The sequence below is a fragment of the Salvelinus fontinalis genome, chromosome 35, assembly GCF_029448725.1.
Source record: "Salvelinus fontinalis isolate EN_2023a chromosome 35, ASM2944872v1, whole genome shotgun sequence".
NCBI classification, from domain to species: domain Eukaryota; kingdom Metazoa; phylum Chordata; class Actinopteri; order Salmoniformes; family Salmonidae; genus Salvelinus; species Salvelinus fontinalis.
This window is the reverse complement of record NC_074699.1, coordinates 22,295,892-22,565,410: the sequence shown is the minus strand read 5'-3', so window position 1 is coordinate 22,565,410 and position 269,519 is coordinate 22,295,892. Positions and strand designations below refer to the sequence as shown.

Here is a 269,519-nt window from a genome sequence, read left to right as displayed (position 1 = left end):
CGGGGGTGTGTTTCCTGATTAACGACTCATGGTGTAATTGTAACAACATACAGGAATTCAAGTCCTTTTGTTCACCTGACCTAGAATTCCTCATAATCAAATGCTGACTATTATTTCCTAAGAGAATTCTCCTTGGTTATTGTCACAGCCGTGTATATCTCCCCTCAAGCCGATACCACGACGGCCCTCAAGGAACTTCACTGGACTTTATACAAACTGGAAACCATATATCCTGAGGATGCATTTATTGTAGCTGGGGATTTTAACAAAGCAAATTTGAGAACAAGCCTTCCTAAATTCTATCAGCATATTGACTGTAGTACTCGCGCTGGCAAAACTCTGGATCACTGCTACTCTAACTTCCGCAATCTATACAAGGCCCTCCCCCACCCTCTTGGCAAATCTGACCACGACTCCATTTTGCTGCTCTCTTTCCCTTCCTTTAGGCAAAAACTCAAACAGGATGTACCTGTGTTAAGAACTGTTCAACGCTGGTCTGACCAATCGGTGTAGAGATGTCAGTGTAGAGACAAAGTGGAGTCGCAATTCAACAGCTCAGACACGAGACGTATGTGGCAGGGTCTACAGACGATCGCGGACTACAAAACCAAACCAGCCACGTCACGGACACTGACGTCTTGCTTCCAGAAACTAAACACCTTTGCCCGCTTTGAGGATAATACAGTGCCACTGACGCGGCCCGCTACCAAAGACTGTGGGCTCTGCTTCTCTGTGGCCAACATGAGTAAGACATTTAAACGTGTTACCCCCCCGCAAGGCTGCCGCCCCAGATGGCATGACTAGCCGCGTCCTCAGAGCATGTGCAGACCAGGTGGCTGGTGTGTTTACGGACATATTCAATCTCCCTATCCCAGTCTGCTGTCCCCACATGCTTCAAGATGCCCACCATTGTTCCTGTACCCAAGTAGGCAAAGGTAACTGAACTAAATTACTATCGCCCCGTAGCACTCACTTCTGCCATTATGAAGTGCTTTGAGAGGCTAGTCAAGAATCATATCACCTCCACCTTACCTGTCACCCTAGACCCACGTCAATTTGCATACCGCCCCAATAGGTCCACTGACGATGCAATTGCCATCCCACTGCACACTGCCCTAACCCATTTGGACAAGAAGAATACCTATTCTTCTGAAAGCTGTTCATTGACTATAGCTCAGCATTCAACACCATAGTACCCTCCAAGCTCATCATTAAGCTAGAGGCCCTGGGTCTCAAACCCGCCCTGTGCAATTGGGTCCTGGACTTCCTGACGGGCCGCCCCCAGGTGGTGAAGGTAGGAAACAACATCTTCGCTGATCCTCAACACTGGGGCCCCACAAGGGTGCGTGCTCAGCCCCCTCCTTACTCCCTGCTTACCAATGACTGCGTTGCCATGCACGCCTCCAACTCAATCATCAAGTTTGCAGACGACACAACAGTACTAGGCTTGATTACCAACAACGACGAGACAGCCAACAGGGAGGAGGTGAGGGCACTCGGAGTGTGGTGTTAGCAAAACAACCTCTCACTTAACGTCAACAAAACAAAAGAGGTGATCATGGACTTCAGGAAACAGCAGAGGGAGCACCCCCCCCCCCCCCCCCCCCCCCCCCCCATCCACATCGACGGGACAGCAGTGGAGAAGGTTGAAGGTTTTAAGTTCCTTGGTGTGCACATCAGGGACAAACTGAAGTGGTACACCCACACAGACAGTGTGGTGAGGAAGGTGCAACAGTGGCTCTTCATACTCAGGAGGCTGAAGAAATTTGGCTTGTCACCAAAAACCCTCACAAACTTTTACAGATGCACAATTTAGAGCATCCTGTCAGGCTGCATCACCGCCTGGTACGGCAACTGCACCTCCCACAACCGCAAGGCTCTCCAGAGGGTGGTGCGCATCACCGGGGGAAAACAACCTTCCCTCCAGGACACCTACAGCACCCGATGTCACAGGAAGGCCAAAAAGATCATCAAGGACAACAACCACCCGAGCCACTGTCTGTTCACCCCGCTACCATCCAGAAGGCGAGGTCAGTACAGGTGCATCAAAGCTGGGACCGAGAGACTGAAAAACAGCTTCTATCTCAAGGCCACCAGACTGTTAAACAGCCGTCACTAACACAGAGAGGCTACTGCCTACATACAGACTTGAAATCGTTGGCCACATTAATAAATGGATCACTAGTCACTTTAATAATGCCACTTTAATAATGTTTACATATCTTGCATTACTCACATTACTCACACTCATATCTCATATGTATATACTGTATTTTATACCATCTATTGCATCTTGCCTATGCCGCTCTGTCATTGCTCATCCGTATATTTATATGTACAGTTGAAGTCGGAAGTTTACATACACCTTTGCCGCATACATTTAAACTCAGCTTTTCACAATTCCTGATATTTAGTAAAAATCCTAGTAAAAATGTCCTGTCTTAGTTCAGTAAGGATCACGACTTTATTTAAGAATGTGAAATGTCAGAATAATAGTAGAGAGAATTATTTCTTTCAGCTTTTATTTCTTTCATCACATTCCCAGTGGGTCAGAAGTTTACATACACTCAATTAGTATTTGGTAGCATTGCCTTTACATTGTTTAACTAGGGTCAAACGTTTCAGGTAGCCTTTCACAAGTTTCCAACAATAAGTTGGGTGAATTTTGGCCCATTCTTCCTAACAGAGCTGGTGTAACTGAGTCAGGATTGTAGGCCTTTTTCAGTTCTGCCCACACATTTTCTATAGGATTGAGGTGAGGGCTTTGTGATGGCCACTCCAATACCTTGACTTTGTTGTCCTTTAGCCATTTTGCCACAACTTTGAAAGTATACTTGGGGTCATTGTTCATTTGGAAGACCCATTTGCGACCAAGCTTTAACTTCCTGACTGATGTCTTGTGATGTTGCTTCAATATATCCACATCATTTTCCCGCCCTCATGATGCCATCTATTTTGTGAAGTGCACCAGTCCCTCCTGCAGCAAAGCACCCCCACAACATGATGCTGCCACCTCCGTGCTTCACGGTTGGGATGGTGTTAATCCGCTTGAAAGCATCCCTCTTTTTCCTCCAAACATAACAATGAATGATCATTATGGCTAAACAGTTCTATTTTTGTTTCATCAGACCAGAGGACATTTCTCCAAAAAGTACGATCTTTGTCCCCATGTGCAGTTGCAAACCGTAGTCTGGCTTTTTTATGGCGGTTTAGGAGCAGTGGCTTCTTCCTTGCTGAGTGGCTTTTCAGGTTATGCCGATATAGGACTCGTTTTACTGTGGATATAGATACTTTTGTAACAGTTTCCTCCAGCATCTCCACAAGGTCCTTTGCTGTTGTTCTGGGATTGATTTGCACCTTTCACACCAAAGTACGTTCATCTCTAGGAGACAGAACGCGTCTCCTTCCTGAGCGGAATGACGGCTGTGTGGTCCCATGGTGTTTATACTTGCGTACTATTGTTTGTACAGATGAACGTGGTACCTTCAGGCGTTTGGAAATTGCTCCCAAGGATGAACCAGACTTGAAGAGGTCTTCAAATTTTTTTGATTTTCCCATGATGTTAAGCAAAGAGGCACTGAGTTTGAAGGTAGGCCTTGAAATACATCCACAGGTACACCTCCAATTGACTCAAATGATGTCAATTAGCCTATCAGAAGCTTCTAAAAAAAACTATGACAACCTTTTCTGGAATTTTCCAAGCTGTTTAAAAGCACAGTCAACTTAGTGTATGTAAACTTCTGACCCACTGGAATTGTGATACAGTGAATTATAAGTGAAATAATCTGTAAACAATTGTTGGAAAATTTACTTGTGTCATGCACAAAGTAATGTCCTAACCGACTTGCCAAAACTATAGTTTGTTAACAAGAAATTTGTGGAGTGTTTGAAAAACGAGTTTTAATGACTCCAACCTAAGTGTATGTAAACTTCCGACTTCAACTGTATTTATTCTTATTCCATCCCTTTACTTAGATTTGTGTGTATTCGGTAGTTGTTGTAGAATTGTTAGATTACTTGTTCGATATTTCTGCACTGTCGGAACTAGAAGCACAAGCATTTCGCAACACTCACAATAACATCTGCTAACCATGTGTATGTGACCAGTAACATTAGATTTGATGATATTCTACTTAGTATGCTCATTAACTCAATTCCTGTATCCCCTTCTTCCTCATACTGGATCTGTCTCTCTTCCTTTTCATACTGCCCACACTATATCAGCACATGCACCACTGTCTGTTTCCTGGCAAAAATCACACCTTCCTGTTGGATGCTGTCTTATGCAATCAGCTGTGTCCATCTTGAAGCAGGTGGGGACAGTAGATTGGGATAAAGGAGAGATTGAATGTATCCGAAACACTCCAGCCAGCTGGTCTACTCATGCCCTGAGTGCACGGCTAGGGATGCCGTCTGGGCCGGCAGCCTTGCGAGGGTTAACTCGCTTAAACGTTTTACTCATATGGCCACGGAGAACGAGAGCCCACAGTACTTGGGAGCGGGCCACGTCAGTGACATAGCTGCCACGATCCCTTTTTCCTTTCTGTTTGTTTTGTCTTGATTGTTTTCACCTGTTGCTCATTTTGGTTCATTATTTGGTCTATTTAAACTTCTAGTGCGCGCCTGCTGTTGTGCGGGCTTATCCTTACTGTCAGTGGTGCAGTTGTTTTTTTCCGCCTGCGTATTGTGTTGTATGTTCTTTCCCTGTTTTGGAGACATACGTGTTCTATGGTCATTGCCTGTTTGTTTGACTAGACCACACGCAATAAACGCATTTCTTTGGAAGTTTGCTCTCTGCGCCTGACTCTACACCCACCACTCATAGAAATACGTGACAGGGTTATCCTCAAAGCGGGCGAAGAAGGTGTTTAGCTTGTCTGGGAGCAAGACGTTGGTGTGGCTGGTTTTCCCTTTGTAATCCGTGATTGTCTATAGACCATGCCACATACGTCTCGTGTCTGAGCCGTTGAATTGCGACTCGTTTTGCCTGTTTGATTGCCTTACGGAGGGAATAACTACCCACCACCCAAAGCTCATGTTCCCAGCATGCCTGTAGCATCCCTTTCGCAGGATGAGACACCCCATGCCCCTGTAGTTTGAGTCAATCGTTAATTGCCAGCTGCTGTCTCCTAATCTGCAATGGCATCTCCCTCATCTCCACCTGACACTGGGTGGACGCCCCACTACATATTCTGAGTCCTAGTGCCTGTATGACATATTTTCAGTGAGGTAGGGGCTGCCGAACCATAAGCTCAAAGTCAATTACAGATGGAATCAATGCAACATACATGGTCCTCAGTGAGGAATACACAGACCCCCATTCCATCCCTGTCAGACAGTGCATCACATTTAGCACCTTCTTACACTTTCCCACCACTCTCTCAATGTGTTCTGCCCAGGTCAGTCTAGTGTCACAGTACACCCCAAGGAACCTGAAGGCCCCCACACTCTCCAGTTCTCTCCCGTACAACCTAAAGGCGTACCTCATCTCCCACTTTCCTCCTGGTAAAGAACACTGTCTGAGTTTTCTCTACAGAGAACCTGAATCCCCACATTAATGCCCACCGCTCTACCTCATCAATTTCTTCCTGTACTTTCCTGACTATGTATGGTACATATCTTCCCCTCTTCCATAAGGCCCCATCATCTGCAAATAAAAACCTCCCAATATCCAGCAGACAGTAAACTGTTGAATACTGTAACATTATGAATTGATACAATGTATAACTTGTTTTGTTAAAATAGATTATAGATTAGTTTCAGTTAACTCCAACATGCCTAGTAGCTTTTAATTATCAAAAATATATAAATCAAACACAAAATATGAGACACACATGCACACACACACTGTACATAGTACACACATACAAGGCCTATACTAATAGCTACCATAAATGAGGGTTTAAAAACTGATAGGCAGTGAGTAAGCCGTAAAAGATTAGAAAAACTCAGACAGCAAAATTATCATTCATACCAGAAGGTGGCAATATACCCCCTCAGTTGTTAGCTTTGACTTGCATCAATTTCTGTACAATATGAGACAAAATATTGATGCACACACACACAACTCCTGTCAGAGGATTGTGTGTTTCTCAAAGCACACAGATCCCAATGTGTTCCCAATGTCTTTCTCAGATCCACTGGGGTTTATGTGTTGATTATTTTCAAACGGTTAAACCCACATACCGGTATGGTCTCGTGAGTTTGCATTATAAAACTGATGAATTACCTCTACCTGACAGCCAACATCAAGGGTTTGAAATTAGACAGAATGAATACCTTAGGGTCTACATTATCTCTGAGGTTGTGGGATATAGCCCTTGCCTAAAGCCTTTCCTTTATTGAGCTATTAAATGCCACCTATATCCATTTATCAGTCAGCCATAGGTAATATAAACTGGGAGCCAAATGCATTTTTGCATCATGATAACAAGTCTCTGGCTAACTTTCACCAAGAGTTTCATTTGTATTCAGAGCAAATGTATTTTTTTGATCCGTTTAGGGCGGGAAATCATGACCTAACTAACAAGACAAACTGTTACTATTTCATTCAAATTGTCCAGGCATATGCTATAATCTTTGTTTTACAAACATACATTTGAACCAGGAACAATTGTTGTTATATTGAAATCAGTCTACTCATCATACTGATGTCACAAACAGAAGCGTAATGATTCATTCTCTCTCACCATCAGCATTGCAATGGCTTGACCTGTTCCTTCAGTATAATTTTATTGTGGGGGTAATTTAAACCATTCAGAAGAGGGTTAACACACACACTAACAAGCGTAGGTTGTTTGTGGTGCTGGGAGTTACTGCCCCAAAATACATTTAAATCACTTCATATCTCCCTGTAAATTTAGAATAACAAAACATCTGCCAACCCAACGTTGCAAAATGATGATTTCCTCAAAACAACTCCAAAAGCCAATTAAATTGGCTTCATACATGATATCTATATGAATGTGATATCTGTGTCACTATCAAGTGATATAAGGACATACTTTACTTTATTAATAAAGAAGCTGTCTACCCAATCAACATTAGTGCGTTCATGAGAGCAAATGACTGCTTCCTCGGCTGTCTGTCTGCCTGTTGCCCTCCTCATCATTAACCTGGTTAATATCCTATCAGCCTCCAGCTAGACATGTCATTAGATGTGTATGTGACTGTCAGAGGAGACAGATCACTGTGTATCTTCTACCACGCAAGGAAGGCAAAACTGGGATTTGTGTATTGGAGTGAGTGGGAAGCAAGGAAAGGCCATTGAGATGATAAATTCAATCTCTCTTCCCCAAGGAGAGGAGCATGTGTCAGTGGAGATCTAGTGTTGGGGGCCGGCGGGCTGGACTAGCACGTCATACTCTAACTGGGGATGCCGCCTACTACTTACTCAATGACCAACACTGAAAACATTACAGTCGTGCACTTCTTAGGACTCAGACACACCAATAGCGTTTGCTGGCCGAGAGTACTTAACACCTCGGAACGTAATTTGTGAACGCAGTGCGCACCGATTTTACCTGTGGAACAGCTTGAAAAATGTTGGCAGTCAGACGTCTACAGTGGGTGGTCAAAACACAGCGCGCGGGACGATCGGCAGACAAACCCTAGATCCACATTCGGTGCGATGTGTGCGAGCTATTAGTCACGGAAAGACAATTACATTTCAATTCAATCAACTGTTCATTACGAAATACAATTAAGACTATGATATGATGTGCTACACTGTAGCCTATACATGGGTGGGTGTTACCTCATCTGACCATTCAAAATGTTGATTGTTTGTTTATTTATTTACTTTTATCTACAAATTACATCATGATGACCCTTTGAGATTTAGCATATCATTCTGAAGAGACAGCCTAATTAAATGTAAAAGCATTTCCCCAGAGGTGTCATGCATGTACATAGGCTAGTTGAGGGGTTGATTATAGCCAAATTCAATATGGCAGAATGAATTCTGTGTAGGAGAATGTGTTCCTCCTACTCCATACTGAGTGTATCTGGGAGCTATGCAAGGCTAGTAATAATAATGATAATAACACTATGCAACACATGTTACCATGCATAATATGGCAATATTAATGTGTAACCTACATGTATAGAATATATTATGTATACTTGTGTGTCATATATTTAAGCAATAAGGCCTGAGGAGGTGTGGTATATGGCCAGTATACTATGGCTAAGGGCTGTTCTTATGCACGTCACAACGAGGAGTGCCTGGATACAGCCCTTAGCCATGGTATATTGGCCATATACCACAAACCCCGTGGTGCCTTATTGCTATTATAAACGGACTACCAAAGTAATTAGAGCATTAAAAATAAATGTTTTGTCATACCCGCAGTATACAGTATACGGTCTGATATACCACTGGTGTCAGCCAATCAGCATTCAGGGCTCAAACCACCCAGTTTATAAACAGTAATTACAACGGGGAAACTTTAATCGGAAAACATTTGAAGAGGAACAATCATAAATCAACCACATGAGACAACAATGTGAGAAGAGGTGTTAGTGTATTAGAACTACACAGCTGTAAGTAATCAAGACCCAGAGTGACAAATACATCCATGCTGTGTGAAGAGAACACAAGGACAATACCTAATATACTTAATTAAAAAACATCCTAATCTAATCAATCATCTAACCTCTATTATACAGAGACCTCTTTTGACTGGATTGTAGGAATGCTTTTCAGACATTGGGTGCTGAGGATATGGCATTTATTTGTGACATAGGAGGTCACCTAACATAATGATTTTTAAAAAATGAAGAGTTCAAACATCAGACAGTACAGACCAGGGTAGGGGTCCATTCCATTTCAATTCCAGTCAATTCAGGAAATACGCTGAAATTCCCATTTGAATGCTTTTCAATTCGAAAAATATAGAATTGAAATTTGGTTTACTTTCTGAATTGACTGGAATGTAAATGGAATTGACCCCAACCCTGGTACGGAGCAGTGGAGAGATAACTGACGAATACAGAGGCAAAACAATAGAACATCAGACATCAGACATGAGGGAGGAGTCAGACAGGTGAGGACACAAAGACATCAGAGAGAATGCCATTGGGTTATTTAAAAGGAATCCTAAACAGGTGTTCTCAGCTGTGTTTTTGAGCGTGAACAGAAAGTTTGAAGTGGGTCTGAACTGAAGTGGCAGATGTGTGGTGGGAGTGAGCAGACCCTGGGGTGCAGACCTTACTGAATGATCAAGCACCCATAGTGTGAGATGGGGAAATGTGGCTATTGGCTACCATTTGTTCCTAACATCTACATGTATTAGATGTTGTGTGCGGTAAATGTCCATAAAACTACTTAAACCTCACACTGTCAGTTTACATGAACCTAGATAAAGCCCCCACTTGTCACAAACCGGCTCGAAGTCCGTAACAAAAAGGGAGACAATGTGGAAATAAGGAATAGCAAACATATTTATTAACTGAAGTAACGTAAATACATATAACAATGGTGTGTTTAGTCAGTAATCAGTAGTGTAAGTGAGTGGTTGTGTGCATAAATGTGATAATGAGGGGTGTTGAAAGGTGCCAAAGCAAACAAACAAAATGGCCATAACCAAAATCTAACAGTGTGTCTGCATGGAGAGAGTCTCCTCAATGAATGGGGAGGTGTATTTATCCCGGGACACACCCGGGCCCAGATGTGTCCCATGTTGCTGACGACCCTCCCAGCTCCTAACATCCTAATAAGGAAAACAAGAGCAAAGAGAAAAAAAACGGCAGACAGAGTGGGAGGGTCATCACACAGTGTTCTGCCATGGCCAGCGAAGAGCCCGGATCTCAATCCCATTGAGCACGTCTGGGACCTGTTGGATCGGAGGGTGAGGGCTAGGGCCATTCTCCACAGAAATGTCCGGGAACTTCCAGGTACTTAATGCAGGTACTAGCCCTCACCCTCCGATCCAACAGGTACTTATTTTTTATTTTTTTTTTACAATTTTTTTAATTTAAATTTTTTTTTTTATCCCATTTTCTCCCCAATTTTCGTGGTATCCAATCGCTAGTAATTACTACCTTGTCTCATCGCTACAACTCCCGTACGGGCTCGGGAGAGACGAAGGTCGAAAGCCATGCGTCCTCCGAAGCACAACCCAACCAGCCGTACTGCTTCTTAACACAGCGCGCCTCCAACCCGGAAGCCAGCCGCACCAATGTGTCGGAGGAAACACCGTGTACCTGGCCCCCTTGGTTGGCGCGCACTGCGCCCGGCCCGCCACAGGAGTCGCTGGAGCGCGATGAGACAAGGATATCCCTACCGGCCAAACCCTCCCTACCCCGGACGACGCTATGCCAATTGTGCGTCGCCCCACGGACCTCCCGGTCACGGCCGGCTGCGACAGAGCCTGGGCGTGAACCCAGAGACTCTGGTGGCGCAGTTAGCACTGCGATGCAGTGCCCTAGACCACTGCGCCACCCGGGAGGCCCCCAGATACTGACTGTTACTTTTGATTTTGATCCCCCCTTTGTTCAGGGACACATTGTTCAATTTCTGTTAGTCATGTCCGTGGAACTTGTTCAGTTTATGTCTCAGTTGTTGAATCTTGTTATGTTCATACAAATATTTACACATGTTAAGTTTGCTGAAATTAAACGCAGTTGACAGTGAGAGGATGTCTCTTTTTTTGCTGAGTTTACATTGAGTCAGCCTTCATATGCACAGTGTAAGCCCTGTTTGTTTGTGAATGATGTATCTGTTACGAAAGTTGAATGTATTACATGTCAACGGGCCACACTCTAGTAAATGTTTCATTATAGACGTATAGAGTTCCAGTCAAGTAAGCTACACAGAACAAATAGCAGTTTGGAAAAATGTGATACCCTGCCTACAGGAACTGTCATGACTGGCAGAACGTATTGGTAAATGTCATTGAAATACAGTTGGCTAATGTTATTGGTTCAGTTTATAATACAATGGATTGTCTCAGGGCAATAAAGGTGAAATATATTACATTGCCATTATTGATTGAGAAGGCCAGAGATCATCCCTTCATGCAAAAAAAGCCAGATAATAAAAAATGAGTTGGATAATAAGAGATTGAATACTTAGAGACTGGACGATACTGAGAGAAATGGTGAATGTGAGTACCATATTGATTTTTTTTCAGTTTGAAGACAAGATTTAAACATTAAATCATGAATATACATTATTTATGTAAGGCGCCCACATGTAGTGTTTATGTAAGTAAGTGTTGCTTGCTTCAACTTGATTTTTAGTACACACTTGTTACATTTGCTCGCATAAAAAGCAAGTTATTTTCTCTCACTCACGCTGTGAGTACAATCTGTTGATTTCTCAGTCCTGCTATAGCCTGAGGAAAAGTGAAGCTTCTCTTCTCTGGCTGACTAAAGTAATCTGGTATAGGCCCCTATGGAATATCAGTCAATATCAGTGTTAAAGGGGGCAGAAACTGACAGAATTAATATCTATCCACTTGTACTGTTTTGTGCATTTTTAATAAACCCTGTTTCCACAACATAATGGGATTTCAATTGTCAAGGAGAATCAAAACGTTTATTTATTAGTCAGAGCATTATGGTAATAATGTTATTTATTCTATTCTCAAGTACAGGATCTTTGTATTAAAAAATAAAAAGTTATTTATCAGTCAGATAAATTTGGAGTTTTCTCTCTGTTTCTTCAATTAAAGCTTCAGGAGACAAACACATGAGAATGTAGTCAATTAGTAGACTAGTCTTCCAGTCAACAAGTAGTAATGAGACAATTTTAAGTGAAGAATGGGTCTTGTTCATATCTCTCTGTGTTATTAAATCACTTTATTGGTCTTCTGAAGTGGCTGTTGATATCATGCCTGGAATTTCACATTGTGGAATGATTATTACGATGGTATGCTGCGTTCCCCTTAGTTGTTGGTCTATGTGTGTAGGCTATGAGTGGACGAGGCAAACTTTTTCTCAGTAAAACTAAAGGATTCCGTTCTTACAATTCCCTGGACTTTTTTTTATTTCACCTTTATTTAACAAGGTAGGCTAGTTGAGAACAAGTTCTCATTTTCAACTGCGACCTGGCCAAGATAAAGCAAAGAAGTTCAACACATACAACAACACAGAGTTACACATGGAATAAACAAACATACAGTCAATAAAACAGTAGACAAAGTCTATATATAGTGTGTGCAAATGAGGTAGGATAAGGGAGGAAAGGCAATAAATAGGCCATGGTGGCGAAGTAATTATAATATAGCAATTAAACACTGGAATGGTAGATGTGCAGAAGATGAATGTGCAAGTAGAGATTCTGGGATGCAAAGGAGCAAGATAAATAAATAAATAAATAAATACAGTATGGGGATGAGGTGAGGATGGGCTATTTACAGATGGGCTATGTACAGGTGCAGGGATCTGTGAGCTGCTCTGATAGCTGGTGCTTAAAGCTAGTGAGGGAGATATGAGTCTCCAGCTTCAGTGATTTTTGTAGTTCGTTCCAGTCATTGGCAGCAGAGAACTGGAAGAAAAGGCGGCCAAAGGAAGAATTGGCTTTGGGGGTGACCAGTGAGATATACCTGCTGGAGCGCGTGCTACGGGTGGGTGCTGCTATGGTGACCAGTGAGCTGAGATAAGGCGGGGCTTTACCTAGCAGAGACTTGTAGATGACCTGGAGCCAGTGGGTTTGGCGACGTGTATGAAGCGAGGGCCAGCCAACGAGAGCGTACAGGTCGCAGTGGTGGGTAGTATATGGGGCTTTGGTGACAAAATGGATGGCACTGTGATAGACTGCATCCAATTTGTTGAGTAGAGTGTTGGAGGCTATTTTGTAAATGACATCGCCGAAGTCGAGGATCGGTAGGATGGTCAGTTTTACGAGGGTATGTTTGGCAGCATGAGCGAAGGTAGATTTAATTTTGGATTGGAGATGCTTAATGTGAGTCTGGAAGGAGAGTTTACAGTCTAACCAGACATCTAGGTATTTGTAGTTGTCCACATACTCTAAGTCAGAACCGTCCAGTATACAGGACATACACTCTGCAACCCTGATAAATTGTTTATACCTTAAGTATGAAAACCTTAACTTTTCCTTTTTAGAACCTTTTAATAATTGAATGTACGGTAAATGTCAAAGAATTTGAAAATAATTGGTTTTATTGAATATAAATAATTTAATATCAACAATACAATGCAGCACATCCTCAAAAACGATAAATACACATGTACATTTGATTCACCCTTCATTTCAGATCCAGTGACATTGCAAATAGCATTTTGGTCAACTGTAAACTGAACAGACATGTTACAATCACGTTAAAGCATATGAGATTTGATTCCATGTTGACCAAAACCTTTATAGACATAGACTGGATGACTTCATCTTGGTTATAAGGAACATTATGATAGACCTCTGCATCACTTTCTGTTGTTTTCAATGTAGCTCTCTAATATCTTCATCAACAATCCAGTCTCCTATGGGATATTAAGAGAATGCCATTAAATAATGCAGTAGACATGTATTTTCTACTGCACAGTTAAATCTTGTCAGACCGGTTGAGGCTCACCTGGTTAAGATAATGCCATTAAACAATGCAATTTTGACACAGGATAGTCTCATTATAAATTGTACAGATAAATCTATGTTCATATACAGGTTGGTGTTGTTGATAGCTCACCTGGTTTTTCGAGCGGTTCTCTGTGTCATCTCTGAGTTGGGCTTGCAACGCGACCCTCAGCACATCTTGGAAGAGATTACTCATCCCGTTCTGCTCCGGACTCAAGGCGACCTCGAACGCATCCACAGACTGCCCATCGGGAGACTGGAGCAGAGGGCTATCCATGACACTCTTCTTGCCCATAAAATGACCTTGGAGGTAAGAGAAAGTTATATTTTGGTCATTTGATTCTCAAGTGAAATGAAATATTTCCTAACATGTTGAAAGTCTATGTTTTGAAAGAGTAAATATAGCTTTCTTTGATAAGAGCTAGACTTAATCCATTGTTGTAATTAGGAATAAAAAATATATAATTGCCAGATTTTATTTTCACAATTGTATGCTGTGTTGTAGATGAGATTGAGAATAGCCTTCGGAAGCCTTACCTGTCGCCCAAAGATTCCCTCTTTGATTAACTTTAATTTTCGCAACTTTATTTCCAAGTTCGGTTAAATCAAAACTCACTGAAGTGGTTACAGAAATGTAAGAAAAAAGCACAAGGTAGGTAAAAAAACCAAGTTGGCAAACGTTCAAAAAAAATCCGGACATCTCTACGGAAGAAATAGGCTATAGAACTCTCCTCCTGGACGCAAAATTTCCAAATGGCAATAGAAGCGCAGTTATTCGTGACAGACTTTCAAACCCAATCCGATGCTGCATTTATACCATGCTGATCTGGGTGGGCTCTCTTGCGTGACACCGACACGAAGTCAGGGGAATTTTATGCAGAGCAATTCACAAGAATGGTTGTTGACCAAACCCAAGCTGTCAATCAATCTCACAGTTTAAATCGGTCACAACGTAATGATTCGTGCGTAATCTTTAAATCTATAAATGATATTTGCTGCGTAAATTACGAGCGATTAGCTCGAACAATAGGTGAGTTTAATATAGCCTATCAGTGTCAACAGCTACAGGAAACATGTCGATGTCAACATGTCAATGATTTCAAAATGAATTAGTCCATAATAAACTCAATTAAGGGCACTGCAGGGGGAATATTCCAATATTCTTAGTTTAGAGAACTAATCTATAGATGAATAGGCCTATTTTGGAGAACTCTGCAATGCAACTATTGAAGTGGTTGATCATATTACAGAAGGCCTTATCAGTCCTATAATACAGGACTAGTAAAGGCACAACTTTTTTGAGATTTTTTTTTCTCTAAAAAAACAAAATTTTATTCATATTTTTTTAATTATTCAGATGTTTCTGGGGGTGATGCAGCAGCTCTACTAATATATATGTATTATCAACAGAGAAGTCAATATTAGCCCCTTGAGATAAATGTATATTTTAGGAGAAATGATTGGAGGTGTAAATTAGGTCCATTATCAGCTCTGCCCTCAACAGATCCCTTCAGCTTTCCTTACACCATGGATGCATGGCAGGAAATTCAGGCCAACACATTGGATGCATCACAAATGGAACCCTATACATCGTGCACTACTTTTGACCAGAGCACTGTGGGCTATGTAGGGAATAGGGTGCCATTTGGGATGCAAACATTATTTCCTGCCAAGACACCCCCAAGGCCTTAGTTCCACATGAGTAGCCTGACATTTGGCTGTCAGTTGTGGCACACAGGCAGTCGTGGTCACTGGACCGGGGTCTCAGTCCCGCGGACCTCAGCCTCCGGTCTTAGGACAGGAGGGCTTGGACCCCAAATGGCACCCTATTCCCTATGTAGTGCACCACCTTTTGACCAGGGCCCGTAGTGCTCTGATCAAAAGTAGTGCACTATGGAATCGGGTGCCCTTTGAGATGCAGAAGAGGACTTGCTGATTCTCACCCTAGAATTAAAGCTGTTGAGACAGTGTCCTTTTTGACACTTCAGGGTGCTAACTGGGAAGTTAAGTAAGAGAACTAGGCCTACTACTTGGTATTGTCCCCTGTCTAACCTTTGACATCCAAGACTCCAGTCACACTGTTCCTTCATTTAGCCTGGGTGCCGTGGGTTTGTGTGACAGAAATTAGGATATTATGAATGGACTATCAAGACAACCAAGTGCATTGATGAAGGAGTTTGATGCAAGAGAGACAAAGTACGTTCAGACATTTGGGGCGGTTTCTCAGGGCACAGGGCATTAAGCCTAGTTCTGGAATAAAAGCATGGTCAATGTAAAATCTCCATGAAATCAAATCAAATTGTATTTGTCACATGCGCCGAATACAACAGGTGTAAACTTAACCGTGAAAATGTTTACTTCCGAGCCATTTTCAATAACACAAAGGAAATAAAATGGCTTACAAGTTGCTTCATTGTCCAGGTCTTAACTTAATCTGTGACCGGGAAACTGTCTCTTAATAAATTAAATTACTTGACAAGGACAATACTTGAAAGGTTGATTGAGGTCTATGGTCGAGCTGGACTCGACCTGCATGGAAACCATGAATTTGAAGGGCTCACTGATTAGAGGTTATTTCATCTTAAAGTGCCTGAAGGATGTGTGAAGTACCTACAGACTGAGTCAATGCAGGTAATTCCCTAGAGACCTGGAAAGTGTTGGTCTCCCCCAAACATACCTGATTAACCCTTTGATGGGGATTAGACTATGTTGGAGGGATTTCCAGTATTCTATATAAAGACGTATAGGATTCACCATTAGATAAATTAGAAATGGTATAAGCAAACCAGGGCCACATCTAGACTGCATGTCCTTTTAAGATTGTCTGAATGTGAAGTAAAACAAATTGCGGTAACTGCTGTGCTTTAAAATCCCAGGCTACCACCATCAAACCTTCTATCACTCTACAACAGCAACATCCTCCAGAAATGCAAGGTGATTTTAAGACTGACCACCCACGGTTAATTAGAATTTTAACTCATACCATCAGGGAAACTGTAAAGGGTCCATCAAATGAAGACTGTGAGCAAAATCTGCCTTAATATCTGTTAATAAATCATGTATAAAATATGGTTGTATTTATTGTATTATTGTGTAACAATTTTAACGGTGTGGGAGGAATACTGTTTGGCCGCGTCTCAAGAATATTTGGATGCTGTACAGTGTTTATTGAATAAGGCCCTTTGTCAGGTTGCGTCCCAAAGCTTTAAAACGTTTGATTTGAAGAGGCAAATATTTATCCTTCATAACATCTTCATAGTAACTTTGTTAATTCTTTGTTCTTCCTCCCCACCATGAGAGCATATACAGTGTCTTCAGAAAGAATTCACACCCTTTGACCATACTTTGTTGTGTTACAGCCTGAATTTAAAATGGACAAAATTGAGATTTTGCATCACTGGCCTGCACACAATACCCCATAATGTCAAAGTGGAATTATGTTTTTAGACATTCTTACAAATTCACCAAAAATGTAATTCTGAAATGCCTTGAGTCAATAATAATTACATTATTTTGTTATGTACGTATGGTATGGCAAGCCTAAATAAATTCAGGAGTAAAACTTTGCTTAACAAGTCACATAATAAGTTGCATGAACTCACTCTGTGCGTAATAATAGTGTTTAACATGATTTTTTAAATGACTACCTCATATCTGTACCCTCATATATAATTATCTGTCGAGCAGTGAATCCCCTCAGTCGAGCAGTGAATTTCAAACACAGATTCAACCACAAAGACAAGGGAGGTTTTCCAATGCCTTGCAAAGAAGGGCACTTATTAGTAGATGGGTAAAAATAACAAAAGCAGACATTGAATATCCCTTTGAGCATGGTGAAGTTATTAATTGCAATTTGGATGGTGTATCAATACACCCAGTCACTACAAAGATACAGGCTTATTTCTTAACTCAGTTGCTGGAGAGGGAGGAAACCACTCAGCGATTTCACCATAAGGCCAATGGTGACTTTAAAACAGTTACAGAGTTTAATGGCTGTGAAAGGAGAAAACTGAGGATGAATCAACAACATTGTAGTTACTCCACAATACTAACCTAAATGACAGAGTGAAAATAATGCAGTCTGCACAGAATTAAATAAAATATCCCAAAACATTCATCCTAAAATAAAACAGCAAAATATGTGGCAAATAATTTAATTGTATGTCCTGAATACAAAGCGTTATGTTTCAAGGGCAAATCCAACACAACACATCACTGAGCACCACTCTTCATATTTTCAAGCATGCTGGTGGCTGCATCATGTTATGGGTATGCTTATCATCGGCAAGGACTGGGGAGTTTGTTTATGATAAAAAATAAATGGAATAGAGCTAAGCACAGCCAACATCCTAGAGGAAAACCTGGTTCACTCTGCTTTCCAACAGATACCGGGAGACAAATTCACCTTACAGCGGGACAATAACGTAAAACACAAGACCATTGAATTAAAGTTGCTTACCAAGATGCCATTGAATGTTCCTGAGTGACCTAGTTACAGTTTTTACTTAAATCGGCTTGAAAAACTATGGCAAGACTTGAAAATGTCTGTCTAGCCATGATCATCAACCAACTAGACAGAGCTTGAAGAATTTAAATAAAGAATAAAGTGCAAATATTGTACAATCCAAGTGTGCAAAGCTCTTAGAGACTTTCCCAGAAAGAGTCACAGCTGTAATCGCTGCCAAAGGTGACTAACATATATGGACTCAGGGGTGTGAACACTTATGTAAATTAAACATTTCTGTATTTTATTTTCAATAAATGTGCAAACATTTTTAAAAACATGTTTTATCTTTGTCATTATGGGCTATTGTGTGTTCAGGCTGTAACACAACAAAATGTGGAAGAAGTCAAGGGGTATAAAAACTTTCGGAAGGTACTGTATGTCAAAAGGGCAAACATCGGTTCAGAATATTATTTAAAAAAAAACTAAAATGTATATATATATATATATATATACAGTACCAGTCAAAAGTTTGGACACACCTACGCATTCAAGGGTTTTTCTAAATTTGAACTATTTTCTACATTTTAGAATAATAGTGAAGACATCAAAACTATGAAATAACACATATGGAAACATGTAGTAACCAAAAAAGTGTTAAACAAATCAAAATATATTTTATATTTGAGGTTCTCAAAGTAGCCACCCTTTGTCTTGATAACAGCTTTACACACTCTTGGCATTCTCTCAACCAGCTTCATGAGGTAGTCACCTGGAATGCATTTCAATTAACAGGTGTGCCTTGTTAAAAGTTAAATTGTGGAATTTCTTTCCTTCTTAATGTGTTTGAGCCAATCAGTTGTGTTGTGACAAGGTAGGGGTGGTACACAGAAGATAGCCCTATTTGGTAAAATACCAAGTCCATATTATGGAAAGAACAGCTCAAATAAGCAAAGAGAAATAACAGCCCATCATTACTTTAAGACATGAAAGTCAGTCAATCTAGAACATTTCAACAACACTTTCTTCAAGTGCAGTCACAAAAACCATCAAGCGCTATGATGAAACTGGCTCTCATGAGGATCGCCACAGGAAAGGAAGACCCAGAGTTACCTCTGCTGCAGAGGATAAGTTCATTAGAGTTACCAGCCTCAGAAATTGCAGCCCAAATAAATGCTTCAGAGTTCAAGTAACAGACACATCTCAACACCAGCTGTTCAGAGGAGACTGTGTGAATCAGGCCTTCATGGTCGAATTGCTGCAAAGAAATCACTACTAAAGGACACCAATGAGAAGAAGAGACTTGCTTGGGCCAAGAAACACCAGCAGACCGGTGGAAATCTGCCCTTTGGTCTGATGAGTTCAAATCTGAGATTTTTGGTTCTAACCGCCGTGTCTTTGTGAGATGCAGAGTAGGTGACTGGATGATCTCCGCATGTTTTGTTCCCACCGTGAAGCATGGAGGAGGAGGTGTGATGGTGCTTTGCTGGTGACACTGTCAGTGATTTATTTAGAAGTCAAGGCACACTTAACCAGCATGGCCACCACAGCATTCTGCAGTGATACGCCATCCCATCTGGTTTACGCTTAGTGGGACTATCATTTGTTTATCAACAGGACAATGACCCAACACACATCCAGACTGTGTAAGGGATATTTGACCAAGAAGGAGAGTGATGGAGTGCTGCATCAGAAGACTTGGCCTCCACAATTTACAACCTCAACCCAAGAAAATAAAATCTCTTGAATGAGTAGGTGTGTCCAAACTTTTGACTGCACATATATAGTGAACCAAAATATAAACGCAACGTGCAACAATTTCAAAGATGATAAAGTTACAGTTCATATAAAGAAATCAGTCAATTGAAATAAACTCATTAGGCCCTAATCTATGGATTTCACAACTGGGAATACAAATCCACATCTGTTGGTCACAGATACCTTAAAGGTAGGGGCGGGGACCAGAAAACCAATATCTGGTGTGATCACCGTTTGCCTCATGCAGCGTGACACATCTCCTTCACATAGAGCTGATCAGGCTGTTGATTGTGGCCTGTGGAATGTTGTCCCACTCCTATTCAATGGCTGTGCAAAGTTACTGGATATTGGCGGGAATTGGAACACACCGTCGTACATGTCGATCCAGATCATCCTAAACATGCTCAATGGGTGACATGTCTGGTGAGTACGCAGGCCATAGAGGAACTGGGACATTTTCAGCTTCCAGGAGTTGTGTACAGATCCTTGCTACATGGGGCCATGCATGATCATGCTGAAACATGAGGTCATGGTGGCGGATTAATTGCACGACAATGGGCCTCAGGATCTCGTCACAGTATCTCTGTGCATTCAAATTGTCATCTATAAAATGCAATTGTTTTTGTCTGTAGCTTATGCCTGCCCATAACCCCATCGCCACAATGGAGCACTCTGTTCACAACGTTGACATCAGCTAACTGCTCGCCCACACAACACCATTCACTTGGTCTGTGGTTGTGAGGCCGGTTGGATGTACTGCAAGATTTTCTTAAACAACGTTGGAGGCGACTTATGGTAGAGAAATTAACATTCAATTATCTGGCAACAGCTCTGGTGTACATTCCTGCAGTCAGCATGCCAATTGCACACTCCCTGACATCTGGCATTGTGTGGTGACAAAACCGCACATTTTAGATATATGTTTATTGTCCCCAGCACAAGGTGCACCTATGAAATGACCATGCTGTTTAAATAGCTTCTTGATTTGCCACACACATCAGGTGGATGGATTAATTTGGCAAAGGAGAAATGCTCACGTAAACAAATGTGCACAAAAATATTGAAAGAAACAAGCTTTTTGTGCATATTAAACATTTCTGGGATCTTTTATTTTAGCTCATGAAACATTGGACCAACACTTCACATGTTGCATTTGTATTTTTGTTCAGTGTATATAAAAACATGTGCTTACCATTAATGAGATATGTGGTTGTCCCACCTAGCCATCTTAAGATGAATGCACTAACTGTAATTCGCTCTGGATAGGTGTCTGCTAAATGACTAAAAAGTAAATGTCATATTTAGCCTGCATGTAAAATAATGGCATTTTGAAAATGCACAAATGTTTTAGTGAAGTTATGCTTGAATATAAGAAAAAACACTAGATGCATACCAGAATGCAGGATAGAGGGTAACAGATGTCATATTTAATGTCAAACATATCACTTGTCATTCAATATTTCAAGCAAAGCAAAACCTAATTAAAAGTGAAAACAAAATACACAATTAACAATCTAAAATGTTGGATTCATGTTCTGAAAAAAATAAAAGAAATACAGCTCTTTATTCTACTTAACTTATATCTCATTTCCCCTCACAAAAATAATGAATGCTTGTTTTTGTATAATGTAAACACTATCCACAATTCAAAACATATGGTACAGAAAAAGCAACTTAATTTGACATAATCAACATAATTCTGTCTTGAAAGGCATGGTGGGGTGGGGATTTCCAATTCTTCCTCCGTGGCAGATAGTTAGGTAGTCACTTCCTCACTCCCGATGGACCAGGACAAACAGACCCAGCAGGAAGAGAACAGCGTACTGGGAAGGGGAAGAACAAAATATTAGTATCCCTGTTCCGAGGATCTGAAACCAACAGCTTTCCGTCTGCCAGTTGCTCGCTCTTCCACTGTTTAGTGTCTGGCTGCTGGTCAGGCTCTCTAACCTTTAGAGTACCCGCATTACGCTCCTAATGAGGCTGAATTTAGTAAACAATTCATAAAACCTTAGGTGATATTCCTTCTAGTGATGACGATGTAAAATATCTTACCTTGAATTTGGGATAGTCGTTCATCAGAATGGTAACGATTCCAATGTATGGTACAAACCTGGAGACAAAATTGACATTCAACATCAGATGACATGTTCATGACAATGTCATGACGCTGTTATGACGTACAATTCAAGTAAATTATTACCTAACATTACATCTTCAATAGTTAAAAACAGTGGTGGAAAAAGTACTCAATTGTCGTACTTGAGTAAAAGTAAAGATACCGTAGAAAATGAAAGTAAAAGTCACCCAGTAAAATACTACTTGAGTAAGTCTAAAAGTATTTGGTTTTAAATATATTTAAGTATCAAACGTAAATGGAATTGCTAAAATGTACACTGCTCAAAAAAATAAAGGGAACACTTAAACAACACAATGTAACTCCAAGTCAATCACACTTCTGTGAAATCAAACTGTCCACTTAGGAAGCAACACTGATTGACAATACATTTCACATGCTGTTGTGCAAATGGAATAGACAAAAGGTGGAAATTATAGGCAATTAGCAAGACACCCCCCAAAACAGGAGTGATTCTGCAGGTGGTGACCACAGACCACTTCTCAGTTCCTATGCTTCCTTGCTGATGTTTTGGTCACTTTTGAATGCTGGCGGTGCTCTCACTCTAGTGGTAGCATGAGACGGAGTCTACAACCCACACAAGTGGCTCAGGTAGTGCAGTTCATCCAGGATGGCACATCAATGCGAACTGTGGCAAAAAGGTTTGCTGTGTCTGTCAGCGTAGTGTCCAGAGCATGCAGGCGCTACCAGGAGACAGGCCAGTACATTAGGAGACGTGGAGGGGGCCGTAGGAGGGCAACAACCCAGCAGCAGGACCGCTACCTCCGCCTTTGTGCAAGGAGGTGCACTGCCAGCACCCTGCAAAATGACCTCCAGCAGGCCACAAATGTGCATGTGTCTGCTCAAACGGTCAGAAACAGACTCCATGAGGGTGGTATGAGGGCCCGACGTCCACAGGTGGGGGTTGTGCTTACAGCTCAACACCGTGCAGGACGTTTGGCATTTGCCAGAGAACACCAAGATTGGCAAATTCGCCACTGGCGCCCTGTGCTCTTCACAGATGAAAGCAGGTTCACACTGAGCACATGAGCAATGTGACAGACGTGACAGAGTCTGGAGACGCCGTGGAGAACGTTCTGCTGCCTGCAACATCCTCCAGCATGACCGGTTTGGCGATGGGTCAGTCATGGTGTGGGGTGGCATTTCTTTGTGGGGCCGCACAGCCCTCCATGTGCTCGCCAGAGGTAGCCTGACTGCCATTAGGTACCGAGATGAGATCCTCAGACCCCTTGTGAGACCATATGCTGACACATGCACATTTGTGGCCTGCTGGAGGTCATTTTGCAGGGCGCTGGCAGTGCACCTCCTTGCACAAAGGCGGAGGTAGCGGTCCTGCTGCTGGGTTGTTGCCCTCCTACGGCCTCCTCCACGTCTCCTAATGTACTGGCCTGTCTCCTGGTAGCGCCTGCATGCTCTGGACACTACGCTGACAGACACAGCAAACCTTTTTGCCTCAGTTCGCATTAATGTGCCATCATGGATGAACTGCACTACCTGAGCCACTTGTGTGGGTTGTAGACTCCGTCTCATGCTACCACTAGAGTGAGAGCACCGCCAGCATTCAAAAGTGACCAAAACATCAACAAGGAAGCATAGGAACTGAGAAGTGGTCTGTGGTCACCACCTGCAGAATCACTCCTGTTTTGGGGGGTGTCTTGCTAATTGCCTATAATTTCCACCTTTTGTCTATTCCATTTGCACAACAGCATGTGAAATGTATTGTCAATCAGTGTTGCTTCCTAAGTGGACAGTTTGATTTCACAGAAGTGTGATTGACTTGGAGTTACATTGTGTTGTTTAAGTGTTCCCTTTATTTTTTTGAGCAGTGTACTTAAGTATCAAAAGTTAAAGCATAAATCCTTTCCAATTCCTTATATTAAGCCAATCAGACAGCAACATTTCCGATATACGGATAGCCAGGGGCACACTCCAACACTCAGACATAATTTACAAATGAAGCATTCTGAGATGTCCATACCCAACTACAACATTTACCGTCAAGATAGAACTGCCAAAGGGGGAGGAGTTGCAATATACTGCAGAGATAGCTTGCAAAGTTCTGTCATACTTTTCAGGTCTATGCCCAAACAGTTCGAGCTTCTAATTAAAAAAATGAATCTCTCCAGAAATAAGTCTCTTGCTGTCGCCGCCTGTTATAGACCCCCCTCAGCTCCCAGCTGTGCCCTGGACACCATATGTGAATGGATTGCCCCTCATCTATCTTCAGAGTTCGTTCAGTTAGGTGACCTAAACTGGGATATGCTTAATACCCCGGCAGTCCTACAATCTAAACTTGATGCCCTCAATCTCACTCAAATTATCAAGGAACCCACCAGGTACAACCCTAAATCTGTAAACGTGGGCACCGTCATAGATATTATCCTGACCAACTTGCCCTCCAAATACACCTCTGCTGTTTTCAATCAGGATCTCAGCGATCACTGCCTCATTGCCTGCATCCGCTATGGGTCCGCGGTCAAACGACCACTTCTCATCACCTTCCTAATCGACCTGGCCTGGGTATCCTGGAAGGATATTGACCTCATCCCGTCAGTCGAGGATGCCTCGTCGTTCTTAAAAAGTAATTTCCTCACCATCTTAAATAAGCATTCCCCTTTCATTTTTTTTTTAGAACTAAGAACAGATATAGCCCTTGGTTCACTCCAGGCCTGACTGCCCTTGACCAGCACAAAAACATCCTGTGGCGGACTGCAATAGCATCGAATAGTACCCGCGATATGCAACTTTTCAGGTAAGTCAGGAACCAATACACGCAGTCAGTCAGGAAAGCAAAGGCTAGCATTTTCAAACAGAAATTTGCATCCTGTAGCTCTAACTCTAAAAAGTTTTGGGACACTAAAGTCCATGGAGAACAAGAGCACCTCCTCCCAGCTGCCCACTGCTCTGAGGCTAGGTAACACAGTCACCACCGATAAATACACGATAATCGAAAATTTCAATAAGAATTTCTCTACGGCTGGCCATGCTTTCCCAGCCCCGGCTAACCGCTCCGTCCCAGATGTTCTGAAGGAGCTGCAAAACCTGGACCCATACAAATCAGCTGGGCTAGACTATCTGCTACTATTGTTGCAACCCCTATTACCAGTCTGTTCAACCTCTCTTTTGCATCGTCCGAGATCCCTAAAGATTGGGAAGCTGCCGTGGTCATCCTCCTCTTCAAAGGGGGTGACACTCTAGACCCAAACTGTTATAGACCTATATCCATCCTGCCCTGCCTCTCTAAAGTCTTCGAAAGCCAAGTTAATAAACAGATCACTGACCATTTCGAATCCCACTGTACCTTCTCCGCTGTGCAATCCGGTTTCCTAGCTAGTCACGGGTACACCTCAGCCACGCTCAAGGTACTAAACGATATCATAACCGCCATCGATAAAAGACAGTATTGTGCAGCCGTCTTCATCAACCTGGCCAAGGCTTTCGACTCTGTCAATCACCGTATTCTTATCGTCAGACTCAATAGCCTTGGTTTCTCAAATGACTGCCTCGCCTGGTTCACCAACTACTTCGCAGACAGAGTTCAGTGTGTCAAATCGGGGGGCCTGTTGTCCGGACCTCTGGCAGTCTCTATGGGGGTACCACAGGGTTCAATTCTCGGGCCGACTCTTTTCTCTGTATATATCAATGATGTCGCTCTTGCTGCGGGTGATTCCCTGATCCACCTCTACGCAGACGACACCATTCTGTATACATCTGGCCCTTCGTTGGACACTGTGCTAACTAACCTCCAAACAAGCTTCAATGCCATACAACTCTCCTTCCGTGGCCTCCAACTGCTTTTAAAACGCCAGTAACACCAAATGCATGCTTTTCAACCGTTTGCTGCCTGCACCCGTCCGCCCGACTAGCATCACTACCCTGGACGGTTATGACCTAGAATATGTGGACAACTACAAATACCTAGGTGTCTGGCTAGACTGTAAACTCTCCTTCCAGACTCATATTAAATATCTCCAATCCAAAATCAAATCTAGAATCGGCGTTCTATTTCGCAAACAATGCCTCCTTCACTCACGCCGCCAAACTTACCCTAGTAAAACTGACTATCCTACCGATCCTCGACTTCAGCGATGTCATCTACAAAATAGCTTCCAATACTCTACTCAGCAAACTGGATGCAGTCTATCACAGTGCCATCCATTTTGTTACCAAAGCGCCTTATACCACCCACCACTGCGGCCTGTATGCTGTAGTCGGCTGGCCCTCGCTACATATTCGTCGCCATACCCACTGGCTCCAGGTCACCTAGAAGTCTATGCTAGGTAAAGCTCTGCCTTATCTCAGCTCACTGGTCACGATAACAACACCCACCCGTAGCACTCGCTCCAGCAGGTATATCTCACTGGTCATCCCCAAAGCCAACACCTCCTTTGGCCGCCTTTCCTTCCAGTTCTCTGCTGCCAGTGACTGGAACGAATTGCAAAAAAATCAATGAAGCTGGAGACTTATATTTCGCTCACCAACTATCTGAGCAGCTAACCGATCGCTGCACATACTCCATCTGTAAATAGCACACCCAATCTACCTACCTCATCCCCATATTGTTTTTATTTACTTTTTTGCACACCAGTATCTCTACTTGTACATCATCATCTGCTCATTTATCACTCCAGTGTTAATCTGCTAAATTGTAATTATTTCACTACTATGGCCTATTTATTGCCTACCTCCTCACACCATTTGCACACACTGTATATAGACTTTCTTTTTTCTATTGTGTTATTGACTGTACGCTTGTTTATTCCATGTATAACTGTGTTGTTGTTTGTGTCGCACTGCTTTGCTTTATCTTGGCCAGGTCGCAGTTGTAAATGCGAACTTGTTCTCAACTGGCCTACCTGGTTAAATAAAGGTGAAATAAAAAATCAAATAAAAATGTAGTGAAGTAAAGTTCACCAAAAACATAAATAGTAAAGCCAACTTTAAAGTATGTTCACACCTGGTTAAATACTTGAGAAGGGTTAAAGCAAAAAAAACAAACAACCCGTGACGGAAACCTGTCTGGCGCCAAGTTAACCTGCCCTTTCATGTCAGAAAGTCATGGCCATCATGCTTTCAGGGAAAGAGGATAATTGTGTACATGTATTAGACCTAAACTGCGAGTTTGACCAATTCCAGTCCCCTTCCTTAGAGGGTCCGGGGTCCATCCTGGGATAATTTGTAAGTAGAAGACTGAGAAGCTCAGTTCTGGTGACTTTGTAAAGGGACATTCTACTCCAAAATGAAAGTAAAATTACACTGAAACCATTTCAAATTAAATTACCACCTCCAGAAATTTGTCCAATAAAATATTGGTAAAATCATATTGGACCATGCATATAGCCTATGCATAGTCTATATCAGATATGCTATAAGCAATATCACCTGTAGCCCAACTGATGCAGCATAGTAACTATAAAATGTACATGGACAAACTCCATGCTTCAGCCTATCTGCATTTACCCATTGGACACAACATCCTGATTGTTATTAATAACTATACTTTTATTATAAATATACTGTATATCAATTAATTATTATTCACTCGAAAAATTTGATATTTTTGGTTTCTATTACAAACTGTCATTGTCCATTTAAGACACCGTTGCCCCTTTTAGAGCTGTTGCATATTGATTCAAAGTCTTTTCGGTCAGCCGGAGCATTTGGCTCCTTTCACCTAAAAGAGCTTCTCATTTGGCTCCCAAACGGCTCCTCACCGGTAGTGCTTAGAAATGTACATAAAACCATGAAAAATGGTCAACCCCTAATTTAAAGCCTAAAATGTTACCTACCATTATGTTAGATCGTGAAATTTGAGTTCAAATACATTTTTACCTGATCAAATTATTAGATGGCTTGCAAAAATAAAAAATAAAATAAAAAGACCAAAAAAAGCACTGAAAAAAATTGCGTAGTGCAGAATGAGGGTCTCTCCTCACAGTATGGTTCCTGCACTGAGGAATTACCATCTGCAGAGAATACTTTTTATAATTTATCTGCAGATAGTCGATGTCTGGAGATCAAAAAGCAGCAGTATACACACCAGGGAGTCAAATAAACTGGGGGGGAAAAAATGGCAAAAAAGAACCTAATCCTTTAAAAAAAGCAGTTTGTTCGCAAACTACCCATCACTACTTTGCGCAGAAGTGCCTAAACCATGCTCTGTTGTAACCAGAGCATTTCTAAAATGATGCCACTCGCATAATTGAAGGAGTAGAGAAATAAACGTGGTAGCAATGGAAAACTGGGATCCTCCTCTTAAAAAAAAGAAAAGGCCAAACCCACTTTTAAAATACATTTGCCAAAACTGCTCTCGCAACTTGAATGTGCCTCGAGTGTAGGGATGTGACAATTGGAAAAAATGTCTTAACTTTTAAACTGCCATTTTCATCTGAACATCCGGGTGTCAGCAACAGTATGTCAGTTCAGTACACACAGCGTAACAGAGAAAATAACATATTTGATAATACATTTATTTAGGAAAATATTACTTCATATTAGGTTATGTGATCTCCAAATCAGCCCCCCCCGCCCCACCTTTCCCCGAGATTCTTATTGCGGATCTACACGATCTCAAATCCGTCACTGTGATGGAGAACTTTAAACCATGCTTGAGCCCTTCCCCTACTACAGGCTAGATGAGCGCAGACTCAAGTTCAGTTTAATTTTGCACTAAATAATATCTCAAGAGAAATGGTATCATATAGATCCAGTGAAGTGAAGCATGAGACTGAAGTCATACAGCAGACTAAGCCTAGTATCACTCTGGTGGAATGAGATAAATGCTCACCCTCTGGCTCGTCCCACCACGTCTTTCTTCTCTAGCCAGTGCTGTCCCGGCTTGTACAGCCCTCTGTCATCTACAGAGTTGTTGTCACCTTTGGTCAGGAACTTGATTTCGCCATTTTCCCTGGAGATAAACAACATTTAGATTTAGTTTGGATGTCATACATCGATTTCCTGGCCCCAGAGCAGCTTATAAAGTTGCTCTGACAACAACATTTATTCAGTTACCCAGCATATATTAAAAAAACATATACGAGGTAAGAAATATTACAGAATATTTAGAGCCTAGTTTGAGTGTTATGTAGCAATACAAACTTTTTGGAGGAAGTAGGCCTTCTTAAACTTGTAACAAAGAGAACTATCCCGAGAGAGAACTAGCGCATTTCAATAACTACAGAAACATCATAGACCAACTTTTCATGAATCTTTAGTACTCTGTGTACTATGGGGATCTCTCTGCCCTCTATCCTGAAGACCACAATCTCTCCGACTCTGATGGGGTCCTCGACTCGGTTTGTCAGGAACAGAAGGTCTCCTCGATGGAAAGCAGGCTCCATACTTCCACTGAAACCAAGGACATGTTACAGTCAAGGATAGACAGGTTACTTAAAATTAGCAGATACGCTTCAGACGAACAGTAGGTATGTTGGTGCTACTGCCTGTTCACCCCGCTATCATCCAGAAGGCGAGGTCAGTACAGGTGCATCAAAGCAGGGACCGAGAGACTGAAAAACAGCTTCTATCTCAAGGCCATCAGACTGTTAAACAGCCACCACTAACATTGAGTGGCTGCTGCTAACATACTGACTCAACTCCAGCCACTTTAATAATGGAAAAATTGATGTAAAAAATGTATCACTAGCCACTTTAAACAATGCCACTTAATATAATGTTTACATACCCTACATTACTCATCTCATATGTATATACTGTACTCTATACCATCTACTGCACCTTGCCATCTTTATGTAATACATGTATCACTAGCCACTTTAAACAATGCCACTTTTATATGTTTACATACCCTATATTACTCATCTCATATGTATATACTGTACTCTATACCATCTACTGCATCTTGCCTATGCCGTTCCGTACCATCACTCATTCATATATTTGTATGTACATATTCTTTATCCCTTTACACTTGTGTGTATAAGGTAGTTGTTGTGAAATTGTTAGGTTACTCATTGGTTATTACTGCATTGTCAGAACTAGAAGCACAAGCATTTCGCTACACTCACATTAACATCTGCTAACCATGTGTATGTGACAAATAAAATTTGATTTGATACACTTTGGTTGTGAAAGTGGCAAATTTCCCCTTACTATGTAAAGCGCTTTGAGTGTATTGAAAAGCATCCTATCTACATACATCCAACACCAATGCTTTACCTGAGGACGACAACAATAGGGCTCTCGCTGCCTGTCACGACCATCAGTCCTTTCCAGATCATCAGGGCTGAGGACACTATCATACCAAAATTCAGCACCTGGTAGTATAGCTGAAAACAAAAAAGACAGGTTGTCAGGTTGAGACGAGGATAAGCTAGTGTTCGCTTATAACAACTATATCTACCAACAGCTGGTCCTGGGGACTAACAAGGTGTGCAGGCTTTTGTCCCAACCCAGTACTAATACATATGTTTCAGTTAATAAAGGGTTTGGTGATCAGCAGAATCTAGTAGAAACTAGTAACTTAGGTTGGAATAAAAGTCTGCACACTTTGTAGGTCCTCAGCACCAGGTTTGAAGAAGACTGAAGTAACACCATATTTAGGCAGAGAGGAAATTGTACTGGCTAAAGCTACATTGATTTTGCAAGGTTGCTAGCTAGTTATTTTGATAACCCAGTTTATCATGCATGTTCAATAGGCGATGTAACGTATTTAACTAGCTGGGTAATTGTCTTTGTACATGATTAAGACAACACGGAAAGCTGGGTGCTAGTTAGCATAGACGACTTGACATTTTAAGCAACGTGTTATTAACCAGCCGGCTAATGTTGCTATCATAACTAGATAGCTAGCTAACTAGCCTCGGAAGAATCCGTCACGTTCACACATCAAAAACAATATTACCGTACATACCTGGCGCTTATTCATCCGCCGCACATCATCAAGGAAATCTAAAGACAACATCGTCCCGGTATTGAGTTTATAAAATTACCTAAATTAAATAAAAACCAGTGATCGATACATAAAAAGCGAACATATGGATGAAAGTCCGAGAAACTTGCATCCAAATCTTCCGGGTACACTCAGCCGGAAGTTCCACCCACATTCAAAATATTTTGTCGAGGTGTCGCTTCTCGATACGGGGGCTGGCAGACAGAAGGTTTGGATATGCAAATTTTAAGAGCTTTCATTTACTTATGTCGTGAACACCCGATTCAATTGCAATCAGTCGATCTAATCGACAATTATCATTAGAAATCAAGCGAGATGAATCAGACAGTGGGGCGCCGCCTGCAATGAAAGTATGAAAACTCTAAAAGCATAAAAAACTATGAGGTCAGAAATATAACAAAACAAGATAGAACTTTCTACAGGCTGGCACACGTTATTATAACATTCACCAGAGAGACAATCACTAGGAAGATGTATGCTATGTATTGGCCAATGAGAGGCTTTGAAGCCACTAGCCTGCCATATTGTAAGATACAATTAAATCCACCAGCACAGAGAGAAAACTCTTCACTAGTGAACTAAAGAGAGAATACCCTTATCCAGTGACCTACAGAGAGAAAACCCTACTCCAGTGAACTACTGACAGGTCCCATCATCTCTCTCTGACTGAGCAGGGTTTCTGTCACAGGACAGAGGGAGTGAGGCAGGGTAGTAGAGAAAAGCCAGAAACATTGCACCGCTTATAGCTATACTGAAGAAAAATATAAACACAACATGTGACAATTTCAACGATTTTACTGAGTTACAGTTGATATAAGGAAATCGGTCAATTGAAATCAATTCATTAGGACTTAATCTATGGATTTCACATGACTGGGCATAGACCCACCCACTGAGGAACCAGGCCCAGCCAATCAGAATGGGGTTTTCCCCATACTAAGGCTTTATTACAGACAGAAAAACTCCTCAGTTTCATCAGCTGTCTGCGTGGCTGGTCTCAGACGATCCCGCTGGTGAAGAAGCCGGATGTGGAGGTCCTGGGCTGGCATGATTACACGTTGTCTGTGGTTGTGAGGACGGTTGGACGTACTGCCAAATTCTCTAAAATGACATTGGAGGCAGCTTATGGTAGAGAAATTAACATTCGATTCTCTGGCAAAAGCTCTGGTGGACATTCCTGCAGTCAGCATGCCAATTGCACGCTCCCTCAAAATTGAGGGAGCGTTGTATTGTGTGACAAAATTGTATTGTGTATACATTGTATTGTGTGACAAAACTGCACATTTTAGAGTGGCCTTTTATTGTCCCCAGCACAAGGTGCATCTGTGTAATGATCATGCTGTTTAATCAGCTTCTTGATATGCCACACCTGTCAGGTGGATGGATTATTTTGACAGAGGAGAAATGCTCACTTACAAGGATGTAAACAAATTTCTTCACAACATTTTGGAGATCTTGTTGCATTTACATTTTGTTCAGTATAATTGCCATCAGCACTTCTGATTTGAGCAGTTCATTGACATTGACACACAACTCTAAGGAAATGAGAGACGTGGACACAGAATATTGCTGGTTCCCAGTGCTTAATGGCTACAGGATTTCTTATAAATTCTTTATCTTCGTTTTCTTTTAACCCAGCACCGGGATTCTCATGTGTGGAATGTGCATAACACATTATTTTTCTTAATCGACACACAAGTCTGCCTTGTGTGTGTGAGAGTGTGCATCTGCGTACATTGAGTTTGCGTGTGTGTGTGTGTGTGTGTGTGTGTACCTGACACCTGCAGTTGACACACATGTCTGACTATTAGGGTCCACATGGTGTTCCATCCATCACTCTCTCTGCGGGGCATCTCTCCCCACAGGGGAACCGAACAGGGCACACAGCTTCTCTACAGAGAGAACACACAGGGGGATAATGATGGGGGAACCGAACAGGGCACACAGCTTCTCTACAGAGGGAACACACAGGGGGATAATAACCTAGCGCAGTGGTCACCAGCCGGTCATTCGTGATCGTCTGGTTGATCTCCAAGGGATTCCTTGTCGATCACCAAACACTTCTGTAAAAAAAACAACGATAAAGCCTTGCATTCCAACGTCTTTTATTTGTTTCGGACTGTCGGCGGTAGGTGCACTTGATTCAGCAGCCCTAGCTCTGGGAAGGCAAAGTGTTCCCATTTTGAACCATTCCATGTGTCTGAAGGTAAAAGGTAACTGAAGGTAACTGCTGGCCAATCAGATAGCTCAGATCACCTTGTCTGCACAGTTTCCTCGCGCCATAGACCGTAAAAAGAAGCCTTGAACACACAGGAAAGTTGATAATGTAAGATTTCAAGACTTTTCAAACGTACATCTCTAAACGTACAAAAGTAAAAAAAAAAATATTTTTTATTTTTTATTTAACCTTTATTTAACCAGGTAGGCAAATTGAGAACACGTTCTCATTTACAATTGCGACCTGGCCAAGATAAAGCAAAGCAGTTCGACACATACAACAACACATAGTTACACATGGAGTAAAAACAAACATATAGTCAATAATACAGTGAAAAAAAAAAAAAAAAAGTCTATATACAATGTGAGCAAGTGAGGTGAGATAAGGGAGGTGAAGGCAAACAGATATATGTATAAATAAATAAAAATATAAAAAGGCCATGGAGGCGAAGTGAGTACAACACAGCAAGTAAAATAAAAACTAAAAAAAACACTGGAATGGTTGGTTTGCATTGGAAGAAAGTGCAAAGTAGAGACAGAAATAATGGGGTGCAAAGGAGCAAAATAAATTAATAAATAAATACAGTAGGTAAAGAGGTAGTTGTTTGGGCTAAATTGTAGATGGGTTATGTACAGGTGCAGTAATCTATGAGCTGCTCTGACAGCTGGTGCTTAAAGCTAGTGAGGGAGATAGGTGTTTCCAGTTTCAGAGATTTTTGTAGTTCGTTCCAGTCATTGGCAGCAGAGAACTGGAAGGAGAGGCGTCCAAAGGAAGAATTGGTTTTGGGGGTGACTAGAGAGATATACCTGCTGGAGCGCGTGCTACGGGTAGGTGCTGCTATGGTGACCAGCGAGCTGAGATAAGGGGGGACTTTACCTAGCAGGGTCTTGTAGATGACCTGGAACCAGTGGGTTTGGCGACGAGTATGAAGCGAGGGCCAGCCAACGAGAGTGTACAGGTCGCAGTGGTGGGTAGTATATGGGGCTTTGGTGACAAAACGGATGGCACTGTGATAGACTGCATCCAATTTATTGAGTAGGGTTTTGGAGGCTATTTTGTAAATGACATCACCGAAGTCGAGGATTGGTAGGATGGTCAGTTTTACAAGGGTATGTTTGGCAGCATGAGTAAAGGATGCTTTGTTGCGGAATAGGAAGCCAATTCTAGATTTGACTTTGGATTGGAGATGTTTGATGTGGGTCTGGAAGGAGAGTTTACAGTCTAACCAGACACCTAGGTATTTGTAGTTGTCCACATATTCTAAGTCAGAGCCGTCCAAAGTAGTGATGTTGGACAGGCGGGCGGACGGGTGCAGGCAGCGATCGGTTGAAGAGCATGCATTTGGTTTTACTTGTATTTAAGAGCAGTTGGAGGCCACGGAAGGAGAGTTGTATGGCATTGAAGCTCGCCTGGAGGGTTGTTAACACAGTGTCAAAAGAAGGGCCAGAAGTATACAGAATAGTGTCGTCTGCGTAGAGGTGGATCAGAGAATCACCAGCAGCAAGAGCGACATCATTGATGTAAACAGAGAAGAGAGTCGGTCCAAGAATTGAACCCTGTGGCACCCCCATAGAGACTGCCAGAGGCCCGGACAACAGACCCTCCGATTTGACACACTGAACTCTATCAGAGAAGTAGTTGGTGAACCAGGCGAGGCAATCATTAGAGAAACCAAGGCTGTCGAGTCTGCCAATGAGGATGTGGTGATTGACAGAGTCAAAAGCCTTGGCCAGGTTGTTACGCACGCCTCTGAGAAGAGGGAACGCAACTCCCTGCTACAACTCAACTCTCTGAAGTGCAAGAGGTATGGACTGTAGATGCGAGTAAGGATGACACAAAAGCAGATTTTACCATTTACTTGGATTTATTTTCTTACACGGTAATATGGGGAAAAGGGGCTGGACGGAACCAAAGCAAAGAAAGTAAATATCAAAGTTCCCCCCTCTCCTATCTAACCTGCCTACCCACTTAACTTACCTAACTTAACACCGCCTGGTGCCCTAACCAAAATACAGGGGGTGGTCCGCCCAGGTCTTACCTAGTGTGCCTAGACAGTAAATATACTACGGGTATATGTATGCCCGCGGGCCTCTTGCCTAAGCACTCCCAAAGTGCCTTCTCCTTCCCCCCTGGGAACAAATGAAACAGAGTAATTATTAATGATTTCACAAACACTCACAAACACAGGACATAGAAAAACTGCTACCAACAACAACATTACATACCACACTTTCTGATACACAACCCACACTATATCACAATCTAATTTTTCTCTCTCAATCTCCAAATCTCTACTCCAAATCTCATCTCCTCTCTCTCCAAAACTCCTGGGGCAGAACACTGGCTTTTATCTTCAGGTGGCAATGGTGATTAGTGTCAGCTGCTTCTTGACGAGGGGGCGGGGTCAGCTCCAATCACCAATTAGCCTGGGGTTGACCAATCAGCTGGTTGGGGAGTACTTCAGGAAGCCATCTCCTGAAACACACACTCAAATACAAAACAGAACACAGAAACTGGGGAACGTAACACGCCCACCACAAAAATTGCAAACATACAGTTTGTAATAACAAAAACCAACGCTTCCCCAGTTAGTAAACCCGTGATAGAGCGTCAGCAACCACATTCGCTGAGCCCTTCACATAGGCTATCTGTACATTATATCCTTGTACAATCAGAGCCCACCGCATAAGGCGGCGGTTCTGATTGTACATTTGCTTTAAGAACACTAAAGGATTATGGTCCGTGAAGACCATTACAGGAAAGGCACTGGATCCCACATATACCTCAAAGAACTGTAAGGCTAGCAATAAAGCTAGCGTCTCTTGTTCAATTGTGGAGTACCTTGACTGACACGAGTTGAACTTACGGGAGAAGAAACTGACGGGCCGATCCACTCCGTCTTCATCTTCCTGTAAGAGAACCGCACCCACCCCCACTATACTAGCGTCAACCTCCAACTTAAAAGGTTTGTCAAAGTTGGGGGCGGCAAGCACTGGGGCACTACAAAGTAGCGCTTTAGCGGACTCAAACGCATGGTTACAGTCCTTGGACCACCTAAATGGTACCTCTGGACTAAGCAGAGATGAAAGGGGAGCTACTACCGTCGAGAAATTCTTACAGAATGTACGATAGTACCCTACCATCCCTAGGAATCTGCGCAACTGGCGTCGAGTCGTGGGAGCAGGAAAAGCAACAATTGCTTCCACCTTGCCAGTTGCTTCCACCTTGCCAGTTACTGGGCGCACTTGACCTCGTCCCACCACATCATCAAGGTATGCAGTACAATTTGGCACATCTGCAAACACAATGTTAACTAGACGCTGAAAAGTAGCAGGTGCATTACACATGCCAAAGGGCATCACAGTGTATTGTACAAAGTTATCAGGCGTAACAAAAGCCGATATGTCAGAAGCTCTAGAGGTCAGAGGCACCTGCCAATAACCTTTTAACAAATCTAACTTACTAACGTAAGCAGCAGAGCCAATTCTATCAATGCAGTCATCTAATCGAGGTAGAGGAAAAGAATCAGACTTTGTAACTGCATTTACTCGACGATAGTCCGTGCATAAGCGGGACGTACCGTCAGGCTTAGGAACAAGAATACATGGGGAACTCCAGGAGCTGTTACTGGGTTTTGCCATGTCATTCTGTAATAAATAAGCTACCTCACTTTTCATTACCTCCCTTTTCTTTGTATTAACCCGGTACGGATGCTGACGTATAGGAGCAGCGTTGCCCACATCCACGTCATGTTCCAAGATGGACGTGCGACTTGGAACGTCCTGAAACACACTGAGAAAACTGTTTATCAATAGGATAAGGTCCTTAGTTTGATCGTTATCCAAATGTTCCATTTGAGAGGGTAACTTCTTCAGCATCTCTGAATTACATAGGCGTTCACACTGCTGTAACGTATGGCGTAACTCCAACCCATCCTCCTTATCCTCCTCTAGGTCCCAGCCAGGCTTCAGCACCACCGCAGCCACACTGGAGACGGCGGACTGGACCAGCTTACTTGAGGAGCTGTCTGGAGAGTCACGTACATAATATTCTTTTAGCATGTTAACATGACACACACGGGAAGAACGCCTTCGATCTGGGGTCTTTATCACATAGTTGGTGTCACTGAGTTTCTTTTCCACCAGATATGGTCCAGAAAAACGTGCTGACAGAGATGAGCCAGGAATTGGCAACAAAACTAAAACTTGATCCCCTGGTGCAAAAGAACGGCCAACAGCCTTTTTGTCATAATGCACCTTCATGCGTTTTTGCGAAGAGGAAAGAGACTTTTGGGCCAACGCACATGCGGCGTGCAGTCTCTCCCGCATCTTACTGACATAATCCAACACATTTTTAGGGGCGCTACTGGGTGTAGGAGATAAGATATGCTCCTTCAACACTTTCAGCGGACCCCTTGGGGTATGTCCAAACACAAGGTCAGCAGGGCTGAACCCTAAGGACTCTTGTATCGTTTCCCTAATAGCAAATAAGACAAAGGGCACCCCCTCATCCCAATCGGTACTGGTATCCATACAATACTTGCGTAGCATTGCCTTCAGCGTCTGATGCCAGTGTTCGAGAGCCCCTTGACTCTCTGGATGATACGGACTTGAGACCTGATGGGAAATACACAATGTCTTTAACACATTTGAAAACATTTTGGACATAAAGTTGGATCCCTGATCAGTTTGGATTACTTTAGGGAGTCCAAACGTAGAGAAGAACTTCACCAGTGCCTTCACCACAGTCTTAGCCGTAATAGTACGGAGAGGAATAGCCTCTGGGTATCGAGTAGCACTGCACATTATTGTTAATAGGAACTGGTTACCTGACCTGGTTTTCGGCAACGGACCTACACAATCAACTATCACTCTTTCAAACGGTTCCCCCACCACAGGAATCGGGTAGAGCGGTGCTCTAGGAACTGTTTGATTCGCTTTCCCAGTGAGTTGACATACGTGACATGTTTTACAAAATTGGACCACGTCAGACTTCAAACCTGGCCAAAAAAAATGACGAAGGACCCGGTTATAAGTCTTTGTGATCCCCAAATGTCCAGACCACGCCTGGTCATGGGCGAGTGACAGCACCTGCTGTCGGAACGGTGTAGGAACAACCACTTGACACACTTCACTCCAGTCATTAACGGTGTCATGAGCTGCCCATTTACGCATCAAAACTCCTGCTTCCATAAAGTAGGCAGTTTCTTTAGTTTTAGCTTCCTCAATGGAAATTACCGAAGCAAAACACTTACGAAGACTGGTGTCTCCTTTTTGACATTCAATCACCTTCTCAGGGGTGACAGACAAAAGAATGTCATGTAATTGGGGTGCGATTTCGCAGTCCCCTTCCTTAGTTTTTACAGGAGTAAAAACTGTCGGACTTGCAGAAGGAATACTCGGTGCAATGTCTTCTACTTCAATATTCTCAAAAATGGAACTAGCCAAATCCACCACATCTCCAAGCTTGCGAGATTGTGCCCTCGTTAACACACAAGCAGGAAAAACATGTGGAAATGCTTGAACCAATTTCTCATCTGCAATTTTGATTTCTGGGTTGTCTACTACCTCTAACACAGGAGTAACGTTACCACCAGCAATATCATTCCCTAATAGCAATGTGACTCCTTTTACTGGCAGTGTAGACACTACACCAACACGGAAACGTCCTGATACCAAATCTGACACTAAGTGGACCCAGTGTAATGGTACAGGTACTGTTTTTGTCTCTATGCCCTGTAATATAACATGTGAGCCACAATACGTTTCAGGAGACCAGGGTAAAGCATCAGTAATAATTACTGACTGCGCCGCCCCGGTGTCTCGTAAGATTTTAATTGGCTTTTGATCAGCTTGTTCTCCAGTTAAGGAAACACATCCGGTAGAGATAAACGGAGCATAAACAGGATCCGGTTTCTCAAATGCTGAATCAATACCTCGGACCAACGGACGAGCCAAAGACTTGACTAAACCCAAACTTTTCCTTTTTGGGGAAGGTGACTGGGACTGTTTCGGTTTATTTTTCAAAACTGGGCAGTCCGCAATCACGTGACCCTTTTGGTGACAGTAAAAACATTCACGGATTTCATGAAAAGACTTGTCAGAGGAAAAACGACCTGAATGAGGCACTGATGATGTAATCAGTCTACCTTCAAAACGAGGTGCACCAAAGACAGTCTTGTGTGTCAAAGCGTACTCATCTGCCAACACTGCTGCCTGAGCCAATGTCACCACTTTCTGTTCATTTAAATGAACTACAATTCTATCAGGGAGGTTGCTTTTAAAATCCTCCAACAGCATCAACTCCCGAATATCAGCAAAGGTGTTAGCTTTGCTGGCTGAACACCATCGATTAAACAGAGACTCTTTGTCCCTAGCAAACTCAACAAAAGTACGGTGAGAGGGTTTCTTGTGGTTCCTGAAGCGCTGTCTATAAGCCTCAGGCACCAACTCATAAGCCCGCAACACGGTAGTTTTAACTGTATCGTAGTGTAAACTGTCTTCCAGCGAGAGAGCAGCTACTACTTCCTGGGCTTTCCCAGACAATTTACATTGTAACAGGAGCGGCCAAACCTCGAGTGGCCAATGCAGCGCAGCGGCCACACGCTCAAATGCAGAAAAATAGGAATCCACTTCCGACTCTCGGAATGGTGGGACTAAAGCTATATTTTTACTTACATCAAAGTGGGCTTGATGCTGAGCAGCTTTTGGAGTCGTACTGGAGCCAGCTTCTATCTCCAGTTGTCGGATCCTCACCTCCTTGTCGGCTTCTATTTTCCTAATTTCAAGGTCAAAATGCATTTGTCTCTCTTTATCTTTTTGCTCCATTTCTAACCGGGCCAGCCTCACCTTTAGCCTAGCGGTCCCGTCTGAACGACCTGAAGCAGAAGATAAAGGATCGAATCGAGGCAATGTAAAGGGGGTACGAGCAACCCCTTCCTCTGCCCTGTCCTCCGACTTGGCATCGGAAAGTCTACCCGTCTCCTCTCCTTTCAATGAGAGAATTCTTTCTCTCACTAAACCCTCCCTGACTAGCACCAAAAGCTCAGCCTTTAGGGCTTTCTCAGGGATAACAAATCCATAATGGTCAGCTATAGCTATAAGGTCTACTTTTCGAAACCTCACCAAACAATCAATAGAGGGCGCTTCTATGAACTTGGAGATGGCTGAGGCAGCCATCTTGTACACAACAATCTACTGAAAACACAAACTAAACAAGTCATCCAAACTCACAACCTACCATCACACCTCAATCACTAACCACAGAGAGCTCAGTGCAGCAGGGTCCGGTGGGTTTAATGGAATCCCGGATGAGCCCCCATTATGTTACGCACGCCTCTGAGAAGAGGGAACGCAACTCCCTGCTACAACTCAACTCTCTGAAGTGCAAGAGGTATGGACTGTAGGTGCGAGTAAGGATGACACAAAAGCAGATTTTACCATTTACTTGGATTTATTTTCTTACACGGTAATATGGGGAAAAGTTTGTAGTTCGTTCCAGTCATTGGCAGCAGAGAACTGGAAGGAGAGGCGTCCAAAGGAAGAATTGGTTTTGGGGGTGACTAGAGAGATATACCTGCTGGAGCGCGTGCTACGGGTAGGTGCTGCTATGGTGACCAGCGAGCTGAGATAAGGGGGGACTTTACCTAGCAGGGTCTTGTAGATGACCTGGAACCAGTGGGTTTGGCGACGAGTATGAAGCGAGGGCCAGCCAACGAGAGTGTACAGGTCGCAGTGGTGGGTAGTATATGGGGCTTTGGTGACAAAACGGATGGCACTGTGATAGACTGCATCCAATTTATTGAGTAGGGTTTTGGAGGCTATTTTGTAAATGACATCACCGAAGTCGAGGATTGGTAGGATGGTCAGTTTTACAAGGGTATGTTTGGCAGCATGAGTAAAGGATGCTTTGTTGCGGAATAGGAAGCCAATTCTAGATTTGACTTTGGATTGGAGATGTTTGATGTGGGTCTGGAAGGAGAGTTTACAGTCTAACCAGACACCTAGGTATTTGTAGTTGTCCACATATTCTAAGTCAGAGCCGTCCAAAGTAGTGATGTTGGACAGGCGGGCGGACGGGTGCAGGCAGCGATCGGTTGAAGAGCATGCATTTGGTTTTACTTGTATTTAAGAGCAGTTGGAGGCCACGGAAGGAGAGTTGTATGGCATTGAAGCTCGCCTGGAGGGTTGTTAACACAGTGTCAAAAGAAGGGCCAGAAGTATACAGAATAGTGTCGTCTGCGTAGAGGTGGATCAGAGAATCACCAGCAGCAAGAGCGACATCATTGATGTAAACAGAGAAGAGAGTCGGTCCAAGAATTGAACCCTGTGGCACCCCCATAGAGACTGCCAGAGGCCCGGACAACAGACCCTCCGATTTGACACACTGAACTCTATCAGAGAAGTAGTTGGTGAACCAGGCGAGGCAATCATTAGAGAAACCAAGGCTGTCGAGTCTGCCAATGAGGATGTGGTGATTGACAGAGTCAAAAGCCTTGGCCAGGTTGTTACGCACGCCTCTGAGAAGAGGGAACGCAACTCCCTGCTACAACTCAACTCTCTGAAGTGCAAGAGGTATGGACTGTAGGTGCGAGTAAGGATGACACAAAAGCAGATTTTACCATTTACTTGGATTTATTTTCTTACACGGTAATATGGGGAAAAGGGGCTGGACGGAACCAAAGCAAAGAAAGTAAATATCAAAGTTCCCCCCTCTCCTATCTAACCTGCCTACCCACTTAACTTACCTAACTTAACACCGCCTGGTGCCCTAACCAAAATACAGGGGGTGGTCCGCCCAGGTCTTACCTAGTGTGCCTAGACAGTAAATATACTACGGGTATATGTATGCCCGCGGGCCTCTTGCCTAAGCACTCCCAAAGTGCCTTCTCCTTCCCCCCTGGGAACAAATGAAACAGAGTAATTATTAATGATTTCACAAACACTCACAAACACAGGACATAGAAAAACTGCTACCAACAACAACATTACATACCACACTTTCTGATACACAACCCACACTATATCACAATCTAATTTTTCTCTCTCAATCTCCAAATCTCTACTCCAAATCTCATCTCCTCTCTCTCCAAAACTCCTGGGGCAGAACACTGGCTTTTATCTTCAGGTGGCAATGGTGATTAGTGTCAGCTGCTTCTTGACGAGGGGGCGGGGTCAGCTCCAATCACCAATTAGCCTGGGGTTGACCAATCAGCTGGTTGGGGAGTACTTCAGGAAGCCATCTCCTGAAACACACACTCAAATACAAAACAGAACACAGAAACTGGGGAACGTAACACAGGTCAATGAATACGGCTGCACAGTATTGTTTCCTATCGATGGCGGTTACGATATCGTTTATGACCTTGAGCGTGGCTGAGGTGCACCCATGACCAGCTCTAAAACCAGATTGCATAGCGGAGAAGGTGTGGTGTGATTCGAAATGGTCGGTAATCTGTTTGTTGACTTGGCTTTCGAAGTCCTTAGAAAGGCAGGGTAGGATAGATATAGGTCTGTAGCAGTTAGGGTCAAGGGCGTCCCCCCCTTTGAAGAGGGGGATAACCGCAGCTGCTTTCCAATCTTTGGGGATCTCAGACGACACGAAAGAGAGGTTGAAGAGGCTAGTAATAGGGGTGGCAACAATTTCAGCAGATAGTTTTAGAAAGAAAGGGTCCAGATTATCTAGCCCGGCTGATTTGTAAGGGTCCAGATTTTGCAGCTCATTAAGAACATCAGCTGACTGTATTTGGGAGAAAGAGAAATGGGGAAGGCTTGGGCGAGTAGCAGAGGGGAGGGCAGTGCTGTTGTCCGGGGTAGGGGTAGCCAGGTGGAAAGCATGGCCAGCCGTAGAAAAATGCTTATTGAAATTCTCAATTATAGTGGATTTGTCGGTGGTGACAGTGTTTCCTATCTTCAGGGCGGTTGGAAGCTGGGAGGAGGTGTTCTTATTCTCCATGGACTTTATGGTGTCCCAGAACTTTTTTGAATTTGTGTTGCAGGAAGCAAATTTCTGCTTGAAAAAGCTAGCCTTGGCTGTTCTAACTGCCTGTGTATATTGGTTTCTGGCTTCCCTGAAAAGTTGCATATCACGGGGGCTGTTCGATGCTAATGCAGAACGCCATAGGATGTTTTTCTGTTGGTTAAGGGCAGTCAGGTCAGGAGAGAACCAAGGGCTATATCTGTTCCTGGTTCTAAATTTCTTGAATGGGGCATGCTTATTCAAGATGGTGAGGAAGGCATTTTAAAAAAATGACCAGGCATCCTCTACTGATGGGATGAGATCAATATCCTTCCAGGATACCCCGGCCAGGTCAATTAGGAAGGCCTGCTCGCTGAAGTGTTTCAGGGAGCGTTTGACAGTGATGAGTGGAGGTCGTTTGACCGCTGACCCATTACGGATGCAGGCAATGAGGCAGTGATCGCTGAGATCTTGGTTGAAAACAGCAGAGGTGTATTTGGAGGGCAAGTTTGTTAGGATGATATCTATGAGGGTACCCGTGTTTACGGAATTGGGGTGGTACCTGGTAGGTTCATTAATAATTTGTGTGAGATTGAGGGCATCAAGCTTAGATTGTAGGGTGGCTGGGGTGTTGAGCATGTTCAAATTTAGGTCGCCTAGCAGCACGAGCTCTGAAGATAGATGGGGGGCAATCAGTTCACATATAGTGTCCAGAGCACAGCTGGGGGCAGAGGGTGGTCTATAGCAGGCGGCAACGGTGAGAGACTTGTTTTTAGAGAGGTGGATTTTTAAAAGTAGAAGTTCAAATTGTTTGGGAACAGACCTGGATAGTATAACAGAACTCTGCAGGCAGTCTTTGCAGTAGATTGCAACACCGCCCCCTTTGGCCGTTCTATCTTGTCTGAAAATATTGTAATTGGGGATAAAAATGTCTGAATTTTTGGTGGTCTTTCTAAGCCAGGATTCAGACACAGCTAAAACATCCGGGTTGGTAGAGTGTGCTAAAGCAGTGAACAAAACAAACTTAGGGAGGAGGCTCCTAATGTTAACATGCATGAAGCCAAGGCTATTACGGTTACAGAAGTCATCAAAAGAGAGCGCCTGGGGAATAGGAGTGGAGCCAGGTACTGCAGGGCCTGAATTCACCTCTACATCACCAGAGGAACAGAGGAGAAGTAGGATAATGGTACGGCTAAAAGCTATGAGAATTGGTCGCCTAGAGCTACTAGAGCAGAGAGTAAAAGGAAGTTTCTGGGGGCGATAAAATAGTTTAAAGGAATAATGTACAGACAAAGGTATGGTAGGATGTGAATACAGTGGAGGTAAACCTAGGTATTGAGTGATGATGAGAGAGATCTTGTCTCTAGAAACATCATTGAAACCAGGTGATGTCATCGCATATGTGGGTGGTGGAACTGCAGGGTTGGATATGGTATAGAGGGCAGGGCTAGAATCTCTACAGTGAAATAAGCCAATAAACACTAACCAGAACAGCAATGGACAAGGCATATTTACATTAAGGAGAGGCAAGCTTAATCGAGTGATCAATAAGGGTCCAGTGAGTAGAGGTTGGTTGGGGTCGTGGCGATCCAGACAGCTGGCCGGGTATATGGCTATCGGTAGCAGCATAGGATGGAGGTCTGTTTGTAGATACCTTGTGCGTTTCCGTCGGTAGGTTCCGTGTAGTGGGGTTTTGTTCAGATAGCAGCCGATAAGACAGCTAACGATTAGCGGGCCTCAGATGAGCGTTCAGGTAACGCCGGGACGGAGGTGCCGGGTGGATAAATCCCTCGGGCAGATAACTTCGGCAGTCAGTCGTGAAGGCCCGGTGGGGTTCCGTATCTGCAGCAGCAACAAAGAAACGGGTCCGGATGGTGATGGAACTCCTCAGCTGGCTAGCTCCAGCATGATTTGAGTTAGCTCCGGGGTCGACGTAAGCCAATAGTCACACGGTAGGCAGCTAGCTAGCTGCGAAATCAAGGTGCAAGTGTCCAGAGGCTGCGGTTGGAATCCGGGGAAACTGAGAGAAAAAAAGTCCCGGAATGCTCCGGTCCGAGTCGCGTTGCACAAAAGTGCCGGTAGATTATCGAGCTAAAGGAATAGCTGATGACCGCAAAACGTGGGCAGCTGAAACACCAACGCTAGCCAGCAAACCGGCTAATTTCGGGGCAGCTACAGATTAGCTTCTGGCTAGCTATCGGAGTAGCTTCTGGTTAGCTTTCAGGCTAGCTTCTGAATTAGCCCCTGGCTATCTTCCACGATGGATTTTCAGATTGAGGTAAATAATACTTATTGTAATTGGTGAAGCGGGTTGCAGGAAAGCTTTTGCAGGAGAGCTTTGTAGTTGAGTTCTTGGATAATAAAATAAATAAAAGATATGTGAAGAAAAGGTGTAAATATATATATATACAGGACACGACACGACAATACGGAAAAAGACGTCTGAACTGCTAAGCCACCTCCATCTAGTTGTTGCATCGTGGATAACTGTAGCATTTTAGCTAGGCCTAACCCTTTTCCTAACCTTAACCTAATTCTCCTAACCTGCTGCGTTAATTCTAATAACCTGCTGCGTTAATTATCCTAACCGGCTGCGTTAATTCTAATAAACTGCTGCGTTAGTTCTCCCAACCTGCTTCGTTAGTTTTCCTAACCTGCCGCATTAATTCTAATAAACTGCTGCGTTAATTCTCCTAACATGCTACATTAGTTCTCCTAATCAGTTGCGTTAGTTCTCCTAACCTGCTGCATTAGTTCTCCTAACCTGCTGCGTTAGTTCTCCTAACCTGCTGTGTTAATTCTCCCAACATGCTGCGTTAGTTCTCCTAACCTGCTGTGTTAATTCTCTTAACCTGCTGCATTAGTTCTCCTAACCTGCTGCGTTAGTTCTCCTAACCTGCTGTGTTAATTCTCCCAACCTGCTGCGTTAGTTCTCCTAACCTGCTGCGTTAGTTCTCCTAACCTGCTGCGTTAGTTCTCCTAACCTGCTGCGTTAATTCTCCTAACCTGCTGCGTTAGTTCTCCTAACCTCCTATGTCAAGTCACAACTGTCTGTATCTGTACTCCATCTAGCCACAAATGTAGAAGCTGTCATTTTCGAGAAACCATCAATATCACAACAGCAGGACTCGATCGAACCTGGTTATATCTAAACGCCATTGGTCCGATTTTTGCAACAAATGCACCAATCACTTTAGGTAGCCTAGCAGTTAGAGAAGCAAGCCAGCAACTGAAGGGTTGCTAGTTAGAATTCCCGGTCTGACGGGACAAAATCTGGTGGGAAGTGAGCCGGCAACCGGAGGGTTGCTGGTATTGAATTCTAGATGCCATTGCCTTCTGTTGTGCCCTTGAGCAAGGCACATAACCCTCCACAACAACTGTTTTACGGGCTCCTAGTGTGGCAGCCCTCTGCTCTAATCTGTATATGTACCGGTATGTGTGTCTTTTGAAGGGGTTGGGATAAAGCAGAAGTCACGTTTCAGTTGGACCTTGAGGACAATTGACGAATAAAGTTATCTTAATCATCTTGATCTTTTGTTTTGTATTCCCATTGTGATTGGTCTCTGAAAACTAGGAGGACGTTTTTGAAATAGATAAAATCCTCCTTCCGTTTACCATCTGTAAGCCATGATGAAGGCTGGTAAGGCCGACCCCTGATGTGGCAAAATGCGTTGGTTTTACCAATAATGAAGCGTTTTGTCAACTTCCACTGCCCTCCAAGAGAGTTGCTGATATACTTTTCATGTTCAGGTTGCTCCTCAATTCATGCACCTTGTTTGGACAGAGCGAGGTAGTGGCAGTGTTACCTTGCTAGGAACCATAGCAGGTCAGGTAGCCTGTTCGTTTTGTGTGTATGAGTATAAAAAACGTTTTAGAACTCTAGCCAAATCATGATTTTGAAAATGAGTCTGACCTCCTTGTTGTCCGTCTAGGACCAGGAAAGTTTTATTAGGCTGTGTGGGTCAAGTCATGTTTCAGATGTTAGGCTACAGCCGCTGCTTCTGTGCTCTAATATCGATTCTGTCTGTTGTTCATGCATCAGCATCAAGCATCCATCCTCATCATCTTGACAAGAGCCTGTACAGGTGGCTTGTGTTGTGTCAATTCCCAGAATCAACTATTGGGTTTGTTCTTTATTTGCAGTGAACTGTGTGGCTGTGGGAGTTACTCACGTTTCAGATGGCTTATTGTACATCACAATGCATTGTATCACTAAACAAACCCAGGCACATTAGGCTAATTGATACTGTCACTGAGCAAATAGTTTTTGTCATCTGTTCAGTCAAATTTCCGAGGGGAAGTACATTTGAATGAAAAGATGAGTCACATACAATTGTCAGAACTGCCAGATTTTTTTTTCATGTTGACAATTATAATGATTCATGGATATTTTAAGCCTCTGTCAACGTTTGACCAATACTGCAACTGTGTAGCCTATCATTAATGTCGGTTACATGACAACAAGCACAGATCTACTGTCTTGTACAACATAATAGAAACCCTCATACAATTCCAGATATAGGTTTGTGAGTCATGGTGGCGCCCCAGCAATCACGTCACACTAAAAAGCTAGTATCCAGTGGGGGCTGGATAAGGATTCCTTTAGAAGGTGAAACTGACCCTATTAGTTGGTTGTTTAAGCATTGATGGTTTTAGCTTTGACATATTTTGTTTCTCCAATGTGTTTGGCTCGCCCAGGGAGAGAGCGCCAGGCAGAGAGTGAGTCGTGGCTCAAGATCTTCACAGAACACTCACTTGTTCCCACTGTGGATGAGAATAGTAGAGGTACGTGCTGATAAGGGAAGGTGTGCTTTTGAAATGCCCACACTGTGGTGGTGTCAGTGTGAGCTTGTGAGTGGGTATGATGAAACGCACACACATACACACACATGCGCACACACACACACACACACACACACACACACACACACACACACACACACACACACACACACACACACACACACACACACACACACCTCCAGTCCTGCCTTCATAATGGCAGATAAACACCTTTAGAAGACAGCATACCAAGTTCTGTTCTCCTCAGAGAGAGCGAGAGACGCTCAGCCGAAGCTCAGTAGACCAGCCTCAATCTTTCTGATTCAATATGTCTCACCAGCTCTGAGAAATAGATGTATGCCACAGGAGGTTGGTGGTACCTTAATTGGGGAGGACGGGTTTGGAGTGATAGCTGGAGCGGAATCAGTGGAATGGTATCAAATACATCAAACACATTGTTTGATGCCATCCCATTTTCTCCATTACAGACATTATTATGAGCCGTCCTCCCCTAGATAGTTTGTGTGTATCTATTGATATGTAGGCTACGTGTGCTTTTTGTAAAAACATATTTTTTAATGTAGTTCTGTCCTGTAGTGCTGTTGTCTATTAATGTTCTGTATTATGTCATGTTTTGTGTGGACCCCAGGAAGAGTTGCTGCTGCTTTTGCAACAGCTAATGGGGATCTTAATAAAATACCAAAAAATACCAATACCCTCAGCAGCTTCCACTGATGTATACACGTGTTCTATTATCAACTCTTATCAAAATAGCCCAGTAACATTGTTGTTAACACTTATCACTAATAAGGCGTGATGGTAATAATGTACATTACTTTAGGCCTATATTACATTACACATCTGAAAACACATAATTAATCAATTAGTCCTTCAATAATTAGGAATTTATTCAAAAATGATGGTGGATACTTGAAATGTAACATATCATTTTGTGAATAACTTGCAATTGTAATTTTTCGAAATGCTTTACCCTTTTAGCAAAGGGGCTCCTGAGTGGCGCAGCGGTCTAAGGCACTGCATATCAGTGTCACTACTGACCCTGGTTCAATTCCAGGCTATATCACAACTGGCTGTGATTGGGAGTCCCATAGGGTGGCGCACAATTGGCCCAGCATTGTTCAGGTTAGGGTTTGGCCGGGGTAGGCCGTCATTGTAAATAAGAATTTGTTCTTAAACTGACTTGCCTAGTTAATTAAAACCTCACTGGCATTCAACTTCATTTAACTTGTTTTTGAAGAGGATCATGTTGTTGTCATGCTTCCTCTCCAACATATTAACTAGCAACTGAACGATTGAAAGTTTGGAGCTTTGTTGTGAAACTAGAGACCATACATTACTTTTGGTAAGACATCCAGAGGTCAGCTCTATAAACTTCTCTCTTTGTGAATGTGCCATTTTTGTGGCAAGTTTTCTTTTGTTGTTCCATCTTCATCTTCAGGCCTTCCACCATCTTGTTTCTGGGTATTTCCACACAGCAACAAGATCCAACATAGCTCTTTTATCTGAAGATATTTCCCATAGCATAATACTGAAAAAATCCAAGCTCATCTGGCTCACCTGAAATCCTCCCAGTTGTTGCTACCTCATAGAAAGACTGAATCAGAATACCTAACACTGTTATGTGCATCTACTACAGAAAGAGTGTTGAATGCTGGAATGTCAGTACAATCTCCATTATGTTCCGTTGTATAACTCACATGTACTCAAATAGGGGGTGCTTATTTGTCTTGTTTTGATCTGGCAACCTTTGGTTTCTGTACCAACACTCTAACCGCTAGGCTACCTGCCGCCCTAAAGCTATATCACTGTAGGCTATATCACAGGCCAGTCTTTTATACAGTATATACAATATACATGAACATGTATATATGATTATTATGACAATGCTTTTTGTCATTCTGTTTCATATAATTTCCACAGATCCTCTGAAGGTGTCATGAATACATTGCTAGCATTTCCACAGCTCATCAGAAGACGTCATGAATACATTGCTAGCATTTCCACAGCTCCTCAGAAGACGTCATGAATACATTGCTAGCATTTCCACAGCTCCTCAGAAGACGTCATGAATACATTGTTACCAACCACCAATGTATGACTACTGTAGGCTATGAGATATGACCCGAAATTGTAGTGTGGTGGATATTATTCTCTGAGGAGAATATGATGACCAAAATAACGTTAAATTGTTCAAAGTAGCCGGGCTACATTATCATCTAATTAGTCCGTATTTATGTGATTCCAGCCACATTGAGCCTTTATGCTCTCATGAGAGTGGAACAGCGTGGAAGCAGGGAGATCTGTATCAGAATGTCATCGTTTCCTAAGCACAAGGCATTCTGGGTTTTGGTAGATTACCTTGCCCTTGACAGCCTCAACAGTGGCGGCGGGGACAAAACGCCTGCGACTTTTGGTGGATTAGAGATAAAAGTTGTTCCAAATGCCATCACTGCACTGTGACATTTAGCAGCCTGTGATGCTTTTCAAATAAATCTGAATAAATGGTCGGGAAATTACAATGTCTCTCAGCCAATTATAAATGAACATCACGAACATCAATGTGAGTTTAATAATCAATGGTGTAGCCTAGGCTAATGACTCTAAAATGTCCTAATCGCTAACTGCTTGTAGTTATACACGTGCCACGTTCAACCAGTTAGCAAGTCGGAATCTTCAGAGTTCCGACTAGCACGTGAACACGGCGTATCTATGAAGGATTTGTCCTGGGAGATCACACTCAGTCCACTTTTTTTATTTGATCAAATGAGATCTCAATGACAATGGACCACCATTGTGTCTCTAATCAGCTGTTTACTTTGTAGTCCTTCTGAATGAGACTGCTACAGGAATTCATGTAAATGTAATATCTGCTTGCCTTGTGTGGCCTAACATGACCTTATTATAGCTCATTATTGTGCATGACTCTTCCGCTCCGCTCACCCTTATGGTTAACATTAGCTCCATATAAATGATTAACATGCTACAATTAACGTAGCCTCTCATATCACATTTAACAATTGCCTGAATGGATAAAATGTCATTGACAGATTTGTCCTTTCTATTACTCTCCATAACTCTGATTGTGTCAGTGAGTATCCATCAGTCCACAGAGCCCTGGGTCGCTGTGCAGTGTGAAGTCCTGATATTAACTTGAATTTCTGTTTTATTAACTGAGGGGGCAATTATTTATATGTACTACATGTGACGTTTCTATAATTAGTGACTCTCAATATCCACAGTTGCTGTGCTTGGCCCTGAATCTCAATCGAAAGATTAGTTTAATTGACTAGAATCAATGCTCGTTAGCTCTCCTCATCAGACACACTCAGTGCAATATGAGGAGCTATTTTAATGTATGCTGTTTTTATTCAACAATTTCCTGCTGGAATCTGCTTGGATTAAGGAATGCCTCATTTTGAGTTCCTCTGAGTGGGTCCTGATAGAGAAATGTGATTTGGCTGGCGTCAGTGTTTTTAACAAGGTTGTACGTTCGAGGGGGATATGTAATAGAGTATGTGGGCACTAAACAAACTGTAGCATGAATGAGCCTCCTGAGAGATGATTGGTTTTTAATTATCATAGAAATCACCTGGCACCTATACTCTTAACTGTGAAGGTAGGCTTGTTCTTTCTGTTTAACTATTACTGAATACGGAAAGACTGAGTGTAAAGTCTAACTTCCACATAATATTGTAGTGCTCTTGGAAGTCAGATAATTATGTAGGCTATTTGTAGGGATTTTTCCATCACATTGTTTGACTTGATGGACTTTATGGGAATAGGTTGGATCAAGGAAATGAAGGTTTGGTAGGATTGGGTAGGCAGCACACTGTCTGGGTTTGAAAACATGCTCTAGTTACAACCTTGTCCTATCACTGAGATTTAAAGACTTTTCCAGTAAATGATGGTGAGGAAACACCATAGCAGCACTCAATCCAGCATGACTTCTACTCCTGAAACTATGCTCCCTAAAAGGTGACAAGGAAAAGCAAGGAAACTCTCAAAATGTTCACAAGTCGCATCCTATTCGACCAAATACTCTTCACTCTCTGTTGACCCTGAGGGAGTTGGGTCAATTAAACCAGGGTGTTGATCGATAGTATGTGGGCAGAATAACAAGACACGTCTGCCACCTACTGTCAGTGCACTCCACACTATGCCATTTAACCCAGGCAGGCAGGAGAATGACTGCATGGGCTGCATCCCAAATGGAATCCTATTCCCTATTTGGTGCACTACTTTTGACCAGGACCCATAGAGCTCTATATAAGGAATATGGTGCCATTTGGGATGCTGCCCATGCACTAATTTTCCTGCTTGCCTGGGTTAAATGGCGTTGTGTGGAGAGTGCAGTTAGCCCTGGATCTCCCTGAGCTGTCATCACCTCTGTCACACTTTTTAACAGCTCCTGAAAGGGCCCTCTTCTCGGCCCCCAACTCCCTCGGCTCCCACCTCTGGGCTCTATAGGTTCCAGACCTGAGTCATTGTCGTATCAGTCAGACACTTCCAAGCCAAGACTGTGAAAGACATGAGCCACGAATGAGCCATGATGGAGTCAGATATCAATATATCTATTATGTTGTGGGAAGCCTCATCATGAGAGGAGTCTTTTGAAAAGAAGAAATAAAGGTTGCCAGTTTGATGCAAAAACTTAAGTGAACTATTTACAAAATATAAAGCAGATCAGCCTATAGAATGACAATACAGTAGGAAAAACGCATTGAGGAGGAGGAGTCTTATGACCATATCGCTCATTAATATATTCTGTAGGTGATTCAATCATAGAGTGGTGTGACTTTTTTGTGGCTTTGTCATGTGTTCACCTGAGCCGGGTCTTCTGTTCAGCGAAGGGGAACCTGTTTGAAGTTGATTCTCCTTTTCTTGCGACTTTCAAAGGAATATCCAGCCAATAGAGAAGTTTAATATCAGCTCCAGTTTTCATAAAGTGTCCTAGATCAGAACTCCTACCCTGAGACACTTTATGAATAAGTGCCCAGAACACCAGCCACTAAAGCTCTCAAAATTGCTCGGAAACAGCATTGCCATGACACAAATTGATAACAACTGGTTAGGCTTATGAGAGGACCAGGTAGGGATGCAACCAGTCAGGATACTCTCGATGGTGCAGCTGTAGAACCTTTTGAGGATCTGAGGACCCATGCCAAAACTTTTCAGTCTCCTGAGGGGGAATAGGTTTTGTTGTGCCCTCTTCACGACTGTCTTGGTGTGCTTGGACCATGGTAATTTGTTGGTGATGTGGACACCAAGGAACTTGAATCTCTCAACCTGCTCCACTGCAGCCCCTCCGATGAGAATGGGGGCGTGCTCGGTCCTCTTTTTCCTGTAGTCCACAATCATCTCTTTAGTCTTGATCACGTTCAAGGAGAGGTTGTTGTCCTGGCATCACACGACCAGGTCTCTGACCTCATCCCTATAGACTGTCTTATCGTTGTCGGTGATCAGGCCTACCACTGTTGTGTCATCGGCAAACTTACTGATGGTGTTCGAGTCGTGCCTGGCCATGCAGTCATGAGTCAGGAGGGGACTGAGCATGCAACCCCGAGTGGCCCCTGTGTTGAGGATCAGCGTGGCGGATGTATTGTTACCTACCCTTACCACCTGGGGGCAGCCCGTCAGGAAGTCCAGGATCCAGTTGCAGAGGGAGGTGTTTAATCCCAGGGTCCTTAGCTTATTGATAAGTGTTACGGATACAAGTATTCTGTGTGTATCCTGTGTGTATTTTTGTTCTCCTTCTCCCCTACTCACAGGTGACAATCATCATTCCCCAATCAGTCATCAATCAGTCGCTAATCGGAAGACACCTGCTCCTCTTCTCCTACCCAATCACAGTCCCTTTCCCTTGGTTTAAAAACCCTGTCAGTTGTGTTCTCTAGAGCTCAATCTCTCTGTAAATGCCATATGTCTGTAGATCCATTGTGTGGTTTTGCATCTACATGTCACTTTGTCCCCACCTGTGAGTATTGTTTTTGGTTATGGTGTTTGATTGATGGTAGGAAAAAGGGGGCAACCAGACAGTTCGCCCATGGGCATACACTACCCGTAGGTAAACTTTGTTAAAAACACTAGTTAGAACCGGGCGGACCACCCACTGTATTTTTGGTTAGTTAGCTGTTGGTGAAGTACGCTAGTCTAACTTAGGGGTATTTTTGAATACTTATTATTTCTTTCCTTGGGTCCAGCTCAGCCCCTCTTTCCTGCCCCCCTTTACCGTGTGTTTAGAAATAAACCCTGAGTGTTTGACGGTAATTAAGTTGTCTGTGTTATTTCGTTCTCACCGTTACTTTGTCACTGTTATAATTTGCGTGAGTTGTGTTACGGGTCCCATTACCATCCCCCTAGATTGTCAGGCCAAAGGGATTTGTAACATAAGCTTTGAGGGCACTATGGTGCTGAACTGTAGTCAATGAATAGCATTCTCACAGGTGTTCCTTTTGTTCAGGTGGGAAAGGGCAGTGTGGAGAGCAATAGAGATTGATTCCCAGTTGGTCAGTGCATGCTCGCAGTACACGTCCTGGTAACCCGTCTGGCCCTGCGGCCTTGTGGATGTTGACCTGTTTAAAGGTCTTAGTCACATCGGCTGCGAAGAGCGTGATCACAGTCTTCTAGAACAGCTTGTGCTCATGCATGTTTCAGTGTTATTTGCCTCGACGCGAGCATAGAAGTGGTTTAGCTCATCGGGTAGGCTCGTGTCACTGGGCAGCTCTTGGCTGTGCTTCCCTTTGTAGTCTGTAATGGTTTGCAAGCCCTGCCACATCCAACGTGCGTCAGAGCCGGTGTAGTACGATTCGATCTTAGTTCTGTATTGGCGCTTTGTCTGTTTGATGTAGTGAGAGATCCAAATGTGGTGGTTGATTTTATATTATGAGAAGGCAATATAAGGACATGATTGTATCGTGAGCATTATGTCAGCGTTTGTTTCTTGTGTGTTGTATTGCAACTGACTGTAATGCTGAGTGTACATGTATATTTCAGTGCTGTAGAGCAGGGGTGTCAAACTCATTCCATGGAGGTACGAGTGTCTGCAGGTTTAAGTTTTCCCTTCAATTAAGACCTAGACAACCAGGTGAGGGAGTTCCTAATAATTAGTAACCTCATCAATCAAGTACAAGGGTGGAGAGAAAAAAATCGAACACTCTGCCCTCCGTGGAATCAATTTGACACGTGTGCTTTGAGAATCTCAAATGTTGGCGGTCGACTTTGATAGAGCCCTCGGTCTATTCAGAAACACAAACACTCTTGTTCCTGCTGGTGGCTATCTGATCAAACCTCTAATAACACTTCCTCCTTATTTATTTATGTTGTGCTGTCTAAAATCCCCTCTAGATCCTGTCACAGATTAAACCCAAATAAAGGCTGTCGCTGTGAGTAATGTGTTCTCTCCAGTTGAAACCTCCGCTGCCATCCACCGCCATCATGCTGATTTGTCTGTCATCACTACGTTGAGGCTGTGTTGACGCTGACAGCTCCTGACCCTCTCTCACTGACTGACGGAATTATGACATCACAAGTGTGCGTATACAATAAGTCGCCAAGCAAGGATGGGGGGGGGGGGGGGAGTAGTACACTCAGCCCGAGCGTCCGCCACAAGAGTCTCACATTGGGGTTTCACACCTGCATGTGTAGCCATTGCTTATCTCTTTTTCTCTCGATGTCTCTCAAATAAAACCAAAGGGAATCATGAATAATAACATTGATGAACTTGGGCAATTTCTTCCCAAACACTGCTGATCTATAGAAACTATACAAAACAATATTGAAGTGCTTTTGTAATATAAGAAAGGTAACTACCACTCAATTTTTGTTTTACCAGAGCAAATTATTTCTGTTTGTGCTATGCTGACATCTAGTGTACAGAATACGGACACTTGAGGTGCTGTTAATTTGAGGTGCTGAGTACGTATGTGGTTTCTGGCATAATTCACAGCTACATCAGCAGCTGTGCACTGACTATTTGAATCTATAAACGCATTGGTTTCTAAATGAGTAGGTAGTACAGTGTCTGTCATACATTACATATTGTACTACTCTTTGTCAGACATACCCAATCCATGAACAAGGGAATTATAATCTCTTTTGACTGAAATTGCAGTATTTCCCTCAATTTGATGTTTCTTCAAGTGAATGTCTTACAGCAATTATGTGTTTGCTCTTTTGATCTGAAATATTAGAATGATTAAGACTAAAGTAGATTATTATCAGTGGCGCGCAGCTCTAATGTAGCCTTACTATCCATAGCTCCGGTGGTGCTGTATATTATTGCATGGTGATGACAGAACGCAATGTAATTTTGCCCTCTGAGATATCAGTCAGACCTAGCTATCTGGCCAGCCGGACTTAGCTATCTGGCGGGCCGACTGGCTGGACTTAGCTATCTGGCCAGCCGGCCTGAACCAGATATCTGGCCAGCTGAACCTAGCCATCTTGCAGGCCCATCTGGCCGGACCTAGCTATCTGGCTATCCGGCCACGTAGGTACAGAGGAGTGGCTTCCATCTGGCCACTCTACCATAAAGGCCTGTGGAGTGCCACAGATGGTTATCCTTCTGGAAGGTTCGCCCATCTCCCCAGAGGAACTCTGGAGCTCTGTCAAAGTGACCATCGGGTTCTTGGTCACCTCCTTGACCAAAGTCCTTCTCCCCTGATTGCTCAGTTTAGCTGGGCGGCCAGCTCTAGGAATAGTCTTTGTGGCTCAAAACTTCTTCCATTTAAGAATGATGGAGGCCACTGTTTTTGGGGACCTTATATGCTGCAGAAATCTTTTGGTGCCCTTCCCCAGATCTGTGCCTCGACACAATCTTCACTGAGCTCTATGGACAATTCCTTCAACCTCATGGCTTGGTTTTTGCACTGTCAACTGTGGGACATTATATAGACAGGTGTGTCCCTTTCAAAATCATGTCCAATCAATTGAATTTACCACAGGCGGACTCCAATCAAGTTGTAGCAACATCTCAAGGATGATCAAAGGAAACAGGATGCACCTGAGCTCAATTTCGAGTCTCATAACAAAGGGTCTGAATACTTATGTAAATAAGGTATTTCTGTTTAATTTTTAATACATTTGAAAAAATTCTAAACCTGTTTTCACTTTCATTATCGGGTATTGTGTGTAGAGTGAGTATTTTTATTTATTTAATCGATTTTTGAATAAAGCTGTAACATAACAAAATGTGGAAAAAGTGAAGGTCTGAATACTTTCTGAATGCACTGTGTTGCCATGCATATTGTTATTAAAAGACAGCAATGTGTTCACCAAAAAAAACCAAATCATTAGTTAGCTACCAATCACATGAATTGTGCACAAATATGATAGCTAACGTTAGCTAGCTAAGCGCTAGCCAGTCAGTCAGTGGCGCCGACAGAATGAAACTGGTATCAATAAATGTTTCACTCTCTGATAAAACATGACATTGATAACTAGGCATAATTTAGCTAATACCATTTTAAAGTTGAATTAATAAGTTAGACACTCACCAGACAATGTTGGTAGGTACTGTAGCTAGCTAGATAGCTTGGTTTCTAATCCCCTTGATTGGCCATCAACTGTTTGCCACTAGTGGTAGTGAATATTATTGTTGCCAAAGGTTTGCTGCAGATTCACCACTAGTGGCAAACTTTTGGCAACATTTTGTTGCACACTATTTAGTTCGCAGCAAATTTGCCACAAACTTGCGGGAAGTTTGCCGCAACAAATTCATTTTTGTAAGGGGTAGTTAGCTATCATAGCTAATTAGCTTCTATCGGTATTGATGCAGTCAAGACAGGTGCTACGTAATCATATTGGAAGATAAATAGCCTAGCTATGACAAGCTAGAAGTTAGTCTACTAGCACAAGTCAGCTCGGTTGGTTGCTGCCTCTCCCTTGCTCCTGTTTCACTCACTCAAAGTACACACACTGCAAGACCCCTCCTCCGCCTGCTCTCCTTTGCACTTAATCAGCTCTGGTTAAAGTAGCTTACAAATATACACTGCTCAAAAAAATAAAGGGAACACTTAAACAACACAATGTAACTCCAAGTCAATCACACTTCTGTGAAATCAAACTGTCCAATTAGGAAGCAACACTGACTATAAATTTCACATGCTGTTGTGCAAATGGAATAGAGAAAAGGTGGAAATTATAGGCAATTAGCAAGACACCCCCCAAAACAGGAGTGATTCTGCAGGTGGTGACCACAGACCACTTCTCAGTTCCTATGCTTCCTGGATGATGTTTTGGTCACTTTTGAATGCTGGCGGTGCTCTCACTAGTGGTAGCATGAGACGGAGTCTACAACCCACACAAGTGGCTCAGGTAGTGCAGTTCATCCAGGATGGCACATCAATGCGAACTGTGGCAAGATTTGCTGTGTCTGTCAGCGTAGTGTCCAGAGCATGGAGGCGCTACCAGGAGACAGGCCAGTACATCAGGAGACGTGGAGGAGGCCGTAGGAGGGCAACAACCCAGCAGCAGGACTGCTACCTCCGCCTTAGTGCAAGGAGGTGCACTGCCAGAGCCCTGCAAAATGACCTCCAGCAGGCCACAAATGTGCATGTGTCAGCATATGGTCTCACAAGGGGTCTGAGGATCTCATCTCGGTACCTAATGGCAGTCAGGCTACCTCTGGCGAGCACATGGAGGGCTGTGCGGCCCCACAAAGAAATGCCACCCCACACCATGACTGACCCATCGCCAAACCGGTCATGCTGGAGGATGTTGCAGGCAGCAGAGCGTTCTCCACGGCGTCTCCAGACTCTGTCACGTCTGTCACGTGCTCATGTGCTCAGTGTGAACCTGCTTTCATCTGTGAAGAGCACAGGGCGCCAGTGGCGAATTTGCCAATCTTGGTGTTCTCTGTCAAATGTCAAACGTCCTGCACGGTGTTGGGCTGTAAGCACAACCCCCACCGGTGTGGACGTCGGGCCCTCATACCACCCTCATGGAGTCTGTTACCATACCACCCTCAACTAACGAACAAACAAACCGAAACAGTCCCGTGTGGTGCAACCTACACAGACACGGAAGACAATCACCCACAAACAAACAGTGTGAACAGCCAACCTATATATGGTTCTCAGAGGAAAACGTCAAACACCTGTCCCTGATTGAGAACCATATAAGGCTAATTACAAGTGACCTAAACATAGAAACACAAAACATAGAATGCCCACCCCAACTCACGCCCTGACCAACTAAACACATACAAAAATAACATAAAACAGGTCAGGAACGTGACAGAACCCCCCCCTCAAGGTGCGAACTCCGGACGCACCACCAAAAGTCTAGGGGAGGGTCTTGGTGGGCATCTGTCCACGGTGGTGGCTCAGGCTCTGGGCGTGGTTCCCATCCCACCATAATAAATCCCCGCTTCTTTATCCACCTTACAATGACCACCCTCCAAATAACCCCACCTAAATTAAGGGGCATCACCAGGATAAGGAGCAGCACCGGAATGAGGGGCAACACCGGAATGAGGGGCAACACCAGAATGAGGGGCAACACCAGAATGAGGGGCAACACCAGACTGAGGGGCGGATCCTGGCTGGCTGGCTCTGGCGGATCCTGGCTGGCTGGTTCTGGCGGATCCTGGCTGGCTGGCTCTGGCGGATCCTGGCAGGCTGGCTCTGGTGGATCCTGGCAGGCTGGCTCTGGCGGATCCTGGCTGAATGACGGCTCTGGCTGGTCATGGCTGGATGACGGCTCTGGCTGGTCATGGCTGGATGACGGCTCCGGCTGGTCATGGCTGGATGACGGCTCCGGCTGGTCATGGCTGGATGACGGCTCTGGCTGGTCATGGCTGGATGACGGCTCTGGCTGGTCATGGCTGGAGGACGGCTCTGGCTGGTCATGGCTGGATGACGGCTCTGGCGGCTCCTGTCTGGCGGAAGGCTCTGGCGGCTCCTGTCTGGCGGAAGGCTCTGGCGGCTCCTGTCTGGCGGAAGGCTCTAGCGGCTCCTGTCTGGCGGACGGCTCTGAAGGCTCATGGCAGACGGGCGGCTTTGCAGGCTCAGTACAGACGGGCGGCTTTGAAGGCTCAGTACAGACGGGCAGTTCATGCGGCGCTTGACAGACGGACAGTTCAGACGGCGTTGGGCAGACGGACAGTTCAGACGGCGTTGGGCAGACGGACAGTTCAGACGGCGTTGGGCAGACGGGCAGTTCAGACGGCGTTGGGCAGACGGGCAGTTCAGGCGCCGTTGGGCAGACGGGCAGTTCAGGCACCGTTGGGCAGACGGGCAGTTCAGGCACCGTTGGGCAGACGGGCAGTTCAGGCACCGTTGGGCAGACGGACAGTTCAGACGGCGTTGGGCAGACGGGCAGTTCAGGCGCCGTTGGGCAGACGGGCAGTTCAGGCACCGTTGGGCAGACGGCAGACTCTGGCCGGCTGAGACGCACTGTAGGCCTGGTGCGTGGTGCCGGAACTGGTGGTACCGGGCTGAGGGCACGCACCTTCAGGCTAGTGCGGGGAACAACAACAGGGCACACTGGACTCTCAAAACGTACTATAGGCCTGGTGCGTGGTACCGGAACTGGTGGTACCGGGCTGAGGGCACGCACATCAGGGCGAGTACGGGGAGAAGGAACAGTGCGTACAGGGCTCTGGAGACGCACATGAGGCTTGGTGCGTGGTGCCGGAACTGGTGGTACCGGACTGGAGACACGCACCTCAAGGCTAGTGCGGGGAGCGGGAACAGGACACACTGAGTTCTCAAAGCGCACTATAGGACTGGTGCGTGGTACCGGGACTGGTGGTACCGGGCTGAGGGCACGCACCTCAGAACGAGTGCGGGGAGAAAGATCAGTGCGTACAGGGCTCTGGATACGCACATGAAACCTGGTGCGTGGTGTAGGCACTGGTGGTACTGGCATGGAGCGGGGAGGTGGCGCCGGAAATACCAGTCCGTGCAGGCGTACTGGCTCACTTGAGCACTGAGCCTGCCCAACCTTACCTGGTTGTATGCTCCCCGTCGCCCGACCAGTGCGGGGAGGTGGAATAACCCGCACCGGGCTATGTAGGCGAACCGGGGACACCATGCGTAAGGCTGGTGCCATGTAAGACGGCCCGAGGAGACGTACTGGTGGCCAGATATGTAGGGCCGGCTTCATGACATCCGGCTCAATACTCAATCTGGCCGGACGATACGAGGAGCTGGTATGTACCGCACCGGGCTGTGCACACATACAGGAGACACCATGCACTCTACTGTGTAACATGGTGTCTGCCCGTACTCTCGCTCTCCACGGTAAGTACAGGGAGTGGGCGCAGGTCTCCTACCTGACTTCGCCACTCTCCCTTCTAGCCCACCCCAAGAAATTTTTGGGGTTTACTCACAGGCTTTTCGGGCTTCCAGCCACGTCTCCTTGCTGCCTCCTCAAACCACCGCTCCTGGGCTTTAGCTGCCTCCCTCTCTTCCTGAGAGCGGCGATTCTCTCCTGCCTTAGCCCAGGGTCCTCCTCCATTCAATATCTGCTCCCAAGTCCACGAGTCCTGGTTTCGCTGTTGAGCTCTCCCCCGCCGCTTGGTCCTAGGTTGGTGGGTGATTCTGTAACGGGTGTCTAGTTCTTCCTCCTCCTCAGACGAGGAGAGGAGAGAAGGATCGGAGGACCAAAATGCAGCGCGTTGTGAATACATACTGAATTTATTGAAAGACGAAGACGAACACGAAAAAACACTTGGAAAATTACAAAATAACAAAACGACGTAGACTGACCTAAAACATGAGAACTTACATAAAACATGAAGAACGCACGAACAGGTACAGACTACAACTAACGAACAAACAAACAAACCGAAACAGTCCCGTGTGGTGCAACCTATACAGACACGGAAGACAATCACCCACAAACAAACAGTGTGAACAGCCAACCTATATATGGTTCTCAATCAGAGGAAAACGTCAAACACCTGTCCCTGATTGAGAACCATATAAGGCTAATTACAAGTGACCTAAACATAGAAACACAAAACATAGAATGCCCACCCCAACTCACGCCCTGACCAACTAAACACATACAAAAATAACATAAAACAGGTCAGGAACGTGACAGGTAGCCTACCCTGTATAATGTGAAAGCTTTACCCTAACATTTTATGTGATCTACTCAATAAATTAAGAATGTATTCATTAGTGAAATTGTGTAATTTAATAATTTGAAGGACATACTAGTGTAGTCATTAATTTCATTGTCTCTGATTCTGGCAACAGAGCCCATGCCCATTAAAACTGAGTTGGCATTTCATTGTTTATTTTAACACAGAATTCATTGAAAGATGTGGATGAAGCCGCTGTCATTTCTGGAAACATTCAAGTTCTTCCTTCACCTGGCCTTCTCTTTCTCCTTCTGATCTCGTCTGTCTGTCTGTCTGTCTGTCTGTCTGTCTGTCTGTCTGTCTGTCTGTCTGTCTGTCTGTCTGTCTGTCTGTCTGTCTGTCTGTCTGTCTGTCTGTCTGTCACAGCTTGGAGGAGGGGTCACCAGCCTTTCATCCCAGACCGGCTCCCAGCTCCCCGAAAGCTCTATAGGTGGGAGGACAAGTCTGGCAGTAATTCCATATCTGATTCAGCATTTATTCTCTTTATTGAGAAAAGCAGTTGCTAGCTTTCTACGGCCGATGAAGCCATTCTAACTTCGGACAACATTGGGGTCATCAACGGCCTTGTGCTTGGCGGTGGCTTTGCTGTCCTCTGGCTGTGTTGGCTTTCTGATCAGCCGGGGGCTTCCTGTGGCCTTCCTGGAAGGCTGGGGACTGAATAGAATAGGTACTTTATTAATCAATTTGGCTAGCACAGAAATTCGACTTCTACCTTTTTAATAACACCCCTAGACACACACATTGAGAGGTTACAGGGTCCGCCACAGCGCAGCGCCCTTGGATGGAGAGGATTTGGGGGATTTGGGGGACTTTCAAAATACAGAAATCTTGCCTGAATTATGCATTTTGCATCCTCCGATGCTGTGTTTGCATCATGATGCAAAATGCATTATTCGTGCCAGATTTATGTATTTTGAACGTTACATATCTTGAAAACTTGATTGCTGACATGCAAAACATTTTGGGACTATATCAACAACGGACTAATGAAACAAATACCAAACAATAGTTTTTGGGTGGAGTTGTCCTTTAAGTGCCTTGCTGAAGGGCACAATGGCAGTGGTTCATACCTGGAGGAGCCGCCCATCTTGCGGTGGAGCAGGGGGCTCCTGGAGCACTTGGGTTTGGCTGGGGTCTGCAGGGAGTCCTGTGTCTTCAGGGACCTCAGGCTGAGGAGGCCGCAGTAGTAGTTACACTGGTGCTGAGAGACAAACTGCTCAAACACATTGGGGTTCTCTGTGATCGTGAGACTTTGGTACCTGGAATAGTAACAACAGATTCAATGTTACAGATGAGTAAAGGAACAGTTTGTTGACAGAGCTTCGTGCCAGAGTTTGTTATTACAGTATTGTAATTGTAAATGGTCTATGTAGTCATGAATATCTCTAGAACACAATGTTCAGAAAATACAACAGAATAAATTATAGGCCTACCAACCCTTTTGATTTGATGGAAATTCCAATGTTTGTGATCTTGAAGTCAACACCTGCAGCACAATCACAATTACAGTTCATTTCACCTGTTCTGTTTTTTCAGCCAAAGCATTGTCCTGCTAGAGTTAGTCATCCGAGACTATGGACACTGTACCTTCCATCCGAGTGAGCAGCAGGTTTCCATTGGTCCACTGGAGGATCCAGTGCTGCAGAGCACAACACTTCAGTGCCGCCTCTGAGCCAGTTCTCATGACCAGCCGGCCTGTAGCGTCCATCAGACAGTACCTCAGATAGACCCCCTTCAGGTCAGACTCCACTGTAGCATGGGGAATGGTGTTGGCAGGCCGATACATAAGGTGGACTGGGATCACTCTGTGTAACCAAGAACATACACACACTGTGGTATGACAGAAGACTAAACAAAGTAGTGAAATAATATGAAAAAACATGTTTTTATGTGTAAGTTTCGTATCATTTTGATGATCTCACTCACTCCAGCGCTTCTCCAAAGGTTCCTATCACCGTACATTCCGCAGCGAAGATCTTGCAGTATTCACGAGCAATGTTCTGAAGTCGACATTCCTTTTGGAAAGAAGATTGCATTCATGATCGGACAGAAAAACTTTACTTGGGTTAGTGATCAGAGCTTTGACTAAATGTTTTTTTGATTCCTTTCATAACATCAATAATATCATTACATTGGCCCAATTTCCATTGATTCTCATTAAACATTTACTTTATGTAAAAGAAGTAAAACCCTTCACCTGTTGGGTGATTGCCAGGTTCCTCTCGACCAGGTTGCTCTCCTCCTTGACTCCGTAGTAGGCGATGGGGCTCTTCACCTTAATGTAACATGTGGTCCCAGACTCAAACACTGGCTCCAGCCCATAGATGACCTTCACTCTGCAGGCCTTGTGGGAGCAGCCCTCTCCTATATGGTCCTCCTCCATCACGATACGCCCAAAGAGCTTACTTCCCCAGACGCCAGAGTCAGCCAGGCCCTTGGTGAACAGTAGTGGACTCATCTCTATCTCCTCTCCCACTGTAGAGAGGAAAGATAGTAACATCATCAAACATAATGCACTGGAAGTGGTATTATGAGGCTGCATCATGAGCCACCTGATCCTGCAAGCTTACATGAATGGCTAGTTGAACGGCGCTAACCATTCATGTAAGTTGGGGATCAGGTGCCTCGCAAGGCAAATGATGGGGTGTGACCGGACAGTATTGAACACCAATTAAATCCTAACAAATAATAGACAAATGTAATCTTACCTTCTTGATCCTCACGCAGAAACATGCCAGAGAGTACTGCAAAAAGACAGAGTAGAAAGAATAAGAGCTTGTGAGATGCTAAGTATTTATATATTCCTGCTACCAGTCACTTTTCAGCCCAGTTTATGTATATCCACCTGTCACGCCCACACTGACTTTCTTGCACACTCACCACCACGCACACACCCTCCCTCCACTTATACAGCTGCCATATTGTTTAATATTATTATTAATCCTGCTACCAGTCACTTTCTCCTGATCCCTGCCTACATGTCAACCTTAACTACTCCAGTATTCCTGCACATTGTAAATGTGGTACTGGCATTGACCCTGTACATAACTTACATTCTTATATTTATTTGCTTCCTCTCTTATTTTTTATTTCTCCAGTTTTTTTGTTATACTATTTTGACATTGAATACTGCACTGTTGGGAAGGGCTTGCAAGTTTAGCATTTCACTGTAATTGTGCATGTGACAAATAAAACTTGAAAGATATAGGAGATAAAACACGCCAGAGTACTGCAACAAATAGATTCTAGTCGACAGAATGAGAGATAAGAGATACAAGTCAAACTTCAGAGATTGAACTGAGACACTAGTGTACATACTGTCAACACTCAGTAGGAAGTCTGTTGTGTCTGTCCCGTATTCATTAGTGATGGTGCAGCCATAAACTCCACAGTCTCTGCTGGACGTCTGGACAATAGCCAAGGCTACCTGAGTCTCATCTCCTGCACTGGGAAACACACAGGAGTCAGGGATGGACAGAACAGCAAAATAAACAGAGTTTCAGAAAGCTCTAACTAGAATTTCTCAGCCACATGGTGTCTCTACAACACCTTTACATTGTTGCCATCAGGAAAACCGTCTTTGATCGTGATTATTTTATTGTTGAATACCTTTTATAAACACTATTTTCCAAATTTTGGCTACAGCATTTCACATCAAGGCAGCCTACATGGAGGACTCACCTTCTTTTAACCTCAGCAATCTCCACCTCATCCTTGATCCACTTAATTGTGGAGTCACTAAGAACGTTGAAGAACTGGCACCACAGCTTCAGATGTCCTGCCGCATCTGAGAAGGGCTCTCCTCTAATCTTCCTGATGACCTGAGGAGCTGGAGAGAGAGGGGGGAGATAAAGAGAGGAGAGAGATTAGTACCAGTAAGAGAGGGACTCTCGACAGACAGGCACAACTAGGTAAAGATTAACACTTTCTTATGTTTCAGCTTCCTAACTTTAAGTAATATGGATACTATTTCAGTTAAGCCTCCATTTAATCCCACCTGGCAAGTAGCTGGTCCCATAGAAATAGAATGAATAGAACAAGCATCCCCAGTCAAATTGCCAGGTTTAGAGGTTGCAAGAAGGTTCTATTAATTATATATCTATAACTGACAATCCATCTCGTGACAGTGTCAAAGCAAACAGAGGAAGCACGAAGGCTCTCGATAGCACTCCCTACTGGAGCTTAGCCAAAGAAACTACACTGACTCCAATGGTTAATTTAATTGAATAAGACTAGCTACTCTCTAAAAGTATGCCAACATCAGCCACCCCTTTTTTTTTTACACTAAGCTGATATATCTTGAAAGGAGTTTACCTTTGAATGGGTTATGCTTGTCCTTCTTAGCTGGTTTCTCCTCAGTCTTGGTAGTGTCGGTTGTCTCCAGGGCAGGTTCCTGGCTCTGTTTGAGGGTCTCTGGTGTTGGAGCCAGCTTCCTCCTACTGAGCAGTGGGGAGCGTCTCTCTGTTGGAGGGGTGCGCTGGCCATTGGGGGGCTGCAGCAGGGGCGACCTGCGGGACAGACCAGGGGACATGGGAGAGGAGGACTCTGGGGATAGCCTGGAGCTCATCCTGAGGACCCCCTCTCTCTGGGGGCTCTGGGTGTCAATCTGTGAAGCAACAGCTTCAGGGTCCTCTCCTTTGGGTTTCGGGATTAAGATTTTGCGTCTAGCGCCGGAGGCCAGCTCCTGTGGGGTGGCTGAGGGCATGGGGGACACACTGTCTGATCCCTTCAGCAGGCCAGAACTGCTTTCAGTGACTGAGACAGATGTTTTAGAGTCTGGCTTTGAATATTCCTCAACTTTCACCTCCTTGGATGGAGAGCTTTTGCTATCCAACGGAATGGTGGGAACAGGTACTGACCCTTGTGTCTCACTACTTGGGGAACCCTTGGTATCAAACCTTTGTACATCAAACCTTTGTACTGTCTGAGGACCAGGCTGAGGAACATCAGGTTTGCATGCTTCACTCCGACCTAAAATAATACCAGTATCTGGTGAAGAGTCTCTCCGTTTTTCACTGACAGGTTGCAATGTAGGGGTTGCAATGTTGTTTGTAAATCCTGTATTTTTTGTAGAAAAACTTTGGTTCTCAGTGGCACTAGGAAGTGAGCTAGATTCTGTTGAACGCTCCGAATGGGGAGAAGCACATATTTTGTCTCTGCCATGTTGACTGGTGAACACTGGAGGCAATGAGTGTGAAGAATCCATCCCTTTGACTGTATTTTCTAGTGTTTGTTGTTTCTCTGCAGTGAAGGTAACAGATGAGATGGATGTAGGGGGAACTGTAATGTCCAAGGACTTCTGCTCTGGAGTAACAAGAGAAGACTCTTTTTGACCATCCTTATTCGCAGCCAGACTAATATCAGCATTATGGTCCAAAAGATGCTCCTGGTCTGTATCCATGACACTTTCAATGTCGGTTACTATACATACAGGAGGATTACTGTTCTCTAAAGTGCCATCCATGTCGACAATAGAAATCGGAGGAATAACAAAAGCTTTAGGTGAGGCTTCAGTCATAGGAGTAACTATGGGGGACTCAAATCGTTCTGGTTCATAGGTATTAAATCTATATTCTACATTTGAAGCTGAAATAGAACCGACAGATGTATCGGTTTCCTTCTTACAAGTGTCTTTCTCAGGTTCCTGCCTGTACTCTGTCTCATCCATCCTCAACTCTGGACTTTGCATTCTCACATCCTGTATGTCAATTGATGGGGGACATTTCGGTTGTTGGTCTGTGTTTAGACTTTGTATAAGGAGCATTGAAATGGTAGCTACTGAAATAGGTGCCAATGAAATGGGTGGCACTGGACTTACTTCTGTAGGGGCACTATTCTCCATTTGTGACCTTAGAATATCGGCAATAGACATTACTTTGGCTACAGGTGTTGGGGCTTTTGTTTGTTGCTCTGAGATGTTTGTGTTTGGGACACTTGTTGTTGTGTCTGCCGTCTGTGATGTGTCTGGAATAATAGGCTGAAAGCGGGGTTTTAGAGAAAGACCTTGGCATTCTGCTATCTTCAACACAGGTATACTCTTCTCATCCCATACAGCCACTGCTATACTTTCAACGGTTTTCTTTTCAGGTGCTTTCTTAAGTCTTTCAATTTCACCTTCCTGAACTTTGCTAACTTTATAAACAGTTTCCATGTCAACTCTTCTCTCATAACTGCCTCCCTGTGCATGTAACTCAGCCAAATGATTACCCTGTACTTTAACGTCAACTTGTATTTCTGTCTCACCAACGGTTTTTATAGCTATCTCAACTTGGCCTTGCTGGCCTACTGAGGAAACACTACACCCCAAGGTTTTCTCACCAACACCCGGGCTTTCCAGGGGTGACTTTCGTGGCTCTGTAAAAGGTAATGTATGGCTCTCACTTGATCCCCTGGAATGATCCTGTGTGCCCTGCGTCATTTTGTCAGAGGCCGATCGGCCCGGAGGATTGTGCAAAGTAGGAGACCGTTTGTTGGCATTTGCTGTGACTTCTCTGTCCGATGACGATGGAGAACGTTGTCGTGGCGAAGGTGATTGTCCGTCCAGCTTTCTCCGGATGGTTAGTATTACAGGTTCTTGCCCGACAGGTGTTCCATTCCACTCTCTCTCTGTCTGTCTGTGGTTCTGTGTAACCTTGAGGCACAATAAAAGCAGAGACAGATTTCCATTGTGTAAATACTTTGCTGTAGTCATATCCACACAAACACACATCATTGTTATATACACATCAAAAACATAAAAGAGTTATCTTATGAACAAGTCACCAAAGAGACTGCTGTAAGTGTTAAAGACTACGAAAATAACAACAAAGGCTTGACCTTTTCTCCGACAAACTGAAATACATTCCACATCCACAATATGCAAAGCTCTGTCGCCTGCAGATGTGTTTACTAGTTAAAAAAAAAATGTCAGTATGTATTTATAAGTATTCATACAGAGGCCCATTATCAGCAACCATCACTCCTGTGTTCCAATGGCATGTTGTGTTAGCTAATCCAAGTTTATCATTTTAAAAGGCTAATTGATCCATTAGAAAACCCTTCTGCAATTATGTTAGCACAGCTGAAAACTGTTGTTCTGATTAAAGAAGCAATAAAACTGGCCTTCTTTAGACTAGTTGAGTGTCTGGAGCATCGGCATTTGTGGGTTTGATTACAGGCTCAAAATGGCCAGAAACAAAGAACCTTCTTCTGAAACTCGTCAGTCTATTCTTGTTCTGAGAAATTAAGTCTATTCCATGCAAGAAATTGCCAAGAAACTGAAGATCTCGTACAACGCTGTGTACTACTCCCTTCAAAGAACAGCGCAAACTGGCCCTAACCAGAATAGAATGAGGAGTTGGAGGCCCCGGTGCACAACTGAGCAAGAGGACAAGTACATTAGAGTGTCTAGTTTGGGAAACAGACACCTCACAAGTCCTCAACTGGCAACTTCATTAAATAGCACCCGCAAAACACCAGTCTCAACGTCAACAGTGAAGAGGCGACTCCGGGATGCTGTCCTTCTAGGCAGAGTTCCTCTGTCCAGTGTCTGTGTTCTTTTGCCCATCTTAATCTTTTATTGGCCAGTCTGATATATGAGTTTTCCTTTGCAACTTTGCCTAGAAGACCAGCATCCCGGAGTGACCCCAAACTTTTGAACGTGTATATATATGGACACCCCTTCAAATGAGTGGATTTGACTATTTTAGCCACACCCGTTGCTGACAGGTGTATACAATGTTAAGTGCTGAGTGCTCAGACATATTTACTAACTGGAACCTGGTCAATGGATAAAGCAATCCTGTTTTCCAGTTGTAACTCTATTACTATCTCACAAACTGTTCTTGACTTGACAGCTATGGCTTGTAGTCAAATCACTATAATTCACACAGGTTCAACACCTCAGATAGAAAGATTTGAATAGTGTCTAATAGTGCTACTGGTGGTGTAGTGTTGTTAAGCTGCACTCATTATGATAGGATTATTACTTCAATTAATAGGTCCTTTGATGAGCCACAGAGAGAAACAATACCCTCACAAACACAGTGCAGTCCCACAGTACAGGACGAGGTAGTCTAATGTTTCGACCAGGTGCAGAGTGCATGTGGATCTGTTGTGAGATTGACTCCTGGTCTGAGCTCATGTTCCTTTAGTCTTAGATAAACATAACAGTAAGAGATATGTAACTCATTTGAAATAAGCACCAGATCTAATTGGTCAGCTGAAATTAGCACCAGAGGGATTGGCTCCGGTGTGACTTATGTGTCACTCCATCAGTGAATGAGATCCAGAGTTACTGAAAGGACCATTCACATTGCATCTACTTTGATTTCAATATCACAGAACTAAAATATGGTGTTGTGTGAAATGACAGTGCATTCCCTTTGAAGAATCAACTGACAAATTATATTGAAATGGGGAGTACATGAACATTTACAATGACAAGTACAGAAGGGAGAGTATGCTCTTAGGTTCACATTGTACACAAATCTATTGTAGGCCTACTTTGGTTTCATTGAAACAAGAAAGTGCTTTATAACCTGTCTCTCTCTCTCTCACAGTGTTCACAGTGGAGTGTATGACAGTGGACTAAACACAGACAGACATGGAACATGGAATATTTTTAGGTTTAGTGAGGAGACAATGTAATGTGGATCATTCAAAGGGGTGATTTGGTGGAACAGAGTGGACAGAAGTCCTATTTTCACAGCACTTTGTTTCCATACCTTCCTTTTCTTGGGTTCAGTAGAAGATGCAATGTTTCAAAAAGCCCAAATAGTATGAAATCATAAATGTCTTCTTTGGAGAGAAAAAATAATCAATGCCTAAAATGATTTACAACTTTTTGGATAAGAGACAAAAAAATACATCATCTTCCTCTCTGTTTGCATGGCTGCGACCAACAGCATAACTAAAAGACGAGGATAACAGTGCAGCTCAACTCTCAAGGATAGCAAAAATATTACCCATCATGCTCTCTGCCTCTATGTCGGGACCAATTCAAAACCTTTTAAGGCATCATTGCTGTACCATCTGTTCCATTGTGCTTTTCACTCTCATGCCAAGTGTTTTCCACCACCAAGACCATTTACAGTCGCCTTAAAGCCCCACACTGTCAAACAAGCTAAGATTGTTGACCTCCCAAAATCCTTATTGCACAAATCATACGTACAACAGAAGCCTTGAGGTACTCTGGGATTTCTATATTCATGTTTTCAGCCATTCGATATGTAGCATTGGTAATATACCTGCTGTCCGTGCCAGCACATGCATCATTACACATACGTCTTGTCACACAGAGAGGGGCATACTTGTAAAGTCTAATAATAGCCCTGTGCTTGTGTAACTGATCTGATCTGGCTGGTGTGTTTTGGAAACGTTAGGCGCTCCATGAGCTCATAGGGACAGGGCAGAGACACTCACCTCCCCGCCCAGCTGCGCAGGCAGCCGAGACAAAGACACATTCTTTAGGCACGTGCTTGTTTCCTCCACAGACAGCTGATCTCCTGACTGTTCACACAGACGCTGAGACAAGGCAGAGACAGCCTCGCTGCTCTTACAGGGTGATGTTAGTACTGACTCCACTGATTCCCCAGCAACTTCAACTGCAGTTCTAGTTCCATGGATGGAATAAGTATCTGAGTTTAGCACCTCAAGCACTGATGTTGAATCCTTCCCCGGGCATTCAGTTTGACCTTTTAGGGGAGTAGTGGTGCTGTTTAGGTGTTCCAGGACAGAAGGCTTATCGTCTACCTCCATGTCTGTTACGTTGCTTTGATAGGTTTTAATGTTCTCTGGTGTGTTGCTCAACACCTGTGGAGTTGTTACTGAAGGACTTGCTTGTGGTTGTGGTGTGACAGAGGAACTTGGTTGTGGTTGTAATTTAATTGAAGGATTTGGTTGACGTGGTTGTGGTTGTAGTTTCGCAGAAGGACTTGCTTGGAGTTTCTCTGAAGGACTTGGTTGACGTATTTGTAGTTGTAGTTTCGCAGAAGGAGGATCTGGTTGTGGTTGTGGTGTTACTGAGGGACCTAGTTGTGATTTTACTGATAGGCTTGATTGACGTGGTTGTGGTTGTAGTTTCGCGGAAGGAGGATTTGGTTGTGGCTGTGGTTTTGCTGAAGGGCTTGGTTGACGTGGTTGTGATTGTGATTTCGCTGAAGGAGGACTTGGTTGACGTGGTTGTGATTGTGATTTCGCTGAAGGAGGACTTGGTTGACGTGGTTGTGATTGTGATTTCGCTGAAGGAGGACTTGGTTGACGTGGTTGTGATTGTGATTTCGCTGAAGGAGGACTTGGTTGTGGTTGTATTTTAGCTGAAGGACTTGGTTGTGGTTCTATTTTAGCTGAAGGACTTGGTTGTGGTTTTAGTTTAGCTGGAGGACTTGGTTGTGATGAGGTGACAGGAGGAACTGTACTCTGACTCCCCATAATATTGTTATTTCCAACATTTTGGGTCACCTGAGCCACTGCAGCATTCTGACTCTTATTCCCGGAGACGGTTTCCCCTGTAGAGAGGAGCCCAGTAGAAGGAGACAGGATGCTAGGCTCTCCGCTGTGTGGTGGGGTTTGTACAGGTACTTTCTCCTTCACTTGGACCTTCACTTCTTCCATTACTGACACAGTGTTGTTCAGTAGGGCTCTCTCAGACTGATTCATGTATTTTACACTCTTTGTCTTTGAGGCTGAAGTTTCAACAGCACTCTCCACTTCCAGGGCCTCTTCTGATGACCGCAGTGAGGGTGAGGACTCAACCAGACAAGGTGTCACACTGACCTCTCCTTCTTTACTCATCCCTCTCTCCTCAGGCTTCTTCCCTGCTTGGCTATCAGCCGTCATCTCACTATCCTCTCCATTGGAGATCTTTATCTTCTTCTTGGCCAGTGATGTTTTTGGTGTGTGTGGAGCAAAAGACTTCTCCACTGAATCGTAAACATACGTCCGGCCTTTGTTGCTGCTATTTTCTGTAATGGCTGCCTGTCCATTGACATTGGAAGACCCAGCCCTGTTAGATTCCCGTTTTTCTTCTCCCACCACAGGTGTGTCCTGTAGCCTGGCCTCTGCCTCCCCAGCATGAGCCTGAGTGCTCTCCTCAACCACTTCATCCTCCATAAAGCTGGGGGCACTGAGGCTGGGGTCCATAGGGGACCGTCGCTTCCTCTGGGACCGGTCTGGACTGATGGTCCTCAGTGTTTCCTGCCGACTACCAGGAGACCCGTGGTTCTCCTTGTCCCATGGCTTGGGCTCCTCCAGCTCTCTGCGTGTGTTTTCGGCCTTCAGTTTGATCTTGGCGAAGTACTGCTGGTGGATCTTGTATTCGCTCATCGTCCCCACCTCAAGGACTCCAGAGCAGGTCACAATGCCTTTGTTGTTCCTGGCTGACGCCTGGTAGATGGCTGCATCCTCCATAGTGCAACTGTAAAGAAAACAAATTATAGATACTTGTATTATACAGTTGCTGCACAATTTTTTAAATAATATTTGTGTGCATCATTACAAACGAAACTGACATCAATATGATAATGTTTAACATCTTCAATACAAATGACAATTATGATCTTGATACATACTTGTAAATGTGCAGTGAATGGTTTTGTCCATTGCGGGAAATGTTGTATTTAGGTAGTCCACAGTATCTGTCCAATTGCAAATCATCTTTATACCATGTCACTTCTGGAGCGGGGTGACCTGAAGACAAATTGAAACAGAGAAACAGTTAGAGACTACATTTCGCCTTTACTGTAAAGTCTTCAGATAGATAATAGTGGTTAGGAAGTACAACAACAAAGTATGTAGGCTATTACAAACAACGTATTGTGCCCACTCACACACCAGAGGAGAGTTTACCTGACACCTCACAGGTGAACTTGATGCTACAGGTTTCAGATACGGCTCTTGACTTTAATGTCGTCTCAAAGGATGGCTGGGTCTCCTCCGTTAAATGTGCCATAACACAATGTAGTGTGCTCCTGCATAAAACACTTAGTTACATTTTCAAATGTAAACAAATGTCTCTCACCTGGGCCAAAGCTATTTTCAAAATATGGAACCTTCTATGCAGGCAATGGAAGATAGACAAAATATATGGAATATAAAATGCAATAGTTTGTAAAATATATAAAGACATTTTTATCAACACATTCAACCCTACATACTGTAAGGTAATGTGATTCCATTTCCTAGTGATTTGATTTCCATGGATTGTCTTGCTTTCCATAAGAATTGCAGAGGTCAAAATGGGTGTTATGTAGTTTGTGATGCAATATCTGGTGCAATCCAATATCACTATAATCAAATATCAGCCAACATATTTCACCAAGCACACATTGTTCCATCTTTCATCTTCAATGTCATGACGGTGAGGCAACATAAGCCAGGCTAAGGAAAAGCTAAAAGATAGCAAATGCTGGTGTTAGTTGAAATGAATTTCATGAAACAAATACATGACAGTACCTTGATGGCCTGTATTGAGAATAGCTGTGACTGGAGTAGCTATGCAGAGAGGAAGCAAATAGAAGCAGCTTATCAGGCACAATATATAGGCGTTCTGGTATGAATGAAGATGGACTAAGAAGTGTTCTTACATAAACTATCACCAATTGTCATGTCACTGTAACGATATTCGTCTTCGGATGAAGAAGATGAGGAATCATCGGACCAAAGCGCAGCGTGGTAAGTGTTCATGTTAATTTTTTTTAAACAGACCACTAAACAAAACAAAGAGAGGGAACCTGAGCCCTAGGACCATACGTCAGGACTACCGGGCATGACGACTCCCTGCTGCCCCCAGTCCGCCTGGCCTTGCTGCTATTCCAGTTTCAACGGTTCTGCCTGCGGTTACGGAACCCCTACCTGTCCCAGACCTGCTGTTTTCAACTCTTAATGATCGGCTATGAAAAGCCAACAGATTTATTCCTGATTATTATTTGACCATGCTTGTCATTTATGAACATTTTGAAAATCTTGGCTCTCTCTAATTTTCTCCTCTCTCTTTCTTTCTCTCGGAGGACCTGAGCCCTGGGACCATACGTCGGGACTGCCGGGCGTGGTGGCTCCTTGCTGTCCCCAGTCCGCCTGGCCTTGCTGCTGTTCTGCCTGCGGTTATGGAACCGCCACCTGTCCCAGACCTGTTGTTTTTCAACTCTTAATGATCGGCTATGAAAAGCCAACTGAATATTATTCATGATTATTATTTGACCATGCTTGTCACTTATGAACATTTTTGAACATCTTGGCATAGTTCTGTTATAATCTCCACCCGGCACAGCCAGAAGAGGACTGGCCACCCCTCATAGCCTGGTTCCTCTCTAGGTTTCTTCCTAGGTTTTGGCCTTTCTAGGGAGTTTTTCCTAGCCACCGTGCTTCTACACCTGCATTCTAGCTGTTTGGGGTTTTAGGCTGGGTCTCTGTACACCACTTCGAGACATTAGCTGATGTACGAAGGGCTATATAAAATAAACTTGATTGATTGGAACGAAAATAAAACAGTCCTGTAAGGTGCAGCAACACAAAACAACTACCCACAAACCACAGGTGGGAAAAGGATACCTAAGTATGGTTCTCAATCAGAGACAACGATAGACAGCTGCCTCTGATTGAGAACCACACCCGGCCAAACGCATAGAAATAGAAAACATAGAACAAAAACATAGAATGACCACCCCAACTCACGCCCTGACCAAACCAAAATAGACATAAAAAGGATCTCTAAGGTCAGGGCGTGACAGTCACGGCCGTTAAAAGAGGAGGACCAAGGTGCAGCGTGGTAAGCGTACATTTTCCTTTATTGAATAAAAATGACACCAAAAAAACAAACACTACAAAAACAGACCGTGAAGCTCAAGGTTATGTGCCCTAAACAAAGTCAACTTCCCACAAACACAGGTGGGAAAAAGGGCAGCCTAAGTATGGTTCTCAATCAGAGATAACGATAGACAGCTGTCCCTGATTGAGAACACTACCCGGCCAAAACATAGAACTACAAAACATAGAACATAGAATACCCACCCCCAAAGGTGCGGACTTCGACCGCAAAACCTAAACCTATAAGGGAGGGTCTGGGTGGGCATCTATCCGCGGTGGCGGCTCGGGTGCGGGACGCAGACCCCGCTCCACCACTGGCTCACCCCACTTTGGTGGCACCTCTGGTGCGGGGACCCTCGTTGCGGGCCCCGGACTGGGGACCCTCGTAGCGGGCCCCGGACTGGGCACCCTCATTGCGGGCCACGGACTGGAGGCCGTCGCCGGAGGAACCGGACTGGAGAACGTCGCCGGAGGATCCGGACTGGAGAACGTAGCCGGAGGCTCCGCACTGGAGGCCTTCGTTGGAGGCTCCGCACTGGAGGCCTTCGTTGGAGGCTTCGTGCCATGACTCCTCACTGGAGGCTTCGTGCCATGGATCATCACTGGAGGCTTCTTGCCATGGATCATCACTGGAGACTTCGTGCCATGGATCACTGGAGGCTTCGTGCCATGGATCATCACTGGAGGCTTCTTGCCATGGATCATCACTGGAGGCTTCTTGCCATGGATCATCACTGGAGGCTTCGTGCCATGGATCATCACTGGAGGCTTCGTGCCATGGATCATCACTGGAGTGAGGAGACATATGGGCAGTCTGGTACGTGGAGCTGCCACAGGGCTCACCAGGCTGGGGAGACACACAGGATGATTAGTTCTGGGTGCAGGCACAGGACTCACCAGGCTGGAGAGACATACAGGAGGCCCTGTCCTTGGCAGAGGCACCGGATATTACTGGGCCGTGGAGGTGCACTGGAGGTCTGGAGAGCAGGGCTGGCACAACCCGTTTTGGCTGGATGCTCACCCTAGCCCGGCAGATGCGGGGAGCTGGAACGTAGTGCACCGGGCTAAGAACGCGTACTGGAGACACCGTGCGTTCCACCGCATAACACGGTGCCTGACCAGTACGACGCTCGCCACGGTAAGCACGGGGAGTTGGCTCAGGTCTCCAACCTGACTCAGCCACATATAGGACTCGTTTTACTGTGGATATAGATACTTTTGTACCTGTTTCCTCCAGCATCTTCACAAGGTCGTTTGCTGTTGTTCTGGGATTGATTTGCACTTTTCGCACCAAAGTACGTTCATCTCTAGGAAACAGAACGCGTCTCCTTCCTGAGCGGTATGACAGCTGCGTTATCCCATGTGTTTATACTTGCGTAAACAATTGTTTACGTAAGTATAACGGGGAGTGTGCCTCCCCCCAAAAATTTTGGGGGCTGCCTCTCGGGCTTCCTTGCCAGCCGTGTTCCCTCGTAATGTTGCCGCTCTGCTTTCGTCGCTGCCTCCGCCTTCGTCGCTGCCTCCGCCTTCCTCAATGCTTCCACCTGTTCCCATGGAAGGCGATCCCTTCCGGCCAGGATCTCCTCCCATGTCCAGGATCCCTTGCCGTCCAGGATGTCCTCCTTTTTTCCACGCAGGATCCCTTGCCGTCCATTCCTCCTTTTTTCCACGCTGCTTGGTCCGTTTATGGTGGGAAGTTCTGTCACGGCCGTTAAAAGAGGAGGACCAAGGTGCAGCGTGATGAGTGTACATTTTCCTTTATTGAATAAAAATGATGCCGAACAAAACAATAAACACTACAAAAACAGACCGTGAAGCTAAAGGCTATGTGCCCCACAAACACAGGTGGGAAAAAGGGCAGCCTAAGTATGGTTCTCAATCAGAGACAACGATAGACAGCTGTCCCTGATTGAGAACCCTACCCGGCCAAAGCATAGAACTACAAAACATAGAATACCCACACCAACTCACGCCCTTACCAAACCAAAATAGAGATATAAAAAGGATCTCTAAGGTCAGGGCGTGACATGTCATGCTTTTAATTGGTTATCAAATGCCCTTAATTGGTTATTACATTTAATTGATTATCAAATTGGTTATCAAATTCCCATCAAATTCCCATCTTTTAGTCCATAGGAAATTAATTTTACAGCAATGAGACATACAGTTGAAGTCGGAAGTTTACATACACTTAGGTTGGAGTCATAAAAAAATTGTGGAATGGTTTTTCAACCACTCCACAAATGTTTTGTTAAACTATAGTTTTGGCAAGTTGGTTAGGACATCTACTTTGTGCATGACACAAGTACTTTTTCCAACAATTGTTTACAGACAGATTATTTCATTTATAATTCACTATATCACAATTCCAGTGGGTCAGAAGTTTATACACACTAAGTTGACTGTGTCTTTAAACAGCTTGGAGAATTCCAGAAAATGATGTCATGGCTTTAGAAGCTGCTAATAGGCTAATTGACATAATTTGAGTCAATTGAGGTTTACCTGCTGATGTATTTCAAGGCCTACCTTCAAACTCAATGCCTCTTTGCTTGACATCATGGGAAAATCCAAAGAAATCAGCCAAGACCTCAGAAAGAAAATTGTAGACCTCCACAAGTCTGGTTCATCCTTGGGAGCAATTTTCAAACGCCTGAAGGTACCACGTTCATCTGTACAAACAATAGTACGCAAGTATAAACATATGGGACCACGCAGCTGTCATACCGCTCAGGAAGGAGACGCGTTCTGTTTCCTAGAGATGAACGTACTTTGGTGTGAAAAGTGCAAATCAATCCCAGAACAACAGCAAAGGACCTTGTGAAGATGCTGGAGGAAACAGGTACAAAAGTATCTATATCCACAGTAAAACGAGTCCTATATCGACATAACCTGACAAGCCGCTCAGCAAGGAAGAAGCCGCTGCTCCAAAACCGCCATAAAAAAGACTACGGTTTGCAACTGCACATGGGGACAAAGATCATACTTTTTGGAGAAATGTCCTCTGGTCTGATGAAACAAAAATATAAATGTTTGGTCATAATGACCATCGTTATGTTTGGAGGAAAAAGGGGGACGTTTGCAAGCCAAAGAACATCATCCCAACCATGAAGCACGAGGGTGGCAGCATCATGTTGTGGGGGTGCTTTGCTGCAGGAGGGACTGGTGCACTTCACAAAATAGATGGCATCATGAGGACGGGAAATTATGTGGATATATTGAAGCAACATCTCAAGACATCAGTCAGGAAGTTAAAGCTTGGTCGCAAATGGGTCTTCCAAATGGACAATGACCCCGAGCATACTTCCAAAGTTGTGGCAAAATGGCTTAAGGACAACAAAGTCAAGGTATTGGAGTGGCCATCTCAAAGCCCTGACCTCAATCCTATAGACAATTTGTGGGTAGAACTGAAAAAGTGTGTGCGAGCAAGGAGGCCTACAAACCTGACTCAGTTACACCAGCTCTGTCAGGGGGAATGGGCCAACAATCACCCAACTTATTGTGGGAAGGTTGTGGAAGGCTACCCGAAACGTTTGACCCAAGTTAAACAATTTAAAGGCAATGCAACCAAATACCTATTGAGTGTATGTAAATTTCTGACCCACTGGGAATGTGATGAAAAAAATAAAAGCTGAAATAAATCATTCTCTCTACTATTATTCTGACATTTCACATTCTTAAACTTAATTTGTGATCCTAACTGACCTAAGACAGATTTTTTACTAGGATTAAATGTCAGGAATTGTGAAAAACTGAGTTTAAATGTATTTGGCTAAGGTGTATGTAAACTTCTGACTTCAACTGTACATGACTCTATATGAATATAGTGCTTTCAATACAGAATGCAGGTATTGAAGGCTCATTATTGAGTGACATTAATGCCAACAAAAACTGCATTTGTATTCAGAAATGTATTTTGAATTGAAAATGACTGAATTCAGATTCCACTTCTGTTGGAACTACTATCACTCCATACACCATAGCGTGCAACATCTTAATTGGTGGATATGTCATGCCTGTAATCATGGCCATAAACAGTGTTTAAGTGTAGGTCTAGTCACTCTGTCTGGTGTTATCATCTATTTCAGTATCTCGGCCAGATCATTAAGACAGGGTGCTGCTAAGGCCATGGTTTATTTGAGATTTTATTTTGACTGACTATTGCCTAGTGTCTACAGTGAAACAAAATCAAACCACTGACAAGTGGAAAAACACTAAGTGACGTCAGCAAGTATTACATGACGATACTATCTGTACCATTAATATTTTACTGAATTATAATTAAGAATACATGTTTTCACTTGACTTGATAGTTTTGCAGCACTCACTTGGCCACAAGTAGACATACCCAGTAGTAGGAAGATTGTATTTTCATAAACTTTTCTTCTATTTGTAGGATGCATTTTGGAAGCCGGTTTGCCTTTAAACAGGCCCATGCAGTGAGATGCAGTTTATTTATAAAGAGCTGAGAGCTGACCTTCATGGTCATAGCTTTTTATGAGCCGGTAGTGAGTGTTGCCTATCAGCTGGCCATTCAAACAGTCCTAAATGCAGTAAACGACACCATGGAAACCAACAATGACTTTGATATGTGATTGACTCATCCAGGTAACTTAAGATGAATGCACTATAAGTGGCTCTGGATGAATGCGTCTGCTAAATGACTCAAATGTAAATGTTATGTAAATATAACTAACACAACTATCTCCAACTAACTAACACACTGAGAAATCATTTCAATCCAAGCCATCAAATCATTTTAATTTAAAAGGGCATTATAAATTCAATGATTATTGTTTTATTATTAAGACCTCATAATGCAATGATGCTGAATCAATGGTTAAACTTCACTTCAGAAGGAAAGGGATGTGGTAATAAAGATATTCTAACTTGTTGCTTGTTGAGGTACAGTAATATTCCCTGTGTTGAGCTGAGGGGTTGGGTACCTGTTTTCAGGCCTGACATCAGAGAGGTAGCTGCGGCTGCTGGCTCTGCTACTCCCTATGACATCATCTCCATTGTGGGAGCTGGACCTGCCGTCCCCCACAGAGTAGGAGCGTGTCATCAGCCTCCTGGAACTCATTCTCCAACAGATAGAGAGTTTCTCTTTCAAACTTAAATTCCCAGGAGAAACTTCCTCAGAGAAGGCAACAGATGATGATGTACATCCACCAAACAAATGAGGTTTTCTTCTGTGGCTGTAATCTGTTATGGTCTAAATCTGGGAGATAGCAGCTGAAAGAGAGATAAAGATAACAGTAAGTTATTTTTAATAACAAGATACAAAATCAAGATGATACCCTTTTTTGGTAAATATTTATGAGCTTGAAAACATGTTTTTAAAAAAGCAAACACTTCTATTGTCTTCATCAATTGTAGTGTAATGCATTATACTATAGAGACTGATATCAGCAACAGGGATGTTTGTTCAAAGTAATGTTGTTATGTTCAGTTGGTAACACATCCATTATATCATCATTCATCGACAAGCTATCTTCCATCAGATCTCTAAGGTAAACTCACCATTCATAGCTTTCCTTTTGTCTCTTTGTATAAGGACCCACCACTCTCTCCGGCTCAAGGCACTGTGCAATTTCCAATCAAACATGAGCATGCGTACCCTGCCAAACCTATTTATAGCAGGACTACAAATAGGCACAAGAGCACATCACATTTTCCAAAACTAGCCTTCGAACCATTTTAAGTACAATACCCCACCACCACAAGGAAAAGTCCATTTGGGAAAGAATCCGTAGAAAATAGTTTTGATGATATCCGTTCCAGCATTGTGGAGGAGATAAATCCATATGGAACAATGCTTAGTCAGAAGCCACAAGGCCATCTAAGAGTTGGTTGTCTTCCAAATGTTATGAATTGGGTTAAACAAGTTAGGCCACCACGAGTTTGTGACTTGGTTACCATTGGAAAACGTGCCCTCTAAAACAGCAGAGGGTCTTTCATGTGGCCCAATGGGTGACTGCGCTTTTTCTTCTCTTAAACAGCGTGTATGCTTAGTGCTTGATACAGCCCGTGGTGCTAAAGTATCATATGACCCTGTCAATCAGAATGATGACACCAGCCTTAAAAGTCCATTTAAATGAGCTGTAAATTCAGGCATCCAGTCCCATCGCAAGTGTTTGGTTACAATGACTGACCTTCCACAGCAACAAGCTTGTTGATACTGCATATGACAAAGATACTGGGACAAATGTGAGTCTAAATGCAATAGAACATTTTGCAATGGTTACTTCTCTGTGATATTGTTATGCTAGTGATATAACAGGTAAACAAGTGCTGTTCTTAGTGAGTTTTTCACAGAATTGCCGTGCAAGTTGTGGATGTCAGTTTCATCATCTGTTGGGCTGCTGGTTGGTTAAGCTGTGATGACACTGTTCGACCACCCTGGTCGTTGCCTGTGCTCTCATTGTGTTGTGATGACACTGTTCGATCAGCCTGGTCGTTGCCTGTGCTCTCATTGTGTTGTGATGACACTGTTCGACCAGCCTGGTCCTTGCCTGTGCTCTCATTGTGTTGTGATGACACTGTTCGACCATCCTGGTCCTTGCCTGTGCTCTCATTGTGTTGTGATGACACTGTTCGACCAGCCTGGTCCTTGCCTGTGCTCTCATTGTGTTGTGATGACACTGTTCGACCAGCCTGGTCCTTGCCTGTGCTCTCATTGTGTTGTGATGACACTGTTCGATCAGCCTGGTCCTTGCCTGTGCTCTCATTGTGTTGTGATGACACTGTTCGACCAGCCTGGTCCTTGCCTGTGCTCTCATTGTGTTGTGATGACACTGTTCGACCACCCTGGTCCTTGCCTGTGCTCTCATTGTGTTGTGATGACACTGTTCGACCAGCCTGGTCCTTGCCTGTGCTCTCATTGTGTTGTGATGACACTGTACGATCAGCCTGGTCCTTGCCAGTGCTCTCATTGTGTTGTGATGACACTGTTCGACCATCCTGGTCCTTGCCTGTGCTCTCATTGTGTTGTGATGACACTGTTCGACCAGCCTGGTCCTTGCCTGTGCTCTCATTGTGTTGTGATGACACTGTTCGACCAGCCTGGTCCTTGCCTGTGCTCTCATTGTGTTGTGATGACACTGTTCGACCAGCCTGGTCCTTGCCTGTGCTCTCATTGTGTTGTGATGACACTGTTCGATCAGCCTGGTCCTTGCCTGTGCTCTCATTGTGTTGTGATGACACTGTTCGACCAGCCTGGTCCTTGCCTGTGCTCTCATTGTGTTGTGATGACACTGTTCGACCAGCCTGGTCCTTGCCTGTGCTCTCATTGTGTTGTGATTGACACTGTTCTGTCAGACCCCCAGAGGAAAAGCAATAGGAATAGAACAGCCTTATATAGTCCCTTCAACATCTTTGGGTGTGGGTGGTACATTGCCATTTGCTCATCCAACTGACAGAGCACAATGAAAATACACACAATATCGTACATTTTGCGCAAAATGTACAAAATAATTCACATTTGGCCACCAGTGTCCCCTTCAAAAATGTGGTGCATGATGCCTCATTTGTGTAGTTCTAGGTCATTAGTTAGTCAATGAATGGACAACAAATTCAAAACAAAATCAAAATATCTCTAAAGAAGGATATTACACTTTTCACCTTAACTTGCATTCTCTCCAGCATACGGACAACTGAACATGCATCATGGTGCACTAGGGATTAGGGAACGTAACTGGCACTATCACTATGAATTCACAGATTTTTGAGTGAGTGACACTTAAATCAAGTCCAAAGATACCAATCAAAATTCCTCCCATGTTACTCTGCATAGACAGTCATGAGATTACACATGCATACGTGCCTCCCGCGCTACTATTTTAAATGACACTTTTTTACATTTCCATTGCCGCGTCTCAGTAAATTGCAGGCCTTGTCTTTTACATGGAAAGTTGATGCAGTGTGTCTCTGCTTATTATCAAGCGGAATTATTCCACTCTTTTGCTTGCTCCCACCACCACCACGTGATGACGGACGTACATGAACTGGACTGGACACACACACACACACACACACACACACACACACACACACACACACACACACACACACACACACACACACACACACACACACACACACACACACAGCAGCTGGCTCAGAGCCCTCAATCAGAAGCCATGGTAGGGACAAAGAGGGAGGCCCTCGGCTAGCCTCTGCCTGGCTGTACATTCTTAGAGGGGTGTGTATGCTTCACTGTGTGAAACCACTACATAGACCACGAGGCCATGTCACATGACCCTGAAACACCTGGCCTATTGCGTAATGGATGGGATTTTCTACAAGATGTGTGGAAAGAGAGAATGACAGATTGTACAAGGGTCTCAGATTATGTCAAATTTGGTTGATATCCTCTTTGACCTCACAGAGGCTGTCTTGGATACATCTTTGGTATAGTGGACGTCTAAAGTAGCTGTCACACCCTGATCTGTTTTACCTGTCTTTGTGATTGTCTCCACCCCCCTCCAGGTGTCGCCCATCTTCCCATTATCCCCTGTGTATTTATACCGGTGTTCTCTGTTTGTCTGTTGCCAGTTTGTCTTGTTTGTCAAGTCAACCAGTGTTTTTGTGTCTCAGCTCCTGCTTTTTCCAGTCTCTCTGTTTCGCGCCCTCCTGGTTTTGACTCTTGCCTGTCCTGACTCTGAGCCCGCCTACCTGAGCCTGCCCGCCTACCGACCTTTGCAGAACCTCTGGATTATTGACCGCTGCCTACCCTGAGCCTGCCTGCCGTCTGGCACCGTTGCTCCACCTCTGGTTATCTGACCCCTGCCTGCCTTGACCTGTCTATTGCCTGCCCCTGTTGGATTATTAAACAATTGTTTATTTTCACGTTGTCTGCATCTGGGTTTTACCTGCAAACCTGATAGTAGCTTTTATTACACCATATGTTTTGCCCACTGATTATAGAAATAGAAAATCACATTATTGTAATTATATTAAATTTACAGCTGATTTAGGAAAATTATCCCATTGCATAAATGAGGAAACCTGATACTCAGACGTTACGTTATTATTTGTATTGACCTCATGGTCTGGATCAGATGGTGGGTTTGAAAAGCATGTTTTGTATTGCGTAGCGTCATACCGGGCTATCTATAGCAGATCCTAATGTCCTGTAGCCTTGTTGGACAGATTTCTAGATGTCTGTGAATGATGTTCAGGAACACCAGCGGCACTGCCTTTACATAAACATAATCCCATGGCAAAATAGTTATACAAGACAGACGAAATGTACGTTCACCGGCTTCTGTTTCTGTTGATTGAACTGACATATTTTTATGAACATTTTCTGGAGTTCATCTCATTTTTACCCTTTTACAAGGCAATCTCTTGCTAATTTTGGACAGCACCCTCAAAATAAATGTTTCTATACTAATTTACACACTCTATTACGCTAAAATCCAATTCTGAATGCCACGGTTGTCGTATGAAGAAGGTGTGGACCAAAGCGCAGCGTGGGAAGTGTTCATGATTATTTATTAAAAAAACTGAACACTGAGGCAAAATAACAAAATGTAACAACACGAAACAGTTCTGTCTGGTGAAGACACAAAAACAGAAAACTACCCACAAATAACATGTGGGAAAAAGCTACCTAAGTATGGTTCTCAATCAGAGACAACGATAGACAGCTGCCTCTGATTGAGAACCACACCAAGCCAAACAAAGAAATATAAAACATAGAAAATTAACATAGAATGCCCACCCAAATCACGTGACAATGAATGACTGTAAAATGGTTATACAAGCCTTCTTCAATCAATGCAAGACAGCATAGAGCAATGTGCTTGCCCAAAATAATGAGTAAACTGTGAGTATAAGTGAATAATGAGTATAAGTGAAACCAAAAAGCAGCCAATTAAATCACATTATCACAAGGTGAGTTGCTGTTAAAGAGGAAGGAGGACTTCTTTATGTCACCTTGTTGGGATATAGTACTTCTGTTCTGGTGTGGTAGTAAATAAGGGGCTGAACCGCTGTAATTTCATCTTGATTCCACCATGGCCGGCGGGGTCATCATCCACTTCATTGACATCGTAAATAGTGACCTTTAACGCCTCATGGCCCTGAACTTTCACATAGCTTCCTCCCACTCTGTTACAAGGTCAGGTAGAACCAGGTAACTTGATTTACTCTACAGCTGTGATACAATATATCATGTTGGTTCTGATATGAGACAACATGTTGATTTCTACAGTATTTATAAATGGTAGAAGTTGTAATGCTTATCTGCCTGTCAGCTATACAGGATACAGGATAACTGATCCCCTAATTATGATCAAATGAATACATTTATCATCATGGTTTCCTATGTCGGCTCTAGGCCTCAGCAGTTTCAACAGCAGCTAAACACAACCAGAGCCCCTTCAGATGTAGGCCCAAAGATATAATTAATGTAGGCCTACTACAATATGCCTCAGTGCTAGACAGATGTGTAAAGTCACTCAAGTCAATATCTCCTTGGATACAAATACACTTCTCTGTACAGTTTAGCAATTTAATAATTTCAATTCAAACAGGTGCTCTTGTCTGTAAAGAGTACAAATACCCTGCTTACAGTAGGTGCCTGAGTTTATGCAGTACTGAACACTTCACTACTTCCCTCTAGTGGTCCAATAGCAAACAAGCAGGAAGTAGACTGCGTGTGGCACACTACTATGAAACTTCTGTGTTATCACTCCTATAGACATCCTCACATACACCCAGGTGGGCCAACAGTTAATTACTGTTTGGTGAAAGCAGAACATTAAACTCCACTGACTTTTCAGACTGCTAGGCTTTCATAAACATTGTGTGTATGGGATTGAGATCACAAAGCTATGTAAGATATACAGTAGTGTCCAGCTTCAAATGGCTTCCATCAGGATACATATCGGATAAGATTAAAATACAACATATCACATTAGGGTATCGAAACTATGGAACATGGTGTTCCGTTTCGATTGGACTCATGAGGGTTAAGATCTGAGCTAATTGGAGCGGCTAGGTGTTGACATGACGTCTTGTGCCAGAGTGATTGGCTGGCTGTCCTGGGTTATGTCCTAAATAGTACCCCATTCCCTATGTAATGCACCACTTCTGACCTCTGGTCAAATGTAGTGCACTATATATAGGCTATATTGGAGTGCTGTTTACCCCTCTCAGGTAGCATGATGCCAAGTCCTGTTCTCGCTCCTTACCCCCCAGCCAGCCGGTAGGGTTGTTTTGATGTTTGACAGCCTGGGGTCAGGTCACTGTGGAAACTGGGCTTGGATTTGTAAGACTGTCCTGGGCTGCTGAATCTATGACATCATCTCTTGGTTATTGACACCCAGACCGTGTTGACTCCCAAGGCCAGAAGGAGAAACAGGAAGAAGACGTGACCCTGTGAAAGGACAGCTGAACAACACCCAGACACCCCTCCTCACTCAGGGTCACATTTATGCTTGTGACCACACCCATTCTGCAGTGCCATGAACCAATCAACTGCCGCATGCCATCACAGACAGGTGTTACTAGCATGCTGTCATGTCCATGAATGATGATTGGTAAATGTGTTTTCTCCTGTTGTTAAAAAGTATTTGCCCACACATGTAATGTTGAACACATATCAGAATTTTAACAGCACCATAGGCCTATCCCAGAAGTTAGCAATAGCAAAGACCTCGGATTAGCTCACCCTCTACACATTTTTTTATATATATTTTTCATACTTCAAGGGGTCTTAAAATTAAAAATCAAATAGCAAATCATCCATGGTATGACCTTCTTAAAACAATTCCATATAGTTAGTAAACATACCGTTATGTCAACCATTTCCAGCGGCTTCTCCTAGTGGTCTAGCGGCCCACCTGCTCAAGACTACCAAGAGCAGACTGCACTAGAAATTACCCACCACGTGAGGGAGCCAACAGCCTATTGCATAACCAGACAATCCTAATAGTAGGCCTAGGCTATGCAATAAATTATAGACTCCCCGGATGAGATCAATTATAGGCATATTAGGCTATAATAAGTTACATTATCATTGTACTCCCTTGCCTCAATGGATACTGTTGGCAATTATGAACATTGCATATTCCCTAGGTTATTTCAAAGGTTGAATCTAGATAAATATGACTATTGCATTCTCTGTATTATGAAACAGTCTACGATTAACACCTCCCGCTCGCCAACCTCCTTTCCAGCGGCTCTCCTCGAGCGCGTGATGCACTCATTTGCATACGGTGCGATTTGAAATACAATGTAAACAGCTCTTGAACTGAGCAGCTCATCGAATCAGGTCGAGCAGTTCTTGCTGGCATTTCGTATCCTTGGTGGTGTAGGCTAACTGGCATTATTTCAGCTGATGGGCATGGCCCTGCATTCTGATGGAAACGTGGGAGATTCGAAATTACTATTCGTCACATTGCTCCCGCGGAGAACCAACCTGTGGTTTACACACAGAAATGTAGCCAATTTCCTCGGCTTTGACTGTCGTTTGCGCGCAGACACGTCATTCAGAGACTAGTCCGTGGCCCGCCCAGCAGCATTTGAATGAAGGGAGCAATGAATGGACCTCAGCAGCAGGCTAACATTTTATCACATTGAGTGATACAGTATACATTCTTTGGTTGCCCAGTCGTTGAGCATTCAGTGCGATATCACATCTGGGCTACCGGAAATACGATGCTCAACCACCGCTGTAGATTGACATTGCTGCTATCCAGGTGTTGGACCAAAGAGGAGGGACGTTGTTGATGTGACATTACATCTATGCTGTGTGCAGTTTTTTGTGGTCCCATTCACAGACACAGAGCAAGAAGATGCTGAGCCGTTTCATGAGTGGCAGCATCAGGAATCTGGAACGAGAATACAACTGTACGGTGAGGCTGCTGGATGACTCGGAGTACACCTGCACGATCCAGGTCAGTTGCTGTTTAGCAAGCAGGGAACCTATTATATTGATGCTGTTGCTGTCACCGTTGGTTGCCCCACTGTGGGTCATGTCTCTTTCGTATGAGTATCTGCTACCTGTGCGCATCACATGACAGCTTGATGAAAATAGAGAAAACCGTAATCTGCATTGCGTATTAAATGTGTAATGATCTAATGTATCTCATCGTGTATTTGATGTCATTCTGCTGGCTGAATTTTGGAAGCGTGGCTTCGGTGCACTGCAACTGTCCTGAATCGTTCATCATGCAATATTGATCATCTATGGATCATCTATTGATCTATGACACTTTTCACATTTTCTATGTTTGTCTTGGTCTTAGACTGGCTTGGTCTAGGTAGAGAGTGATAATCAGCATCAATAACAGTTTGTGAGTGTGTCTCCTAACCCGGACGCTTAGAGATGTGACAGTTCTCCTCACCATCATATTAGTAATGACAATAGGTAGAGACCTTCACCAACATCTCTGGGATCTGACAACAAAGGAAAGCTACAGCCTACTTTCCAATGTGACTGAAACACTGAATTGAAAGGAAATGGTAGGATTTAACACCAACCATGTAAAGTCTGTAAACAAATGCTGATACCTTTTCAGAGAATCTACAGTATAAGAAGAGGTCAGCCATCTGCAATCAATCAACATGACCATTTTTTGCGTTCTTTGTATCAGAACCTCTGACTTTCTGAGTATTGTAATGACCCTGGCCTTCCTTTTGCTGATCCATGCCTGATCAGGTCCTTGCATCTGCTCTAAGAGAGAGACAAAGTATTGAAACACAAGACACATCTCCAGGACACACATTTTAAGGCTTGTCACAAGTCACATTTGAATCACTCTCAGACCATTGTTGCTGATCTGCAATTCTCTCACAGAGAGAGGGAAGGGGAGGTAGATGGATAGATGGATAGCTAGAAAGATAGACAGACAGACAGTGTATGGGAGAAAGAGAGCTTCAGCTCTTTATATACTGCATTTGGGCATTATTAGTCTGTGTACCTCAACGCTTTAGAGCTGCACTGCTCACAGCCGTACTTATAATGTGCTCTTTGGTTCTATTCAGAATGCATCTCTGGATCTGCTGCTCTCTATTGTTACAGGGTGGTTTGGAACAGGACATATTCAAACCCTTTATGATACTGATTACAGTCGAATGACCAAAGTGCCATCTAGTGGCCTCATGGGTGGAATGTTATTCATATTTTTCATAATTTCATGAATCAACATTGTTAAAAAATAATCTGAAAATCCTGTTTTATATGTTAAACGGTTTTGTTATAGTTCTGCCTTCTGTGATGTATATAATGTGTAACATTGGGTTGCAAACTCAAAATGATCTGAAATGGTAAAGTATCTTCTTTTTTGTAAGCCTATAACCATGTGTGTTTCAAAGTAGATTTATTGTACATTTACATTTACATTTAAGTCATTTAGCAGACGCTCTTATCCAGAGCATTTTAGACTACCAAGAAACACTCTGATTTAGCCCACTGGAGTAATTAAATAAACGTTTAAAAAAAGGAGGGAACTCAAGATTTTGAGATGCACTGACTTTGTGGCAAGATGAGCATTTTAACTTCTGATGGTGTTTGGTCTTGCTCACCCTGAAGGAAACTGGAATCACTCCTAGCCAAGTCTTGAAGTGTACTGTATTTTCCCCAAAGCTCTTCTAATCTTATGGCACATTGGTATTCCTTACTTTTACCCTCTTCAATTCACCTGGAATTCATACAAGTTTAAAAAAGAAACAAGTACATTTATTAATGACTTTAGACTGTTCTGCCTGCGGCTATGGAACCCTGACCTGTTCACCGGACGTGGTACCTGTCCCAGACCTGCTGTTTTCAACTCTCTAGAGACAGCAGGAGCGGTAGAGATACTCTTAATGATCGGCTATGAAAAGCCAACTGACATTTACTCCTGAGGTGCTGACTTGTTGCACCCTCGACAACTACTGTGATTATTATTATTTGACCATGCTGGTCATTTATGAACATTTCAACATCTTGGCCATGTTTTGTTATAATCTCCACCCGGCACAGACAGAAGAGGACTGGCCACCCCTCATAGCCTGGTTCCTCTCTAGGTTTCTTCCTAGGTTTTGGCCTTTCTAGGGAGTTTTTACTAGCCACTGTGCTTCTACACCTGCATTGCTTGCTGTTTGGGGTTTTAGGCTGGGTTTCTGTACAGCACTTTGAGATATCAGCTGATGTAAGAATGGCTATATAAATACATTTGATTTGATTTGATTTAGACAGGAGCTTGAATTAAATATGTCTCTGTCTTTCATAGAACGTTATTCATCCAGATGAGCAGAGAAGTCCTCTCCTCCTCATCAGTATGGGTGACTGAGGCACTGGCACAGAGTCAGTGGTGGTGTCCCAAATGGCACCCTATGTAGTGCACTATATTGGACCAGGGTGCATAGGAGTCTGGTCAAAAGTAGGGTGTCATTTGGGACGTCCACAGTCTACAGGCCTCAGTCAAGATGCTGCATTCTGTGGTGCACTAATGAAATCACCACCGTTCCCTGGAAGTCTAATGCAGGACTTGGATGGAGTTCTGATTTTGTCTTGTAAATGCATATTTGAAATAGACTTCCGCTGCTTTCGTCTAAGTGGGCGTTGTTAAGTTATGTTGTTTACTGCCTGGCGTGTTGCCTGGTAATGTTGGGGTTTGTTAAACTTTTACTGCAGTGGGCTAAATCAGGTTCACACAGAGTGATTCTTGGTAAGTCTTAAGCACATCTACTTTGAAACAAAAGTATACACTTCACACACATGGTTATGGGCTTAAAAAAATAAGACACCTGTACCATGTCAGATATAGAGTTGAAATTTATTACATTTTGAGTTTGCATCCCAATATTACACTTTATATACATTACAGAAGATTGAAATATAACGTAACAGTTTGACATAGAAACACTGGATTTCGGTCAGGTTTTTAAAAATGATCTTAAATAATGATTAAATTAGGAAAAATATGAATATTTTTCTATGAACATTTCACCCATGAGGCCAAAGAGGGTGCTTTTGGTCATTGACTGCAGGAAAGGGCTAGGCAGCTTTGTTTTTATTTTTGGAGCCTACATTCAGATAGAAAAGCCTATTGTAGATGTCAAGTTAGCTTTTCTTTCTTCTCATGCCTATATCATACAGTTTGAACATAATTATGTCCCTATTGTCAAAATACAAGCAGACCGTTGTCATGCCCTGACCGTAGAGAGCCTTTTTATTTCTCTATTTGGTTAGGTTGGGGTGTGATTTGGGTGGGCGTTCTAGTTTTTCTATTTCTTTGTTGGCCGGGTATGGTTCCCAATCAGAGGCAGCTGTCTATCGTTGTCTCTGATTGGGGATCATACTTAGACAGACTTTTTTCCACCTCTAGTTTGTGGGATCTTGTTTTTGTGTAGTGCCTGTGAGCACTCCAGTCGTTACGTCTCGTTTGCTGTTTATTGTTTTTGTTGGTGAGTTTCATTTAAATAAACATGTGGAACTCTATGCACGCTGCGCCTTGGTCCGCTCATTTCAACAAACGTAACAACCGCTGAAATTTAACAGAGATTATCTAAACAAAGATGATCTAAAATTATCGAAGCATTTTCTTCATTATTATACAATACTCGTCTTTTGATCATATTTGCACATTTAGTTATTGTGTCACGATCGTGTGGCGGATTGACGGACCAAAATGCAGCAGTTGGAAAATAAGCCATCTTCTTTTATTAACACCACGAAGATGAACACGACACAAAAACACTTTACAAACTAACAAAATAACAAAACGACCGTGAAGCTACAAACGTTGTGCACATACATACAGGCTACAAACGTTCTTACATAGACAATTACCCACAACCAATGAGAGCCTATGGCTACCCTAAATAAGGCTCCCAATCAGAGACAACCGAAATCAGCTGTCTCTAATTGGGAACTCATTCAGGTAACCATAGACTCTCCTAGATAACTAACCAACATAGACAACGCTAGACATCTACACTCAACACAAAACCATATACTACACCCCATAACCCCTTTACCAAATAAACACCCAAAACCAACAAAACATAAACATTCCCCATGTCACACCCTGACCTAACTAAAATAATAAAGAAAACAAAGAATAATAAGGCCAGGGCGTGACATAACCCCCCCCTTGAGGCGCGAACTCCGGGCGCACCATACACAGTCTAGGGGAGGGTCTGGGTGGGCTCCCCTCCACGGTGGCGGCTCCGGCTCTGGTCGTAGTCCCCACGTCACCACAGTACCTAACCACCTCCTAGGCTTCCTCCAAACGACCCCCCTCCACATTAACCCCATTGCATTAAGGGGGAGTTCCGGACTAAGGGACAGCTCCGGACTAAGGACCAGTACCAGGGTAAGGGGCAGTACCAGGGTCAGGGGCAGTACCAGGATAAGGGGCAGTACCAGGGTAAGGGGCAGCACCAGGGTAAGGGGCAGCACCAGGGTAAGGGGCAGCTCCAGGGTAAGGGGCAGCTCCGGACTGAGGAATGGCAGCTCCGGACTGAGGGACTGCAGCTCCGGACTGAGGGACTGCAGCTCCGGACTGAGGGACGGCCCATGGCTGGCTGACAGATCTGGCTGCTCATGGCTGGCTAACGGATCTGGCTGCTCATGGCTGGCTAACTGATCTGGCTGCTCATGGCTGGCTGACGGATCTGGCTGCTCATGGCTGGCTGACGGATCTGGCTGCTCATGGCTGGCTGACGGATCTGGCTGCTCATGGCTAGCTGACGGATCTGGCTGCTCATGGCTAGCTGACGGATCTGGCTGCTCATGGCTAGCTGACGGATCTGGCTGCTCATGGCTAGCTGACGGATCTGGCTGCTCATGGCTAGCTGACGGATTTGGCTGCTCATGGCTAGCTGACGGATCTGGCTGCTCATGGCTAGCTGACGGATCTGGCTGCTCATGGCTAGCTGACGGATCTGGCTGCTCATGACTAGCTGACGGATCTGGCTGCTCATGGCTAGCTGACGGATCTGGCTGCTCATGGCTAGCTGACGGATCTGGCTGCTCATGGCTGGCTGACGGATCTGGCTGCTCATGGCTGGCTGACGGATCTGGCTGCTCATGGCTGGCTGACTGATCTGGCTGCTCCTGTCTGGTTGGCGGCTCTGGCGGATCCTGTCTGGTTGGCGGCTCTGGCAGATCCTGTCTGGTTGGCGGCTCTGGCAGATCCTGTCTGACGGACGGCTCTAGCGGCTCCTGTCTGGCTGGCGGCTCTAGCGGCTCCTGTCTGGCGGACGGCTCAGTGGGCTCATGGCAGACGGGCGGCTTTGCAGGCTCATGGCAGACGGGCGGCTTTGCAGGCTCATTGCAGACGGATGGCTCAGATGGCGCTGGGGAGACGGATGGCTCAGATGGCGCTGGGGAGACGGATGGCTCAGATGGCGCTTGGCAGACGGGCAGTTCAGTCATTGCTGTGCAGACGGCAGACTCCTGCCGGCTGAGGCGCACTGTAGGCCTGGTGCGTGGTGCCGGGACTGGTGGCACCGGGCTGGGGACACGCATCTCAGGGCTAGTGCGGGGAGCAGGAACAGGGCATACTGGACCCTGGGAGCGCACATTAGGCCTAGTGCGTGGTGCCGGAACTGGTGGTACCGGGCTGGGGACACGCATCTCAGGGCTAGTGCGGGGAGCAGGAACAGGGCATACTGGACCCTGGGGACGCACATTAGGCCTAGTGCGTGGGGCCGGAACTGGTGGTACCGGACTGGGGACACGCATCTCAGGGCTAATGCGGGGAGCAGCAACAGGGCACACTGGACTCTCAAGGCGTACTATAGGCCTTGTGCGTGGTACCGGTACTGGTGGTACCGGGCTGAGGACCCGCACATCAGGGCGAGTACGGGGAGAAGGAACAGTGCGTACAGGACTCTGGAAACACACAGAGGGCTTGGTGCGTGTTGTAGGCACTGGTGGTAATGTGCTGGAGACACGCACCACAGGGCTAGTACGTGGAGGAACAACAGGGCTCTGGAGACACCCAGGAAGCTTGATGCGTGGTGTAGGCACTGGTGGTAATGGGCTGGAAACACGCCCCTCAAAGCTAGTGCGGGGAGCAGGAACAGTGCGTAAAGGGCTCTGGGGACGCACCTTAGACCTAATGCTTGGTGCCGGAACTAGTGGTACAGGGCTGGGGACATGCATCTCAGGATGAGTGAAAAAAGTAGGAACAGGACACACCGGGTTGTGAAGGTGTACTGGAAACCTGGTGTGTATAGCCGGCATCAACTCTTCCGGAACTTTAACACGAGTTTCAGGCTGAGTACGAGGAACTGACACAGGTGGCATCGGACAGCTAATACGCTCCTCAGGAAGAATGCATTGCATACTCTGCCAAACCAACAGCTCTCTCTCTTCACTCTCCTCCAATTTCGTCAACAACACTTCGAATGTCTCATAATCTCCCCTTCGTTGACTCTCCTCCAATCTGTCCAATAACTCCTCGACACACTCAGACTCACCCCTCAACTTCGCCGACTGCTCCAAGTGCCCCCCTCCAAATTTTTTTTTGTGCTGTCTCTTGGGCTTCCTCCCGTGTCGCCGTGCTGCCTCTATCTCTGCCTTGGGGCAGTGATATTCCCCTGGCTGTGACCAGGGTCCTCTCCCGTCTAGAATTTCCTCCCATCTCCAGAAATCCTGTGTAGGTAGGTCCTGTTGCCGCCTTCCATGCCGCTTGGTCCTATGGTGGGTAATTCTGTCACGATCGTGTGGCGGATTGACGGACCAAAATGCAGCAGTTGGAAAATAAGCCATCTTCTTTTATTAACACCACGAAGATGAACACGACACAAAAACACTTTACAAACTAACAAAATAACAAAACGACCGTGAAGCTACAAACGTTGTGCACATACATACAGGCTACAAACGTTCTTACATAGACAATTACCCACAACCAATGAGAGCCTATGGCTACCCTAAATAAGGCTCCCAATCAGAGACAACCGAAATCAGCTGTCTCTAATTGGGAACTCATTCAGGTAACCATAGACTCTCCTAGATAACTAACCAACATAGACAACGCTAGACATCTACACTCAACACAAAACCATATACTACACCCCATAACCCCTTTACCAAATAAACACCCAAAACCAACAAAACATAAACATTCCCCATGTCACACCCTGACCTAACTAAAATAATAAAGAAAACAAAGAATAATAAGGCCAGGGCGTGACATATTGAGTCCCACTTTAAACGATGTACAACTTTAAGACTTTTAATAGTATGCATAAAGGCTTTGTAAGCACTGCAAAAATGTTTCACAAATAATCTATAAGCGTATATCATGCTCTATAAAGGGTGACATAACCATTCCCACTGTGGTGTCAATTGCCAAATGTGACACAACGCACTATGTATGTTTATCCACCATTTATAGAGTATGACATACACTTATAGATTCTTTGTGAAGCATTTATGTTGTGATTATGAAGTATGCTATGTAAAGCCTTTATAAATTGTACTTTGTTTAAAGTTGGACTGTCATATGTGCATTTGTTACTGTACATGAACATGTTATTACCAAAAGGACTTCTTAAAACTGCATGTGGGTTAATCCCCAATCATTCCCAGTCAAAATAATCTCTCCTAGATGCAATACCAAATAAATCCTGAAACTGAAATTCCACCTAGAGTGAACATTACATCACAGGAGAGAGAGGGTTCCAAGTGGGATCATTTCACCCCATGATAATCCTGAGACTGGGATTGCTGTTCCCCTATTTATATGTATTTCTAACTGCTGGCTCAGGTTTAATAGAACCTAGAATAGCAGTAAAATGTGATTTAGACAGCCACAGCTCTGCTTATCAGTCCCTCTAGCTACAGGCCTACTCTACACCACCAGGGCTGAGTTCAAATAGTATTTGTCTTTCAAATACTTTCGCTGTGCTTAGTTGACTATGCCTGGTGCAGTAGAACTAATGGAATCGTACAGTGAAGGCAAACAGACTCAAGCAAATGCTCACAAATACTATTTGAACCAGTCCTGACGCCACAGAGCTGAATCTACACAACGCATGTCACTTTGATTCGAAGGCGCCCTGCAACAACATGGTTAATCCATAATGTAGAGGGATAGTGAGATAAATCCTCCAAGGCCTTGGTGCGTTCTCAGATTAGGATGATTTGCGGTCATGACAGTAATAACCATAATTCAAATGATGTCACTGGATACATTCCAAATGTCACCCTATTCCCTATTTAGTGCCCTACTTTTGATCAGGGCTCTATGGGGCTATGGTCCAAAGCAGTGCACTTCATAGGGAATAGGGTGCCATTTAGGATGGAGACACTGACTGCTTCAGCTTGTCCCTTTGATTGCTGCTCTTTCAGCAATGTTTAAAAAATCTCTGATGCCAAATTTCAGAATTTAAACATTTGCATCATTGTCACTGACAGCTTGAAATGGTGCTGATTTTTACTACTACGACGTGGACAGACCGGTAGGATTGTCGAGCGTCTGCCAGCGAGACTACTTACCACCTCTGAACAGAGTGGCGGATGTAATTTGCAAACCAAGTGCAAAGCAGAAATGTAGAAACGGACGAAAATGATGGTCATTATGGTCAGTCGCCAACGGTGGGTGGTCCCTATATCCCACCGCTCTGATAGCAAGCGAACGGTGGAGGAGCAGCCCTGTACTGTGCAGACCGACAATTGGTCTGGTGAGTTTTCTCCTTTACTTTTACTAACTACTCACCATGACAACTGATAAACCCAAGATGCATCTCTCTAATACTTGTTTAAGCTGCATGCATCTGAGCTGCTGTGCCCTAACCCATTCCTGGAGTCAGTGCTGTACAGCTGTTAAGATACGCTATACTCCATAGCAGTTTGGAAGAACAAAACAAACATCTCTGGTTGACTGCCAACTTCAGGCAGGCATTGCATGAAACCTTACACCTCCATATTTAGCCAGCAGCACCAGAAGTGGACCTTTAACCACACCAGTCCCAGGTGACCTGTAGAGTGTCGGATAAGAAGCACAAAAATATTTTCATATGGTATTTACTTCCATGGTAAAATTGCTGTTACACACTAATAGCCTATGAATTGTTTGTTTGTTTGGGTCGTTAATTAGTTACTAGTTGTTTTGAATTATACAAAGTCATTACCAGACAATACACATTAATACCATATCATGTCCTATTAAGTATGAGGAACATACGAGAGCATACATTACTGGTTATAAAGTAGAATGTTCTGCCTTACTGGAACATAAGCACAGTTCTATTGCTTACAAACCTTGATAGATAAACACCTTTCTCTGTAGCTTAGTGAATATGAACCTAGTCGCTGTCAGACAGACATTCGAGCCACAGGGTGCCTGCCTGCAGAGCGGACTGACAGGCTGCTTCCGTCAGCAGTGAGGCAGTGATGACGGAGCTGTCTCTGTCTGTTTAGGGTTCAGGCGGCTCTACTGTTGCTGTGCCGACCCACGACAATAAATAATACAAATGTGTGCCAGGAGTGAATATTTCATAGAGCGTTTCACCTCTACCTCAGACTGCTACGATTGCAGGCATCACAGCACACATGTTTTTGGGGCTGTTTATACACAAACACACACAGATGCACACATGCACACACAGACACGTGCACACATGCGCACGCACACACTAGTAGTGATTTTTCATTTCGTTGTGGTGCAGGCAGGAAGCAAAAATATAATCGTTTAGCTCACTTTGCAACCGTTGCATGCTCCCTCTCTCCTCACCCAGTGATGATGTCACTGGGATAGCTCAGGACTCTGCAGCAGTGCCTGTAGGATCCACAGTCAGCACAGGAGCAATGAACATTCCCGCTGTAGTCACTCTCAGTATAGAGTATATTCTCTCAGTGTACATTTTCATCCTATATGGAGCAGTATTAGGATGCCCCAATCTGTCCAGAGAAATTAAGAGATACAGATGGATTTATCATGAATTACTTTAAATTAATAACTTCCCTCAAGAAAGATTAGACAGAGAATAATGTAAACAAGATACGTAAAATGTAATATCTTGGCATAGTATAATTAAGCAATAAGGCACGAGGGGGTGTGGTATATGTCCAATATACCACGGCTAAGGATTGTTCTTATGCACAACGCAATGTTGAGTGCTAGGGCACAGCCCTTAGCCGTGGTATAGTGGCCATATATCACAAACCCCCGAGGTGCCTTATTGCTATTATAAACTGGTTACCAACGTAATTAGAGCAGTAAAAATACATGTTTTGTCAAACCCATGGTATACGGTCTGATATACCACAGCTTTCAGCCATTCAGGGTGAACCACCCTGTCACGAATCCCGCTTCCTGAGTCTGTTTTTGCCTGTGTTCTGTCCTGGAGTGTTTTTTCCGGTGTCCTGGAACGCACCCTGTCTGGTTGCCGGGCGACGTAGCTAGTTGGAAGATCTCTGAGTACCTGCACCTGTATCCCATCAGCTATCTGCACACCTGGTCCTGATCATCACCCCTCCACTTCATAAGCGCTGACCTGACATCCATTCCCTGCCGGATCGTTAGCCATGAACAGTATGTTGTGCCAGCGTATCAGCCTCCAGTTTGATAGAGTTTGTTTTGTTGTTTTGTACGTCTTGCTTGCCTTGAACTTACCTCCGTTTTCTCTGTCTACAGTCATTCATCCGGAACACTCATCCCATCCCTACCTGGTCGTCGGTGGTTTCTGTTACTCCCTTGGATCTGCCTATTCAATCCCATCAACTCAACTCCGCTGCCCGCTTCGCCACCTGGATCTTTCTATCTCTACATTTTAAACTTGTAAATAAATACTCACCTTCGTCTTACTCTCCTTGTCCTGGTCTGCTTCTGGGTTCTACTTTAGAAAAGCGTGACACACCCAGTTTATAATAGTACTGTATCTTACTCCTACTCCTTTCCTTCTACCTAGTCTTTTCTGGACAATAACTCTTCCCATAGTGCTTTGTGGTTTGCTACCTCTTTGGGATTCATTACTTACCTAGCTACAGTCTGCAACTCTTGATCTGACATTTCTAATGCCTCTAAGCTTGTAATCTACCTGAGTGGCAGATCTTGTAACACAATCAAGTTCAACAGGGTTTAGTGAGTGACTGAGTGTGTCGGGAAATACAGAGGGAAAGAGAAAATCGAAAGACAAAACAATCCCAATAGTTTGAGGTGCATGGAAGTGTCCACTGAGTCCCTCAGACGAGTCTTTAGCCTAGGAGCTGTAACGTTTAGGTGGTGCATCATATTGTTAGGAATTTCATATTATTTCCCAGGTATTTATTCCCAGGTAATGCCAAAGGGGCAGTGTTATACTTGTACCCATGTCACCCTAGAGATCTTTACCCTCCTTCTCCAGTCTCCTTCCTGTTAGTGGGTGATTCCCTGATCCACCTCTACGCAGACGACACCATTCTGTATACTTCTGGCCCTTCCTTAGACACTGTGCTAACTAACCTCCAAACGAGCTTCAATGCCATACAACTCTCCTTCCGTGGCCTCCAACTGCTCTTAAACGCTAGTAAAACCAAATGCATGCTTTTCAACCGTTCGCTGCCCGCACCCGCCCGCCCGACTAGCATCACTACCCTGGACGGTTCCGACCTAGAATATGTGGACAACTATAAATACCTAGGTGTCTGGCTAGACTGAAAACTCTCCTTCCAGACTCATATTAAATATATCCAATCCAAAATCAAATTTAGAATCGGCTTTCTATTTCGCAACAAAGCCTCCTTCACTCACGCCGCCAAATTTACCCTAGTAAAACTGACTATCCTACCGATCCTCGACTTCGGCGATGCCATCTACAAAATAGCTTCCAATACTCTACTCAGCAAACTGGATGCAGTTTATCACAGTGCCATCCGTTTTGTTACCAAATCACCTTACACAACCCACCACTGCGACCTGTATGCTCTAGTCGGCTTGCCCTCGCTACATATTCGTCGCCATACCCACTGGCTCCAGGTTATCTATAAGTCTATGCTAGGTAAAGGTCTGCCTTATCTCAGCTCACTGGTCACGATAACAACACCCACCCGTAGCACGTGCTCCAGCAGGTATATCTCACTGGTCATCCCCAAAGCCAACACCTCCTTTGGTCGTCTTTCCTTCCAGTTCTCTGCTGCCAGTGACTGGAACGAATTGGTTGGAGACTTTTATTTCCCTCACCAACTTTAAACATCAGCTATCTGAGCAGCTAACCGATCGCTGCAGCTGTACATAGTCCATCGGTATATAGCCCACCCAATCTACCTACCTCATCCCCATACTGTTTTTATTTTATTTACTTTTCTGCTCTTTTGCACACCAGTATCTCTACTTGCACATCATCATATGCTCATTTATCACTCCAGTGTTAATCTGCTAAATTGTAATTATTCGCTCCTATGGCCTATTTATTGCCTACCTCCTCACACCTTTTGCACACACTGTATATAGACTTTATTTTTTCTACTGTGTTATTGGCTTGTTTATTGTTTACTCCATGTGTAACTCTGTGTTGTTGTCTGTGTCACACTGCTTTGCTTTATCTTGGCCAGGTCGCAGTTGTAAATGAGAACTTGTTCTCAACTAGTTTACCTGGTTAAATAAAGGTGAAATATATATTTTTTAAAGTTCCTAGCTCGTATCTGAACCTCTGAGCTCCACAGAATACATTCTTTGTTCCCCTCACTCTCTCTCTCTCACCCCCTTCTCTCTTCCCCTTCTCTCTCTCTCTTTCTCTCTTCCTTTCTCTCTCCTCTCTCCCTTCAGCACTGCGGCTCTCTCTGTAGATTAATGAGACAGCAGCCCAGAGAGAACCTGACACCACTGTACAGTATAGCCTACAGTATATACATGACACAGCAGTGAAGGCTCTGGACTGTACAGTATATACATGACAGAGCAGTGAAGGCTCTGTACTGTACAGTATATACATGACAGAGCAGTGAAGGCTCTGTACTGTATAGTATATACATGATACAGCAGTGAAGGCTCTGTACTGTACAGTATATACATAACACAGCAGTGAAGGCTCTGTACTGTACAGTATATACATGACACAGCAGTGAAGGCACTGTACTGTACAGTGTATACATGACACAGCAGTGAAGGCTCTGGACTGTACAGTATATACATGACAGAGCAGTGAAGGCTCTGTACTATGCAGTATATACATGACACAGCAGTGAAGGCTCTGTACTGTACAGTATATACATGACACAGCAGTGAAGGCTCTGTACTGTACAGTATATACATGACAGAGCAGTGAAGGCTCTGGACTGTACAGTATATACATGACAGAGCAGTGAAGGCTCTGTACTGTATAGTATATACATGATACAGCAGTGAAGGCTCTGTACTGTACAGTATATACATAACACAGCAGTGAAGGCTCTGTACTGTACAGTATATACATGACAGAGCAGTGAAGGCTCTGTACTGTGCAGTATATACATGACACAACAGTGAAGGCTCTGTACTGTACAGTATATACATGACACAGCAGTGAAGGCTCTGTACTGTACAGTATATACATGACAGAGCAGTGAAGGCTCTGGACTGTACAGTATATACATGACAGAGCAGTGAAGGCTCTGTACTGTACAGTATATACATGACAGAGCAGTGAAGGCTCTGTACTGTACAGTATATACATGACAGAGCAGTGAAGGCTCTGTACTGTATAGTATATACATGATACAGCAGTGAAGGCTCTGTACTGTACAGTATATACATAACACAGCAGTGAAGGCTCTGTACTGTACAGTATATACATGACAGAGCAGTGAAGGCTCTGTACTGTATAGTATATACATGATACAGCAGTGAAGGCTCTGTACTGTACAGTATATACATGACAGAGCAGTGAAGGCTCTGTACTGTATAGTATATACATGATACAGCAGTGAAGGCTCTGTACTGTACAGTATATACATGACAGAGCAGTGAAGGCTCTGTACTGTATAGTATATACATGATACAGCAGTGAAGGCTCTGGACTGTACAGTATATACATGACAGAGCAGTGAAGGCTCTGTACTGTATAGTATATACATGATACAGCAGTGAAGGCTCTGTACTGTACAGTATATACATGACAGAGCAGTGAAGGCTCTGTACTGTACAGTATATACATGACAGAGCAGTGAAGGCTCTGTACTGTATAGTATATACATGATACAGCAGTGAAGGCTCTGTACTGTACAGTATATACATGACAGAGCAGTGAAGGCTCTGTACTGTACAGTATATACATGACAGAGCAGTGAAGGCTCTGTACTGTATAGTATATACATGACACAGCAGTGAAGGCTCTGTACTGTACAGTGTATACATGACACAGCAGTGAAGGCTCTGTACTGTATAGTATATACATGACACAGCAGTGAAGGCTCTGTACTGTACAGTATATACATGACAGAGCAGTGAAGGCTCTGTACTGTATAGTATATACATGATACAGCAGTGAAGGCTCTGTACTGTACAGTATATACATAACACAGCAGTGAAGGCTCTGTACTGTACAGTATATACATAACACAGCAGTGAAGGCTCTGTACTGTACAGTGTATACATGACACAGCAGTGAAGGCTCTGTACTGTACAGTGTATACATGACACAGCAGTAAAGGCTCTGTACTGTACAGTATATACATGACAGAGCAGTGAAGGCTCTGTACTGTGCAGTATATACATGACACAGCAGTGAAGGCTCTGTACTGTACAGTATATACATGACACAGCAGTGAAGGCTCTGTACTAGAGGTTAATAGCCGATACCGATACTGTCACGATCTTTAAAATGAGTGGACCAAGATGCAGCGTGGTATGGTTCCATCCTCTTTATTATGAAATGAAACTCAAAGAAAACAATAAATGCAAAACGAAACGTGAAGCTGCTATAGTGCTCACAGGCAAATATACATAGTCAAGATCCCACAAAGCACAAAGGGGAAATGGCTGCCTACATATGATCCCCAATCAGAGACAACGATAAACAGCTGCCTCTGATTGGGAACCATACCAGGCCAACATAGGAATATAAATTACTGTCACGCCCTGACCGTAAAGAGCTTTTAATGTCTCGATTTTGGTTTGGTCAGGGTGTGATTTGGGTGGGCATTCTATTTTATTTGTTCTATGTTTTGTATCTCTTTGTTTTGGCCGGGTATGGTTCTCAATCAGGGACAGCTGTCTATCTTTGTCTCTGATTGGGAACCATACTTATGTAGCTTTTTCCCACATGGTTTTTGTGGTTAGTCATTTTCTGTTTAGTGTTTTGCACCTTACAGGGCTGTTTCGGTTTCATTTATTCTCTTGTTATTTTGTTTAGTGTTCAGTGTAAATAAAAAACATGAACACTTAAAACGCTGCGCTTTGGTCCGACTACTCTTCTTCAGCCGACGGAAACCGTTACAATTACCTAGATGACCCACCCTAGTCACACCCCAACCTAACCAACATAGAGAATAAAAAGCTCTCTATGGTCAGGGCGTGACGGAAACCAATTATTGGAGGACCAAAACAAGTAGATATTGATTAATCGGCCGATTTATTTATTTATATATATATATATATTTTTGTAATAATGACAATTACAACAATACTGAATGAACAATGAACACTATTATTTTAACTTAATATAATACATCAATAAAATCAATTTAGTCTGAAAAAAATAATGAAACATGTTCAATTTGGTTTAAATAATGCAAAAACAAAGTGTTGGAGAAGAAAGTAAACGTGCAATATGTGCCATGTAAGAAAGCTAATGTTTAAGTTCCTTGCTCAGAACATGAGAACATATGAAAGCTGGTGGTTCCTTTTAACATGAGTCTTCAATATTCCCAGGTAAGAAGTTTTAGGTTGTAGTTATTATAGGACTATTTCTCTCTATACTGTTTGTATTTCATATACATTTGACTATTGGATGTTCTAATAGGTACTTTAGTATTGCCAGCCTAATCTCGGGAGTTGATAGGCTTGAAGTCATAAACAGCGCAATGCTTTTACGCATTGTGAAGAGCTGCTGGCAAACGCAGTAAAGTGCTGTTTGAATGAATGCTTACGAGCCTGCTGCTGCCTACCACCCTTCAGTCAGACTGCTCTATCAAATCATAGACTTAATTATAATATAATAACACGCAGAAATACGAACCTTAGGTCATTAATATGGTCAAATCCGGAAACTATCATTTCAAAAACAAAACGTTTATTCTTTCAGTGAAATAAGGAACCGTTCCGTATTTTATCTAACGGGTGGCATCCATAAGTCAAAATTACATTGCACAACCTTCAATGTTATGTCATAATTACGTAAAATTCTGGCAAATTAGTTTGCAACGAGCCAGGCAGCCCAAACTGTTGCATATACCCTGACTCTGCGTGCAATGAATGCAAGAGAAGTGACACAATTTCCATAGTTTAATATTGCCTGCTAACATGAATTTCTTTTAACTAAATATGCAGGTTTAAAAATATATACTTCTGTGTATTGATTTTAAGAAAGGCATTGATGTTTATGGATAGGTACATTCGTGCAATGATTGTGCTTTTTTCGCAAATGCGCTTTTGTTAAATCATCCCCCGTTTGGCGAAGTTGGCTGTCTTTGTTAGGAAGAAATAGTCTTCACACAGTTCACAACGAGCCAGGCGGCCCAAACTGCTGCATATACCCTGACTCTGTTGCACAGAACGCAAGATAAGTGACACAATTTCCCTAGTTAAAAGAAATTCATGTTAGCAGGCAATATTAACTAAATATGCAGGTTTAAAAATATATACTTGTGTATTGATTTTAAGAAAGGAGTTGATGTTTATGGTTAGGTACACATTGGTGCAACGATAGTGCTTTTTTCGCGAATGCGCTTGTTAAATCACCCGTTTGGCGAAGTAGCCTGTGATTCAATGATAAATTAACATGCACCGCATCGATTATATGCAACGCAGGACAAGCTAGATAAACTAGTAATATCATCAACCATGTGTAGTTAACTAGTGATTATGTTAAGATTGATTGTTTTTTATAAGATACGTTTAATGCTAGCTAGCACCTTACCTTGGCTCTTGCTGCACTCGGAGAACAGGTAGTCAGCCTGCCACGCAGTCTCCTCGTGGAGTGCAATGTAATCGGCCATGATCGGTGTCCAAAAATGCAGATTACCGATTGTTATGAGAACTTGAAATCGGCCCTAATTAATCAGCCATTCCGATTAATCGGTCGACCTCTACTCTGTACTGTGTAGTATATACACTTATTGGCCAGTTTATAAGGTACACCACCCCGTTCACAAAAATGGATCGCTCCTACAGACAGTGAGTCACATGGCCTTGGCTTGCTATATAAAGCAGGCAGATAGGCATCGAGGCATTCAGTTACTGTTTAATTGAAAGTTAGAATGGGCAAAACGAGTGACCTAAGTGACTTTTTGTGTGGTATGATCGTTGGTGCCAGGCGGGCCGGATCAAGTATCTCAGGAATGGCCGCCCTCCTGGGGCTTTTCACTCACAACAGTGTCTAGGGTTTGCCAATAATGGTGCGACAAAAAAAAAACATCCAGTCAGCAGCCGCCATGTGGGAGAAAACAGCTGGATGATGAGAGGTCGAAGGAGACTGGCAAGAATGGTGCAAGCTAACAGGCGGGTCACAAACAGACAAATAATGGCGCAGTACAACAGTGGTGTGCAGAACGGCGTCTCAAAACGCACAACTCCTCAATCCTGGTCATGGATGGTTATTGTAGCAGACGACCACACTGGGTTCCACTCCTAACAGGCAAAAACAAGAAGAAGCGGCTCCAGTGGGCACGCCATCACCAACACTGGACAATTGAGGAGTGGAAAAACAGTGCCTGGTCCGACGAATCCCGGTTCCTGTTGTGTCATGCTGATGGCAGTCAGGATTTGGACCCATCCTGCATGGTGTCAACGGTACAGGCTGGTGGCGATGGTGTACTGGTGTGGGCAATGTTTTCCTGGCACACTTTAGGTCCCTTGATACCAATTGAGCATCGATTGAACGCCACACCATATCTGAACATTGTTGCTGGCCAAACCCAGTAGGGCATCTTTGGGATGAGATGGAAAAGGCTGTTTCCCGACACACTCAGTCACTTACTAAACACAGATGTATAAATGCATGCATGAATGTACCGCCTTCTAATCTGCAGCCACTGCGTGATGCCATCGTGTCAGCATGGACCAACATCCCTGTGGAATGTTTCCAACACCTTTCGAAGTCCACTCCAGAAGACAGGCTGGAGGTCCAATCCGGTACTAGATGGTTGTACCTAATAAACTGTCACTGAGTGTACATGACACAGCAGAATATGCACTATATCACTGTATGACTAAAGCACCGGCAGTAGTGTAGCTGGTTTGCAGAAGAGGAAGCTGATTGTGTGTACATACTGTGCTGTATCTCTGTATAGATGTGTGTATATATCTAGTACGTCTCTGCAGGCCATTCCCTATGGGGTTCGCTTTTGCGACGAGCACATCCAGCGTGGACTGTCTCTGTGCTGTGTGCTGCTATGGGTGCAGTAGTGCCTGTCTCTCCTCTCCTCAGACCACTGTGGAGCAGTGACCCAGAAGACCTGGCCTCCCTCTATGATTGCTGTGTCTCAGGCCTGGCCAGGACCAAACAGATGGCCTGTGTTTGTCCCTGTACTGTTCCTAGCCATCCTCATCACTGACACTTGCCCATTGTACTAATCCATCACTAACACTGTGTGCCATAGAGGCCTAATAAGCTGGCTCAGAGTAGAGTACACACACTCAATCACAGATTCACGGACACACACACACAGATGCATAAATGCATGCACACGCAAGCGCACATGCACGCAAGCACACACACACACCACACACACATACACACCACACACAGGTGGTCGAGTCGTGCCAAGCCAAAAAGTTCACACGTGAACCAAAGCAAACTGAACTGAGCAGTAGTAATGAATCTGGCTGAGGAGTGCATGCTGAGTTGAGCAGAGGTCTATCAGTGTAATCAAAACAGTTTAATGATCTAATATCCCAGCTTTTATGCACTGCCTCGTGTGTATCCTGCTCCCTGCACATTACATTTACCCGTTTAAATGTTATTGCTGAAAAGTAATTCTCAGACTTTGTCGTACTGGGAATCAAGCAGGAGATTATGAAGTCTGTTTCGTCTCCTGGATTACAGAACCAATGCATGTCTGTCTGCGAAACTGGGAAACTGAGAAATTAATGTGGCCGAATGTTGTTATGAATTTCTTCTAGATGTCTCTCTCTCTGTCTCTCTCCCTCCTTCAGACATTATCACTTTCATCTGTCCCTTCTCGTCTTCATTTGGCAATGAGCAATAGCTAGGCAGCTCTTCATTGATTTGTCTGGACAGTTCAGATCATCTACCTAGACAGATGTAGGATCTTCATTTGAGCCAGTTTGCTACAGCTGGAAAAGAATCCTGCAGCAACAGGAAATGTGAATTATTATGTGGATTAGAATTAATGGAGATTTTTTGTAGGGGTTGATACATTTTTCGTTAAGTCTGACATTTTAAGTGGAAATTACAAACTTTAGATTCCATTTTTAACCTCGAATACACTACAAGTTAGCATTTCCTGCTGTTTCTAAGTCAGTTATTTTGTCAGAATTTCCCATATTCCAAAGAGATGACTGCCTGAGTCATAGTTTTTTGTATGAAGGAAGAGCAACCACTGACTGTAAACCTACACCATGTGATCATGGCATTGAAGAGACAGATCAAACCAGACAGAATTCCACAAGTGTTAATCCACCGTGTGTAGCAGTGCACCTCAAGAGAATACATCAGTACAGCCTCTTAAAATGGGTTTATAGCGGAAGGAGACGATGCTTTAGTTGTGCAGGCTAGCTGCTTGTCTATGCATTGGGGAACCTAAACAAGTTTCCTGAATATGATAGAGGCACCATATTCCCTATATAGTGTATACCTTTTGACCAGAACCCTATGGTAGTGCACTATAAAGGGAATAGGGTGCCATTTGGGGTGCAACCCAGAGCCTGTGAGCGAAGTTGAGCGGTTGGAAATCCCCCTCATTGCTCATGGAGCGTCCAGGGCTCATCGTCCTTTCCAACAGCTCCGCTAAAAACGCTCTGCACTCAAAGGAAAAAAACTGCAGCTCCAAATTCGCTCCATTCATTAAAATCGCAATTTAACCAACACCAATCTATTTTTGTGACTATCTGGACCTACCAATTGGTTTTGAAGTATTGAAACCAAACCATATGGTTAAATGAAAAGTATGAAAAGGTGAATGTAAGAAGCGCTCATAATTTCAAAAAGGCTACATGTCATATTAAATAGCATTTAAACACTCTAAATAGGTCAGGAGCCAGACATGGAGCCTAAGAGGTAATGGAAATGAATTATTAAGGCTATAGTATTTCAATTATTTTAAGGCTATAGCCTACAAAGAAATACATTGTGAAACATTTGCGAGTGCGACACAATAGGCTGGTAGGGACATAAAGAGCTCAGCATTTAAACATGTTGTGGTATTAAATCAGCGTAGTCTATAAATTGTGCATATAGACTATGACTTACTTAGAATTATATACAAATTAAATGAAATATGACTTATTAGTGCTTTTTGAATACATTTTTTAAATTCATTTTTCAGAAACACGAGTTTGGCCAGTCTGTGCCTTCAGGCTCACGCGATGGTGCCTGGGGAGCAGGCCAGCATCGCAGAATATCCTCTCCACACTTGCAGAGTCACTGGAGATGCTAAACACCCTTTTGGCCACTGATGCCAGGCTGGGCAGAGATGCAGAGTTGTTTTTTAAAATTATTCTATAGGTAGGCGTAAAGGTTTTTAGGCAAAATAACCCAATCAAAACGGAAAGCTCCTTGAAAGTGGGAATATGCCAGGTCTATTGGGCCAAATTCAATTATGGCCTATTCTATAGATTATAGAACAAAAATGAATAAAACGTTTAAGAGATCAGATTTTTTGTTTATAAATACTTTGCCACAATGACACACGTAGTTATCTATCCACCTCGTTGCTTTCTTTTAGCATATGCAAAGTAGTAAGTAATGTACACCGTCATGCTTTTCAGATTCCACAATGGTTCTTTAGTTATGGACACTACTATGGACACTCTCTTGCTCTTGGTCCTCATCTTTGTAAGTCACCTTGATTCAGTTTCTTTATGAAAATATTTAGTGAACTCCATGACAGTAGCTAAATCAAGGAGCTATAGCAGCACACAAGTACACTACAAATGCATGCTGGGCCGGGCATGCCCTGAGGTTGAAGTGAGCGCTACTTGAGAAATATTGGAGCATTTGGGAATCTCGCTCCATGCTCCAGTCAAATTGGGCACGCTCCGCTCCTCGCACCAGCTCCGCTCCTCACACCAGCTCCGCTACCCGCACCAGCTCCGCTCCAGCGCCGCTCCTCGCACCAGCTCCGCTCCTCGCACCAGCGCCGCTCCTCGCACTAGCGCCGCTCCTCGCACCAGCTCCGCTCCTCGCACCAGCTCCGCTCCTCGCACCAGCTCCGCTCATCGCACCATCTCCGCTCTTCGCACCAGCTCCGCTCCAGCGCCGCTCCTCGCACCAGCTCCGCTCCTCGCACCAGCTCCGCTCCAGCTCCGCTCCTCGCTCCAGCGCCGCTCCTCGCACCAGCTCCGCTCCTCGCACCAGCTCCGCTCCTCGCACCAGCTCCGCTCCTCGCACCAGCTCCGCTCCTCGCACCAGCTCCGCTCCTCGCACCAGCTCCGCTCCTCGCACCAGCTCCGCTCCTCGCTCCAGCGCCGCTCCTCGCACCAGCTCCGCTCCTCGCACCAGCTCCGCTCCTCGCACCAGCGCCGCTCCTCGCACCAGCGCCGCTCCTCGCACCAGCTCCGCTCCTCGCACCAGCTCCGCTCCTCGCACCAGCTCCGCTCCAGCGCCGCTCCTCGCACCAGCTCCGCTCCTCGCACCAGCTCCGCTCCTCGCTCCAGCGCCGCTCCTCGCTCCAGCGCCGCTCCTCGCACCAGCTCCGCTCCTCGCACCAGCGCCGCTCCTCGCACCAGCTCCGCTCCTCGCACCAGCTCCGCTCCTCGCACCAGCTCCGCTCCTCGCACCAGCTCCGCTCCTCGCACCAGCTCCGCTCCTCGCACCAGCTCCGCTCCTCGCACCAGCTCCGCTCCAGCTCCACTCCTCGCACCAGCTCCGCTCCTCGCTCCAGCGCCGCTCCTCGCTCCAGCGCCGCTCCTCGCACCAGCTCCGCTCCTCGCACCAGCGCCGCTCCTCGCACCAGCTCCGCTCCTCGCACCAGCTCCGCTCCTCGCACCAGCTCCGCTCCTCGCACCAGCTCTGCTCCAGCTCCGCTCCTCGCACCAGCTCCGCTCCTCGCACCAGCTCCGCTCCCCGCACCAGCTCCGCTCCAGCTCCGCTCCTCGCACCAGCTCCGCTCCTCGCACCAGCTCCGCTCCAGCTCCGCTCCTCGCACCAGCTCCGCTCCACGCACCAGCTCCGCTCCTCGCACCAGCTCCGCTCCTCGCACCAGCTCCGCTCCTCGCACTACTCTGGCTCAGACATGGAGTATGCTATCATTCCTTTCTTCTTTCATGATGAACTTGAAAGGAGTGACAACGCTTATTTAAGAGTGCTGCAGTTCTCCTGCTGTAGAGGACATCATCTTTGAAATGGGAGCGAGGGAGGTAGCGGGATTCTGTTCAGACAGATGATTGTGTCAAAAGCAGTGAACTTGAACATTGTTTTGTTGCAGTTTGCTGAGGACTTTTTGTTTAATTCATGGAATCCCATTACGTCTTCTCTTCCTTTTGATATTCAATCTGCATATTAATTATGTTTTTACTGAGGTGCTCATACTTGTTATGGTGCGTATTTGTGCGTACTTGTGTGTGTGAAGCACCGTACCTGTATATATATATATATTGTCACGCCCTGACCATAGAGAGCCTTTTATTCTCTATGTTGGTTAGGTCGGGGTGTGACTAGGTTGGGTTATCTAGGTTGTTGTATGTCTATGTTGGCCTGGTATGGTTCCCAATCAGAGGCAACTGTATATCGTTGTCTCTGATTGGGGATCATATTTAGGCAGCCATTTCCCCACTGTGTTTTGTGGGATCTTGTTTGGAGTTAGTGCATGTTGCACCGCTTATGTTACGGTTCGTTGTTTGTTTCTTTTTTTTTTTTTTGTAAGTTTCACGAAATAAAGATGTGGAACTCAGAGCACGCTGCGCCTTGGTCCGTTTATTCATTAGACGATCTTGACATATGTGGTGTGTGTGTGTGGTCATTTGTGTATCTGTGTGTTTCTCTGGATGTTTGTGTGTGTGTGTCCAAGGGTGTTTGCGTGTGTTCAGTCACTGAAGGATAATAAATATATAATAATAGATGCCATTTAGAAAACACTTTTATCCAAAGTGACTTAGTCATTCGTGCATACATTTTAAATATGGGTGGTCCCGGGAATCAAACCCACTACCCTGGCGTTACAAGCATCATGCTCCACCAACTGAGCTACAAAGGAATGATGTGTTTTGTCCTGTAAAGGAAAGAGAGAGAGGATCAGTATGATTGCTGAGCTGCCCTATAGAGGTGCACGCTCTGCACATTAGCTCTGCACATTACTGACAACACTATCATCTCATCCTCTCAGTGGGCTTGGTGCTATAGGAAGTTGAACACAGCATAAGGAGGGGGAGAGAGAGGACAAATACAGATTGAGGGATGGAGAGGAGACTATAATAGAGAGAGAGGGGATAGAATGAGAGAGAGGGAAAGATGAAATTTTACACCAAGATGGCCTGTACATGTTAGCTGTACTAAATGCCAATGTTGACTGGCACTGGCCCCTTCCTCTTGGCATCCCTGTATAGGATGCATGTCTGTGTCCTGCAGTCACTGTGGAAGGCTGGCCAGGTTAGTCTGGTGTGAATCCCAAATAGCACTCTATTCCCTATGGGCCCAGGTCAAAACATAGGGAATAGAGAGGTATTTGGGATGCAGCCCAGGACTCTGGAGGATACCCAACAACCCAATATCCCACGGGTCTCTCCTCTGACTGTCCTCTCCATAGCCTATCAGGGCTTACGGCCTAAGCCACTGGTGGAGGAGGTGAAAAACACACAGGCTGCATGTAGACTAAGGCATGGGGGATAGTGCGGCGTGATAGAGGCCAGGGGTACTCAAGTACTATTTGAGAAGTTCCGGTCACACACATTTCCTAGGTGGCAAAGGTCCAGATGGATAATGTCATTTATCAGCGTAGTAACAAACCCCCACCTTGCAACCCATGCGACCTCAAACTGTTCACACTCCTCTTGTTGGCGGATAGACAATTTGCAGTTTTTAAGCTAATTTCCTGCAAATCTATGCATTCTTCCATGTCTTGTGTGTTTATGGTTCCAAGGGTCGAAGCCCGACGAGTAAAAAATAAGTATAATTATCATATATTTGTTTGGGGGGGACCTACGGTCCATATTGACCCCGTTCTGGGTCCGGATCCAGTCCGCGATCCGACAGTTGAGTATGTAGGATATAGGCTAATGTACCGAGGGTGTTTCCACACAATCACGCTAATTACATGTGTTACAGCCTCTGCTATTTATGATGGGAGATAGTGTTACTATAAGCACGGACGTGTGATATAGTTATGTTAATGTTATGGGAAATAAGGGAACCACATTCTCCTTTTCCTCACCAATTAATGTTGTGTGCGTAAGCGCGTATCTGTGTGTGTGTTTGTGTTGATATTGTTGTTGTCCTCTCTTGTCTGTAGTCTCTTGGGGATCTTGTGCCTGCCTGACTGGCTGCCTGGCTGACTCCCTGGCTGCACTGTAATGGGGACTAAGGCTGTGCTGAGAGTCAGACACTCTGCTAGAGCCAACATCTGCTCAGCAGCCAATAGCATAGCCTCCCTGCCTGACAAATACCCTCAGCAATATATACAGTTGAATTAGTATTTGGTAGCATTGCCTATAAATTGTTTACCTTGGGTCAAATGTTTCGGGTAGCCTTCCACAAGCTTCCCACAATAAGTTGGGTGAATTTTGGCCCATTCCTCCTGATAGAGCTGGTGTAACTGAGTCAGGTTTGTAGGCCTCCTTGCTCGCACACACTTTTTCAGTTCTGCCCACAAATTGTCTATAGGATGGAGGTCAGGGCTTTGTGATGGCCACTCCATTATGGCCAAACAGTTATATTTTTGTTTCATCAGACCAGAGGACATTTCTCCAAAAAGTATGATCTTTGTCCCCATGTGCAGTTGCAAACCGCAGTCTGGCTTTTTTATGGAGGTTTTGGAGCAGTGGCTTCTTCCTTGCTGAGCGGCCTTTCAGTTTATGTCGATATATAGGACTCGTTTTACTGTGGATACTTTTGTAACAGTTTCCTCCAGCATCTTCACAAGGTTCTTTGCTGTTGTTCTGGGATTGACTTGCACTTTTCGCACCAAAGTACGTTCATCTCTAGGAGACAGAAGGCGTCTCCTTCCTGAGTGGTATGACGGCTGTGTGGTCCCATGGTGTTAATACTTGCGTACTATTGTTTGTACAGGTGAACGTGGTACCTTCAGGCATTTGGAAATTGCTCCCAAGGATGAACCAGACTTATGGAGGTCTTCATTTTTTTCCCCGAGGTCTTGGCTGATTCTTTTTGATTTTCCCATGATGTCAAGCAAAGAGGCACTGAGTTTGAAGGTAGGCCTTGAAATACATCCACAGGTACACCTCCAATTGACTCAAATGGTCAATTAGCCTATCAGAAGCTTCTAAAGCCATGACATCGTTTTCGGGAATTAAAGGCACAGTCAACTTAGTTTATGTAAACTTCTGACCCACTGGAATTGTGATACAGTGAATTATAGGTGAAATAATCTGTCTGTAAACAATTGTTGAAAAAATGACTTGTGTCATGCACAAAGTAGATGTCCTAACCGACTTGCCAAAACTATAGTTTGTAAACAAGAAATTTGTGGAGTGGTTGAAAAACGAGTTTTAATGACTCCAACCTAAGTGTATGTAAACTTACGACTTCAACTGTATATATATATATATGTGCTTGTTGTTTATTATCTCATATTCAGCTATTATTCTCTCTCATAAATGTCCTCCCAGAATGTTGATGTTTGGTTACTACTAGTTTGACTTTTGTTACAAAGCCTACTACTGTTATATTCCCCTCAAGGAATAAATGAATGTTGTGAAATCTTGACGTAAATGCTGTGTATGTAATATCACAGAGATAGAGGCTGTTCTTTGAAACGGACCGGCTTCATGTCCTTTTAGATCTGGCCTAGAGGATGTATCTCCAATCTCTCCCCCATCTTCAAGCTTCACCAGCGTTGCCGACTGAGGTCTCTAAAGAAAGTATAGGCTTAAAGCGATACTTCAGATTTTGGCAATGAAGTCCTTTATCTACTCCCCCAAAGTCAGATGAACTCGTGGATATAATTTTTATCTCTACGTTCAGTTTGAAGTATGTTGGTAAGTAACATTAGCGCAATTGCTAACTAGTGTTAGCACAATTACTGGACGTCTATGGCATGCTAGCTGTTACCATAGACGTCCAGCCATTGTGCTAACCCTAGTAAGCTTTGACTTGCGGATCTACCTTTAACTTCCTTCATACTGGACGCAGAGACATACAAATAGAATCTACAAGTTCATCTGACTCTGGGGAAGTAGGTAAAGGGCATTGCCAAAATCCTGAAGTATCCTTTTAAAGCATTGTTACAAGCCACTCGCAATCATTTTAGTTTCCACACTGTTGTTGTTATATAAAACAATGAGTGATAGACTTCAGGAAAGACAGCTCATCTGGTCTGCAGCCTCATCATGCTGTATTTTGATATCCTTCTTTTATATCGTGTTTCTACCTTGTCAGCTGGAGCACTTCCTGCTAGCTCAATCTAGACTGAAGTGACGAGAGAGTGCCATACGGCAGCAAAGGCGCAATAACCACCTGGGAGTTTCCTGAAAAGATGCTAAAACTCTGCTCTTCAATCTGTTCAGCTCGCTATGGAGAGAGAAATAGAGAGAGAGAGAGGCTCGCTGTTGAAAGGGGGAAAAGGGAGATAGAGATAGCAAGCGAGAAAGTGCTAAATAGAAGCTAAAACGCTGCTCTTCAACTGTTCAGCTCTCTGTGTGGGGATTTAACAGAGCTCTGCTGGGAATAGCTGAAAGTCAGTTTGCCATCTGGATTGAAATAAATTGCATACTGAATCAATGTTTTTACACAGCCCTGTAGCTAGGGAAAACGTGTTGAACTGCTTGAGTGCTTTTGTTGAATCATGGACAATAGTATTTGACCCAGGTGGGTGGAAAAGCAGGAGTTTGAATTGAAGAAAAGCACTCCAGCCTTAGAAAGTTTTAATGTTTCGTTTTGGGTAGTCATAATGTTACAAATTCTGTCTTTGGCTTTTATACCTCAACAGTAAGTGACAAATGTATGTGATCATCACATTACTACACTCAGTACACATCACAAAGTACTATAGATATACTGTGCATTCGTTCTTGACTCCAAAACTGCTCTATTCTCCCACAAATGGGATTCATTAGTAAGCCAGCAATGTGTGTTCTGACATTTAACACATAAAGGTATTTGTATTTGTCTTTCGGCAGGCCATTTTGCACCCTTCCGGTACTCTCCGTACATTTTTTTCTGTTCTCTTGGTATTCCTCTCAGGCCTCGCGTTTTGTTTGGCTACCTGGTTCAGTTCTATTTTTACCTTTTTCTATGTATCTCATCCAGTGTGTGTATAGCATATTAAATCTCTCCTCTGCCTCTCTCTCTCTCTCTCTCTCTCTCTCTGTCTCTTTCCTCTCCCCTCTTCTCTCCTCTCACCAGCCATAACTTCATAACAGCCATAACCCCCATCATCAGATCACTTCCATACACACATCACGACACACTTCAGTCAAGTGCTAACCAAAGTTCCCATTCCTCTTCTTGTTAAATCTCTTGTGGACAGACTACATAAACAGAGAGAGAGAGAGAGAGGAAGATCCTTATTTGTAATCCTAAAGTGTCTTGTTGAGAGGGAGTTTACCAACACAGAACTGCTCAGACTCTTGTCTCGTGGGCTGTATTTGAGATGAAAGAGACAGTGTTCGTCTGCCTTCGCTTGTGGGAGCTCTCCTCTCCTATTCACACCCCCCCCCCTCTCTCCTCTGTCTCTCTCTTCTCTTCTCTCAGGTGGACAGGTGGATGGACAACAGCAGAATGACTCAGTCAGAGAGAAAGTTATCTGGGCTATATTCATCCATATTGGTGTTTTTTCAGTTGTATGTATAGATGTACATATATGGATTAAGCTATAGTAGTTCTAACAAAATTGTGTTTTCTTTAAAGAGCTGTCCCCTAACTTTAGAAACACACTTTGTACCTCATGGATTGATGTCAGTGGAAGATTTACACAAAGGTTTGAGATACTTCAAATACTATCAAATCAAATCACATGTTATTTGTCAAATGTGCCAAATACAACAACTTGACATGACAACTAAATATACAAAAACACAGTAAGACCCATCGAGAGAGCAAGAGGTAGCCCTTCTTATCCATAACACCCCTGACAGTGAAATGCTTACTTACAAGCCCTTAACCAACAATGCAGTTCAAGAAATGGAGTTAAGAAAATATTTACTAAATAAACTAAAGTAAAAATACAAATAAAAAACGAGTCAATGTGCGGGGGTACAGGTTTGTCGAGGTAATTTGTAAAGTGACTATGCATAAATAATTAACAGCGAGTAGCAGCAGTGTAAAAACAAAGGGGGGGGGGGGGGGGGGGGTCAATGTAAATAGTCCGGGTGGCCATTTGATTTTGGCTTGGGGGTAGAAACTGTTCTAAGGAGCCTTTTGACTTTACCGTCAGGTTCGGCCCTATGTTAGTTCATGGCAGAGCAGAACTTTGCATGCTAACCAAATGAGCACAACTTCTAATGAAGAACATTTATAGGTCGCTCCTGTTAGAAAAGCAAACCTGTGTTGTTTAACTATGTAATGTTGACCTCTGCTAGCAAACATATTTCATACTACTGAGACTTAGTTTAGGGTTGCCAGTGGTATGGGAAGTATAGGAATTGACACATTTTTATGGAATATTTAAATGAAACAGTATAAACTTCTTGAAGTTTCATGATTTGTTTGTGTGTGTGCGTGCGTGTATGTGCGTGTGTGTGTGCACGCACGCATGTATGTATGTGCGTGTCTATGTGTGCCCACTGCCCATTTCCAGTGGCACGTTTCCACATCACTCCTGCCTGTCTCGTCCTCATGCAGACAGACGGACAGACAGACAGCAACACAGCACAGCTCTCCTATCTTCATCCCAGTAGCTGCTTGCCAGTGAATACATTCCAGACACGTTTTCCATCATTCTGTTCATTTACTGCAGCTCCTAGCCACCTACGGCCAGTCGGCCACACAAATCTAATTGGTGAACATTAGATTGGCACTGAGCAGTTACCGTTCTGCAGTAATAATGTGTGTTTTGGAGCTGGAACTCTTTTTATAGATCTCTTTTTATAGATCATCCATCTTAATAGTTAAGGAAGGGAGGGTCGTCTGTAAAACACAAGGTAGAGTTGATGATTTAACAGTGAGTAAACAATGTGGGAAAAAGCAAACTGAAAAACAATGTAGATTGTGAGTCATCATCCGCATTCAGATATTCCTGCAAGTAATTTACAATTACTCTCTTCTTCAGGGACAATAACATAATCAACAGCCATGTTTAAGCAAAAAGCACTGAAATGACAATAATTTGGTGCATCACAATAACTAGTGATGCACCAAAATGACATTTTTGGCCGACAGCGATATTCGATATTTTGCTTGCCAAAAAAAACGATACCGATAATCAATATTTACAATTTTAGTGGCCAGTTAAATAGTTAACATACACACATGGACGCAGCGGTCTAAGGCACTGCATCTCAGTGCAAGAGGCATAACTACAGTCCCTGGTTCGAATCCAGGCTCTATCACATCCGGCCGTGATTGGTCCAATAGGGCGGCGCACAATTGGCCCGGCGTCGTCCGGGTAATGTAAATAAGAATTTGTTATTAACTGACTTGCCTAGTTAAATAAAGGTTACACACACACACACACACCACACTAACCCAAAAATTATTTTGTTGGCATCTACGTTCGTCCCCATTACCAGTAAAATATAATCAAAACCTATTTCTTTCACTTACTTGCTGTTTTGTTTTTTTGTCGTTTCTTCAATCGTTTCATTCTCATCCAGGATTTCTATGGAACGCCGTTTGGGACTTTGCGTGTCAAAAACGATACACGTTAAATAACACTATTTGATGTGTCAAATAACACTATTTGACATGTCAAATAAGCTTGTTGACCAATCAGGATCTGAATATGGCTGCATGTCACATAATAATTAAACGCGTTCGTACATTTTTTATGTAGTTATTACACATTGATTACACAATAACTCGTATTTCATATTTCATAACGATTCATCGATACATATGCTATGATGCTGGTAAAGTTGTCTCGTGCACCTACAGTGCTGGTAATAAAACAAAGCTAGCTAGCTCATGGATGCAAACAATGTTCTTCCCCAAAAACATAGCAAAACGACATAATCTGTTTCAGTAGGTATAGTTAGCTAGCTAACTATATAGCTAGGTGTCATCATCTAAAATAACCCTAATTTATAAGATAGTTCTTATTTGATTAATGGTGATCGGACCCATCTATGTGAAGCTAGCCACAATAAGGATTAGCCACAATAGTGGACTTTGTGTGGTTAGCCTTCAAAATAAAAGTATGGCATAATTCTACTATTTGTATTCATTTGCATCAATTATATACTTTTATTTTGAAGGCAAACTGCAAATTCCACTATTGTGCCTAATCCTTATTGTGGCTAACCCGATCCGGTCGAGCCTCAATAGCCAGATGAAGCTAGCTGGCAGTTTATAACATTAGCTTTGGGCAACAGTGTTAAGTAGCTGGCTAGCTATTTATTTTCATGAACTGAAGTTCAATTTCAGTAGGCGAACAACAAGTGGCAACCTAGCTAATACTTACTCACAAGGATTCCTAAATCATTGCCAAGAATAATGAAAATTAATTCAGTTTCTCCTGGTCATTGTTTTCAGGCTGGTTTTATTGGTGCTAGCTAGGTACCAAGTTCCAGATGTTGCGGTCGAACAAATGTTGCGGTCGAACAAATGGTGCTTGAACAAATGGTGCTTTTTAAAAAAATGAATCCAAGATGGCGTAGCAGTGTAGACGTGTTTCTTTAGTCCTCTCGTGTACGTTTGTATTTTTTCGTATTTCTTGTATATATTTTAACATTTTTTTTTCTATCTCTTTTCGATTTTTAATTCGATTATACCTTCCGGTAACCTACCTCACCCAATGTGATACGGAATCGCTATTATTTTTTAACTTTGGAACACTTTCAAGAACCCCCAGTAGCTAACCAGCTAATCAGCTACAAGCTAATTTAGCCTTTTTTTGCCGCTGCTAGCAGCTATTACCTTCTGCACAGACACCAGCCCTGTTATTAGCCTGGATATTACTCACCAATTTACCAGCATCGGACTGTCTCTCGACAACAACGCCGGATTCCTGCCGTAATCCCTGAGCCACTACTTCTGATCCTCACAGCTAGCACCACTGCCACGAAGCTAGCACCAGTTAGCAAACACAATTCTACAATTCACAACCTCTCTTTCGCCATCGCCATCCGGCTTGGATTCTCTGTCGACACGTCTGCAGACGAATACCCCTTCCGCTGTGCCCTCAACCGGCCTCCGTCTGAGCAGACCCCCTCCGTCTGAGCAGACCACTAACTTTAAACGCCGCGTGCTAGCTTAGTGGAGGCCTCCCTGCTCCATCTACGGCTGCCCCCTGGACACTATGATCACTTGGCTACATAGCTGATGCCTGCTTGACTGTCCATTAATTCACGGTACTCCATTCTGTTTATTTGTGTTTTATCTGTCGGCTCTGTGCTTTAACTCAGGATCTGTGTGTAGTTAATCCGACCCTCTCTGCCTAGTCGTCGCCATTTTTACCTGCTGTTGCTGTGTTAGCTGACTAGCTGCTGTTATCTCACCTGTTGTTTTAGCTAGCTCTCCCAATCAAGACCTGCAATCACTCTATGCCTTATTGTATGTCTCCCTCAAATATCAATATGCCTTGCATACTGAGCTAGCTAACTATATAGCTAGGTGTCATCATCTAAAATAACCCTAATTTATAAGATAGTTCTTATTTGATTAATGGTGATCGGACCCATCTATGTGAAGCTAGCCACAATAAGGATTAGCCACAATAGTGGACTTTGTGTGGTTAGCCTTCAAAATAAAAGTATGGCATAATTCTACTATTTGTATTCATTTGCATCAATTATATACTTTTATTTTGAAGGCAAACTGCAAATTCCACTATTGTGCCTAATCCTTATTGTGGCTAACCCGATCCGGTCGAGCCTCAATAGCCAGATGAAGCTAGCTGGCAGTTTATAACATTAGCTTTGGGCAACAGTGTTAAGTAGCTGGCTAGCTATTTATTTTCATGAACTGAAGTTCAATTTCAGTAGGCGAACAACAAGTGGCAACCTAGCTAATACTTACTCACAAGGATTCCTAAATCATTGCCAAGAATAATGAAAATGAATTCAGTTTCTCCTGGTCATTGTTTTCAGGCTGGTTTTATTGGTGCTAGCTAGGTACCAAGTTCCAGATGTTGCGGTCGAACAAATGTTGCGGTCGAACAAATGGTGCTTGAACAAATGGTGCTTTTTAAAAAAATGAATCCAAGATGGCGTAGCAGTGTAGACGTGTTTCTTTAGTCCTCTCGTGTACGTTTGTATTTTTTCGTATTTCTTGTATATATTTTAACATTTTTTTTTCTATCTCTTTTCGATTTTTAATTCGATTATACCTTCCGGTAACCTACCTCACCCAATGTGATACGGAATCGCTATTATTTTTTAACTTTGGAACACTTTCAAGAACCCCCAGTAGCTAACCAGCTAATCAGCTACAAGCTAATTTAGCCTTTTTTTGCCGCTGCTAGCAGCTATTACCTTCTGCACAGACACCAGCCCTGTTATTAGCCTGGATATTACTCACCAATTTACCAGCATCGGACTGTCTCTCGACAACAACGCCGGATTCCTGCCGTAATCCCTGAGCCACTACTTCTGATCCTCACAGCTAGCACCACTGCCACGAAGCTAGCACCAGTTAGCAAACACAATTCTACAATTCACAACCTCTCTTTCGCCATCGCCATCCGGCTTGGATTCTCTGTCGACACGTCTGCAGACGAATACCCCTTCCGCTGTGCCCTCAACCGGCCTCCGTCTGAGCAGACCCCCTCCGTCTGAGCAGACCACTAACTTTAAACGCCGCGTGCTAGCTTAGTGGAGGCCTCCCTGCTCCATCTACGGCTGCCCCCTGGACACTATGATCACTTGGCTACATAGCTGATGCCTGCTTGACTGTCCATTAATTCACGGTACTCCATTCTGTTTATTTGTGTTTTATCTGTCGGCTCTGTGCTTTAACTCAGGATCTGTGTGTAGTTAATCCGACCCTCTCTGCCTAGTCGTCGCCATTTTTACCTGCTGTTGCTGTGTTAGCTGACTAGCTGCTGTTATCTCACCTGTTGTTTTAGCTAGCTCTCCCAATCAAGACCTGCAATCACTCTATGCCTTATTGTATGTCTCCCTCAAATATCAATATGCCTTGCATACTGTTGTTCAGGCTAGTTATCATTGTTTTTGTTTGCAATGGACCCCGTAGTTCCACTCTCCGTACCGCTGATACCTCCTTTGTCCCACCCCCCACACATGCGGTGACCTCACCCATTGAGACCAGCATGTCCAGAGATACAACCTCTCTTATCATCACCCAGTGCCTGGGCTTGCCTCCGCTGTACCCGTGCCCCACCATACCCCGGTCTGCATATTATGCCCAGAATCTATTCTACCACGCCCATAAATCTGCTCCTTTAATTCCTTGTCCCCAACGCTCTAGGCGACCAGTTTTGATAGCCTTTAGCCGCACCCTCATCCTACTACTCCTCTGTTCCTCGGGTGATGTGGATGTACACCCAGGCCCTGCATGTCCCCAGTCACCCTCATTTGTTGACTTCTGTGATCGAAAAAGCCTTGGCCTCATGCATGTCAACATCAGAAGCCTCCACCCTAAGTTTGCCTTACTCACCACTTTAGCACACTCTGCCAACCCTGATGTCCTTGCCGTATCCGAATCCTGGCATAGGAAGGCCACCAAAAATTCTGAGATTTCCATACCCAACTATAACACTTTCCGTCAAGATAGAACTGCCAAAGGGGGAGGAGTTGCAATCTACTGCAGAGATAGCCTGCAAAGTTCTGTCATACTTTCCAGGTCTATGCCCAAACAGTTCAAACTTCTAATTTTAAAAATTAATCTCTCCAGAAATAAGTCTCTCACTGTTGCCGCCTGCTACCGACCCCCCTCAGCTCCCAGCTGTGCCCTGGACACCATCTGTGAATTGATCGCTCCCCATCTAGCTTCAGAGTTTGTTCTGTTAGGTGACCTAAACTGGGATATGCTTAACACCCCGGCAGTCCTACAATCTAAGCTTGATGCCCTCAATCTCACACAAATCATCAAGGAACCCACCAGGTACAACCCTAAATCCGTAAACATGGGCACCCTAATAGACATTGTCCTGACCAACTTGCCCTCCAAATACACCTCTGCTGTCTTCAATCAAGATCTCAGCGATCACTGCCTCATTGCCTGTATCCGCCACGGGTCCGCGGTCAAACGACCACCCCTCATCACTGTCAAACGCTCCCTAAAACACTTCTGCGAGCAGGCCTTTCTAATCGACCTCGCCCGGGTACCCTGGAAGGATATTGACCTCATCCCGTCAGTTGAGGATGCCTGGTCATTCTTTAAAAGTTACTTCCTCACCATATTAGACAAGCATGCTCCGTTCAAAAAATGCAGAACCAAGAACAGATATAGCCCTTGGTTCACTCCAGACTTGACTGCCCTCGACCAGCACAAAAATATTCTGTGGCGAACTGCAATAGCATCGAAGAGCCACCGCGATATGCAACTGTTCAGGGAAGTCAGGAACCAATACACGCAGTCAGTCAGGAAAGCAAAGGCCAGCTTTTTCAAGCAGAAATTTGCATCCTGTAGCTCTAACTCCAAAAAGTTCTGGGATACTGTAAAGTCCATGGAAAACAAGAGCACCTCCTCCCAGCTGCCCACTGCACTGAGGCTAGGTAACACGGTCACCACTGATAAGTCCGTGATAATCGAAAACTTCAACAAACATTTCTCAATGGCTGGCCATGCCTTCCTCCTGGCGACTCCAACCTTGGCCAACAGCCCCACCCCCCCCCCCCCCGCTGCTACTCGCCCAAGCCTCCCCAGCTTCTCCTTTACCCATATCCAGATAGCAGATGTTCTGAAAGAGCTGGAAAACCTGGACCCATACAAATCAGCTGGGCTTGACAATCTGGACCCCCTATTTCTGAAACTGTCCGCCGCCATTGTCGCACCCCCTATTACCATTCTGTTCAACCTCTCCTTCGTATCATCTGAGATCCCCAAGGATTGGAAAGCTGCCGCGGTCATCCCCCTCTTCAAAGGGGGAGACACCCTGGACCCAAACTGTTACAGACCTATATCCATCCTGCCCTGCCTATCTAAGGTTTTCGAAATCCAAATCAACAAACAGATCACGGACCATCTCGAATCCCACCGTACCTTCTCCACTGTGCAATCCGGTTTCCGAGCCGGTCACGGGTGCACCTCAGCCACGATCAAGGTACTAAACGATATCATAACCGCCATCGATAAAAGACATTACTGTGCAGCCGTCTTCATCGACCTGGCCAAGGCTTTCGACTCTGTCAATCACCATATTCTTATCGGCAGACTCAGTAGCCTCGGTTTTTCTAATGACTGCCTTGCCTGGTTCACCAACTACTTTTCAGACAGAGTTCAGTGTGTCAAATCGGAGGGCATGTTGTCCGGTCCTCTGGCAGTCTCTATGGGGGTACCACAGGGTTCAATTCTCGGGCCGACTCTTTTCTCTGTATACATCAATGATGTTGCTCTTGCTGCGGGCGATTCCCTGATCCACCTCTACGCAGACGACACCATTCTGTATACTTCCGGCCCTTCCTTGGACACTGTGCTATCTAACCTCCAAACGAGCTTCAATGCCATACAACACTCCTTCCGTGGCCTCCAACTGCTCTTAAACGCCAGTAAAACCAAATGCATGCTTTTCAACCGTTTGCTGCCTGCACCCGTCCGCCCGACTAGCATCACTACCCTGGACGGTTCCGACCTAGAATATGTGGACATCTATAAGTACCTAGGTGTCTGGCTAGACTGCAAACTCTCCTTCCAGACTCATATCAAACATCTCCAATCTAAAATCAAATCTAGAGTCGGCTTTCTATTCCGCAACAAAGCCTCCTTCACTCACGCCGCCAAACTTACCCTAGTAAAACTGACTATCCTACCGATCCTCGACTTCGGCGATGTCATCTACAAAATAGCTTCCAATACTCTACTCAGCAAACTGGATGCAGTTTATCACAGTGCCATCCGTTTTGTTACTAAAGCACCTTATACGACCCACCACTGCGACCTGTATGCCCTAGTCGGCCGGCCCTCGCTACATGTTCGTCGTCAGACCCACTGGCTCCAGGTCATCTACAAGGCTATGCTAGGTAGAGTGCCGCCTTATCTCAGTTCACTGGTCACGATGGCTACACCCACCCGTAGCACGCGCTCCAGCAGGTGTATCTCACTGATCATCCCTAAAGCCAAAACCTCATTTGGACGCCTTTCCTTCCAGTTCTCTGCTGCCTGCGACTGGAACGAATTGCAAAAATCTCTGAAGTTGGAGACTTTTATCTCCCTCAACAACTTTAAAAATCTGCTATCCGAGCAGCTAACCGATCGCTGCAGCTGTACATAGTCCATCTGTAAACTACCCACCCAATTTACCTATCTCACCCCCCATACTGCTTTTATTTATTTACTTTTCTGCTCTTTTGCACACCAGTATCTCTTCTTGCACATGATCATCTGATGATTTATCACTCCAGTGTTAATCTGCTAAATTGTAATTATTCGATTTATTGCCTACCTCATGCCTTTTGCACACATTGTATATAGATTCTCTTTTTTTTCTACCATGTTATTGACTTGTTTATTGTTTACTCCATGTGTAACTCTGTGTTGTTGTCTGTTCACACTGCTATGCTTTATCTTGGCCAGGTCGCAGTTGCAAATGAGAACTTGTTCTCAACTAGCCAACCTGGTTAAATAAAGGTGAAATAATTTTTTTATTTTTAAAAACGCGGTATTGTAAACACATTGTTCGTGGCCGGTGTTTGCTTGTTTGCAGTGGTTTTGTACAGCTTTGACAGTGCTACTATCTTTTTTGACACGCAAAGACCCAAACGGCATTCCATAGTATGTATGGCAACATCTGAAAAATAATGCACTTGGTAGTGTGTCCCTGTGCTCGACCAATCGGCAAAAGCCAACATCACCCACGACAGACACCGATTGATGTCATAGGCAATGAATTCCATTATCTTGGCTTTATTGGATGTCACCTTTGAATTTTCTCTTCGTACTCTTTCAAATGACTGCTCGACTTGCTGGATCCACACAGCAGACGTTGTGGGCTAGGTTAGGAATGCTGTGTTGCACGTGTAGCGCAACATTTCTACGTGGCGTCATTACGTCATGTACCTACGTTATATAGGTATGCACGGCAGCTTTGACATCGGTTTTTAACATCGCCGTTAAACTAGACGTCGGGCCGATACCAATGTTGGCATTTTTAGCTAATATCGTCCGATTCCAATATGGTCACCGATATATCGTGCATCACTAATTTCAACCAATGTGTTTCAACTGTTTATTAATGATTAACCTCCTTCATCGGTTGTTATTTTGTGTTTCATGTTAGTGGAGCTGCCTCTCTCCTACCATTTTGTATTCAATATAAACAGACAGGATCTAATTGGCCCTCAGGTCTGTTTGCAGGGCATGTGAGGGCACCACCTAATTTTCCTGCATTCAGACAGTCCCATTCAGTGGCTATCTGGTTATGAGTTGCAGTGCATCACTCATCACTCTATGGTTCTCTCTCTCTCTCTCTATTGAGCCTCATCTGTATCAAATCGGCTCTATCAAAAGATTCAAAAGGTACTTTGCCTCAATTAGGGATAAATACCAGCTCAGGAAGCACATAATGGGTTGTCTGCTCCTCTCTCACCGATCTGGCTTCTGTGCGGAAGGAAAGGTCACAGATGTACATTAAAATGTTGTTCTGCATAGCTGGCCTCATAAAAGACGGGAGGGATGGTGGCGGGTGGAGAGGACACATTTGAATTGCAGAGAGATGTCACGTTCGTCGTAAGGATGAGACCAAGGCGCAGCGTGAGTAGAGTTCCACATACTTTTTATAAATCGAAACTCACCAAAACAAAACAAATAAAGAACAAACGAACGTGAAGCTACTTGTATGCACGCAGGCAACTCAATGAAGACAAGATCCCACAACACAAACGAGGCAAATGGCTACCTAAATATGATCCCCAATCAGAGACAATGATAAACAGCTGTCTCTGATTGGGAGCCATATCAGGCCAACATAGACATACAAAACCCCTAGACATACAACACCTCTAGACATACAAAAACCCTAGACATACAAAACTAGCGTACCCACCCTAGTCACACCTTGACCTAACCAAAATATATAGAAAAACAGAGATATCTAAGGTCAGGGCGTGACAAGAGAAGGCTTGTTCTCTCAGCGAAGGGACTATTATTTAAGCAGACTTTTGATTGGAAGATGTATTCACTCGTCAGGGACGTGGACTAATCATCAGTAGTAACACTATTTGTTTATTTATTCATGTTAATAATGCTGTTTAGAGGAACACAACGATGACAAGGTCATTTGGATGCTCTGTAGCTGGCTGTGGCTAACAACAAAACATGTAAATATGGACTGTGGAAATAGCTAATGTAGCCGAGTGCACAGCAGTGTGTCCGAAAGCAGTGTCTCAGTGTGTCCCATGGTGGTGTTTGCAGAATTATCAGTTAGATTCCAAAAATCCATTTAAGAGCTATTTTGACTGAGGTGATAATCAGTAATTGTATAAATGTCATGATCCAGGCAATGTCAGCTTTCATAATGGCGGTGGTCCCACTCCCAGCCAGAATTAGAGTTTATAGTACTGTAGGTGGGCTGAGGACATTGAAGGATTGCCTATGCCAGGGCTACTCAACTCTTACCCTACAAGGTCCGGAGCCTGCTGGTTTTCTGTTCTACCTGATCATTAATTGCACACACCTGGTGTCGCAGGTCTAAATCAGTCCCTGATTAGAGGGGAACAATGAAAAGATGCAGTGGAACTGGCTTGGAGGTCCAGAGCTGAGTTTGAGGGTGCTATGCAGTTCATTCAGTATCAGGTTTCACATTGAACAGGTTGATTACTAGTTGACTATTTTTCAACCACAGTATGTCAGATTGTTTATTGTTTGATGACACATACAGGGAATTTTCATTGAACACATGATGCTCATAATAATAACCTACTTCATAACGATCTGGCCTTAACGGCCATACTGTTATAATCTCCACCCGGCACAGTCAGAAGAAGACTGGCCACGCCTCAGAGCCTGGTTCCTCTCTAGGTTCCTGCTCTTATAGGGAGTTTTTCCTAGCCACTGTGATTCTACATCTTGTCACGATCGTCTATGTGTGAGAGAGAGGACCAAGGCGCAGCGTGTGCAAAATAAATTTCTCTTTTATTGAGAGAAAGGAAAAAACACGAAACGAACACTGAATACAAACTAAACAAAGCAACAAACGACCGTGAAGCTAAATAACGTAAGTGCACAGACAAGCAACAAACGTTCAACATAGACAATTACCCACAAACACATGATGCCCATGGCTGCCTTAAATATGGCTCCCAATCAGAGACAATAAACCACAGCTGTCTCTAATTGAGAACCAATCTAGGCAGCCATAGACATACAAACCCCTAGAAAGACATTGCCCATTAAACCTACAAACCCCTAGACAAACCAAAAAACACATACCTTCCCCATGTCACACCCTGACCTAACTATAATAATAAAGGAAACAAAGAATACTAAGGCCAGGGCGTGACAGTACCCCTCCCCCCCCCCCCCCCCCCCCCCCCCAAAGATGCGGACTCCGGCCGCAGAACCTGACACAGAAGGGGAGTGTCCGGGGTGGCCCCCCATCATGGCGGCAGCTCGGGCGCGGGACGAGGCCCCCACTCCACCATTGTCAATACCCGCTTTGGTGGCGCCTCTGGAGCGGAAGCCCTTGTAGAAAGTCCCGGACTGAAAACCATCCCAGAGGGCGCCACCGGACGGATGGGTAGCTCCGGACTGAGGGGGGGTAGCTCCGGACTGAGGGGGGGTAGCTCCGGACTGAGGGGCGGCAGCTCCGGACTGAGGGGCGGCAGCTCCGGACTGAGGGGCGGCAGCTCCGGACTGAGGGGCGGCAGCTCCGGACTGAGGGGCGGCAGCTCCGGACTGAGGGGAGGCAGCTCCGGACTGAGGGACGGCAGCTCCGGACTGAGGGGCGGCAGCTCCGGACTGAGGGACGGCAGCTCCGGACTGAGGGACGGCAGCTCCGGACTGAGGGACTGCAGCTCATGACTGGCTGACGGATCTGGCTGCTCATGGCTGGCTGACGGATCTGGCTGCTCATGGCTGGCTGACGGATCTGGCTGCTCATGGCTGGCTGACGGATCTGGCTGCTCATGGCTGGCTGACGGATATGGCTGCTCATGGCTGGCGGAAAGCTCTGGCTGATTCTGTCTGGCGGAAGGCTCTGGCTGATCCTGTCTGGCGGAAGGCTCTGGCTGATCCTGTTTGGCGGAAGGCTCTGGCGGCTCCTGTCTGGCGGAAGGCTCTGGCGGCTCCTGTCTGGTGGACGGCTCTGAAGGCTCATGGCAGACGGGCGGCTTTGCAGGCTCAGTACAGACGGGCGGCTTTGAAGACTCAGTACAGACGGGCAGTTCATACGGCTCTTGGCAGACAGACAGTTCAGACAGCGTTGGGCAGACGGGCAGTTCAGGCGCCGTTGGGCAGACGGGCAGTTCAGGCGCCGTTGGGCAAACGGGCAGTTCAGGCGCCGTTGGGCAGACGGCAGACTCTGGCCGGCTGAGACGCACTGTAGGCCTGGTGCGTGGTGCCGGAACTAGAGGTACCGGGCTAAAGACACGCACCTTCAGGCTAGTGCGGTGAGAAGCAACAGGGCATGCTGGACCCTGGGGGGCGCACATTAGGCCTAGTGCGTGGTGCCGGAACTGGTGGTACCGGACTGGGGACACGCATCTCAGGGCTAGTGCGGGGAGCAGCAACAGGACGCACAGGACTCTGGGGACACACACGAGGCTTGGTGCATGGTGTAGGCACTGGTGGTAAAGGGCTGGAGACACGCACCATAGGGCTAGTGCGTGGAGGAGGCACTGGTGGTACTGGGCTGGAGACACGCACCATAGAGCTAGTGCGTGGAGGAGGCACAGGGCTCTGAAGACGCACAGGAAGCCTGGTGCGTGGTGTAGGCACTGGTGGTACTGGGTTGGGGCGGGGAGGTGGCGCCGGAAATACCGGACCGTGCAGGCGTACTGGCTCCCTTGAGCACTGAGCCTGCCCAACCTTACCTGGTTGTATGCTCCCCGTCGCCCGACCAGTGCGGGGAGGTGGAATAACCCGCACCGGGCTATGTAGGCGAACCGGGGACACCATGCGTAAGGCTGGTGCCATGTAAGCCGGCCCGAGGAGACGCACTGGTGACCAGATGCGTTGTGCCGGCTTCATGACATCCGGCTCAACGCTCAATCTAGCCCGGCCGATACGTGGAGCTGGAATGTACCACACCGGGCTATGCACGCGTACAGGAGACACCATGCGCTCTACTGCGTAACACGGTGTCTGCCCGTACTCTCGCTCTCCACGGTAAGTACAGGGAGTAGGCACAGGTCTCCTACCTGACTTCGCCACTCTCCCTTTAAGCCCCCCCAAGACATTTTTGGGTTGTACTCACAGGCTTCCAGCCTTGCTTCCGTGCTGCCTCCTCATATCGCCTCCTCTCGGCTTTCGCTGCCTCCAGCTCTTCACGAGGGAGGCGATATTCTCCCGGTTGTGCCCAAGGTCCCTTTCCATCCAGTATCTCCTCCCATGTCCATGAATCCTGTGTAGGTGGGTCCTGTTGCCACTTGACACGCCTCTAGGTCCTGGATTGGTGGATAATTCTGTCACGATCGTCTATGTGTGAGAGAGAGGACCAAGGCGCAGCGTGTGCAAAATAAATTTCTCTTTTATTGAGAGAAAGGAAAAAACACGAAACGAACACTGAATACAAACTAAACAAAACAACCGTGAAGCTAAATAACGTAAGTGCACAGACAAGCAACAAACGTTCAACATAGACAATTACCCACAAACACATGATGCCCATGGCTGCCTTAAATATGGCTCCCAATCAGAGACAATAAACCATAGCTGTCTCTAATTGAGAACCAATCTAGGCAGCCATAGACATAAAAACCCCTAGACAAGACATTGCCCCATTAAACCTACAAACCCCTAGACAAACCAAAAAACACATACCTTCCCCATGTCACACCCTGACCTAACTAAAATAATAAAGGAAACAAAGAATACTAAGGCCAGGGCGTGACACATCTGCATTGCTTGCTCTTTGGGGTCTTTGGGGATTGCGTCGAGCCAAAGGGTCCGAATGAACAGCTCTCTTTCTCATCTTTTTTTATAAATATGTTTTTCTTTGTTTATTTCTATCTTTTGTTATTCAAGTGGAAAGAATGTGTAGGAATCTTGAATGATGATCATCCTCTTGTTTCAATAACCTGTGTAGTTGCTAATACTACTGACAGTATTGACATGTTTGAATGACATAACGAGCAGGACACCCTGTGTCGGTAAATGGGTGCCTCCCATTGTTTTCCTACTCAAGGCTTGGATGAAGGCGATTCATGCCGAAACGTAAGCCTATTGTTTGTTTGTCCCGTCAATAAATCTATCAGATTTACACAGCAACAGAGTGCTGCTTTTTCTTTTTTCTCCCGGATAGTCACCAGTTCAGGTATCCTGGGGTAAGAAATGTTTTTTTTAGGACTGGCCACCCCTCAGAGCCTGGTTCCTCTCTAGGTTTCTACCTAGGTTCCTGCCTTTCTAGGGAGTTTTTCCTAGCCACTGTGCTTCATTCATACATCTGCATTCCTTGCTCTCTGGGGTTCTAGGATGGGTTTCTGTATAAGCACTTTGTGACAATTGCTGATGTAAAAAGCCTTTGTAAATAAATGTGATTGATTATTTGATACAACTGAGTAGACTCACTGTATTAGGCCTTGGTACAGTATCTTTTGTTTGAGGGAATGTTTATCATTTAGTAATAGTCGTGCCTCGCAGGATGATGCCAGGCTGTTTTGATGTAAACAGTCAAACCAGCTCCTGTAGCAGCCTAACACACACACACACACACACACACACACACACACACACACACACACACACACACACACACACACACACACACACACACACACACACACACACACACACACACACACACACACACACACACACACACACACACACACACACACACACACACAGGATGATGCCAGCCTAGCCTGTGACGATGACTTTCTCCCGTCCTTGGATTTGCTGTGTAGGATACCAATGCCGGTCTCCATAGCAACAGGCTTATTGCATCACCGCCCGCCATCCAGCTGCTCTCGTCAGACTGGTGTTGTAGCCCAGACACACACACACACACACCACGCACTGCATGCCAAATCACACACCATGCAGACTGCATGCTAAACTCTTAAATCAAATGGGCCAAAAATTGCATTTTAACAACAACACAAATGTCAGCCTACATAGGCCATAACACTACCTGAAACCTGTCTGCTTGCTTACACATGTGTACTTACACGTACACATTATACTGCCACACAACAACACTTGTACATGTCTGTACTCTGAAACCTACAATACTTGCATGCTGTTTACAAGTTGCTCAAAAATACTCTCCAAGTTGTAATTTCCTCTGCCTGGTCTCAGGCAGTTAAGCACCCTCTATATATGGCCGTGTCTTTACTCCAGTTTGACTGTAGCCTGCGGGAAGGTTAGCTCTTACATGATCTGTGTCATTAATGGGGTTAACGTTCCATCTTAGCCTGATTTCCACAGCTGCCTCCCTGCAGAATGCCAAGATGGATGTTTGGGTGAGAGGTTCTGTTTGGAAATGGAGGCTAAATTCTCTGTTGGTAGACAGACAGAAATACTTGTAGCCGGTACCTGAGATTTGAGGATGCATACAGGACACAGGAAAGGTCTTGCAGAAGGTTGCCCAGAAGATTATCAAATGTCAAACCCTCTCTTTTCTTCCGTACTCAAACTGTACAGTACCCCCCATTGGCCAGCTTGTACTTCCTGTCCCCAGTGGAGGTCAAAGTGACCTTGCTGCCTAGTCTCTCACATTAGCCTGCCTGGGGACGGGGTTAGTTGCTGCCTGACTGGACTCTCTCCTCTCCTCACCACGTCACCTCTATCCTCACCACGTCTCTAAGACCTTGGTCATTAATCATTAATGTGCACAGAGACAGAGTGTTCTGTTTTGTCCTGTTCTGTTCTGTGTGCTTCAGGGCCACTCCGGAAGGAGACGAGGGGCCAGGTGAGCTGTCATACGGTGTGTCTCATTCCCACTTCTACTGTTACCCTAACTGTCTAAGTAGGGAAGGATGTGTGGCGTGCATGCATATGTGTGTGTGTGTGTGTGTGTGAAGCGCTGACGGGGGCCATCTCTCTAACGCCCACCCCCTTACCTTACATAACTCCACGTTCTGATGTTTGGGCACAAAGTTCTAAAATAGGATCTGTGGTGTCAGCACGCAGGGCTGCACTGGTGCATATGGTGTGTGGGGGGGGGGATTCAAAATATATCAAATGTTTGAAGGAGGATGATAATGCAGCACAATGAGAGGTGAGGGAGAGGTGCTGGCTGCTGTCTCATGCTCATCTCATACATGGCCCTGCACTGGCAGCTCTTGCTCCTAGGGTGCACTGTGGATGGGCTGACTAGAGGGAAGAACACCACTTGAATGCTGAGATGGGAAGGAAGGAGGGAGGGAGGGAGGAAGACGCAGGTTATCCTAACCCAATCTTTCCAATCTCTTTTTAAATCCAATTTATTTCAAATCGTTCCACTCGTCCCAAATAGCAAAGCAATTTATTAAATCAAATACTAATGTTATTTTATAACAATTACCGATACAGGGAGCCAATTGCTCCCAGAAATACTGTAGCTTTCAGGACAAACAGCAGAGAGAGATTAATGAGAGATCATAGACATCTCACAGATGTGTCAGAGATATCAGCAATATCACTAATACGGTTGTCAGGCATCCTGTAATAGTGTCAATCACCAGCAGTCATTTATCTTGATAAAGCAAGTCACCCTCCATCTGCCAGTCCAGAGCAGACATGACTGCTTCATTCTGAACAGAGAGAGACATCTCTGTGTCAAACCAGTAGAATCTTCATCCTGGTATGTGTGCCTCAGCTGGTAAACATGGTATTAGCAACGCCAATATCGTGGGTTCAATTCCCACAGGTATCACACAAAAATGTATGTGCAATCAATGTGTGGTGGTAAGTCACTGATGAATAAAAGCATCTGCTTTGTGGTATCGGGGTTAGTATGGGGGGGATTTCATGTTCATGTATCATGTTGATGTAGGGCATAGCGGAGGGCCATCATGATACAGCCTGCAGGTGAACTCATCTGTTACAGTCATCTCTAATGAGGAGGTATGTTAACCTGATTAGACAGGCTCTGTCCTCAGCTCTAATGAACCATAACCCAGACATATTGATTAACTTTCCTTCCTATCTCCTCATCTACCTCCAGGGTTAGGTTAGACTCTGTCTCCTCTTCATCCACCTCCATTCAGTTTGCTGGTAGTAGTGTTGGGGTTAGGTTAGACTCTCTCTCTTCATCCACCTCCATTCAGTTTGCTGGTAGTGGTGTTTGGGTTAGGTTAGACTCTCTCTTCATCCACCTCCATTCAGTTTGCTGGTAGTAGTGTTGGGGTTAGGTTAGACTATCTCTTCATCCACCTCCATTCAGTTTGCTGGTAGTAGTGTTGGGGTTAGGTTAGAATCTGTCTCCTCTTCATCCACCTCCATTCAGTTTGCTGGTAGTAGTGTTGGGGTTAGGTTAGACTCTCTCTTCATCCACCTCCATTCAGTTTGCTGGTAGTAGTTTTGGGGTTAGGTTAGACTCTCTCTCCTCTTCATCCACCTCCATTCAGTTTGCTGGTAGTAGTGTTGGGGTTAGGTTAGACTCTCTCTTCATCCACCTCCATTCAGTTTGCTGGTAGTAGTGTTGGGGTTAGGTTAGACTCTCTCTTCATCCACCTCCGTTCAGTTTGCTGGTAGTAGTGTTGGGGTTAGGTTAGACTCTCTCTCTTCATCCACCTCCATTCAGTTTGCTGGTAGTAGTGTTGGAGTTAGGTTAGACTCTCTCTTCATCCACCTCCATTCAGTTTGCTGGTAGTAGTGTTGGGGTTAGGTTAGACTCTCTCTTCATCCACCTCCATTCAGTTTGCTGGTAGTGGTGTTTGGGTTAGGTTAGACACTCTCTTCATCCACCTACATTCAGTTCGCTGGTAGTAGTGTTGGGGTTAGGTTAGACTCTGTCTCCTCTTCATCCACCTTCATTCAGTTTGCTGGTAGTAGTGTTGGGGTTAGGTTAGACTCTCTCTTCATCCACCTCCATTCAGTTTGCTGGTAGTAGTGTTGGGGTTAGGTTAGACGCTCTCCCCTTCATCCACCTCCATTCAGTTTGCTGGTAGTAATGTTGGGGTTAGGTTAGACTCTCTCTTCATCCACCTCCATTCAGTTTGCTGGTAGTAGTGTTGGGGTTAGGTTAGACTCTCTCTTCATCCACCTCCATTCAGTTTGCTGGTAGTAGTGTTGGGGTTAGGTTAGACTCTCTCTTCATCCACCTCCATTCAGTTTGCTGGTAGTAGTGTTGGAGTTAGGTTAGACTCTCTCCTCTTCATCCACCTCCATTCAGTTTGCTGGTAGTGGTGTTTGGGTTAGGTTAGACTCTGTCTCCTCTTCATCCACCTTCATTCAGTTTGCTGGTAGTAGTGTTGGGGTTAGGTTAGACTCTCTCTTCATCCACCTCCATTCAGTTCGCTGGTAGTAGTGTTGGGGTTCGGTTAGACTCTCTCTCCTCTTCATCCACCTCCATTCAGTTTGCTGGTAGTAGTGTTGGGGTTAGGTTAGACTCTCTCTCTTCATCCACCTCCATTCAGTTTGCTGGTAATAGTGTTGGGGTTAGGTTAGACTCTCTCTTCATCCACCTCCATTCAGTTCGCTGGTAGTAGTGTTGGGGTTAGGTTAGACTATCTCTTCATCCACCTCCATTCAGTTTGCTGGTAGTAGTGTTGGGGTTAGGTTAGACTCTCTCTCCTCTTCATCCACCTCCATTCAGTTTGCTGGTAGCAGTGTTGGGGTTAGGTTAGACTCTCTCTCTTCATCCACCTCCATTCAGTTTGCTGGTAGCAGTGTTGGGGTTAGGTTAGAATCTGTGTCCTCTTCATCCACCTCCATTCAGTTTGCTGGTAGTAGTGTTGGGGTTAGGTTAGAATCTGTCTCCTCTTCATCCACCTCCATTCAGTTTGCTGGTAGTAGTGTTGGAGTTAGGTTAGACTCTGTCTCCTCTTCATCCACCTTCATTCAGTTTGCTGGTAGTAGTGTTGGGGTTAGGTTAGACTCTCTCTTCATCCACCTCCATTCAGTTCGCTGGTAGTAGTGTTGGGGTTAGGTTAGACTCTCTCTTCATCCACCTCCATTCAGTTTGCTGGTAGTAGTGTTGGGGTTAGGTTAGACTCTCTCTTCATCCACCTCCATTCAGTTTGCTGGTAGTAGTGTTGGGGTTAGGTTAGACTCTCTCTCCTCTTCATCCACCTCCATTCAGTTTGCTGGTAGTAGTGTTGGGGTTAGGTTAGACTCTCTCTCTTCATCCACCTCCATTCAGTTTGCTGGTAATAGTGTTGGGGTTAGGTTAGACTCTCTCTTCATCCACCTCCATTCAGTTCGCTGGTAGTAGTGTTGGGGTTAGGTTAGACACTCTCTTCATCCACCTCCATTCAGTTTGCTGGTAGTAGTGTTGGGGTTAGGTTAGAATCTGTCTCCTCTTCATCCACCTCCATTCAGTTTGCTGGTAGTGGTGTTTGGGTTAGGTTAGACTCTGTCTCCTCTTCATCCACCTTCATTCAGTTTGCTGGTAGTAGTGTTGGGGTTAGGTTAGACTCTCTCTTCATCCACCTCCATTCAGTTTGCTGGTAGTAGTGTTGGAGTTAGGTTAGACTCTCTCCTCTTCATCCACCTTCATTCAGTTTGCTGGTAGTAGTGTTGGGGTTAGGTTAGACTCTCTCTTCATCCACCTCCATTCAGTTTGCTGGTAGTAGTGTTGGAGTTAGGTTAGACTATCTCTTCATCCACCTCCATTCAGTTTGCTGGTAGTGGTGTTGGGGTTAGGTTAGACTATCTCTTCATCCACCTCCATTCAGTTTGCTGGTAGTGGTGTTTGGGTTAGGTTAGACTCTGTCTCCTCTTCATCCACCTTCATTCAGTTTGCTGGTAGTAGTGTTGGGGTTAGGTTAGACTCTCTCTTCATCCACCTCCATTCAGTTTGCTGGTAGTAGTGTTGGAGTTAGGTTAGACTCTCTCCTCTTCATCCACCTTCATTCAGTTTGCTGGTAGTAGTGTTGGGGTTAGGTTAGACTCTCTCTTCATCCACCTCCATTCAGTTTGCTGGTAGTAGTGTTGGGGTTAGGTTAGAATCTGTCTCCTCTTCATCCACCTCCATTCAGTTTGCTGGTAGTAGTGTTGGGGTTAGGTTAGACTCACTCTCCTCATCCACTTCCTTTCAGTTTGCTGGTACTAGTGTTGGGGTTAGGTTAGACTCTCTCTTCATCCACCTCCATTCAGTTTGCTGGTAGTAATGTTGGGGTTAGGTTAGACTCTCTCTCTTCATCCACCTCCATTCAGTTTGCTGGTAGTAGTGTTGGGGTTAGGTTAGACTCTCTCTCTTCATCCACCTCCATTCAGTTTGCTGGTAGTAGTGTTGGGGTTAGGTTAGACTCTCTTCATCCACCTCCATTCAGTTTGCTGGTAGTAGTGTTGGGGTTAGGTTAGACTCTCTCTTCATCCACCTTCATTCAGTTTGCTGGTAGTAGTGTTGGGGTTAGGTTAGACTCTCTCTTCATCCACCTCCATTCAGTTTGCTGGTAGTAGTGTTGGGGTTAGGTTAGACTCTCTCTCTTCATCCACCTCCATTCAGTTTGCTGGTAGTAGTGTTGGGGTTAGGTTAGACGCTCTCCCCTTCATCCACCTCCATTCAGTTTGCTGGTAGTAATGTTGGGGTTAGGTTAGACTCTCTCTTCATCCACCTCCATTCAGTTTGCTGGTAGTAGTGTTGGGGTTAGGTTAGACTCTCTCTTCATCCACCTCCATTCAGTTTGCTGGTAGTAGTGTTGGGGTTAGATTAGACTCTCTCTTCATCCACCTCCATTCAGTTTGCTGGTAGTAGTGTTGGGGTTAGGTTAGACTCTCTCTTCATCCACCTCCATTCAGTTTGCTGGTAGTAGTGTTGGAGTTAGGTTAGACTCTCTCCTCTTCATCCACCTCCATTCAGTTTGCTGGTAGTGGTGTTTGGGTTAGGTTAGACTCTGTCTCCTCTTCATCCACCTTCATTCAGTTTGCTGGTAGTAGTGTTGGGGTTAGGTTAGACTCTCTCTTCATCCACCTCCATTCAGTTTGCTGGTAGTAGTGTTGGGGTTAGGTTAGACTCTCTCTTCATCCACCTCCATTCAGTTTGCTGGTAATAGTGTTGGGGTTAGGTTAGACTCTCTCTTCATCCACCTCCATTCAGTTCGCTGGTAGTAGTGTTGGGGTTAGGTTAGACTATCTCTTCATCCACCTCCATTCAGTTTGCTGGTAATAGTGTTGGGGTTAGGTTAGACTCTCTCTTCATCCACCTCCATTCAGTTTGCTGGTAGTAGTGTTGGGGTTAGGTTAGACTCTCTCTCCTCTTCATCCACCTCCATTCAGTTTGCTGGTAGCAGTGTTGGGGTTAGGTTAGACTCTCTCTCTTCATCCACCTCCATTCAGTTTGCTGGTAGCAGTGTTGGGGTTAGGTTAGAATCTGTCTCCTCTTCATCCACCTCCATTCAGTTTGCTGGTAGTAGTGTTGGGGTTAGGTTAGAATCTGTCTCCTCTTCATCCACCTCCATTCAGTTTGCTGGTAGTAGTGTTGGAGTTAGGTTAGACTCTGTCTCCTCTTCATCCACCTTCATTCAGTTTGCTGGTAGTAGTGTTGGGGTTAGGTTAGACTCTCTCTTCATCCACCTCCATTCAGTTCGCTGGTAGTAGTGTTGGGGTTAGGTTAGACTCTCTCTTCATCCACCTCCATTCAGTTTGCTGGTAGTAGTGTTGGGGTTAGGTTAGACTCTCTCTCCTCTTCATCCACCTCCATTCAGTTTGCTGGTAGTAGTGTTGGGGTTAGGTTAGACTCTCTCTCTTCATCCACCTCCATTCAGTTTGCTGGTAATAGTGTTGGGGTTAGGTTAGACTCTCTCTTCATCCACCTCCATTCAGTTCGCTGGTAGTAGTGTTGGGGTTAGGTTAGACACTCTCTTCATCCACCTCCATTCAGTTTGCTGGTAGTGGTGTTTGGGTTAGGTTAGACTCTGTCTCCTCTTCATCCACCTTCATTCAGTTTGCTGGTAGTAGTGTTGGGGTTAGGTTAGACTCTCTCTTCATCCACCTCCATTCAGTTTGCTGGTAGTAGTGTTGGAGTTAGGTTAGACTCTCTCCTCTTCATCCACCTTCATTCAGTTTGCTGGTAGTAGTGTTGGGGTTAGGTTAGACTCTCTCTTCATCCACCTCCATTCATTTTGCTGGTAGTAGTGTTGGGGTTAGGTTAGACTCTCTCTCTTCATCCACCTCCATTCAGTTTGCTGGTAGTAGTGTTGGGGTTAGGTTAGACTCTCTTCATCCACCTCCATTCAGTTTGCTGGTAGTAGTGTTGGGGTTAGGTTAGACTCTCTCTTCATCCACCTTCATTCAGTTTGCTGGTAGTAGTGTTGGGGTTAGGTTAGACTCTCTCTTCATCCACCTCCATTCAGTTTGCTGGTAGTAGTGTTGGGGTTAGGTTAGACTCTCTCTCTTCATCCACCTCCATTCAGTTTGCTGGTAGTAGTGTTGGGGTTAGGTTAGACGCTCTCCCCTTCATCCACCTCCATTCAGTTTGCTGGTAGTAATGTTGGGGTTAGGTTAGACTCTCTCTTCATCCACCTCCATTCAGTTTGCTGGTAGTAGTGTTGGGGTTAGGTTAGACTCTCTCTTCATCCACCTCCATTCAGTTTGCTGGTAGTAGTGTTGGGGTTAGATTAGACTCTCTCTTCATCCACCTCCATTCAGTTTGCTGGTAGTAGTGTTGGGGTTAGGTTAGACTCTCTCTTCATCCACCTCCATTCAGTTTGCTGGTAGTAGTGTTGGAGTTAGGTTAGACTCTCTCCTCTTCATCCACCTCCATTCAGTTTGCTGGTAGTGGTGTTTGGGTTAGGTTAGACTCTGTCTCCTCTTCATCCACCTTCATTCAGTTTGCTGGTAGTAGTGTTGGGGTTAGGTTAGACTCTCTCTTCATCCACCTCCATTCAGTTCGCTGGTAGTAGTGTTGGGGTTAGGTTAGACTCTCTCTCTTCATCCACCTCCATTCAGTTTGCTGGTAATAGTGTTGGGGTTAGGTTAGACTCTCTCTTCATCCACCTCCATTCAGTTCGCTGGTAGTAGTGTTGGGGTTAGGTTAGACTATCTCTTCATCCACCTCCATTCAGTTTGCTGGTAGTAGTGTTGGGGTTAGGTTAGACTCTCTCTCCTCTTCATCCACCTCCATTCAGTTTGCTGGTAGCAGTGTTGGGGTTAGGTTAGACTCTCTCTCTTCATCCACCTCCATTCAGTTTGCTGGTAGCAGTGTTGGGGTTAGGTTAGAATCTGTCTCCTCTTCATCCACCTCCATTCAGTTTGCTGGTAGTAGTGTTGGGGTTAGGTTAGAATCTGTCTCCTCTTCATCCACCTCCATTCAGTTTGCTGGTAGTAGTGTTGGAGTTAGGTTAGACTCTGTCTCCTCTTCATCCACCTTCATTCAGTTTGCTGGTAGTAGTGTTGGGGTTAGGTTAGACTCTCTCTTCATCCACCTCCATTCAGTTCGCTGGTAGTAGTGTTGGGGTTAGGTTAGACTCTCTCTTCATCCACCTCCATTCAGTTTGCTGGTAGTAGTGTTGGGGTTAGGTTAGACTCTCTCTCCTCTTCATCCACCTCCATTCAGTTTGCTGGTAGTAGTGTTGGGGTTAGGTTAGACTCTCTCTCCTCTTCATCCACCTCCATTCAGTTTGCTGGTAGTAGTGTTGGGGTTAGGTTAGACTCTCTCTCTTCATCCACCTCCATTCAGTTTGCTGGTAATAGTGTTGGGGTTAGGTTAGACTCTCTCTTCATCCACCTCCATTCAGTTCGCTGGTAGTAGTGTTGGGGTTAGGTTAGACACTCTCTTCATCCACCTCCATTCAGTTTGCTGGTAGTGGTGTTTGGGTTAGGTTAGACTCTGTCTCCTCTTCATCCACCTTCATTCAGTTTGCTGGTAGTAGTGTTGGGGTTAGGTTAGACTCTCTCTTCATCCACCTCCATTCAGTTTGCTGGTAGTAGTGTTGGAGTTAGGTTAGACTCTCTCCTCTTCATCCACCTTCATTCAGTTTGCTGGTAGTAGTGTTGGGGTTAGGTTAGACTCTCTCTTCATCCACCTCCATTCATTTTGCTGGTAGTAGTGTTGGGGTTAGGTTAGAATCTGTCTCCTCTTCATCCACCTCCATTCAGTTTGCTGGTAGTAGTGTTGGGGTTAGGTTAGACTCACTCTCCTCATCCACTTCCTTTCAGTTTGCTGGTACTAGTGTTGGGGTTAGGTTAGACTCTCTCTTCATCCACCTCCATTCAGTTTGCTGGTAGTAATGTTGGGGTTAGGTTAGACTCTCTCTCTTCATCCACCTCCATTCAGTTTGCTGGTAGTAGTGTTGGGGTTAGGTTAGACTCTCTCTCTTCATCCACCTCCATTCAGTTTGCTGGTAGTAGTGTTGGGGTTAGGTTAGACTCTCTCTCTTCATCCACCTCCATTCAGTTTGCTGGTAGTAGTGTTGGGGTTAGGTTAGACTCTCTTCATCCACCTCCATTCAGTTTGCTGGTAGTAGTGTTGGGGTTAGGTTAGACTCTCTCTTCATCCACCTCCATTCAGTTTGCTGGTAGTAGTGTTGGGGTTAGGTTAGACTCTCTCTCTTCATCCACCTCCATTCAGTTTGCTGGTAGTAGTGTTGGGGTTAGGTTAGACTCTCTCTTCATCCACCTCCATTCAGTTTGCTGGTAGTAGTGTTGGGGTTAGGTTAGACTCTCTCTTCATCCACCTCCATTCAGTTTGCTGGTAGTAGTGTTGGGGTTAGGTTAGACTCTCTTCATCCACCTCCATTCAGTTTGCTGGTAGTAGTGTTGGGGTTAGGTTAGACTCTCTCTTCATCCACCTCCATTCAGTTTGCTGGTAGTAGTGTTGGGGTTAGGTTAGACTCTCTCTCTTCATCCACCTCCATTCAGTTTGCTGGTAGTAGTGTTGGGGTTAGGTTAGACTCTCTTCATCCACCTCCATTCAGTTTGCTGGTAGTAGTGTTGGGGTTAGGTTAGACTCTCTCTCTTCATCCACCTCCATTCAGTTTGCTGGTAGTAGTGTTGGGGTTAGGTTAGACTCTCTCTTCATCCACCTCCATTCAGTTTGCTGGTAGTAGTGTTGGGGTTAGGTTAGACTCTCTCTTCATCCACCTCCATTCAGTTTGCTGGTAGTAGTGTTGGGGTTAGGTTAGACTCTCTCTCTTCATCCACCTCCATTCAGTTTGCTGGTAGTAGTGTTGGGGTTAGGTTAAACTCTCTCTCCTCATCCACTTCCTTTCAGGCTGCTGGTATTCTGCAGTTACTCCTCTGTCCCTGTCCTCATGCATTTCCATGCATGTCTTGTAATGTTGGGGTTAGGTTAGACAAGTTTCCTGTCTCTTCATCTACTTCCATCCAGTCTTCTAGTAACAAGGCTGTGGTTATTCTCCTGTCTCTTCATCTACTTCCATCCAGTCTTCTAGTAACAAGGCTGTGGTTATTCTCCGGTCTCTTCATCTATTTCCATCTAGTCTTCTAGTAGCAAGGCTGTGGTTATTCTCCTGTCTCCTCATCTATTTCCATCCAGTCTTCTAGTAGCAAGGCTGTGCTTATTCTCCGGTCTCTTCATCTATTTCCATTCAGTCTTCTAGTAGCAAGGCTGTGGTTATTCTCCTGTCTCCTCATCTATTTCCATCCAGTCTTCTAGTAGCAAGGCTGTGCTTATTCTCCGGTCTCTTCATCTATTTCCATTCAGTCTTCTAGTAACAAGGCTGTGGTTATTCTCCTGTCTCTTCATCTATTTCCATCCAGTCTTCTAGTAGCAAGGCTGTGCTTATTCTCCGGTCTCTTCCTCCAATTTCATCCAGTCTTCTAGTAACAAGGCTGTGGTTATTCTCCTGTCTCTTCATCTATTTCCATCCAGTCTTCTAGTAACAAGGCTGTGCTTATTCTCCGGTCTCTTCATCTATTTCCATCCAGTCTTCTAGTAGCAAGGCTGTGCTTATTCTCCGGTCTCTTCATCTATTTCCATTCAGTCTTCTAGTAACAAGGCTGTGGTTATTCTCCTGTCTCTTCATCTATTTCCATCCAGTCTTCTAGTAGCAAGGCTGTGCTTATTCTCCGGTCTCTTCATCTATTTCCATCCAGTCTTCTAGTAACAAGGCTGTGGTTATTCTCCTGTCTCTTCATCTATTTCCATCCAGTCTTCTAGTAACAAGGCTGTGCTTATTCTCCGGTCTCTTCATCTATTTCCATTCAGTCTTCTAGTAGCAAGGCTGTGGTTATTCTCCTGTCTCCTCATCTATTTCCATCCAGTCTTCTAGTAGCAAGGCTGTGCTTATTCTCCGGTCTCTTCATCTATTTCCATTCAGTCTTCTAGTAACAAGGCTGTGGTTATTCTCCTGTCTCTTCATCTATTTCCATCCAGTCTTCTAGTAGCAAGGCTGTGCTTATTCTCCGGTCTCTTCATCTATTTCCATCCAGTCTTCTAGTAACAAGGCTGTGGTTATTCTCCTGTCTCTTCATCTATTTCCATCCAGTCTTCTAGTAACAAGGCTGTGGTTATTCTCCTGTCTCCTCATCTATTTCCATTCAGTCTTCTAGTAACAAGGCTGTGGTTATTCTCCTGTCTCTTCATCTATTTCCATTCAGTCTTCTAGTAACAAGGCTGTGGTTATTCTCCTGTCTCTTCATCTATTTCCATCCAGTCTTCTAGTAACAAGGCTGTGGTTATTCTCCTGTCTCTTCATCTATTTCCATTCAGTCTTCTAGTAACAAGGCTGTGGTTATTCTCCTGTCTCTTCATCTATTTCCATCCAGTCTTCTAGTAACAAGGCTGTGGTTATTCTCCTGTCTCTTCATCTATTTCCATCCAGTCCTCTAGTAACAAGGCTGTGGTTATTCTCCTGTCTCTTCATCTATTTCCATCCAGTCTTCTAGTAACAAGGCTGTGGTTATTCTCCTGTCTCCTCATCTATTTCCATCCAGTCTTTTAGTAGCAAGGCTGTGCTTATTCTCCGGTCTCTTCATCTATTTCCATTCAGTCTTCTAGTAACAAGGCTGTGGTTATTCTCCTGTCTCTTCATCTATTTCCATTCAGTCTTCTAGTAACAAGGCTGTGGTTATTCTCCTGTCTCTTCATCTATTTCCATCCAGTCTTCTAGTAACAAGGCTGTGGTTATTCTCCTGTCTCTTCATCTATTTCCATCCAGTCTTCTAGTAACAAGGCTGTGGTTATTCTCCTGTCTCTTCATCTATTTCCATCCAGTCTTCTAGTAACAAGGCTGTGGTTATTCTCCTGTCTCTTCATCTATTTCCATTCAGTCTTCTAGTAACAAGGCTGTGGTTATTCTCCTGTCTCTTCATCTATTTCCATCCAGTCTTCTAGTAACAAGGCTGTGGTTATTCTCCTGTCTCTTCATCTATTTCCATCCAGTCTTCTAGTAACAAGGCTGTGGTTATTCTCCTGTCTTTTCATCTATTTCCATCCAGTCTTCTAGTAACAAGGCTGTGGTTATTCTCCTGTCTCTTCATCTATTTCCATCCAGTCTTCTAGTAACAAGGCTGTGGTTATTCTCCTGTCTCTTCATCTATTTCCATCCAGTCTTCTAGTAACAAGGCTGTGGTTATTCTCCTGTCTCTTCATCTATTTCCATCCAGTCTTCTAGTAACAAGGCTGTGGTTATTCTCCTGTCCCTTCATCTATTTCCATTCAGTCTTCTAGTAACAAGGCTGTGGTTATTCTCCTGTCGCTTCATCCACTTCCATTCAGTCTGCTTGTACTGTAGCAATGTTGTGGTTAGGTCCCCATTTGACTGCGTGGGCTCTTTTTGAACAAACCTAACACAATGGTACATCTTAGCGCTGGCGGGAGCGCTATAGGTTTTTTAGGACAAAGAATAAAATAACATGTCCAAATCACCTGAAATCAATTCCATATTTGGTTTGATGTTACTTAAAGGTGATTTTGCTATACAAAACAACAACATGCTCACATGCCCCCATCACTCCGATTGATTTTTAGCTAGCGGTGGCTAAAGTTAGCTAAAGTTTGTAATGGCTGTGTAAATACAACTGAACCATGGACTACAGTTTCTCTTGGCCCATAGACTACTTTCAGGATAAAACATCTAACCGTAACGTCAAGTTGTAAAATAGGGAACTATTCCTTTAACGCTGCATGAAATTATTACTTTTGCACTTGTTTTTAAGTACACACCTCAAATATTGCCACCCCTCCCAACTCGGTGCCAGCGAGCTGAAGTTAGACAGGTAAATTGCTGAACCTTTTAACATGACTAAATTCTAAACGAAGGTGCGCTTGACACTTATGCCTCCTTAAAGCCGTCTGAAAATAGAGCCCAGTGTGTTAGGGATTAGGTGATATGGATGAAAAAACCTCGAGGGTATTATATTGGATCGATTCGGAGATTTAGGTGGCACTGGTAGATTGCCAGGCGTGTTAGGGTTGGCAGGGCATCATTGGTATGAGAGAGAGCTGTGTGTACCAGGGCCAGACTGGCAGCTCATCCCTTATCTCATCCCTTCGAGAGTTTCAATGTCCACTCTTTCATCCACAGTAAAGCATCTGCTGATATGTTGGGCTTTTTAGTCTGAATGAGAGATGTTCGAGACACAGAGAAAGCAGCACACTTTACATTAATATATTCAGGCTTTTCAGACTATTCACATCACACAGTGTTATTCTCCTATCCTGAAAAGGCAAAGATTAGTCTCTCATCATGCACTATAAAACCAGATAAGTTCTGGTTACTTAAACATTGAGGAAACCGATTACCTAAATAAAAATTGTTAAGAAACTTAAAAAGCTGAAGTGAGCAGTACTACCTTCATATGAGTAAAACAAATGCAGTTAAGGTATACTTAAGCAATAACGCACAAAGGGGTGTGGTATATGGCCAATATCCGGATTGCCTGGATACCCTTAGCCGTGGTATATTGGCCATATACCACAAACCCGAGGTGCCTTATTGCTATTATAAACTGGTTTCCAATGTAATTAGAGCAGTAAAAATAAGTGTTTTGTCAAACCCGTGGTATACGATCTGATATACCACAGCTTTCAGCCAATCAGCATTCAGGGCTCGAACCACACAGTTTATAATTAAATTTAACGCCCCCACTAAGCCAATAATTTCCAAGTGTGCCTTTTTCAAATGAATTGTAGAGTTACCACCCATGACTGTATTTGTTAGTGACAGAGACATGGTTGTTGAATTCGTTCATTTTCAGTCCTGTGGCCTTCACCAAGTGAGTTCCTAAGTGAATATTATCAATATAATTGAACCATTACATATATCATAAGACCTTATACAGTGGCCTGAAACTCGTAGTTTACATGTCACATCAGGCCTGCAAGTAGGGTTGCAAAATTCCACAAACTTTTCCCCAAATAATGTCAGTAGTCTTCCAACCAGGATTTATAGAAAACCTGGGAAATGGAACCGAATTTTGCAACCCTACCTGTAAATCACATTATTCTCCTTGCAAAGTGATGTGTAATTTCTATTGAAATCTAGCCAGCTTTAGGCTATACCAACAGTTGAAATGTGTATTCACCTTCAACCTACACTCATAATGGACTGCCAGGGTTAAGAATAGTGGGAGGGAACTACCTAAGCCATTTAAACTGGAACAACCATTTCAGTAACGGGTGCAAAAATTAAATGATTGGATTAGTTTAGAAAATGTGTCTTTGTGTAGCATAAAATTTAATGAATCGTCAATATACTGTACATGCAAAAACAGATATAAAAATAAATACAATTCTACCTGCAGTAGAGCATGCTGGGAAAAGTTAATTTGTTATCATATCTTTAAACCATTTACTTGGTGTGACTTCTCATTTAGTTGAGTCAGTACCACAAACATTGAAGTAATAATGACTTTTCATTGACTTTGAGTACAACTTACTAAAGTATTTGAGTAAAAAATGCATTGGGGTTTGCAGTGTGAGATTGTGGTGACTGACTAAGATTATTTTGCAGAGACATAGAATGTGCAGTAATTGCCTCATCAAGACATGGAGAATAATGTATCTAACATAGCGGGAATTGATTGGATATTATTATATTTTCTCTTCATGGTCATGTAGGGAAGGCTATACATGATAATTTCTGGTTATGACTCAGGCACGTTCACCTACCAGTTTATTTCATCAGATTCCAACAACTAGCCTATATTTCCCAAACATACTGTAGAATAAGGCCTCAAGGCTAACCTGCCTGGTTCAATAGCCTATGGGATGGGAATGGATTTAAAAGACAATTACTTACCTGATCGATACTGCTTCTGTTCAGAAAGCAAGGGAGGGAGACAGGGAGGAAGAGAGAGTCAGGGAGAGAGATGGGGGAAAGAGAGAATCATGGAGAGGGGGGAGAGAGTCAGGGAGAGAGAGAGTCAAGGAAAGAGAGAGGGGGGAGGGAGAGAGACAGGGAGAGAGAAAGGGAAGAGAGAGAGATGGGAGAGAGAGAGTCAGTGAGCAAGAGAGAGGGGAAAGATGGGGAGAGAAAGTGGGGGAGAGAGAGTAAAGGTAAACCTGGTTGTCTTTAGATTAGTCCATGGCTTGTTGAACTGAGGTGTTATTTCATGATATTTGGATTGATATTCCTATAGTGGAGAGATACAGGATGCTGTTGAGGATGCATTACCAATAGGCTGTTGGATAGGCCTATTTTCTCCACTATGATAATCTGACATTAACATGAGTTTCCTACCTCATGCATATCTTTTATCAGAGTGTATAGGAGATGTGACTACATAGGAGAGGCCATAACCTTAATAGCAGAAGCTGTGGAATGGCTTTAACATCTCTAGCTATCTGCTACATCATGGCCAGTAATTGCCCAATACTAGGGGAGTGATATGGCAAATAAATTATCACAATATATATATTTTCATTCGATAACAATAATTATCACGATATTAATCAAATAATGTTTAAAAGGTGCATGTCTGCTTCAGACTCAAGCCTGCCTGAACAAACCAAAGACTTTAATGTTTCTTATTTATTGTCAGAAGTAGAACTCACAAATAACATTTTAACTCCACTTGTTTTAAGATGTAAACCCTTACAAGTCATGAGCAAGAAATACAAAAATAAAACAGATAGGTTATGATGCATATTGACTTGCACTAATGGAACATCACAGTTGAAGCTGGGGTAGTTGTTATCTTACAAGTTACAAGCAAGAAAGCCAAGTCTGTCTATGGTCTCTTGCTTTAAAACTGCCCAATGGCAGTTCACTATGTTGCCACCTGTGCTAAAAACACATGCTGAGTGGGAGCAGGTCGCAGGAATGCACAGGTAGCACTTTACCAGGTGGCTGACTTTTTTTGGGTGGATCTTGCACCAGTCCAGTGGATTGGTTTCACTGTCAGCATCAGGAGACTGAAGGTAGCAGCTGAGTTCCTTTTCTACCAGCTGGATTTCAGTAAGACCTGTGGTGGACCATGGCTTCTTGAAAAACTGCCCAGTGACTTTTCTCTTTTTAGCTGGTAGATGTGGTGAAGCACCAGCAACATCTCCCTGTGCTGGGCTTGGGTTTTCATGGCCCTCATTGACCATCTCTGAGACAGCTCTTGCTTTTATGTGGCCCTTGCTTTTATGTGGCCCTTTTATGTGACCTTCTCCTCTTTGATTTAATACATTTTAAACCGAGGGTCAACCAACGAGGCTATGTCCAGGAGGTCATCTGTGGGAAGGTCATCATATTTCTCATTCAGATAGTCCATGACTATCATTTTGATGGTTTGGGTGAGCTCTGTTTTACCATCATCAGGTTTCATGACCTCTGTATTGAACAGGTGTAGTACTGGCTTCAGGTAAGACATAAGGCCCACTAGACTGAGCATCTGTGAATTCTAGGAGTGGGGTCAATGCCTGGTTGATGGACTCAAGAACATCTATATCTGTGTAGGTGGGTGCTAAGTGCTGGGTCTTGTTGTCACTGGACAAGACCTGTGAAATGGCTTTCTCCTGCTCCAGAACTCTTTGCACCATCTTTTGACGTGATCCCCAGCTGATAGGCGACTGTCACCAACTTGTGCTGGGGTAGGTTGTGTTCTTTTTGAGCAACTGCCAGGTCTCTCTTTTCCACCAATAGGAAAAGGCACCTGCCACGTTCTTACACACTCGAATTGCTCGATCCACCCGTTTGTCTCTATTCACTCTCTCTAAGAGAAATCAAGAGATTTTAATTAAATGTTAAAATCACAATAATTCCTTTAGTTATGTACAAATGTAATATTTAACTTAATCAATTGATGAAAAACAATGCACATTTAGTTTCATCTAACTAATCACTTCCATATACACAATTGACAAGATTACTTACCAATGGCCAAGTGCAGACGATGTCCAAAACGTTGCAGTCGGGTCCATTTGTTGATTTGAGCGGCCTTCACTACGTTTGTACCACTATCCGTTTGTAATGCAGACCTGTCTGTCTTGACTGAGTCCCCAGGAGGCAGAGCGTCAATGAGCCCCTCTGCTATAGCGTCATCCGTGTGGTCGTCGGGAAAGGATGATGTTTGAAGGCATTTATTTTTGAAGATTCCACTCTTTGTCAATATAGTGGATAGTGAGGCTAATGTAAGGCTCTGACGTGTAACTAGACCACAGATCGGTATTAGTAGCAAAATATGTCAAATCTGTCTTGAGCTGTTCTTCAACTTTTTCCCTACACTCGGCATAGTGTTTAGGCAGTGCGGTGTGACAGAAATATTTGCGGCCAGGGAGCACGTACCTGGGGTCAATTAAATTGATAAGCCTCTTGAAACCTTCCTTTTCGACTGTGCTAATTGGTAGCATGTCCTTAGCAATGCAATGTATAATAGCATTTGTGATGTCTTTGTGTCTTTTCGATGTTTGCTCGTAGGGCATAAACGCTGACAGTGTTGACTGCTTTGGGCGAACATCCCTAGATTGGCTGGTGCTTGAGGGGCGTTTATCAATACCGAGGCGCAAACTCAAACTTTCTGCATGTTCCAAAGAGTGATTTTGCTTCAGATGGGGATAAAGGTTTGTCGTATTACCAGACTTGGTAGCCACCTGTCTACGGCACAATTTGCACCGAACATTGCTCTACTCTATTTAAGGGGTGGATCAGCTTAATATTGCGGAAAGATTGTTACTTCCATCAATGTAATTGTCTGCATCATTTCCAATCCCCCATTATCTTTTTTTTTGTAAATATATCCATATACATTACTGTTATGAATCTCTTTGGCCTGACAATCTAGCGGGGGATGGTAATGGGACCCGTAACACAACTCACGCAAATTATAACAGTGACAAAGTAACGGTGAGAACGAAATAACACAGACAACTTAATGACCGTCAAACACTCAGGGTTTATTTCTAAACACACGGTAAAGGGGGGCAGGAAAAAGGGGCTGAGCTGGACCCAAGGAAAGAAATAATAAGTATTCAAAAATACCCATAAGTTAGACTAGCGTACTTCACCAACAGCTAACTAACCAAAAATACAGTGGGTGGTCCGCCCAGTTCTAACTAGTGTTTTTAACAAAGTTTACCTACGGGTAGTGTATGCCCATGGGCGAACTGTCTGGTTACCCCCTTTTTCCCACCATCAAACAAACACTCAAACACCATAACCAAAAACAATACTCACAGGTGGGGACAAAGTGACATGTAGATGCAAAACCACACAATGTATCTACAGACATCTGACATTTACAGAGAGATTGAGCTCTAGAGAACACAACTGACAGGGTTTTTAAACCAAGGGAAAGGAACTGTGATTGGGTAAGGGAAAAGGAGCAGGTGTCTTCCGATTAGCAACTGATTGATGACTGATTGGGAAATGATGATTGTCACTGAGTAGGGGAAAAGGAGAGAACAGAAATACACACAGGATACACACAGAATACTTGTATCCGTAACAATTACATACACATATGTATACATATACTCATATATACATACACATACCTATATAGATATACATACTTTTTTAGAATATACCTTTATTATTCCCCGCAGACCCTACCACCCTTCCCCCAATTGGAGTAAACAAATAAACAATAACACTTAGGCTTCTACCTTCAGTTTATACATCTTATAAACATTTTACAGACACAATCTATTTTACAACAGTTATATTTTGTTTGTTTTTAGTCCTTCCTCTATTTCTGATGTCCATCCAGTTTGATTTCTATTTGTAACTGTGCTATTTCACAAAATTTCATTAAAACTCGTTTTTTCAAACATTCCACAAATTTCTTGTTAACAAACTATAGTTTTGGCAAATCGATTAGGGCATCTACTTTGTGCATGACACAAGTCATTTTTCCAACAATTGTTTACAGACAGGTTATTTGACTTATAATTCACTGTATCACAATTCCAGTGGGTCAGAAGTTTACATACACTAAGTTGACTGTGCCTTTAAACAGCTTGAAAAATTCCAGAAAATGATGTCATGGCTTTAGTAGCTTCTGATAGGCTAATTGACATCATTTGAGTCAATTTGAGTACCTGTGGATGTATTTCAAGGCCTACCTTCAAACTCAGTGCTTTTTTGCTTGACATCATGGGAAAATCCAAAGAAATCAGCCAAGACCTCAGATTCTTTTAGACCTCCACAAGTCTGGTTCATCCTTGGGAGCAATTTCCAAACGCCTGAAGGTATGACGTTGTATCAAGTATTAACACCATGGGACCACGCAGCCGTCATACCGCTCAGGAAGGAGACGCCTTCTGTCTCCTAGAGATGAACGTACTTTGGTGCGAAAAGTGCAAATCAATCCCAGAACAACAGCAAAGAACCTTGTGAAGATGCTGGAGGAAACTGTTACAAAAGTATCTATATCCACATTAAAACTAGTCCTATATCGACATAACCTGAAAGGCCGCTCAGCAAGAAAGAAACCACTGCTCCAAAACCGCCATAAAAAAGCCAGACTACGGTTTGCAACTGCACATGGGGACAAAGATCATACTTTTTGGAGAAATGTCCTCTGGTCTGATGAAACAAAAATAGAACTGTTTGGCCATAATGACCATTGTTATGTTTGGAGGAAAAAGGGAGAGGCTTGCAAGCCGAAGAACACCATCCCAACCGTGAAGCACGGGGGTGGCAGCATCATGTTGTGGGGGTGCTTTGCTGCAGGAGGGACTGGTGCACTTCACAAAATAGATGTCATCATGAGGAAAGGAACATTATGCGGATATATTGAAGCAACAGCTCAAGACAGCAGTCAGGAAGTTACAGCTTGGTCACAAATGGGTCTTCCAAATGGACAATGACCCCAGCATACTTCCAAAGGTGTGGCAAAATGGCTTAAGGACAACAAAGTCAAGGTATTGGAGTGGCCATCACAAAGCCCTGACCTCAATCCTATAGAAAATGTGTGGGCTGAACTGAAAAAGCGTGTGCGAGCAAGGAGGCCTACAAACCTGACTCAGTTACACCAGCTCTATCAGGAGGAATGGGCCAAAAATCACCCAACTTATTGTGGGAAGCTTGTGGAAGGCTACTCAAAATGTTTGAGTTAAAGTTAAACAATTTAAAGGAAATTTCGACCCAACACTAATTGAGTGCATGTTAACTTCTGACCCACTGGGAATGTGATGAAAGAAATAAAAATTATAATAAATAATTCTCACTACTATCATTCTGACATTTCACATTCTTAAAATAAAGTGGTGATCCTAACTGACCTAAGACAGGGAATTTTTACAAAAATAATTATTATATTATTGATTGATTGACTATGGCTTTTCAAATCACCCAGTATTGCTATCTGCAGTGTTAGTTCTAGGCAAATGTTGCAATTCTTCAGCCATTCCTGGACCTGTGACCAAAAACGAGCTACATATGGACAATACCAAAATAAATGATCTAATGACTCTGCCTCTTCACAGCAAAATCTGCAGAGTTGGGAAGATTGTATCTGTATTGTATATACACTGCTCAAAAAAATAAAGGGAACACTTAAACAACACAATGTAACTCCAAGTCAATCACACTTCTGTGAAATCAAACTGTCCACTTAGGAAGCAACACTGATTGACAATAAATTTCACATGCTGTTGTGCAAATGGAATAGACAAAAGGTGGAAATTATAGGCAATTAGCAAGACACCCCCCAAAACAGGAGTGATTCTACAGGTGGTGACCACAGACCACTTCTCAGTTCCTATGCTTCCTGGCTGATGTTTTGGTCACTTTTGAATGCTGGCGGTGCTCTCACTCTAGTGGTAGCATGAAACGGAGTCTACAACCCACACAAGTGGTTCAGGTAGTGCAGTTCATCCAGGATGGCCCATCAATGCGAACTGTGGCAAAAAGGTTTGCTGTGTCTGTCAGCGTAGTGTCCAGAGCATGCAGGCGCTACCAGGAGACTGGCCAGTACATCAGGAGACGTGGAGGAGGCCGTAGGAGGGCAACAACCCAGCAGCAGGACCGCTACCTCCGCCTTTGTGCAAGGAGGTGCACTGCCAGCGCCCTGCAAAATGACCTCCAGCAGGCCACAAATGTGCATGTGTCTGCTCAAACGGTCAGAAAAAGACTCCATGAGGGTGGTATGAGGGCCCGACGTCCACAGGTGGAGGTTGTGCTTACAGCCCAACACCGTGCAGGACGTTTGGCATTTGCCAGAGAACACCAAGATTGGCAAATTCGCCACTGGCGCCCTGTGCTCTTCACAGATGAAAGCAGGTTCATACTGAGCACATGAGCACATGTGACAGACGTGACAGAGTCTGGAGACGCCGTGGAGAACGTTCTGCTGCCTGCAACATCCTCCAGCATGACCGGTTTGGCGATGGGTCAGTCATGGTGTGGGGTGGCATTTCTTTGTGGGGCCGCACAGCCCTCCATGTGCTCGCCAGAGGTAGCCTGACTGCCATTAGGTACCGAGATGAGATCCTCAGACCCCTTGTGAGACCATATGCTGACACATGCACATCTAATGTCACATCAGTAGAGTAGGGAGAGGAAAGGGGGGGGGGGGGGGGTATTTATGACTGTCATAAACCTACCCCCAGGCCAATGTCATGACAATACTATTCAAAACCATTTCACATACTTTATCTGTGCTTGATTGAGTTTGCCTGGCTTAATGGACCAACAGAATAGTCCCATAATGGCAAACCCTGCCAATTGGACACTCCAGGCAGGGAAGTGCTCAAAGTTAAATCAAATCAAATTTGATTTGTTACATGCGCCGAATACAACAGGTGTAGATCTTACTGTGAAATGCTTACTTACAAGTCCTTAACCAACAATGCAGTTCAAGAAATAGAGTTAAGGAAATAGTAACAAAATAAATTGAAAAAAAAAATCTATCAAAAAGTAACACAAGAAATGTACATAACAATAACGAGGCTATATACAATGTGCGGGGCTACAGGTTAGTCAAGGTCATTTGTAAAGTGACTATGCATAGATATTAAACAGCGAGTAGCAGCAGTGTAAAAACAAAGGAGGGGGGTGAGGGTCAATGTAAATAGTCCGGGTGGCCATTTGATTATGCCTAGGGGTTGATCCTGGACAGGGCTAATGTGTGTTGGTGCCCTTGACCTTGACGACCCTCCTTGACATCTCTGTGAGGTCAGACAGGACCCTTGGCCTCAGAGAAAAATACCTAACCAGAGGAGAGTGTAGCGTTATTCTCTCCCAGTGTGGTTTGTCTGTCTGTGGACTGTGTTGTGAGCTCACTGTGTTGTAAGGCTGCAGACAGACGGACTGTGTGAAAGGAATGAAAAAGACTGTTCTGTCCTCTGGGGGACTGTGTGAAACACTGCAGCTCAGACTTAGCCAAACGTCTCTTCTCTTCTCAATATAAATACACTGCTGCCTCTCTCCCTCCCTGACTGCCTCCCTCCCTGACGGTCTGTCTGTCTGTCTGTCTGTCTGTCTGTCTGTCTGTCTGTCTGTCTCTCTCCCTCCCTGACTGCCTCCCTCCCTCCCTCCCTCCCTCCCTCCCTCCCTCCCTGTCTGTCTGTCTGTCTGTCTGTCTGTCTGTCTGTCTGTCTGTCTGCCCGCCCGTCTGTCTGCCCGTCTGTCTGTCACAAGCTGAATGTTTATTTTCTATTATATGAAGTGCTGATTCAGAAACACATGAATATGTGATCCTATTGGAGACCTCAGTTTACCTGAGGAGAAAGTCATCTATATAAAAATGTCCAGTATAAACTTTAATATTATTACATATTACATAAACTTCTCTTGGGACATTCTGATATAATTTGTTGTAAAGTTTTCTTTTTAACCCAATTTCACTTTCACTGGAAACATATGAACTGTATTAATAGTTCAGGAGAAGCCTTTAGATTCCTGACAATTACAGAATAGCTATATAGCTCTTCAATATCTCTATTGTCATCGATGTGAAGGCATGCTCATTTGGTGCAACTAATCTAAGAGCATGTCTTCCTCCGATGTGTCACTTTACATTAGCAGTAGCAGCAGCAGCAACGTACTGTGTTTCAAATAGATCCCCATAGGCCTGCCAGCTATGCTCTCATTATTAAATATCTCAGGCATAAAGCCCTGTCCATTTCCCCTGTCCTGGTAGACTTTCACAGAGGTAGGTCCATTCTCCTTGTCCTCGTAGACTTTCACAGAGGTAGGTCCATTCTCCTTGTCCTGGACTGGTACACCTTCACAGAGGCAGGTCCATTCCCCCTGTCCTGGTAGACTTTCACAGAGGTAGGTCCATTCTCCTTGTCCTGGGCTGGTACACCTTCACAGAGGCAGGTCCATTCTCCTTGTCCTGGGCTGGTACACCTTCACAGAGGCAGGTCCATTCCCCCTGTCCTGGTAGACTTTCACAGAGGTAGGTCCATTCTCCTTGTCCTGGGCTGGTACACCTTCACAGAGGCAGGTCCATTCTCCTTGTCCTGGGCTGGTACACCTTCACAGAGGCAGGTCCATTCCCCCTGTCCTTCTAGACTTTCACAGAGATAGGTCCATTCCCATATTCCCCTTGTCCTTCATTGAACACCAGAGCTGGAGAGACCTTGTTGAAGAATGTGATAATGGAGGTGAGATGTGATCTCATCAGAGGTAGGTCCATTCCCCTTGTCCTTCCTTGTACGCCTTCAGAGAATCAGCTTTCATTACCCATGTTACACCTTCAGAGTTGGAGAGGCCTGCTTGAGGAGTGTTATAATGGAGGTGGGATGTGATGCCAGGATGCCATTCTCCTGAGCCCACGTCTCCTTCTTCTCCTTCAGCCAGTTAACTGAAGCTGGCCTGGCTGATTGATTGCTACTCAATAACAGTTCTCAGTGGCTGCAGCTCACGTTAAGGAGACACGTATCAGATCATGCCAAATCATTCATGAATTATGTATGGTACTTATCAGTGCCTATCATGTTAATGTTGAATGAATGAAATACAGATAAGTAAACAATCCTAAACTAATCGGTTGCAGTGTCAAAGCTATATATATATATATATATATATATATGGACAATGCAATCCATTGTAAGATGTGTATAGTGCAGGGATGCTGGGTGAATGAAATCAACATGTATTTGAAGCTGTTTATTTACAAGTTCTCCAGCAGTGTCCCCAGCAGTCTCACCAGAGGATGCTGTAGAGAGCTGCTGTAATTGAGATTAATTTATTAATCAGAGGTTTTCAGTGGCATTGATGGCATGGCGATCACAGCAGGAACAACAATCTACAGTCCCCATGACTGACAGGCAGAAGCTACGCAAGCCTGTTCTGGCCACCAAATAATAATATTATTATCTATGAGAAATCAGAGATTATTTCAAATGTATGAGATACCAAGTTATAAATATTAGATATTAGGTCAGGGGGGAATTTATGACTGCAGTAGTCTTTGGTTATTGGGATGCTTCCAGTTGTAGTGTTTTCTCATTTTGAGTGTCAAAGCATTGATTGTTGCTGAGTAAAGCAATTCTAAGATTCACAGTTTATCTGAGGTATCTAAAGTTCATCTAAGGTAGCTTCTCTGCAAAATGGTTCTTGACAAAAGTTTTGGTGGTTCCTGCTTCTCTGACTGCTACTTTTTGAGAGCATTGTGAAATCCCATCCTAGAACATTTCTCCAATGTAATTTAACAAGCTCAATTTATTGAGATGATTCAACTAGACTCTAGTTAGATGAGTTGGTTTGCAGGAAGCCTTGTCATTGCTCTGTGCTGGTCTTGAAGCTAGGAATGAGATGTGACAGTGTTAGACATATCCTGGAGCAGTTCAGGGCTACAGCAGTAAAATACTATCCTTTTCTCTGTGTAATAACAAATTGACCCACTTGTTGTGAACTAAACTACTAAGCACATCCAATTGGTGTGTCAGTGTACATAGCCACGTAAAATGTAGTAGTGATGTTACCAGTTCCACTTAGCCTACTTGGTAATGGTATGCCTATCTACCACACTGCTAGACAGTTCTAATGGCTCTGGACTTCATTTCCCCCCAAACTTCTGAACAAAAGAGGGTAGCCTGTGTCCCTCCTTTTCCAATAATTTTTATTTCAATGAGCCCTCCTCTTCCTCTATCCCCCTTTCTCCCAAAAGTAAATAGAACACTCTTTCAAGCTGGTGCCTCTGTAGAGCATGCCAATCATGGCAAGCAGAAGCGATACGCCCGATACTCCGGGCTGCTGATCTTCTCTGTGTTCAGCGACTCAGTGACCCAGGCTACTTTTGTACTGTACATCCCCTGCTGTGATCCCCTATAGACACAACATTGCTGTGATCCCCTATAGACACAACATGGCTGTGATCCCCTATAGACACAACAAGACTGTGATCCCCTATAGACACAAAAAGGCTATGATCCCCTATAGACACAACAAGGTTGTGATCCCCTATAGACACAACAAGGCTGTGATCCCCTATAGACGATCCCCTATAGACACAACAAGGCTGTGATCCCCTATAGACACAACAAGGCTGTGATCCCCTATAGACACAACACGGCTGTGATCCCCCTATAGACACAACAAGGTTGTGATCCCCCTATAGACACAACAAGGCTGTGATCCCCCTATAGACACAACAAGGCTGTGATCCCCTATAGACACAACAAGGCTGTGATCCCCTATAGACACAACAAGGCTGTGATCCCCCATAGACACAACACGGCTGTGATCCCCTATAGACACAACAAGGTTGTGATCCCCCTATAGACACAACAAGGCTGTGATCCCCTATAGACACAACAAGGCTGTGATCCCCTATAGACACAACAAGGCTGTGATCCCCTATAGACACAACACGGCTGTGATACCCCTATAGACACAACAAGGTTGTGATCCCCCTATAGACACAACAAGGCTGTGATCCCCCTATAGACACAACAAGGCTGTGATCCCCTATAGACACAACAAGGCTGTGATCCCCTATAGACACAACAAGGCTGTGATCCCCCATAGACACAACACGGCTGTGATCCCCTATAGACACAACAAGGTTGTGATCCCCCTATAGACACAACAAGGCTGTGATCCCCTATAGACACAACAAGGCTGTGATCCCCTATAGACACAACAAGGTTGTGATCCCCTATAGACACAACAAGGCTGTGATCCCCTATAGACACAACAAGGCTGTGATCCTCTATAGACACAACACGGCTATGATCCCCTATAGACACAACAAGGTTGTGATCCCCTATAGACACAACAAGGCTGTGATCCCCTATAGACGATCCCCTATAGACACAAAAAGTTTGTGATCCCCTGTAGACACAACAAGACTGTGATCCCCTAAAGACACAACACGGCTGTGATCCCCCTATAGACACAACAAGGTTGTGATCCCGCTATAGACACAACAAGGCTGTGATCCCCTATAGACACAACACGGCTGTGATCCCCTATAGACACAACAAGGTTGTGATCCCCCTATAGACACAACATGGCTGTGATCCCCTATAGACAAAACACGGCTGTGATCCCCTATAGACACAACAAGGCTGTGATCCCCTATAGACACAACAAGGCTGTGATCCCCTATAGACACAAAAAGGCTATGATCCCCTGTAGACACAACAAGGCTGTGATCCCCTCTAGACACAACAAGGCTGTGATCCCCTATAGACACAACAAGGCTGTGATCCCCTATAGACACAACACGGCTGTGATCCCTATAGACACAACAAGGTTGTGATCCCTATAGACACAACACGGCTGTGATCCCCTATAGACGATCCCCTATAGACACAAAAAGACTGTGATCCCCTATAGACACAACAAGGCTGTGATCCCCTATAGACACAACACGGCTGTGATCCGCTATAGACGATCCCCTATAGACACAAAAAGGCTGTGATCCCCTGTAGACACAACAAGGCTGTGATCCCCTATAGACACAACAAGACTGTGATCCCCTAAATACACAACAAGGTTGTGATCCCCTAAATACACAACAAGGCTGTGATCCCCTATAGACACAACAAGGCTGTGATCCCCTATAGACACAACAAGGCTGTGATCCCCTATAGACGATCCCCTATAGACACAAAAAGTTTGTGATCCCCTGTAGACACAACAAGACTGTGATCCCCTAAAGACACAACACGGCTGTGATCCCCTATAGACACAACACGGCTGTGATCCCCTATAGACGATCCCCTAAAGACACAACACGGCTGTGATCCCCTATAGACACAAAAAGGCTATGATCCCCTATAGACACAACAAGGCTGTGATCCCCTATAGACACAAAAAGGCTATGATCCCCTATAGACACAACAAGGTTGTGATCCCCTATAGACACAACAAGACTGTGAGCCCCTATAACACAACACGACTGTGATCCCCTATAGACACAACACGGCTGTGATCCCCTATAGACACAACAAGGCTGTGATCCCCCTATAGACACAACAAGGTTGTGATCCCCCTATAGACACAACAAGGCTGTGATCCCCTATAGACGATCCCCTATAGACACAACAAGGCTGTGATCCCCTATAGACACAACAAGGCTGTGATCCCCTATAGAAACAACACGGCTGTGATCCCCTATAGACACAACAAGGCTGTGATCCCCCTATAGACACAACAAGGCTGTGATCCCCTATAGACACAACACGGCTGTGATCCCCTATAGACACAACAAGGTTGTGATCCCCCTATAGACACAACACGGCTGTGATCCCCTATAGACACAACAAGGCTGTGATCCCCTATAGACACAACACGGCTGTGATCCCCTATAGACACAACAAGGTTGTGATCCCCCTATAGACACAACAAGGCTGTGATCCCCTATAGACACAACACGGCTGTGATCCCCTATAGACACAACAAGGCTGTGATCCCCTATAGACACAACAAGGCTGTGATCCCCTATAGACACAACATGGTTGTGATCCCCTATAGACACAACAAGGCTGTGATCCCCTATAGACACAACAAGGCTGTGATCCTCTATAGACACAACACGGCTGTGATCCCCTATAGACACAACAAGGTTGTGATCCCCTATAGACACAACACGGCTGTGATCCCCTATAGACACAACAAGGCTGTGATCCCCTATAGACACAAAAAGGCTATGATCCCCTGTAGACACAACAAGGCTGTGATCCCCTATAGACACAACAAGGCTGTGATCCCCTAAATACACAACAGGGCTGTGATCCCCTATAGACACAACAAGGCTGTGATCCCCTATAGACACAACATGGCTGTGATCCCCTATAGACGATCCCCTATAGACACAAAAAGGCTATGATCCCCTGTAGACACAACAAGGGTGTGATCCCCTATAGACACAACAAGGCTGTGATCCCCTATAGACACAACCCGGCTGTGATCCCCTATAGACACAACATGGCTGTGTTCCCCTATAGACACAACAAGGCTGTGATCCCTATAGACACAACAAGGTTGTGATCCCTATAGACACAACACGGCTGTGATCCCCTATAGACACACCAAGGCTGTGATCCCCTATAGACGATCCCCTATAGACACAAAAAGTCTGTGATCCCCTGTAGACACACCAAGGCTGTGATCCCCCTATAGACACAACAAGGCTGTGATCCCCTATAGACACAAAAAGGCTGTGATCCCCTGTAGACACAACAAGGCTGTGATCCCCTATAGACACAACAAGGCTGTGATCCCCTAAATACACAACAAGGCTGTGATCCCCTATAGACACAACAAGGCTGTGATCCCCTACAGACACAACAAGGCTGTGATCCCCTATAGACACAACAAGGCTGCGATCCCCTATAGACACAACAAGGCTGTGATCCCCTATAGACACAACAAGGCTGTGATCCCCTATAGACACAACAAGGCTGTGATCCCCTATAGACACAACAAGGTTGTGATCCCCTAAATACACAACAAGGCTGTGATCCCCTATAGACACAACAAGGCTGTGATCCCCTATAGACGATCCCCTATAGACACAAAAAGTCTGTGATCCCTTGTAGACACACCAAGACTGTGATCCCCTATAGACACAACAAGGCTGTGATCCCCTATAGACACAACACGGCTGTGATCCCCTATAGACGATCCCCTATAGACACAAAAAGGCTGTGATCCCCTGTAGACACAACAAGGCTGTGATCCCCTATAGACACAACAAGGCTGTGATCCCCTATAGACACAACAAGGCTGTGATCCCCTAAATACACAACAAGGCTGTGATCCCCTATAGACACAACAAGGCTGTGATCCCCTATAGACACAACACGGCTGTGATCCCCTATAGACGATCCCCTAAAGACACAACACGGCTGTGATCCCCTATAGACACAAAAAGGCTATGATCCCCTATAGACACAACAAGGCTGTGATCCCCTATAGACACAAAAAGGCTATGATCCCCTATAGACACAACAAGGTTGTGATCCCCTATAGACACAACAAGACTGTGAGCCCCTATAACACAACACGACTGTGATCCCCTATAGACACAACACGGCTGTGATCCCCTATAGACACAACAAGGCTGTGATCCCCCTATAGACACAACAAGGTTGTGATCCCCCTATAGACACAACAAGGCTGTGATCCCCTATAGACGATCCCCTATAGACACAACAAGGCTGTGATCCCCTATAGACACAACAAGGCTGTGATCCCCTATAGAAACAACACGGCTGTGATCCCCTATAGACACAACAAGGCTGTGATCCCCCTATAGACACAACAAGGCTGTGATCCCCTATAGACACAACACGGCTGTGATCCCCTATAGACACAACAAGGTTGTGATCCCCCTATAGACACAACACGGCTGTGATCCCCTATAGACACAACAAGGCTGTGATCCCCTATAGACACAACACGGCTGTGATCCCCTATAGACACAACAAGGTTGTGATCCCCCTATAGACACAACAAGGCTGTGATCCCCTATAGACACAACACGGCTGTGATCCCCTATAGACACAACAAGGCTGTGATCCCCTATAGACACAACAAGGCTGTGATCCCCTATAGACACAACATGGTTGTGATCCCCTATAGACACAACAAGGCTGTGATCCCCTATAGACACAACAAGGCTGTGATCCTCTATAGACACAACACGGCTGTGATCCCCTATAGACACAACAAGGTTGTGATCCCCTATAGACACAACACGGCTGTGATCCCCTATAGACACAACAAGGCTGTGATCCCCTATAGACACAAAAAGGCTATGATCCCCTGTAGACACAACAAGGCTGTGATCCCCTATAGACACAACAAGGCTGTGATCCCCTAAATACACAACAGGGCTGTGATCCCCTATAGACACAACAAGGCTGTGATCCCCTATAGACACAACATGGCTGTGATCCCCTATAGACGATCCCCTATAGACACAAAAAGGCTATGATCCCCTGTAGACACAACAAGGGTGTGATCCCCTATAGACACAACAAGGCTGTGATCCCCTATAGACACAACCCGGCTGTGATCCCCTATAGACACAACATGGCTGTGTTCCCCTATAGACACAACAAGGCTGTGATCCCTATAGACACAACAAGGTTGTGATCCCTATAGACACAACACGGCTGTGATCCCCTATAGACACACCAAGGCTGTGATCCCCTATAGACGATCCCCTATAGACACAAAAAGTCTGTGATCCCCTGTAGACACACCAAGGCTGTGATCCCCCTATAGACACAACAAGGCTGTGATCCCCTATAGACACAAAAAGGCTGTGATCCCCTGTAGACACAACAAGGCTGTGATCCCCTATAGACACAACAAGGCTGTGATCCCCTAAATACACAACAAGGCTGTGATCCCCTATAGACACAACAAGGCTGTGATCCCCTACAGACACAACAAGGCTGTGATCCCCTATAGACACAACAAGGCTGCGATCCCCTATAGACACAACAAGGCTGTGATCCCCTATAGACACAACAAGGCTGTGATCCCCTATAGACACAACAAGGCTGTGATCCCCTATAGACACAACAAGGTTGTGATCCCCTAAATACACAACAAGGCTGTGATCCCCTATAGACACAACAAGGCTGTGATCCCCTATAGACGATCCCCTATAGACACAAAAAGTCTGTGATCCCTTGTAGACACACCAAGACTGTGATCCCCTATAGACACAACAAGGCTGTGATCCCCTATAGACACAACACGGCTGTGATCCCCTATAGACGATCCCCTATAGACACAAAAAGGCTGTGATCCCCTGTAGACACAACAAGGCTGTGATCCCCTATAGACACAACAAGGCTGTGATCCCCTATAGACACAACAAGGCTGTGATCCCCTAAATACACAACAAGGCTGTGATCCCCTATAGACACAACAAGGCTGTGATCCCCTAAATACACAACAAGGCTGTGATCCCCTATAGACACAACAAGGCTGTGATCCCCTATAGACACAACAAGGCTGTGATCCCCTAAATACACAACAGGGCTGTGATCCCCTATAGACACAACAAGGATGTGATCCCCTAAATACACAACAAGGCTGTGATCCCCTATAGACACAACAAGGCTGTTATCCCCTATAGACACAACAAGGCTGTGATCCCCTAAATATACAACAAGGCTGTGATCCCCTATAGACACAACATGGCTATGATCCCCTATAGACACAACAAGGCTGTGATCCCTTATAGACACAACAAGGCTGTGATCCCCTATAGACACAACAAGGCTGTGATCCCCTATAGACACAATAAGGCTGTGATCCCCTATAGACACAACAAGGCTGTGATCCCCTATAGACGATCCCCTATAGACACAAAAAGTCTGTGATCCCTTGTAGACACACCAAGACTGTGATCCCCTATAGACACAACAAGGCTGTGATCCCCTATAGACACAACACGGCTGTGATCCCCTATAGACGATCCCCTATAGACACAACAAGGCTGTGATCCCCTGTAGACACAACAAGGCTGTGATCCCCTAAATACACAACAAGGCTGTGATCCCCTATAGACACAACAAGGCTGTGATCCCCTATAGACACAACAAGGCTGTGAACCCCTATAGACACAACAAGGCTGCGATCCCCTATAGACACAACACGGCTGTGCTCCCCTATAGACACAACAAGGCTGTGATCCCCTATAGACACAACAAGGTTGTGATCCCCTAAATACACAACAAGGCTGTGATCCCCTATAGACAAAACAAGGCTGTGATCCCCTATAGACACAACACGGCTGTGATCCCCTAAATACACAACAAGGCTGCTGTTAGTGTCCTGCAGTGATCCCGTGTTGGCACAACGAGGCTGTTAGCCCATCAGTCTCATCCTCCTCTCAGTGTCCTGCTGTACTGTCCTTTGTAGGAACTTTAGTGGTCTAATAATTGGTGACCTAATGAATGAATGAATTGGCCTACTATTTCAAGTTAACGTTGTGTAAGGGCACAAGTTTTTATTCAAAGAGAACAATTAACTTGAAACTCTGATTAGTTTAGCCTCCATTCATCAAGTCTCATATCAACAATCTTAAAGTATATGTAAGGTCTTTACTTGTCTTAGAGACAGCATTTGTTGAAGCAAGAGAAAACCACACTTATTTATAAAGAGAGGGTGTATTATTATGCTAAGAAACACACAGTGGAAAGAAACACAAAGATTATGATTGATCTATTAAGATTATAATTTTGCGATGCTGAATAGTTCAGAGGCCGTTTCGTACTGTTTCAGTCCAAGACTGACAACTCTTTGTCATGCCTACTCTCCTCTCTCCCTCATGCAAGACAAGTCTTTTTCTCTACCAAGTTGATTCAGTTCTCCATTCGTCTGTCTTTTGGGCTGAGTTTTCAGCACAGTTCCCAGGAGATGGGACCATTTGCCCAACAGGTGTCCTCGCCTTACAGAACTTGACTTGATAAGATTACATTTTCTGTTTAGTAAATCCATTGATATTAGCATGTCATTAGACAGAGATTAGCCATGTTTTTCCCTTTCTTTTTCCATTCCCATGTTTTTCCACCAGTTGTCTGGTAAATGTTCTACTTCATAGGGAGACTCCAGGAGGCGGGCTTTAATGTCCAAACAGTGTAACATTGGGAATGCCCCGGTGATTAAGAGAACTCAACCTGTTTAATGTTCAATATGAGATTGGGATTTTCTCAGAAGTGTTCACATAATGTTTTTTCCTGTTCAGAGGACAATTTCACAATTTAAAAAAATATTATACTTTTAATAACGTAGGAAAAACAGAGGAAAAATATCACAATCTATATTGGGCTCATACCAAAAGTTTGTCAGTTTAATTAATTTATAAGAATCACAAAAATGGAAGAGGCAAAAAGCGCTCTTCACTGACGAGTTATGGTTTTGTCTCACCAGGGGTGATGGTCGGACTGGCGTTTATCGTCGAAGGAATGAGCGTTACACCGAGGCCTGTACTCTGGAGCAGGATCGATTTGGAGGTGGAGGTCCGTCATGGTCTGGGGCGGTGTGTCACAGCATCATCGGACTGAGCTTGTTGTCATTGCAGGCAATCTCAACGTTGTGCGTTACAGGGAAGACATCTTCCTCCCTCATGTGGTACCCTTCCTGCAGGCTCATCCTGACATGATCCTCCAGCATGACAATTCCACCTGCCATACTGCTCAATCTGGGGTAACATCTCATAGCAAGAACTGGCAAATCTGGTGCAGTCCAGGAGATGCACTGCAGTACTTAATGCAGCTGGTGGCCACACCAGATACTGACTGTTACTTTTGATTTTGATCCCCCCTTTGTTCAGGGACACATTATTCAATTTCTGTTAGTCACATGTCTGTGGAACCTGTTCAGTTTATGTTTCAGTTGTTGAATCTTGTTATGTTCATACAAATATTTACACATGTTAAGTTTGCAGAAAATAAACGCAGTTGACAGTGAGAGGACTTTTCTTTTTTTGCTGAGTTTACAACCATCCCAGCTCTGCAGATTTTGCTGTGCAGAGACGGAATCATTAGATAATTTGTTTTGGTGCTGTCCAAATGTAGCTTGGCAGGAATGGCTGAAGAATTGCAACATTTACCTTTACATTAACTTTGCAAATAGCACTGCTGGGGGATTTGAAAAATCCCAGTCAATCGATCAATAATATAATAATAGTCTTAGCAAAAATGTTTATGTCACACCCTGGCCTTAGTATTATTGGTTTTCTTTATTATTTTAGTTAGGTCAGGGTGTGACATGGGGAATGTTTATGTTTTGTTGGTGTTGGGTGTTTATATGGTAAAGGGGTTATGGGTTGTTGTATAGTATATGGGTTTGTGTGGAGTACAGGTGTCTAGTGTTTTCTATGTATGTTTAGTTGTCTAGGAGAGTCTATGGTGGCCTGAATGAGTTCCCAATTAGAGACAGCTGATTTCGGTTGTCTCTGATTGGGAGCCTTATTTAGGGTAGCCATAGGCTCTCATTGGTTGTGGGTAATTGTCTATGTAAGAACGTTAGTAGCATGTATGTTTGTGCACAACGTTTGTAGCTTCACGATCGTTTATTGTTTTGTTTGATGTGTAAGTGTTTTTTGTTTCGTTTTGCCTTCGTCATAAATAAACGAGATGGCGTATTTTCCAAATGCTGCGTTTTGGTCCGTAAATCCTCCACACGATCGTGACAGAATTACCCACCATAGGACCAAGCGGCATGGAAGGCGACAACAGGACATACCTACACAGGATCTCTGGAGTTGGGAGGAGGAATTGGAAGAAGATCCATGGGCACAACCTGGAGAATATCGCCTCCCTCGTGAAGAGCTGGAGGCAGCGAAAGCCGAGAGGAGGCGATATGAGGAGGCAGCACGGAGACAAGGCTGGAGACCCGTGAGTACACCCCAAAAATTTCTTGGGGGGGGCCTTAAAGGGAGGGTGGCGAATTCAGGTAGGAAACCTGCGCCTACTCCCTGTACTTACCGTGGAGAGCGAGAGTACGGGCAGACACCGTGTTACGCAGTAGAGCGCACGGTGTCTCCTGTACGCGTGCATAGCCCGGTTCGGTACATTGCAGCTCCACGTATCGGCCGGGCTAGACTGAGCGTTGAGCCATATGTCATGAAGCCGGCCCAACGCATCTGGTCACCAGTGCGTCTCCTCGGGCCGGCGTACATGGCACCAGCCTTACGCATGGTGTCCCCGGTTCGCCTACATAGGCCGGTGCGGGTTATTCCACCTCCCCGCACTGGTCAGGCGACGGGGAGCAGAGAACCAGGTAAGGTTGGGCAGGCTCGGCGTTCAAGGGAGCCAGTACGCCTGCACGGTCCGGTATTTCCGGCGCCACCTCCCCGCCCCAACCCAGTACCACCAGTGCCTCCTCCACGCACTAGCTATATGGTGCGTGTCTCCAGCCCTTTACCACCAGTGTCTAAACCACGCACCAAGCCTCCTGTGTGTCCCCAGAGTCCTGTGCGTCCTGTTGCTGCTCCCCGCACTAGCCCTGAGATGCGTGTCCCCAGCCCGGTGCCACCAGTCCCGGCACCACGCACCAGGCCTACAGTGCGCCTCAGCCGGCAGAAGTCTGCCGTCTGCACAACATTGACTGAACTGCTCGTCTCCCCAGCGCCATCTGAGCCATCCGTCTCCCCAGCGCCATCTGAGCCATCCGTCTCCCCAGCGCCATCTGAGCCATCCGTCTGCAATGAGCCTGCAAAGCCGCCCGTCTGCCATGAGCCTGCAAAGCCGCCCGTCTGCCATGAGCCCACTGAGCCGTCCGCCAGACAGGAGCCGCTAGAGTCGCCAGCCAGACAGGAGCCGCTAGAGCCGTCCGTCAGACAGGATCTGCCAGAGCCGCCAACCAGACAGGATCTGCCAGAGCCGCCAACCAGACAGGATCTGCCAGAGCCGCCAACCAGACAGGAGCAGCCAGATCAGTCAGCCAGCCATGAGCAGCCAGATCCGTCAGCTAGCCATGAGCAGCCAGATCCGTCAGCTAGCCATGAGCAGCCAGATCCGTCAGCTAGCCATGAGCAGCCAGATCCGTCAGCTAGCCATGAGCAGCCAGATCCGTCAGCTAGCCATGAGCAGCCAGATCCGTCAGCTAGCCATGAGCAGCCAGATCCGTCAGCTAGCCATGAGCAGCCAGATCCGTCAGCTAGCCATGAGCAGCCAGATCCGTCAGCTAGCCATGAGCAGCCAGATCCGTCAGCTAGCCATGAGCAGCCAGATCCGTCAGCTAGCCATGAGCAGCCAGATCCGTCAGCTAGCCATGAGCAGCCAGATCCGTCAGCTAGCCATGAGCAGCCAGATCCGTCAGCCAGCCATGAGCAGCCAGATCCGTTAGCCAGCCATGAGCAGCCAGATCTGTCAGCCAGCCATGGGCTGTCCCTCAGTCCGGAGCTGCAGTCCCTCAGTCCGGAGCTGCAGTCCCTCAGTCCGGAGCTGCCATTCCTCAGTCCGGAGCTGCCCCCTACCCTGGAGCTGCCCCTTACCCTGGTGCTGCCCCTTACCCTGGTACTGCCCCTGACCCTGGTACTGCCCCTGACCCTAGTACTGCCCCTGACCCTAGTACTGCCCCTGACCCTGGTACTGCCTCTTACCCTGGTACTGCCCCTTAGTCCGGAACTGCCCCTGAATGCAATGGGGTTAAGGTGGAGGGGGGTCGTTTGGAGGAAGCCTAGGAGGTGTTTAGGTACTGTGGTGACGTGGGGACCGCGACCAGAGCCGGAGCCGCCACCGTGGATGGAAGCCCACCCAGACCCTCCCCTAGACTGTGTATGGTGCGCCCGGAGTTCGCGCCTCAAGGGGGGGGTTATGTCACACCCTGGCCTTAGTATTATTGGTTTTCTTTATTATTTTAGTTAGGTCAGGGTGTGACATGGGGAATGTTTATGTTTTGTTGGTGTTGGGTGTTTATATGGTAAAGGGGTTATGGGTTGTTGTATAGTATATGGGTTTGTGTGGAGTACAGGTGTCTAGTGTTTTCTATGTATGTTTAGTTGTCTAGGAGAGTCTATGGTGGCCTGAATGAGTTCCCAATTAGAGACAGCTGATTTCGGTTGTCTCTGATTGGGAGCCTTATTTAGGGTAGCCATAGGCTCTCATTGGTTGTGGGTAATTGTCTATGTAAGAACGTTAGTAGCATGTATGTTTGTGCACAACGTTTGTAGCTTCACGATCGTTTATTGTTTTGTTTGATGTGTAAGTGTTTTTTGTTTCGTTTTGCCTTCGTCATAAATAAACGAGATGGCGTATTTTCCAAATGCTGCGTTTTGGTCCGTAAATCCTCCACACGATCGTGACAGATTATCTTTAATTTACAATCTTTAGAAACTATGGGAACAGAAACGTTCAGAACTTTTGTGAAACAGCACTTTTTGCACAGTTGAAAAATATATGGCAAATAGAAAAACTGGATGGTGTTCAGAGATAGGTATATAGCAAAATATAACTATTGTAAAATATACTGTGTCCGTAAAATGTATATAGTATGTGTAATGCTCTAGGTGTCGGGGTGTTTGTGGAATCAGACGCAGGAACAGCAGAGCTTCAAATAGGTTGAGTTTAATTTCCCAACTCGTCAACAAAACAATGTCCAAACCGGACTACTGGGTGTCAAATAAACACCTGTCTTCAAACATGAAAACAAAACCAGTACACACACACGAACCACTCCCGAAATCCAAAGAAACAGACGAACAATCCCGCACAAAGAAGCAGACAGGCTGGCTGACTAATAAAGCCACCCTGATTGCCAATTCCCTCAAACCAGGTGATAACCATAAACACATAAGGAGGGGGAGGAAAAAGAGTCAGTAGCAGCTAGTAGGCCGGTGACGACGACCGCCGAGCGCCACCCGAACGGGAAGGAGAGCCTGCCTCGGTTGAAGTCGTGACAGTATGTATAAGCTGGAAGTAGAAGTCTAAGTGTTATTGTTTATGCGTTTACTACAATTAGGGCGGAGTTGCAACGAAAAAGTCATATCTCAGACTGGCCAATAAAAATAAAAGATTAAGATGGGCAAAAGAACACAGACACTGGACAGAGGAACTCTGCCTAGAATGCCAGCATCCCATAGTCGCCTCTGCACTGTTGACGTTGAGACTGGTGTTTTGCGGGTACTATTTAATGAAGCTGCCAGTTGAGGACTTGTTTAGGCGTCTGTTTCTCAAACTAGACACTCTAATGTAATTGTCCTCTTGCTCAGTTGTGCACCGGGGCCTCCCACTCCTCTTTCTATTCTGGTTAGAGCCAGTTGGTGCTGTTGGTGCTGTGAAGGGAGTAGTTGTATGAGATCTTCAAAAAATTTGCTTTTCTTTCAAAAACAAAGACATTTCTAAATTACCCCAAAGTTTTGAACGATAGTTATAAAAAAAAAAAGATAGTTCCAAAAAAATAAAAAATATCCGTGTTTAATATGTTCTGGGGCTCTTGGCACCATTTTCTCTCAGAGATCTTTTTGACTCTGCATTTAGTCTCGTGCTCTTCCCAGGGGGCACTCAGGTTCGTAAAAAGAAAAGGGGGGAAGAAATTAGCTATGGTCCCAGGGGGCCTTTATGGCTCTGTCATATCATGAAGCACATTCCAGTGGCTCTGATAATCCACTCAAGGGCAGGATGGGTGACCCTGGTTCTTGTGTTAATGTGTAATTGTAAATCACCCTCGTTGTGCATGTCCTCCTCGTGGGCCCAAAGTCGCAACACCCTTCACCCTAGGCCCAGCCTGGGTGATATTAGCCATTCAATCTCTTCCTTCTCTCTGGTAGTCCTTCATCCATTCACTCTCATCCTCATCGTTCTCCCAGTGCTCTTTCCCTTCACCCTTTCTTTGCATGAGCCAAATGAGACAAATGGTAGTGTTTGCTGGGGTGTTAAATGGAGTGATGTTTCTTTATGTAAGAAGTCAGGAACACCACCAAGGATTCTGTGAAAGGAGGAATATAGTACACAATGTAGCTTAAAATAAACCAGTCCTAGATGACACAACTCTAGAAGCCTAGTTGGAAAGGGTTTTGTGTTTTATGCTCTGAGAGCCATGCCCCTCGGCACACTACTGAAAGGAGGGCTGGAATATTTGGATACTCTACTCACAAACGGCACAAGAGGAGGAGAGGAGGGAGGTAGGGATGGAAGGAGGGAGGGAGTGGGCGAATGAGAGCGAGAGCTAGAGTGAGAGGGGGACGGATGGAGAAAGAGAGAGAGAACGAGAGCAAAGGAAGTAATGTGCTTTGATAGTGTTTTGTCCTGTGGGCACCATGAGTAGGGTGACTGCTCAGACCTACTCTGGAGTTCTGTACAGAGGTAGCAGGTTTTTAAGGACACTTATTCTGCAGACACATACAGTTGAAGTCGGAAGTTTACATACACTTAGGTTAGAATCATTAAAACAAGTTTTTCAACTACTCCACAAATTTCTTGTTAACAAACTATAGTTTTGGCAAGTCGATTAGGACATCTACTTTGTGCATGACACAAGTAATTTTTCCAACAATTGTTTACAGACAGATTATTCAATTTATAATTCACTGTATCACAATTCCAGTGGGTCAGAAGTTTACACACACTAAGTTGACTGTGCCTATAAACAGCTTGGAAAATTCCAGAAAATGTCATGGCTTTAGAGGCTTCTGATCTTCTGGCTTCTGAGCTTCTGGCTAATTTACATCATTTGAGTCAATTGGAGGTGTACCTGTGGATGTATTTTAAGGCCTACCTTCAAACTCAGTGCCTCTTTGCTTAGCATCATGGGAAAATCAAAAGAAATCAGCCAAGACCTCAGAAGAAAAATTGTAGACCTCCTCAAGTCTGGTTCATCCTTGGGAGCAATTTCCAAAAGCCTGAAGGTACCACGTTCATCTGTACAAACAATAGTACTAAACACCATGGGACCATGCAGCCATCATACCGCTCAGGAAGGAGACGCGTTCTGTCTCCTAGAGATTAACGTACTTTGGTGCGAAAAGTGCAAATCAATCCCAGAACAACAGCAAAGGACCTTGTGAAGATGCTGGATGAAACAGGTACAAAAGTGTCTATATCCACAGTAAAACGAGTCCTATATCAACATAACCTGAAAGGCCGCTCAGCAAGGAAGAAGCCACTGCTTCAAAACCACCATAAAAAGGCCAGACCACGGTTTGCAACTGCACATGGGGACAAAGATCGTACTTTTTGGAAAATGTCCTCTGGTCTGATGAAACAAAAATAGAACTGTTTGGCCATAATGTCCATCGTTGTGTTTGGAGGAAAAAGGGGGCGGCTTGCAAGCCGAAGAACACCAAGAAGCACGGCGGTGGCACAATCATGTTGTGGCGGTGATTTGCTGCAGGAGGGACTGGTGCACTATACAAAATAGATGGCATCGTGAGGAAGGAACATTATGTGGATATATTGAAGCAACATCTCAAGACATCAGTCAGGAAGTTAAAGCTTGGTCGCAAATGGGTCTTCCAAATGGACAAGGACCCCAAGCATACTTCCAAAGTTGTGGCAAAATGGCTAAAGGACAACAAAGTCAATGTATTGGAGTGGCCATCACAAAGCCCTGACCTCAATCCTATAGAAAATGTGTGGGCAGAACTGAAAAAGCATGTGCGAGCAAGGAGGCCTACAAACCTGACTCAGTTACACCAGCTCTATCAGGAGGAATGGGCCAAAATTCACCCAACTTATTGTGGGAAGCTTGTGGAAGGCTACCCGAAACGTTTAATCCAAGTTAAACAATTTAAAAGCAATGCTACCAAATACTAATTGAGTGTATGTAAACTTCTGACCCACTGGGAATGTGATGAAAGAAACACAAGCTGAAATAAATCCTTATCTCTACTATTATTCTGACATTTCACATTCTTAAAATAAAGTGGTGATCCTAACTGACCTAAGACAGGGAATTTTTACTAGGATTAAATGTCAGGAATTGTGAAAAACGGAGTTTAGATGTATTTGGCTGAGGTGTATGTAAACTTCCAACTTCAGCTGTATATATTACACTGCTCCTTTCCTACCAACTAAAGCCAATCGCCATTAGATCTGTCATCTCAATTACTGCAAATGTTCACCCTATTGTCTTTACCACTGGATCATAGAACTATTACTGATTACTGCCAAGGATCTTATAGTGTACAATGTTTTCAGATATTGTATGTGTTTCAAAGACTAGAGCTTTGCATGCTTTGGGATGTGTATTCCCATACACAGTGTTAAAGGTCCAGTGTGGGTAGTTATTATTATTCCAGTGCTGAAGTCACATGGGTGAGTGGAAGACAGTAGAGAACTCTAGCTACTGTTGTTGGCAGGCAGATTCACCTACAGAATATAGTGTATGTTCACTTGGTTCTTTTGAAGCCCACGGCGTCAGTAGCTAGTGGAAGGTAACAGTTCAGAGGTGTGGAATTATTATCCTGGGATGTACACGAGCACACACACACACACACACACACACACACACACACACACACACACACACACACACACACACACACACACACACACACACACACACCCACACACACACACACACACACACCCACACACACACACACACACACACACACACACACACACACACACACACACACACACACACACACACACACACACACACTGCGAGAGGTACTGGATAGATGAAGACAGTAGGTGTAATAGTCTAACTATATAAATGATCACCTCACAGCTCTGAGCAGACTATTTGAATTATGTAAGCCAAAAGGTTTTATTGAGCTTTTATTCTGACTGTATCAAAACATAGATATCAAACTGAAAAAAAATCGATTTTTTTTATTTTTATTTTTTTACAGTGCATTACAATCATTTTGTTGAATGTATTTGAAAGATTGTTTCTTGAAATTGGTGTTGAATCCAAACATAAAAAGCAAGGATGGTTGCCTAGTACAACAAATCCTTACCTTTTAGTGAACTTATATGATAAAGAAATTGTTCATAATGTGAATTGTAAGCACTCGATCTGAGGAAAAGCCTTATATAAATTGTGGAGGAGGTTATTGAAGGTATTGTGTAGTCCTCATAGACAAATGTGCCATTTCTGAGCATTCTGTGTGTGTGTGTGTTTGCGTGCGTGCGTGGAGGGCAGATTCCATGGATACTGTATATTCCTGCTGTATCTATGCCAAGGCATCAGAATCAGCTCCAACCTATGTGAGATCCAGGCCATTATTGGAGGCGTATGCAGTAACAGAAACACACCAGGCCCTGTCTGAACACCCTCTGGGTTTGTAGTAGCTCACATGACTGCTGGGGTGAGAGTTGAGATGTTACATATGTAACAGCTTCATTATCTTTCTATTGCTGGATGGAATGTTCCCCTGTTCAATATGATTATATTGTATTGTATACCCATGACTACTCTAGATACAAACTCAAAGACACTTCTCAAAATCAAATGCCAAAATGTATGATGATATCTGTTGTTTGGTTGAGTCTTAACTAATCATCCATGCAAAATGAGCTGAATGTTTTTAGAATGTGATTAGCAGGCAAGGGGTCACATCCAGTTGTGCGTGCGCTCAGATTTTACTCTAATTGTGTTTTTCTCTCGACCTCAGTGTTGAACGTACACACACACACACACACACACACACACACACACACACACACACACACACACACACACACACACACACACACACACACACACACACACACACACACACACACACACACACACACACACACACACACACATACACACACACACACACACACACACAGCCGTGCTCAGTCAGATCACATCACTTCCACACTGATGGTAGACTACTGCCAGGGACCTGGGGTCACTATGAGGTTATTTACCATGACGTCACTGCTCCGTTTCCTCACAATGTGTGTCAGTTATGTTATTATGATGACACGTGCATTCTACTGCTGTGCATTTCAATGCCGTTTTACACCCATTTTCACATAGAGGTACTGTATATCGGTTATCATGATGAGAAAGCTGAGGAGAACGTCCTCAAGCTGAGGAGAACATAAACATGAGCTGAACATGGAACAGAAGTGGGTGGGACATCTCCTTCCTGATATCTGTACCTTTGGGAGTGAAACAACAGCTGGAAGAGAGGGCTACTCTATGTTTGAGATACTGTACAGTGTAGAATACCTCAATCCTCTCCAGCTGTTGTTGCCTTCCCAGAGGTCCAGACATCAGGAAAGAGGCTCCTTCCCCACATACCACTTCAGTTTCATGTTCAGCTCTAGTATCAACAGATCGGTACAAGAGGGAAATTGTTTTACTCCTGTTATAGCTCAGTTTCCCCCTCCACTCTGAGGACTCTTGGCAACGTCCCGGGGTATTGTGACAGTAGTGCTTTGACTTTCACCTTGTTGTCCCGACTCTCCAGACACACAGCACAGTACAGGGACAGATTTATCAAGCACTTGCACCAGTCCAGTGGAAAGTTTTCACCAGTTATTTCTAAGGGGAAATGAAACAAATTGATGTGTCTGGTTAGAAATATTAGAATTATTATAAGAACAAAAATGTTTATTTTTTTTATTTCTCCATGATGCCAAGCAAAAAGCTTGGTGTGCTTTTCTGTATGGTGTGTGATACTGAGTCTAAGGTGGTGGCAGCCCAGCCCACACCTCAACCCTCAGCCTGTCCTTCTGCCTCCTTGTCTGGTGCTTAGCACAGCAGAAGCCGGGCGCCCATTGCCCTCTCCCTCCACCCTCTCCACCCCTCCTCCATACCCGGTGATCAGTAACACGTTTGGCCTGCTGACTGCTCTGTCAGGGCTTCATTATCGGCTGTCTGCACTTTTTACAGAGGAGAGGAGAGAGAGAAGCTCTTCCGTGTCAGAACCATCAGCCATCACAACGCCTCCAGTTACAGAGCAGAGCAGGGAGGGTAATGTCTCTCTGACGTGATGTGGCTAGGTGCTGGGCAGGACAGGAGAATGTTGATGGCTGGGTAGACTCTTCATGGTACTATGCCAGGCTTCAGCCTTGTGGCAGGATACTTGCTTGGTCAACTAGGGCCTAGGAGCTTTGGCTAGAGTCAGGCTGCTACCTGCTTGGTCAATAAGAGTTCTGGCTAGGTGCTGGACAGGAGCGGAGAAGAGCATTTTGTACCATTCATTGCCTCATCCTACAGATGCAGGACATTTTAAACTTGTAGTGCATTTGAGGTTTAAAAACGTAATTTCCACTTTGAAAAATCAGACTTGATTTTCCTTTACGAAAAATGTATGAACCTCTACAAAAATGTCCATTAATTACAAGAGACTGGCTTAAATGAAGATCCTACATTTGTATGTAGAACCACTGGCTACAGTCAGCTACAGTGCCTTCAGAAAGTATTCGCACCCTTTGACGTTTTCCACATTTTATTGTGTTACAGCCTTAATTTAAAATTCATTCAATTTAGATTTTGTGTCACTGGCCTACACACAATACTCCATAATGTCAAAGTGGAATTATGTTAAAACATGTTTTTTGTTTTACAAATTAATAAAAAATGAAAAGCTGAAATGTCAATAAGTATTCAACCTCTTTGTTATGGCAAGCCTAAATAAGTTCAGGAGTAAAAATGTGCTTAACAAGTCACATAATAAGTTGCATGGATTCACTCTGTGTGCAGTAATAGTATTTAACATGACTTTTGAATGACTACCTCATCTCTGTACCACACAACAAACAATTATATGTAAGGTCCCTCAGTCGAGCAGTGAATTTCAAACACCGATTCAACCTTAAAGATCAGGGAGCAAAGAAGGGCACCTATTGGTAGATGGGTAAAAAATAAAAAAGCGGACATTGAATATCCCTTTGAGCATGGTGAAGTTATTAATTTCACTTTGGATGGTGTATCAATACACCTAATCACTACAAAGATACAGGCGTCCTTCCTAACTCAGTTGCCATAGAGGAAGGAAACCGCTCAGGGATTTCACCATGAGGCCAATGGTGACTTTAAAACAGTTACTACACGGTAATGTGAAAGTTGTATTTTTTTAGCGATCCAATACGTAATATGGTGCACTTATTATAGTTCGGTTGTACTCCTGAGAGGTTAGAAAAATGATCTCGATCCTCTATAAGGCTGTGCAGGGATCCAGATTGCAGATTTAAGAGGAAATTTGAGTTGTCAGTGTACAATGACACTTTTGTTTTTAAGCCCTGGATTCCTAGCCCCTCTATATTATTGTTGGATCTGATTTTAATAGCTAACATTTCGATGATCATAATAAATAGATATGCCGAGAGTGGACAACCTTGTTTTACTCCTATTGACAGTTTAATACTTTCTGAGAAATAGACATTATTTATTATTTTACGACTGGGGTTACTATACATAACTTTAACCCATTGTGTAAGAAATTCTCCTCAATTAAAATAGACTAGTCATATTTTATCAAAAGCCTTTTCAAAATCTGCTATGAATACCAGACCTGTTTTCCTAGATTTTTCATAGTGTTATATTGTTTCCAGTACTTGTTTTATATTATCTCCAATGTATCATCCATATAAAAAAACCTGTCTGATCAGGATGAGTAATATCCAACAACTCCTTGTTAATTCTATGTGCTATGCATTTTTCTAGGATTTCTGTGTAAGGGGCCTCCAGTTTTTTAGATAGATTGGAACTTTATACTTACCACCTGGGTCCTGTTTCAGTAATAGTGAAATCAAACCTTCTTGCTGAGTACCTAATAGTTCACAATTGTTATAGGAGTGGTTAAAACACGCTAATAGTGGATCTTTGAGTAAATAAAAAAGTTTCATATACCTCAACTGGTATGCCATCCAGCCCTGGAGTTTTCCCTGGCCTAAAGGCTTTAATTGCATCAAGAAGTTCCTCCTCTGCAATCTGTCCCTCACACAAGTCTTTCTGTACAGCTGTTCATTTGACACTATTATTAGGAAAATAATCCTTACAGTTAACTTCAGTTAGTGGAAATGGAGGAGATTGAAAAGGTAACATATGCTTAAAGTCCTTTGCTTCGTCTTTCAAAGTATAATTTGGTGAATCATGGATGACATTCAATTTGCTTTATTTTTATAATATATTTTACTTGATCGTTCCCAAATAATTCCTCCATTTCTTTTAGTTTTTCCTCTAACGTATTATGTGCCTCTGTGGTACAGTTTTTATTGCTATCCGTCTGTACTGTTATTTATTCTATTTCCCTTGCTAATTTGAACTCTTTTGAACAAAATTGTTTTTGTTTAAAAGATTAATATTGAATTGCATGACCTCCTAAAGGTACATTTAAAAGTGTACCATACAGAAAGGGGATCTGCTGTACCTATGTTATGCAGGAAGAAATCTGTTATAAAATCCTTTGTCTTGGTTAGAAGCAGGTTGTCATCCAGTAGGCTTTGATTACATTTCCACTATCCTCGCACACGTGGAAATTCTGCCTTTGTCAAAGGCCTTGAGGCCGATACGTTAGCTTAATAAAGAACAGGGATACTAGCAGGAGCAGTGTGCAGGTTTCTCTTTCTTTCTACATAATTCTGCTTGAAAATCTATGGCAAGACCTGAAAATGGTAGTCTAGCAATGATCAACAACCAATTTGACAGAGCTTGAAGAATTTTGAAAAGAATAATAGGCATATGTTGCACAATCCAGGTGTGTAAAGCTCTAAAGTTCCAGCCCCCCATCATTGGCCCAGAATTCTTACAGTTGACGGTGAGACTGAAGAAGTGGATAAGTAATAGTGTCTATTACCCCGGTGATCCTTGACTTAAATCTTTTAAATGGAATTCCATTATACTGGCTAACAGGCAGATTAATTGTTTAGTCAAGTTACCCCTGGGTATTTGCGTCAGTTAGCCTGTCTACCTCACCGACTCAGACACTCATTTCTGCAACACTACCGGACCTCAACAAACAACCTTGAAGACTGGGGACTGGGAGCACCAACGGGATTCCACATCACTCAAAAGTTTTCTCCTTGACTTGAACAAAAAGGAAAAAAATGAGGACAGCCTAATACTTCCCTTCATCTGACTACCTGCACTTTATAGACTTTAATAAATAAAACATTTAATAAATGTTCCTTTAGAGATACAAAATCTACGTTTATGGACCTATTTGAGACTCATGTAATGGTGACTTTCAGTAGGCCATTATTTCAATTCTCTGGCAAAACTTGGGCTTTAGATGTTAAAGGGAGTAGACTTTTGAGTGGAGGGAACCTTGATAGTATGAAACAGATGACAAATCATCTTACATTCTGACATGGCTCCACTGTCCCTTAGAATTACCATCTCAGTCCAAACCACCCTTGGTTATAATCTATGAAAACAACATTGGAAATGGAAATGGGACTTTATTTCAAGGCTCCAAATACGTCACCAATTTCTCATATAGTGAATTTAAAGCTGATCCATGTGCTGTTGGTTATGTTATGACTTTCAGTTAGATATTCATTTTGAGAAGCTATAAATGTCATTTAATGGTCTAAATTACGTTTTGTTTTCAGCTCACTAGAGGTGGCAGCAAAAGGTTTACCTCTAGAAATGTTTCGGAGACTCCATAGGCTTGCAATGGTAAACATTGTTACCAGTAGTTTGACTGTATCTATTTGAATTGGTCCTTCTGTTTATCAGGGCAGGTAATTCTACCTTGGGATTGGCTGGCTTTGCTGTTTGTCAAAACAATAAAGCCTTAAACATTATGGAGAGAAAGAGAGGGAGAGATGCTGAAGAGAGAGAGAGTTACTGAATTTAATCCCCAAAATCCTGTTTATTTGGTTAAAAGTGATTTAATGAAGTTGTTTCACAAGAGCTTGTTTACAATTTTCTACTTTTTCTTAGTGGTCTTTTCGTTGCTCATATCTGATGTAGTGCTACCCCCATTACTGAGTCTCTTTTCCTTTGGATCAGCCAAGCGTCCACGCTGTTGCTTTGAATAAAACATACAGTAGGAGATAGCATCCTGTGGCTGTGTGTGTGTTTTTGTGTGTGTTGTGGCTGTACCCACTGCCCAGGCTTTGCTGTGTCTGACTCATTAATAAATGACTGGTGGGTTTTGCCATGTCATATGGTCACTGGATGTACTCAGGTTAACTTCATCAACCATTCACCACCCACCCATTCATCATTGATTCATATAAAGGAAAGGTTGGTAGTACCCAGAGTAATCGTTCATCTACACTTAGATTTGATGCTTTTTCTCTGACTTGGATTACAGTTGGCCCCTTCATGTGTTTCAGACCTCCTTTACAGAAGAAATCCCCTTTCAAATCTGCCTCTTGTTGTTGCAATTTTGCATACATAAACACTTTTCAGTTGACTGACATTTCCTGATGTGTTATTGTCACTCTCTGGGGTTAGAACTGAACCCCTGTTTTTCTGTTTCACCGTCACTGTTGTGCACACTACCCACTGGGCAAAAACTGGTTTCAATGTCAAAAATATCTCTCTCTCTCTCTCTCTCTCTCTCTCTCTCTCTCTCTCTCTCTCTCTCTCTCTCTCTCTCTCTCTCTCTCTCATCTGTGAGTTTGTTTGACTAGAGTACACACACATAGTATGTCTTCTGGCACCCATGGTCAAATCTCTTGTGGGCGCTGTTCAATCTGTCACAAGAGACTACTTCCACTCTGACAGATGCCAGATGGCACAGGTATAATTTACCCTGTTTGTTTTCCATAAATGTTGAACCACATTGAAACAGACAGGAAAAACAAGGGAGACAAGATTATCTAGCTACCTCAAGACAGCCACTTACAAGCATTTTCAATATGGCTAAATTCAATATGGCTAAACTGTTGTTTGAATGTCAGATATTATGGTCAAAGCTATGCTGTTTGTAGCTTGCCAGTAATTTACATTTCCATGTTGCCCCATGATGCAAAAGAAAAATCCCATCGTTGGCCGAGGAGATCCTTCAGTTAGCACAGCTTGATTCAGAAAACGCTATCTCAAAGGCAGCATAAATACTATGTTGACCTGTTAGAAACTTTAAATGATAGATAAGTGGAGCTTGGTAGACGACATGACGTCACACATTCCCATTTGCAATGTGTCTCTTATGATTAGGGACTTTGCTCCAGATCATCAACGCAGTTTAATGCCTGCGAGTGGATTCCATTTAGAATTACCTTTCTTCCTTAAATAGCACCAGTCAGATCTGCCAGGCTCAGACGTGAGGCTGGTAGTTATGTCACTGTTGAGTTGAGTGTTGACTTTTCATCAGCTATTATGGAGATAATGATGATGATAATGATATTGCCTGGTGTATAGAATTATTGGTTTTACACAACAACATCACTCCTGAGTAGTCAATAAAATCAGCAAAATTATGTTGACATGAATCATATTTGAACAAAGCTTGAATCCACCCAACTTGAATCTCAATATATTGATCCTGACAATGTCCACCATTGGAGGTCTAGTATTGTGATACAATCCCTCTTTATTTGCCCTTTGACTCTGACGTTTGACATTGAGTCCTTTGAAAGTGACTTCTCATGATGAAACCATATGCTGCTCTTGTGTTTGAGAGCGATGTCAGCACTGTCTTATCACCAACGGTGTCACAGCCAAAAGGAATAAACCCCAGTATAAAGTAGCTGACTCTGCCTTTGATGCGGGTCAGTGAGTGAAAGGGAAATATGATAGACCAGGTTTTCCTCTGACAGATATACCCTCATGTCTCTCTCTGTTACAGTACCGTCTATTTTTGCATTAATTGGTGGTTACAGGGTTAATTCCGCATGGTTACAGGGTTAATTCTGCTTGGTCACAGGGTTAAAACAGAACTCAAAGGGTTAAGTTAGATATGAATTCTGAGTGGTTAAGGTTAGGGCTATGGTTTGGGGAAGGCTTAAAAGTAAATCATTAAAAACAAGGTGCTATCATCAGTATTGTCACAGCTTGCTAGAGCATTGTGGACTGCGGTGGATCAGTGGTCTAAACAGCTCCAGCTCCGAGCATCAACATCTTTCCAAAAGTCTGAAATCGCCACCTATTTCTGGTGATCAGGCTGGCTTTCTCGTTCTTTCTTAGAATGCCCAGTCAGATAGTTCTTCTTGTTCTTTCTTGGAATGCCCAGTCAGATAATTCTTCTTGTTCTTTCTTAGAATGCCCAGTCAGATAGTACTTCTTGTTCTTTCTTAGAATGCCCAGTCAGATAGTACTTCTTGTTCTTTCTTAGAATGCCCAGTCAGTTAGTTCTTCTTGTTCTTTCTTAGAATGCCCAGTCAGTTAGTTCTTCTTGTTCTTTCTTAGAATGCCCAGTCAGATAGTACTTCTTGTTCTCTCTTAGAATGCCCAGTCAGATAGTACTTCTTGTTCTTTCTTAGAATGCCCAGTCAGTTAGTTCTTCTTGTTCTTTCTTAGAATGCCCAGTCAGTTAGTTCTTCTTGTTCTCTCTTAGAATGCCCAGTCAGTTAGTTCTTCTTGTTCTCTCTTAGAATGCCCAGTCAGTTAGTTCTTCTTGTTCTCTCTTAGAATGCCCAGTCAGTTAGTTCTTCTTGTTCTCTCTTAGAATGCCCAGTCAGTTAGTTCTTCTTGTTCTCTCTTAGAATGCCCAGTCAGTTAGTTCTTCTTGTTCTCTCTTAGAATGCCCAGTCAGATAGTTCTTCTTGTTCTCTCTTAGAATGCCCAGTCAGTTAGTTCTTCTTGTTCTCTCTTAGAATGCCCAGTCAGATAGTTCTTCTTGTTCTCTCTTAGAATGCCCAGTCAGATAGTTCTTCTTGTTCTTTCTTAGAATGCCCAGTCAGTTAGTTCTTCTTGTTCTGTCTTAGAATGCCCATTCAGATAGTTCTTCTTGTTCTCTCTTAGAATGCCCAGTCAGTTAGTTCTTCTTGTTCTCTCTTAGAATGCCCAGTCAGTTAGTTCTTCTTGTTCTCTCCTAGAATGCCCAGTCAGTTAGTTCTTCTTGTTCTCTTTTAGAATGCCCAGTCAGATAGTTCTTCTTGTTCTTTCTTAGAATGCCCAGTCAGTTAGTTCTTCTTGTTCTCTCTTAGAATGCCCATTCAGATAGTTCTTCTTGTTCTCTCTTAGAATGCCCATTCAGATAGTTCTTCTTGTTCTCTCTTAGAATGCCCAGTCAGTTAGTTCTTCTTGTTCTCTCTTAGAATGCCCAGTCAGTTAGTTCTTCTTGTTCTCTCTTAGAATGCCCATTCAGATAGTTCTTCTTGTTCTCTCTTAGAATGCCCAGTCAGTTAGTTCTTCTTGTTCTCTCCTAGAATGCCCAGTCAGTTAGTTCTTCTTGTTCTCTCCTAGAATGCCCAGTCAGTTAGTTATTCTTGTTCTCTCTTAGAATGCCCAGTCAGTTAGTTTCAATGCACAGCTTGTGTTGCTTTTCATGGTCACTGTGTATTGAAATGACTAAGAGACTGGTGCTCACTATTTTACATGGCTGGGTGTCTTTCTTTTTGCCTGGCTGGTCTTCCTGAGATTTCCACACAGTTACCTCAGTAACACACACACAAACATGCACACACATACACACCCACGCCCACACACCCACACACATGCACGCACACACATATATGCGCGCGCATGAGCACACACACACCCACCCATACACACACACATACATACACGCACACACAAACACACAAACGCAGACACATACACACACAGTAGTCTCTCCACTGTCCCATGAGGACATCACTTGTGGTAGCTTGACAGTGAGTTGTTCTGTCACTGTGCTGCCTACCTTCATGCAGGCCAGGTGATGGGACTCAATCACTGGAGAGACCTTTCCCAAGCCTCTCTCTGGTCAAGAGAACTTCAGGTGTGTGTGTGCGTGTGCGTGTGTGTGTGTGTGCGGGCACACATGTGAGTCCGTGTCTGTCTGTGCATATTATTTTTCATTATAGCAGAGAAGTTCAGGAGAGGCGTCTCTTTTGATTACCTGATTAAATAAAAAAATATATATAATATTTAAAAGTCACGCCCTGACCTTAGTTTTCTATATGTTCTGTATTATTTTGGTCAGGTCAGGGTGTGACGAGGGTGGGTATGTGTGTTTTGGCTTGTCTAGGGGTTTTGTTTATCTATGGGGATATTGTATGTCTAGGTAATGTAGGTTTATGGTGTCCTGAAAAAAAAAAAGGGAACCGGCGTTATGAGGGAACACGGCTGGCAAGGAAGCCTGAGAGACCTGAGCCAACTCCCCGTGCTTACCGTGGCGGGCGCCGTACTGGTCAGGCACTGTGTTATGCGGTGGAGCGCACGGTGTCTCCAGTACGCGTTCTTAGCCCGGTGCGCTACATCCCAGCTCCCCACATCTGCAGGGCTAGGGTGAGCATCCAGCCAGGAAGGATTGTGCCAGGCCTGCTCTCCAGACCTCCAGTACGTCTCTACAGCCCAGGATATCCTGCGCCGGCTCTGCGCACTGTGTCTCCAGTGCGTCTGCACAGCCCAGTGCGTCCTGTGCCTGCACCCCGCACGTGCAGGGCCAAAGTCACCATCCAGCCAGGACGGGTTGTGCAGGCTCTTAGCTCGAGACCTCCAGTGCGCCTCCACGGCCCAGTGTATCCGGTGCCTCGGCCAAGGACAAGGCCTCCTGCATGTCTCCCCAGCCTGGTGAGTTCTGTGCCTGCTCCCAGAGCCAGGCCTCCTGTGTGTCTCTCCACTCCAGTGGTGATGATCCATGGCAGGAAGCCTCCAGTGGTGATCCATTGCACGAAGCCTCCAGTGATGATCCATGGCAAGAAGCCTCCAGTGATGATCCATGGCTCGAAGCCTCCAGTGGTGATCCATGGCACGAAGCCTCCAGTGATTATCCATGGCACGAAGCCTCCAGTGATGATCCATGGCAAGAAGCCTCCAGTGGTGATCCATGGCACGAAGTCTCCGGTGATGATCCATGGCAAGAAGCCTCCGGTGATGATCCATGGCATGAAGCCTCCAGTGATGATCCATGGCACGAAGCCTCCAGTGGTGATCCATGGCACGAAGCCTCCAGTGATGATCCATGGCAAGAAGCCTCCAGTGATGATCCATGGCAAGAAGCCTCCAGTGGTGAGACGTGGCACGAAGCCTCCAACGGGGGTCTCCAGTCCGGAGCCTCCAGCAACGGTCTCCAGTCCGGAGCCTCTAGAGACGGCCTCCAGCCCGGAGCCTCCAGAGACGGCCTCCAGCCCGGAGCCTCCAGAGACGGCCTCCAGCCCGGAGCTTCCAGAAGCGCCCTCCAGCCCGGAGCTTCCAGAAGCGCCATCCAGTTCGGAGCTTCCAGATGCGCCCTCCAGTTCGGAGCTTCCAGAGGCGCCGTCCAGTCCGGAGCGTCCAGAGGCGCCCTCCAGTCCGGAGCGTCCAGAGGCGCCCTCCAGTCCGGAGCGTCCAGAGGCGCCCTCCAGTCCGGAGCGTCCAGAGGCGCCCTCCAGTCCGGAGCGTCCTCCAGTCCGGAGGCGCCCTCCAGTCCGGAGCGTCCTCCAGTCCGGAGGCGCCCTCCAGTCCGGAGCGTCCAGAGGCGCCCTTCAGTCCGGAGTTTCCAGAGGCGCCCTCCAGTCCGGGGCCCGCTACGAGGGTCCCCAGTCCGGGGCCCGCTACGAGGGTCCCCAGTCCGTTGTCGGCGGCGAGGGTCCACGCTCTAGAGGCGCCACCTAAGTGGGCCAAGTCAGAGGTGGAGCGGGGTCTACGTCCCTCACCAGAGCCGCCACCGCGGAGAAATGCCCATCCAGACCATCCCCTATAGGTTCAGGTTTTGCGTCCGGGGGGGGGGGGGGGGGGGGGGGGTACTGTCACGCCTGGCCTTAGTTTTCTATATTTTCTGTATTATTTTGGTCAGGTCAGGGTGTGACGAGGGTGGGTATGTGTATTTTGGTCTTGTCTAGGGGTTTTGTTTATCTATGGGGATTTTGTATGTCTAGGTAATGTAGGTTTATGGTGGCCTGAATTGGTTCCCAAACAGAGGCAGCTGTTTATCGTTGTCTCTGATTGGGGATCCTATTTAGGTTGCCATTTCCATTTAGGTTTTGTGGGTAGTTGTCTATGTGGAGTTGCATGTCAGCACTCGTTCTATTTAGCTTTTTGTTACTTTGTTAGTTTGTTCAGTGTTCTTCCTTTATTAAAATAAGTATGTATTCATATCACACTGCGCCTTGGTCTCCTCAATACGACAGACGTGACATTAAAGCAATTTCTATCAATGTGATGAGATAAGATTGAACCCTACTGCAGGCTCTGTGCAGCAATCATTTTTTTCAAGTATAATGAAAAATCGTTACACTATCAACAGAAATCCTAGTTGAATTCTTCCTTTGGTACAATACCAGGCAGGAGAAGCCATTAGCATGGTTGACTCTGTTGGGGGAAGAATAGTCAGATATGAAGTAGACTAGACAAGGATGTGCTACAATAAACTGATGTCTGAACTTAGAGACAAATAGACCTCACCATAATACTGGGCTAGGAATATCAGATTTTTCACTCAAGAATGCTATTTTGTTATCAACATTAAAGATTATATCATTAAACAGTCCTATTGTCACGAACGTCGTAGTGAGGAGACCAAAGCGCAGCGTGATGTGAATACATACTTTTAATGTAAGACGAATGGACACGAAGAACACTAAACAAACTAACAAAATAACAAAACGAATGTGAACGCTATAAACCAGGGGTGTCAAACTCATTCCACGAAGGGCCTAGTGTCTGCAGGTTTTTGCTTTTTCCTTTCAATAAAGCCCTAGACAACCAGGTGTGGGGAGTTCCTAACTAATTAGTGATGTTAATTCATCAATCAAGTATAAGGGAGGAGCGAAAACCCGCAGACACTCGGCCCCCCGTGGAATGAGTTTGACACCTGTGCTATAAACAATGAGTGCAGACATGCAACTTCACATAGGCAATAACTGTAGCGGCAGTCTATCTCTTCCTCCTCTTCGAACGAGGAGAGGCGAGAAGGATCGGAGGACCAATATGCAGAGTGGTAAGTTTCCATGATTTTAATATCCACGTAAACAAGATACAATACAAAATAACAAAATAACTAACCGTAACAGTACCGTGTGGCACAAACACTGACACAGGAAACAAACATCCACGAACCAAACGTGAAACCCAGAATGCCTAAGTATGATTCTCAATCAGGGACAACGATTGACAGCTGCCTCTGATTGAGAATCATACCAGGCCGAACACAAAACCCCAACATAGAAAAACACACATAGACTGCCCACCCCAACTCACGCCCTGACCATACTAAATAAAGATAATACAAAGGAAATAAAGGTCAGAACGTGACAATAACCCACAAACCAAAGTGGAAAATGGCAACTTAATAGGATCCCCAATCAGAGACAACGATAAACTGCTGCCTCTGATTGGGAACCAATGTAGGCCACCATAGACCTACATATGTCTAGACTAGACACGCACACCTAGACATACACAAAACCCTAGATAAGACAAAAACACACATACCACCCTCGTCACACCCTGACCTAACCAAAATAATAAAGAAAACAAAGATAACTAAGGTCAGGGCGTGACACCTATGTAACCAGCTGTTTCTAAGATGGCTTCAACTGTTCTAACTTCAGTGGGCTGTAAGTCCCCTCAGCCTCCTGAGCTAGGAGGGGGGAGGGGCACAGAGAGCAGATGAGAGAGAGCAGATGCTCAGTAGATGGGTTCCATTAAAGAGATGCACCTCACTACCCTTTACCTTTCACTGACTCAGCCCCTGGATACTGTAAGCTGGGTTCTAGAGAGTTAGAGAGAGGCTATGTCTCTCCTCTTTCCCTTCCTCCCCTCTTCTCCTCTTCTCATCTCCCCCCTCCCGTGCCCCCCCCCCCCCCTCCCACACACACACACACACACACACTCTCCTGGAGATCACTTACCAGTCCGAGACATCCAGCCATGAGGGTTGGAGAGCAGTTTGGCCACTGCCGGCCCCTGTGTGTTCATGCAGGCGTGAGTAGTAGTGCTGGTCAGCCCCCAGACCCCCACCATCTCATCACTCTAATGGGGCCCCCAGGGAGGGCCACTCTCTTTCTCTCTCTCCCTCTCTCGCTCTTACTCTCACTCACTCTCCACTGGAGGAAGGATTTAGAGAGCCCGCTCCCGCCCAGGCTCCCTCGGAACACAGCCCAGCACGAAGCACTCCCACTGGGCCACTTCAAGGGAATATCCAGTCTTTACCAGACGGCTCCAGGCCCAGCCTAGTCATTAAGGAGGATTTATCATGTTTTTTCCTCCATCAGTTGAGAGGCTTTTTAGGGACAGTGGATATTAATGTTAGGAGATGTGGAGAGGCGTATTGCATTCAAAATGTGCTTCAGTTATGTACCTTGAGCCCTTTGTAGTCTAGAAGTTAGTAGTGCTGAGATGGCTTGGCGTCTCGACATGTGGTGTTATGTCTACTGAAGACCTGTTGCCTGGGATATTTTCTGAAGGATATGTTTATCTTTAAATATGCAAAATAGGGCAGGTATGGATCATCAACAGCAGCAGCATAAATGACTATACACAATCCCATAGCTGCTCTGCTTAGTATAAATTCATAGGAGGCATCAGTCCTGAGGAATTATGTACAGATGAAGGACTTTAAGCCTCCAGTGATGATCCATGGCACGAAGCCTCCAGTGATGATCCATGGCACGAAGCCTCCAGTGATGATCCATGGCACGAAGCCTCCAGTGATGATCCATGGCAAGAAGCCTCCAGTGATGAGCAATGGCACGAAGCCTCTAGTGATGATCCATGGCAAGAAGCCTCCAGTGATGATCCATGGTAAGAAGCCTCCAGTGATGATCCATGGCACGAAGCCTCCAGTGATGATCCATGGCACGAAGCCTCCAGTGATGATCCATGTCACGAAGCGTCCAGTGATGATCGATGGCACGAAGCCTCCAGTGAGGAGTTATGGCACGAGGCCTCCAGCAACGCCCTCTAGTCCGGAGCCTCCAGCGAAGCCCTCTAGTCCGGAGCCTCCAGCGACGCCCTCTAGTCCGGAGCCTCCAGCGACGGGCTTCAGTCCGGAGCAGCCAGAATCTCCCTCCTGTCCGGAGCAGCCAGAGTCTCCCTCCTGTCCAGAGCAGCCAGAGTCTCCCTCCTGTCCGGAGCAGCCAGAGTCTCCCTCCTGTCCGGAGCAGCCAGAGTCTCCCTCCTGTCCGGAGCAGCCAGAGTCGCCCTCCTGTCCGGAGCAGCCAGAGTCGCCCTCCTGTCCGGAGCAGCCAGAGTCGCCCTACTGTCCGGGGCCCGCTGCGAGGGTCCCCAGTCCGGGGTCAGCGGCAAGGGTCCCCAGAGGCGCCACCTAAGTGGGTCAAGACTGAGGTGGAGCAGGGTCCACGTCCCGCACCAGAGCCACCACCGCGGATAGATGCCCACCCAGACCCTCCATAACAGGTTTAGGTTTTGTGGCCGGAGTCCGCACCTTTGGGGGGGGGGGGGGATGGGGGATGGGGGTAGTGGGTAGTTGTTTTCTGTCTTTGTGTCTGCGCCAGACAGAACTATTTCGTGTTGGTCTATCTTTGTTATTTTGTTTCGTGTTCTGTTATAATAAATGAACATGGACACTTACCACGCTGCGTTTTGGACCGATCTTGACTACTCTTCATCAGACGAAGAGGATCGTTATAGATCAAAGGCTTGGAAATTAAACTTGGCTTAATGTTTCTGGGGCAAATCTACACTGTGTGTGTGTGTGTGTGTGTGTGTGTGTGTGTGTGTGTGTGTGTGTGTGTGTGTGTGTGTGTGTGTGTGTGTGTGTGTGTGTGTGTGTGTGTGTGTGTGTGTGTGTGTGTGTGTGTGCGTGTGTGTGCGTGTGTGTGCGTGTGTGTGTGCGCGTGCGTGTGCATGTGTTTCTCTATTCTCGCCTGCCTGACGTAGAGGATGACCCAGTTAGTGGTCTATCTCTGTGCTATGTGTGATGCTCTGTGTGATGCTCTGTGTGATGCTCTGTGTGATGCTCTTTATAAGAATCTCTCTTCCTCTCGGGGATATTAACACCTACAGTTTAAAGAAGGAGGAGTCTTGTGCTGCTTATCTTTTCATTGTACAGTTTACAGTTCATTACAATATGATACGGTATATCTTACCATTAAGAACAGCACCAATCGTAACCTCCTGCCTTAAGTCCGGTGTCGATAAATGGAGTGTGGCACGCCAAGCCAGTCTTAAAGTCTGCACTGAAAATACACTATCCAAATCACTTTATTACATGATAAAAATACATGATACAGTACAACTCCCCACTAAAAACCAAACTAATAGACACAGCCTACCTTATACACTCACCTGACCTTCAACATGTCAGGGTTGGGGTCAATTCCATTTCAATTCCAGTCAATTCAGAAAGTAAACCAAACTCCAATTCCAATTCAAAGGGTTCCTCATTGAAAAGCATTGAAGAGAATTGGTATTGGAATGTGCACTTCCGTGTACTTCCTGAATTGACTGGAATTGAAATGGAATTGACCCTAATCCTTCAACATGTCCTCTAGTCTCCAACAGGACTCCTCTGCTTCACACACAACCACTATCTCTCAGTAAACATAACATTACATAACATACCATATCATGTGATTATCCCCCCTAGTAAGCCCTTGGAATACTGAACTGTACATATCTCTGAGATACACCACCTTTTAGCTCTGAAAGCCTCATAGAGATTATCCAAGTGGCTGATATGAGGGTTGCATCCCTAATGGCACCCTATTCCCTACTTAGTACACTATCTGGGCCACGCTGCTGACTGAGTGGCAATGCTGAGGTTGAGCCTCACAGCAGCACAGCAGGACAGGAGTGGAGCGTGAGGTTGTAAAGTAGCGGCCGCCACATTAACCACTCACTGACTTCATCACACAACAACACAACCCCAGAGCAGAGCTATGTCAGCCGCCACATTAACCACTCACTGACTTCATCACACAACACACAACCCCAGAGCAGCTATGTGGGACAGAGACAGAGGGAGATCATTTTAATACACTTTATTTCCCTTTTCTTTATTATCTATTTCACTTGCTTTGGCAATGTAAACATATGTTTCTCATGCCAATAAAGCCCTTAAATTGATATTGAAACAGAGGGCGAGAGAGAGAGAGAGAGAGAGGCAGAGAGAAAGAGGGCGAGAGAGGCAGAGAGAAGGAGAGAGGCAGAGAGAAACTAGGGAGAGAGAGGCAGAGAGAGAGAGAGAGGCAGGGAGAAACTACGGAGAGAGAGGCAGAGAGAGAGAGAGAGGCAGAGAGAAAGAGAGAGGCAGAGGCAGAGAGAGAGAGAGTGAGAGAGAGGCAAAGAGAGAGAGAGAGGCAGAGAGAAAGTGGGAGAGAGAGGCAGAGAGAGAGAAAGAGAGAGAGGCAGAGAGGCAGAGGGAGAGAGAGAGAGAGGCAGAGAGAAAGAGAGAGGCAGAGGCAGAGAGAGAGAGAGTGAGAGGCAGAGAGAAAGAGGGAGAGAGAGGCAGAGAGAGAGGCAGAGAGAAAGAGGGAGAGAGAGGCAGAGAGAGAGAGAGAGAGAGAGAGCAAGAGAGGCAGAGAGAGAGAGAGAGGCAGAGAGAGAGCGAGAGAGGCAGAGAGAGAGAGAGAGGCAGAGAGAAAGAGGCAGAAAGACAATGAGAAAGAAGAGTCATCTGCTAATGTGACCAGACATTACCACCACCACAAACCAGCCTCTGTTTTCTCCTGAGCCCTAATCAAGATTGCTGACTAGGGTTGCACATTTTGGGGAATATTCAGAGGTGGATATTTTCTGTGGGAATTAATGGGAATATATGGGAATTAACGGGAATATATGGGAATTAACAGGAATATATGGGAATTAATGGAAACATATGCAAATTCATATTAATACCATTTAAATGTAGATGTTTTTTGCATTGGATACATTTACCAGATGGTATGGAGATAGAAACATAAACATTTTACCTTATCATAAGTAGACATAATTGCAAATGATTAAATCCTTCCAATAGAATTTTTTTTTTTTGTTACGAATTGATCTTTAATTAAATGAGTTGACTCTTCACATGGAATGATTTCACTGAACAACAAAAGAAAGGGAATATTGAATGATCCCCAATGATCCATCGCATCTCCCAAAAACGTTTTCAACATACATCTGTAAAATGTGTCTAGAAACTTAAGCTTTGGTTGTCTTCCTCTCAGGTTTCCATGTCTTCTCCTTGGTAGAGGTCAAACGATTATGATTTTTCAACGCTGATACCGATTATTGGAGGACCAAAAAAAGTCGATACTGATTAATCTGCCAATTTTTATATATATATATATATATGTAATAATGACAATTGCAACAATACAATACTTAATATAATACATAAATAACATCAATCTAGTCTCAAGTAAATAATGAAACATGTTCAATTTGGTTTAAATAATGCAAAAACAAAGTGTTGGAGAAGAAAGTAAAAGTGCAATATGTGCCATGTAAAAAAGCTAACGTTTAAGTTCCTTGCTCAGAACATAAGAACATATGAAAGCTTGTGGTTCCTTTTAACATGAGTCTTCAATATTCCCAGTTAAGACGTTTTAGGTTGTCATTATTATAGGAATTATGACGCGTCGACTATTTCGCTCTATACCATTTGCATTTCATATACCTTTGACTATTGGATGTTCTTATAGGCACTTTAGTATTTAGTACTCTACTCAACAAATTGGATGCAGTCTATCACAGTGCCATCCGTTTTGTCACCAAAGCCCCATATACTACCCACCACTGTGACCTGTACGCTCTCGTTGGTTAGCCCTCGCTTCATACTCGTCGCCAAACCCACTGGCTACGCTACAGGTTATCTATAAGTCTCTGCTAGGTAAAGCCCCGCCTTATCTCAGCTCACTGGTCACCATAGCAGCACCCACTCGTAGCACGCACTCCAGCAGGTATATCTCACTGGTCACCCCCAAAGCCAATTCCTCCTTTGGCCGCCTTTCCTTCCAGTTCTCTGCTGCCAATGACTGGAACGAACTACAAAAATCACTGAAGCTGGAGACTCATATCTCCCTCACTAGCTTTAAGCACCAGCTGTCAGAGCAGCTCACAGATCACTGCACCTGTACATAGCCCATCTGTAAACAGCCCATCTATCTACCTCATCCCCATACTGGATGTATTTATTTATCTTGCTCCTTTGCACCCCAGTATCTCTACTTGCACATTCATCTTCTGCACATCTACCATTCCAGTGTTTAATTGATATATTGTAATTACTTCGCCACCATGGCCTATTTATTGCCTTAACTCCCTTATCTTACCACATTTGCACTCACTGTATATAGACTTTTTGTTTTATTTTTTCTACTGTATTATTGACTGTATGTTTTGTTTATTCCATATGTAACTCTGTGTTGTTGTATGTGTCGAATTGCTATGCTTTATCTTGGCCAGGTCGTAGTTGCAAATGAGAACTTGTTCTCAACTAGCCTACCTGGTTAAATAAAGGTGAAATAAAAAATAAATAAAAATTGCCAGCCTAATCTCGGGAGTTGATAGATTAAATAAGTCTTTTGTAAGATAAATGTTGTCACGACACCCTCTCCTTGTTCGGGCGGTGTTCGGCGGTCGACGTCACCGACCTTCTAGCCATCACTGATCCATTTTTCATTTTCCATTGGTTTTGTCTTGTCTTCCTGGTTCCACCTGGTTCCAATCACATCAATTACATGTTGTGTATTTAACCCTCTGTTTCCCCTCATGTCCTTGTCGGAGATTGTTTTGATTGTATGTGATGTGCTATTTAGTGTTGGTGTGCGACGAGTTTTGTACCCACTTTGTTATTTTGTACATTTTGTTTGTTTTTGAGTTTTGTCAGCATTTATTAATTAAACAACTCTGTTTATACCAAGTTCGTTCTCCTGCGCCTGACTTCCCTGCTACCAACACACACCCCTTACAGAATCTCCGAAAACCTATGGAGTCAGCAGGAGAAGGTACCCCGGCCATGGAGGTGGAGGAGCGTGTCCAGGAGCATGCGGTTATGCTTCACCATCTGGGCGCCGCCATGGATCTCGTTGTCCAGACAATGGACCGCTGGGAGAGACAGGGAGTTCTTTCAGCGCCTCCACCAGCACACCCGGGGTCTCTCCGGAGCGCCCCTTTCCTGTCTGAGCCCAGTGGGATCCGTCTCTCCTTGCCACAGGAGTATGACGGGAGTGCTGCCAACTGCCAGGGTTTCCTCCTCCAACTTAACCTCTATCTGGCCACGGTCCACCCAGCTCCATTGGACCATGAAAGGGTGTCCGCCCTTGTCTCGTGCCTCCCCGGGAAAGCTCTGGAGTGGGCCAATGCCGTGTGGAGAGAGAGAGATGCGGCATTGGACCATTTTGAGGAGTTCCCCCGCCGTTTCCGGGCAGTCTTCGCCCACCCGCCCAAGGGCAGAGCGGCGGGTGAGCGCCTCTACCATCTGGGGCAGGAGACGAGGAGGGCCCAGGAGTTTGCCCTGGAGTTTAGGGCCCTGATCAACCACTACCGCTGCAGTCTGCGCGAGGACGTCTGTCAGGAGCTGGCCTGCAGAGACACCACCCTCATTTTTGACCAGCTGGTGGACCTGTCCATCCGGCTGGACAAACTGCTGGCTACTCGCGGACGTCCAGATCGGGGTCTGGTGGTTCCATCCTCCCGCACCCCCTCTCCGATACCCATGGAGCTGGGAGGGGCATTTCCGCTCGTGCACCATCTGTGGCCGCAGAGGTCACACTGCTGGTCGGTGCCGGGTTGGTTCCTCTGGGAATTGAGGCAGCAGGCAGGGCGCTCTGGTGTCACCCCAGGTGAGCTGGCACCATTCTCACCCAGAGTCCTCTGTTGCACATATGTTTGTGTCTGTCACTTTTCCTGAGTTTCCCCAACATTCCCAGCATAAGACGCTCGTAGATTCAGGCGCGTCTGGGAATTTCATTGATAGAGCATTAGTTCATAGTTTAGGGACCCCCATTGTTCTCGTGGATGTGCCCTTCCCCGTTCACGCCTTAGATAGTTGACCATTAGGGTCAGGGTTAATTAGGGAGGTCACCGCTCCTTTGGGCATGGTGAGGCAGGGGGGTCACACGGAGAAAATGTGTCTTTTCCTTATTGACTCTCCTGCGTTTCCCGTGGAGCTGGGTCTACCCTGGTTAGCCTGTCATAACCCCACTGTTTCTTAGCCACAGAGGACTCTCACAGGGTGGTCGCGAGAGTGCTCAGGTAGGTGTTTAGGGGTTTCTGTTGGTACTACTACGGTGGAGAGTCCAGACCAGGTCACCCCCGTGCGCATTCCCCCTGAATATGCTGATTTGGCTCTCACCTTCTCTAAAAAAGAAGGCGGCTCAATTACCACCTCATCGACGGGGCGATTGTGCGATAGATCTTCTGGTAGACGCTGCACTTCCCAGGAGTTACGTGTATCCCCTCTCACAGGCGGAGACGGAGGCTATGGAAACATATGTCGCCGAATCCCTGTGTCAGGGGTACATTTGGGCCTCCACTTCACCCGTCTCCTCGAGTTTATTTTTTGTGAAGAAGGAGGGAGGTCTGCGTCCATGTATTGACTACCGGGGTCTAAATCAGATCACGGTGAGGTATAGTTATCCACTACTGCTCATAGCCACAGCGATAGAGTCAATGCACGGGGCGCGCTTCTTCACCAAACTAGATCTCAGGAGCGCTTACAATCTGGTGCGTATCCGAGAGGGAGACGGGTGGAAGACGGCTTTCAGTACCACCTCAGGGCACTATGAGTACCTCGTCATGCCGTACGGGTTGATGAATGCGCCATCAGTCTTCCAAGCTTTTGTAGACGAGATTTTCAGGGACATGCACGGGCAGGGTGTAGTGGTGTATATTGATGACATGTTGATATACTCCGCTGCACGCGCCGAGCATGTGTCCCTGGTGCGCAAAGTGCTTGGTCGCCTGTTGGAGCATGTCCTGTACGTCAAGGCTGAGAAATGCCTGTTCTTCCAACAGTCCGTCTCCTTCCTAGGGTATCACATTTTCACATCAGGGGTGTAGATGGAGAGTGACCGCATTGCAGCCGTGCGTAATTGGCCGACTCCCACCACGGTAAAGGATGTTCATCAGTTCTTAGGGTTTGCCAATTACTACCGGAGGTTTATCCAGGGTTTTGGTCAGGTAGCGGCTCCCATTACTTCACTGCTGAAGTAATGGTGTGTTTGCAGTGGACAGCTGAGGCGGACAGGGCTTTCAGTCACCTGAGGGCTTTGTTTACCTCGGCTCCCGTGCTGGCCCATCCGGATCCCTCTTTGGCGTTCATAGTGGAGGTGGACGCATCCGAGGCTGGGATAGGAGCTGTGCTCTCTCAGCGCTTGGGTACGCCACCGAAGCGCCGCCCTTGTGCCTTCTTCTTGAAGAAGCTCAGCCCGGCGGAGCGAAACTATGACGTGGGGGACCGGGAGTTGTTGGCTGTCGTCAAGCCCCTGAAGGCGTGGAGATATTGGCTTGAGGGGGCTAGACACACTTTTCTCATCTGGACTGACCCCTGCAATCTGGAGTACATCCGGGCGGCGAGGAGACTGAACCCTCGCCAGGCAAGGTGTGCCATGTTTTTCTCCCATTCTGTGTTTACCCTTTCCTGCAGACCAGGCTCCCAGAACGTGAAGGCAGAGGCATTGTCTCGGCTGTATGACACAGAGGAGCGGCCCATGGATCCCACTCCCATACTCCCCGCCTCCTGTTTGGTGGCGCCGGTAGTGTTGGAGCTGGACGCGGACATTGAGCGGGCGTCACGTGCAGAGCCCGCTCCCCCTCAGTGTCTAGCTGGGCATCTGTATGTTCCGTCTGCTTTTCGCGACCGGCTGATCTATTGGACCCACACGTCACCCTCCTCTGGTCGTCCTGGGATCGGTTGGACGGTGCGCTGTCTTAGTGGGAAGTACTGGTGGCCCACTTTAGCTGAGGACGTGAGGGTTTATGTTTCCTCCTGCTCTGTGTGCGCCCAGTGCAAGGCTCCTAGACACCTGCCCAGAGGTAAGTTACAACCCTTACCCATTCCACAACGGCCGTGGTCGCACCTGTCGGTGGATTTCCTAACCGATCTTCCACCTTCATAGGGCAACACCACGATCCTTGTCGTTGTGGATCGTTTTTCTAAGTCCTGTCGTTTCCTCCCTTTGCCCTGTCTCCCTACGGCATTACAAACTGCGGAGGCCCTGTTTACACACGTCTTCCGGCACACAGGGTGCCTGAGGATATAGTTTCTGATCGGGGTCCCCAGTTCACGTCAAGGGTCTGTAAGGCGTTCATGGAACGTCTGGGGGTCTCGGTCAGCCTTACCTCAGGTTTTCACCCCGAGAGTAACGGGCAGGTGGAGAGAGTTAACCAGGATGTGGGTAGGTTTCTGAGGTCTTATTGCCAGGACCGGCCGGGGGAGTGGGCGGCGTTCGTGCCCTGGGCAGAGATGGCCCAGAACTCGCTCAGCCACTCCTCCACTAACCTTTCTCCCTTCCACTGTGTATTGGGATATCAGCCGGTTATGGCTCCTTGGCATCAGAGTCAGACCAAGGCTACTGCGGTGGACGACTGGTTCCGGCGCACGGAAGAAACATGGGACGCCGCCCATGTCCATCTTCAGCGCCGTACTGCGCCAGAAAGTTGGCGCAGACCGTCACCGCAGTGAGGCCCCGGTGTTCGCACTGGCTCTCAACCCAAAACCTGCCCCTCCGCCTGCCCTGTCGGAAGCTGGGTCCGCGGTTTGTGGGGCCATTTAAAGTCCTTAGGAGAGTGAACGAGGTATGCTACAGTTTACAGCTTCACCCCGATTACCGCATTAACCCCTCGTTCCATGTGTCTCTCCTCAGGCCGCTGGTGGCTGGCCCACTCCAGGAGTCTGAGGTGTGGGAGTTTCCTCCACCCCCTCGATGTCCTCCACCCCCTCCACCCCCTCGATGGACATCGAGGGGGCCCCGGCGTACTCCGTTCGTTCAATACTGGATTTGAAACGTCGGGCGAGTGGCATTCAGTACCTCGTGGACTGGGAGGGGTATAGTCCGGAGGAGAGATGCTGGGTTCCGGTGGAGGACATGTTGGATCCTTCCATGCTGTGAGATATCCACCGTCTCCATCCGGATCGCCCTGCGCCTCGCCCTCCGGGTCGTCCCCGAGGTCGGTGCCGACACGCTGCTGAAGCCACGCGGGGGGGGGGTACTGTCACGACTTCCGCCGAAGTCTGTCCCTCCCCTTGTTCGGGCGGTGTTTTGGCGGTCGACGTCACCGACCTTCGAGCCATCACTGATCCATTTTTTTATTTTCCATTGGTTTTGTCTTGTCTTCCTTCACACCCGGTTCCAATCCCATCAATTACATGTTGTGTATCTAGAGTTTTGTCAGCATTTATTAAACAACTCCGTTTATACGAAGTTCGTTCTCCTGCGCCTGACTTCCCTGCCACCAACACGCACCTCTTACAAATGTTTCAAAATGAAACATGTATGGAAACAGGTGAATTAACACTCTTCAGTTAGCAGGGTTAAGCAAGCTAAAACCCACATGGTAGCAAAAACTAACTAGCAGAAATTGTTAACAATTTAGAAATGATTTTAACACACTTTGCTGTAGCTATTATTTACTACTTAACAAAAAATGATGTATGTCATATAAAATATTTTCACCCCATCCAGTATTGTAATAAAAACCAGAAAGCAATTAGTCCTTGGCTCAGACAGTGTAATAGTGTGGGCTCAATAGCATCTCATTAGTGTGCAAGATCTTGAGAATCAGCTGTACATGTGATGAAAGAATGCACTGTGCATTGGGTTGCAATTCCATTGAATTGGGGATAGTTTAACCAAAATATACACAAGACCTAGAATTGCCTTATGTGAATCCCACAAAAAAGGTTCACTGTTATAAGCCAATTTTTTTGATGAATTTAAGCAAAATTCCCCAAACTCCTGTGCTTAACTTCTCATGGAAAATTTCCCAACCCTTTGCAACCCTGTCGCTGACTATCTAGTGCCTGGTGCACAACAACCATTTAGACTCCATTCCTCGGTTGTTGCAATCTTCCATCCACCTGCAGCTTAATATGACACCATCACATATTAATGCTGTGTTTCTCTGGCTGATATGGAACCCATTTCAATAATTCATCTAAAGTGCGGCCTGGGTTGGCCGTGGAGGACCAAGAGAGGAGTCTGTTGCTGAGCGGCGTGCCGCCTGACGACCGGCTCTAAAATTACGGACTCAAGATCATTTGGCCCCAGTCTTTTTCCTCTCTCTGTGTGTGTCACTTTTATTACTTCTATGATGGAGCATCAATATCAGCATCAGCTTGGTTAAACAAATTACTAATGTCCCCCTCCCTCCCTCCCTCCCTCCCTCCTTCACTCCCTTCTTCGCATTTAAACATTCCTTCCCTTTGCTAATCCCATTACCCATGAGTCATGGTGGCTGATATCACAAGGCTGCCCACCCTCACCCGCCACCTCTGGGATGGGGGCAGACCACACACCCCCTTCTGCCCACCCTCTCCTGCCCACCCCCTAAAGAGGGCCTTGAGCCTCGAGGCACCACACACACCATTTGTCCACGCCACAGAGTGACTCAGGGTGCGTCCCAAAAGGCACTCTATTTCCTATATAGTTCACTACTTTTGACCATGGCCCATAGGCCCCTGCCCAAAAGTACTGCACTATGTAGGGAAGACGGTTCCATTTGGGATGCAGCCACAGAGACGGCCCAGGGAGCTAAATCAAATTGCCTGGCATTAATAATGTCCCCAGTAACATCCCGGCTTGGAGAAGGGGACATGACAATACAATCATAATCTCTCTCCCTCGCTCGCTCGCTCGCTCTCTCTCTCACTCAATTTCAATTTAAGTGGCTTTATTTGCATGTGAAACATGTCTACATCGCCAAAGCGAGTGAAATAGATAATAAACAAAAGTGAAATAAACAATAAAAAATTAACAATAAACATTACATTCACAAAAGTAAAAAAAAAAATAAAGACATTTCAAATGTCATATTTTGTCTATTTACAGTGTTGTCAAATCAAATCTTATAAAATTGTATTGGTCACATACACATGGGTAGCAGATGTTAATACGAGTGTAGCGAAATGCTTACATGCTGACCAGACAGGACACGTCGCTTGCGCGAGCGTCGCAAAATACATTTTGAAACCCATGTTATTCAATTATTGCACCCACACTGCTCGCGCGCGCCAACGAGCGTCTGCGACGCCAAGGGCTAAAATAGAAGTCATTCCTATTTCTGACGCAAATCTCGCTGAAAGTCCTGCCTCTCCCATCTCCTCGTTGGTTTATAGAAGCAGGTACCCACATGCAGGATATGTAAACATTATTAAAGTGGCGTTATTTAAAGTGGCTAGTGATACCTTTATTAAATCCATTTATTAAAGTGGCCAGAGATTTGAGTCTGTATGTTGGAAGCAGCCTCTATGTTAGTGATGGCTGTTTAACAGTCTGATGGCCTTGAAATAGAACCTGTTTTTCAGTCTCTCGATTCACCTGTACTGACCTCACCTTCTGCATGATAGCGGGGTGAACAGGCAGTGACTCGGGTGGTTGTTGTCCTTGACGATCTTTTTGGCCTTCCTGTGACATCGGGTGCTGTAGGTGTCCTGGAGGGCAGGTAGTTTGCCCCTGGTGATGCGTTGTGCAGACCGCACTACCCTCTGGAGAGCCTTGCGGTTGAGGGCGGTGCAATTGCTGTACCAGGCATTGATACAGCCCGACAGGATGCTCTTGATTGTGCATCTGTAAAAGTTTGTGAATGTTTTAGGTGACAAGCCACATTTCTTCAGCCTCCTGAGGCTGTTGTGCCTTCTTCACCACGCTGTCTTTTTGGGTGGACCCTTTCAGTTGGTCTGGAATGTGTATGCCAAGGAACTTATAACTTTCCACCTTCTCCACTACTGTCCCGTTGATGTGGATGGGGGGTGCTCCCTCTGCTACCCCCGCTGTTTCCTGAAGTCCACGATCATCTCCTTCTTTTTTTTGGAGGCGTGCATGGCCTGATTGAGTTGGAGGCGTGCATGGCCACGCAGTCATGGGTGAACAGGAAGTACAGGAGAGGGCTGAGAACACACCCTTGTGGGGCCCCAGTGTTGAGGATCAGTGGGGTGAAGATGTTGTTTCCTACCTTCATCACTTTGGGGAGGCCCGTCAAAGTCCAGGACCCATGTGCACAGGGCGGGGTTGAGACCCAGGGTCTCAAGCTTAATGACGAGTTTGGAGGGTACTATGGTGTTAAATGCTGAGCTCTAGTCAATGAACAGCATTCTTACATAGGTAATTTTCTTGTCCAGATGGGATAGGGCATTGTGCAGTGTGATGGCGATTGGGTTGTCTGAGGACCTATTGGGGCGGTAAGCAAATTGGAGTGGGTCTAGGGTGTCAGGTAGGGTGGAGGTGATATGATCCTTGACTAGTCTCTCAAAGCACTTCATGATGAGACAAGTGAGTGCTACGGGGCAATAGTCATTTAATTCAGTTACCTGGGCTTTCTTGGGATCAGGAACAATGGTGACCATCTTGAAGCATGTGGGGACAGCAGACTGGGATAGGGCAGTGAGGATGCGCTCTGAGGATGCGGCTAGGGATGTCGTCTGGGCCGGCAGCCTTGCGAGGGTTAACACGTTTAAACGTTTTACTCTTGTCGGCCACGGTGAAGGAGATCCCACAGGCTTTGGTAGCGGGCCGTGTCAGTGGCACTGTATTGTCCTCAAAGCGAGCAAATAAATTGTTTAATTTGTCTGGGCACAAGACGTCGATGTCCGCGACAGGGCTGGTTTTCTTTTTGTAATACGTGATTGACTGTAGACCCTGCCTGATTTGGTTGGGTCTAATTGCGTTGCTGTCCTGGAGCTCTGTGGGGTCTGTTTGTGTTTGTGAACAGAGCCCCAGGACCAGCTGGTTTAGGGGACTCTCTCTCTTTCTCTCCCAGTAAGTCAAGGCCTCTGCTTGGAGACACAGTACTGTAGCTTAAACGTGGGTTCAAATAGTTTTTGAAACCTTTCAAATTGTTTTTGCGTTTTATGTAGCCTGCCTGGAGTTCCAGATGTGTGGAGTTTGATGTTTTGGGGCTCTTGCATTGTTGCATCACGCCAGTCAAGCTCAATCAATCACAGATTAAGTATTTGAAATTATTTCTAATAGTATTTGAACCCACGACTACAGCAGTTTACTTCCTAAAGCGAAAGCCTCTTATTCTTGGTTGGTAATTAGAGTGTGATGGCTATTAGGAAAACTTTCTAACAGTGCTAAGAGGGCCAGTGTGGTGATATTCACTGGCAGTAATGGTGTTCTGTAGATTAGAAAGTGGGTGGTGATATTCACTGGCAGTAATGGTGTTCTGTAGATTAGAAAGTGGGTGGTGTTATTCACTGGCAGTAATGGTGTTCTGTAGATTAGAAAGTGGGTGGTGATATTCACTGGCAGTAATGGTGTTCTGTAGATTAGAAAGTGGGTGGTGTTATTCACTGGCAGTAATGGTGTTCTGTAGATTAGAAAGTGGGTGGTGATATTCACTGGCAGTAATGGTGTTCTGTAGATTAGAAAGTGGGTGGTGATATTCACTGGCAGTAATGGTGTTCTGTAGATTAGAAAGTGGGTGGTGATATTCACTGGCAGTAATGGTGTTCTGTAGATTAGAAAGTGGGTGGTGATATTCACTGGCAGTAATGGTGTTCTGTAGATTAGAAAGTGGGTGGTGATATTCACTGGCAGTAATGGTGTTCTGTAGATTAGAAAGTGGGTGGTGTTATTCACTGGCAGTAATGGTGTTCTGTAGATTAGAAAGTGGGTGGTGTTATTTACTGGCAGTAATGGTGTTCTGTAGATTAGAAAGTGGGTGGTGATATTCACTGGCAGTAATGGTGTTCTGTAGATTAGAAAGTGGGTGGGGATATTCACTGGCAGTAATGGTGTTCTGTAGATTAGAAAGTGGGTGGGGATATTCACTGGCAGTAATGGTGTTCTGAAGATTAGAAAGTGGGTGGGGATATTCACTGGCAGTAATGGTGTTCTGTAGATTAGAAAGTGGGTGGTGTTATTCACTGGCAGTAATGGTGTTCTGTAGATTAGAAAGTGGGTGGTGTTATTCACTGGCAGTAATGGTGTTCTGTAGATTAGAAAGTGGGTGGTGATATTCACTGGCAGTAATGGTGTTCTGTAGATTAGAAAGTCGGTGGTGATATTCACTGGCAGTAATGGTGTTCTGTAGATTAGAAAGTGGGTGGTGATATTCACTGGCAGTAATGGTGTTCTGTAGATTAGAAAGTGGGTGGTGATATTCACTGGCAGTAATGGTGTTCTGTAGATTAGAAAGTGGGTGGTGTTATTCACTGGCAGTAATGGTGTTCTGTAGATTAGAAAGTGGGTGGTGATATTCACTGGCAGTAATGGTGTTCTGTAGATTAGAAAGTGGGTGGTGTTATTCACTGGCAGTAATGGTGTTCTGTAGATTAGAAAGTGGGTGGTGTTATTCACTGGCAGTAATGGTGTTCTGTAGATTAGAAAGTGGGTGGTGATATTCACTGGCAGTAATGGTGTTCTGTAGATTAGAAAGTGGGTGGGGATATTCACTGGCAGTAATGGTGTTCTGTAGATTAGAAAGTGGGTGGTGTTATTCACTGGCAGTAATGGTGTTCTGTAGATTAGAAAGTGGGTGGTGATATTCACTGGCAGTAATGGTGTTCTGTAGATTAGAAAGTGGGTGGGGTTATTCACTGGCAGTAATGGTGTTCTGTAGATTAGAAAGTGGGTGGTGATATTCACTGGCAGTAATGGTGTTCTGTAGATTAGAAAGTGGGTGGTGTTATTCACTGGCAGTAATGGTGTTCTGTAGATTAGAAAGTGGGTGGTGATATTCACTGGCAGTAATGGTGTTCTGTAGATTAGAAAGTGGGTGGGGATATTCACTGGCAGTAATGGTGTTCTGTAGATTAGAAAGTGGGTGGTGTTATTCACTGGCAGTAATGGTGTTCTGTAGATTAGAAAGTGGGTGGTGATATTCACTGGCAGTAATGGTGTTCTGTAGATTAGAAAGTGGGTGGGGATATTCACTGGCAGTAATGGTGTTCTGTAGATTAGAAAGTGGGTGGTGATATTCACTGGCAGTAATGGTGTTCTGTAGATTAGAAAGTGGGTGGTGATATTCACTGGCAGTAATGGTGTTCTGTAGATTAGAAAGTGGGTGGTGATATTCACTGGCAGTAATGGTGTTCTGTAGATTAGAAAGTGGGTGGTGTTATTTACTGGCAGTAATGGTGTTCTGTAGATTAGAAAGTGGGTGGTGTTATTCACTGGCAGTAATGGTGTTCTGTAGATTAGAAAGTGTGGTAGAGAAGAAATAAGAAATACTGTATGTGTACTTGCACTACACACACACACACACACACACACACACACACACACACACACACACACACACACACACACACACACACACACACACACACACACACACACACACACACACACACACACTCACACAAATGCATGCAGGCATGCACAAACACACACACACACACACACTGAATGAAGCTCATAATAAGTCCATACTATAAAATGAAGATGCCACATTGAAAGTCATCAGTAGCTTTCCTTTGTTCATTCTGAGATGAGATGCATCCATTATCTCTGATTAAACCTCACTCATTAAACCTTCTATTACCCCATCTTCTCTGTATTAACATATCTGCCATGTTCAACAGTAAAGTGGAGATGATGGTGTAGGTAGATGGTAGGTGGTAGATGGTAGGTGGTAGATGGTAGGTGGTAGATGGTAGGTGGTAGATGGTAGGTGGTAGATGGTAGATGGTAGATGGTAGGTGGTAGATGGTAGGTGGTAGATGGTAGGTGTTAGGTGGTAGATGGTAGATGGTAGATGGTAGATGGTAGGTGGTAGATGGTAGGTGGTAGATGGTAGGTGGTAGATGGTAGGTGGTAGATGGTAGGTGGTAGATGGTAGGTGGTAGATGGTAGGTGGTAGATGGTAGGTGGTAGAGCAAAGCAGTGGAATACTGTACCAAAACATGGTACTCTGCATTAACATAACATATCCACACTCCCCACAAATCTATATTGTACAGTAAAGCATTTTCCTACATAGTTTTTGTTCATCCACAGTAGCTAGTCTCTGGGCTTATTCCCATAGGGACATCAGAGACCGCTTTGCTTTGCATCGGATCAATACGCTTTAGCTTCAGTCCTATAATATATACAGTCATTGTCTTCAGCCCTGCTTCAGTCCTATAATATATACAGTCATTGTCTTCAGCCCTGCTTCAGTCCTATAATATATACAGTCACTGTCTTCAGCCCTGCTTCAGTCCTATAATATATACAGTCATTATCTTCAGCCCTGCTTCAGTCCTATAATATATACAGTCATTGTCTTCAGCCCTGCTTCAGTCCTCTAATGTATACAGTCACTGTCTTCAGCCCTGCTTCAGTCCTATGATATATACAGTCATTGTCTTCAGCCCGGCTTCAGTCCTATGATATATACAGTCATTGTCTTCAGCCCTGCTTCAGTCCTCTAATGTATACAGTCACTGTCTTCAGCCCTGCTTCAGTCCTATAATATATACAGTCATTGTCTTCAGCCCTGCTTCAGTCCTATAATATATACAGTCACTGTCTTCAGCCCTGCTTCAGTCCTATGAGATATACAGTCATTGTCTTCAGCCCTGCTTCAGTCCTATAATATATACAGTCATTGTCTTCAGCCCTGCTTCAGTCCTCTAATGTATACAGTCACTGTCTTCAGCCCTGCTTCAGTCCTATGAGATATACAGTCATTGTCTTCAGCCCTGCTTCAGTCCTATAATATATACAGTCATTGTCTTCAGCCCTGCTTCAGTCCTATAATATATACAGTCACTGTCTTCAGCCCTGCTTCAGTCCTATAATATATACAGTCACTGTCTTCAGCCCTGCTTCAGTCCTCTAATGTATACAGTCATTATCTTCAGCCCCAGTGCTATAGGTGGCAGGTAGTTTAGTGGTTAAGAGTATAGTGCCAGTAACCGAAAGGTTGCTGGTTTGAATCCCCTTGTTGAAAAAAATGTACATTTACCCTTGAACAAGGCACTTAACCCTAATTGCTCTTGATAAGAGTGTCTGCTAAATATGTAAAGTGTTGTTGTTCCTGGTGAGGAACAGATTGTTGAGTGCATCCTAAAATGGCACCGTATTCTCTGTATAGTAGTAGTGCACAATAAAGGGAAGAGGGAGCCATTTGCAACAAATCCTAGGATTAGTCTATTGAATGAAAGCCTGTGTTTGGGTTCCAGTTAATTTCATTCCTAAATGTTCAGACCCATCGTGATAAATGGCTCTGTGTTTTGTTGTCTTTCAGTAAACACAGTTGGCATAAATGACATCACACACACACTGTGATTAATTAGAGAGGCTGTCTGCCTCATTTTGGCTGTAGATAAGTTATGTAGCTTAGTATAGGAAGCATGTACTATATGCGTGTATACATTGGTGCAGTGTCTCTGTATGTGCTTCTGTGGAGCTGTGTTTGTGTCTGCCTGCCACTCTCAGACCGGCAGGATGATTGTATCTTAAGGGAGTGCGCGTCAGCGCTTCGTGTCGTGGAGGGTAGTCCTCAGTGTGTGTGGTATAGCTGCTGTGACGGTGACATCCTGGACAGAGACAGTAGCCAGTGGATGTGAGATCCCATAGAGAGACTGGAAAAGGTCAGGCTTCTCTGGTGCTAGCCAGCGTTAACATTCAGAACATTCTGTCTGCGCACCAAATAGCACACTATTCCCTATATGGTTCTGGTCAAAAGTAGTGCACTATATAGCGAATAGGGCGCCATTTGGGATGCATGCTCAGCGCTAACACTGAGCCATACAGTCACCTAGGGCTTTGTCAGATGCCAGCCTCAGCCCTGCTGATGTGTTTTATGGTGGTAAACTGGGCCATTCTTATTACTGGGCCATTCATATTACTGGACCTGGGCCATTCATTTTACTGGGCCTGGGTCAACCATATTACGTGGCCTGGGTAATTCATATTACTGTACCTGGGCCATTCATATTACTTGGCCTGGGTCATTCATATTAATGGGTCTGGGTAATTCATATTACTGTACCTGGGCCATTCATATTACTTGGCCTGGGCCATTCATATTACTTGGCCTGGGTCATTCATATTAATGGGTCTGGGTAATTCATATTACTGTACCTGGGCCATTCATATTACTTGGCCTGGGTCATTCATATTAATGGGTCTGGGTAATTCATATTACTGGACCTGGGCCATTCATATTACTTGGCCTGGGTCATTCATATTAATGGGTCTGGGTAATTCATATTACTCTACCTGGGCCATTCATATTACTTGGCCTGGGTCATTCATATTAATGGGTCTGGGTAATTCATATTACTGTACCTGGGCCATTCATATTACTTGGCCTGGGTCATTCATATTAATGGGTCTGGGTAATTCATATTACTGTACCTGGGCCATTCATATTACTTGGCCTGGGTCATTCATATTAATGTGTCTGGGTAATTCATATTACTCTACCTGGGCCATTCATATTACTTGGCCTGGGTCATTCATATTAATGGGTCTGGGTAATTCATATTACTGTACCTGGGCCATTCATATTACTTGGCCTGGGTCATTCATATTACTGAGTCTGGGTCATTCATATTACTGGGCCTGGGTCATTCATATGACTGGGCCTGGGTCATTCATATTACTGGGCCTGGGCAATTCATATTACTGGGCCTGAGTCATTCATTCATATGACTGGGCCTGGGTCATTCATATTACTGTACCTGGCCCATTCATATTACTTGGCCTGAGTCATTCATATGACTGGGCCTGGGTCATTCATATTACTGAGTCTGGGTCATTCATATTACTGGGCCTGGGTCATTCATATGACTGGGCCTGGGTCATTCATATTACTGGGCCTGGGCAATTCATATTACTGGGCCTGAGTTATTCATTCATATGACTGGGCCTGGGTCATTCATATTACTGTACCTGGCCCATTCATATTACTTGGCCTGAGTCATTCCTATTACTTGGCCTGGGTCATTCATATTACTGGAACTGGGTCATTCATATTACTGGCCCTGAGTCATTCATATTACAGAGTCTGGGTCATTCATATTATTGGACCTGGGTCATTCATTTTACTGGACCTGGGCCATTCATATTATTGGACCTGGGTCATTCATATTACTGGGCCTGGGCCATTCATATTATTGGACCTGGGCCATTCCTATTACTGGACCTGGGTCATTCATATTACTGGACCTGGGTCATTCATATTATTGGACCTGGGCCATTCATATTATTGGACCTGGGCCATTCATATTACTGGACCTGGGTCATTCATATTACTGGACCTGGGTCATTCATATTACTGGACCTGGGCCATTCATATTACTGGACCTGGGCCATTCATATTACTGGACCTGGGCCATTCATATTACTGGGCCTGGGTCATTCATATTATTGGACCTGGGTCATTCATATTACTGGGCCTGGGCCATTCATATTATTGGACCTGGGCCATTCATATTACTGGACCTGGGCCATTCATATTACTGGGCCTGGGCCATTCATATTATTGACCTGGGTCATTCATATTACTGGGCCTGGGCCATTCATATTATTGGACCTGGGCCATTCATATTACTGGACCTGGGTCATTCATATTATTGGACCTGGGTCATTCATATTACTGGACCTGGGTCATTCATATTATTGGACCTGGGCCATTCATATTACTGGACCTGGGTCATTCATATTACTGGACCTGGGTCATTCATATTACTGGACCTGGGCCATTCATATTACTGGACCTGGGCCATTCATATTACTGGGCCTGGGTCATTCATATTATTGGACCTGGGTCATTCATATTACTGGGCTTGGGCCATTCATATTATTGGACCTGGGCCATTCATATTACTGGACCTGGGCCATTCATATTACTGGGCCTGGGCCATTCATATTATTGGACCTGGGTCATTCATATTACTGGGCCTGGGCCATTCATATTATTGGACCTGGGCCATTCATATTACTGGACCTGGGTCATTCATATTATTGGACCTGGGTCATTCATATTACTGGACCTGGGTCATTCATATTATTGGACCTGGGCCATTCATATTACTGGACCTGGGTCATTCATATTACTGGACCTGGGCATTCATATTACTGGACCTGGGTCATTCATATGACTGGGCCTGGGTCATTCATATTACTGGGCCTGGGTCATTCATATTACTGGGCCTGGGCCATTCATATTACTGGGCCTGGGTCATTCATATTACTGGAACTGGGTCATTCATATTATTGGACCTGGGTCATTCATATTACTGGGCCTGGGTCATTCATATTACTGGGCCTGGGTCATTCATATTACTGGGCCTGGGTCATTCATATTACAGTAGAGTGTGTGAGTTTTAGCTGCCACTAAACACAGCTGTCTCCATGCTGGGCCACATACTACTGCTGGGCTGTACTGTAGCGGGCTGCTGTGTTAGCATGCAATAATCAATGTCTGAGAAGTGCACAATTGTGAATCTTTACATGGTGTAGTATGTCAGTGACATTGGCTAGAAGGTACAGAGGGAGTAGAAAGGCATGAGCCCCGACCTGTGACAGTCCCTGCTGTACTCACTAATCAAGCACCAGGGCCTAGGCCAGGCCTGGACAAAGGCCGACCCGGGGCTGTATGCGGCTCGCGACCTGATTCAATACGGCCCACGGAATCATGCTCAGGTCACGTAGAGAATTTGCTATAGTAAAGTTTTGAAAATGTATTTGTTATTCAAATGAAAAGCCCAATGAATACCCGCCTTTGTGTTATGATTTAACTCTCACCGCTTGTGGGACATTTATTTTGAAGGCACCTATAAATAACAATTGTATGAGGACAGAGTGACAGACAGGCTGACACACGCCACAGTTACAAATAGTAGCTAGCTCGAAATTGCGCAAAAATTAGTTTTTCAAAGGTAAAAAAAAAAGGAAAGTAGACAATGAATGTAGGGTGTTCCAGCAAGAGTGGACATTGAAATATTTATTTATTGAGGTATCAGGGAAAGCTGTGCTCTTAGTGTGCAAAGAGAGCAACGCTGTCTTGAAAGACTACAACTTGTCCCGACACTTCCAGACAAAGCATTCAGAGAAATATAGGAATATGTATTCTTAGCAGATGGCAAGTGCATCAAAAGAGTTGCTTTCTCAGTTGCAAAAGCAGCAAGGACTTTTCACAAAACTGCATTCAGCAAATGACGGAATTGCAAGAGCTAGCTATGTACTGTCCCACACATTTGCGAAACATAGCAAACCATTCGCTGAGGGCGAATTCATTAAAGAATGTTTAATTGACTCTGCAGTAATACTTTCCCCGGACAAGAAAGAGTTGTTTAAAATGTTTCCCTGTCAAGATGAACAGCGACACGCCGTGTTGAGGACATCGCAGAGAATATGGAACAACAGTTGAAAGACAAGGTAAAGGATTTCACCTATTTCTCCTTGGTCCTGGATGAGAGCAGTGATGCACGTGACACGGCGCAGTTGTTGATGCATTCCGAGGCATAACCCCAGACTTTGAAATTATAGAGGAGCTTGCTTCAGTGCAGTCAATGAAGAGCACAACCACAGGGAAATATTTATTGGAGGAGGTTAATAAGTGTGTGGCAAAGCTGGGACTGAGTTTTGAAAAGTTATTACATTTACATTTACATTTAAGTCATTTAGCAGACGCTCTTATCCAGAGCGACTTACAAATTCAGTTATCCAGTGTGACCCCTGATGGGTGCCCAAACTTGACAGGAAAATAACATTGGCCTTTTGAAAAGGATACAAGATCAAGCAGCTGAGCTGAACCCAGATAAGAAAAGTATTTTCCTGCATTACATTATTCATCAGGAGGTGCTCTGTAAATGTGTTCTGAAAATGAGCCATGTTGTGGATACAGTCACTAAAGTGGTAAACTTCATAAGAGCAAAATCTTTAAACCACAGGCAGTTTGTCTGACTGTTGGAAGAGACAGAGTCTGGTCATGCAGATCTCCCCTACCTCCCACACGTGAGATGGCTGAGTTTGGGCAAGGTGCTTAAAAGGGTGTGGCACCTGAAGTCGGAAATTGCTGAGTTTTTGCAAATTAAAGGGAAATATGTGGATTTCCCTCAACTGCAAGAAAAATAATGGTTGGCTGATTTTGCCTTCACTGTGGACATCATGGCCATCATGAATGAACTGAATTCCAAACTACAAGGGAAGGCCCTTTTTGCACATCAGATGTACAGCCTCTTCAAAACCTTCAAGGGAAAATTACTCCTCCTGACCCGCCAAGTAGAAGCCAACAATCTCACCCACCTTCCGACACTACTAATCTGTTCCCTATCAGATGACCAGGGAGAGTATGTGGATAATGCTCCCACTGACTTGCAACTTGAGCTTATCCATCTTCAGTCTGATGCAGTGATTGGAGAACTATTCAAAACAATGTCACAGACAAGGTTCTATAGATCTCTCGATTAATAAAACTTTCCAAAGATTAGCAGTCATGCTCAGAAGATGTTTGTACTTTTTGGGTCAACCTATGTACAGTGCTTTGCACAAGTATTCATCCCCCTTGGCGTTTTTCCTATTTTGTTGCATTACAACCTGTAATTTAAATAGATTTTAATTTGGATTTCATGTAATGGACATACACAAAATAGTCCAAATAGGTGAAGTGAAATTTAAAAAATTACTTGTTTCAAAAAAAAAATCTAAAATAAAAAACTGAAAAGTGGTATACAAGCGTGTATACAGTTGAAGTTGGAAGTTTACATACACCTTAGCCAAATACATTTAAACTCAGTTTTTCACAATTCCTGACATTTAATCCTAGTAAAAATTCCCTGTCTTAGGTCAGTTCGTGTCACGCTTCTCGTGGGCTGAAGGAAGAGTGGACCAAGGTGCAGCGTTTAAAGTATTCATGATTTAATCCTAAAAACCAATCGAACAAAAACAACAAAACAGGAGAACGAAAGCGAACAGTTCTGTCAGGCAAACAAAACAGCTAAACAGAAAATAACTACCCACAAAACACAGGTGGGAAAAGGCTACCTAAGTATGGTTCTCAATCAGAGACAACGATAGACAGCTGCCTCTGATTGAGAACCACACCTGGCCAAACACACAGAAATAGAAAACATAGAACACAAAACATAGAATGCCCACCCCAACTCATGTCCTGACCAAACCAAAATAGAGACATAAAAAGGATCTCTAAGGTCAGGGCGTGACAGTACCCCCCCCTCCAAAGGTGCGGACACCGGCCGCAAATCCTAAACCTATAGGGGAGGGTCTGGTTGGGCATCTATCCGCCGTGGCGGCTCTGGTGCGGGACGTGGACCCCGCTCCAACTTAGGCTTGGCCCACTTAGGTGGCGCCTCTGGAGCGGGGACCCTCGTAGCGGGCCCCGGACTGGGGACCCTCGTTGTGGGGGCCGGACTGGGGACCCTCGTTGGGAGCTCCGGACTGAAGGGCGCCTCTGGAAGCTCCGGACTGGAGGGCGTCTCTGGAGGCTCCGGACTGAAGGGCCCCTCTGGAAGCTATGGAATGAAGGGCGCCTCTGGAAGCTACGGAATGAAGGGCGCCTCTGGAAGCTCCGGACTGAAGGGCGCCTCTGGAGGCTCCGGACTGAAGGGCGCCTCTGGAAGCTCCGGACTGAAGGGCGCCTCTGGAGGCTCCGGACTGAAGGGCGCCTCTGGAGGCTCCGGACTGAAGGGCGCCTCTGGAAGCTCCGGACTGAAGGGCGCCTCTGGAGGCTCCGGACTGAAGGGCGCCTCTGGAAGCTCCGGACTGAAGGGCGCCTCTGGAGGCTCCGGACTGAAGGGCGCCTCTGGAGGCTCCGGGCTGGAGGCCGTCTCTGGAGGCTCCGGGCTGGAGGACGTCTCTGGAGGCTCTGGGCTGGTGACCGTCGCTGGAGGCTCCGGACTGGAGATCCCCGTTGGAGGCTTCGTGCCATGTCTCACCCCTGAAGGCTTCTTGCCATGGATCATCACTGGAGGCTTCTTGCTATGGATCATCACTGGAGGCTTCGTGCCATGGATCATCACTGGAGGCTTCGTGCCATGGATCACCACTGGAGGCTTCTTGCCATGGATCATCACTGGAGCCTTTGTGCCATGGATCATCACTGGAGCCTTTGTGCCATGGATCATCACTGGAGGCTCCGTGCCATGGATCATCAGTGGAGGCTTCTTGCCATGGATAATCACCGGAGGCTTCGTGCCATGGATCACAACTGGAGGCTTCTTGCCATGGATCATCACTGGAGGCTCGTGTCATGGATCATCACTGGAGGCTTCGTGCCATGGATCACCACTGGAGCCTTTGTGCCATGGATTATCACTGGAGGCTTCTTGCCATGGATCACCACTGGAGGCTTCTTGCCATGGATCATCACTGGAGGCTTCGTGCCATGGATCACCACTCGAGTGGAGAGACAAACAGGAGGCCTGGCTCTGGGAGCAGGCACAGGACTCACCAGGCTGGGGAGACATGCAGGAGGGTTAGTTCTTAGCACAGGCACAGGACTCACCAGGCTGGGGAGACATGCAAGAGGCCTTGTCCTTGGCCGAGGCACCGGATACACTTGGCCGTGGAAGCGCACTGGAGGTCTCGAGCTAAGAGCCTGCACAACCCGTCCTGGCTGGATGGTGACTTTGGCCCTGCACGTGCGGGCCGCAGGCACAGGACGCACTGGGCTGTGCAGACGCACTGGAGAAAGAGTGCGCAGAGCCGGCGCAGGATATCCTGGGCCGTAGACGCACTGGAGCTCTGGAGAGCAGGGCTGGCACAACCCGTTCTGGCTGGATGCTCACCCTAGCCCTGCAGATGCGGGGAGCTGGGATGTAACGCACCGGGCTAAGAACGCGTACTGGAGACACCGTGCGCTCCACCGCATAACACGGTGCCTGACCAGTACGACGCCCGCCACGGTAAGCACGGGGAGTTGGCTCAGGTCTCCAACCTGACTCAGCCACACACCCCGTGTGCCCCCCCCCCCCCCCCCTAAAAAAAATATTGGGGGCTGCCTCTCGGGCTTCCTTGCCAGCCGTGTTCCCTCATAACGCCGGTTCCCTTTTCCTGCTGCCTCCGCTCTCCTGGCTGCCTCCACCTGTTCCCATGGGAGGCGATCCCTTCCAGCCAGGATCTCCTCCCATGTGTAGGATCCCTTGCCGTCCAGGATGTCCTCCCATATCCAGTCCTCACTTCCACGCTGCTTGGTCCTTTGGTGGTGGGTTGTTCTGTTTTGCTTCTCGTGGGCTAAAGGAAGAGTGGACCAAGGTGCAGCGTTTAAAGTGTTCATGATTTAATCAAAAAAAACTATTGAACAAAAACAACAAAACAGTAGAAGGAAAGCGAACAGTTCTGTCAGGCAAACAAAACAGCTAAACAGAAAATAACTACCCACAAAACACAGGTGGGAAAAGGCTACCTAGACAACGATAGACAGCTGCCTCTGATTGAGAACCACACCCGGCCAAACACACAGAAATAGAAAACATAGAACACAAAACATAGAATGCCCATCCCAACTCATGCCTGACCAAACCAAAATAGAGACATAAAAAGGATCTCTAAGATCAGGGCGTGACAGTTAGGATCACCACTTTATTTTAAGAATGTGAAATGTCAGAATAATAGTGGGGAGAATGATTTATTTCAGCTTGTGTTTCTTTCATCACATTCCCAGTGGGTCAGAAGTTTACATACACTCAATTAGTATTTGGTAGCATTGCCTTTAAATTGTTTAACTTGGGTCAAACGTTTCGGGTAGTGTTCCACAAGCTTCCCACAATAAGTTGGGTGAATTTTGGCCCATTCCTCCTGACAGAGCTGGTGTAACTGAGTCAGGTTTGTAGGCCTCCTTGCTCGCACACACTTTTTCAGTTCTGCCAACAAATTTGCTATAGGTTTGAAGTCAGGGCTTTGTGATGGCCACTCCAATACCTTAACATTGTTGTCCTTTAGCCATTTTGCCACAACTTTGGAAGTATGCTTGGGGTCATTGTCCATTTGGAAGGACCATTTGCGACCAAGCTTTAACTTCCTGACTGATGTCTTGAGATGTTGCTTCAATATATCCACATCATTTTCCTTTCCTCACGATGCCATCTATTTTGTGAAGTGCACCAGTCCCTCCTGCAGTAAAGCACCCCAACAACATGATGCTGCCACCCTCGTGCTTCACGGTTGGGATGGTGTTCTTTGGCTTGCAAGCTTCCCCCTTTTTCCTCCAAACATAGTGATGGTCATTATGGCCGTTTGGAAATTGCTCCCAAGGATGAACCAGACTTGTGGAGGTCTACAATTTGGCTGATTTCTTCAGATTTTCCAATGATGTCAAGCAAAGAGACACTGAGTTTGAAGGTAGGCCTTGAAATACATCCACAAGTACACCTTCAATTTACTCAAATGATGTCAATTAGCCTATCAGAAGCTTCTAAAGCCATGACATAATTTTCTGGAATTTTCCAAGCTGTTCAAAGGCACAGTCAACCCTATGTACATTTACATTTACATTTACATTTAAGTCATTTAGCAGACGCTCTTATCCAGAGCGACTTACAAATTGGTGCATTCACCTTATGATATCCAGTGGAACAACCACTTTACAATAGTGCATCTAACTCTTTTAAGGGGGGGGGAGGTTAGAAGGATTACTTTATCCTATCCTAGGTATTCCTTAAAGAGGTGGGGTTTCAGGTGTCTCCGGAAGGTGGTGATTGACTCCGCTGACCTGGCGTCGTGAGGGAGTTTGTTCCACCATTGGGGTGCCAGAGCAGCGAACAGTTTTGACTGGGCTGAGCGGTATTTTGTGTAGTATGTACATTTCTGACCCGCTGGAATTGTGATACAGTGAATTATAAGTGAAATAATCTGTCTGTAAACAATTGTTGGAAAAGTGACTTGTGTCATGCACAAAGTAGATCTCCTAACCGACTTGCCAAAACTATAGTTTGTTAACAAGAAATGTGTGGAGTGGTTGAAAAACGAGTTTTAATGACTCCAGCCTAAGTGTATGTAAACTTCCAACTTCAACTGTGTGTATTCATCCCTGTTGCAATGAAGCCCCTAAAAAAGATCTGGTTCAAACATTTACCTTCAGAAGTCACATAATTAGTTAAATAAAGTCCACTTGTGTGCAATCTAAGTGTCACATGATCTCAGTATATATACACCTCTGAAAGGCCCCAGAGTCTGCAACACCACTAATAAAGGGGTACCACTAAGCAAGGGGTACCACCAAGACCAAGGAGCTCTCCAAACAGGTCAGGGACAAAGTTGTGGAGAAGTACAGATCAGGGTTGGGTTATAAAAAAATATCTGAAACGTTGAACATCCCACAGAGCACCATTAAATCCATTATTAAAAAATTGAAAGAATATGGCACCAAAACAAACCTGCCAAGAGAGGGCCGCCCACCAACTCTCACGGTCCAGGTAAGGGCATTAATCAGAGAGGCAACAAAGATAACAAAGATAACCCTGAAGGAGCTGCAAAGCTCCACAGCGTAGATTGGAGCAACTGTCCATAGGACCATTTTAAGTCATACACTCCACAGAGCTGGGCTTAACGGAAGAGTGGCCAGAAAAAAGCCATGGCTTAAAGAACAAAATAAGAAAACACGTTTGGTGTTCGCCAAAAGACATGTCATGTGGGAGACTCCCCAAACATATGGAACAAGGTACTCTGGTCAGATGAGACTAAAATTGAGCTTTTTGGCCATCAAGGAAAACACTATGTCTGGCGCAAACCCAACACCCCTAGGCCACCATCCCCACAGTGAAGCATGGTGGTGGCAGCATCATGCTGTGGGGATGTTTTTCATCGGCAGGGACTGGGAAACTGCTCAGAATTGACGGAATGATGCATGGCGCTAAATACAGGGAGATTCTTGAGGGAAACCTGTTTCCGTCTTACAGAGATTTGAGACTGGGACGGAAGTTCACCAGGACAATGACCCTAAGCATACTGCTAAAGCAACACTTGAGTGGTTTAAGGGGAAACATTTAAATGTCTTGGAATGACCTAGTCAAAGCCCAGACCTCAATCCAATTGAGAATCTGTGGTATGAGTTAAAGATTCCTGTACACCAGCAGAACCCAACCAACTTGAAGGAGCTGGAGCAGTTTTGCCTTGAAGAATGGGTAAAATTCCCAGTGGCTAGATGTGCCAAGCTAAAAGAGACATACCCCAAGAGACTTGCAGCTGTAATTGCTGCAAAAGGTGGCTCTACAAAATATTGACTTTGGGGGGGTGAATAATTATGCACGCTCAAGTTTTCAGTTTTTTTGTCTTATTTCTACTTTGTTTCAGTTTTCGTTTTGCATCTTCAAAGTGGTAGGCATGTTGTGTAAATGAAATGCTACAAACCCCCAAAAAATCTATTTTAATTCCAGGTTGTACGGCAACAAAATAGGAAAAATCCCAAGGGCGTGAATACTTTCGCAAGCCACTGTATGTGAACAGACATTTGATGAAATAGTGATGAAATATAACAAGTCATGGCACAGATCATCTCTTACTGACTCTCACCTCTCAGCAATCCTTCGCATAGCGATGTCAGAAACGGTACTTTTCCCTCCATGCAGTTCATTGCATGTTTAATAATGAAAATACCTACCAAAAGGAGAACATGGATGTGGTTTATTTCTGTGCATGTTAAAAAAGTTAAATAAGTAGCATATCTGGATGTGATTTACAGTAGATATATCTGTCAACACAGTCATACACATGATGTATAATCCTGTAATATGATTCTGGCCCACGATGGCAAAAATATAGCCCCCCATGGAAAATAATTGCCCAGGCCTGGCATAGAGTGACTGACTGCAGCATCAGACTGGCTGGGGCTGAGGTAGATACTGACCGCATCATCAGACAGGCTGGGCTGAGGTGGATACTAATTGCATCATCAGACAGGCTGGGGCTGAGGTGGATACTGTCACGTTCCTGACCTGTTTTCTGTTATTTTGTATGTGTTAGTCGGTCAGGGCGTGAGTTTGGGTGGGCAGTCTATGTTATGTGTTTCTATGTTGGTAAAGGGTGACCTGATATGGTTCTCAATTAGAGGCAGGTGGTTTTCATTTCCTCTGATTGAGAGCCATATTAAGGTAGGTGTTTTCACATTGATTGTTGTGGGTGGTTGTCTCCTGTGTCTGTGTTTGTCGCGCCACACGGGACTGTCTCGGTTTGTTTGTAAGTTCATTCTTTTGTGTAGTCTGTTTTTCCTGTTCGTGCGTTCTTCGTTACATGTAAGTTCTTACGTTCAGGTCAGTCTACATTTGTTTTGTTATTTTGTTTAGTATCAAGTAAAGTTCGTTTTTTGTCTTGTTCAATAAATTCATTATGTCTAACTGCCACGCTGCATATTGGTCATCTGATCCGTCTCGCCTCTCCTCGTCCGAGGAGGAGGAAGAGCTAGAAATCCGTTACAGATACAGATTACATCAACAGACAGGCTGGGGCTGAGGTGGATACTGATTACATCATCAGACAGGCTGGGCTGAGGTGGATACTGATTACATCAACAGACAGGCTGGGGCTGAGGTGGATACTGATTACATCATCAGACAGGCTGGGGCTGAGGTGGATACTGATTACATCATCAGACAGGCTGGGCTGAGGTGGATACTGATTACATCATCAGACAGGCTGGGGCTGAGGTGGATACTGATTACATCAACAGACAGGCTGGGCTGAGGTAGATACTGATTACATCATCAGACAGGCTGGGGCTGAGGTGGATAATGATTACATCATCAGACAGGCTGGGCTGAGGTGGATACTGATTACATCATCAGACAGGCTGGGGCTGAGGTGGATACTGATTACATCATCAGACAGGCTGGGGCTGAGGTGGATACTGATTACATCATCAGACAGGCTGGGCTGAGGTGGATACTGATTACATCATCAGACAGGCTGGGGCTGAGGTGGATACTGATTACATCATCAGACAGGCTGGGGCTGAGGTGGATACTGATTACATCATCAGACAGGCTGGGGCTGAGGTAGATACTGATTACATCATCAGACAGGCTGGGCTGAGGTGGATACTGATTACATCATCAGACAGGCTGGGCTGTGGATACTGATTACATCATCAGACAGGCTGGGGCTGAGGTAGATACTGATTACATCATCAGACAGGCTGGGCTGAGGTGGATACTGATTACATCATCAGACAGGCTGGGCTGAGGTGGATACTGATTACATCATCAGACAGGCTGGGGCTGAGGTGGATACTGATTACATCATCAGACAGGCTGGGGCTGTGGTGGATACGGATTACATCATCAGACAGGCTGGGGCTAAGGTGAATACTGATTGCATCATCAGACAGGCTGGGGCTGAGGTGGATACTGATTGCATCATCAGACAGGCGGTGCTGAGGTGGATACTGATTGCATCAACAGACAGGCTGGGGCTGAGGTAGATACTGATTACATCAACAGACAGGCTGGGCTGAGGTGGATACTGATTACATCAACAGACAGGCTGGGCTGAGGTGGAGACTGATTGCATCATCAGACAGGCTGGGGCTGAGGTGGATACTGATTGCATCATCAGACAGGCTGGGCTGAGGTGGATACTGATTGCATCATCAGACAGGCTGGGGCTGAGGTGGATACTGATTGCATCATCAGACAGGCTGGGCTGAGGTGGATACTGATTACATCAACAGACAGGCTGGGCTGAGGTGGATACTGATTGTATCATCAGACAGGCTGGGGCTGAGGTGGATACTGATTACATCAACAGACAGGCTGGGGCTGAGGTGGATACTGATTACATCAACAGACAGGCTGGGGCTGAGGTGGATACTGATTACATCATCAGACAGGCTGGGCTGAGGTGGATACTGATTACATCATCAGACAGGCTGGGGCTGAGGTGGATACTGATTACATCAACAGACAGGCTGGGGCTGAGGTGGATACTGATTACATCATCAGACAGGCTGGGGCTGAGGTGGATACTGATTACATCATCAGACAGGCTGGGCTGAGGTGGATACTGATTACATCATCAGACAGGCTGGGGCTGAGGTGGATACTGATTACATCATCAGACAGGCTGGGGCTGAGGTAGATACTGATTACATCATCAGACAGGCTGGGCTGAGGTGGATACTGATTACATCATCAGACAGGCTGGGCTGTGGATACTGATTACATCATCAGACAGGCTGGGGCTGAGGTAGATACTGATTACATCATCAGACAGGCTGGGCTGAGGTGGATACTGATTACATCATCAGACAGGCTGGGCTGAGGTGGATACTGATTACATCATCAGACAGGCTGGGGCTGAGGTGGATACTGATTACATCATCAGACAGGCTGGGGCTGTGGATACTGATTACATCATCAGACAGGCTGGGGCTGAGGTGGATACTGATTACATCATCAGACAGGCTGGGGCTGAGGTGGATACTGATTACATCATCAGACAGGCTGGGGCTGAGGTGGATACTGATTGCATCATCAGACAGGCTGGGGCTGAGGTGGATACTGATTGCATCATCAGACAGGCTGGGGCTGAGGTGGATACTGATTGCATCATCAGACAGGCTGGGGCTGAGGTGGATACTGATTGCATCATCAGACAGGCTGGGGCTGAGGTGGACACTGATTACATCATCAGACAGGCTGGGGCTGAGGTGGATACTGATTACATCATCAGACAGGCTGGGCTGAGGTGGATACTGATTACATCATCAGACAGGCTGGGGCTGAGGTGGATACTGTCACGTTCCTGACCTGTTTTCTGTTATTTTGTATGTGTTAGTCGGTCAGGGCGTGAGTTTGGGTGGGCAGTCTATGTTATGTGTTTCTATGTTGGTAAAGGGTGACCTGATATGGTTCTCAATTAGAGGCAGGTGGTTTTCATTTCCTCTGATTGAGAGCCATATTAAGGTAGGTGTTTTCACATTGATTGTTGTGGGTGGTTGTCTCCTGTGTCTGTGTTTGTCGCGCCACACGGGACTGTCTCGGTTTGTTTGTAAGTTCATTCTTTTGTGTAGTCTGTTTTTCCTGTTCGTGCGTTCTTCGTTACATGTAAGTTCTTACGTTCAGGTCAGTCTACATTTGTTTTGTTATTTTGTTTAGTATCAAGTAAAGTTCGTTTTTTGTCTTGTTCAATAAATTCATTATGTCTAACTGCCACGCTGCATATTGGTCATCTGATCCGTCTCGCCTCTCCTCGTCCGAGGAGGAGGAAGAGCTAGAAATCCGTTACAGATACAGATTACATCAACAGACAGGCTGGGGCTGAGGTGGATACTGATTACATCATCAGACAGGCTGGGCTGAGGTGGATACTGATTACATCAACAGACAGGCTGGGGCTGAGGTGGATACTGATTACATCATCAGACAGGCAGGGGCTGAGGTGGATACTGATTACATCATCAGACAGGCTGGGCTGAGGTGGATACTGATTACATCATCAGACAGGCTGGGGCTGAGGTGGATACTGATTACATCAACAGACAGGCTGGGCTGAGGTAGATACTGATTACATCATCAGACAGGCTGGGGCTGAGGTGGATAATGATTACATCATCAGACAGGCTGGGCTGAGGTGGATACTGATTACATCATCAGACAGGCTGGGGCTGAGGTGGATACTGATTACATCATCAGACAGGCTGGGGCTGAGGTGGATACTGATTACATCATCAGACAGGCTGGGCTGAGGTGGATACTGATTACATCATCAGACAGGCTGGGGCTGAGGTGGATACTGATTACATCATCAGACAGGCTGGGGCTGAGGTGGATACTGATTACATCATCAGACAGGCTGGGGCTGAGGTAGATACTGATTACATCATCAGACAGGCTGGGCTGAGGTGGATACTGATTACATCATCAGACAGGCTGGGCTGTGGATACTGATTACATCATCAGACAGGCTGGGGCTGAGGTAGATACTGATTACATCATCAGACAGGCTGGGCTGAGGTGGATACTGATTACATCATCAGACAGGCTGGGCTGAGGTGGATACTGATTACATCATCAGACAGGCTGGGGCTGAGGTGGATACTGATTACATCATCAGACAGGCTGGGGCTGTGGTGGATACGGATTACATCATCAGACAGGCTGGGGCTAAGGTGAATACTGATTGCATCATCAGACAGGCTGGGGCTGAGGTGGATACTGATTGCATCATCAGACAGGCGGTGCTGAGGTGGATACTGATTGCATCAACAGACAGGCTGGGGCTGAGGTAGATACTGATTACATCAACAGACAGGCTGGGCTGAGGTGGATACTGATTACATCAACAGACAGGCTGGGCTGAGGTGGATACTGATTGCATCATCAGACAGGCTGGGGCTGAGGTGGATACTGATTGCATCATCAGACAGGCTGGGCTGAGGTGGATACTGATTGCATCATCAGACAGGCTGGGGCTGAGGTGGATACTGATTGCATCATCAGACAGGCTGGGCTGAGGTGGATACTGATTACATCAACAGACAGGCTGGGCTGAGGTGGATACTGATTGTATCATCAGACAGGCTGGGGCTGAGGTGGATACTGATTACATCAACAGACAGGCTGGGGCTGAGGTGGATACTGATTACATCAACAGACAGGCTGGGGCTGAGGTGGATACTGATTACATCATCAGACAGGCTGGGCTGAGGTGGATACTGATTACATCATCAGACAGGCTGGGGCTGAGGTGGATACTGATTACATCAACAGACAGGCTGGGGCTGAGGTGGATACTGATTACATCATCAGACAGGCTGGGGCTGAGGTGGATACTGATTACATCATCAGACAGGCTGGGCTGAGGTGGATACTGATTACATCATCAGACAGGCTGGGGCTGAGGTGGATACTGATTACATCATCAGACAGGCTGGGGCTGAGGTAGATACTGATTACATCATCAGACAGGCTGGGCTGAGGTGGATACTGATTACATCATCAGACAGGCTGGGCTGTGGATACTGATTACATCATCAGACAGGCTGGGGCTGAGGTAGATACTGATTACATCATCAGACAGGCTGGGCTGAGGTGGATACTGATTACATCATCAGACAGGCTGGGCTGAGGTGGATACTGATTACATCATCAGACAGGCTGGGGCTGAGGTGGATACTGATTACATCATCAGACAGGCTGGGGCTGTGGATACTGATTACATCATCAGACAGGCTGGGGCTGAGGTGGATACTGATTACATCATCAGACAGGCTGGGGCTGAGGTGGATACTGATTACATCATCAGACAGGCTGGGGCTGAGGTGGATACTGATTGCATCATCAGACAGGCTGGGGCTGAGGTGGATACTGATTGCATCATCAGACAGGCTGGGGCTGAGGTGGATACTGATTGCATCATCAGACAGGCTGGGGCTGAGGTGGACACTGATTACATCATCAGACAGGCTGGGGCTGAGGTGGATACTGATTACATCATCAGACAGGCTGGGCTGAGGTGGATACTGATTACATCATCAGACAGGCTGGGGCTGAGGTGGATACTGTCACGTTCCTGACCTGTTTTCTGTTATTTTGTATGTGTTAGTCGGTCAGGGCGTGAGTTTGGGTGGGCAGTCTATGTTATGTGTTTCTATGTTGGTAAAGGGTGACCTGATATGGTTCTCAATTAGAGGCAGGTGGTTTTCATTTCCTCTGATTGAGAGCCATATTAAGGTAGGTGTTTTCACATTGATTGTTGTGGGTGGTTGTCTCCTGTGTCTGTGTTTGTCGCGCCACACGGGACTGTCTCGGTTTGTTTGTAAGTTCATTCTTTTGTGTAGTCTGTTTTTCCTGTTCGTGCGTTCTTCGTTACATGTAAGTTCTTACGTTCAGGTCAGTCTACATTTGTTTTGTTATTTTGTTTAGTATCAAATAAAGTTCGTTTTTTGTCTTGTTCAATAAATTCATTATGTCTAACTGCCACGCTGCATATTGGTCATCTGATCCGTCTCGCCTCTCCTCGTCCGAGGAGGAGGAAGAGCTAGAAATCCGTTACAGATACAGATTACATCAACAGACAGGCTGGGGCTGAGGTGGATACTGATTACATCATCAGACAGGCTGGGCTGAGGTGGATACTGATTACATCAACAGACAGGCTGGGGCTGAGGTGGATACTGATTACATCATCAGACAGGCTGGGGCTGAGGTGGATACTGATTACATCATCAGACAGGCTGGGCTGAGGTGGATACTGATTACATCATCAGACAGGCTGGGGCTGAGGTGGATACTGATTACATCAACAGACAGGCTGGGCTGAGGTAGATACTGATTACATCATCAGACAGGCTGGGGCTGAGGTGGATAATGATTACATCATCAGACAGGCTGGGCTGAGGTGGATACTGATTACATCATCAGACAGGCTGGGGCTGAGGTGGATACTGATTACATCAACAGACAGGCTGGGGCTGAGGTGGATACTGATTACATCATCAGACAGGCTGGGGCTGAGGTGGATACTGATTACATCATCAGACAGGCTGGGCTGAGGTGGATACTGATTACATCATAAGACAGGCTGGGGCTGAGGTGGATACTGATTACATCATCAGACAGGCTGGGCTGAGGTGGATACTGATTACATCAACAGACAGGCTGGGGCTGAGGTGGATACTGATTACATCATCAGACAGGCTGGGGCTGAGGTGGATACTGATTACATCATCAGACAGGCTGGGCTGAGGTGGATACTGATTACATCATCAGACAGGCTGGGGCTGAGGTGGATACTGATTACATCATCAGACAGGCTGGGGCTGAGGTGGATACTGATTACATCATCAGACAGGCTGGGGCTGAGGTAGATACTGATTACATCATCAGACAGGCTGGGCTGAGGTGGATACTGATTACATCATCAGACAGGCTGGGCTGTGGATACTGATTACATCATCAGACAGGCTGGGGCTGAGGTAGATACTGATTACATCATCAGACAGGCTGGGCTGAGGTGGATACTGATTACATCATCAGACAGGCTGGGCTGAGGTGGATACTGATTACATCATCAGACAGGCTGGGGCTGAGGTGGATACTGATTACATCATCAGACAGGCTGGGGCTGTGGTGGATACGGATTACATCATCAGACAGGCTGGGGCTAAGGTGAATACTGATTGCATCATCAGACAGGCTGGGGCTGAGGTGGATACTGATTGCATCATCAGACAGGCGGTGCTGAGGTGGATACTGATTGCATCAACAGACAGGCTGGGGCTGAGGTAGATACTGATTACATCAACAGACAGGCTGGGCTGAGGTGGATACTGATTACATCAACAGACAGGCTGGGCTGAGGTGGATACTGATTGCATCATCAGACAGGCTGGGGCTGAGGTGGATACTGATTGCATCATCAGACAGGCTGGGCTGAGGTGGATACTGATTGCATCATCAGACAGGCTGGGGCTGAGGTGGATACTGATTGCATCATCAGACAGGCTGGGCTGAGGTGGATACTGATTACATCAACAGACAGGCTGGGCTGAGGTGGATACTGATTGTATCATCAGACAGGCTGGGGCTGAGGTGGATACTGATTACATCAACAGACAGGCTGGGGCTGAGGTGGATACTGATTACATCAACAGACAGGCTGGGGCTGAGGTGGATACTGATTACATCATCAGACAGGCTGGGCTGAGGTGGATACTGATTACATCATCAGACAGGCTGGGGCTGAGGTGGATACTGATTACATCAACAGACAGGCTGGGGCTGAGGTGGATACTGATTACATCATCAGACAGGCTGGGGCTGAGGTGGATACTGATTACATCATCAGACAGGCTGGGCTGAGGTGGATACTGATTACATCATCAGACAGGCTGGGGCTGAGGTGGATACTGATTACATCATCAGACAGGCTGGGGCTGAGGTAGATACTGATTACATCATCAGACAGGCTGGGCTGAGGTGGATACTGATTACATCATCAGACAGGCTGGGCTGTGGATACTGATTACATCATCAGACAGGCTGGGGCTGAGGTAGATACTGATTACATCATCAGACAGGCTGGGCTGAGGTGGATACTGATTACATCATCAGACAGGCTGGGGCTGAGGTGGATACTGATTACATCATCAGACAGGCTGGGGCTGTGGATACTGATTACATCATCAGACAGGCTGGGGCTGAGGTGGATACTGATTACATCATCAGACAGGCTGGGGCTGAGGTGGATACTGATTACATCATCAGACAGGCTGGGGCTGAGGTGGATACTGATTGCATCATCAGACAGGCTGGGGCTGAGGTGGATACTGATTGCATCATCAGACAGGCTGGGGCTGAGGTGGATACTGATTGCATCATCAGACAGACTGGGGCTGAGGTGGACACTGATTACATCATCAGACAGGCTGGGGCTGAGGTGGATACTGATTACATCATCAGACAGGCTGGGGCTGAGGTGAATACTGATTGCATCATCAGACAGGCTGGGGCTGAGGTGGATACTGATTGCATCATCAGACAGGCTGGGGCTGAGGTGGATACGGATTACATCATCAGACAGGCTGGGGCTAAGGTGAATACTGATTGCATCATCAGACAGGCTGGGGCTGAGGTGGATACTGATTGCATCATCAGACAGGCGGTGCTGAGGTGGATACTGATTGCATCAACAGACAGGCTGGGGCTGAGGTAGATACTGATTACATCAACAGACAGGCTGGGCTGAGGTGGATACTGATTACATCAACAGACAGGCTGGGCTGAGGTGGATACTGATTGCATCATCAGACAGGCTGGGGCTGAGGTGGATACTGATTGCATCATCAGACAGGCTGGGCTGAGGTGGATACTGATTGCATCATCAGACAGGCTGGGGCTGAGGTGGATACTGATTGCATCATCAGACAGGCTGGGCTGAGGTGGATACTGATTACATCAACAGACAGGCTGGGCTGAGGTGGATACTGATTGTATCATCAGACAGGCTGGGGCTGAGGTGGATACTGATTACATCAACAGACAGGCTGGGGCTGAGGTGGATACTGATTACATCAACAGACAGGCTGGGGCTGAGGTGGATACTGATTACATCATCAGACAGGCTGGGCTGAGGTGGATACTGATTACATCATCAGACAGGCTGGGGCTGAGGTGGATACTGATTCCATCAACAGACAGGCTGGGGCTGAGGTGGATACTGATTACATCATCAGACAGGCTGGGGCTGAGGTGGATACTGATTACATCATCAGACAGGCTGGGCTGAGGTGGATACTGATTACATCATCAGACAGGCTGGGGCTGAGGTGGATACTGATTGCATCAACAGACAGGCTGGGGCTGAGGTGGATACTGATTGCATCATCAGACAGGCTGGGCTGAGGTGGATACTGATTACATCAACAGACAGGCTGGGCTGAGGTAGATACTGATTACATCATCAGACAGGCTGGGGCTGAGGTGGATACTGATTACATCAACAGACAGGCTGGGGCTGAGGTGGATACTGATTGCATCATCAGACAGGCTGGGCTGAGGTGGATACTGATTACATCATCAGACAGGCTGGGCTGAGGTGGATACTGATTACATCATCAGACAGGCTGGGCTGAGGTGGATACTGATTACATCAACAGACAGGCTGGGCTGAGGTAGATACTGATTACATCATCAGACAGGCTGGGGCTGAGGTGGATACTGATTGTATCATCAGACAGGCTGGGGCTGAGGTGGATACTGATTGTATCATCAGACAGGCAGGGCTGAGGTAGATACTGATTACATCAACAGATAGGCTAAGGCTGAGGTGGATACTGATTGCATCATCAGACAGGCTGGGCTGAGGTGGATACTGATTGTATCATCAGACTGGCTGGAGTTGAGGTAGATACTGATTACATCAACAGACAGGCTGGGCTGAGGTAGATACTGATTACATCAACAGACAGGCTGGGGCTGAGGTGGATACTGATTGCATCATCAGACAGGCTGGGCTGAGGTGGATACTGATTACATCAACAGACAGGCTGGGCTGAGGTAGATACTGATTACATCATCAGACAGGCTGGGGCTGAGGTGGATACTGATTACATCAACAGACAGGCTGGGGCTGAGGTAGATACTGATTACATCAACAGACAGGCTGGGGCTGAGCCCAGTCACCCAGTGACCACCTATGCCTGAGCAGGCAGCAAGCAGCAGAGCATATTCCATTTCTCTCTCTCTGAAAAGTCTACAGAGGCGGGACCATTCCATTTGTCATGCGTTGCACTGCACTACAGGTTCCATTCCATTTCTCATTCGCTGCACTGCACAGCAGGGCCTATTCCATTTCCCACTCACAGTACTACACTGAAGGGCCAATTGAATTTCTCACTCTCTACATTTCCTTCTCATCACTGTCTGCACCAGGTGTACATTGCTCCACTTCCACTCCATTTTCCACCTTGTCTACCTCTCCGTACTGCTTTTCTCCATCATGTCTTTTCCTCTGCAGTAGAGATTTCAGCAAGACATCACAGATGGCTGTTTCTGCATATTAATATTTGATTCTCCTCAGATATGTCCCCAGGGTTGGTGAAATATTAACCATGTTCTGGTGTTATTGAAATCTCGTTTCTTTTGAGACAAAAATCTTTCTACATGGTGTCTGTTCATGTCTTCACCCCTCTTCTCCTTAGCGCTTTGTCAGTCACTGTCTATGGCGTTGCCTGGCTACCAACCACTGTCACGCCTACATTGCTAACTAGTGTTGTTTTTCACGGTTGTACAGCGAGATGCATTACCTGGTGTCTCCTCTACCTGGTTGTCACCTCTGTCACCCCTACCCTGACAGTAGTTGTCTCTCCTCAGAGTTATTCATGTAGTGTTTTCTTATGTTACAGCGCGATGCAAAGGGACAGTACCTGTTTGATCTCATCTGTCACCACCTTAACCTGCTGGAGAAGGACTACTTTGGCATCAGATATGTGGACCCAGACAAACAGAGGGTGGGTGGTGTCAACCGACAGGGAGGAGGGGTAACTCCCTCTCTCTGTTTATGTCTGTCTGTCTATCTATCTCTCTCTTTCTTTCTGACTGTTTCTCTCTTAACTACATTCCCTTGCTGCCACTTTCACACTCTCTCTCCCTTCCTCCCTCTCTGCTCTCTTTTTCTCTTTTTTTTTCTTTCTATCTTTCCCATGACATCACACATATACCACTGAGGAGGCTATTTCTACAGTTTCTCCCGCTCTTCTCTCTCCTCCTTTCATGCGTGCCTGCAGCAGAGCCCAACCCGTACTCTACTGCGTCACAGCCTGAGGTTATTACTGTGTGTTAACTCTCTTGTCTGCACAGCCTGATACACACACACACTCACACGTGCGTGCACACACACACACACACAGATCCTATTCCCAGAGGAACAATGGTTCCGTGCCGATCAGAATCAGTTCCTGTTCTGTCTCTATCTCAACACTTTCAGAGGAGCTAGTGTTGTTGTTGTTGTTGTTGTTGTGAGGAGAAAACATTTGGTGGGAGGGTGGGGGATTGACAGAGTGATGGAGAAAAGTGGTAGCACATCTTTCTGCCCATAAACTAACATATACAGTGGGGCAAAAAAGTATTTAGTCAGCCACCAATTGTGCAAGTTCTCCCACTTAAAAAGATGAGAGAGGCCCTGGCGTAGTATTTGAGTCCCTGGCGGCGTAGTGTGTTACTGATGGTAGGCTTTGTTACTTTGGTCCCAGCTCTCTGTAGGTCATTCACTAGGTCACCCCGTGTGGTTCTGGGATTTTTGCTCACCGTTCTTGTGATCATTTTGACCCCACGGGGTGAGATCTTGCGTGGAGCCCCAGATCGAGGGAGATTATCAGTGGTCTTGTCTTCCATTTCCTAATAATTGCTCCCACAGTTGATTTCTTCAAACCAAGCTGCTTACCTATTGCAGATTCAGTCTTCCCAGCCTGGTGCAGGTCTACAATTTTGTTTCTAGTGTCCTTTGACAGCTCTTTGGTCTTGGCCATAGTGGAGTTTGGAGTGTGACTGTTTGAGGTTGTGGACAGGTGTCTTTTATACTGATAACAAGTTCAAACAGGTGCCATTAATACAGGTAACGAGTGGAGGACAGAGGAGCCTCTTAAAGAAGAAGTTACAGGTCTGTGAGAGCCAGAAATCTTGCTTGTTTGTAGGTGACCAAATACTTATTTTCCACCATAATTTGCAAATAAATTCATAAAAAATCCTACAATGTGATTTTCTGGATTTTTATTTCTCATTTTGTCTGTCATAGTTGAAGTGAAGTCTTTTTTTTAAATTCTTTTTTTAATAAATTTTATCCCATTTTCTCCCCAATTTTCGTGGTATCCAATCGCTAGTAATTACTATCTTGTCTCATGCTACAACTCCCGTACGGGCTCGGGAGAGACAAAGGTCGAAAGCCATACGTCCTCCGAAGCACTGCTTCTTAACACAGCGCGCCTCCAACCCGGAAGCCAGCCGCACCAATGTGTCGGAGGAAACACTGTGTACCTGGCCCCCTTGCTTAGCGCGCACTGCGCCTGGCCCGCCACAGGAATCGCTGGAGCGCGATGAGACAAGGATATCCCTACTGGCCAAACCCTCCCTAACCCAGACACGCTATCCAATTGTGCGTCGCCCCACGGACCTCCCGGTCGCGGCCGGCTGCGACAGAGCCTGGGCGCGAACCCAGAGACTCTGGTGGCACAGCTAGCACTGCGATGCAGTGCCCTAGACCACTGCTCCACCCGGGAGGCCCCAAAGTTAAGTCTTTTTAAGTGGGAGAACTTGCACAATTGGTGGCTGACTAAATACTTTTTTGCCCCACTGTATATATATATATATATATATACAAAAATTGTATTTAACCTTTATTTAACTAGGCAAGTCAGTTAAGAACAAATTCTTATTTACAATGACGGCCTACCCCGGCCAAACCTGGACGACGCTGGGCCAATTGTGCGCCGTCCTATGGGACTCCCAATCACGGCCGGATGTGATACAGCCTAGTTCATATGCCTTGTGACCGTGATATATAGGCCTAAGGCCGAGACAATAAGAAGACACAGTGGCAGAATAAATTCAACCACACCATTGTTTCATCACAAAACCCGAGAGCAACCTCTATCCTGAGAATGTCCACAAAGCATATTGTATGTAACAAACAGTTACATGACCTACAGCATGGTCAAGCAAGTTAATGTTTCAGACATTTTCGGAATAGTAAACAACTAATGATTTAGAACCAGGGAGAGTTACCGCAAGTCACAAAAGAAAACAGGAGCTGCCTTCACTAATCCAGCACCATTTCAATTTCAACATTTCACCATCATCAAATCACCTATGCTTAGTCTAATACAGTGACAACTAAAAGATACCAAACACAATTGAGTCCAATCAACGTACGCTAAATATGTGGCGGCTGTTCTGATTTCTCTGTGTGTGTGTGTGCGTGTGCATTCGTGCAAGTAGAAAAAACATGTTGACTCACCCTACTTGTAGAGAAATGCCAATTCCATCCTCCTCTCTTTCATGTTGATGAAATGGTCTGTGACTCTGTCATACAGTACACTCTTTTATTTTTTGTTGTCCTAGGCTACCTGGCTAAAATGCTTGCTCACTAGCCTAACTTCCTTTCATGGGCAATGTTAGCTAGTTAACATTAGCCTTCTACAACTAGCTACATATTGAACTTCCATTCTCTCAGGTCAGGGCACCATATATGAATTTATGGTTAGATCAGAATCGCCACCATTGGCCAGTACAGAGAATTGAGTTAAACCACAACTCCAAATTAGAGGTCGACCGATTAATTGGAATGGCCGATTAATTAGGGATGATTTCAAGTTTTCATAACAATCGGTAATCGACATTTTTGGACACCGATCATGGCCGATTACATTGCACTCCACAAGGAGACTGCGTGGCAGGCTGACTACCTGTTATGCGAGTGCAGCAAGGAGCCAAGGTAAGGTGCTAGCTAGCATTAAACGTATCTTATAAAAAACAATCAATCTTAACATTTTATTTATTTACCAGGTAAGTTGACTGAGAACACGTTCTCATTTGCAGCAACAACCTGGGGAATAGTTACAGGGGAGAGGAGGGGGATGAATGAGCCAATTGTAATTGAGCCAATTGTAAACTGGGGATTATTAGGTGACCATGATGGTTTGATGGCCAGATGCGGAATTTAGCCAGGACACCGGGGTTAACACCCCTACGATAAGTGCCATGGGATCTTTAATGACCTCAGAGAGTCAGGACACCCGTTTAACGTCCCATCCGAAAGACGGCACCCTACACAGGGCAGTGTCCCCAATCACTGCCCTGGGGCATTTGGATATTTTTTAGACCAGAGGAAAGAGTGCCTCCTACTGGCCCTCCAACACCACTTCCAGCAGCATCTGGTCTCCCATCCAGGGACTGACCAGGACCAACCCTGCTTAGCTTCAGAAGCAAGCCAGTAGTGGTATGCAGGGTGGTATGCTGCTGGTAACATAATCACTAGTTAACTACACATGGTTGATGATATTACTAGTTTATCTAGCTTATCCTGCGTTGCATATAATCGATGCGGTGCCTGTTAATTTATCATTGAATCACAGCCTACTTCGCCAAACGGGTGATGATTTAACAAGTGCATTCGCGAAAAAAGCACTGTCGTTGCACCAATGTGTACCTAACCATAAACATCAATGCCTTTCTTAAAATCAATACACAAGTATATATTTTTAAACCTGCATATTTAGTTAATATTGCCTGCTAACATGAATTTCTTTTAACTAGGGAAATTGTGTCACTTATCTTGCGTTCTGTGCAACAGAGTCAGGGTATATGCAGCAGTTTGGGCCGTCTGGCTCGTTGCGAACTGTGTGAAGACTATTTATTCCTGTCTAGCCAACTTCACCAAACGGGGGATGATTTAACAAAAGCGCATTTGCGAAAAAAGCACAATCGTTGCACAAATGTACCAAACCATAAACATCAATGACTTTCTTAAAATCAATACACAGAAGTATATATTTTTAAACCTGCATATTTAGTTCAAAGAAATCCAGGTTAGCAGGCAATATTGAACTAGAGAAATTGTGTCACTTCTCTTGCGTTCATTGCACGCAGAGTCAGGGTATATGCAACTGTTTGGGCCGCCTGGCTCGTTGCAAACTAATTTGCCAGAATTTTACGTAATTATGACATAACATTGAAGGTTGTGCAATGTAACAGGAATATTTAGAATTATGGATGCCACCCGTTAGATAAAATACGGAACGGTTCCTTATTTCACTGAAAGAATAAACGTTTTGATTTCGAAATTATAGTTTCCGGATTTGACCATATTAATGACCTAAGGCTCGTATTTCTGTGTGTTATTATGTTATAATTAAGTATATGATTTGATATTTGATAGAGCAGTCTGACTGAGCGGTGGTAGGCAGCAGCAGGCTCATAAGCATTCATTCAAACAGCACTTTTGTGCGTTTGCCAGCAGCTCTTCGCTGTGCTTCAAGCATTGAGCTGTTTCTGACTTCAAGCCTATCAACTCCCGAGCTAGTTAGCGGGATGCGCTCTAATAGCTTTTCAATCGGTGACGTCACTCGCTCTGAGACCTTGAAGAAGTTATTCCCCTTGCTCCGCAAGGGCCGCGGCTTTTGTGGAGCGATGGGTAATGATGCTTAGAGGGTAGCCATTGTCAATGTGTTCCTGGTTCGAGCCCAGGTAGGAGTGAGGAGAGGGACGGAAGCTATACTGTTACACTGGCAATACTAAAGGGCCTATAAGAACATCCAATAGTCAAAGGTATATGAAATACAAATGGTATAGAGAGAAATAGTCCTATAATAACTACAACCTAAAACTTCTTACCTGGTAATATTGAAGACTCATGTTAAAAGGAACCACCAGCTTTCATATGTTCTCATGTTCTGAGCAAGGAACTTAAACGTTAGCTTTTTTACATGGCACATATTGCATTTTTACTTTCTTCTCCAACACTTTGTTTTTGCATTATTTCAACCAAATTGAACATTTGATTATTTATTTGAGGCTAAATTGATTTTATTGATGGATTATATTAAGTTAAACTAAAAGGGTTCATTCAGTATTGTTGTAATTGTCATCATTACAAATAAGTAAATATATTTAAAAAATCGTCCGATTAATCGGTATCAGCTTTTTTTTGTGCCCTCCAATAATCGGTATCGGTATCGGCGTTGAAAAATCATAATCGGCCGACCTCTACTCCAAATCACTTTCTCCATCCATGGATAGTTTAGGAAAGGGCACATTTTAGCTAGCTAGCCACCGGAGGACAACAACATGAGATGCAACAATTCAAGTTGTTTCTGTCTATGACGTATTGCTCTCGTGATGTTATTGTAGTGAAGCCAAATCCAAACTGGCTTCCCTTGACACATTTTTTTGGCGCACCAGGATCATTCACAGTTGAGCTCACTCAGTTTATTTCAACACTGATTGGCTATTACTTTTTTACTTTTTATGAATGGAGACCAAATGCTTGCTGGCTTCCCTTGCATTCAACGCTACAGGCGGCAACAATGTCATACTCTTTTTGACCAGACAGCATCAAATAGATGGCCTACACACACAGAGACAGAGGGGCAAATAAATTCACTCACTCGGATGCTTTCTCCGGTGAGATACATTCAATATTTTGGGGGAGCCTGGCTTCTCTTGGCATCCATGAATACACGCCACTGGTGCCTTCCTCAGTCAGAGTCAGAGTACTTAACCCAGTCTATATTCACTGTCAGTCTCTTCTATGCACTTTACAGATTGGCAAGTAGTTAGAGCAGTGTTTCAGGGTTTGATAGAAGGACTGTAGTGAGGGTATATGAGGCTTTGACAGACACAACTCTGTCACAGTCTATCAGTGAAGCACTCAACCAAGCCCTCTCCAGAGCAGAACCTCGAGGCCAGGGGAGAGACAGGTATGATATCCCATATCTGGGAGATATGATGAACGTCAACAAACTAGGCCAGTATCACCGGTGTAGTGTCTTACCCTCCCCACTCATTTAATGTATTCTATTTTTCATTCAACCTTTATTCATACAGATTAATTGAGATAACATATGTTCAACTCACCAGAGATATTTTTTTATCCTCCAAATGGTTATGAGCTGACAGACAACAAGCGTTTCTCTGAGTGTCCTTCCTCTAAAGCACTTTCCTTTCTTTCATATCTATAAGTCACTGGGTAAGAGAGAGAGGGGGGATGATGAGGAGAGAGAGAGAGAGAGAGAGAGAGCGAGAGAGAGAGAGAGAGAGAGAGAGAGAGAGAGAGAGAGAGAGAGAGAGAGAGAGAGAATATAAACATCAGTGAGGTAGAGAGAACACAGCGTTAGGATGCTCAGTGGAGTTCTGTTCTAGTATGCCCTCCAGCTCTAGACAACAAGTCAGAATGCACAATTACTGAGCAATCAGACAACGTAGTCTGTCACTAATGTCTAGAGTTGAGGCAGAGGGAGAGCAGGTATTTAGCGCCTAGAAAACACCGCTTTTGACTGATTTGTTTTTGTTTATGTCTTTCAGCACTGGTTGGGTTTTACAAAATGTATTGCCAAACAAATTAAATGTAAGTACATGAATGCATGACCATGTATGACTATTGAATTATGCATGATGATATGCAGTTGCGAATTTGATTGGGTGATTAAGTCATTGGCAGTTACTACTAGTTAGGTTACAGTAACTACTAGAAAAAGCCTATTTTCTAACATGTGACCTCTACCCCCAGCCCAGCCTCCATTCACCATGTGTTTACGTGTCAAGTTTTATCCTCCCGACCCGGCTGCCCTGAAAGAGGAAATCACAAGGTAAGAGACTAGAGACAGAGTCTGACAGGCAGAATGGAGTGGGCTTATAATAGAGGAGACTAGGGTGCCAGCCATGCACTGCTGTCAACCCAACTCGGAGGGAGGGAGGGAGGGAGGGAGGGAGGGAGGGAGGGAGGGAGGGAGGGTGGTCGGAAAAGCGGGTGTGGATTTTGCCTACAGTGGGTGCAATAGATTGAAATAATTGGTTTGGTCCAAATGGTCCAAATTACGTTGGATTCTTCCAACAGTGGGAAATCACTCTCTTTCATCTGATTGAAACTTCTCATGTTGATGCTGAATTTTACACACATCTAGAATATCAGTGGTAGACTACAGGCATGAATGAGTGAGCACAAGCTGATTTTAGGGGTATCAAAACCCTACAGTGAATCCGTTTGTAGGAGGATTTAGACCAGGTAACTCTTTCTTTAAGTTGCAATGTCAGGTCACCCTGCCTGCACAATGTGGTACTCTATCTCTGACAGTCAAACTACGGTGTAGAGGAGGAGGAAGGAGGAGGAAAGAGGGAGGAGGGAGGGAGGAGGAGGGAGGAGGAGAAAGGCAGAACGGCTGCCTTCCTCACACCTCACCTAGTTAGTCTGTGTCCAAATGGCATCCTATTCCCTATGTAGTGCACTAAGACCAGAACCTGGTCAAAAGTAGTGCACTATATAGGGAATAGGGTGCCATTTGGGACGCATCCCTAGTCTCGTCATCATGCAATCTAGCCCAGTGGTTCTTAACCTGGGTTTGAACGAACCCCAGGGGGTCTGTGAGTCAGTCTCAGGGGTTCGGCAGAGGTCAAGACACACATCCGACTCATATGATTCGTGATGACATGCCCCGCTTGGCCATCATTGGCTGCAGGTGATCACGCTACATCGCTTGGCCTGTCTGTGCTGCAGGGAATTTGGTGCGCTCAGTAGTCGACTTGTGACTGTCGTGATGGTACGTTTTGTGATTTCTTTCTTAATATTTTAATCCCTTCATACTTACTATGTCGAGCAAAAAAAGAAAGTGGTCGGACGAATATGTACAATATGGATTCACATGTATAACGGAACGTGATGGGAGTCAGCGTCCTAACTGCATGATTTGCAATGCCAAGTTGAGCAATTCTAGTCTAGCACCGGCAAAACTAAGAGAACACTTCCTTAAGCTGCATGGAGATGAAAAATACAAGAACACAACGCTCGCTGAATTCAAGGTGAAGAGAGCCAGATTCGATGAAAAGGCTACTCTGCCTGTTCTCGGCTTTGTACCCATCAACAAACCGATCCTCACAGCATCGTACGAAGTTGCTTACCTGATCGCAAAGCAGGGCAAACCACACACCATTGGTGAAACACTCATAAAACCAGCTGTGTTGAAGATGGCGAATATCATGCAGGGAAAAGAGGCTGAAGTTAAGTTATCCCAAATTCCTCTTTCAAATGACACCATCAGCGACAGAATAGAGGATATGAGCAAAGACATCTTGGCTCAAGTAGTTGCAGATCTGATTTCAAGCCCGTTAAAATTCAGCCTTCAACTCGACGAGACCACAGACGTTTCCAATCTAAGCCAGCTTGCTGTATTCGTGCGCTATGTGAAAGACGACGTGATAAAGGAAGATTTTTTATTTTGTAAGCCTCTTACAACAACAACTAAGGCAGCCGATGTGAAGAAACTTGTGGATGACTTCTTCAAAGACAACAATCTTTCGTGGGATATGGTTTCTGCAGTTTGTTCGGACGGAGCTCCAGTCATGCTGGAAAGAAAGTTTGGTTTTGGTGCGCTAGTGAAAGCCGATGCACCACACATCATTGTTACGCATTGTATTCTGCACAGGCATGCGTTGGCAACAAAAACCTTGCCTCCAAAACTGGCAGAAGTATTAAAAATTGTATTGGAATGCGTGAACTATGTGCGAACTAATGCTCTGAGGCACCGCATCTTCAGTGAGCTGTGTAAAGAAATGGGCTCTGAATTCGAGGTACTTCTGTACCATTCTAACGTTCGGTGGTTATCCCGGGGACAGGTGCTGAATCGTGTTTTTGCCGTGCGTGTGGAATTAGCCCTGTTTTTGCAAGAGCACCAACATTGTTATGCAGATTGCTTCAAAAATTCTGAGTTCATTCTCATTTTAGCGTACATGGCTGATATCTTCGCAGCTCTCAATCATCTCAATCAAAAGATGCAGGGCGGTGGAGTCAACATCATCGAAGCGGAGGAAAACCTGAAGGCTTTTAAAAAAAAGCTACCGTTATGGAAACGACGAACAGAGAACGATAACTTCGCAAACTTTCCCCTGCTGGACGACTGTGTAAGTAAGATCGAAGATGTATCTGGAATCGGAGACATTTCTGTACCCGCGGAACTGAAGCAAGCAATTGCCACGCACCTAGATGAGCTTGCAAAGTCTCTCGACGGATACTTCCCTACAAGAGAGTCATATCCAGCATGGGTGAGACAGCCGTTCACGTTTAGTGTTGAGACAACAGATGTCAATGATGAATACCTCGATGAAATCATTGAAATTCAGCAAAGCCAGGTTCAACAGCAACTCTTCAGAACAACAACGCTTTCAACGTTTTGGTGTCAACAAATGGTAACGTACCCTGTTATTGCTAAGAAAGTTCTGGAGATTTTCATACCGTTTGTTACAACATATCTTTTTGTGAGCAATCCTTTGAGGATGCTGGACATGAAAACGAAGAAAAGGAACAGACTTTGTTGCGAAAATGACATGAGAGTGGCACTTGCCAAGGTGAAGCCGCGCATTTCTGAACTGGTCTCTGTGTCACGTTCCTGACCTGTTTTCCCTTGTTTTGTATTTATTTAGTATGGTGAGGGCGTGAGTTGGGGTGGGTTGTCTATGTGTGTTTTTCTATGTTGGTATTTTGTGTTCGGCCTGGTATGATTCTCAACCAGAGGCAGCTGTCAATCGTTGTCCCTGATTGAGAATCATACTTAGGCAGCCGGGGTTTCACGTGTGGTTTGTGGGTGTTTGTTCCTGTGTTAGTGTTTCGCCACACGGGACTGTTACGGTATGTTCGTTTGTTGTTTTGTATCGTGTATTGTTTTCGTGTTCATTAAATTACCATGGAAACTTACCACTGTGCAAATTGGTCCTCCGATCCTTCTCGCCTCTCCTCGTCCGATGAGGAGGACGACTTAGACTGCCGTTACACTCTGTAAGGCAACAGCAGAAGTCACACTGATTTGCAGTAAATATTCATTATTATGTTTTTGTTTTTGTGTGAAAATTATGTTTTGATGATTTTGTTCTTTGAACACACGGTGTTGATGTTGATGCACGGTTCATTTTGTGCACCAGTAAAATATATACCTATGTTTTGAATTTGAAAAAATCATATTTTATTTTTCCAATTAAGAAGGGTTCGGTGAATGCGCATATGAAACTAGTGGGGTTCAGTACCTCCAACAAGGTTAAGAACCACTGATAGCCCCTTTCACTTTCCACTGCTTCCCATTGTCTCATAACCCCAGTCGGAGCTAGGGAGGGAGAGAACGCTTCCCATTGTCTCATAACCCCAGTCGGAGCTAGGGAGGGAGAGAACGCTTCCCATTGTCTCATAACCCCAGTCGGAGCTAGGGAGGGAGAGAACGCTTCCCATTGTCTCATAACCCCAGTCGGAGCTAGGGAGGGAGAGAACGCTTCGCAATCTTCCACCATCTGGTGACGCTGCCAGCAGCACCTTCTGTAAAGACACACACACACACACACACACACACACACACACACACACACACACACACACACACACACACACACACACACACACACACACACACACACACACACACACACTCATGACATTTTGCTGTGTGATTAACCTTTCACGGGTCTCTACCCCGGGTCCGGGAGCACCCCCCAAACCCCCCCCCCCCCACACTGAGTTAGCATCGCTAGCATAGCGTCACAATTAAATAGTAGCATCTAAATATCATTAAATCACAAGTCCAAGACACCTAATGAAAGATACAGATCTTGTGAATAAAGCCACCATTTCAGATTTTTTAAATGTTTTACAGGGAAGACAAAATATGTAAATCTATTAGCTAACCACGTTAGCAAAAGACACCATTTTTCTTTATCCACCATTTTTTCTCAACACCAGTAGCTATCACCAATTCGGCCAAATAAAGATATTGATAGCCACTAACCAAGAAAAAACCTCATCAGATGACAGTCTGATAACATATTTATGGTATAAGATAGGTTTTGTTGGAAAAATGTGCATATTTCAGGTATAAATCATAGTTTACAATTGCACCCACCATCACAACTCGACTAGAAAAAATACAGAGCAACGTGTATTACCTAATTACTAATCATAAAACATTTCGTAAAAATACACAGCGTACACTAATTGAAAGACACAGATCCTGTGAATCCAGACAATATTTCAGATTTTCTAAGTGTCTTACAGCGAAAACACAATAAATCGTTATATTACCATAGCACATGTGCAAACATTACCCCAGCATTGATTCACGGCAAAAAGAGCGTTAGCATTATCACCACCAAAATGTAATAATTTTTTCACTAACCTTCTCAGAATTCTTCAGATGACACTCCTGTAACATCATATTACAACATACATATAGAGTTTGTTCGAAAATGTGCATATTTAGCCACCAAAATCATGGTTAGACAATGAGAAAAGTAGCCCAGCTGGTCAGAAAATGTCGTGCGCCATATTAGACAGTGATCTAGTCTTATACATAAATACTCATAAACTTGACTAAAAAATACAGGGTGGACAGCGATTGATAGACAATTTAATTCTTAATACAATAGCTGAATTACATTTTTTTAGTTATCCTTACTTTTCAATACAGGTTGTGCCAAGCGAAGCTACATCTAATAAAATGGCGGCATAAGCGATTAATATTTTTCGACAGAAACACGATTTATCATCATAATTTGTTCTTACTATGAGCTGTTCTTCAATCAGAATCTTGGGCAATGAATCCTTTCTTGGGTCTAATCTTCTTTTGGTCGAAAAATGTCCTCTTGTCTGTCGAAATGCCCACTAACGTTCGACCGGGACCCCGAAACGTGCCCGGCGCTTCAAAGTGCACAACAAAGCAATGCCTCAAATTCGCACTAAACGGATTTAAATTGCTATAAAATGGTTCAAATTAACTACTTTATGATGGTGTTAACACCTATAACGAGTAAAAACATGACCGGAGAAATATTACTGTCTAAACAACAGGCTGGAAGGAGGCGAGTCCGACGTCCTTCGTGCGTCAGGCGCAGGCAGCCAAAGAAAGTTACTTCCGGTATTTGGTGATTTATACATTTACATTTAAGTCATTTAGCAGACGCTCTTATCCAGAGCGACTTACAAATTAGAAAGTTCATACATATTCATCCTGGTCCCCCCGTGGGAATTGAACCCTGGTCCCCCCGTGGGAATTGAACCCACAACCCTGGCGTTGCAAGCGCCATGCTCTACCAACTGAGCCACACGAGAGGCCCTGATTGCGCAATCGACTCCATTCAAAGCGTCATCACGTACTGACATCCAGGGGAAGACGTAAGAAGTGTCTGTTTCTCCATAGCATTTACAGGGACCTTTAAACTGACTCCAGATCAGGGGCCAAGATGTCTGAAATCTGACTCCCTGTCACGAAAAGTGCTGTAGAAGGAGTTCTGTTTCACTCAGAGACAGAATTCCAACGGCTATAGAAACTAGAGAGTGTTTTCTATCCAATAATAATAATAATATGCATATTGTACGAGCAAGAATTGAGTACTAGGCAGTTTAATCTGTAGAGCAAATTATGCTAATGCGAAACAGCACCCCCTATATTCGCAAGAAGTAATGGTATTTATTGCGTTACTGCTCTTAGAGAAGATAAGCCACTGGTGTGTGAAATTAATGCTGGTTAAGATATTCTGAAATGTGCGTTTTCTTGGGATGCAGTCTGAGGCAACTTGATCTCACATGAAACGTTTACATGAATTGCAAGAGCCTGAATAACAATCACATTCTCAACCAGAAGACTGAAAGAGGACTCTCCATGGACCACAGCTAAACTGATCTATAAACCCAAAACCACATCTCTTGTGTGCTGGCCAAGTAACAGTCTGTCACAGAAGACTACAGTTAAATCAGTAGATCACGAAGAGTTAATTATAACTCAAATCATAACTTAATCACAGATGATATGTGAAATCATAGAGGACAGAGCCAGGGTGAAAGATAATCATCACATATCCACTCAGATCCACTCAGATCATGATAAGTGAAGTTCTATTTGAAGAGGAGGATGGTACTGCAGTGTAGGAGGTAAGGATGTGGTTAACAGAGCAGGTTCTGAATGAGACTAGACAGGGTTATGTATTAATGATGGGGAGATGGGAACTAAAAGCCTGGTGTGAATCCAAAATGGCCCCCTATTCTCTATATAGTGCACTACTTTTGGTCAGAGCCCTGGTCAAAAGTAGTGCACTAGTTAGGGGATGCGGTGCCATTTGGGACACATACTGGTTTTCCATATATTTATTAGCTAGAGGGTATATTATGTTGCACCAGGCGAAGTCAGCAGCACTCTGCAGGGAAGAGAAGATGTGAAGGCAGAGTATAGAGTTGTGACTTATCTGACTTTACGTGTTCAGGTCTCAGGCAAGGTTAGGCTACTCATCACGCAAACAAGCTTGGGTCACAGAATTAAACCTCTATTGCATGACTTATTCCTTTCATCTCCTAGTGGGGCAAAGAGCCTATGTTGCATAGAGACACTATATTGTTTATGCTGCTGACCTGGTAAACCTGCACCAAAACATCCCTGACAATGGCGCTTTTCCTCTCATGTCTTAACACACCTGGACACATGGAGTTGCCTGTAGACAGTTTTATCTATTGTGCCGTTTACTTTCCAGCAGGATTCTAACCTATTTGATATTGAATTGGAGAGGAAGCCTTCTCCATGTGAAGTTGTTTTCTCATCCTGTGTAGAACGACCCAGGAGCAACCAGGGGACTGTTTGACTCAAACTAGTAGAAGTGGAAAAGTTATTTCATCATCCTGCTTTATAGAAGAGTCTCATGTCGACAGATCTCTGAGGAAGAGAATTCTTCACTATCTCCTCAACCTGATAGATAAAAGGTTCCAATTAAGAGAAGGGCCAGATAAGGTGAAGTCCCCTCTGTGTTGGGCTGTGGAAGTGGCTGTGCTTTAGCTGGGAATGGAATGGTCTCCTGGGCCCTGTAGGCTAGAGGCAGGAAGGAGCAGAGACAGACTCAGAGATGCGCCATTATTCGCCACAGGCCTTCCTTTTACCAAACACTGTCGATCTCAAACACTCTCCTCTACAAACCCTTTCCAAACAACCAACAAACAAACAAAGAGTTAAGTGAAGAACATCGTCTGGGAATTTAAGATCAGGGCTCTTTTGGGCCGTCTGTATGACCCACTCATCCCTTTAAATGGAGCTACAAATGGAATGAAAGAAATGAGAAACAAATCATTTAGGTTCAGTACATCTCTTTGCTTGTTTGGAGTGGACCAAAAAACAGAGTTTCTGATATTCCTTTGCAGATATCTAGTCTTCCTACAGATCAAGAGAGATCTGTACCATGGTCGTCTCCTGTGTAAGACGTCGGATGCTGCCATGTTGGCTGCCTACATACTACAAGGTAAATGGACCACAGCAACCCCATGTTTTTCTAGACTATTTATTTATTGAACCTTCATTTAACTAGGCAAGTCAGTTAAGAACAAGTTCTTATTTTTTTTTTAAATACAATATAAATATAGGACAAAACACACTTCACAACACTACATAAAGAGAAACCTAAGGCAGCGCATAGCAAGGCAGCAACACATGACACCACACCATGGTAGCAACACAACATAACAACAACATGGTAGCAACACAACATAACAACAACATGGTAGCAACACAACATAACAACAACATGGTAGCAACACAACATGGTAGCAGCACAAAACATGGTACAAACATTATTGGGCACAGTCAACGGCACAAAGGTCAAGAAGGTAGAGACAACAATACATCACGTAAAGCAGCCACAACTGTCAGTAAGAGTAAATGATTGAGTCTTTGAATGAAAATGTCCAGTTTGAGTGTTTGTTGCAGCTTGTTCCAGTCGCTAGCTGCAGTGAACTGAAAAGAGGAGCGACCCAGGGAAGTGTGTGCTTTGGGGACCTTTAACAGAATGTGACTGGCAGAACAGGTGTTGTATGTGGAGGATGAGGGCTTCAGTAGATATCTCAGATAGGGGGGAGTGAGGCCTAAGAGGGTTTTATAAAGGTGTTTGTTATAAGACTTAATGGAAAAATACCACTGTCACCTACTGTTTTCATTGTGATGTGAGTGTGTGAGTTGAGGTAGTGTGGTGGAGGTATAGGTCTAGAGCTCAGGCTGTAGCCTCCAGCACTGTGGCAGCATCCTCATTGGCATTCAGGCAGCTGATTTAAGGCTTGGCTCTCCTGCTCCCCTGCCACACAGAGACAAGGCCGCCATTGTCTGATTGTCTGGGCCTGGCTCTTACAGAATCTCAGGGCTGCATGAAAGAACAGCAGTAGAACAGCCTGGTTAACCTATAGCAGAGATATAGAAGAGAAGCTCTGACGGCATATACCATGACCACAATACATGTGGTTTATAACAGCCAGGTCACTATGCTTTATGTCATATGGGTTACATAGGTCTTCCCAGTAATGTATTTGTGTGTGTTACAGACATCACAGGTAAAGTTGTTTCTGTTGTCTCCTGTGTTCTCCATCCTCCCCCAGCTGAGGTTGGTGACTATGATCCTGGAAAGCATCCTGAGGGCTACAGCTCTAAGTTCCAGTTCTTCCCTAAACACTCAGAGAAGCTGGAGAGACGCATCTCTGACATCCACAAGACAGAACTAATGTAAGGTGACACCTGTCAGACTCCTCATTGTGATTTTATTTGACACATAGTTCATTCAGTCTCTGTCTGTAATCTCCATGCACACCTGATTCTGAACATAGACATCATCCATCCCACTAGTCTCCTCTCTCCCTCTCTTTCCTTCTCTTTCCGCTCTCTCTCTCTCTCTCTCTCTCTCTCTGTCTCTCTTTGTCTCTGTCTGTCTGTCTGTCTGTCTGTCTCTTTCTGTCTCTCTCTATCTGTCTCTCTCTCTCTGTCTCTCTCTCTCTCTGTCTCTCTCTGTCTCTCTCTGTCTCTCTCTGTCTCTCTCTGTCTCTCTCTCTCTGTCTCTGTCTCTCTCTCTCTCTCTCTCTCTCTCTCTCTCTCTCTCTCTCTCTCTCTCTCTCTCTCTCTCTCTACCAGATGATTATGATATTTGACTTAGCGCTTGTAATTGAATATAGTGTCATCATCAGCATGATGATTGTGGGCCTAATTTGATACAAGATCATCCTATCTCTCCTAGATAGAATGTTACATCCATGATGAAAATAAATATGTTGATGAGATACATTATGCATGACCCTAGCTAAGCCGTAGATATGCAATTTCATATCCACATCATATGCTGAATATACAATATTTTCCTAGCTGCTATTTGTCCAACTCTTCCTGCTTATGGATAGTGGGTGAAGGGACCGCAGTGACCTTATGAGTGTGTGTGTGTGTGTGTGTGTGTGTGTGTGTGTGTGTGTGTGTGTGTGTGTGTGTGTGTGTGTGTGTGTGTGTGTGTGTGTGTGTGTGTGTGTGTGTGTGTGTGTGTGTGTGTGTGTGTGTGTGTGTGTGTGTGTGTGTGTGTGTGTGTGTGTGTGTGTGTGGGTGTATTTCTCAGTAATGTACTGCTGTGTCATTAGTTTGTGGCAACCTGGGACAACTCTGCCAGTCAGCTGAACATCACATCACACTCAAGAGGCTCTCTCTCTCTCCCCTCCCCCCTTCACAGTATATGCAGTATTCATATATACAGACTCTACTACTGTAGACCATCCACAGGATCTTACCTCTGCTTCCCTCTAGTGTTGGTCTCTCTCATCTTTCACTCACTGAAATGAATGAAACAAAATTAACTTTACAAATCATTAGCTCACCGCTGGATCCTTTTTCATCCATCATCACACAGCCCACCCCACAGTATTCTGTCAAGTCCCAGTAGACTGATGTTGTGTCCTCATCTCCCAGAGGACAGACTCCAGAAGAGTCAGAGCTGAACTTCCTGCAGAAGGCCCAGGAGCTGGAGACGTATGGTGTGGACCCTCACCCCTGCAAGGTACAAACACCATGAGAAGAGAAGGGTTCATTATAGCTCTACACTGGCAGAGTCCTTTTAGCTCTCTATTGATTCCTGTACAGCCTGAACCTCATTTAATACAATATGATTTCTTTGCTATTCTGTTTGTGAGGCCAGTTGTACATTACATACAGATGTCGGATCTTAATTTGACACCTTTCGTCGCAGGAGGAAAATAATCCTGCAGCAGGAGGATTTGAATAATGAAGAAATATTTAAAATCGCCGCCAGGGGACAGCTGGAAGCGGTGTTTGTATAGAAGGGATATAGTTGACCCTTGTACTGTATGTCATAGCCTATAAGCTATATAAAATGGTGGTTGTTGATGTGTATGGTTGCATTTCAAATATATTTTGGTACATTTGAGTGTTGCAGTAATAGGACCTAGACCTAGCGTTTGAGCGAGTGAGAAAATAATTTTGATGGCATGCCCTGATCCCATTGACTCAACTGCTACTTTTCAGGGACTCGCAAGGCTCTGAATTTGAATATCCTGATGTAGCAGGAAAATTCTCTGCGACAAAAGAGTGATCAAGTTAAGATCCGACATCTGTACTACAACATACACCGTGTATTCAATACTTGTGTTGTGTCTGTGTCAGGATGTGTCAGGGAACCCTGCCTTCCTGGCCTTCACTCCGTTTGGCTTCGCTGTCCTGCAGGGGAACAGGAGAGTCCATTTCCTCAAGTGGTGAGTAATAATATGGTTAGCATAGTCATAACTTTTGTCAAGCCTTCATTGTTTTACAGACAGAAATAGTTCCATACAATGTAAGAGATGTAAGTGTGTAGTTGTTGCATAAAACGTGCGACATTTGGCTTGCCTGTCGTTAGCAATTGTTCTATTTAACCTGGCAGTCCAGAATCCCACAGTCTCAGACCTAAACCTATTTGTCCCTCCTCCTGACTAGAAAACAGAGCTGTTCTAATCTGCCAGTTGGTCACAATGAATATTTCAACTCTTCTCACTGTTCTGTTCGGTTTTGACTGGTCTTGTCTTGTCTTGGTGGGTAGGGACGAGGTGACAAAGCTGAAGTTTGAGGCAAAGACATTCCATATATATGCAAATCAGAAAGAGGTGGGTTCCATGACATGCATTATTAAAATGGGTTCCTTTCTGCTCTGGAATTACACAGTGAAATTCATGTAGATAAACCTGTTTTATGCAATGGAAATGGCCTTTGGGGAGAAGGTGTAATTTAGACGTAATAGAGAAGTTAATGACTTAACTGGACATAAGATGGGGGTCCATTGTTGATAGAAAAATGTGTACTCATTGTAGTCTCGTTCATAGAAATAGAATGAATAGAAGTGGTGTCTCCATTCAAGTCAATGATTGCGTAATTGGTGGACTGGCAGCCATTTTGTGTGTACCCATGCCAGAAAGTAAAAGCAGGAAGTGTACCCTTCAATCTGTGCTGTGATTTGAGTCAACTCAACTGGCATTACAAAAAATGTATTCCATTGCATGAGCCACATCAGTTAGCATAATTTGAATGAACATTTTGCATTACCTTGGCAATCCAGCCTCAGTTTATAGAACATTCCAAAATACCATGTAAATTATTGCATCACAATACCAGGCAGCCATTGCAAGTGTACCCATGAGTTTACCAGTCAAATGCCAGGGTAAGAGCTTCCAAACCCATTCTATTCATTCTATTTCTATGGTTTTGGTAGCCAAGTCAGAAGATGTGAAATACAAGATGTGCATACTCTGTCATACTCAGATGTGCATACGCATACCTACATGTGTATACTCACTGCAGGACAAGAAGATCATCTTGACATATTTTGCACCTACACCTGAGGCCTGTAAACACCTGTGGAAGTGTGGAGTTGAGAATCAGGCTTTCTACAAGTGAGTTACACTGACTATCAGTAATTTAATCAATCAATCAATATATGATACAATATACACTACCGGTCAAAAGTGTTAGAACACCTACTCATTCAAGGGTTTTTCTTTCTTTTTACTATTTTCTACATTGTAGAATAATAGTGAAGACATCAAAACTATGAAATAACACATCGTGTAGTAATCCAAAAAGTTTTCAACAAATCAAAATATATTTTATATTTGAGATTCTTTAAAATGACAGCTTTGCACACTCTTGGCATTCTCTCAACCAGCTTTGTGAGGTAGTCACCTGGAATGCATTTCAATTAACAGGCCTTCTTAAAAGTTAATTTGTAGAATATCTTTCCTTATTAATGAGTTTGAGCCAATCAGTTGTGTTGTGACAAGGTAGCCATAGCCCTATTTGGTAAAAGACCAAGTCCATATTATGGCAAGAACAGCTCAAATAAGCAAAGAGAAACAACAGCCCATCATTACTTTAAGACATGAATGTCAGTCAATACGGAAAATTTCAAGAACTTTGAACGTTTCTTCAAGTGCAGTCGCTAAAACCATCAAGCGCTATGATGAAACTGGCTCTCATGAGGACCGACACAGGAATGGAAGACCCAGAGTTACCGCTGCTGCAGAGGATAAGTTCATTAGACTTACCAGCCTCAGGAATTGCAGCCCAAATAAATGCTTCACAGAGTTCAAGTAACAGACACATCTCAACATCAACTGTTCAGAGGAGACTGTGTGAATCAGGCCTTCATGGTCAAATTGCTGCAAAGAAACCAATAATAAGAAGAGACTTGCTTGGGCCAAGAAACACGAGCAATGGACATTAGACCGGTGGAAATGTGTCCTTTGGAGTCCAAATTGGGTATTTTTGGTTCCAATTGCCGTGTCTTTGTGAGACGTGATGTGGGTGAACGGATGATCTCCACATGTGTATTTGCCACCGTAAAGCATGGAGGAGGAGGTGTTATGGTGTGGGGGTGCTTTGCTGGTGACACTGTCTGTGATTTATTTAGAATTCAAGGCACACTTAACCAGCATGGCTACCGCAGCGATACGCCATCCCATCTGGTTTGTGCTTAGTGGGACAATAATTTGTTTTTCAACAGGACAATGACCCAACACACCTCCAGGCTGTGTAAGGGCTATTTTACCAAGGAGAGTGATGAAGTGCTGCATCAGATGACCTGGCCTTCACAATCACCCGACCTCAACCAAATTGAGATAGTTTGGGATGAGTCGGACCGCAGAGTGAAGGAAAAGCAGCCAACAAGTGCTCAGCTTATGTGGGAACTCCTTCAAGACTGTTGGAAAAGCATTCCAGGTGAAGCTGGTTCAGAGAATGCCAAGAGTGTGCAAAGCTGCCATCAAGGCAAAGGGTGGCTACTTTGAAGAATCTCAAATATAAAATATATTTAGATTTGTTTAACACTTTTTTGGTTAATACATGATTCTATGTGTTATTTCATGGTTTTGATGTCATCACTATAATGTAGAAAATAGTAAAAAATAAAGTAAACCCTTGAATGAGTAGGTGTTCTAAAACTTTTGACCTGTAGTGTATGTGCTATTATTACAATGTTATTACATTGCTAAATCTCTTTGTCTCTGTTCACTCACAGGTTGGACAAGTCCAGCCAGGTCAGAACGGTGTCCAGCAGTAATCTGTTCTTCAAAGGAAGTAGATTCAGATACAGGTAAATACAAGTACTGGCTATAAGTAACGTTTTGAAGATCCTTCAGTTAAGTTTTTGGTGATAATGCACAGTTGAGTGTTATGTTTTGTCTCTGTGTTGGTTCACAGTGGCAGGGTTGCTAAGGAAGTGATGGAGCAAAGTGCCAAAATAAAACGGGAACCTCCAGAGATTCACAGGTGAGCCTTGGTGCTTTTGATGTCTGAGTTACACCATGGCAGTTAGTTTGAAGTCTGAGTTACACCATGGCACTTAGTTTGATGTCTGAGTTACACCATGGCAGTTAGTTTGATGTCTGAGTTACACCATGGCAGTTAGTTTGATGTCTGAGTTACACCATGGCAGTTAGTTTGATGTCTGAGTTACACCATGGCAGTTAGTTTGATGTCTGAGTTACACCATGGCAGTTCGTTTGAAGTCTGAGTTACACCATGGCAGTTAGTTTGATGTCTGAGTTACACCATGGCAGTTAGTTTGATATCTGAGTTACACCATGGCAGTTAGTTTGATGTCTGAGTTACACCATGGCAGTTAGTTTGATGTCTGAGTTACACCATGGCAGTTAGTTTGATGTCTGAGTTACACCATGGCAGTTAGTTTGATGTCTGAGTTACACCATGGCAGTTAGTTTGGTGTCTGAGTTACACCATGGCAGTTAGTTTGATGTCTGAGTTACACCATGGCAGTTAGTTTGGTGTCTGAGTTACACCATGGCTGTGTTTAGACAGGTTGCCCAATTCTGATATTTTTTCCACAGTTTTCCAATCCTCTCCAAATGCTCCACTACACTGCTTCACATACACAACAGACATACAATGCAGCCACTGATGTCACTCCTTTTCTGATCTGATCTGAATGGTCAAAAGACCAATTATTGAAAACATTATCAGAATTGGGCTACCCATGGCACCTAGTTTGAGCATGTTGCTTACAACTCTAGATGGTGTGATTCCCACATGGCCCACATACTGAATATACACTATATGTTACTGGACTGTGAGTCCCTTTGGATAAAACTGTCAACTGAATTACCTCCACTATATATCATCCTTCTAGAAACTAAAAGGGTTCTTCAGCTGTCCCCATAGGAGAACTCTTTGAATAACTATTTGTTTCCAGATAGAACCCTTTTCGGTTTCATGTAGAACCCTTTCCACAGAGGGTCCTACCTTTGACCAAAAAATGGTTCTACCTGGAATCAATAAGGGTTCTCCTATGGGGACAGCAGAAGAACCCTTTTGTAACCCTTTTTTCTAAGAGCGTATGCCTATAACCCCAACATGTAACATGTTTCCACAGGGCTGGTCTGGTACCCAGTAGGAGCTGTCCTTCCATCACCCACGGCCCACGGCTGACCAGTGTCCCCCGACAAAGACGGAGAGCTGTACACATCTCCATCATGGAGGGTAAAACACACACTGGCCGCTCTCCACACACATCAGTTACAATAATTTACAGTAGACATAGATAGGGCTGGATTAAGTCTACTCATGTGTGTAACAAAAAGTTATAGCACACAGATGGCTGGTTTGCCAGACCCAGATAAAGCTTACTCCTGGACTGAAAAGTATGCTCCATTGAAAGTGCATTTTAGTCCATTAGTAAACTGGTCCCAGATTGCATCTGCACCGCTAGCAGAGCTACTTTAAACCCTACATTTTCTTTAGACGTGCCTTACAAAGCAGCTGCCATAAGATTTAAACGTGTCTATGCTGCTATGCTGCTATGGTACTTCACTGCTTTAGTGTCTGAATGGATTATAGCCTTACAGTGCCTCTTTTCTGGGGGCTTTTAACACACACACACACACACACCCACACACACCCACACACACACACACACACACACACACACACACACACACACACACACACACACACACACACACACACACACACACACACACACACACACACACACACACACACACACACTGACGCACAAAGCTTGTCTTGAGCAGTAACCTGAGTAGTACCTTTGCTGTGAGAGCAGAGCAACAGCTGTGTGTGTCATTCAGGCTTATCCATAATCCACACACACACACACACACACACACCCACACACCCACACACCCACACACACACACACACACACACACACACACACACACACACACACACACACACACACACACACACACACACACACACACACACACACACACCAAAGGCTGCACCAATTATCTATTCTCCTTTGTCATTCTTGCAATTCTCTCAAGAGTTGCTGTGACTGTAAGGTATTATTGTGGAAGGAGAAAGTCACCATGCTGGTTTGTAAAGAACATTCACAGTCCCTTTTACAGTATAAACAGGAACGTGAAGTAGCAACTTACCTACATGATGTCTGTTGCATTGTATTGTATTGTACAATGACAGGTCCTAATATTGAACCCCTCCAACCCTGTCCAAACCTTTCCTGTTCTTCATTGGTATCTACAGTGGTAATAATACCTAGCCTATAAATAGCCCTCCTGTCAGGGCCTCTCCATGTATGTCACTATGGAGCATATGGTTAGAAGGGTAGCAGTTTTAGGGGGTTGGGGGTAGGATAACCACACTGCAATTGGGCCACATTCCTGCTCTCAGGATGTTGCCAGTCACTCTCCCAGCCTGCCTGGCTGTCGTAGAGACAGAGTGGTGTAGTGTAGCCAGCCATCGCCAGTCACAAGGATAAAGGGATAGGGGACAACAGCAGACAGGGGACAAGGGACAAAAGTAGAGCGGACAGACACAGGGGAAGAGTAGGGTGGTAGGGCAGTTGTAGGACGGTGGTAGGACATTAGTAGGGCAGTTGTAGGACAGTGGTAACTTGGACGCCGGTACTTTGCGCTTATTCACTCCTTCAACAGCCACCATGGTGAAATGCCTGATCCGGATCGAGACCAAGGTGAATGTGCATCTGTGCATGATCAACCACTGCTACCGTGATATGAATGTCCGCGTCCTCCAGCTGGGGCCCAGACTCATGGGCAAGGTTCTGGGAGCCATACCCATCTTCCCTGCCCTCCCTGGGGCACCCTCTGGGTTTGGGTCCGCAGAGGCCTCCAGGGCTTCGACCAGGCTGAGCGTAACACCTCCTGGTTATGGCTCCAACAGGCCAGGTAGCTCCTCCGAAGGTAAAGGACCTCATCATCATGGCACAGGATTCAGAATCTCTTACTAAACCATCCAGGGTTACACTTACACATGGCATCATGGCACAGATTCCTCCATCTAGTGTTACAGATCTTAGTAACATTGCTTTGAAACAGCTTTGGAAGCCATGGCCTTGGAGTCTGGGGTAACACAAGAAGCCTTCGAGGAACCTCTTCCTTCTCAGATTCCCTGTTTTTGTTAGAGATGGAACGATGGCATGCGGCTAGACGGAATTATTTGGTTTGGGTCTGGTGTCTCGAGGAAATGTTATGGCCGACGGCTTTGATTCTGAGTTGATTTGGTTTAAGGTCATGTTAGTAGTGTTGTAGAGGGACATCAGTGGCTGCATTGCCTGTCTGTTGTGTATGTGGAGCAGTGTAGTGGAGCATTTGGAGAGGATTGGTTGGGGTATTCCAGGTATTCATGGGTTGCATGTTTCGTCACAATATGTTTTTGAATGTTTGTTTTGGACTGATGCCCAATTAAGCAATTTACTCAATGCATCGTCAATGAGCGATGATGAAGATTTCATCAAAAGTGGCTTGGAAATACAATGCCATTCAAAATGAGGCAAATAATTAGTAGGAAAACCTTTTTTCATAATTTTGATGTCGCCAGATTGACTTTAGATGTACAGTCGTGGCCAAAGGTTTTGAGAATGACACAAATATTCATTTTCACAAAGTCTGCTGCCTCAGTTTCTTTAGATATTTTTGTCAGATGTTACTATGGAATACTGAAGTATAATTACAAGCATTTCATACGTGTCAAAGGCTTTTATCGACAATTACATGAAGTTGATGCAACTAGTCAATATTTGCAGTGTTGACCCTTCTTTTTCAAGACCTCTGCAATCCACCCTGGCATGCTGTCAATTAACTTCTGGGCCACATCCTGACTGATGGCAGCCCATTCTTGCATAATCAATGCTTAGAGTTTGTCAGAATTTGTGGGTTTTGTTTGTCCACCCGCCTCTTGAGGATTGACCACAAGTTCTCAATGGGATTAAGGTCTGGGGAGTTTCCTGGCCATGGACCCAAAATATCGATGTTCTGTTCCCTGAGCCACTTAGTTATTACTTTTGCCTTATGACAAGGTGCTCCATCATGCTGGAAAATGCATTGTTCATCACCAAACTGTTCCTGGATGGTTGGGAGAAGTTGCTCTCCGAGGATTCTTTATTCATGGCTGTGTTCTTAGGCAAAATTGTGAGTGAGCCCACTCCCTTGGCTGAGAAACAACCCCACACATGATTGGTCTCAAGATGCTTTACTGTTGGCATGACACAGGACTGATGGTAGCGCTCACCTTGTCTTCTCCGGACAAGCTTTTTTTCCGGATGCCCCAAACAATCGGAAAGGGGATTCATCAGAGAAAAGGACTTTACCCCAGTCCTCAGCAGTTCAATCCCTGTACCTTTTGCAGAATATCAGTCTGTCCCTGATGTTTTTCCTGGAGAGATGTGACTTCTTTGCTGCCCTTCTTGACACCAGGCCATCCTCCAAAAGTCTTCACCTCACTGTGTGTGCAGAAGCACTCACACCTGCTTGCTGCCATTCCTGAGCAAGCTCTGTACTGGTGGTGCCCCGATCCAGCAGCTGAATCAACTTTAGGAGAAGGTCCTGGCGCTTGCTGGACTTTCTTGGGCGCCTTGAAGCCTTCTTCACAACAATTGAACCGCTCTCCTTGAAGTTCTTGATGATCCGATAAATGGTTGATTTAGATGCAATCTTACTGGCAGCAATATCCTTGCCTGTGAAGCCCTTTTTTGCAAAGCAATGATGACGGCACATGTTTCCTTGCAGGTAACCATGGTTGACAGAGGAAGAACAATGATTCCAAGCACCACCCTCCTTTTGAAGCTTCCAGTCTGTTATTCAAACTCAATCAGCATGACAGAGTGATCTCCAGCCATATCCTCGTCAACACTCACACCTGTGTTAACGAGAGAATCACTGACATGATGCCAGCTGGTCCTTTTGTGGCAGGGCTGAAATGCAGTGGAAATGTTTTGGGGGGATTCAGTTCATTTGCATGGCAAAGAGGGACTTTGCAATTAATTGCAATTCATCTGATCACTCTTCATAACATTCTGGAGTATATGCAAATTGCCATCATACAAACTGAGGCAGCAGACTTTGTGAAAATTAATATTTGTGTCATTCTCAAAACTTTTGGCCACGACTGTAGTATTACGTTAGCTAGCTAGCTAAGATTGAGTGGACACCGGATTTTAGCTAGCTATCGTTAGCATTGCTAGCTATTTTTGATGAACTTAGCTAGCTAATGACAACATTGCCTTGCCTAAAGTAAATTTGACAACATGATAATGCTGGAAAAGTTGTTTCCTACTAAACATTTGACTACTTTAGCAATATCATTGAATTTGCAGGCAGTATAGTGTAATTTAGACTAAACAGTCGTTAGCCTCCATCCAGAATGACTGGGTTTATCAGGATTTTAGGGCACCACTGTGGTGCCACCGATAGAGGCCGGGTTGAGAACGTTCATAACAATGGCATGACGCAACCGAGTGATGGAGGTGAAACCTATGACTATTTAGGTCAGAGTGGCCAACTGTATTAGAACACCTTTGTTCCTCTGTGTTCGACTTGATCATTCTATTTAGCAGGACAAGGTAGTATCTACAACCTATAATGAGTGTGTGTGTGAGAGTGAAACCTATGATCCTCCATGAGGACTCTGATTCTCCCCCTAGATCGTTTTAAAGGCTGGCTGAGCTCTCTATTTTCACATTAACACTCTGGGCTACAGAGTAGATCCTGCCTCTCATCCCAAAGGTCTCCTGACTCAGTGATTGACATGAATAACTAGATCTGAACACTGAACTGAGAGACACAATATCTCTCTGCCCCAATGTGTAGTTTTGTTCAATGGTACACTGATATGTGTTATGTGGATTCACTAGTTGTGTAATAGGAGTTGTTGCTCATTGTCTTTATGATGGGATACATTTTCACAGCTCTGAGTTTGATGTTTCTTCTACTATCTCTATCTCTCTCAGGCCTGGAGTCCCTACGAGACTCCGCCCACTCCACACCTGTGCGTTCTGTTTCCCACGGCGACTCCTTCATGCCGCGACACCGTCACCACACAACAGATGCCGGCGAGGGCGGGTCATCCCAGCGGGTCATCTCTGACGAGGCCTATTGCCCCTCGGACAGTGTGCTGCCCACCCCCACGGCCGAACACAGCCTGGAGCTAGCCGTGGCGCGCCACCCTAATGGAGCCCCCTGCAGCATCGAAGAGGAGGAGTCGGAGGCCGGGACTCCTGAGGGACAGGTGGCTGAGTTCGGCCCCGACGGCAGAGTGCTTCGGCTGGGTCGGACCAGGAAGTCTCTCCCTAACAACGAGGTGCAGGAGCTACATAAGTTCATCCTGAGTGTGTTGCGTATGTTCCTGGTAACCATGGGACTGCTGTTTGCCCTGCTCTCCCTCCTCATCATGCTGACTGAGTCTGACCTGGACATCGCCTTCCTCCGGGACATACGCAAGACGCCTGAGTTCCAGCAGTTCCACTTTGAGTATTTCTGCCCTCTCAGACGGTGGGTTGCCTGCAAGTTCCGCTGGATGGGAGGCTTCCTTATAGACAAGTGAGAAAGACTGAGTGATGGAGGGAGAGAAAGAGGAGTGAATGAAAAAGAGGCCTCCTCTGAGAGGACATGCGCGAAGGATGGAGGGAGGATAGGAGAAAGTAAAGAAAGGCTGTAGACAGGAAGGGAGGGCTGCTCCATCTGAACGGGAAATAACCTTCAAGCTTCTCCCACAAGTCACTTCCTGTTACAAGCCAAGGACCGCCCCCTTCGCTGACCCTCTTCCTTTTTCTAACCACCAGACTGAACGCAGGACATTTTCTGAGCTCATGTTTTACTTTGGAAATTCAGGTCATTTCAAGGTACTTTATTTTTTACCAAGAGACAAGGCAACAGAGTTATAAAACGACATAAAATGAGACATCTGAGGTCTGTTATAGGCCTGGGAGGAAACACATATTATTGAACCAACAAAACAACAACAGTTGCCTTTATTTTCTATTACTTCATATGAACATCAATTGTAAGAGAGAAAAAAACTGTATAAAATTAAGATGGATACAAATATATTAGATTTGACATTGATATAAAAACAGGTGTGTAGTGTTGAGTTGTGTACTGTCCAATGAGTTTGTGCTGAGAAAGGATGAGAGAGAGAGATGAAAAACCATGCCTTTTACTCATTTGGGGTCAACATCTAAAACATCCATGATAATCATTCTAATGCTGCTGAAACTTTCATTTGGGCTGCTATTGGAGGAGAAACATTTCTACTGGCAAGAGTACTGAAGTCTGGAGTCTGAAAAAGAAACAAAGATATGATATTCAATAGAAGATGTAAAAAGGTACGTTTTTGAATGTACAGTACCATTCAAAAGTTTGGACACACCTACTCACAACACTCATCTGTAACGGCAGTCCTCCTCCTCTTCATCTGAAGAGGAGTATTGAGGGAACCAAGGCGCAGCGTAGTGAAATGACATATTTTATTAACGAAAACACGAACTTGACTAAACTAACAAAAACAACAAACGGTGTAGACAGACCTAAACGACGAACTTACATAAAACAAGAAGAACGCACGAATAGGAAAACATAGACTACACAAACCGAACAAACCGTAAACAGTCCCGCGTGGTGTACAGACACAGACACGGAAGACAATCACCCACAACGAACACTGTGACAACGCCTACCTAAATATGACTCTTAATTAGAGGAACGCCAAACACCTGCCTCTAATTAAGAGCCATACCAGGCAACCCAAAAACCAACACAGAAACAGAAAACATAGAATGCCCACCCAACCTCACGTCCTGACCAACTAACACACATAAACTAACAGAAATAGGTCAGGAACGTGACATCATCCAGTGTTTTTCTTTATTTTTACTATTTTCTACATTGTAGAATAATAGTGAAGACATCACAACTATGAAATAACACATATGGAACCATTTAGTAACCAGAACAGTGTTAAACAAATAAAAATATATGTTACATTCTTCAAAGTAGCCACCCTTTGCAGAATGAAGAAAAAGCAGCCAACAAGTGCTCAGCATATGTGGGAACTCCTGTTGGAAAAGCATTCCAGGTGAAGCTGGTTGAGAGAATGCCAAGAGTGTGCAAAGCTGTCATCAATGCAAAGGGTGGCTACTTTGAAGAATCTAAAATATATTTTGATTTGTTTAACACTTTTTTGGTTATTACATGTGTTATTTCATAGTTTTGATGTCTTCTCTAATATTCTACAATGTAAACAATAATAAAAATAAAGAAAAACCCTTGAATGAGTACGTATGCCCAAACTTTTGACTGTACATATACACTGAGTATACCAAACATTAGGAACAGTCTCAATTCGCCGATGCAAGAACTCAAAGGTGTTGAAAGCATTCCACAAGGATGCTGGCCAATGTTGACTCCAATGCTTCCCACAGTCAAGTTAGCTGGATGTCCTTTGGGTGGTGGACCATTCTTGATACACACGGGGAACTGTTGAGCATGAAAAACCCAGCAGTGTTGCAGTTCTTGACACAAATTGGTGTGCCTGGCACCTACTACCATACCCCATTCAAAGGCACTTAAATATTTTGTCTTGCCCATTCACCCTCTGTATGGCATACATACACAATCCATGTCTCAATTGTCTCAAGGCTTAAAAATCCTTCTATAACCTGTCTCCTCCACCTCAATCTATAATGATTGAAGTAGATTAAACAAGTGACATCAATAAGGGAGGCTTTCACCTGGTGAGTCTATGTCATGGAAAGAGTAGGTGTTCTTAATGTTTTGTACACACAGTGTACTATACTGTCTTGTAAGAAAGTTGAAGAATATCTGTGTAATGACTGTGTCCTTAACTTGGTTTATAGTTTGTTTGTTAATTAACCATCATTACACATTGGCATGGAACAATCAAGAGACAGTCATACAGTACATCAAAACTATAAACCAAATGAATGGAATTGTTGTATTTTCTGATTTCAAATGGCATCAGATAGAATACTGTTACCAATTATTTTAATCAATGTATAAAAACTAGCAATCATGAGTTTTTTAAAGAAACTTTAAAAAAAGATCAATCAAACTAGCAGCAATGGTGTTCTTTGTTATTATTATGTGACCTGGAAAGTACAGTAGGGGGTAGAACACAGTGGTCAACCTCTTGAAAACACTGACTAGATGTGCAATACTATAATGATAAAAACTATGAGTATTTTAAGGTTGGATATGGTACATTTTAGTTTATTAAATGTGCACTTTGAAATAAATAATTCTGGTTATTTTCCAAAGTTATAAGAAAATGAACATGCCTAGGTGAAAAATACATTTCAACTTGTAGTTGTGCTAATGCATTGGGTTATTTTTAAATGTTGAATATATTGAAGTCCTGCTGAATTATTTTGTACAAAGTAGAGTCTCCTTATATTTAGAGTTTTCCTTGTATAACCTGTTTTAACTGAACTAATGTTATTTTTTATCATTGAAAATTATACTTTTTTAGCACAGTGATTCAGATGAGGACTAGAATGTTAAAAGAAATAAGCAGAGTAGGTAGAGATTCAGGGACGGTTTCCTGGACCCATATTAAGCCTACACCTGAGCTATGGCATCCTTAATGGTGCGTCTCCATTCAAAGTGCTTTATAGTCTAGGAATCGGTTTAATCTGGGCCAGGGAAAGTTTTTGTCAGGTTTACCTCCAAATCCACCTAAGGGAGCATTATACCCTCTCATTTTCACACTGTCTTTACATGTCTACCAAAGATACCTCTCTGCAGCCTCAGTGGTACTTCACATGAGAGCTAGAGTTCCTGAGGAGGGTTTGGGAGAGGGTTGACTAGTGAAGAGCTGCAGAACAGGACAATGATAATCACTACAAGCTTCTATTATATTGTCCTTAGCCAGCACTCTATCTGTTGTCTTAGAATAAACAAGTTGAGAGAGGGAATAACATCGACTTGGGGTTGAAAAATTCTGGAAAATGTCCCCAAATTACCATGCTTTCCAGGAATCACACTTGGAAGATTACTGGAAATGGGAGGGAATAAGCAGAAAATCTGGAATCCTCGTACCAGGAATTCTGGAATTTGGGGAAAGTGACCAGAAATTTTGCAACCCTACGTAGATTCAAGATAAAAGTATATTTCTACATCATCATTTGGTTTTGCATCAGTACAATCCTATCAGACATATGTATATTGTTTAAATGTTATAATCCCTCAATAGACTAGTGTATGTTGGGTTTAATAAATAATATAGATTTATGAATTAATGTGGTCTGCTATGCAGCAATATTAAGATAACGACAAGTGGTTGGTACCTGATTGGTGTATTAGATTAAAGTGATTGATTTTTTTTGAAGTTGTGGAAGGCCAGTCAAGGCAGAAGATTTAGATTTTTATACCTCAGATCGCAACTTTGAATTTCAGTTCAATGTGTATGACAAACAATACAACCTTATTTGAGCAATAATGAAAACATTTGAAAATAATGAAATGTTGAAATCAATGTGGGCAGCTACAGACAGAAAAAGTAAGTGATGTTTTTTGTTTTGTTTTGATGTGTTCTCCTGTCTCTCCATATAGGATCACTGGATATTCAAGTGACATGTTTTTCATGATTAGCCTACCTACCGTTATACTGGTGAACCTAGCTTCTTAATGCATGGGATGAGATGATGATGAGAAGATGGTGTAGCAGTAGCATGCAGCTCAGTGTTGATTGCAATGGGTGCGTTCCAGGTTGTTGCAGTCATGCTGCACATCTCGAAAGATCTCTATAAATCAATAGCAATATCATATCAGTGTGGTTGTGCAAACATGTCTCCAGGGGTCGTATTCACTAGAAACCAAACTGAAGAAACAAACAGGGAGGGACTACCTTAACTTAATTCTTTCTTTGCGAGACATTTTCCTACGGTGTGTAATGTAACTAATGAATACTAGCGACCCAGGTGGTAAGATCTGACAATCTGAGCAGTGTGAGTGCAATGAAGACGACCTGGAACGTCCCCAATGACTCCAGTGTTAGGAACACCCAGACAGCCTCTGCAATGTCCTTCTGTTAGCTCCCTTACTGTCTCATGGCCATGCATATGGATCGGTCTCTGTAAGCATGTCTTCTGTATTTCTGTTGTTACTCCCAATCAAGACTGAATATTTTTTATCACGGGATGAAGACTGGTGTATTCTATGATTAATTTATCAATAAATATAATTTATTCTTAAATGTGTGTGCCATATCCTTCACCTCGTGAGTCTTACTCATACCATCTCAACCATTGTAACACTTATTTTCTAACAGTATAAAATACTATACAATATTTGTTATTTCTGATGGTTCCTTGTAAACCTTACCGTATGCTTCCCAGTCTAAACAGTTCGCACATACAGTACCATTCAAAAGTTTGGACACACCTACTCATTCAAGGGTTTTTCTTTATTTTTACTATTTTCTACATTGTAGAATAATAGTGAAGACATCAACACTATGAAATAACACAAATGGAATAATGTAGTACCAAATAAAAAATATATTTTATATTCTTCAAAGTAGCCACCCTTTGCCTTAATGACAGCTTTGCACACTCTTGGCATTCTCTCAACCAGCTTCATGATGCTTTTCCAACAGTCTTGAAGGAGTTCCCACATATACTGAGAAATTGTTAGCTGCTTTTCCTTCACTCTACGGTCCAACTCATCCCAAACCATCTCAATTGGGTTGAGGTCGGGTGATTGTGGAGGCCAGGTCATCTGATGGAGCACTCCATCACTCTCATTGGTCAAATAGCCCTTACACAGCCTGGAGGTGTGTTTTGGGTCATTGTCCTGTTGAAAAACAAATGATAGTCCCACTAAGCGCAAACCAGATGGGATGGCGTATCGCTGCAGAATGCTGTGGCATTCAGTTGTACAACTGAATAGGTATCATCCCCCTTTCCTTAACCGGCGCTAGTATGATGTCAGTGTAGTTGTTGTGAATGTATTACAACACTTCCATCTAGAGGTGAAACACTGGCACTAGATCTTCACTAGGGGGTTTTCTATGGCTCTCATTAGACAACATTATAATAACATGACTTGTCTGCCTCAGCCTCCGTACTGAAAAATAATAAACTACATGAAAAGTGCAACTTCAGCTATAACTTTATTTACTTACAAAACAATAGTAAAAGTGTCTTGCAGATGAAACATACAACATAAAAAAACAACCAATGACGGCCTACCCCGGTGAAACCCGGACAATGCTGGGCCAAATATGCGCCACCCTATGGGACTCTCAATCATAGGCGAATGTGATACAGGCTGGATCAGGACCACAATGTTCTGATAAGTCACCAGAATGTCCTGACAAGGTTTCAGGTTAAGGTTAGAGTTAGGATTTTGAATAAGAACACATTTTTACTCTCCAAAATGTCCTGGAAATTCACAAAAACAAAGCTGTGTGGCTGCGTGAGATACTGAGAGAGTAGGCACAAAGTTCCACAGCCCAACTCCACCCAACTTGTCCCCAGCAGCCACGAGCAGATGACTGCTACACGGGTGGAAGGCAACAGAGAAGATACGACTCTTCACCACCTTAACTACTCCTCCAATCTCACTCAGCTCCATGCTCTTCAGAGTACTACGGTACCTGGAAACATATCCAATGTAATGTCAGCCTGGCACAGGTTAGGGTTTTACACATCTTACCATTCAAATCAATACAGGATGTCCATTAAATACTAATACAATAACATAGTTTGTCACAGAACACTTAGAAAAAGGCCAAATGCCTAACCTCCATAATGAAAAGCAAAAGTGCAAATATGGCAAGCAATAAACTCACTCTTTCAGATCCAACTCCTCCTTATCTTCTTCGATTGAATCCTGTGGAATAAAATAAATAACAGTAAATGATCAGTGAGAAGAGTGAACTGTGAACAGCTCTGAACATACAGTAGAAGATTTGCTCATGATGATGAATAAATGTGCTACCTACCATCAGACTCTAACTAAATGGTACTTTTAAGCTGAAATGATTATAAGCCAAGACCCTTTCAAGTGTATGTAGTATCTTGGGTTGTGTTTGTAAAGTAATGTCTTGATGGTAGAGTCAGCAATGCACAAGTAAACAGCTGTATGGGCTGACTTACACAACTTACAGACTGACTACACCGCTTGTGCCGCGTGCGCGAGCGTTGCAAAATAAATTTAGAAATCTATGTTATACAATTATTGCACCCACACTGCTTGCGCGCGCCAACGAGTGTCTGCGTTGCCAAGGGCTAAAATAGAAGTCAGTTATATTTTTGACGCAGATCGCGCTGCAAGTCCTGCCTCTCCTCATTGGTTTGTAGAAGCAGATACCCACGTGCCATCTCTTCATTGATTATACCCACGTGGGTGACTGAAAGACGAACGAGGTCAGTGGCAGTAATGCACAATAATTTATGAAAGTAGCCAATCGCCTTGGTGACAGCTGAAAACATTTATTTATCATGAAAAATAATATATTTCCTTCCAAACTTTTTGTGAGATTATGATAACAACCATATGTTTTCCATATCTAAAACAAATAAATGTATGTGAATTATGCAGAATATACTCATTTACCTCAAAATGTGGGTTGTGATGGAAATGACAAGGTGTGGTGGAAATGACATCTATGTAAAAAAAAAAAAAACGTATGAAAACAATATTTTATTGGAAATGTATTAAAATTATCCCCCCCCCCCCTTTATCTGCATATAATGACAAAGCAAAAACAGTTTTTTTGAAAATGTTGCAAATGTATTAAAAATAAAAAAACAGAAATACCTATTTCACATAAGTATTCAGACCCTTTGGTATGAAACTCGAAATTGAGCTCAGGTGCATCCTGTTTCCATTGATCCTTGAGATGTTTCTACAACTTGATCTACCTGTGGTAAATTAAATTGATTGGACATGATTTGGAAAAGCACACACACCTGTCTATATAAGATCCCACAGTTGACAGTGCATGTCAGAACAAAAACTAAGCAATAAGGTAGACGGAATTGTCCGTAGAGCTCAGAGACAGGATTGTGTCAAGGCACAGATCTGGGGAAGGGTACCAAAATTTCTCTGCAGGATTGAATGTTCCCAAGAACACAGAGGCCTCCCTCATGCTTAAATTGAAGAAGTTTGGAACCATCAAGACTGTTCCTAGAGCTGGCCATGCGGCCATTCTGAGCAATCAGAGGAGAGGGGCATTGGTCAGGGAGGTGACCAAGAACTCAATGGTCACTCTGACAGAGCTCCAGAGTTCCTCTGTGGAGATGGGAGAAACTTCCAGACGGACAACCAGCTCTGCAGCACTCCACCACTCAGGCCTTTATGGTTGTGACCAGACGGAAGCCACTCCTCAGTAAAAGGCACATGACAGCCCATTTGGAGTTTGCCAAAAGGCACCTAAAGACTCCCAGACCATGAGAAACAAGATTCTCTGGTCTGATGAAACCAAGATTTAACTATTTGGCTTGAATGCCAAGCGTCACGACTGGAGGAAACCTGGCACCATCCCTACGGTGAAGCATGGTGGTGGCAGCATCATGCTGTGGAGATGTTTTTCAGCGGCAGGGACTGGGAGACTAGTCAGAATCGAGGCAAAGATGAACGGAACAAAGTACAGAGAAATTCTTGATGAAAACCTGCTCCAGAGCACTCAGGACCTCAAACTGGGGCGAAGTGGCCCAGAATGTCCTTCACTGGCCCAGCCAGAGCCCAGACTTAAACCCAATTTAACATCTCTGGAGAGACCTGAAAATAGCTGTACAGCAACGCTCCCCATCATACCTGACAGAGCTTGAGAAGATCTGCAGAGAAGAATGGGAGAAACTCCCCAAATACAGGTGTGCCAAGCTTGTAGCGTCATACCCAAGACGACTCAAACCAGTAATCGCTGCCAAAGGTGCTTCAAGGTACTGAGTAAAGGGTCTGAATACTTATGTAAATGTTATTTATTAAAAAATAATTTTTGAAGAAGAAGAATCCGGTTTTTGCTTTGTAATTATGGGGTATTGTGTGTAGATTGATGAGGGGAAAAAAACGATGTAATACATTTTAGAATATAACTGTAACCTAACAAAATTTGGAAAAGATCAAGGGGTCTGAATACTTTCCTGAACGCACTGTGAATATATAAATATATATAAATAAATTCACACTACCAGTCAAAAGTTTTAGAACAAGTCCTCATTCTAAGGGTTTTTCTTTATTTTTCCTATTTTCTACATTGTAGAATAATAGTGAAGACATCAAAACTATGAAATAACACATATGGAATAATGTAGTTACCAAAAAAAGTGTTTAACAAATCCAAATATATTTTATATTTGAGATTCATCAAATAACCACCCTTTACCTTGATGACAGCTTTGCACACGCTTGGCATTCTCTCAACCAGCTTCATGAGGTAGTCACCTGGAATGCATTTAAATTACCAGGTGTGCCTTCTTAAAAGTTAATTTGTGGAATTTTTTTCCAGCTTAATGTGTTTGAGCCAATCAGTTGTGTTGTGACAATGTAGAACATAGTATACAGAACCCTATCGCTATTTGGTAAAAGACCAAGTCCATATTATGGCAAGAACAGCTCAAATAAGCAAAGAGAAACAACAGTCCATCATTACTTTAAGACATGAAGGTCAGTCAATACGGAAATTTCAAGAACTTTGAAAGTTTCTTCAAGTGGATTCGCAAAAACTATCAAGCGCTATGATGAAACTGGCTCTCATGAGGATCGCCACAGGAAAGGAAGACCCAGATTTACCTCTGCTGCAGAAGATACATTCATTAGAGTTACCAGCCTCAGAAATTGCAGCCCAAATAAATGCTTCACAGAGTTCAAGTAACAGACACATCTCAACATCAACTGTTCAGAGGAGACTGTGAATCTGGCTTTCATAGTCAACTTGCTGCAAAGAAACCACTACTAAAGGACACCAATAATAAGAGACTTGCTTGGGCCAAGAAACATGAGCAATGGATATTAGACCGGTGGAAATCTGTCCTTTGGTCTGCAGTCCAAAAGGGAGATTTTTGGTTCCAACCGCCGTGTCTCTATGAGACAAGGTGTGGGTGAACGGATGATCTCTGCATGTGTGGTTCCCACCGTAAAGCATGGAGGTGCGATGGTGTGGGGGTGCTTTGTTGGTGACTGTCTGGGATTTATTTAGAATTCAAGGCACACAACCAGCATGGCTACCACAGCATTCTGCAGCGATTCGCCATCCCATCTGGTTTATGCTTAGTGGGACAATCATTTGTTTTTCAACAGGACAATAACCCAATGCAACTCCAGACTGTGTAAGGGATATTTTACCAAGGAGAGTGATGGAGTGCTGCATCAGATGACCTGGCCTTCACAATCACCCGACCTCAACCCAATTGAGATGGTTTGGGATGAATTGGACTGCAGTGTGAAGGAAAAGCAGCCAACAAGTGCTCAGCATATGTGGGGACTCCTTCAAGAATGTTGGAAAAGCATTCCAGGTGAAGCTGGTTGAGAGAATGCCAAGAGTGTGCAAAGCTGTCAAGGCAAAGGGTGGCTACTTTGAAGAATCTCAAAATATTAAATATATTTTGATTTGTTTTAACACATTTTTTGGTTTCTACATGATTCCATGTTATGTCATAGTTGTATTCACTATTATGCTACAATGTAGAAAATAGTAAAAATAAACACCCTTGAATGAGTAGGCGTTCTAAAACTTTTGACCGGTAGTGTATATAAATAAAACGTAAACTAACCTTCCCTGTGGCAATTATATATATATATATTTTTTAAACATACCCCTCCCCCAAAGTAGTTTTACAACTCTCCCCTATTTTGGACCACCCCACCCTAGTCAATTGCAAATGGTCCCTTATCACTGCATATTGTCTTTGCTTGAATTGCCCTGCCAACGCATTGTTCTTCTCAGACCATTTTAAATAAAATTATAGACTCTTCTCAGGGACAACACTATATTTCACGAGGATAGGCCTTACCATTGCTGAGATCTCATTGTGATCGGAAAGGTTAAAAAGGTCACGGACAGGTCAATGTAACTCAGTCAACAACGGCACCAAATCACCCATCTTCATTCTTAAATTCAACAAGTTTCGTCAAATATCTAAAGATGGTGCTCAATTGGTGTGACATTTTCAGGGCTGATGTAGAACAAAGATGATTCATATCAAAGTACAAATGTAATTAAAATTAGCCAGTACAGAATACATAATTACAGTAATTTAAGCCCAATAATTGAAGGTAGGGTGGTCATACTAGTAACAAAGATTATTCACTATATCAATTTCTGAAATTCCCTCCACAGCCTAACATACACAACACTTCTCACTAAGTCTGAACCGTAACACAGAAACCTACTAGTCTAATAACATAGCTTACTTCTAAGGTAGGCCTACACCCGAGGTGGGTTACATTGGAATGTTATTTTTGGTGTTGAGGAAAAACTGCAGAAAATAATTAGCCTAGGCACAGAAGAGAGAGTGAATTGTCTGATATGGGACACATTTTCAACACACTGGTATTTAGCCATGATTTTATTGATTGTAGGGCTGTAGCCACTGAACTCTGGTAGTTTTTATTTGAAAGAAAACCATCAATCACAAAATTCACTGCAGGTACAATACAGCCAATGAAAGAGCTAAACTACATGAAAAGCACAACTTTAGCTAAATATATAACTTTATTTAAACTAACAAAAGATCAACAATTTGATAGAAAACAATGTGCAACAATAGCAAAGGCAGCCTGGAGAAAAACATAAAACACAACCAAACAACTTATTTTGGTCTATTCTAAGCACGTGTTCTGGGCCCGTAACATTAAACATTTTAGAGTAGGAGTGCTGATCTACGATCAGTTGAGCCTTCCAGATCATAATGAATAAGAGGGAGGGTACCTGATCCTAGATCAGGACTCCTACTCAGATGTCTTGTGAACAATGGCCCAGGTTTCTCCTCTCAGGCAGTGAACACATACAGGCCTCCTGCTCTCAGTCGGTGAAGACGTACAGCCGTCCAGAGGCGTTACCCCCCAGTAGAGCGTTCCTGGTGGGGTGGAAGGCTGTGACTGAGAGCACGGTGGTCATCTCTGGGTCCTGGAAGGAGTGCTGGAGCTGCCCACTCTCATGGAACACCTGGATAGAAAAGGATATACTTTATTGTCCCAGAGGAGAAAATTGTCTTGGACACAGTGCCCCTATATACAAAATATATGAAACGTTACCCATACCATGCATAGCCACATAATCCATAACTTGTACACTGACCTTACACATTCTGTTAGGGGAATAGTAACACGACCTCAGATCTTACTTATTGTTGTTGAGGTTTGATGATAGACGTGGGAACAAAGGAGTGCTTATACCTGGACTCTGCGAGGCTGCTGCATGCTGCCCACAACGAAGCAGTCGTCCCTCTTGGGGTCCCACATCGCCTGCAGCTTGGACAGCCAGCGACCTGTGTACAAGTTCTGTCTGCAAAGAGGGACAAAGAAAATGGATTCATCAGCATTACACAAAGAAACTATTACAAAGACTCCTGGATTTGCTGGCTGATGTCTATTGGTATAAAGCACACATAGTAGAAATAACAGCGGCATTGGAGAGTAAACCCATGCAAACAGCGGTTGTGGGATCTTTCCAATGTTTTTCTATTTCATCTTTATTTAGCCAGGAGAGATAAAACAATATTTCTCAAGAGAGACCTGGTCAGTTTTGCTTTCTAAATGTAATATAATGAATTTACTGGATGGAGGTCAGTAGAGGAGCTCTGGAGGTCAGTTCCGAGGTGTCGTAAATCCTGAAAAACAAAGTCAATTTAATTGCTAAACATTTCAGGTTTCAAGTATTGGAGAATAAGCTTAGTGCAACTTTTAAAACACTTAGCGTAGCACATAATCAAATTACTTATTTGAACTTCATAGTCATTAAAAAAAAACATTTATCTCTTTACATATGTGCTAACATCTTACTGTGGCATGCAGACTCACCTGATGTTGTTGTCTAGGCAGGTGGTCACTACTC

General features: G+C 44.6%; 5 protein-coding genes across 7 annotated transcripts in view; 1 reads left to right on the top strand and 4 right to left on the bottom strand.

Annotated features, from left to right (window-relative positions):
* Positions 1 to 13,107: 13,107 nt before the first annotated feature.
* On the bottom strand, positions 13,108 to 14,838 carry LOC129834568 (bombesin-like). Its single transcript, XM_055899676.1, has 3 exons — positions 14,075 to 14,838; positions 13,650 to 13,840; positions 13,108 to 13,446 (listed from the first exon to the last, which is right to left on the bottom strand). Exons 1-3 carry the CDS (start codon positions 14,235 to 14,237, stop codon positions 13,390 to 13,392), a joined length of 411 nt encoding a protein of 136 aa, XP_055755651.1. The 5' UTR covers positions 14,238 to 14,838; the 3' UTR covers positions 13,108 to 13,389.
* Positions 14,839 to 21,137: 6,299 nt separating this feature from the next.
* On the bottom strand, positions 21,138 to 30,930 carry LOC129834567 (signal peptidase complex catalytic subunit SEC11A). The gene is made up of 6 exons (XM_055899675.1): positions 30,746 to 30,930; positions 30,052 to 30,161; positions 29,071 to 29,220; positions 28,661 to 28,780; positions 21,792 to 21,849; positions 21,138 to 21,562 (listed from the first exon to the last, which is right to left on the bottom strand). Exons 1-6 carry the CDS (start codon positions 30,794 to 30,796, stop codon positions 21,512 to 21,514), a joined length of 540 nt encoding a protein of 179 aa, XP_055755650.1. The 5' UTR covers positions 30,797 to 30,930; the 3' UTR covers positions 21,138 to 21,511.
* Positions 30,931 to 60,756: 29,826 nt separating this feature from the next.
* Positions 60,757 to 81,616, bottom strand: LOC129834565 (alpha-protein kinase 3-like). Of its 2 annotated transcripts, XM_055899673.1 has the most exons (16): positions 81,157 to 81,616; positions 80,580 to 80,868; positions 74,287 to 74,325; positions 73,681 to 73,802; positions 73,404 to 73,521; positions 71,257 to 73,249; positions 66,169 to 68,485; positions 65,536 to 65,683; positions 65,173 to 65,300; positions 64,563 to 64,598; positions 64,052 to 64,329; positions 63,781 to 63,869; positions 63,442 to 63,659; positions 63,292 to 63,340; positions 62,925 to 63,113; positions 60,757 to 62,508 (listed from the first exon to the last, which is right to left on the bottom strand). In XM_055899673.1, exons 2-16 carry the CDS (start codon positions 80,714 to 80,716, stop codon positions 62,385 to 62,387), a joined length of 5,985 nt encoding a protein of 1,994 aa, XP_055755648.1. In that variant the 5' UTR covers positions 80,717 to 80,868; positions 81,157 to 81,616; the 3' UTR covers positions 60,757 to 62,384. The 2 variants fall into 2 exon arrangements, with proteins under 2 accessions (XP_055755648.1, XP_055755649.1); XM_055899674.1 differs by lacking the exon at positions 74,287 to 74,325.
* Positions 81,617 to 87,787: 6,171 nt separating this feature from the next.
* LOC129834564 (FERM domain-containing protein 5-like) lies at positions 87,788 to 261,713 on the top strand. 2 transcript variants are annotated; one of them, XM_055899671.1, is made up of 14 exons: positions 87,789 to 88,541; positions 229,554 to 229,658; positions 236,224 to 236,266; positions 236,429 to 236,507; positions 244,067 to 244,164; positions 245,288 to 245,411; positions 246,630 to 246,717; positions 247,341 to 247,429; positions 247,753 to 247,816; positions 248,508 to 248,599; positions 250,222 to 250,296; positions 250,404 to 250,472; positions 251,593 to 251,699; positions 256,453 to 261,713. In XM_055899671.1, exons 1-14 carry the CDS (start codon positions 88,440 to 88,442, stop codon positions 257,043 to 257,045), a joined length of 1,728 nt encoding a protein of 575 aa, XP_055755646.1. In that variant the 5' UTR covers positions 87,789 to 88,439; the 3' UTR covers positions 257,046 to 261,713. The 2 variants fall into 2 exon arrangements, with proteins under 2 accessions (XP_055755647.1, XP_055755646.1); XM_055899672.1 differs by lacking the exon at positions 229,554 to 229,658 and having other exon boundaries at positions 87,788 to 88,541.
* Positions 261,714 to 267,974: 6,261 nt separating this feature from the next.
* Positions 267,975 to 269,519, bottom strand: part of LOC129834563 (WD repeat-containing protein 76-like) — a 10,232-nt gene continuing 8,687 nt past the window's right edge. The window contains exons 12-15 of the mRNA XM_055899670.1: positions 269,486 to 269,519; positions 269,242 to 269,295; positions 268,862 to 268,970; positions 267,975 to 268,631 (exon numbers count right to left, since the gene is read on the bottom strand). The exon at positions 269,486 to 269,519 is cut by the window's right edge and continues 119 nt beyond it. Coding sequence (XP_055755645.1) covers positions 268,488 to 268,631; positions 268,862 to 268,970; positions 269,242 to 269,295; positions 269,486 to 269,519 — 341 coding nt within the window. The 3' untranslated portion in view covers positions 267,975 to 268,487. The remainder of the gene's footprint in view (positions 268,632 to 268,861; positions 268,971 to 269,241; positions 269,296 to 269,485) is intronic.

What these genes read in the sequence shown, in the direction of transcription:
- LOC129834568 (XM_055899676.1), bottom strand. Translation starts at nt 14,237, where the DNA reads ATGTCCGGATTTTTTTTGAACGTTTGCCAACTTGGTTTTTTTACCTAC. An exon ending in AGGGAATCTTTGGGCGACAG is followed by an intron (nt 13,841 to 14,074) that starts GTAAGGCTTCCG and finishes CTTACCTCCAAG; the next exon opens with GTCATTTTATGGGCAAGAAG. An exon ending in AGAACCGCTCGAAAAACCAG is followed by an intron (nt 13,447 to 13,649) that starts GTGAGCTATCAA and finishes AATATCCCATAG; the next exon opens with GAGACTGGATTGTTGATGAA.
- LOC129834565 (XM_055899673.1), bottom strand. Translation starts at nt 80,716, where the DNA reads ATGAGTTCCAGGAGGCTGATGACACGCTCCTACTCTGTGGGGGACGGC. An exon ending in ACCTGGCAATCACCCAACAG is followed by an intron (nt 63,870 to 64,051) that starts GTGAAGGGTTTT and finishes TCTTTCCAAAAG; the next exon opens with GAATGTCGACTTCAGAACAT. An exon ending in ACCTTTGGAGAAGCGCTGGA is followed by an intron (nt 63,660 to 63,780) that starts GTGAGTGAGATC and finishes TTGGTTACACAG; the next exon opens with AGTGATCCCAGTCCACCTTA.
- LOC129834564 (XM_055899671.1), top strand. Translation starts at nt 88,440, where the DNA reads ATGCTGAGCCGTTTCATGAGTGGCAGCATCAGGAATCTGGAACGAGAA. An exon ending in TATTGCCAAACAAATTAAAT is followed by an intron (nt 236,267 to 236,428) that starts GTAAGTACATGA and finishes CTCTACCCCCAG; the next exon opens with CCCAGCCTCCATTCACCATG. An exon ending in AGAGTCCATTTCCTCAAGTG is followed by an intron (nt 247,430 to 247,752) that starts GTGAGTAATAAT and finishes CTTGGTGGGTAG; the next exon opens with GGACGAGGTGACAAAGCTGA.
- LOC129834567 (XM_055899675.1), bottom strand. Translation starts at nt 30,796, where the DNA reads ATGTTGTCTTTAGATTTCCTTGATGATGTGCGGCGGATGAATAAGCGC. An exon ending in GTACTAAAGATTCATGAAAA is followed by an intron (nt 28,781 to 29,070) that starts GTTGGTCTATGA and finishes GTTTATCTCCAG; the next exon opens with GGAAAATGGCGAAATCAAGT. An exon ending in ACGACTATCCCAAATTCAAG is followed by an intron (nt 21,563 to 21,791) that starts GTAAGATATTTT and finishes TCCCCTTCCCAG; the next exon opens with TACGCTGTTCTCTTCCTGCT.